The 288358-nt window shown below is 35.9% G+C and overlaps 2 protein-coding genes and 1 long non-coding RNA gene across 11 annotated transcripts; 2 read left to right on the forward strand and 1 right to left on the reverse strand.

Annotated features, from left to right (window-relative positions):
* Nucleotides 1–12341: 12341 nt before the first annotated feature.
* LOC127868048 (ankyrin-2-like) lies at nucleotides 12342–224049 on the reverse strand. Of its 8 annotated transcripts, XM_052409617.1 has the most exons (57): nucleotides 223799–224049; nucleotides 207016–207117; nucleotides 202675–202773; nucleotides 202274–202372; nucleotides 201182–201280; nucleotides 200045–200086; nucleotides 194670–194858; nucleotides 190527–190556; nucleotides 187919–188017; nucleotides 187413–187511; nucleotides 186867–186965; nucleotides 185890–186087; nucleotides 185327–185425; nucleotides 184096–184293; nucleotides 174782–174979; nucleotides 173732–173929; nucleotides 171745–171843; nucleotides 171145–171243; nucleotides 170600–170629; nucleotides 167906–168004; nucleotides 167123–167221; nucleotides 163450–163548; nucleotides 162108–162282; nucleotides 161357–161386; nucleotides 157635–157679; nucleotides 150938–150999; nucleotides 148238–148399; nucleotides 147532–147690; nucleotides 145356–145565; nucleotides 144522–144709; nucleotides 142639–142656; nucleotides 127954–128178; nucleotides 121103–121284; nucleotides 119101–119312; nucleotides 118605–118809; nucleotides 117362–117382; nucleotides 114875–114971; nucleotides 113507–113735; nucleotides 112537–112788; nucleotides 111429–111510; nucleotides 110922–111125; nucleotides 110013–110141; nucleotides 108160–108260; nucleotides 104096–104177; nucleotides 99712–99900; nucleotides 96222–96476; nucleotides 94138–94209; nucleotides 88690–89094; nucleotides 84103–84207; nucleotides 69785–75340; nucleotides 63302–64411; nucleotides 60276–60359; nucleotides 27192–27227; nucleotides 24135–24242; nucleotides 21408–21482; nucleotides 19661–19718; nucleotides 12342–13738 (listed from the first exon to the last, which is right to left on the reverse strand). In XM_052409617.1, the coding sequence occupies exons 1-57, from the start codon at nucleotides 224039–224041 to the stop codon at nucleotides 13543–13545; spliced, it is 13935 nt and encodes a 4644-aa protein (XP_052265577.1). In that variant the 5' UTR covers nucleotides 224042–224049; the 3' UTR covers nucleotides 12342–13542. The 8 variants fall into 8 exon arrangements, with proteins under 8 accessions (XP_052265577.1, XP_052265579.1, XP_052265580.1 ...); XM_052409619.1 differs by lacking the exons at nucleotides 24135–24242; nucleotides 27192–27227; nucleotides 60276–60359; nucleotides 157635–157679; nucleotides 161357–161386 and adding an exon at nucleotides 154713–154802; XM_052409620.1 differs by lacking the exons at nucleotides 21408–21482; nucleotides 24135–24242; nucleotides 27192–27227; ... (1 more) ...; nucleotides 157635–157679; nucleotides 161357–161386 and adding exons at nucleotides 53959–54030; nucleotides 154713–154802.
* A 41020-nt stretch (nucleotides 224050–265069) lies between these two features.
* LOC127868051 (uncharacterized) lies at nucleotides 265070–283208 on the forward strand. Of its 2 annotated transcripts, XR_008043862.1 has the most exons (4): nucleotides 265070–265338; nucleotides 269875–269936; nucleotides 270238–271477; nucleotides 283049–283208. It is a non-coding gene; the product is annotated as an uncharacterized LOC127868051 (long non-coding RNA). The 2 variants fall into 2 exon arrangements; XR_008043861.1 differs by lacking the exon at nucleotides 283049–283208 and having other exon boundaries at nucleotides 265074–265338; nucleotides 270238–271536.
* LOC127868050 (ankyrin repeat and SOCS box protein 13-like) lies at nucleotides 277061–283107 on the forward strand. Its single transcript, XM_052409625.1, has 3 exons — nucleotides 277061–277150; nucleotides 280447–280504; nucleotides 281472–283107. The coding sequence occupies exons 2-3, from the start codon at nucleotides 280494–280496 to the stop codon at nucleotides 282754–282756; spliced, it is 1296 nt and encodes a 431-aa protein (XP_052265585.1). The 5' UTR covers nucleotides 277061–277150; nucleotides 280447–280493; the 3' UTR covers nucleotides 282757–283107.
* Nucleotides 283209–288358: the final 5150 nt, after the last annotated feature.

Raw genomic sequence — 288358 nt, forward strand, 5'->3', positions numbered from 1 at the left:
AACTCCAATCCTAATACAAAGACGAATGCTTCGGTTATTGTAGGAAAAAATGTTCGTCACAATCGGCTCGGGCCGCTAATTTTTCTTTGCTGCATTTTATGAAATTCGGCTTTAATGTATAGTTTTTCTTGTCTATTTTGTGTAATTGTAACATATTTTATCAATATATTACAAATAAACACACATAAAAAATCGTATATACCCGCTTTAAATTTATCCAACGAGTGAAGAAAGGTTTACATGGCGAGGCTTGCACACTCAAGTAGAACACAGACGGTTGTGTTCAAACTACAATTCTTGTTTCACAACTGTAAAAAAAACAAAAAACAAACATGGCTCCCGCCATTTTTAAATTTACAAAATGTGTAGACACATACCGTGGCTACGTGAAGAATGATTCAGCATTTATTCCCGCCGATATTGTTAATTTTAGTCTTTAAACAAATCTTCTTTTTACACACTTTATACTTACTTACATAAAATTATTGTTCTACTCACCGAAGTTGTATAATAACCACGTCCATGCTTATTTTCGTAATTTTTAATTTGCTTCCATGACTATTTAAATTTTAGACAAATTTCTTCATCGCCATCCATCTTTTCCATTTTAAAGCACTGGATGTAAGCAGGCAATTCTTTGTGGATAGACATTCTTTGATCGACTGACAAAGGAACGACTAAACCATCAAAGAAATTACCATTTTAATTCGACATCGATTTCCTTCGGAAAGTTAAAGAACAATTCACTGGCACTTTTCTTAAATTTAATCCATCAATTGTTCAACAAAACATCGCGTTATTCGAGTACATTCGACATTTTAACTAAATCGAAAATGCAGTCTCACCAGTTTCATTCCAGTTTTATATCCAAACACTGTGTTTTTCACATTCATAATATTATAGTAATCCATCGCAAACACACACACACTCGTAAACTCGTTGAACGACTGCGTACCCAATGACCTAAATGACGCAATCAGGGGTGAAAGGCCAAAAAACTAGTCCCTACGTTATGTTCTAAAAATAAGTGTTGATGAAACCTGATCTAAAAAAACTGTGGAGAAAAACTTATCTTTTCTTTATGAGTCGTATGTGTTCTATAAAATCATTTAGCTGTAGGATAAATTATTTTTCTAGGTGCTATTAAACTAAGATAAACAGATACTTTTATCCAAAATGGAATGGTCCATTAGTAATCTCGAGAAGTGCTCCTTTTTATAAAAATATGTATAGCAAACTTTTTAATTAAACCATAGTTAGTATAATGTCATATTAAAAAAGAACAGATTTAGCTTACCTAGGTTACGATTATCGTCTCATAGATTAAGAATAGAAAGTGGCTGATGGTCTAAACCCAATCTTTCATATGTTGAGCAAAGGACGTGTATTGCCTGTTACCGTCTAGAAGACGAATATCATTTTGTGCTTGAATGCAACTTATACTTCGATATAAGATGCAAATATATATCGTCATATTAAAGAAAAATACTAATTATACACACATTTATAGAACTTATGTCTTCCGATAGTGAATCTGTGTTAAGAATACTAAATGCATTTAATCATTCCGCATTTTCAGTTCACTAACATGCGTCTGCCCATTTTATAAAAATGTACCAAATAAACATAGTCCATTCTTTCACTAGCTAAATATGTTTATTGCTTCTGGTTTTTTTTCTATGTGTGCATGTAATTGAAACGTACATATTTTTTATACTTTATCAAAATGTTTAGCATATAGTGCTGAAATTAACAACAAAATCGAATTTAATGTGTGGTTTTAAGAATTTTTGTTATATGATGTATACCTTTCACATCATTTACCGTATGCTTTTGTTGCGAAATAAACATGTAATTTGTTGTGTTATAAGAATGTAACATGCTCATTTTAAATCTAATTTATTGCATTTTCTATAATTGTTAATTATAAATGAATACAGTACATATGGTTTTTGTATTACACGTGTTCTCATGTACTTTCATTTATTGCCTGTTAGTTTTTGTTATCGTCTCACCAGGGTTTTGTGCGACGAGTTAATGCACGTATTATAAGATAAGTATTGATTGATATTATTTATTTATGCAGAATGTTTAATGATCAAAAACCTCACTTACTCATCAGAAATACGTTTATAGTACTATTAATGGTATTATCAATTTCATTTATTAAAATGTGTCCACGTGGGCCATTGGTCTTCTGGAAATATTGAACATAAAATCTTGAATCATATTAGTTTTTGGTGAACCTGAAAACACCCAAAATGTCTATTCAGTTGCAACACATATGATGAACATCCAAATAACAATGTAAAAGGTAAACAAAACTATAATTAAAGCAAACATTTAAAAAACACCAATGTAAAAACCAATACTTACAACACACGCATTTTACAATACCAGGAAGTTTTGAGTGCAACTTTCACCTTGATGACAGCCACCTCATTCACTTACGAAACCACATAATGTGGGTATATAAACACGGGCCTTTGTTTATCAGCTGTCTGTGCGGAGTGAATAATTTATCATTATTAGCATAATTAAAACTGATTTGAGCACAGATGCCTGGATTGCTCAAATAAGCTTTTTATGTCCCCCATCACTAATGTCCCCCACCACTATAGTGGGTGACATATTGTTTTTGCCCTGTCTGTTGGTTTGTTAGTTTGTTGCTTTGTTTGCGCCAACTTTAACATTTACCATAACTTTTGCAATATTAAATATAGCAACTTCATATTTAGCATGCATGTGTATCTCATGGAGCAGCACATTTTGAGTGTTGAAAGGTCAAGGTCAATGTCATCCTTTAAGATCAAAGTCAAATATATGGGTCAAAATCGCTCATTTAATGTATACGTTTGCAATATTGAAGATAGCAACTTGATATTTGGCCAAGCATGTATGTGTATCTCATTGAGCTGCACATTTTGAGTGGTGAAAGGTCAAGGTCATCCTTCAAGGTCAAAGGTCAAATATATGGGGACATAGTGTTTCACAAACACATGGCTTGTTTTATATTATAAATAAATGTGCAATTAATGCCTTGCTTTAATAAAACAATAACTGTTAAAGAATATTCCCACTGAAATAAAGATAACAAACATGTAAAAAAAAGTATATTGACAATAAAAACATTTTTATTGCAATCTAGAATTGTAGAACTATGATGATTAGTAAAGCATCTATGACATTCGTTGGCAAGTGCAAAAAGTCACATGACCAAGTAGACATCTTCTAAATATCACACTTAAGGTCCCTGTTATTTTAGAATGTTATTGGGTTAAACGAGGCTATTAACAGAAAGAAAACTGGTATTTAAGGACACAAACTACTTATTTAGTTCCCAAGATAAATCTCTAAGAAACATTGTTATTGATGAAGGAAATTAGAAAAGATGCCACATAACAGAAAATAGCACTATGGAAACCATATTGTGGTGATAAATAACAAAAAAATGCAGCAACTGTTTCGTCATGACATTCAAAGAATTGACATTTGCAGGACCACAGCAAGAAAAAGGTTAATTAAACAAAATTAAGAGCTAACAAATGCAGTTACATTTTATTTCATATTATTTTAAATGTCACGTTTTTTCTTATTCAATTTTAAGACAAAGTTTTAAATTATTTTCAAATTAAATTTAACTTTGAAATCTAACATTGTAAAACAGATCAGCAAACAACAAAAGTCAGTTGCACCAATTTACTATGAAGAGGTTACTGGTAAGCATTTTTTGCACAATACATTATAATCAATAATTTGTCCGTATAAATGGACCCATTAAATTGGCATGACGACTTATTGTTGAATGATTACTGATTGACCGATGAATAATAGGCAGAAGCCTATCAACAGTGATCTGTAAAGCTCAACTTCAAGTCGAGCGGTTTTAATTTAATTGTCTCAGGGGATTTTTGTCTCAGAAACTAAGAATAAGGCCTAATTTATCCATTGGATGCCAGTACAATATCCGCTTAACGTTGAAAATAAACATGTGTTCTCAGAATGTGATTAAAATTTTTATCAAATTATTGTTTTACACATAATAGCTTGCTTGTTATACTACAAGCTTAGCATGGTAACTTATTTTCCAATAAAGACACATTAGTTGTTCCAGGCTCGTGTAAATTAATGAAGAGGAAACATCCACCATATTTCGATAGCCGTTTGTATACTGAAATTTTTGTAAGAATAAAGTAAAAAATACAACAACTACACTCTACAAAACAAGGTAAATACCAAAATGGTCAGGAATTCCATGACGTAACCTTACCGCGTGTTTGTAAGGGTCAAATACATTAGCGCCGTTATGATCATCAATTGACTATATTCGCTGCTGTTGTCGCTCTATGTTTTAAAGCTTTTGGATTTAAGATTATATTTTAGCCAATGGCACAAGGAAATTCACGTGTCACTAAGGGTACACTTGAAATGGGATGGAAAACCTTAAAGGGAAAACGAACGTCTGAGAACAAGTAGCTTTAATAAAAACATTGATCTACAAAGTTATATGGTAGTTAAAGTGGAATACTGTGTATTAAATACAAAGAAATCTTTAAAAGTTTTATTATTTCAGAAACATCAAGGTATTACAATAAAAATGATGTCATTTTATTATGATATTACATAATAACTGTGCTGCAAAACATTATAGTTCCAAACAATATTGTTCTGGAACACTTCTTTCAAGTAATTACAACATAAAACAAAGTGTCTAACATCACCGACCCTTGCTGCATTTTCTGCTATTGATGTTAACCATGTTCGAATCCCTGATAACGAAGCCACGCACTGTTTGTATAAAACAGGCAACTTTAATTAAATTCCTAAAGATTCACACGTGAATAAATCAATTTAGAAGACTAGCTCTCCCCCTGGTTGATACTTTTTGTGTTTCCTTTTAATATGAAAAGTGTTCATGTTGATTATAGTAATGTTGTTGTATTTTATGTATATTTATGTTCATGCCGATTTCAATATATTATTGCAATGACAATCAAAACAAAGATAAACTTTACAGAAATCATTGCTTTTTTGCAATGTATACATCTTAAACATCTATGGGCAACTGTACTATAATAAGTACAGTGCATCTCTTCGTATGTTTGAGCAAAATAATCTACCCAGCGTCATAGAACTGCAGCCAAAGGCTATTGGTTGTGAAGTCGTTGACAGTCAACTAGGATCAGTTGCCGAGACACCATCGTCAGATGTAGGTAGTTGTCATCTCACGTGTCACTGTCTCGCTGACTGCCTGGGATGTGTACTTGAATGTGTGCAATATTTAAACAAAAACTGAAGCGCCAGTGACATTGTTCCGTGTCGCAGTAAGTAACGAAGGGAAGTGATGAAGAATCACCTTTTAATCGGAATGCACATTCATGGACATATTTGTATATTTTACCGACAGATCGTTTAATAGTTGGTCCTTAAAGATTCGACATGTGCATTTGCAACCAAGATGGATGGGTGGTTCATGGAGCTATTCGCATATTTTGTGTAAATGTGAAGCAACGTGTTGTCTCGAACCTACATCTCGTTTACATGTCTTTTTACAGAGCATGACAATCAATCAATGATGTTTTTACTAATTAATATCATAGCCACACGCTAACCACCTGTGCTATTTCGTTTGCTATTCTTTGGGACCCAATCGGTAAAGTTTTGAATATAATATAACTAGAAATGGCGTTAAAATATTTTATAATGAAAGCCAACAGACTGATGAAATTTAATATTGTAAATGCACATAATACTACGGTGTTGTTTATGAAAACCTCCGTTAAATTAGACAGTTTAAGCTAGAATAATAATTGGTTGCAATTACCAAATATGAATATCTCTTTAAGCATGACATCAATACAATATAAAGAAGTGAAACTCCAGCTGCTGAAGCAGTATTGAATTTTCATTACAAACAATTAGTTGGTCCTTTATTTAAGGCAAGTGACCGATTGCCCAAACAGTACAAAACAGCACAATACAGCACAATACAAACCAACATAAACACAAAATATGAATAAAGCTGGGGTCACCGCCTTGGAACGGTCAATGCAAAGCATTGGGGGTTTAAACCTGGTTATAGAGCGCTCAACCTCACACTTGGCCCAGCAATATTCATAATACATTTAAGTGTAAATAAAATTTAACGACATAGCATTGTAACTCAAATTAAACAATAATAAAAGGGAATTAAAACGCATTCAATTTAATTACTATTTAATTACTCAATTGCATTGAAGATACAAGAGTAACAGAGTTACAACTTTTTGACGAACGATTAAATAAAACTATTAACAATTGTCAACTACATTCCTTCTTTATAGAAAAAGATTTGAGAATATAGCGTCATGGAGTTCATATCTCAGATAATCATCGCGCAAATACAGGAAGAACATTCCATAAAAGCTTCATTTTTGTTTTGTAACACGTTTGTCACAAACATTTAATCACACTAGTGTATTGTTTTCTGCGTACCCAAAGAATTTTCATGGCTTCATGGAGTTAAGAAAAATAATATTGTTACCATTAATGAACAGAACAGGCCAAATGATGAATGTGTGGTGTTTATTTTTAGCTCACCTGATTGCTCAGGTGAGCTTTTGTGATCGGTCTTTGTCCGTCGTATGTCCGTCCGTTCGTCGTCCACATTTGGTTTGTTAACACTCTAGAGACTAGATTTCTTGTCCAATCTTTATGAAACTTGGTCAGAAGATTTGTCCCAATGAAACCTCGATCAAGTTCGAAACTGGGTCATGCTGGGTCAAAAACTAGGTCAGTAGGTCAAAAAATTGAAAAGCTTGTAAACACTGTAGAAGTCACATTTCATGCCCAATCATCATGTAACTTTGTCAAAATGTTTGTCTGAATGATATGTTGGTTGAGTTCAAAAGTGGTTCCGGTCCGTTGGAAAACATGGTCGCCAGTGGGCGGGGCAGTTTTCCTTATTTGGCTTAGAGAAACCTTGTAAACACTCTAGAGGCCATGTTTCTTTCCCGATCTTCATGAAACTTGGTCAGATTTGTCCTATTGATAACTCGATCGAGTTCGAAACTGGGTCAAAAACTAGGTCACTAGGTCAAAAAAGAAAAACCTTGTAAACACTGTAGAAGTCACATTTCATGTCCAATCTTCATGTAACTTTGTCAAAATGTTTGTCTTAATGATATGTTGGTTGAGTTCAAAAGTGTTTCCGGTTCGTTGAAAAACATGGCCGCCAGTGGTCGGGCAGTTTTCATTATTTGGCTATAGAGAAACCTTGTAAACACTCTAGAAGCCACATTTCTTGTCCGATCTTCATGAAACTTGGTCAGAAGATTTGTCCCAATGATACCTTGATCGAGTTTAAAACTGAGTCATGCTGGGTAAAAAACTAGGTCACTATGTAAAAAAAGAAGAAAAACCTTGTAAACACTGTAGAAGTCACATTTCATGTCCAATCATCATGTAACTTTGTCAAAATGTTTGTCTTAATGATATGTTGGTTGAGTTTAAAAGTGGTTCCGGTCCGTTGAAAAACATGGCTGCCAGTGGGCGGGGCAGTTTTCATTATTTGGCTATAGAGAAACCCTGTGAACACTCTAGAAGTCACAATTTTTGCCCAATTATTATGAAACTTGGTCAAAACATTGGTTTTATTGATATCTCGGACGAGTTCGAAAATGGTGCAGATCGGTAAAAAACATGGCATATGTATATGGTGAAAACATTTGAACACTCAACTCTCAAGAAGTCACATTTTTGGCCCAATTTTCATGAAATTTGGTCAGAACTTTTGTTTCCTAGATACGAGAGTTGAGTTTGACAATGGTTCCGGTCCGTTGAAAAACATGGCTGCCAGGGGGGGGGGGGGGCGCATTTTCCTTATATTTATATAGTAAAAAAGCTTGTGAACACTCTAGACGTCACATATATTGCCCAATCATCATGAAACTTGGTGAAAACATTTGTTTTATTTATATCTCTGAAAAGTTAGAAAATGGTACCCATGGGTCTTAAAACATGGCCGCCAGGAGGGGTGGGGCAGTTGTCCTTGTATGACTATACAAAAACCTTGTGAACACTCTAGAAGTAACATTTTTTGCCTTATCATCGTGAAACTTAGTCAGGTCATTGGTTTTATTGATATCGCAGACAAGATGGAAAATGGCTCAGATCGGTGCAAAAAACACACTTTTTAGCTCACCTGATTGCTCAGGTGAGGTTTTAGGATCGATTTTTTTCCGTCGTCCATCCGTCAATCCACATTTGGTTTGTAAACACACTAGCATTTACATTTCTCAAGCATTCTTTATCAAAGTAGCTGAGATGTGTATGGCCACAATATTTCAGTAAAGTTTCATAATGAGCAAAATCGCATAATAAATGCCAAAATTATGGCCCTTAGATTCTCAAAATGTTCATTATATTATACAAAATCCTTGTAAACACTCTAAAGGTCACAATTTTGTTTCAAATTTTAGGAATCTTGGTCACAATTGACATGACGCCTTATCAGTGATCGCTCCGCCCACTTAATCACGTGGCTCAGCGGGAAGAAAACCTAGACAAGCTAACACCAAAATGGCTTCTTTGCCTATAGACTGCATATAGATTTACGCGATATTCCGGATGATTTTATGGACTTGTTTAACACCATATTACACTTGTAAAGGGGTTGGTGCCATTTAGTTATTCTGCAAATGCAAAAAATATACGATTAAAGAGAACATCAGCTATTTGTAACGGGTAAATCGGTACATTAAACACGCTCTCAAACGCTTGCGCGCTTACCGAAATCGAACCCGTTATTACGTGTAATGGTGGTATTTGCAATAAATTAACACTTCACCTGGTATTTACCCGTGTTATTAACAAAATTATTACCGAAACATTCCCCCCTACCCGTGTATTTGACACGTAATAGCGCTTTATAACTGGGAATTCGGTGAAGTTTTACGCGCTTTCTGACGCCGGGTGGGTACCTCATTTCCACATGTTTTTGCGTATAAAAGTGATATTAATCATATTAAACATTGCTTATGGGACATTTATCAATCACTTTAATTTAAAGCGCATAAACAACACAGTAAGTTTGGACATTATCTGATATAAAATTAGCGTTGTACGAAATGGAATACGGTCAGGCTATTATAAATTAATAAGGCTACCAATATCAGATGCTCGCGCAGGTACCAACTTCCCCGAAGTTACCGCATTTATTGGTTAACTAATATCAGTAATAATAACTCTTTTACAATAGCATTTATCGATACGTCTTTATTAAATTAATAACAAAATGGTTTTCACTTGTTTCTGACACACACAGAAACGCGATTTTTAACGGGGATTTCGTAAAGTTACACGAATTGGGTACCAAAATTCTCAATTATTTTACATGCACACGTGACATAATACATACTTAATAATGCTTAGTTATTGCTTATATGACATTTCAAGTTTGTGAAATAAATTAATGTTCTATAAAGGGGATCTCGGTAATTCTTGAAGCTTCCACTCGCTCTTGTCAAGACCGCATTGCCGCGTTGGAAATGGTATAAATTTAATTCATCTAACTTATCTTTCTGGATACCAAATGTCAGAGTTGCATTAACCCTTTTTACACCGTTTTTGCCATATTTCATTTCCGTTTTTTTAATCCGAACAAAATAAACGAAACTCGTTTAAAAAATGAGATCTAGGCATTCGAGCTCCTAGTGTGGATTAAAAGCGTTTATTGGTGACACCACATGAGTGCAAATGTGTAGATACCGTTAATAAGATAATATATCACATGTCACCTTCAAATAACATGTATGATGTCAATTAAGTGCATTACTATCAGAGTAATAAAACACAGCATGAATTAGGCTTCATGCTGGGTTTTATTTCTCTTTAAGTAATGCAGATGAACCTCGCTTCTGACCTAGTAACTGATAAAACTATTTTTTAAAAAAGTGAAATATTATGTGATAATCAGATCGATAACATAAACTATTTAACTCTGCTAGTATATCCGATAAAAATATATTATAATGGTCTTTGACAGTGTTGACGTTCAGTTGTTCGTGGTGACGACCGCATGTATTTATACATCTCTTACACTTCTCAAGATCTCTTTTCGGCTTTGGAAACGATATAAATTAAATGTCACCAACTAATCTTTCAGGATATCGATTGTCCGAGTTACATAATCCCCATTGACACCGTTTAACCATTTTTAATCGTTTTTTTTAAAGAGGAAAACAAAAGAAACTCGTTGGAATAAAAGTGAACCGAAACATGTAGCTTGTCTAGAAAATGGCGGACAGGTCGTTGCTAACGAGTGCGCCCGATTAATCGATTGCTGATTGGTGGATCAATTCTAGTGGGCGGAGCGATCATAGATAAGGCGTCATGTCAATGTTTTTTAAGACAAAGTTTGATGTTTGGTCATGAGGGGTCAAAATATAGGTCACAAGGTCAAATCTTACAAAAACCTCCTGAACACTCCATACACCAGAGTTTTAGTTCAATATAGATGAAACTTGACCAGGATGTTTGTCTGGACAATATCTGGGTCAAGTTTGACGTTTGGTAATGTGGGGACAAAATCTAGGTCATTGTGTCTGATCTAATAAAAACCTTGTAAACACACTAGTGGCCATAGTTTTGGTAAAATAATGATGATACTTGACCAGGATGTTTTTATTAATGATATCTAGGCAAAGTTTGACATTGGGTCATGTGGGGTCAAATCTTGGTCACAAGGTCCAAATCTTATAAAAACCTTGTAAACATATGTAGAATAAGCATTACTTGCAAATTACTGCATTGCAAAAACCTTGCAAATAGACAGTACCGGTACTCAATCAGTATTAAAGGGGCCTTTTCACAGATTTTGGCATGTTTTTAACTTATTCATTAAATGCTTTATATTGATAAATGTAAACATTGGATCGTAAAAGCTCCAGTAAAAATCAAGAAAAAGAATAAAAAAAGGAAAAGAACATTGCCCGGAGCAGGGTTCGAAACAGTGACCCCTGGAGTCCTGCCAGAGTCCTGAAGTAAAAACGCTTTAGCCTACTGAGCTATTCCGCCAAGTACACAGTCTTGACGAATTTTATACCTTATATAAGCAATCTTCGTAGTTTCATAAAATTTAACGACAAAAACAGAACTCTCCAAATTATTCAATCGTTTCGCGTTGCAACGCTTTATAATTTTTAGGTTTTAAAATCGTCAAAAGATGCATATAATGGTTATATTAGAACATGGTTAATGTTCAGAATTACTGTTTCCTCACAAATATCATAACTAAAACGAAAACTTACGAATCTGAAACAACTTTTTTCAATTTTGTCAATTTACCAAAGCGTGAAAAGATCCCTTTAATCATATGCTCACACTGCAAAAGTAAACAGAAGAGAACCAATCTTATATGTTCTAGAGTACTGAATTTTCAACTAAGCAATGAACAAGGCCTTGTAAAAAAAGGTGAGCAAACTAGGGCCATCTTGTCTAATATTATACCTGGTGTGGAAATAGTAAGTGTAAGCATATACATGCATTGACAAATATGTACAATCAGTATAAATCAAACGCATAATTTTTATTCGAGATCGTACCACTAGATGTAACCGCATCTTTGGCAGCCATAATAAATAAGTTGACACAATACATATTTAACTTTAAGTGACTTGCATTGTATTTTGTTGATATTAACAAGAAACTTACGGGCTTAACGGCCAACCACATGTTCTTCGCAGAATCCTAACTTAACTTGTTATCATTATTATCAAGACATAATATCATGATCACCTCATACCTGATAAACACTGGCCAACGTTGTCTTACAAGCTGTTACATACTTTTGAATACATACACGCTATGTAGTGTACCAGTGGGAACTATAAACAAGCAGATGCGTTGGTTAGAGCATACGCTTTTAGCATTTGTCGTCTGCTTAATTAATTTTACTGCAGTTATCCACACAGGCAGTCATGGGTTACGGTTCCTAGCGTAGTAAAGCCCATACTGATTTGCAAAATTGCCTCTACATTATTTGTGAGCTAACGCTCACAACTAAACACTAGAAATAATTAAATAAAAATTAAATAAATAAATAAAAAATAATCATCATCATTAGCAGCATTATCATCACCATAATCATTATCAATATTATTATCATCATCAAACAGTTTGATCGATCATAACAATTAATTGTCAACATCACCATCGTGGTCCTCAACGTGTCTCTCAGTATTATAGAAAACAAATAATCATGATCACACTCAACATACATTGAGTTTAATAATAATGCCAAACTGGTTCTTAGTGTAGAACACTTTCATACAAACTAGTAACAACAACAAACAACAAGTGACTGATGATTCATACTGGAAGCATTTATTTAGACTTGATTACAACATATAGTAACAGTACAGCAATGAAGAAAATATAAAAATCCTAAATGGTCAGAGTTAAGAAAGGTGATACAAGTCAATCAAACAGGGCTTTTGATTGACCTTATCAACACTATTAAATGTGATTATTAAAATGTGTCAGATTCTTGTTGAACTGTATTCGTTTTAAGATAATAGAAAGGAAAAGTACATATGATATATAATTGGCTAAAACTATAAATGATACATAAATCATGAGTATACAAGTATATTAAAGATAAATAAGATATAAGCAAAAAGCTAGGGGGGGAATACATGCAATAAAAATACAATCTATGTTTGTATAAATAGCAGTAAAAATTGAACCTTAAATCAAGTGTACAAATTTAATTGATCTATAAATTGATACACAAATTCCCTCCAAAGAATCAGTTATCATTTAACATTTCAAAATAACAATGCTTTTTAGGTAACAACAACACAATGAAGGAAGTTGCTTTAACATATAATGAGAAAGTGATGAAAAACAACATCTAAGATAGATACTATAGTATAACAAACAAATAAATTTTACCTTTTGCTGTGGAACATATGATATCAGTTGTAATTGTGAAAACATGAAAATATGATTTTTCTCAGAGAATAACAATGTTTGTTTAAAAAGTGATTTATTCATAGATTTAAAACTAAGCAAAAAAACTGTTAAAGCTAGCATTTTTATGAGCATTTAAACACACAACCATATCTGGTATATTCTCCAAATTGTAGCTGAAATAATTAATAATGGATACAACATATCACTAATGATCATCTGGAAACTTCACTGTTTCAATCATTCATGAGTGTAAATAGCAAATTATACCAGTAATCAAGGAAAACTGCAATCTTTAACTTTGAGTTTGTGTCTTTTGGCCTAACAGATAATTAAACTGAATAAAACAAATATCTGTCCTAATTAATCAATTTTTTTATTTAACTTTGACAAATATAAATTTTGTAGCCAAAGCTGAAAATTACCAATGATAGACAATGTCCGTTTACATTAAATAGAAATTGAAACACCTATTTTAAATCATGTTGCCTTCATGTATCATCATCTGGTATAGATAAAAACACAATCAGCCAATCCGAAATGCTGTTGCATTACACACTTAGTAAATGGACCAATGGCAGTTTGTGTTCTTTACACATCATGTTCAAGAGGTTTCTGCGCCTCGGTGGGGCTGCCCATGAACTCATCTATAATCTGTTGCATGCTCTCGCGCAGTTCCTCCGGGGCGTTAGGATCTGTCTCCACTTGAGAATCCTCCGAAACAAACGTCTGCTCCTGTCCGTCCCTCAGGACAGTCTTAGTGTGAATCTCCTTCTTCATCGTGATTCTGGAAACAAAAATGGATTGTTGAATCAATTATTAACTTAAATATGATAGCTTATAGTGAAAACAAGGGGTGGAAAACATTATTTGTAAAGTCCCTTGTTTTTGTTGTTATCATGATGAGGACATGATGCTCTCTTACATTTTCTTAAAATTCCAACTAGCCAAATGCAATTCCAAACAAGAGTTCCGCAGTCAGAGACATATGCTTCCCAAACAGGGCTTTGAACTAGTGACCCCAATTTTAATAGGGGTCATCTACTGTCCAAGGCCAATACATATGTGAAGTATCAAGCCAATCGTTCCATTTGTTTATGAGTTTTTTATCAGAAACAATTTTCATACTTATTGTGACAATGACCCACCTTTGACCAAGTGACCCCAATTTCAATGGGTTGTCTACTGTCCAAGGCCAATGCACATGTGAAGTATCAAGCCAATTGGTCAACTTGTTGATAAGTTATTGATCAGAAACGATTTTCCAACTTTTGGGAAAGTGACCATGACCTATGACCTAGTGACCCCAATTTCTATAGGGGTCATCTACTGTCCAAGTCCATTCTACATGTTAAGTATCTAGTCAATCGGTCAATTTGTTGACAAGTTATTGATCGGAAACGTTTTCACACTTATTGTGACAGTGACCTTTGACCTAGTGACCCCAAGTTCAACAGAGGTCATCTTCTGTCCAAGGCCAATGTGCATGTGAAGTATCAAGCCAATCGGTTAATTAGTTGATGTGTTATTGATCGGAAACAATTTTAACACTTAGTGTGACAATGACCATCACCTTTGACCAAGTGACCCCAATTTAAATAGGGGTCATCTTCTGTCCAAGGCCAATGCACATGTGAAGTATCAATACAATCGGTCAATTCAGTGATGAGTTATTGATCAGAAACGAACTGGTCTACCGACAGACCGACGGACAGACAGCCCAACATCCAGCAAAGCAATATACCCCCTCTTCTTCTAAGGGGGCCATAACTAGATCTGTATATAAGCTACCTATTCAGTGCAGTACCTCCATAAAAGGTCAAATTATTGAGCAGAAACCTATTTTTCATTAAGTTACAGTTATCATAGCCCGATTTGCAATCAAATGCAATCCCCAGCTAGATCTGTTTGATAGCCACCTACATGCAACGTTTCTGTGAAATACCTTCATCCAAACTCAAATTATAGAGCTTGACCTTACTCTAACAAAATTAATAGAGCTTGACCTTGATTTAACAGGCCTCATATACAATTCCAAGCTAGATCTAAGCTATGCATGTAAGCTGACAATACAACAAGTTTCAGTTCAATACCAAATTTCAAGTCATTGAGTGGACGCCATTTTATTTTTTCTGTTCCAGTGACCTTGACCCAACTGGCACAAAATACAATAATAAGCTAGGTCTTCATGCATTCTTGTTATATCCAAAGTTTTGTTAACATCGAACTCTTCATAATAACTGTGAAAAAAGAGCAGACACACAAGATGTCTTCTGCTTGACACATAATTATTCATTAGAACCCTCATATACTCCTCCATCTTTGATTTAAGGAATTTTAATAACTGATGGGTATTTTAATGGTAAGAAAGCACTTTTGTGTGATTTTTTTTTAAGGATGCTTGTAAACTTCTTCTTTTTTTTTTACTTTAAGCTTCTATTTCATTTTAGCTTGATTTTATCAAAAACCTTAGGCTTATTCAGAGTTTAAGTCTGATTCCTTGGTAGAAACATTAAATTATGTCTTAAGAGAAGATTGTGAGAATACATCTGGAGTAGGGGATCAAACCGGAAATGGTGTAGAGGATATTGGTCCCCCCCAGTAGGTCACATGTTCAATCCTCACTTCGGGAACGTTCTTAAGATCTTTCCAAAGACACTTAGGGCTGGTCCTTCAGAGGAAAGGACTCTTTAAGTCTTTTTATAAGCCCATGGCATTCAATGCAATCAAGCTATAATAAATAACTTGAACATAAGCTAACCAGGGACTCCTAATCCTCAAGGAACACACCATGTGAACTACGTCAGTGCAACATCTCTAACATTATATGGTTCAAAATTATTTTTTTAGTTATGATGCTTTATATTATTCTTTCTAGTGCTTTAAAGAGAAATATCAGTGAACAAGAGGGCCATGATGGCTCTGTATTGCTACACTGTTTTTTTATGCGAAAAAGCATGCAATGCGCATGGGTTGAAATGTACTCAAGCATGTGACTTTCTCTTTCTATACCTCGTCCCACTGGGCGCTTAAAGTTGGAAGGGTGAGCATTTTCATATATATATGGGAATTGTCGCACAGGTCCTTTGCTTATAACGTAGGTACTTTTATCTCTTATATTGTCGTTCTATTTCACATATTTTTAGATCTACGCATGTTCTACAAAATTAATGAAAGTTCCTTCATTCAATCATGAATATGTTCATGGAAGTTGTGTTTTTAAAATCAATAAGATATTATTAAACTGGTTTAAACACTACAAAAAAGACATGAAATTAACATGTCATCCGAAATATTTTTATCCAGATATATGGTCACATTCGACATATTTAAATAAAACCCGACTTTACATGTTCTTACTTCAATTCCTTTGTAAGCAGTCACCATCTGATCTAAAATGACGCTAAATGACAGGGTTTTATCTCATGTTTACAAGAAAATAAGAAGAAAACAACAAAATCAACATTTTTTCCCACATCTTCGTGACCCAATTTCAGATGGTCTGTATAAACATTGAGTTCCAAAAAATAAAATAAATAGTTGTGCATCTGCTTACATGTATTGATAGATTTTTCAATGATAAACATCTCCGATGCTTCAAAAAGGAAAGATAATGTCTACAAACGGACGCAAAAAGACTCCATTCCCATGCATGCATGTAGGTTTGTTGTTGTTGTGACCTTGGAACTATGTAAACAACGTCTTAGACTGGTCCGCGCATATGCAGAAATGTTTTTGATCGTGCTTTTGAACTGATGGGTTATCATATTAACGGCAAAAAAAGCTTATAAATTTAATTTCTTTGTAGATATGGGATGATTAAGTACCAAATGCCCTTCTCAACCTTCCAATAGACCATTACTCCTTCTGAAGAGTTTGTTTTCGTTTTGAAAACAGGACTTCCGGTTTCAAAAAGGAGAAATTGCTAATGATGTGCATTTTCTCCTTTTATCACAATGATTTCTACCCCACCCAGCCAATTTATAAATAGTCCTTTACAATATTATTTCTCGTTTGCAATCTCTTTCAATTTGGGGCAGTCCAAAATGTGTCGTTTGGTAAAGGGTTAACATTTATGGATAGTTAATATGTTGGTCTACCTTTCACGCTCGACATGTATGCATTTATCTCTTATAACAAGAGTTCCGCGGTCGGAGATGACCGCATTGAAGCCGGATTTTTGATTTAAATGACAGGAAAGTACCTTTCGTGTTTTTGTCAATGCAATACTTAAATTACTGAAATATTGTTCAAAGGTCAAAATGAAATGTAAGTACTTTTCAAGGCATGAGCAAACCTTGTGTTATGTTTTGAATGCATGCATATACATGAACAACAATAACATTTAAGGTCACAAATATGAACTTGAATTGACAATTAGGAAAGTTTGATCTCAATTTTTTTATTAGCAAATTAGTAACATATTGTTTGAAGTTTCCATCAATTTCATTATCAAATGTAAGAAAATAAACTTAGATGAAATAATACTATTTATTTTTACATTCAAGGTCACAGTGACCTTGACCTTCAAATGAATGACCTTGAAATGTCCAGTGGTTACTTACTAGTTCTGGCCAACCTTCATGTCAAGTTTCAAGACTCTAGGTCCAAGCATACCAAAGTTATAACAACTTTAACATTTTTACATTCAAGGTCACAGTGACCTTGACCTTCAAATGAATGACCTTGAAATGTCCAGTGGTTACTTACTAGTTCTGGCCAACCTTCATGTCAAGTTTCAAGACTCTAGGTCCAAGCATACCAAAGTTATAACAACTTTAACATTTTTATATTGAAGGTCACAGTGACCTTCACCTTCAAATGAATGACCTTGAAATGACCAGTGGTCATCTGTTAATCCTGGCCAACCTTCATGTCAAGTTTAAAGACTCTAGGTCCAAGCATACCAAAGTTATACCATGAAATAAGAACTTTAACATTTTTACATTCAAGGTCACAGTGACCTTGACCTTCAAATGAATGACCTTGAAATGACCAGTGGTTACTAACTAGTTATGGCCAACCTTCATGTCAAGTTTCAAGACTCTAGGTCCAAGCATACCAAAGTTATAACAACTTTAACATTTTTTATATTGAAGGTCACAGTGACCTTGACCTTCAAATGAATGACCTTGAAATGACCAGTGGTCATCTGTTAATCCTGGCCAACCTTCATGTCAAGTTTGAAGACTCTAGGTCCAAGCATACCAAAGTTATACCATGAAATAAGAACTTTAACATTTTCGAGCACGCCGCCACCCCGCCCGCCTGCCCGCCCGACAACATCAATCTATAAGCCGAGATTTTTTCGAAAAAAATCCGGCTAATTAAAAAGTTATTCAAAGTGTTTTTTGATAAACTTTTAGTTTGAGAAGAAAATAGTTTATTCATCCCATAATTAATAAAACGCAAAAACGCATAAACATGCAAAGTTCAACGACTTCCTGTGGCCATGTTTTTTGACGAATCAAATTTTCTTGAACAACTTTTTAATGGGAGCCTTCAAGGGATAAATTTGGCCCCAGGGGAATAATTTGAACAAACTTGGTAGAGAACTAAAAGATGTCACTACATACCAAATTTGGTAGCCCTAGGCCCAATGGTTATGGACAGGAAGATTTTTCAAGTTGGCACAAAAGAGTCTTTATATAAGCATATGTTCAGTTTTGTGACCCCCGGGGCAGGGTCAAATTTGAGCCCAGGGAAATAATTTGAACGAATTTGGTAGAGGACTATTAGATGTCACTACATACCAAATTTAGTAGCCCTAGGCTCTATAATTATGAACAAGAAGATTTTTAAATTTTGCACAAAAAAGGCCTTATTTAAGCATATGTTCTTTTTTTTTTACCCCTGGGGCATGGTCAAATTTGACCCCAGGGGCATAATTTGAAAGAACTTGGTAGAGAACTTTAAGATTTTAATACATACCAAATTTGGTAGAAAAAGGCCTAATGGCTATGGACAATAAGATTTTTAAAGTTTGCACAAAATAGGCCCAATATAAGCATATGTTCAATTTTGTGACCCCTGGGGAACGGTCAAATTTGATCACAGGGGCTTAATTTGAACAAACTTGGTAGAGGACTATTAGATGTCACTACATACCAAATTTGGTAGCCCTATGCCATACGGTTATGGACAAGAAGTTTTTTTAAAGTTTGCAAAAAATAGGTCTTATTTAAGCGTATGTTCATTTTTGTGACCCCCGGTGCAGGGTCAAATTTGACCCCAGGGGCATAATTTGAACAAACAAAGTAGAGAACTATTAAATGTCACTGCATACCAAATGTGGTAGCACTAGGCCCAATGGTTATGGACAAATGGATTTTAAAGTTTGCACAAAATAGGCTTTATATAAGAATATGTTCAATTTATTGACCCCTGGGGCGGGGTCAAATTTGACCCCAGAGGCATAGTTCGAACAAATTTGAAAGAGGTTCACCCCAGGAACATTTGTGAGAAGTTTTATCAGAATTGGACTTGTAGTTTAGGAGAAGAAGATGTTTAAAGAAAAAGTTAACGCATCAACGCACGCACGCACGACGGACACAGGACCATGACATAAGCTAATAAAAACTGATAATTTCACTGTGTCAAAATTCACTATTGTTCTTTTATCACTTGTGCATTAAAATCGATATTCCACCATATCCAGGAAATATCCAATATATATTTAGTCTGCTCTTTACCGCTGCAGGGCCCTTACCGAGTGGTCTGAGTGTCTCCACCCTCTGCCCCATCTACCCCTTCGTCATCCTCGCCATCTGAAAAACGAACCAAAGATAGCACTATTAAAAGAATTATTATATTATAAAGAATATTTAAAAAATATCACCTTTGTTGATGTTAATTTAACCTTTTCAGCAGTGATAAGGAATGTAACGAGGGTTAATTTACTGTGTGACTGTGTAATGTAGACTTATTATAGTAAAGCAATATAAAATGAACGATTTATATCATGAGAATACCTTATTTATTTTTACAAACGTTTCATTTATTTCAAATATTGTATAATGACAGTTATTTAAAGATTATTTAAGTTAATGACAATGCTGAAGAACTTTAAGGTAAAACTATTAATTGTGACATTTAAAAAAGAAACATGAAGGCAGAAAAGAAATAAGATGAGCAAATAAGATGAATTATAATTGTTTAACACTCTGTGACATTCTAGCCATCTTCAACTCACTCAAGACAGATTCTTTCCTTTAAGCTTTCCAGCAATAATTCACTGTTTATTTTTCCTATTTTTTTTGCATTTTCTCTCTCTCTTTTGTTTAAAAAATAAATTTGGCTTTTAGGTAAATTCTGTTGAATTGCATGTTAAAAACTACAAATTGTTATTTCAATGTTATATTGAAATATATGTTTTTAAAAGAGAGCTTATGTATCATTATAATTATCGATAAAGCATTCTGTCCACAGTCCCTCTATTAATCGATTTCCACTTAATAATTTGATGATCTCACGATTTTTCCCTGTAAAATGGACCGCTTATATAAACTGCCCATTATCATAAAAAACTACAATGTTTAGGCGACCGATAGCACTTTATTGATGAAGTTGTAGAGAGGTTTGTATTAAATGTATCGACAGACGCTCTAGTGAATAGCATGCACGATAATAATTTGAAACTTGACAATAGTGGATGTTGTGGAAGGGGAAATAGCAAACATTATTATGATAAATAAGTCTGTCATATAAAATCGCTTTATGTTCTACTCGCAAACTATCCTAAATGTTGTTATGAAACACCAGCATGGCTTATATGGTATGCAGCAGAAAAATTCAATTACAAACTTTTTTCCCATTGTTTTGAAGGTAATTAAATCAACCATTTCAAGAACAAAACAATATCTTGTAAAACACATCCAGACCACATGCCAACTTATTTTTACTATAATAAGTATACATCCGGCATTTGGTTTTGGCACATAAAGCGGTTATGAAGACACTGCCTAAAATGTTTTTGTAATTTGACTCAAAAAGACAGAAAAATGCAAACAGAAGCATTTGTCGCTTAGTAATTGACTTTGATAGGATTGAACAAGGAAACAAACATTTGTAACTACTTGACAATATTTGGAATTTTAATATACATAATGCACAAACATGCAATATTATGCTATGATAGTTACAAAAAGATACACAAATAAAATTTGAAAGTTTTCCAATTGAATGGCAAAACTTATGTCAGACTGCATTGGCATAATTACAAATAGCGACTTGAACAATTATTTATGAAATACAGTAATGCAATGACTTCAATATGAAACCTAAAATTGAGATTTTGCTGTAGCTGAAATTGCAGTTGCTACCCATCAGAAGCACATTGCATATATCGGTAAAACCCAATAATTAGGAACAAAATTTTAACAACATCAATGTAAAAATCAATAATTACAAAAAAAATGAATTTTACAACACCAGGATGTGTTGAGTGCAACCTTCACCTTGATAATCAACCACTTCATCCTCTTCAGAATCCACATACTGTGGGTCGATAAACACGGGACCTTTTTTCTGAGCTGTATTTGCAAAGTGAACAATTTCTCATTAGTAGCATGCCATCAAACTTATGTGAGCACATATGACTGGATTGCTCAAATAAGGTGATTATAAGTAAATGTAAAATAAATACCCTTCGAAAAATAAAGTTAATTATTGTTAAACAATAGGCCCACTGAAATGAAAGTTAAAAACATGTAAACAAAATAAAGTATATAAAACAAGAGATGTGCTTCTCAGAAACACAATGCCCCCTATTGCGCCGCTTTGAAGCCATATATTTGACCTTTGACCTTGAAGGATGACCTTGACCTTTCACCGCTCAAAATGAGCAGCTCCATGAGATACACATGCATGCCAAATATCAAGTTGCTAACTTCAATATTGCAACAGTTATGGCCAAGGTTAAAGTTTAGTGACAGACACACAGGCCAAAAACAATATACCCCCAATCAGTCGTTCCAGGGGCATAAAAATATCATTTTACTTTTCAAAAGTCTGAAGTCATATTTTTTTAATATAAAATCATTAATTGGAGCAATTCATACATCTCAGTCTTTGGCAATTGAACAATCACATGATAAGTAGATGTCTTCTAAAGATCACATTTCAGGTCACATTTATTGAAGAATTAAATCAGGTAAAACAAAGCTTTTAACAGTACTAAAAGTGGTATCTAAGTACACACACTACTTATTTATTTTCCAAGATCAATGTCTAAGAAACATAGTTGTTGCTGAAGGCAATTAGGGCAGATGACACAGAATCTGAAAAAGCTCTATGGAAACCATAATAATAAATGTTGTGAGAAATAACTAGGATGCTGAAAACTTAAACAAGAGGCCCGTGAGGGCCTGAATCGCTCTACTGGCTGGAATCAATAGGGCTAAAGCCCTTGATAGTATGAACAATCTGAGTAAGTTTTAAATAAACAGACCCAAAATGGGAAATTTATCGCATAAACAAGAAAAAACGTAAAATTTAAACTTCAAATGGCTCCTTTTCAACAATAAGTTGGACAAATTTTCTTCACTCTCAATGGGGTTCTGGCCCTTGATGATATAAAACATCCGTTGAAATTTCAAAAGGATAGAACTTTATATGTAAACAAACAAGAAATGTGTTTGTCGGAAACACTATGTCTCCTTCTGCACCGCTTTGAATTTTTTTTTTGACATTTGACCTTGAAGGATGACCTTGACCTTTCAACACTCAAAATGTGCAGCTCCATGAGATACACATGCATGCCAAATATGAAGTTGCTATCTTCAATATTGCAAAAGTTATGGCAAAATGTTAAAGATTTTTCTTTTTTTTTCTCAAATTCAAGGGCAGATAATTCTGGACTTATAACTCTGATATTGCTCATTTTCAATAGGGTTTGACTCATCATTCAGATAAAGACACTGTGCAAGTTGGGAAATGATTGGATGAATACTGTGGACTTTATTGCGTAAACAAGCCTTATTTCACAATTTTCTCAAATTCAAGGGGAGATAATTCTGGACTTTTTACTCTGATGTTACCCATTTTCGATAGGGTTCGAGTCCTCATTAATATAAAGACACTGAAAAAGTTTGAAAAGAATCGGATGAAAACTGTGGACTTTATCGCGTAAACAAGAAAAGGTCTAAAACAAATTACCTTTGACCTTGAAGGATGACCTTGACCTTTCACCACTCAAAATGTGCAGCTCCATGAGATACACATGCATGCCAAATATGAAGTTGCTATCTTCAATATTGCAAAAGTTATGGCAAAATGTTAAAGATTTTCATTTTTTCTCAAATTCAAGGGGAGATAATTCTGGACTTATAACTCCGATATTGCTCATTTTCAATAGGGTTTGACTCATCATTCAGATAAAGACACTGTGCAAGTTGGGAAATGATTGGATGAAAACTGTGGACTTTATTGCGTAAACAAGCCATTTTTCACAATTTTGTCAAATTCAATGGAAGATAATTCTATACTTTTAACTCTGAAGTAACCCATTTTCAATAGGGTTGGATTCCTCATTAATATAAAGACACTGAACAAGTTTGAAAAGAATCGGATGAAAACTGTGGACTTAATCGCGTAAACAAGAAAAAGTCAAACGCACACACGCCTGCACGCATGGATGGACAGACGACGGAAACCACGCCATGACATAAGCTCTTCAGGCCTTTGGCCAGTAGAGCTAAAAACGTTGAAATCAAATTGAGAGAGCGCAGCCTACACATCAATCACTAAGTTGTTCCACATTCATTATAATCAATAATATTTAAGAATGAATGGGCCCATTTAATTTGCATGGCGCCTGATTGAGCACAGATGAATAATGAGCGGGAAGTTATCACCGGTTATTCTGTAAAACATGACTTCAAGTTCAGCAATCTGAACAAAATAAATCTGAGGCATAAACACTGGATATATTTTTTCCCAGAAAATGAGAGGAAGGATTCATATCTCTATAGGATTCCAATAAAGTTTGTGTCAAATGTAGAAACCTTCTCATTATACAAGAAGTCAAGGATACCAGAATAAAATAAGCAAACTAATTTTCAAACAAAGACATGTTTCATGGTCCAAGAACATGTGAGTGCATAACATGAAAAGATTATCCTTATTTAAATCAATGATTGTCAGAATAAAGCAAACAACGACACTTTACAACATCAGGTTAATACCAAAATGGTCAGGAATTCCATGACGCAAGCTTTCTGCGTGTTCATGAGGGTCATATTCAGTAGTGCCGTCATCATCATCAATTGACAACATTCGCTGCTGTTGTCGCTCTGTGTGTTGAATGAGTTTGAATTTAAGATAAACATCTTAGATAATGGTACAAAAATTGATGTGTCATTATGGGTACACAAATTGAAGTGTCATTGATAAATCCTCTATGTCAAAGCAGGGGGAATGGGAAATTAAAGACTTTTCAAAGGAAGACTATTGCAAATCAATGGTATCTTCACATTTGAGACAAAGGGCATGTCTGAGAAAAATTAGCTTTCAATAAAACTCGGCTTTAGATAGTAACATGGTAACCATGTAGCTTATCAGAAAAGTAAAAGTGCAATTCATGTAGCATGTATTTAACAGAAAAGAATCATTAAAAGTGTTCCAAACTATGTAGTTCTTGAACACATTAGTTAAAATATGTTAATTAACTTCATAGCACCACAAATTACAATGTGTCGAAAATCAAATCACATCCTTGATGAACTTTCAGTTAATTAAGTTAAAATGATGCTGGATTCCAGTAAACCCTACACATAATGCCATGCACACAGAGAAGGTATTAAAAGGAGACTTTGATTAAAATGTCCTGGTGATTCATGCACTAATAAATAAATATATATGATATATCACATGTGCCAATAGGGCTGCCCATCCCCCTTGTTTGAACCATCAAATGCGATCATTGCTCTGAGAACTTAATGCATGTGCTTAAAGTGTCGTCCCAAATTAGCATCTGCAGTCGGCATAAGCTAATCTGGGACATTTTACGTTCAAGCATGTAGCCAAGTTTTCCCAGATAGAGGCTCAAATACTTGTGTCTCATTTCAGTTCAGCCATGCTGTCATTTCAATACTCATAAACCGATCTGCTGCATAGGTCAATTTCTTATATGCAGGCCATGACTTTTATAAAGTCAATTAGACTCGCAAAGCACCCCCCCCCCCCAAAAACACTCATATTGCACATTGCAAGTGAATTTTTAATATGTGAAATTGTTTTCCACAAGCATGTGCAGTATAGGACAGCATCAATAGATTTGCGACTTAAAGACATGAAACTACCTGTTACAATTATTATAACTTATTTCTTAAGACTAAAGCATTACAAGAATAAACATATAACTTATATCATTGATATATTGGTATTGACAATGCTGTAAATAGCAACAATACATAACCTAAGCCTCCTGTAAATTAAGATAAGGCTTTTGTGAATCAAAACATATACTGGTATGAGCCACAGCATGCGAAAGTGGGTCATATGCAATATGCAGCCAGCCCATCTCCAGACCAGCAAGTGCATTCATGCAGTCTTGAGTGGGTCATATGCAATATGCGGCCAGCCCATCTCCAGACCAGCGAGTGCATTCATGCAGTCTTGAGTGGGTCATATGCAATATGCGGCCAGCCCATCTCCAGACCAGCGAGTGCATTCATGCAGTCTTGAGTGGGTCATATGCAATATGCGGCCAGCTCATCTCCAGACCAGCGAGTGCATTCATGCAGTCTTGAGTGGGTCATATGCAATATGCGGCCAGCCCATCTCCAGACCAGCGAGTGCATTCATGCAGTCTTGAGTGGGTCATATGCAATATGCGGCCAGCCCATCTCCAGACCAGCGAGTGCATTCATGCAGTCTTGAGTGGGTCATATGCAATATGCGGCCAGCCCATCTCCAGACCAGCAAGTGCATTCATGCAGTCTTGTCAGGAGCTCCCCTGTCCGCATTTAAGACCTCAAAACCTCGTGTGATTGGCCTCATAGTGGACAGCGCAGCTCCTGACCAGACTTCCCGATTGCATAGGCTGGTCTGCAGCAAGGCCGACCAAATATGTTATGAGCCCTAGTTTTGCATGATGTGGCACATATTAAACATTAATGCCTGCATCAAAGCATATTATTGCAATGAATGTGAGCACTTACACTGCAGGTCAGCAAGAACATAATATATGGGTCAATATTATTGACCCATTATGTTTTTATAAATCAATGTTTTTATACTTGTAAGGAAAAAAGTACAAATCACCCTTTGTCAATTTATGGCACATCATTCAAATGTCAAGTTGCAAATGTCACATTTACGATAGAAACAGTTCAAATATGTAGGCAACACACAACAGGAAACCTGACAATTTCCTGAGACTGACAATTCCTAAATGATAAAATGTGCCGAAAATGGAAATCAGTTTTCTATTGAGATGTGAGAGAAATGGTAGAGTATCATTGATTAAATTGACCTATAAGTTATAGGTATTTATGGCCAGAGTTTTCCAGGAAAAGCGATTCTGCTTCTGTCATATGACAATGGAATGAAGAAGCAAATGTTGGGGGGTAGATCATATATTAATGGATGTGAATGATACTGTTACATATGAGCCTTGGTATGGGAAAATAGGGCTTAATTCATGTGCATACTGTGTCATCCATGATTAGCCTGCAGGATCTGCACAGGCTAATCAGGGACGACTGATTCCAGCTAAACTGCTAAACTTGTTTAGAAGAGGGTTCCTTTAAACAAAAAAGTGAAAAACAACAACTAAATGTGCCGTTCAAGATAAGCCTGTACGAACTGCACAGGCTAATCTGGGATGACACTTTACGCACATTCATTAAGCCTCATTTCCACAGACCGAGGCTTAATTATTGTTCTCACAGCCGTATTCGACTCTTGATAGATGCTCATACAGGGTAGTTTTACACCTATATACGTAAATTATTATGAGTAGAATCATCCTATTTTTGCTCTTGGTGTACCACCAAATTGTGATCACCAAACAGAAAAATAACATACATGACAGCATATTATATCATAATTTTCAGTAATTTTAGTCTACATTTATATTGATTACAAATTAATAAATTAATGAGTATATACATGAAGTCCTAAATTCCTCTACCACAAAAAGTTGCACATCTCAAACACGCAGACATATAAAAAAAAGCAATGGCAACAGCATCCTTAGCAACAACAACATCATCATCAGAATCAACAACAATGCCCACCTCTCAACTCCTCTTGTGAGATGGCTCCTTCTGCTGCTGTGTCAGACATTCAAAGAAAAAAAATGATGTTTTGTTTTTGTATTCAATTTAATACACATGACCAACAACAAAAAGCAGCAATCATATTGTATTATATATGGCAATTTCACATTTTCATTTAAGAAACCTACCGCAAACTGCTCACTTCTAAATTCTATATAAAAATGCTCTGTATTTTTTTATTTAAAGAAAAAAGGCAAACCAACCTTATAAAAAAATCAGCAATAATTATTCATTATTTTTATAAAATAGAGAAAAAAACATAAAAATCAAAACGTACTTTTTTAGAGTACCATTATTTATCACTCAAATTAAATTATTTAACTTTGCAGTATATTATCAGGTTATTCAATTACTGTTTTATTATTCTCTAACATCACTAAATAAATTCAAGCCGAAAATAAAAAAACAAAAATAAAACTCACACATCACAACATGGTAACATTTTAAGCTTAGTGTGTGGGTAGATTTTAAGTATTAACATGGTGCCTACATGTAAAGTTCTTTACAACTTTTTTTAGAAAAATAATGTTTCCAAAACAGATATTTAAAAAATCTGTCCATAATAATAGCAAACAAGCCATTGGTGTTGCCATGACAACGGCTCTTAAATGTCAGGAAAGCTCTTAAAGTTAAAAAAAGAACCTTTCACAAAGTAAAAGGAAAAATCCAGAAAAAAATATCCAACCCTTGACATTTTCATCTGAAACTGATTTTATTTTTGTATGGTTTTAACGTTTTAATGTTTTTTACAAATCAATGGTGACATCATTGTGGTTCAGGATATCTGGAGTTGTCTAATCGTGACTGTGAAATTAAGGGAATCCTTTTAGGAAATAATTTGAGACCCATTCAAGATGAAAACCAAGCCTTGAGAAAAAATAATTTTGATGGGAAGCCACATGCAGACGACACTGAGGACAATACTTCTACGTAATCACCAGTATAACCCATTTATGCCTAGTGGACTCTCCCATCCTTCTAAATTTTATCAATTTATTTCCAAAATGAGGGATTTCTAGTATACTTATTTCTATATTTAGAATATTTCTTACAGAAATTTACGCAAACAGCGCAGACCCAGATGAGACGCTGCATCACGTGGCGTCTCATCTGGGTCTACGCTGTTGGCCAAGGCCTTTTTTCTAGACGCTAGGCATAAATGGGTTAAGGTCAATCTAAGAAGTGCGTAACAGAAATATGATAAAACGATAGATTTTGATAATAACCAAGGGATGAAAATAGAGACAAAGTTTATGAATATTCAATTTGTAAGATATGATTGATAATACATTGAATTGTAAAATGCATTCAAAGCATATTAAAATTTAAAGAATACAAACAAATGTGCTGGTAATTGGTTAAAGACTGAATTCAGTAAAAAAATATATATATAAATATTTAATTGGTTGACAATTACTCATAGAGGTTAACATGTCTAAAAATTAATATAAAATCCCTTCCTTATATACCATAGTATATGTATCATGAAAAGAAATATATAAAAAAGATGTATATGCATAAAAAATCCTCAATATCAGGTATCTATTGTCTTAGAACTTGTCAATAAATAACTTCGCACCTGATATAACTGTGACAAATCAATATTTTTTTCCAAGAAACTGTGAACATTTATTGTATACGTTTAATGCTTTTGCGGCTGATTATATGGTCTTTGAATATTCAATACATATACTTTCCTGTCAAATAATTGATCAGATTATGTTTGTGTTCATATATGTATATTTTTATTATTATTTTTCAAAAGCAAGCAAAGTTCTGAAAATACACAATATGCAGACATTTAATATAGATACTTTCAGGGCCCTCGATTTGCACTTTTTACCGCCGAATATTGGCGGCTTCCCCCATTAAAAAAGTATACTTTTTTCCGCTATTTCAGCTAAAAAATTCCCCCCCTCCAAAAATAATAATATTCTTTTTTACTTTGTTGCCAGCTGGTATCAATTGCTATTAACCTTTGATTTAATGTATATTATTTAAATTACGTTAAAATATAGCAATTTTAAGTGTTGAATGGTTGGTGAAATCTTCTAAAATTCCCCTTTTCGCACAAAACAACGCGAAATTCCCCCCTCTAAGGGCCCCGTCCCCAATCCCCCAAAGTGTAGCAAGGGCCCTGACTTTATACAAAAAAATATGATTTCATGAAAATTAATCAAGAGAAATTAAATCTAATTTGACAAATTGTGGTTATCATTGAATTGAAAACCTGCTAAGTCCTTATAAACATAAATATGTATATTCAAATGCTTAAAAGACATGAACATAGAATTCAGTTATATTTAACCAGAAATCCATCTTACGCCTTGATTTGAGATCACATTCTGTTTCGCTGGCATCTAAATCAGGGCTCACTATGAAGGTCACCTGAATAGTTGACTCCATACTAGATGTGGAGTTCATTACCAAACTGGAAGCTTCCATTATTCCAACACAGTCACTATCTAATAAAACTGAGCACATGTAATAGATTCCACGCAAGACCTTTTTTTTCTTATAAAAACAACATTAATCCATATCCAAGATTGATAAAATATCACTAAGAATTGAATTATTATCCTTTTATATCCAAACAACAAAAAGCAACAAAACTCCTGTCACCATAAATAGTTAATGCTGTGACTCCTCGCACGTTCACAAACACTATCAGAATAATTAAACACTCTTGTAAAGTATGATAGCATTATGGACTGCCTATCATTGATGGCAGCATCGCATCAATTCCATTTTAGCCACACAGCTGCGATCTCTAACCTGTGAATGCTTTATTCTCCTATTGTCAGTCCCACTGGGCCCTTACTAGATCGATACTCCATGAAACATATACTGGTCTCTAAAGAACTGCACTATATTGACTGTTGGACGATATTGTATCATAATCACACGCTCTAATGTGAATTCCTGCAACTGTTAACGAGCAATCCAATAGGGAGAAGAAAAAACTTACTAGAAAGAAAGTTGTCTTTGTTGGTTTGATATGAGGTGTTAGATAACTTGATAAAACACTTGATTCAATAAATAACAATTTTTTTGTTTGTTCATTTTTGTTTCTTACCAAAAGTACATTTGGGCTGTGCTCTGTGAAAAAAGGGTTTAATGTCTGTGGATAAAGTGTCGTCCCAGATTAGCCTGTGCAGTCCCCACAGGCTAATCGGGCACAACACTTTCCGCCTAAACTGGATTTTGGCTAAGAAGAGACTTTCTTGAAACGAACAATATCATTACAGAGGAAAGTTTGTCCCTGATTAGCCTGTGCTGACTGCACAGGCTTATCTGGGTCATCAATATGCACATGCATTAAACCCCCTATTCACTGAGCACAGCTTATTTCTGTTAAACATGTTATGTTGAAATGATAATAATTATGACTAACCATGTTTGTTAATGTTTTTTTTTTCATTATTGCAACCAAATGTGAGAATACCTAGCAAGCTTCTTCTATCAACAGAAAAGTACAAAATTACATGTGGAGTACAATTATGGTGCTATAGTTACATAGAAAGCTATACACTAGACACGTGTTGTTTGCAAATATGAATAAAATGTTCACTGAGACATTATAAACATCAAACACAATTAGACAAAAAAATAAAAACGCCATTGAATACAGTACAGAAACTTGAACAAAGCATCACTTCACAACAGACAACACAATATTTATATTCACCAAGCTCTTACCTGGAAACACACCTTTAATTTCACGTATTGTCCGTTTAGTTTGCAGAGAGCACTCAAATGATTTAGACTCGGTGCTAACTGTTTTCTTTAAAACTTTAGTAACAGAGACAAAGCCAGAATCTGTCTCCCCTTCAAGAGTGCTAGTGGTAAGTGTTTTCTCCATTATTGAAGACTGAGCTTCCTTTGTTTCCTCTGTTGAATCTGAAGATATCTTCATACGATCATCTTCCTCAGTCTCCTGCTTTCTGGCCTTCTTCATTGCTTCCCATTCCGTCATTGTGTATATTTTCTTCTTCTCTTCATATGGCATTTTGGCTAGATAAGGTGACTTAGTTTCAGTGCCTTTTCCAAAGTGTTGATTCCATTCAGCCGCTGTCATCATAAATTGGTAATTGTCTGCTTCGACATTTCCTTCAAAGTCTAGGTATGGGTGGACAAGTTCAGTGCTTCCTGAAGTAGAAAGTCTTGCCATTTCTTCAGCCTCTTTCAAGCTTGAATGATATTTTGAGATGATGTAGAAGTTGTCACATTCCTCCTCTACATCTTCATACTCTTCCAACGATTCCACAGATGCCGCCATTTCATCAGTTACATGCCCACGTTCCATTTTATCGTCTCTCTCGGCTGACCTCATAGTATCAATGGAAGATCTTGAAAACATAGAACTCGCAGAACTCCACCCTGTTCCTGCAGAATCCATGGATACCTCCATTACATTATGTCTTGGGATTATTTGGTACGATTCTAATGAGTCTACTGAGGCTTCCATTGCTTCATTTCTGTCCTCATGTATTGAATCTGTGTCAAATTGTTCAGAATCTTTTTCTTTAATTTCTAATGAATCTGCAGATGACGTCATGACACTGTCTTTCATTTCCAAGGAGTCACTTGACTTTCCCATTTGATCAGATTTATGTTCTCCAGAACTGGATGATGTTTTCATTACATCACTCTTCGGATCCATTGAATCTGTAGATTTAACAAATATTCCATCTTTCAGCTCAATGGACTCTGCAGACTTTGCCATAATGCCATCATGATCGGTAAGTGAATCTGTGTCAAACTTATCTTTCTTCTTTCCACCAAGCGAATCGGATGAAATCTTCATTACACCTTCACTGCTGTGTGTACTATCATGCAAGGAATCGCCTTCAATATCTGTTCCAAGTCTGGTTGCAGACTCAGATTTCAAGATAGCCGAGGTTATCGAACTGGTCATATCAGATTTGTCACCATCCAAAGAATCAGTATCATCAGCTCCATCACCTCTCACCTTTTTCTTATTTTCACTTAGACTATCATCTTCAATTTCATCTCTGCCGTCTATCGAATCCCTGTCAATATCACCATTATTACCCTTCTTAAAAGTCATTAGTTCTTTGGTTGTTATTAATGAGTCTGCATTAGATATATCTGGTTCACTAAAATACTGGTGTGGAAGGAGTGACCCAGATTCCAAAATTGACACAATCTTTTGAGCTTCTCTTTCAAGTTCTTCAGCTATACAGTACTCTTGCTCTAGCCTTTCAAACTCAGTTAAAGAGGCCTGTGACGATGTAATTGATTGAATACTGATGTGACTGAAACTGCTGGCAACTGACCCAGTACTTCGCCTACTCTCATCATTCATGAACTCCTTTTCGAGTCTTTCAAACTCTGTCAAAGATGTCAGGGATCCTGATACACTGTTTGAAATGCTGTTAGAAACACTGCTCTTCTCGCTTCCCTTTCCATTTTCTGGTGGTGACAGAACTTTAGGAGACAATATCTTCCCAATAGAATTATCAGAACTCCCATGTAATACTTCACGTTCCAAATGTTCAAAATCAGCAAGGGATGAAGACACTGATATACTATCTTTTTCAAGACTTTTGCTCAAAAACTTAGTTTCGTCTAATGACCCACCGAGGCTATCCTTGCTTCCACTTCCAGTCCCAATTGATCCAGACGATCTAGACTGGTTAATCTCTCTTTCAAGTCTCTCAAACTCAAGTAATGAAGAAGACACTGAAATATCATCCTTCTCTCCACTTTTGCTGAAGAATTTCAAGAGACTCATGGGACTTGGAGGTGGGAAATCTGGAGAGCTGTAATGCCTTGAGTCTGATCCAGTACCTGTACTTTCACTTTCCAAATCTTCTTTTCCAATGATTTCAAATCTATCCTCCTCTGACAGTTCAGTTATGACACTTAATGCTGCTCTGTCAACGTAATCGTATTTATCACTACCACCAATGGAATCATTATCATCCTCTTCATCTTTCCGCCACGGATGTGGCATTATACCCTTGACATCCATGGATGATTTGTCCCATGGAAACATTTCAACAAGTTTGTCATGTTCTTCCATTATCTCCTTTTCCTTTACATCTTTTTTCCCATGGAAACTCTCCTTAGTTTTCTTATCTTGAGCCCATGCCATTAGCTCTTTTAATGGGTCATGAGATTCTAAGAAATCTTCATCTCCTGGGCCACTGCCTTGTATATCAGAATGCACAGAGGAAGTCATAGATGCAAAATCTGCCATTCTGTCTTCATCATCATGTTCCTCGTCGGCAGCCACTACAGTTGTAAAACTATCAACGCTAGATGAATCACCCCCATCTTCAAACTCAGCACTTTTAGTTCCAGCTGATCGGTCATCATCAAGGCTGTCCGCACTGCTTGAGCTCAAGGATTTCCTTAACGGTATTGAAATTGTCGTGCTTGATGTATATTGCTTTTCTGTTTTCTGAAATTTTGATTCCTGTCTAGTACTTGTTATTTCTTCATTGAATGCACGTTCATTCTTATCAGGATAATGATCATCTGTCAAAGGACTAATTGACCTGTGATCTTGATCAATTTTATTTTGATCTCTATTTTTTTCAGGTTTGTGATAAGCTATATCCATTTCTTGTTTAAATTCAACAATATATTCTTTTCTTTCTTGAAAGTCAGCTTTGATGGAAATTACTTGACCGAATCGCTCTGATTTCAATTCTTGTTCAGAATCAAGCCTATTAGACTTGTCTAAAAAAGCATCAGAATCAGAGCTTTTCCCTAAAAAATGATTCTGTTCAGACTCTTCTACAGAACTTTCCGTTTCCTTCTCAGACATCATGGCCCTTATGACTGAAGTCGCACCCTGTTGTTTGGTTGCTGACTTTGTTATTTCAGGTTCAATATCTTCTTCTTCTGGAATGCAAACTTTCCCAGAATCGACACAATCTGAGGACTTATTTCTTGAACCTTCAAGACTGACTGCTTTAACTGATCCAATAATTTCTTCATCATGTTTATCCTCATCATCAGCTTCTTCAGGAACGCAAACCATGGCAAAATCCCGATAATCAATAACTTCTTTTGAAGATTTGGTCGCTGACAAAATTTCTTTACTCATTATATTTTCTTCAACTTCATCTTTCACATAGGCAATATTGTCGTCTTCATCACTATGTAAACGCTGTAAATGAGTTATTTCTGGTCTATCCTCCGAAAACTGTTTTACTAAAACTTTAAACTTTTTCTGTTGTTTTTCAATATGTTCTTCAAATCTATCAATCTCCTGTAATTCAAGTTCACTGTCATTTGTCTTATACTCTAGTTGTTCTTCGGATTCATCGGGTACATCATCAAAGGGCAAATCTTCGGCAAAATCAGTCATGTCCCCTCCATTTTCTGACAGAGGACTTTGCACAACAGCTAAGTCATCTTCAATATCTAATGCAGATTTGTACCTGACCTTCACTTTTACTTCTTCCAAGACATTCTCGACAAAATCATATGCTGTTTTCTCCAATAATCTGTCTTTTCTATCAGATAATTCAAAGTCTTTTTGATAACCAGCAGCTTCATCTGGTGTAAAGGTTTCACTGAAAAATCCTTGATTTTTATCAACAGGAGTGGGAGTTAATGGTCTGTCAAGATCACAACTGTCAGCTTTCAATTCAAACTGACTTCTAACTTCAACACTACTTCTGTCTACGTCAACATCAGTTTTGAGTTCAAGGTCAATATCAGGTGTACCCTTTAAGTGTTCAAGTTCTTCATCTGAATCATCATCAAGAAATGTTTCAGGAGTCCTCCTTTCCAAATCTAGTTCATCAAGATCTTGCATTGTGATCTCATATCCTTTAAGTGTTGTCATTTCTTCAGTATGGCTATCTGATTCTATTTCTTTAGTTACATGAGTAACATTAACTTCAGAATCTGTACGTTTTTCTGATTCTATTTCAGAAGTTACATGAGTAATATGAAGATCAGGCTCTACTGGTTTATAATCTGTGTCTTTGTGGTCTTCCTTGAAAGGGGACTCCTCCAGCAGTAAAGGGTGGTTCTCAGATTGCAGAGATGTTACACTAGTTGCCTCACCAGCAGTAAGAGTTTCCACTTCCATTGTGTTATGACTTTCTTCTGTGTTGGGAACATCACGTAATGATTCTGAAGGTCTTTCACTTAGATCTTCTTCAGTTCTATCGATGCCAACATTCTGTCCAAATGCATCTTTGCTATCAATTTGACCTGACGTGTCATCATGCGCAGACACAGACGCGTACAGTGATGCATTCAGTGAATCCACGTCTATATGTGATGCTGTCATAGAAGCAGCTTCGTCTGTAGGCATTTCCAACCCATACAAGGTTGTGTCTGAAATAACAAGAATGTCCTGACTACTTTGCACTGGTAATTCTTCAATCAAGCTTTCAGTTAAAGCAGTTTGGGGCGTGGAAACTGTCGAGATTTGATTGGGTTGCGAACTTGCAGTGCTCTGTGACTGTGCTAACAATATTCTTTCAGATATGACTTGACATTCAGCAACCTCAATTTCATCATTTGCTATTTTATGAACCACAACTTCATCCGACACTTGAGCTTGTTCTTGAAGTAGTTCTTCTTGCTCAAGATGTTCAACTTGCTCTTCAAGGCTTTCTGTTTCATTCTCATTTTCAGATTGTTCTTCATCTTCACTTATTGCATGTTCTTGACTCTGAAGCTGTTCTATATTGTGATCCACATTTTCATTTTGACCTATTTGGATAGGGGGCTGAAAAGTGGGTCCACTGAAGTCAAGGTCTATATCAGGATTGTATTCAACTTCTGTTGGGCCATTGTGCAAAATATGTACAGTTTCTTCCTTATGTGCTGATTCTTGTTGAGTAGCATTTAGTGACAATTGTATATCATCAACAGATGGCAAATCAAATGGTGATTCCAGACCTTTTTCTGATGGCTCACTACTGATTGGAGAAGAATGTTCAAAAGATGATTCAATTATAGACTTATCAGGACTAAGCATATCTTGTAAAGTTGGTGCAGATGGAGTAACAGCTGATTTTATTTCAAGATCCACAAACGATTTAACAGATTCTTTCTCAGTACTTTCCAGTTCACATTTTTCTATCTGTTCACATTGATAGCCTTCAAGATCTGAGGGAGACATTATTTCAAAGGGAGACATGTCTTCATCATCAGGAGCTGCAGAGTCTTTTGTCAATAGTGGTAGATTTAAGATTATTTCTGTTGCCTCAAATGAATCCTGAGTACCTTTTAAAGCCCTCATTTTAAGAGCAGCGCCTTGGAGGTCTGAAGTTGTTATGTCATGTCTTTGAATGCCTTCAAACGGTGAAGGTGCTGGTGGAGATGGTATAGAACTTGTACCCGTTGATGCAGAATCAAGACCTCTTACAACAGGTTTTTCATTTTGAGAATCATGTGGAAGAATATCAACATCCGCTTCTGTTGGGGTCTGCTCATTAAAAATCAATGTTTCAGTTTTATCTTCTTCAATTGTAACATCTGCTTCAAATACGTCATCTTCTGGGCTGGAAAGAATTGTTTTCGGCAATTTGGTAACAGGAAGAAACTGCTTTTCTACTGTATCTGGAGATAAATCATAGGAAGTCACAACATGTGAAACCTTTCCTGAGTCCAGGTCATACGAGGCTGCTAAAAGTGTTGGCTCCACTTCTGATGATGAAGTAGAACTTAACTTGACTAATTCTTCACTAGAAGCTGACCCTAGGTGTTGTGAAGGCTGCATGAAGGTTACTCGTTTTTCAGATTTTGTTTCACGCACTTCATCACCGGAGGTTTCTTCAATAGGAGACAATCTTTCATCGTCATTTGTTTCCCTGTCTGTCTCAGAGGATTCATATGTGTCATTGTCAGATATTTCCTTGCCTTGGACTTGAACTGTAACAAGATATTTTCTTGACAAAAACGAAACGTCAAGTTCTTCCTTTAACTCCTTTTGGTTTTCATGCATTGTTGAAATTTCCTCACTGTTTATTGATGGAGAAATTGATCTATCAACTTCATCAAATGACTCCCTCAACAGTTCTTCATGAGCTTTGCGGGATTCTCGACTGACAACAGCTAAAGGTTCACATTCAACAGTTTGTATAATAGTATTCACCATTTCAACTTCATCTTTCTCTGAGTCATATTCTTCTTCTACCACTTCTTCATCATCAGTGTAATCAAGGCATGTTGCACCAATTGAAGAGTACACAACTGTATCAGCTCCTGTAACTTTTACCTCTGTTTTAGGTAATAATTCTGGAGTTCCTGTTCCCAAATTCTCAAACTCTTCAATTTCTCTCTGGCGTTCTTGTTCACTAAGAATTCTGAGTTCAATAATAGAAGCTATTACAGCTTTTTGGTAAGCATCAGTGATTTTGTTATGTGGCTCCATGGAACCATCACCAGCATCATCTACCTGCAGCTCTTCATCTCCAGCTTTTTTCCATTCTTCATTCATTTTTAAGTCATATGAGTGAACGATTGCTTCATGTTCTATAACTTCTGCATGGTCCTCAGACAATGAAAATCTTACTCTCTGAGATTTCTTTTTTAATGTTGGCGAAATTTCATCAGATGAACCACTGCTCTCTTTGGGTTCAAGTCCGTCAATATTAAATCCAACATCTGAGTCCTTGTCATGGTCTCTTCTATAAAATTCTCCCATATCTAATGACTTATTTGAATTTGATTTGTCCAAGTTTTTACCTTGTTGATCAATAAATGAATCAGAAAATTGCCTTGTAAACTGAGAACGTATTTCCCATGGCACAACTTGTCCAGTAACATTATCAAATACCTCATTTTCAGAAGAGCTACTTGATGATGATTCTCTTAAAATATGAAGACCTTCCTCTATATCCATCAAGGCTGGACCTACAGCTCCTTCCAGTTGCTCTGTTTCAATATCATCAAGCTCAGATATTTTTCCACCTATAGCTTGTTCATGCTTCTCTGTTTCATCAGAAGGGAGATCTGGAATGTCGTCTACACCTGCAGGAGTTGAAACATGATGATCTCTTCTGGTATCAAAATCAGACAAAGACAAAGTTCTGTCATCGTCTTTTTGATACACAATATTGTTTTTCATCTCTTCTTTGAGTTCATCTGCAAAGTCAAATTTAGACAGACGCTCTTCTAGATCTTCTGGTGATATGCTTCTGTTCATGTCAAATTCTTTAAATTTCTTTGCATATTTCTGCTTAGGTTTTACATCATCATTGCCATTAAAGGCCATGTTATCATATCCTATTGGTTCTAATGGTTGACAAGCGTTATTGTCTTCAACATCAGATTCCTCTGTCATTTCTTCAAACAAACCACTATCTCTTTGGCTTTTATCTTCAGAAATGTTAGTATGTTTACCCTTCATATTCTGTGGGTCAAATGAGAATGTTATGTCCTCTTTTTGTGTTGTGTCTGATGCAAAGTCCTGTGTGTGTGTAATTACTTCCTTACGCTCACCATGTCTTTCACTAACAGGCTCAATGACTTGTTTTTCACCTGGTTTTAATTGGGTCACATCAAAAAGTACTTCAGTAATATTTTCATCTTTGGTAAAATTGATGTCAGTTGTTCCAGTCTCCTTCTTCGAAATTTCTACACTGTGTTGCTTCTCTTCATCATATTTCTGAGTTCCTGGAATAATTTCCTCAGTATTATCATTCATAATTAAACTTCTTTCTGATGCCAAACGTGTTTCATCCGTGGTGTGCTGATCCTCTTCTGTACTTGTATGCAGCACAGTTTCTAATGTTTCTTTCTTTATTGCAACAGTATCAACAAGTTGTTCTTTAATAAAACCACCTTTGTCTTCCTTTACAAAGGGAAATACAGTTTCTTTCACCACTTCAAGTTTGCTTAGAGTCTTAGCACTTTTTTCTTCAGTTTTAACATTTGAATCATGTTCAATAGCAGCTACAAGCTCTTTCGTTTCTCTCTTTATATCAGTGCCATCATCTTGTGACTCAATATTTTCCTTTATCATTTCACTAGTGGTTAATCTAACTTGTTCATTTGACTCCGTTGATTTTGAGAATTTTTGAGTATCTTCTGTTGAAAATACTTTTTCTTCCATTATTATCTTTGGTGGTTCACCTATTGTTTCTTCTCTTGAAATAGTTTTTTCTTCAACAGAGCTGGTAACTGTTGATGTTGTTTCTTCAAGACGTTTGTGCCTAGTAACAATTGTTTCAACTTGTTCCAGATGCCCTTGGTTTATATCTTCTGTGAACTGAGAGTCTTGGGATACTTGGTCAGCTATGCCCAAACTGGTTCTCATCCTTTCATTCATTCTTTCACGAAACTCATCTCTCTCGAAATGAAAATCAGAAGGAGACCTGCCAACTGATATTGCCATAGTGTCAACTTTCAGTTCTTCTTGGACTGGTGATATTTCTCCTAGCTCTTTATTGGGGGAGACAGATTCAAGTGGGGAGTCAGTGACAGAAAATGCCTGCTCCACTTCAGAGTCTTGGCCCTCTATTTCTGTTGTTTTAAGAGTGCTTTGCTGCTTGGACATGTGAAATGGACATTCGTCAACTAATGCCAGCAGTTTTGTTTTCTCCGTTGCTTTTAAGACAATTAATGCTGCATGCGTAGAAATTATTCATTTTTGTTAGTAAAACAAGCTTGTTATAAATAAGTTGAGACAGTTTGTCCTATCACAGTACACAATGTTCAAATAGTATATATAGATAACATATTTGTATGATTTATAAAAGTTTCAATAATTTTATTTATAAAACTGATAAAGTTAGCTTGTTAGATGTCAAAATGATTTTTCCAATGCTATTAAAAAATCATTTCTTTTTGAAGTTGGCATTTTGTTAAAAGAAACAAATGTTTGATGCAAAAGCATGCAGATATATAATTTTTTATAAAGCTAATTTATTTGTTTACACTCAAACATGTGAGTATAAAGAGACCATTGCATACATTAATAGCTAAATGTATATTCTTAATGTCAAGCTTAAATAGATTTAATTGTTTGATACATGTATATAATTATCAAGAATTGTTCACCATATCCACGAAAGTCAAGCAAATCATTTGGCAGATTTAGAAAACAGCTCATTTTTATAACTTCTACTACACTATGCTATTGCTCAATATGGAAGTAAAATTCTGCTCAGCAAAACATTTACCATTTAATATTTCATCAGATTCAAAGACCATAAACTTGTTTACGTGCACACAAAAACAAAATTAGCTCAAGTGATAGCCATTTCAACTTTGCATAAAATAAATTCCACTGAATGAAGATAACCGACACATGTCATGGGAAAATGGGTCCTATAGCATGTGTGGCCAGAGTTACTCCAGATCAGCCTGCGCATTTAAATTGCATGAATGTATTTTAAACATTTTGTGGCCATATTGATAAGATTAACATAAAACTTGTTGATAAATATCATAAACCTACCAAGTTCTACCCTGTTAGTACAAAAATTTGTAACAAATACATGCGGATTCAGGACAAAAAAGGTATATCTTTTATAGTGCCCATGAGTTCCTGTTTCCATTACTCTACCAAAAAAACTTGGGCTACTTACCTTTATTTCAATATTATCAATAAAGGTTGTTTCTTGGATATAAAACTTGAAAAAGGCACAAACCTATACAATTTTCAGTCAGACAATCATTATTTTTTATGAATGGTGATGTAACAGTTTATGTCCAATATGTTACATCTTGAAGTCCGATCTCAAACTGTTTTTACATAAATTGTGTAGCGTCTACAAATGTTTTGATAGGAACGACGATGAGGTCGAAACGCCGTGATGAGGAATCAATGCCGTTTATTTCAACGAGAATTTTTTAAGATTTTATATACAAATCATGTTTGCTAAATGGTGTCCAATCTGTTACATCATTGACTTTTAACCAATATAAATTGTCTGTTTTTGCAAAATGCTTTAACATATTTATTTTTTCAATTTATTAAATCGTAGGACTTTCCACAAACTCAGCACTGAACTAAAATTTTGTGGTTAACACACCAGCTTAAAATTCACAAAATGTTGGACATCAAGCTATTTATGATGTACGGAAAAACCGGGCTCATATGTTTTTAGCAGGCAAAAAAACAATATACTTTTATTCAAATGCATAAGAATGAAGTAAATTATAAGTAATATTCCTATTCTAAAAGTCAGATAATTCAACAAGAGCACCGCCTTGCGGGTGCAGACCGCTCATCTATTTTTCTTTTTAAAGGTGTAGGGACCTATCTCAATTCCAATCAAAGGAGGGAGGGGTGGAGTGGAGAGGGGTGTATAGTGTGGGGGTGTCATTTATTACATTATCATCCAAAAATGCCAACAAAATGCAAAAAAAATTAAAACAAAATTGGGGGGCAGGGGGCATTCTTGGGTGGGATGGTTGGACGGTATTTCAAAAATAAAATAATAAAAATGAATATTTGTGTTTTTTAACCATGTTTGAAAAAAACAAGAGATATGTTTGCCAGAAACACAATGCCCCCTATTGCGACGCTTTGAAATTTATATTTTTTTATTTTTTTACCTTTGACCTTGAAGGATGATCTTGACCTTGAACTTCAACCACTCAAAATGTGCATCTTTATGAGAACGCCGCTTTGAATTATTAATTTTTTGACCTTTGACCTTGAATGATGACATTGACCTTGTAGGATGACCATGACCTTGAACTTCCACCACTCAAAATGTGCAGCTTCATGATAACGCCGCTTTGAAAGTATTATTTTTTTACCTTTGACCTTGAAGGATGACCTTGACCTTGAAGGATGACCTTGACCTTGAACTTCCACCACTCAAAATGTGTAGCTTCATGATAACGCCGCTTTGAAATATTTTTTTGACCTTTGACCTTGAAGGATGACCTAGACCTTGAAGAATGACCTTGACATTGAACTTCCACCACTCAAAATGTGCAGCTTCATGAGAACGCCGCTTTGAGAAAAAAAAAAGACCTTTGACCTTGAAGGTTGACCTTGACCTTGAAGGATGACCTTGACCTTCCACCGCTCAAAATGTGCAGCTTCATGAGAAACACATGCATGCCAAATATCAAGTTGCTATCTTCAATATTAAAAAAGTTACAGCCAATGTTAAAGTTTTCGGACGGACAGACGCCATATATTTGACATTTGACCTTGAAGGATGACCTTCACCTTCACCTTTCACCCCTCAAAATGTTCAGCTCCATGAGATACACATGCATGCCAAATATCAAGTTGCTATCTTCAATAGTGAAAAAGTTATGGCCAATGTTAAAGTTTTTTTCGGACGGACGGACAGACTGACTGACATACTGACGGACAGTTCAACTGCTATATGCCACCCTACCGAGGGCATAACAAAAAAAATGTTGGGGTGGGGGGGGTATAGTGTTAGGGTGTACTGGTCATTTATTAGATGATCTTTAAAAAAAAATTGGGGGGGGATTGAGGGGGGGATTCGGGGGGCGTGGGGGATGGTTTGGGTGGAGTCTTTTGTGGTATGTCAGGTAAGAGTTGTTTTGTCAAAGTATCAATCAAATCTAATCATAAATAAATAAGTTATGGCAATTTTAGCAAAATTTAATAATTTGACCTTGAGAGTCAAGGTCATTCAAAGGTCAAGGTAAAATTCAACTTGCCAGGTACAGTAACCTCATTATAGCATGAAAGTATTTGAAGTTTGAAAGCAATAGCCTTGATACTTTAGAAGTAAAGTGGATCGAAACACAAAATGTAACCATATATTCAAAGTTACTTAGTCAAAAAAGGGCCATAATTCCATAAAAATGACAACCAGAGTTATGCAACTTGTCCTTTACTGTCCCCTTATGATAGTTTGCGAGTGTTCCAAGTATGAAAGCAATATCTATGATACTTTAGGGGTAAAGTGGACCAAAACACAAAACTTAACCAAATTTTCAAGTATAAAGGGCCCATAATTCCGTCAAAATGCCAGTCAGAGTTACATAACTTTGCCTGCACAGTCCCCTTAAGATAGTTAGTAAGTGTTGCAAGTATGAAAGCAATAGCTTTGATACTTTAGGAAAAAAGTGGACCTAAACACAAAACTTAACCAAATTTTCAATTTTCTAAGTATAAAAAGGGCACATAATTCTGTCAAAATGCAAGCCAGAGTTATCTAACTTTGCCTGCCCAGTCCCCTCATGGATAGTTAGTATGTGTCCCAAGTTTGAATGCAATAGCATTGATACTATATGAGAAAAGTGGACCTAAACGCAAAACTTAACCGGACGCCGACGCCCACACCGACGCCGACACCGATGCCAAGGTGATGACAATAGCTCATAATTTTTTTTCAAAAAATAGATGAGCTAAAAACAAAGACGCAGCAACAACAATTAATCAAGTACCTTTTGTGTCAGAATCCAAACTTCTTTTGAAGTCTGATAAGCATGAAGGAAAACAAATAACACTGTTAATAAATATTATAACTGCTGATTTTTGTTTGTATCCAGATAAAAAAAAACTCCGGTTTTTAAATGTTATCCAGGATAAACTGACAGTGTGTTATCAAAAAGATGACTACAAATGTTTTGAACTTTAAGGAATTCCAAATAAGAAGTAAATATTCTCCAAATCATATACAGATCAAATTCAAATGAATATACATCAGTTGAGGAAAGAATGCCACTTAGTTACAGGACAAAATCAAGCAACCACATGCAGAAGTGTGCATCATAGACCTCCGAACAACCCTGTTCATGTAATTGATTAGGGAACTACTTTTTTGCAGATTGGATGGCCTTGCACCATTTTGTTTTCATCAGCTGTAAGAATCTAAGACAAATGCCTTGTGTTTCACCTAAAATTCAAACAAACAGTTACGTTCAGTATTAAGAATTTTAAAATAAGATGTTAGATCAATATATTTGTGCATGTAATAATCACAAAACTTTGAGTTCAAATATTTCGGACAATTGCATTCGGAAAAGTAATAATACAGAAGACTGTATCAATAATCTGTAGGAAGAAATACATGACCAATGACAAGTAAATCACCCAGCATGGTATGATATATTGTTTGAACTTCAAATGAAAATGTAATATCAATTTCTCATTACAACATCAAAGGATTTTGCATCAGAAAAACTGAAGACTCAATATCCAACTATTTACTAACAAAGAAACTATTTCAAATTCAAAACTAATAGCTGTAAATCTCTTTTCAAAACCTAAATACATTTTTATTAATTTTAAGGCTAGAACATTGAAAACTTTTAAACGTATCGGTAAAAAAAAACATTTCCAAGAAATGGATCTTCAACCATGTGTGCCTGAGCTTCAAACTACAGAAAGAACACAAAAGCACATCTATATCATGCATAAATGTAGAATTTCAATTACTGGAAAGGATTTCTGAAAGAAAAATATGAATTATTCATAATGTAAGACTATTGCAGGGGATTTAAAGGCATACAAGTCCCTGTCCACAGAAAATAATTCCATTCATGCTTTAAGTTTTAACATTTCTTTTGGTAAGAAACACATTCTATTAGTCCAAAAGCGCTAAATGAAATATATAATTTATTTATTATATGTTTTCTAGTGAACTTGATCAATTTCCAGAGATATTACATGCTTATTCTTCTACAAATCTTTATTGATTGGCTAATTTCAATGTTTTTGGTTTGTATTCTGGTCAATAAGCTATTCATCAGAATCGTCTTTTTTTTTTAAAGTTTTTTGTTTAAGTGCTTGTTGACAGGGACTTTGAAAGATACCTTTCAGTTAAAAAATAACTATGCAAAAATTATTTTTGGAAACAGAACTATGACTGTGATACATCAGACCAACAGAAAAAGCATTTTTACAACATTCATCAATATTGTTGCTTATTGGGGTTAAATAATAAAGTTAAACAGCAAAAAGCATTCCAGTGATTGACAAGGAATGTAATAGATTCCAAAGGTGTAGGAAAGGAAGAAAATGGAAAAGAAATCTCTCAACATTAGCTTAGTTTAAAGCTATTTATTTAAGCCCCATTGTATAGAAAGCCTGAGGCTTATTTGAAACGCTCTGGGACTAGAACCAGTACTTGGTGTTTATAGGGGAAATCTAAAGAAGGTTCACACAGTGGGGATCGAACCCGTGACCTCCCGATCGCTGGGCAGACACCATTATCCACTACACCACTGGGACCAGTCCTGTAAACATTACTTTATGAGTCTTCTTACACTTAATTGAAAATACACACAGGGCTATGGTTCAGCACTTAGAAATACAATACTAAACAACAACAACAACACAACAAATATAATCCAAGAAAAAACTTAATCCAGAAAGAACCGATGAAGGCTGAACATAGCCTTGCAATCAAAACTGTCAGATAAATAATTAAATTTTATATAAAAATGATTCTTGTGTAAATGGACATGAAATATGAAATCTTCACAACTCAGTATTTAAGCCTATTCAGAATTAAGCAAACAGTAGCCATGAAAAGATGATCGTGCATCAAAGAACACAATACAAATGGTCACAACATTTGCTACAGAATGAAAACTGATGACACCGCAACAAGCCACAGATTTGTTACCACGCCAGATAACAAGCAGTGCAGACAACAACCATACTCCAAACTACCTTGACTAAAGGCTGAATGTGAAGGGTAGGTGTCGTCAGATTGAGAGACATCTGGGGAGGAAACAGGTCTGTTGATCGAGTCTGCTTGATCGTCCAAATAGTCAGTCATGTCGAACGAGGCTGACCTTTCTGACAAATCAAAGTTGACCCTTGACCCTGCGCTTTGACCTACACGGTGAGATGTGAACTCGCTGGATGTGTACTGCAGGGTGTCCTGCCAAGAGCTGCATGCTGAGCTTATCTAGACCAGACTCTACCGTGATATAGACGGGAGAAGAGTGTGAGCTCGACACAGACTGGCTTGGGTGGGCTAAAGAAGCCACCAGAGGTGTACGAGCGTCAGCAAAAGCAGAGGCAGCAAACGACATCAAAGAGGACTCCGATTTACACTCACCTTCCTCCTGGTATTCGTCCAATTCTGCAGACTTTTCGTAAAGATTCTCATAGCTGGACGATAGTCCTTCAGCTAATTTATTATCGGATTGCTTTGTATCGAATTTATCGCCGATGTCAATTTCACTAGCATCCATTGACATTCGATTCACTGTTGGCTCCAGAGGAACTCCTGTGTACACATTTTCATAGCTTGAAATCAGGGCCTTTCTACTCTCTGCTGCTGCAAGAACGGTAAGTTCTATGGGTTGAGGTGGGGGGATTTCTGACTCAGTGTATTTCGGAACCCATTGATGGAAGATTGCTGGTTTCTGATTGGTAAGTTGTGTGCGAGGATATGGGATCATTTGATGTGAACGAGGTATTGTCCTCACCTGAAATAGTCAGATCAATACTTTGTTCATTTACTGCTGTTTTCTCAGTCCAATTTAATTGTGTGGATTGTTCTTGGAATACGTGTTAAATTATTGAGAAGAAAAATGTGGAAACTTAAGAGCCAAAATATTAACAACATTTTTAGAATTGCTTTACAAATAAAACAACTATGAAAACTGTTCATAGCTTTTTTAATGAACTGAAAGTATTGTGCCTTTCTTGTTTGATAGCATTACATTTTTTATAGAGAACTAAATAAGCATTGGAAAGTCTGGTTACACATGATTTGGGATTCTAAAGTAGAGGAATGTATATTCTAGCACACTTTTCTTGCTTAGGTTTTAAAGCATTTTATCTGCTTAGTTAAAAAATTAAATTACTTCACCCAGGATTCTTGATTACCTGAACAATGAAGTACCTACAAATATTCTTAGAAAACTACCTTTTTAGATATTGACATGTATAGAATGAAAAAATGATCTTTGAAGAAAACAATGAAGAAAGCAATTTCACATTAAGCATGGGCATCATTGATTTTTTTTACTAACATATATTATGAGTTAAATCCACCATAAGAACATTTAAGTATTTCTACGTCAAAACTTAGTGTAGAAGAAATGTTCAATTTTCACAGATTAACCATGGATGGTTATTAAATAATCTACATTCTGAGATCTAATTCTTTAAATGTGATGTGGCAAGCAGTTCATGCATGTTGTGCAAAAAATAGGAAAATAAAATAAAAGGAATAAAAATTAAATTAATGTTAAAACAAAATAGGTACCTTTTACATGCAGATCGGCACCCAATTTGCGGTCAGAATCTTCAACATTGTCATCAACCCCTTGTTCATCATGTTCCTCAATAGCTCTCTGATCAATACAATATGTTGATGACCCCTCCTCCATTATTCTGTCCAGTCCCAGAGAAGTATGCAGAGCGTTTGAATCCATCGACATCATCATGGGATCCATAGCATCCCTCTGTCTGGCTCTTAGCAATTCTGAATCATCATCACTACTTGAACTAATTTTATCTAGACCCAGAAAAGCTTGCATAGCTTCTGGATCAAGAGATGATGAAAGAATTTCATCTTTTTCTAAAGATTCTGTCATGTGAGTTTGGTCCAAAGAACTGGTCATACTTTCATCAGCGTTCACACCTAAAGACATTCTTAATACCTCTTCTTCAGTGGACTCAAGCATTCTTTCAGAAATGTCTTCTGATTCTTGTTCAATTGTCATTACTGAAGCTTTTGAATGAGTGTCTAAAGATTCACTTGGGGCAAGTCCCAGTGACCTATGCAATGCATCTAAGTCATCAAATTCAATAGAAGTTGTCAACAGATCGGCTGATTTATCAGTACCCAAAGATACTTTCAGTCTGTCACTATCAGATGAGGATGATTCCATTTTTGATGGATTAGCATACCCAAGTGTTTTTGCCATTATCTCGTCATCAAGAGAGCTAGTGAGTTGGTATTCTCTTGTTATACCTAAAGACTTTTGTAGTTCATCTTGCTCCAATGAATCAGTCATGTCCTGGTGATCAAGACCCAAAGACTTTCTCAATGCTTCTGTGGCCATGGAAGTTGTCATTTCATCACCTTCGATTTCCAAGGACCTTTGCAAGGCTTCTGTATCCATAGAGGTTGTCATCAAGGAGCTGTCTCGCCCCAAAGCTCTTTGCAACATATCTGGGTCCATGGAGTCTGCCATCCCTAATTCACGAGTTGAAGAGATTGATCTTTGGAAGGAGTCTTGGTCTAAAGAGTCAGTCATAGAGCGGTGTTCTGAAGATGAGACTGAATACTCATCATCTTTTCCAGAGCAAACACTGCCAGTAGTTCTGTACTCATCTGGTTCCAGTGATGAAGCTATCATTGAATCCTGCATGGCATGTTCTGCTGATGAAACCATGATATCTTCCTCATCATACACATGTTTCAGTGCCTCTTCATCATATGATGCACTCATTATATTTCTCTCATAATTTAATGCTTTCTGTAGAACTGACTCATCCATGGAAACTGACAAAACTTCCTCTCTAACTATTCTGTGCAGCTGAGGTGATTTTTTTGGTGATTTTTTCTCAGGTGTGCCAAGGATTTGTTTCAGCTTTTCTTGATCATATGATGCTACAAGTGTGTATTCTGAAGGGGATGGTGGAACCTCATCATTTTCCTCTTCACCATCTCCGCTGGTTCTTTTTATTGCCAAATTTCTACTCTCTTCAATGGATTGTTCAATAAATATTTGCTGAGAAACGTCAGCAGACATTCTTCCTTCCAAATCATCCCCTTCATCATCTTGTTCCTCTGACTCCTCTTCTTCATCTTCATATTTTTCATCATCATCATCATGGAAAGCTTCATCCTTTTCAACAACAACAGACTCCTCCATTTCGAGAGTGTAATCTGTAGGAGATAAGGGTCTGTCTGAACTCTTAAGACTTTGCTGCTCAGAATCTGTGAGTTGCACTGACTTTCTTTCCAACATACTAGATTCTACTTCTTCATCAAGTAATGAATCTGAATCAACTTCTTGAACATCATCATTCAGGCCAGCAGCAGAACCAGTTATATGGCTTTCACTTTGTGTTGCATCTAATCTGGCATTGCTTCCAGCTTTTGCAAATATGTTGTCAGTTACATTTGAATCATCTTTTACTTCTGAAGTACCAAAATCTTTCTGACTAATGGATATTCCATCTCTCAATTGTTCAATGAAATGTTCAGTTCTGTCAATGAATGATTCATCAAAATCATCAATGTTATACATGTATTCAATTTCAACCATTTCATCTTTTTCTTCCTCCAAAATATAAATATATCTATCTGATTCATGTTTTGATTCTTCTTCAGCATTTGATGTGCGTGTATCTGTAGAATCAGTGTCCACTGATAAGTCATGCAATTCTTTTTGATCATTTGTATCTTTTAACTTTAAATCGGTTTCATCTTTGTCTTCAGACTTAATACTGGTCACAGAGTGTCTTCTCTCTGGTTCAAGAGTATGCTCAACTCTATCTGTATAGCTCAATGCAAGGTCATAATCAGATGATGAATGTCCAAGTTCATCTATTTCTATAGTCTCACTAATGACAGATGGACTTTGTGGAATGATTTCCTCCTCATTGTCTCCTTCAATTACTTCAATAACTTCTGCTGTTGGTCCAGTGGTAATGGATTCATCATGGTTGATGTTCTGTTTCAATTCATTTTCAATCCTTTCCTGAATGTCATCAGATACATCACCATCCAAATTAAATGATTCATTGTCTTCTTGATTGTCAAGGTATTCATTTTCATCATCAGAGGTTGGTTCCACTGAGAAATCTACAGGCTCCCCAGACATTTCCTCATCTGCTTGATTGAGGATAAAGCTATCAATGTGACCTTTGAGTTTGTTTTCTTCCTGTGATTGCTCGTCTGATTCAATGGGTGCATCTAATTCATCAGTCAGAACTCTTTTCACTACTGGTCTCTCATCATCAAAAACCTCATTATCACCTTCTTGATCATTATACAATTTCTGCTTCTCTTTGTTTTCAATTTCAATTTCACTGAATTGTTCTTCACTGGAAGCTGAATCAATCTTATCTGTATGAACTGATTCAATATCATCCATATCAGCTGATACAGTCTTTTCTGCAATCTTAACACTTTCATTATCTTGTAATTCATTAGTTTCTCTCTTTTCTTCTTCAATCATCCTTTGAAATTCTTTTGTATCTCGAACATTGTCTTTTCCAACATCATCCGAGTCTGTTTCACTTTCCCGTTTTGCATCACCACACTCATCAAGTGTAATTTCAATATAACTTTCCTGTCTTGAAAGAAGAACCTTTTGTTTTTTTAATTGGGTAATGCTTTTATCTGAAAGTAAATATTGATCTTTGTTGGAGACTTCAACTTCTTTCAGACATTCGTCAGTCTCCTCTATAATTACTTCATCAAAGCTGGATTCACGGCTTACATGCGTAGGTTTTTCGACAAGATCTTCATCAGAGACACCTGATTCCAATTCTTTTTCTATATCTGGCTTTTCTTTCATCTGATTTTCTAAACCTTCACGATCAAGTTGATTTGTTGATGTTTGAATGCTTTCTGATACTGAAGCTGTTATTTCTTCATTATCTTTAAAAACCTCACTTTCACTAAAAACAATGTGTGCGTTATCTATATCGTCACCTTGAAGTGATTCCAAATCTTGTTTTATATCAGGCTTTTCATTAATTTGATTTTCTAAATCTTCACTATAAAGCTGTTTTGTAGTTTTTGTAATTTGTTCAGGTGTAGAAATAGATATTTCATCATCATCCCCTTTACAAACCTCACTTTCAACCATTACCATTTTTACAGTGTCTTCATCATCATTCTGGCCTTTATACTCTGTTTGAGCTTTCAATTGTTTTGTTAGTTGTTCACCAATGTGCATATTTGTATCACTATTTGTAAGATTCACTTCGTTATCTTCAATTGAACAAAACTTATGACCAGGATCTGTCTCATTCATCATCATTGTTTCATTTTCCTCCATAACAAAAGCCTCAGAATTGTCCAGTTCTAAGTGCTCATCTAATTTTGAAGTAGTGTATTGCAACAAAAGATCACTTTCTGATACTTTTTCTGTTAGCACTTTCAAGCCCATTTTCCTCAATATCTTGGTCAACTGATGGTTCTTCAAATTTTTCTATACCATCAGTTACAGTTTCCGCTTTATTTATATCAGGCTTTTCATTCATTTGATTTTCTAAATCTTCATTATAAAGCTGTTTTGTAGTTTTTGTAATTAGTTCAGGTGTTGAAATAGATATTTCATCATCATCCCCTTTACAAACCTCACGTTCAACCATTACCATTTTTACAGTGTCTTCATCATCATTCTGGCCTTTATACTCTGTTTGAGCTTTCAATTGTTTTGTTAGTTGTTCATCAATGTGCATAATTTCATCAATATTTGTAAGATTCACTTCGTTATCTTCAATTGAACAAAACTTAAGACCAGGATCTGTCTCATTCATTATCATTGTTTCATTATCCTCCATACCAAGAGCCTCAAAATTTCCAAGTTCGGAGTGCTCATCTAATTTTGAAGTAGTGTATTGCAACAAAAGATCACTTTCTGATACTTTTTCTGTTGCACTTTCAAGCCCATTTTCCTCAATATCTTGGTCAACTGATGGTTCTTCCAATTTTTCTATACCATCAGTTACAGTTTCCACTTTATTCATATCAGATTTTTCTTCAGTACTTATGTCAAGGATTGTTTCATCTGACACTATTTGTTCTTTGTTGAGTTGGTCATCAGAAAAGATATCATCCAGCGCTTTGTCCGTCACTGAATCAATATCAACTGTTTCTTCTTTTATGTCATACATCTCTGATTTGTAGTCTATACTTTTTCTACGTTCTTGAAATGACTGAATTGTAATAATATCTGCTGTCACAAGTTTCACCTCTTCTTCCTCATCCTGACTTCCACAGATTGGATAATTATTCTCTAAAGGGGAAGGAAGCCGACACGGTTCCTCAAGTTCGTAACTCTCCATGGCATCAACAGTTTCCCAGTCAATTTCTACAGGATGTGAAATACTTATTTCTACTTTCACTTCTTTGGGATATTGCTCTGGAAAGGAATTGTCAATAACCTCTGTTTTTGATGGTGAAGAATCTTCCTTTATATCAGATTCAATTTCAATAATTTGTTCCTCTTCTACACAATTGGTTGTGTCTACTTTGGACATACTGACGTCGATCTCTATTGTGTCTGCTAACCGTTTTGTAACTTTATCCTCAGAACTAGTAACTGAATATGCAAAGACAGTCTCAGTTTCCTTTTTACTTACTTTTTTTTCAGCATCAAAACTACTCTCTTTCACAAGTGACTCATGTCTTTGGACCAATTCTCTTACAGATTTTCTCTTTTCTTCTGGAGACATATCATCAGTAACCTCCTTATGACCATCATCCATTTCTTCATTTGCCTCTTGATCAATTTCATACTTCTTTAGAAGACTACTTTGATCTACTTCCTCATCTCTGTCATCAGTTCCAATCACATGCTTAGCTATGCTTTCAACACTAGCTTCAATGTCTTCAACTATGTCCCTTATCTGTGAACAGGGAGATACATCGGTGAATTCTGAAGATTCATTAGTTTCAACTTCTAGACTGCTGCTTTTTGCAGGTTTGGATTCTGTTTTAATCTTCTCTTTTACAGCAAGTTCCTGTTCCAAGGAAGTCATGCGCTCAAATTTCTGGATAATAGTAGAAACAGGTTTTTGTACTTCCGGAGATGAGTCCGAGCTGACCATTTGCTCCACTATTTTTTATTTCCATTAAAAGAATCCAAAGGAATGCAGGGAAGAATAGAGAAAAAGAAAATGGTTAGTAATTGTGTTAATATTATGTTGTTTTACCTATCTACATCTTACATTTTATCAATGAGTAATAATATATGCTAGCTACTGTTATGCTTGATAACTATGGCTAGAATCTGCTCATGATACACCCTTCTGAAAATGAAAAACAATTCATTAACAGGCAATATTAAAATAAAAGATCTGAAATTAATGTTCTAATCATTTAATTAATAAGTTATATTGGACTAAAATATAGAACAGCAAAACCACACAGAAGTTCCCAAATATCAGCAGTGTAAAAAATTACAGTAGAAAATGTCTTTTCTCATTAGAAATTAAACTGATCAATTCTAACCTCTAAATCATGGATTGATTTAGCCATTAAGCACTTAAATCCTAGCACACGGTTGCATAACCCAATCAATTTATTTTAAAAATACTGGAAAATCAAGACTATTGCCAAGCAATATAAGTCCCCTACTGGTGAAACTCCACCATTTTCAGCAATATTTCTAGTCTATTTGTTGCCATAGCAACCATAATTCTTGACGTAGGAACAAAATAAATGATGTGCATAAGCTCCATATTGCCATCTATCCATATTTCAAGTTTCATGAAAAAATATGAAGAACTTTTAAAGTTATCGCAGGATCCAGAAATGACAGACTGACAGACAGAGCGCAAACCATTAGTCCCCTCCGGTTTCACTGGCAGGGGACAACAACCATAGACAATAAGACAGGCAGAGAAAACTATGATATAATCTTATTCTCCTTACAATAATATGCATCCTTTACAAAAACTGAGCTTAAAATTCTGAGAGGTTTTACTTTCAACATAAGCGATAACATTATCATCTCAGTTTAGTAATCAAATGGTTCACTCTATTGTCATGCTGAAACAAAACATGAAATGACGCATTCACCATTTCAGCAACTATGATGAATATGATGACATAAACATAGTCATGTGATGGGCATCAATCGGTGATTTCATGCGGTAGGGCATTCGGGTGCGTGTTACCTTCAGAGAAACTGGAGTAATAAGTCGAGTAGCTAGTGTCAGGACTTCGCTCCTTCGCCGGTGTTTTCTCAGCTAGAGTTATGATAGAACAATCATCATAATATAAACAATAACAAAAAAACTTAAATAATTTTTTCAGACACTCGTAAAGCTTAGGCCATGTACCTGTTGCATCAGCATGGTATTCAGATAGCCTACACATCCATTTCATAGCCGAGCTTTGGATTGCATCAATTCATCATTCTATACTAAAATCTACGTAATTTATAAGTGTCACGCTCTCCAAAAATGGGACTTAATACAAGTGCGTCAAGTGTGGTCCCATTTTATGTAAATTGTTGTCCCATTTCAGCACTACAGGCTAATCTGGGACAACGAATTCCGCTTTTATGGTATTTTTGGTTTAAAAGAGGTCTTTTCTAAACCAAAATCCAGTGAAGGCGGAAGCATCGTCCCTGAATAGCCTACTGCACAAGCTAATTGGGGACAACACTTTATGCACATGCATTATGCCCCCTTTTCACAGAGCGCGGCTCATATTTATCATTCAAAACAACTTGTAGAATCTTGCAGAATCACTTATTTGGTTTTAAAGATGCACATGATAAAGTACACCATTAAAAATGCGAAAGATTAATAAAACAACTGTGTCTAAACTGCATACTGTAAAGAAAATGCAATTGCAAAATGAAAATCGATTGCAATTTAAAATTAGATTTCTTATACAAATTCAATAACCTATTAAATTGATGCTAAGTTACATAAAGATGTTTGCATGACAAATGTCAATGAACAAATTCATGACATGATTAAAAGAAAACATGACACAGACAGGTGTGCAACATGCTTTAACATTGCAATAAGTACATTGGTTTAAAAAAAAACAAAAAAACTTTCCGTTATGTGTTTAGTTGGATTTTTAGTAGTTGTTTAAAGGTATTTCATTTGTATCAAAGCGATCAGTAAACCAAAATCACACTTTTCCTGGAACAACTGAATAACCAGTGCCAAAAGAACAGTGACTTATACAAGTAACTGACAACTGAAATATTTGAATCACTGACTGAGTTTAAATTTGAAACTTTGTATGTTTATTCTGATGACTTATTGAGTCCAAAAAAATAATCACCAGTACAGTCAATCGGGTCATGCGCGACCAAGCAAGCCAATCAAATCCATGCACACATCATAATATATAACCATACCATAAACCAAGTATAAAACAATAGAATATTAAAATTCTGACACAAAGAAACGGAAGTTTAACACGTAATATTATTTAAGGGGGGGTCGTAATACAAATAAGCTACACCTTTACACTGGCTACTTCTAAAGTGAAAATTCACGTACAGGTATTTTTCAAGGTCACTAAAAGATGGACAAATATCACAATGTCACTAGAAAATGGAAAAATATCACAAGATCACAAGAAGACAGACACATTTCATTAGTTCAATGAACGCTAGATTAATATCACTTAAATACCCTTATGAGGTAAAATATCACAGGATCACTAGAGGAGAGACAAATATCTCAATATTAGTAGAAGATAAACAATTATTACAAGATCACTAGCAGATGGACAAATATCACGATTAGAAGGACAAATATAACAAGATCACTTGAAGATAGAACTAGAGCTTTGTCACAGATGTGAGGAATACCCCCACATGCCGCATTGACACATAATATTTTGCATGTCGTCTTCAAACAAGGGCTGTTTGTAAAACATGCATGCCCCCCATATGGGCTGTCCGTTGTAGTGGCAGCCATTGTGTGAATACGATTTTTGTCACTGTGACCTTGACCTTTGACCTAGTGACCTGAAAATCAATAGGGGTCATCTGCGAGTCACGATCAATGTACCTTTGAAGTGTCATGATCCTAGGCAAAAGCGTTCTTGAGTTATCATCCGAAAATCATTTTACTATTTCGGGTCACCGTGACCTTGACCTTTGACCTCAAAATCAATAGGGGTCATCTGCAAGTCATGATCAATCTACCTATGAAGTTTCATGATCCTAGGCGTATGTGTTCTCAAGTTATCATCCGAAAACCATTTTACTATTTCGGTCACCGTGACCTTGACCTTTGACCTAGTGACCTCAAAATCAATAGGGGTCATCTGCGAGTTATGATCAATCTACCCATGAAGTTTCATGATCCTAGGCGTATGCATTCTTGAGTTATCATCCGGAAACCATTTTACTATTTCGGGTCACCGTGACCTTGACCTTTGACCTAGTGACCTCAAAATCAATAGGGGTCATCTGCGAGTCATGATCAATGTACCTATGAAGTTTCATGATCCTAGGCCCAAGCGTTTTTGAGTTATCTTCTGACAACCACCTGGTGGACGGACAGACAGACCGACCGACAGACCGACATGAGCAAAGCAATATACCCCCTCTGCTTCGAAGGGGGGCATAAAAAAACAGCGGACACCATGCTCAATTTTTAAAACGCACTAAGTGACCCCTTTACCTAGTTTTTGACCCAGAAAGGCCCATGTTCTAACTTGGCCTTAAGATCATCTCCATAAAACTTCTGACCAAGTTTGGTGAAGATCGGATGTAAACTACTTGAATTAGAGAGCAGACACCATGCTGAATGTTAAAAAACGCACTAAGTGACCCCGTGACCTAGTTTTAGGCCCGGAATGGCCCATGTTCAAACTTGTCCTAGAGATCATTTAGATAAAACTTGTGACCAAGTTTGGTGAGGATTTGATGAAAACTACTTGAATTAGAGAGCGGACAACATGGCGAGGTTTAAAACGCACTAAGATACCCCGTGACCTAGTTTTTAACCCAGCATGACCCATATTCAAACTTGACCTAGACATCATCTAGATACAACTTCTGACCAAGTTTGGTGAAGATGAAAACTACTTGAATTAGAGAGCGGACAACATTGTGATGTTTAAAACGCACTAAGTGACCCCGTGACCTTGTTTTTGACCCGGCATGACCCATATTCAAACTTGCCCTAGACATGATCAAGATACAACTTCTGACCAATTTTGGTGAAGATAGGATAAAAACTACTTGAATTGGAGAGCGGACAACATGGTGAGGTTTAAAACACACTAAGTGACCCTGTGACCTAGTTTTTGACCCGGCATGGCCCATGTTCGAACTTGACATACCAAGTTTCAATGAATTCAGCCAAAGCACTTCCAAGATATGGTTCCGGACACAAAAGTGCCGGATGGACGGACGGACCGACAATGCCAAAACAATATCCCTCCGCCTTCCGCGGGGGATAATAAACACACAGAGTTTGCATGTCTATTCACATAATTTGTAATTAAACCCTCACCTATAATTGGGAATCAAAAATATGCTTGCCTACAATCTTCTGTTACAATACAATTATCATGATCAAGTCTAAAACAAGTAGCATTTCCAGATGCCATCGGCTTTATTTCACTGGACACTGAGACGAAGTTTGTTTGCAACAGACATAGGTAACACTATCTCTTTACCACTTAGATACATACATAGTCACTCAGAAAAATATATACTTAATTAAAGACCTTTCTTACTAGATTAAAGTTTTTAAGGCTTCATATGCAAACCTTACATACTGATGAGTAGCAAACAGCATAAAACCTGAACAGCCTGCGAGTAACTCACAGGCTGTTCTGGTTTTATGCAGTTTGCACATAGATATTTTCACTTTGCTTCTGAGTGGGAAAGGGCTTTATTCCCTTCAGCCATTATCAAGGCGTGGCATAAAAGTGTTTCCAAGTATGGTCATCCGGTGTAGACAATCCTACAGCCTAACTCCGCAAATGGCTTTGACAGGTATTCAATCAAGAATAGCAATAGTTGATAATGCATCTTTCTCATCTGTTCTCGCTAGATTCACCATTTTCATGGTGAAACGTGTCAATTCACAACCGTTGAAAGGAAATCCTATTCTGTCTGGAATACTAAACGAGTGAGAATGTATGTCCAGTACTTGTCCAATCTTAACCACTGAAAGTTGAACAACCTCATTTCCAGAAATATCTGTGTCTACATCAGCATCAATCGACAAATCATACATGAAATGAGCACAGAGTAAGTGCAGTTTGATGGCAAAAGTTGACAACTAACGTGATTTACACATGGAAAGCCACTTAATGAAGAAACTTTATTACACTTCACATTCCTGTTAAAAATCTGTCTGGAGTCCAAGCCAGAGATTCATTAAATTAAAACTGATCTCATGAATATCTATCTGTGAAAAACTTGGTTTAATGCATGTGCATAAAATATTATTCCAGATAACCTGTGCAGTCTGCGCAGGTAAAACAGGGACCACACTTTCAGCATTTATGGAATTTTTTATTTAAAGCAGGTCTTTTCAAACAAAGATCCAAAGAAGGGGGACAGTGTTGCCCACACAGGCTTATCTGGGACGAGACTTTAAGCACATGCATTAAGCCCCATTTTACCAGCAGGAGGCTAAAATATTAAAAAAACTAATTCAATGGAATAAATATTCTTGTCTCCTCCACAAAAGCATTGGCTTTTTTTTTTTAACAGAAATTCACGTCATGTATAAGAACACTGTTAAATATTGTTGAAATGTTTTTATAAATGCACAGCATTTCATTAAAGTATTATCAGTTATTATCAATGAAACTTGAATATACATAAACACTAAATATCTATCGGACAAAAATGAAAATAAGAGAGGAACAGTAGAAGATATTCAATAAAATGAAGACTGATTAATACCACCCATTTAACTTAATGATAAAAGATATTTTGTATCTGACAAATGTTTTTGTTTCTGAATACTGTAGATCTTTTCATTGTGTTCAAATGAAATTTTGTGGATTCCTTAACTATGGCATTTTCAATTTGTGGATTTACTTACAATGTCTAATATAACACTAGATTTTAAGGTTGATGGGGACACGCAGTATATTCTCATTTGTTTAATTTGAACAATTAACATACATTTGGGTCATGCTCTGCAAAAAGAGGGTTTAATGCATGTGCGTAAAGTGTTGTCCCCGATTAGCCTGTGCAGTCCACACAGGCTTATCAGGGACAACACTTTCGGCTTTTAGAATATTTTCTGTTTATAGAAAGTATCTTCTTAGCAAAAATCCAGTTTAGGCGGAAAGTGTTGTCCCTGATTAGCCTGTGCGGACAGCAGAGGCTTATCTGGGACCACACTTATCGCACATGCATTAAATCCGCTTATCACAGAGCACGGCCCATTTGTTCCTAATTGATGTTTAACAAAAGGTCACTATCACCCAACATTACCAGACCTATAATCTCCATCAAAAGCTCACAATCGGCAGATACAGGAGGATTAGGTCCATGTGACCTACTGCAAAAATGCCTTTATTTCCTGTATTGCTAATTGGATTTGATATATTTAGTTCCACACATCAGTTTCCAAGTAATGAAAGAGTGTAATGTCTGAGAATAAAATTAAACCACCATGAAGTATGCAATTTATCATACAAGAGAAATTTGTTCATTACTATAAACTGTAATGAGTGTATTATAGCAGCATTTATTCATGTGTTTGTTAAAACAACAAGACATAATTATGAAATACTAAAAGTAGAAGAGTAATACGCTTGCAAACCATTATTTTAAAAATATACAAAATATTAATTAACTTAAGGAAATAAGTTATTAGTAATGAAAAGAGGAGTTTTAATGTTTGAACATGTGTTTGAAATATGTTCACAACAGTTACAAGTAATTATTATGTTAATAAGTAACAACAAATTAATGCCATGTTTAACCATAACGGAAAATATGCAAACTTTTGGGTAAAAGTTAACTTAACTTACTATGATAACATATTTGATTACCAAGCAAAAATATCAATTAAATGAAAAGCTATATTTTTAGCACCCATTAATATAATTTACTATAGAACACAAAATAAAACTTAATACGCCCTAAAATAATTTATCAAGATACACATAATTGTTTTAAAATTATCTCAGTTTTGCGTAAGAATGGCTATTTAAATGTTTTGGAATTTGCGTAATCATACATTTTAAGTTTCAGACGAAAATAGTTGTAATATATAAATTGTTAAATAAAATACTAGCATAAACACTTATTTTGTTCATTTAGTTTGAATAATAAAAGCTTATAAAAAAAAGCTACATTTAAAACTTGGCCCTACTTTTTGATTAGAAACAAGTGTACTACATGGTTATTATTGAAGTAATGTTAATAGTGTGTGAACAATAAATGAAAAATTAACGCAAAAACACAAAAATTAACTGCGGTTGTGGTGTGGGTGAAAAACTAAAGGCACTGCTATATGGGGCAAACGCTTGATACCTCGGTCGAGTGTCGTATTGGGAGAGTACGTCACTTTTGTTACAGGACGGACCACTAGACCAGTGTCTTCAAGTTCCTTCCATTCTGTCGACGAATAAATAAGAATGTTTGGGTTCGAAAAGACGTTTTTTTCATGTTTATCATCTAAATGTGAGCCTATCACTACATAAAATCGTTGTACGCATATTATATTATGAGATAGTTGATCTACTGCTTCATAAACTAACCACACATATATCATGTGAAAGTAAACTCTTTCCTAAAACATTTCCCCATGTATTATAGCATGTGACAGTAAATTTACTGTAAGTTTCTTAAAAAAATTATCATGTATTATATCATGTAATAGTAAATCTACTTCTTCATAAAATCATTGCTCTTGTATTTAATCAATATAATATGGAATCTACTATTTTATAAAATCATAGACTTCATATATGTCAATGTTCAACAGTTACTGCTCATCTATTACATATACATGAGATTTCCTCATAATATCAATCATCTATAAATTAATGTCAATCATCTATAAATTAATGTCAATCATCTATAAATTAATAAAGTGTTATGTCAAAGCACTGGGATTTCATTAATAAACTATCAATCAACATCGCACAATAGATGTTTCAGCAAATGTCCTATTCCACAAATGTCAATCATTTGCAATTTTTGGTTGATCATTACACTTGGATTCCACCATGTTTTATCTGCAAAACTATTTTTATACAAAAGAGTATCAGGCTCATAGAAACAACATTTTATTATTTTATTTACTCTACTGATGACTGAAAATGGTGCTAAAAAGTGAATGGAACATAAAATTAATGTGATATAAATCCTGAACATTCTTGTATTTTATAGCTACAGGGAATAGACTGTGTTTTATTGCTACAGAGAAAATAGACTGTATCTCATAGGTACAGAGAAAATAGACTGTACTTCAAAGCTATAGAAAGAATATGGTGTACTTTATAGCTAAAGAGAAAAAGACAGCATTTTACAGTTTCAGACATTGAATGAGACTACAATTGAACCTTTAATTATTAAAGTGAAAAATTTCATATCTGTCTTCTTACATGACTAAAAAGACGTGTTTTCTGATTAAGCAATACATTTCATGGTGTTTTTTGTTAGTCTTTCGTTAAGTTTTGTGTTACTTATTTTTTAACTCACTTATAAGATCAAAAACTTTGTCTGGAGACCATATTTCAAATCTCAACCTGAGAAACGGAAAACTGGAATCCAGATCTAGTAAAAGATAATAAATAGAAAAGAAGATATGATACAAAATTTGGTCACATTTTTACCACAGCGCTGTAAAATATGACATACCAATGTTAAAAAACGGTACACTACAGGTGAATCAAACACAAGTCGCTGTTCTAAATGTATGTGTGTTATGTGTCACTTCAAATCTGAGGAATCTCCCAGATAGAGTAAAATCATTTATACTGCTCAGCATGACATTTTATGGAAAAAAGGGACACATTATTTCATATAAGTCTGATTGGGAAAAAACAAACAGAAAATGAATTTGCGTACTTTAGTTTCAGAAATTCTGATGTATTTGTGTTAAATTTGTGAATCTGTCAATCCACACAATAACAAACAAGAAATATCTTTAAAAAAGATATACGGCGTAAATAGTTTAATGAATGAGATCAAGGATAGCAAATGTCTTTTTCTGTGCAGTTCTTAGCTGCATCACACGCAGTACGGGATGTTACGGGGAGTTTTCGCGGCTTATTTTACATTATAACATATTGCTGGTCATAAACCTATAGATACAAAACAGAAAACCAAAAGAAGAATGGAAGTGAAATTTAAACATATGAGTCAACCGGCCACACAAGAACAAACCTGTTATAGTGGTCTGTCGGGCATTGCTATTTGATTCGATTATTAACAGTATCGAGAATCATCGTGCTCATGCTTAAAGTGATATTATGGGCAAGAAAATTCCAGGTCACCTAGTTCACGGATAGCGTCTTTATTATATAACGATTATTTTACTGACCGCGAACTCCGGTGATGACCTGTATATAAACTCTGAATGTCCGCGACTTGACCCGAAACCTCGCGGGTTGAAAAAAAATTATGTCTCACAAATAAAATGATTATACAGCATCTTAAAATGTATGGTCAAAATATCTCTACTAGATTAAAGTCACTGTCTCTCAAATGCTCAAACATCTCCATTTCATCCATCAGGATATATTAAATGCATTAATTATGCACACTGCCAATAATCTAAAAGGGCATATTTTCTACTACATGCTAAGGCAGAAAGCAGCCATTGATGCTTGCAAGATGCCAGCCTGTGAAAATGCAGCAGAAGCCATCTATTGCTATGTACACACTCATTAGCACGAGTACATTCAATATATGACACATGTGTATATGTATATGTGAGTCATTTTATACACCATGCTGTATCAGCTGTAATATTTTTGGACTTTTTCTGTTTTACAAAATGTAGATACAGTGTATTCATTATTAATTTCTTTCACAAGGCACCTGATTAGCATGCACATTTTAGCAATGCATGTGTTAAAGAATAACCTTACAATTGGAGAAAAAGTGTTAAATGAGTCGCATTCTGAGAAAACTGGGCATAATGCATGTGCATTATATTTTTATGGTATTTTTAGTTTCAAGGAAGTCCCTCCTTAACGAAAATTAAGTTTAGGCGGAAAGTGTCGTCCCTGATTAGCCTGTGCGACTGCACAGGCTAATCTGGGACGACACTATCCACATGCATAATGCCCAGTTTTCTCAGAACAAGACACAAATATTAATACAACAGGCAAACAGACAATGCCACATGGAACAAACAGCAAAGCAGGAAACTAATTAAACAGGCAACAAGCTTAAGCAAGTACTTTTTTCCGTACTGGAAGGCCTTAAAAGTCCTACAAGCTCATGCAAAGGTGCAACATTGAGAGGTGCAGATGCTGTCCTATAAGTGGATATTTGTTAGGAAGTATTGAATATATTAGCAGCAACATCACTCTCAAGCATTTTACCTTGCTGCTCCTCTTCTAGTTCATCCATTTCAAGGTCATCATTTTCATGGTCATCATTTTCAAGGTTATTATTTTCAAGGTCATCACTTTCACGGTCATCTTCTGGTGTCTCATCATTGTACTGCCTAGAGGTTATAGCGCCAGCGGGTGGTACGTACTCATGTGTGGAGAGCTCAGTGGTGTGCTCAATTTCTTCTTTTGTCTTGTGCGTAACAGATTCATACTGACCAGACCGGACGGTTTTCGCTGCCATTTTCTCTGCAAGTTCCTCTAGGTTTATTGGAGCCCTTAAACCCGGCCGTGGGGAACCAGGCGGGGTATTGGAAGGTGTGTGCGCAGGGGTTATCCTTCGTTCTTCTATCTGAATCGTGTGTTCTCTATCAACCGAACCTGAACGTGACCTCGACCTTCGGTGCTGCTTTGCATCCAATAACGTGGTCTGAATGAATGTGCCATCATCAAGGGTTTCTTCCTCCTCACGAATTGATGCTTGAAGTTCATTAAGATCATCGATAAAGCTTGAACTTGTTGTGGAACTATCAGATCTCTCCACAAAGCACATTTGAGTTCCTGGAACAACCTCATCTATTTCTTCCTCATCTGACACTACCTGACCAGTGGCTTCGTCTATAGATTTTGATCGTATTCTCGTCTTACGGGTAATACTACTGGTGATTATCTTCCTTTTTACAATGGTTCCATCTTCAAGAACTTGTTCCTCTTCTTCTACATCAAAGATTTTCTTTGGTGGTTCATCAAATATCTCCTGGATTTGTTCTGTCCCTGACCCAGGCACCTCAACATCGGTATCCTGTACAACAGCAATCTCACCCCCATCAGATATGTACTCTTTCTTGATGTGTTTTAATGAGTGTCTTCTAACCTTATGGATCTTGTGTACCGTTCCATCTTCAAGTACCTCTTCGTTGTCCTCGACGACAGTTACCACCCTTTCTGGGCCCTCTTCTTCCAAATAGTCTACATTCTCCGTCTGGTCAAAAGTGACGTGACCTCGCGGCAGGTGCTTTATTCGATGTGTCCTTACGACCGTTCCGTCGTCACGTTTTTCTTCCATTACTGACTCGCCTTCTGCCAAGCTTGAGTCAAACACTGAAATCAGACGGGGTTAGTTTTACACGTAATCAGGCTGCTACAGTTGCTTGCTACGTCGAAATTAGCATTGAATAATGCTGAAAGGCAAACATACGATACAAATGCAAGAATGCAGAGTCAAAACTATACGACAGATAGATATACAAAACTAACAACAACGCATGTATTGCACCTGTTACCACATGACCAATTATTAAAAGCAATTAAAATGATGCAAATAAAAAGATATAAACTTGATTTCCAGACATTTTCATTGAAAAACAACCTAAAACATGAGTTTCATTACTGTTTCCATGCATTTTAATCATGAAAAATGTTGTTGTTTTTATGCCCCCCTTCGAAGAAAAGTGGGTATATTATTTTGCACATGTCAGTCGGTCCGTCCACCAGATGGTTTCCAGATGATAACTCAAGAACACTTAGGCCTAGGATCATGAAACTTCATAGGTACATTGATCATGACTGGCAGATAACCCCTATTGATTTTCAGGTCACTAGGTCAACAGTCAAGGTCACAGTGACTCGAAATAGTAAAATGGTTTCCGGATGATAACTCAAGAATGCTTAGGCCTAGGATCATGAAATTTCATAGGTACATCAATCATGACTGGCAGATGGCCCCTATTGATTTTCATTAGGTCAAAGGTCAACGTCACAGTGACCCAAATAGTAAAATGGTTTCCAGATGATAACTCAAGAATGCTTAGGCCTAGGATCATGAAACTTCATAGGTAGATTGATCATGACTGGCAAATGACCCCTATTGATTTTCAGGTCACTAGGTCAAAGGTCAAGGTCACAGTGACTTGAAACAGTAAAATGGTTTCCGGATGACAACTCAAGAATGCTTACACCTAGGATCATGAAACTTCATAGGTAGATTGATCATGATTGGCAAATGACCCCTATTGATTTTCAGGTCACTAGGTCAAAGGTCAAGGTCACAGTGACAAAAACATATTCACACAATGGCTGCCACTACAACTGACAGCCCATATGAGGGACATGCATGTTTTACAAACAGCCCTTGTCTATAATAAGTTTAGGCAAATTATTCTAACATAACACACACACATAAATAATGAAAAAAATGTTCATTTAATTGCAAAGAATTTTAAGAAAAATATGAACAAATGTATAGATATACATTTTTACAAGTTTTATTCTTCCAGATTATCATTAATCAATGTATTGTATTTGGATAAAGTCATAGAAATCAAGATTAGTGTGCATACAAAACATAAAGAGCAAATTAAAATTAAATAATAACAATAATGCACAAAATTCCAATAAATGAACTTATACTGGAGTGCAGCAAGAAAAATAATCAAAATAAAATATACATATTTTATCACGTGTTGAAAAACAAAAAAATATTCACCAATAACATAAGCTACAGAAGCATTATATTTAAACCAACTTTGTATATACCTTAAACTAGCAGATGTAATAAAGCAAGGCAATAACTATTTTATTTTATCCTGCTGATGAAAAATAAAACAAAATACAGTTTGTATGCACAAAAAAGAAAGATGTTATTGCAACAAATAAACATAAAAATGTAATAAACAGTCAATGAATGTCAAGCTTATAAATTTACTCTTAGTTTTAAAATAAAGCAAAATGAATTTAAATCTTATTTTCTATATTAAAAATGTACACAAACTACGGTTCATATTACAAACTCCAACCATTGTCAACTAAGCTCTCAGTGACATGAACTCAACCATTGCTTGAACTTCACAGGCAAACCACAACACGTCATATGTAGAATTTGTACAGGACTTGTATGATGTAGCAGATGGAGCTAATCACAGTTCTGGGGCCTCTGTATTATATCTGCATAAAATATCTAAATAATGAGTAAACAATCACAGTAAATCCATTTTAGCATTGAGAGCTATAGGCATACCATTATTGACGTCATTAAAAAAAATCTCTTTCATTGTCATGCCCAAGACATTAGTATTTCCAAACAAACAAACAATAACATCCATTAAAAAGCAATTATTGGTTATCAGACCTGTTCACTCTGTGAACAGTGAAAGGGTGGGGTCATCAATCCAGACCTTGAAATCTTCAAGCTGTTGGTTCTCTGTTCATCACATCAGTTACTGTACCAATTTTATGCGGCAATCAATCCATGAACCTATATCACATTCTTGCGCAGGCTTATCTAGGCTAGAGGGCAATGTTAACTTAACCCTTTACCACGTAGATACATATTTTGATACATTTGTAGTCCCTTAAAAAGTTATATTTAATTAAAGACTAATTTAAGTTTTAAAGGCTTCATTGCCAAACCTTAGATACTGATGAGCAGCAAACAGCATAAAACTTGAACAGACTGCAAGTTACTTGCAGGCTGTTCTGGTTTTTATGCTGTTTGCACATAGCCATTTTTACTTTGCTTCTGAGTGGGAAAGGGTTAAGGGTTTCAGATGTTCCATTGCCTTGTATTATTCAAAGATATAAGTGCTGAATACTAGATGCATTTAAATGCTTTTAGTAACATGGATTACTGGAGTACATGTATTACAACTATGTTATTTTCAGGAAAACAACCAATATTCAAATTAGTCTTTCATAAATTCTTCATTTAACATCAAAGATAGCGATAGGAAACTGATCCTTGGTCAACAACAAGAACATGTGTGGGTTACAAATACTTAATTATGTTACCTACTTTACACATATACTTTTACCTGACTTAAAAAATGTTAAGTATGTGGTTCTGTGTCAGTGAAATGAATACAACATGTCTCCTTTATTGCCAATTATCTATTCAGCATAAATCATGTCTGGTTGTTTGTTGCCTTAATAAAAACTCTTAAATAAAAAACAGGTACAATTTTATAACCGTTATCTATCAGTCAAGTAAATCAATGAGTGTGGTCAAACAATCTTCATTCGTAAAGAAACACAGCATTTATATTAATGATTAAACAAAATATACCATTAAAACACATTACTTTAAATTTTCTTGAATACTCAACTTGTGCCATCAATAGTTTTCATCAGTAGTATTATTATGAACATTCACACAGGAAGTGACATCGACGTAATACGATGACGTCTTTTGGCGGAAAATATGTTACACTGATTAAACAATAAAAAGATGGATCAGACTTGATACAACAGCCTACAAGTACTAATATATATTCAGTTTGTTTACATCAATCCCCATTCTTGAAACTTCAAGTTTTGTTTATTTGAGTCAGGTTAGGGCTACAGACTTTTGTTCTAATGCAATTTGTAACCCTTTCCCCCATAAGAAGCAAATTGAAAATGGCTTTTGCAACCAGCAAAAAACCAGAACAGTCTGTGAGTAACTCGCAGTCTGTTCAGGTTTTATGCTGTTTGCTGCTCATCAGTAACTAAGGGTTGAAAATGAAGCCTTTAAAACTTGAATCTAGTAAGAAAGGTATTTAATTGAATTTAACATTCTAAGGAACTACAAATACGTCAAAATACATGTCTATGTCTGAAAGGGGATAACAATACCCAAAAAGAGCCTTTTAGAATGGAATGGTTTATCAAGGAGCATTTTCTTCTACATGCAACAATCTGTAATGTTGCACATGTGTAGTCTATGACATTGTATGAGACACTTCCTCAAATGTTAATCAAATTTAAATTATTCTGGAATATTATCAAAAGTATCACACTGGGATATAACATGGTAAGCAAATCATTGCTCTTTGCCACATATTGAAACTGCTTAGGAAGATTTCATTTAAACTTGGTATGAGTGTATATATGTATATGGGGATGATGCACCTCAAAACATTTGTCAATAACAGAGTTATAGCCTTTTTTACTTGTTTACTTAAAAATACCCTTTTTATACAGGATTGTTCCTGTCTTGGGCTGTATCTCCACTAACTTTTGAGCCATAACCATTCAACTAACCACAGTAACTGTTGTTCTCAATCATCTGGGGATAAGGCAAATGCTAGACCCATAACCATACAGGCAAGGTCAAGGTCACACGTTGAGGACAAATTTGATGAATTATTTATTATTTTGCCATGACTTCACTTTGCGTTCAATGGTATTCTGTACTATAAACTTTCTAGAATTGTCTTACTTTATCTGGCTGTGCGTCACAGGTAGGACTTAGGTCTCTAGGGTCAAGGTCATGCACTGAGGTCAAATGTTCATATTTTGATCAAATATGTTTTATTAAGTTAGAATTCTACCAAACATCATTGGATCACACCCATCCATACACAACATTTATTTGGGAGGGGGTATCAATGCAAGGAATTTTCTTGTTATAGTTATATTCATCTGGGATGTGAAAGGTGGTGCTGGATGATGGCAAGTTTGTCAAGTCCTCTCATCATTTGTGTGTCCTTGTTCAAAATGTTAAAGTCTACTCAAACTGATCCAAAAATACTTAAAAGTAAATTTAAAAGTGATCAATATTTGGTTCAAGAATATTTAGAAAAAAAAAAACTTAAGGGACAGCAATCCCCTACTCAGCTAGTGTTGTCTAAGTAAGAACTAGATCTCCATAACATTCATAACCCAAGCTTAATTACCTTAGTTACCGAAGGATGCAGATTTTTTCCCCAATATTTTCTGTTTATATAGAATCTACATTTTCTGTCAAACAAATTTCTGAAATAGTGTTCACATTCTCTATATGAACCTCTAGCTATTTTAGTGATCTCAGGATCCAGTTTCATAAGTTCGCAATGGAAACATTGACAAATGACGGACCAAATTTAAAGCTTAAGTTAAGTCCCCACAGTTACACTGGATAGAAACTATTGATCCTAATTGAACATATTAGGCTTCAAAAAGCTTTAAAAAATGACTAGAAAAAAAATTGCTGTAATGTTCGGCAGATTAGATGATGATTATTATTATTATTATCATCGTTATTATTATGTGTATTATGGTAAATTGTTCAAATCTTTCACATATCAACACACACACATCCACACATACATATTGCCATTTAATAAGAAGACTCTGATTATTATAAAGGAAGAAACAAGAAAGAGAGTTGAAAGTGTTAAAAGCATATGGTACTTTACTTGCTTTTGTTTCTTTGTTTTAAATATATCTTAAGATAAGAAGTAAAGAAAGGTAGAGAGAGACTAACAGAAGCTGAGAAGACACTTGCATGTTATAGATTAAGTACAGTACCACAACAAATCATCAAGTTGTTTGTTAAACTCTTCACTTTTGTTTAAGCAAGGAATACAGTATTTTAAACATTATTTTTTTTAAACTTACCTGATCTTCTACCATGGAAATCAAATAAGCAATGAGAAAAACGCCAGCTCAGGTTTAGATTAGGTTTAGAACAGCCAAGACTGTTAAAGCTGTCTAAGTCAAACATAAAAATTCACTTACCTTTCTCAGGAGACTCTTCTGAACCAGGCTCTGAATCAACAATTTCCCATCCCGATGATGAGGAAGAGGACGAAGAGAAACTTGACTTGCGATCATCCGTATATGGAATTTCTCTGTAATATGTCTCCATGACATGTAGTGGTTTTTCACCAAGCATTATCGGGTCAACAAAAATAAACTCCCTTGCAGGAGGCGTTGCTTCCTTTTCTTTGAATTCATGTTCTTTTGACTCCATTTCCTGTCTCTTTGCATCATGGCTTTCATTGGATGATTCACTTAAAGATCTCATTTGTTTGACAGGAAACTCTCCACTCTCAGGGACTTCAGTTATTTGTGGCGGAATTTGACTTTTCTTATCTAGACTTAGTTCAATTGCTGTTGGTTGCCTTTCAGTTTTATCACTTCCATAATTTTGCTTGATTCTTACTCTACGAATTACAGTTAAGGACGTTTCACAATAAACTTCATCTTTTGGTGGTTGTTCTTCACCTTCCACATTCGGAGGTTTTTCAACAGGAATTGCAGCATGGTATACCTCTTTAACATAGTCTGGTCCAATTGCACCAGTTTCATACTTATTATTTGCTATCACTGGTTCCTTTACAATTTGGATTGGTTCTTTCATAGATTTCTCAAATTCAGCATCAAGATCTGTTTCAAGTCCCTGAATAATATCAGGTTGTTTAGGAACATCACTCTCATCATCAGATGTGTCTGAAGATGATGAGGACGATGATGATGACGATTTTTCTTCATTCAAAACTGGCATTGTTTCTTTTTCACTTGTTTCAAGCAAAGTTTCTGTTGCAGCAATCTTTTTATCTTCTGGAATAATATAATCACCATTGTCAGCCTTTGGTAACTGGGCGTCTTTAGTACTAACATTATTGGTGGAGGATACACTTAAATGGATAGGCTCTGCCTGTTGAACAACAAACACCTTTGGTTTATCATGTTCAATGAATGATTCAACTCTATTTGTTTCATTTTCACCAACAAAATCATCAGCATCAAAAGAAGAGCTAGAAGAACTAAACTTTCTCTTTGGTGCTTTTTGGTCTTGTATTTGATCAGCTGCATCATCCAATGGGTTTTCAACATAGGAATAAGCTTTGTTCTGAAGATGTTTTGAACTGACAGTTTCAATAAACAATGGTTCATTGTCATCTTCAAATTTTTCATCATCCAGTTTGCTGAAATCAACTTCAGGCTTAACAGCATATTCAGAATCACCTTCTCCATCACTTGAAGATGCTGATGTTGAAGCATAATGATCTTGTTCGTCTGCCTGAGAAATGTCTAAAGACTTTATTTTAACATTAGTTTCATCTTCATTCTCAGATTCACTTGAAGCTGGTGTTATTGTTATAACAGGTTTGTCTTCAGTTTCATCCTCATCAGGTTTATGTTTTGAACGCTCAAATTTGTCATCAATTTTAGTTTCTTGTAAAAATTTCAAGTCCACTGATTTCTGTTTTTCAAAACTTTCGGCAACCCTCTCATCACTGGCCTTAAATGTTGGTATGGTATTTTCAAAGTTTTCATCATTATCACTGATTGAAGATAAGGAACTAGTTTTGATTATTTGTTCTGGTAGACTTTGTCCTGCATCTTCACTTTCACTTTCGTTTGATGAATGGTCAGTGCCTTGTACTGGTTTATCTAAATAATCATCATTTTCAGAATCCTGTCTTTTTTCATGTCCTTCAAAAATGTCATCAATATTTGTTTCTCTGGGAACATTTTTTTTATGTTCTCCAGTTTCTTCATTGTTTCCATTACTACTTGATGATGATGATGATGTGGAACTTGACCTTGTTTTGACTCGTTTGCTGGGTAAACTTTCTACTTCATCTCCGCTTTCACTTTCACTTGATGGATGATCAATGTCTTGTAATGATTTTCCCAAATGATCATCTGCAAATTTGTCATCAGCAGTTAAATCTTTTTGTAAAGGTTTATCCTTTTCTAAAACATTAGATGTTTTCTCAATATTGTAAGCTGGTATTGTATATTCTGATTGTTTTTCAAATAAATCATCAATTTTTGTTTCTCTGTGTTTCCCATCAGTGTCTTCCATAAAAGTTGTTTCAGAAGGATCATGTTTTTCTTCAGAGTCACTTGAAGATGAAGAATCCTTTCCTTTTTCATGCCCTTCAAAAATGTCATCAATATTTGTTTCTCTTTGAACATTTGTTTTCTGTTCTCTATTTTCTTTATTGTTTTCATCATCATCATCATCATCACTTGATGATGAAGATGTGGAGCTTAACTTCCTCTGGTTAAGTTTTTCTGACAAAATAAGATCTGCATCTTCATTTTCACTTGCTGAATGATCACGGTCACAGACTTGTTTATCAAAGGTATCATCAGCCATTTCATTTTTAGAAGAAACATCTTCTTCAGGCAGTTTTTTCTCTTCTGAGACTGTTGTTGTCCGCCCAACATTATCAGAAGGTATGCTTACTTCTGAATGTTTCTCAAATAAATCATCAATATTAGTTTCTCTGTGTTTCCCATCAGTGTCTTCCATAAAAGTTGTTTCAGGAGGATCATGTTTTTTTTCAGAGTCACTTGAAGATGAAGTATCCTTTCCTTTTTCATGCCCTTCAAAAATGTCATCAATATTTGTTTCTCTTGGAACATTTGTTTTCTGTTCTCTATTTTCTTTATTGTTTTTATCATCATCATCATCATTGCTTGATGATGAAGATGTGGAGCTTAACTTCCTTTGGATAAGTTTTTCTGACAAAATAACATCTGCATCTTCATTTTCACTTGCTGAATGATCACTGTCACAGACTGGTTTATCAAAGGTATCATCAGCCATTTCATTATCAGGAGAAACATCTTCTTCAGACAGTTTTTTCTCTTCTGAGACTGTTGTTGTCCAATCAACATTATCAGAAGGTATGCTTACTTCGGAATGTTTCTCAAATAAATCATCAATATTAGTTTCTCTGTGTTTCACATCAGTGTCTTCTGTGATTGTTGTTTCAGAAGGATTATATTTTGCTTCAGTGTCACTTGAAGATGAAGAATCTTTTCTTTTTTTATGCCCTTCAAAAATGTCATCAATATGTGTTTTTCTTGGAACATTTGTTTCCTGTTCTCTATTATCTTTATTGTTTTCATCATCGTCATCATTGCTTGATGATGAAGATGTTGAGCTTAACCTCCTTTTGATTGTTTTTTCTAACAAAACTACATCTGCATCTTCATTTGCTAAATGATCACTCTCACAGACTGGTTTATCAAATGTATCATCAGCCATTTCACCTTCAGAAGAAACATCTTCTTCAGACAGTTTCTTTTCTTCTGGGACTGTTGTTGTCTTCCCAACATTATCAGAAGGTATGCTTACTTCTGAATGTTTCTCAAATAAATCATTGATATTAGTTTCTCTGTGTTTCCCATCAGTGTCTTCCATATAAGTCGTTTCAGAAGGATCATGTTTTTCTTCAGAGTCACTTGAAGATGAAGAATTCTTTCCTTGTTCATGCCCTTCAAAAATGTCATCAATATTTGTTTCTCTTGGAACATTTGTTTTCTGTTCTCTATTATCTTTATTGTTTTCATCATCATCATCATCATTGCTTGATGATGAAGATGTGGAGCTTAACCTCCTTTTTTTAGGTTTTTCTGACAAACTTACATCTGCATCTTCATTTTCACTTGCTGAATGATCACTGTCACAGACTGGTTTATCAAAGGTATCATCAGCCATTTCACCTTCAGAAGAAACATCTTCTTCAGACCGTTTCTTCTCTTCTGAGACTGTTGTTGTCCTTCCAACATTATCAGAGGGTATGCTTACTTCTGAATGTTTCACATCAGTGTCTACTGTGGTTGATCTTTCAATAAGATCATCATTTTCCTCATTTTCACTTGAAGATGAGGAATTCTTTCTTTTTACATCACCTTGATAAATATCATCAATTGTTGTTTCTCTTGGAATATTTATTTGCCATTCTTTTACTTGACCTTGACTTTGTTCAATTTTTTCAGCTTGTTCAATAGAATGTCCGGTTGTTTCAACATCGTCGCCTAACTGAACTGACTGAATCTCTATCTCTGGGTTTACATCATATGATGCCTTTCCTCCAGTACTTTCAGTAGATGAATCACTAGAATGTGTACTTGCTTCATCTGAATCATACTTCAGATCTTTATTACGCACATCTTGCTCATCAGAGCTAAAAGGCACAAAGTTTTCTCCTTCAACATTATGAGAAGGAATATCCATTTCTTTTGGCAGAGATTCTTGTCCTGGTTCATTGACATCTGATACAATTGGTCTGAATGTTGAAAAAGGATCTACATCTATCTCTTTGAAAGACCTTATTGGTTCAACAACATAACTGCCTTCATCTGATTCACTCTCGGATTCCGTAGTACTCGAAGTGTCTGATTCACTAGACTCTTCATCTTCTTTGTTACTATCTGATGTGTAACTTTCAATTTCTTCATTATCAACAACAGTTGCAGCAAAGGTCACTTTCTTTTTCAGACTTTCACGTCTTTCAGCTGACATTATTGGTGCAAGCTCAGGAAAAGTTTTAACATTGACATCTGCATGGGTTTGTGATTCTGTTTTAAAGTCTATTTCAGGTTCCAAAATTGGGCTCACTGCTCTCTTAAAGTCTATTGTAGGGTCACCAATAGGTGATAAAACCCTTTCTTCATTTTCATCAGCAACATTAACAACATTTCCAGCAATTGTCGGTTTTAATGGCATCTGTTTGTCAGTTACTAAACCTTTAGCATCTAAAGCTCGAGTTTCTAGTTCCGTTGATTCTATTTTGCCATCTTTGCTATCAGACCTATCCTCTAATTGTGCGGATGTCATGCTTGGGAAACCAATATCAACATCATAGCCTTCATCAGAACTAGAACTACTGCTGCTTGATTTTCGAATGTAATCTTTTTTTTTACCTTGTGTTTGCCTTACCTTTTCTTTGGATGGATCATCAATGTATGATTCTATTTCTCCTTTAGAACTTACAGCTTGAGTTTGATCAGGTTCATTCAAATTTAAAAATTCAGCTTTGATATCAAACACAGGTTCTGCAAGTGGACTTTTTATTTTCTTAAAATCTTTTTCTGGCTCACCTAAAGGAGAAATAACTCTTTCTTCATTCTCATTAGCAACGACTTCTTGATTCCCTAGTGGTTTAAGTTTAGTGTGTGTTTTATTGTAATCTTGTCCTTCAGTAACCTTCTGAAATTTTGTTTCACTTTTCTGGCTACTGCCACTGCTCGTGCTGTCACTTCGTTTGCGATGTTTTGTAGAACCATTATCTTTGCCCTGATCTTCAGCATCTGAGCTACTGCTGCTACTGCTACTTCTAAGATATGCTGTTCCTCTGTTAATATCTTCAATACTTTGTTTTTCCTCCACATGCTTAGTGTTATGTTTCATCAAGTCAGTCTTTGGTAGGTCCAGTGAATCTGCTTCGACAAAACCAGCTTGAGTCACAGTTTCTGGTATGACTAGTTTCTCCACAGTGTTTTCTTGTCTGGCGATAGTTTGGTGGATTGCCTCAGTTTGTGAGTCTGAAAGTTACTCAGGTTTGAACATTTGATATTAATTGATCAGCAAGTATAAGCTGCATACTAATCTTCTTTCCCTCCCAAATTTAGTGTTGAAATTCAAAAAGTTATTTCCTGCAACTTTTGTATGATTCAAGCAATTCCTGTTAGTATAAGTAAGCCCTGGTCCTCTAATTTAAAGAACAGCAAACGTGTCACCTCTTTTATGTGAGTGTAAGTTCAAAGAAAACATTAGATGTGCACAATTTATTTTTTTAATAAAGCTGGTTATGATTGAAGTCCAATACTATCAAAAAATTAGAACAAAACACTGTCAGCTTGCATGGAATCCTAGACTAGCATATATAAGATTATGTTGTATATGTGTGTGACCAACTTGCATTCCCTGGATTAACTGTTTTTGATTATACATTTTTATTCTTTAAATCTAAGCATTTTCCCTTGTGTACCCTTCCTAAATATTGTGCTTAAAATCACTAAATATATTTTGTACAAGCTGGTCTCAGAAAATTTATGAATAGGAAGGGATGAATGGGTGCTGGAAAGAGGTTTAACAGATATCCTTTACATCTCGTTCTGAGGTTTTCCCAATGGTGTGAGAAACCATGCAACTTACCTTTTGCGGATGTCCAAAAACCATTTGGAAAACCATTCTCAAGTTGGAAACAGCTTTAAGCTAGGTAAATGCAGCAAGAGTAAAATCATACAGGAGAAAATTAGAATGTGGTTACCTGGTTACACGGAATACTCCAGCTTGTGTAATATTGGTACATGTTGGTATATAATAAATGGCATTTTAAAAAGCTTCAAGCCTAGTAGATAATAAATGACAAGCATCATGCGAAAATGCCTTTATTACACATACGGCCAGGTTACCTATCCAATCCACTTTCAATAATGCAAGGTTTTGTGGTCTCTTTAGCTGATATGCACAGGCTTGTCTGAAACTGTGCTGGCCGCATATATCATAAGACAAATTTTGGTATGATGCAACTTATTTAATTGATGAAAAAATAGATAGATGAGAAGTATTAATAACATATAAAACTATAACTTCACTATTGCCTTTGCTTCAGCTAAATCTTGTGTTCTGAATATTGATATAAGAAGTTAATATTGTGTTCTGAATATTGATATAAGAAGTTAATATTGTGTTCTGAATATTGATATAAGAAGTTAATATTGTGTTCTGAATATTGATATAAGATGTTAATCTTGTGTTCTGAATATTGATAAGAAGTTAATATTGTGTTCTGAATATTGATAAAAGAAGTAAATATTGTGTTTTGAATATTGATATAAGAAGTTAATATTGTGTTCTTAATATTGATATAAGAAGTTAATATTGTGTTCTGAATATTGATATAAGAAGTTAATATTGTGTTCTGAATATTGATATAAGAAGTTAATATTGTGTTCTGAATATTGATATAAGAAGTTAATTCTGAATATTGATATAAGAAGTTAATATTGTGCTCCGAGTATTGAGATAAGAAGTAAATGTTGTATACTGAATATTGATAAAAGAAGCATTTTTTAGAGCAAAACATCATCTGTTCTGTCCCTGCATCTTTGTCTTGATTTTTGTATTCATATACTCTCACTGTCAATTTCAATCACTTACACTTCACACTCATTGTTTAGCAACTCACCAGTACTGTCCATGAAACTAGTTTAATGTTTGTTCAAAGCTTCTAGATAGAATGAATCACAGCTCAAGTGTTATTGGAAGCTACATTAATTTGCAGACATGCATGTGTCACTTCATTCCGTCCCCTCATCTTACTGAAGGGCAATAAACGCTGACTTCATGAAGTATATTACGTCTTGGCAAATTATGGAAGCATTGTATTATAGCTTACTGTGTTGTATGGCACAGTCACTGTATGTGTAGGTGTCCAAGAAATTATTTTTAGTACAGGCTTTAGAACACCCAAACATTCCCCATTCTAAGAAATCACACCATAACAATCATAGTTGAACTTTTCCAGAATCATGCACAGATTGTAACGATTTGATTAACACTTGATGAAAATTACACATTTTTTGAAGGGATTGACCATAGTTAAGAGCCGTATACTCCAAGCCAAATATAGTGAAACTGTACCGTATTAATTGGCTTCGTGAGTTGTTCAAGCTGCATTTTTATATCCAACACACTGATATTAATTTGAAGGGTATAATAATGCAACCTTCTCAGATGGTTCACAGCCATATTGATTATTGACAATGTTTTAAGCCAAACCAGTTTAGATAATTTATCACACCTTATTTCCAGAATTTAAATACAATTAATGCAGAATATCCCTTTGTAAGTGCAACATGAACAAGTAGAAAGAACAAGAACTCGAAGCTAAGAACTATGCAAGAATATAGCAACAATATTGATAATTTAAGAACATTATCCAATCATTATTGTGTCTATTATAAAAAGTTTTGTTTATTAGAAAAAGTTTGGTCTAGTTTTTCCATCATCTGACACCCTAACATGACATTCTGTTTATGGCTAGTGGAAGGTAGAGAAGGGAACATTCCAGACACATTTAACCATCCATAAACAATAGTAAAAGCAAAAATTTAAACTAAGCATTTCAGGAACAATCTGGCAAATCATGGCTTTATACATTTGCCTAAAATGTTTTGCTTGTAAGGACTGCAGAGGCTACTCGGGGCACGAAAAACTTTCCACCTAGATTAAAAGTTTGGAAAAGACTTCCTTTGAACAAAAATGTGTTGTGCCGAAAACGATGTCACTGATTAGCCTTTGCACACTTGCATTAAGCCATATTTTCCCAGAATGCAGCCATATTATGTTGACAAACAGCTCAACAAGCAAACCAGTATAGGCCTCCACAACAGAATTTAGATACAAGCTGTCACCAATCACAGGATCTGACTACATTTGTTCAGCATTTTCCGCCATAAGAAGCAACGTGAAAATGGCTTTTGCAACCAGCATAAAACCAGAACAGCCTGTTAGCAACTTGCAGTCTGTTCAGGTTTTATGCTGTTTGCTGCTCATCAGTATCTAAGGGTTGGAAATGAAGCCTTCAAAACTTGAATTTAGTAATAAGGTATTTAATTAAATTTGATTTTTTAAGAGACTACAAATGCATCAAAATATGTATCTTAGTGGTTAAGGGTTAACACTTTCCCACTCCTTTCACCGGATTGCAGTCACTCGAAAAAATCAAATATGTTTAATTTAAAGATATTTTTGTATTGAAAAATTTACATTTTTGAAGGCTTAGTTTCAAACCCCGATGAACAGCAAACAGCATAAAAACCTAAACAGCCTGTAGGTGACTGCTGATTTCATATAGCTATGGTCATTTTTCTTTTGAGTGGGAAAGGGTTTAGCCAAACTTCATTCAAAGTTTACAGTCCAGCAATTTGGAATATAACAGTAAATATAAGTTCATACTTATTTACAGTATGCCAATATGTTTACTTAACAAAAAGAATAATGAATTGTGGTTTGTATGTAATACTTTTTATCCAAAATGCTGACCACATAGGCAACACAATATTGAAAGCAGCTAATTTAAATAAGATAAACTCAATATATTATCAGTGGCAATAACTCAATAGAATGTTCTTTTTGCAAAACACAACATTTCAAGAAACAAGCAAATATTTTTTATACAAATAACAATGATTTCATAATTTTTAATTCTGTTGTAAATACCTAAACAATAATGTATAACACTTTACCACTTAGATATGTATCTTGACGCATTTTGAAGCCCTCAAAAAGTCAGATTGAATTTAAGACCTTTCTTACTACATTTCAGTTTTAAAGGCTTTATTTCCAACCCTTAGATACTGATGAGCAGCAAACAGCATAAAACCTGAACAGAATGCGAGTTACTCACAGGCTGTTCTGGTTTAATGCTGTTTGCACATAGCCATTTTCACTTTGCCTCTGAGAGGGAAAGGGTAAAGTAGTAAATGTCAAATACATAAAGGAGTCATTCTTCCTTGGTTAGTCATGCCATTACAATTAAGAATGTTATCTGTTTTGCAAAAAATTGAAAAAAGTTTACAAACTAATAGTATCTATGTAGCAGTAAGCAGTCACCACAAGCCATGCAAAGATATAAGAAAATGCAATCAAAACACTGCATAATCAATAAACAAGAAAAGAAATAAAGAAACGTTTTATATATACAAACTCAGAAACTTATATTCGCAAACCAAGGTACAAAAAGTTGCAGGAAAAGTACAACTAAAATTAAAAACTATGCCTGCTGCTCCATGTAATTCTTAATGCCAAAATTATTTGGACTCAATCAATGGTAAAATGAATGATGATGAGATGAAATGGCTGGTTTGCATGGCAACTAAGGAGCAGCAAGCTCCATGATACAAAATGAAAGTTTCTTCCGAAAATAAATTAAGCCAAAATGAACAAAATTATTACAATAATGACATTTCTAATAATACTTGAATAACTACCAATTAAATTGATAAACAACAATATATAGATTATTATGTTTCAAAGCATTATTTTAAAATAAAATTTATTGAAAAGGCATCAATATCAAATGTGGTTTGCAAATGTAGTAGAAATTGTGATAAAGATTAAAAAATATAAGTCAGTATAGAAAGTATTTTTGGCTAGTTTTCCAATGTTTGTCTAAAGTTGCTTTATATCCTGACATGCATGATTCCAAGCTATTTAGTAGCAAATGGTTTAGAATAATGACAACACCAACACATACAATGACTTGTGAACTCGCCAACATTAGAAAGTGCTTCTATCCATAAATAAATCCATAGCAACTCTCTCCAATTATGTATGTTTTGCATGTATGTGCATATACTAAAAGCACATTTTTAGTTTGAACTATGAGCAAAGAAATCTGATTGGCTGAAATGATGTGCATCATGGGAGCTACAATTTGAATGGACCAATGAGGGAGCAGCAGGCTAGGGCGGCCATTAAACATGGCCGCAAATAAAACAATAATAAGGTTGAAGGCAGTAGCAGCTTATTTATTGCAGAAAACACATCAAAAACATAAAATACAAGCACAGACAGTGGTTACAAGTCATTCAAAAATGTTAAACAAATTTCCACAAATATAATGTTCTTTGTTTAATCTAATAAGCACTTTTTCTTTAATGAACTCCCATGAATGTTCTTGCTAATTGTTTACATCTGTATTTTATTATTAGAATATTCTGTGGAAAATGTGAATATAATATTTGTTGCACACACAAAAATTATTCTATGTTCATTCCTCAAAGGTATTACCCCCAAACCAATCATTCAAGAGTAAAGAGTGATTATATAAAGCCTGAATATGATTCTTGTTCTCAAAGATAATTGTCCAGGACTTAAGCCGTTGCTTTTGTAAGGTATGATTTCACTCATACCTAATGGCCACTTTTGTAACAAACTAGACTCTTGCTTGGTTTCTGACATACTTTGTACATTTAGTTTAAAGAATTTAACAATTAGTGTCTAATATATTTTTTTATAACGTTTTTTATGTAAATGTAAAATAAATGGTTGAAACCCATGCTTGGGTTTATAGTTATCATTGACTAAAGTAAAATTATTCTTCAAACATTGCCCAGCAACCCATTCTTGAAGCATATTCAGGCTTACATTCGGTTTCCAATTTTGTGATTATACAAATCTGTAATATTCATAAATATTATATTTACTAACAATGAAGTAAACATATGTATATAATCTACTAACATATAACTAACTTCTAAACATTTAAAAATTTAAAAGTATTATAAAGTATATGATTTGTATGTAAAACAGACAATACAACTAGTAAAACTATGCCAGATATAGAATTATGTATAAATTTGGGAACACTTTTATAAACAGGCGCAACAAAAAAATATGTATCGCATTTCACAAAAATATGTAAACCTCAGATAAAATGATTTGCCAAAAAGTAAATATCAATCCAAACCAAAAATATTGCACTGCACTATGAAGAAATGTTGTTTTAATATGTTTAACTCTCTACCAGTCAGATACTCAATTTACTTTGACGCGTTTGTAGTCCCCATACAAATCTAATTAAATTTAAGACCTTTCTTAATAGATTCACATTTTATAGGCTATATTTCCAACCCTAAGATACTGATGAGCAGCAAACAGCATAAAACCTGAACAGCCTGCGAGTTACTTGTAGGATGTTCTAGTTTCATGCATGTTGCAGAGGTCAATATTTACTTTACTTCTGAGTGGGAAAGGATAAATTGATGTGCTTTAATATGCCTTATACACATAATGCCCACAATTACAAACTAATAAAGCATAAGATTATAAGATGGTAGTACCCTGAAATTACACCACCCAAAAACTGTTAGTTCAATGCACTTAATTTTGCATAGATGGTACAACATTTTATGTTAAAATGCTTCCTTCAGCAGACAATCTGCTATACAAAATTATCAACAAAATATAGAGTTTTACTTGTCTTCAATATTTTTTAACGATATATTTTTCTTTTTTTTTACATAAAATTCCCACTAAAAAGGAATTCAAGCATATTGTTACTTTTATTCCTGAGCATAAGACAAGGCTATGATTGCGGGTAAACCAGATTGTATATCTAACATTCACAGACAACACTTGGCCCAATTACAAAAAACAAAAACAAGAGTGCCATGATGGCCCTAGAGCGCTCACCTGAGTTCAAAGAAAACAAATTGTCCATAGTTAAGCTAGTGACCTAGATTTCGGACACATGTGACCCAGATTCAAGGAGTATCAAGATAAACATTTTAACAAAGTTTCATTAAAATTAGAGTTTCATGCTCAAGTGAGCTAAAATCAGACGCAATACACTCACATAAAAATTCAATTGAGCCTAAGATTATGATAAGTAACCTCAACTAAAAATTTCTTCGTTCTCTAGCCAATATTTGTAGCATACACACATGTAGTCAAACACATTTTTTGTGTTACTAGAAAAATTCAAAACAAGAACGTCAAAACTAGATACGATTATCAAGTTCAGTGTTAGAACATGCAAAAAAAGAGTGTTTAAACTGGTCTACAAGTTTATTAAAAATCCAAAGTAAAACTTAAACTGAAAAACTGAACATTTTCATAAAATATAATGGTCCTGTTAGGCATAAAATGCTTTGTGATCAACTAAATGCTTTCTAGCAGTGATATTAGACTGGTTCTATCATCATACAGTAAATGTTCAATAGTCTAAGCATACATACAAAATAGTGAAATAAACAATAACTAGAGCTTGTCACAGACATGACGAATACCACCACATGCCGCATAGACACATAATATTTTGCATGTCGTCTTCACAAAAAACAGCGGACACCATGCTCAATTTTTAAACGCACTTAGTGACCCCTTTACCTAGTTTTTGACCCAGAAAGGCCCATGTTCTAACTTGGCCTTAAGATCATCTCCATAAAACTTCTGACCAAGTTTGGTGAAGATCAGATGTAAACAACTTGAATACGAGAGTGGACACCATGCTGAATGTTAAAAAACGTACTAAGTGACCCCGTGACCTAGTTTTAGGCCAGGAATGGCCCATGTTCAAACTTGTCCTAGAGATCATTTAGATAAAATTTGTGACCAAGTTTGGTGAGGATTGGATGAAAACTACTTGAATTAGAGAGCAGACAACATGGTGAGGTTTAAAGCGCACTAAGATACCCCATAACCTAGTTTCTGACCCGGCATGACCCATATTCAAACTTGACCTAGACATCATCTAGATACAACTTCTGACCATGTTTGGTGAAGATTGGATGAAAACTACTTGAATTCGAGAGCGGACAACATTGTGATGTTTAAAACGCACTAAGTGACCCCGTGACCTTGTTTTTGACCCGGCATGACCCATATTTAAACTTGCCCTAGACATTATCATGATACAACTTCTGACCAATTTTGGTGAAGATAGGATAAAACTATTTGAATTAGAGAGCGGACAACATGGTGAGGTTTAAAACACACTTAGTGACCCCGTGAGCTAGTTTTTGACCCGGCATGGCCCATGTTCATACTTGACATCATCTAGTTACAACTTCTGACCAAGTGTGTTGAAGATCGGATTTAAACTACTTGAAATAGAGAGCGGACACCATGCTCAATGTGTAAAACGTACTAAGTGACCCTGTGACCTAGTTTTTGATCAGGCATGGCCCATGTTCGAACTTGGCCTTCAGATCATCTAGATAAAACTTCTGACCAAGTTTGGAGAAGATCGGATGAAAACTACTTGAATAAGAGAGAGGACACCATGCTGAATGTTAAAAAACGCATTAAGTGACCCCGTGACCTAGTTTTTGACCTGGCAAGGCCCATGTTCGAACTTGGCCTAGACATCATGTAGATACAACTTCTGACCAAGTTTGGTGAAGATGGGATGAAAACTACTTGAATTAGAGAGCGGACACTTAATACGGACCCACAGACAGACCGACCGACCGACAAGTTCACTCCTACATTGTATATACCCCCCTTAACTTCGTTTGTGGGGGTATAACTATGAACACATATCAATAAAAGTACTACAAAGACTGCATCGCCATGACCAGACTGGTACCTTATATTATTTTAATGAGCAAAAAAAATTGAAAAACTGTTAAGGGCATATGATTATATATAGCAGAAAACCCATACAATATTCTAAACAAGCAATCCACCATCTTGCCAACAGACAATGAGAGCTAGTCACATGACAAGGTCAGCTGACCAGACCACATGACTTGGGTCACATGACACATGGATTCTATTTATAGTTACACACCAGTTTCCCCTTCAGGCCTGTCTTCTGAGGGGTCACGACCTTCCCTGGGCTCCGACAGACGGGCAGCTAGCTGATCGATGGCGCTCTCTTTGGTGGCAGCAGTTTCTGGAAAGGAGAAGGCAAGGTTTGAACTAACTGGTATCACGAAATGTTAAGGTCCCACCATAACTATGGAAATTCTCAATACCAACAATAATCTCAAATAAAAGATATATAAACCTCACTCTGGGAAAATGGGGCTTAATGCATGTGCATTAGGTGTTGTCCCAGATTAGCTTGGCTTAATGCATGTGCATTAGGTGTTGTCCCAGATTAGCTTTTCTTAATGCGTGTGCATTAGGTGTTGTCCCAGATTAGCTTGGCTTAATGCATGTGCATTAGGTGTTGTCCCAGATTAGCTTGGCTTAATGCATGTGCATGAGGTGTTGTCCGGCTTAATGCATGTGCATTAGGTGTTGTCCCAGGCTTAATGCATGTGCATTAGGTGTTGTCCCATGCTTAATGCATGTGCATTAGGTGTTGTCCCAGGCTTAATGCATGTGCATTAGGTGTTGTCCCAGATTAGCTTGTGCTGTCCACGCAGTATGATCATGGATGACACTTTCAATGGGAGTCTCTTCTTACCAAGTCCAGTCTAGGCAGAAAGTGTCATCCCTGTTTAGCCTGTGCAAACTGCACATGTTAATCTGGGACAACACTTAAAGCAAGTGAATGAAGCCCCATTTTGACCAGAACGTGACCAAAATAATTACCATTGAAAATTCTTGTTAAATATATCATAAGCTGTTATTTCCATGGGCTGAATATTGAACAATAAGACTAAAATTGATATTTTCCTACTAGAAGCAAAGCATTTATAGCTTCTTAGAAAGTTACATTCAATTAAATACCTTTCTTACTAATTTCAAGTTGTAAAGGTTTCATTTCCAACCCTTAGTTACTGATGAGCAGCAAACAGCATTAAACCTGAACAGTTACTCGCATGCTGCTCTGCTTTTATGCTGTTTGCACATAGCCATTTTCACTTTACTTCTTATGGGGGAAAGAATTAATCTGAATACAGTATAGCTTGTCCAATAAATCAATATGACTTGTATACAAATATGTCTGTTATCAACCAATATTTGAAGCTGGAATTTAGACCTTGCAATAGCTAAAGAAATAACATGCACTCTTCCTAATTAAAACATCATTTTCTGATTAATTTATGATAAACATCTAGCTATCAAATTCTGAAAATAAAAGGTTCACATTTTTAGCATGAATTATATGGTAACATGAATGGTGACAGAATGAATTAACATTATTGGTGACAGAATTAACATCATTGATTTACAAATGACATGATAGCATTTTGATTTATTAATATTAAATATAAGTATGAAGATATTTAACAACATATTCAAAATATACACAAGAGGGCCATGATGGCCCTGAATCACTCACCTGACTAACAAAATACAATCCCAACCCAGATTTCATCAAGATAAATATTCTGACCAAATTTCATAAAGATTGGATGAAAACTGTGACCTCTATTGTCTACACAAGATTTTTCTAATATTTGACCTATTTACCAAGTTTTTGACCCCAGGTGACCCAAATACAATCCCAACCCAGATTTCATTAAGATAAACATTCTGATAAAATTTCATAAAGATTGGATGAAAACTGTGACCTCTATTGTCTAAACAAGTTTTTTCTATTATTTGATCTATTGATCTAGTTTTTGACCCCAGATCACCCAAATACAATCCCAACCCAATTTCATAAAGATAAACATTCTGACCAAATTTCATAAAGATTGGATAAAAACTGTGACCTCTACTGTCTACACAAACAAATTGTTGACGGTTTTTCTATTTTTTGCCCTAGTGACCCAATTTTTGACCCCAGATGACCCAAATACAATCCCAACCCAGATTTCATGAAGATAAACATTCTGACCAAATTTCATAAAGATTGGATGAAAACTGTGATCTCTAATGTCTACACATGGTTTTTCTATTATTTGACCTAGTTACCTAGTTTTTGACCCCAGATGACCCAAATACAATCCCAACCCAGATTTAATCAAGATGAACATTCTGACCAAATTTCATAAAGATTGGATGAAAACTGTGACCTCTATTGTCTACACAAGGTTTTTCTATTATTTGACCTAGTTTTTGACCTAGTGATCTAGTTTTTGACCCCAGATGACCCAAATACAATCCCAATCCAGATTTCATCAAGATAAACATTCTGACCAAATTTCATAAAGATTGGATGAAAACTGTGACCTCTACTGTCTACACAAACAAATTGTTGATGTTTCTATTATTTGACCTAGTGACCTAGTTTTTAACCACAGATGACCCAAATACAATCCCAACCCAGATTTCATCAAGATAAACATTCTGACCAAATTTCATACAGATTGGATGAAAACTGCGACCTCTATTGTCTACACAAGGTTTTTCAATAATTTGACCTAGTGACCTAGTTTTTGACCCCAGATGACCCAAATACAATCCCAACCCAGATTTTATCAAGATACACATTCTGACCAAATTTCATAAAGATTGGATGAAAACTGTGACCTCTACTGTCTACACAAACAAATTGTTGACAGACGCACGCACACACGCCGGACATAACACGGTAACATAAGCTCACCATGTCACTTCGTGACAGGTGAGCTAAAAACAAAGCTAATAAATTCCTGAAACAATACAAAATCAGATTTAAACAGCAACACAGTTTATGCACGGTTCCAGCAAACTAAGACAATAAATATAGTGTGAACAACAACTTTACAACAAAAATCATATATATATATATATATATATATATATTCATTAACTTAACAAACATATTTAATGAAATAATTCTTGAATGACATATTTCTTAATTGACACATTGCTCCAAGGACAAATTTGTTATGACATATATTTTTTAATGGCATTTTCCTCTCATGACATATGTTAAATAACACATATAAAATAACATTTACCTCTAATGACATATTTTAAATGACATTTTTCTTGAATGAAATATTTTATTACATAATTTTAACGACAAATTAAATTACATATTTCTTTAATAACATATTTCGCTTAAAACCTTTTTTAAGACTAAACCAAGGACATCGTTAAGAAATAAAACCTATAAAAAATAATTAAGCAACACTGTCAGCAAAAAAAAAACAGCAAAAAAAAAATTCTGTGTGAAAGCAAGTAAGTTGCATACAGAAATATGGTTAATTACATTATGATATATTATGATAACATAATATATCTTTGGGAATATTTTTGTAGTATCTTCATGATTTTGAGATTCAAAATTGACTAAAAACTGTAGCAATGTTAGGCAAAATTTTCTTAAAATTTAACACAGTAAAAGTACGGTAAATTGTCTCAATTTCTCCTTTTAATTGATTGTTTTCTATTAAATTGGGAAGTTCTAAGTGTTATCAAGTGTTTTTTTGTGAAAAACAAACACAGATACAATATTAAATGTAAGGTTAAGTGTATAGTACATCAATAATAATGATCTTGTTAAAATTGTATTGTTATTAATACAGCAATGTATAACAGTACAATACCACAGTAACTGTAATATAGGTGTGTTTTATCAATCAAAAACGATACATTGGACTGTTGTTTGCAAATCTGGATCACAAGGGCTTGAAATCAAACAAGGAAATTGGCAAAATGGAGACCCGGTACACAAAAACATAATAAAAATTTATATCAGTAATATAAAAATGATATTAAATGGTAAGGATCCAATATCAAACAAGTCCAAAGCATTAAATTCAAGAAAAAATGTGCGCAAGATAAAGATATGAGCAGGAAAAAGCTTGAGATTGAACACCTAGAAATGGAGTATGAAGCTATTAACGAGTCACAGACGATTATACCACCACTACACATGTTTTGTGACAGGCATATCCACTATATATTCTGAAGTAGACAACAAGACAAAGGGCCATAATTTAGACAACAAAGGGCCATAATTTAGACAAACCATGTCGCAGGCACTCTTCCTTATTTGATGATCATCTAAATATTTAGGTCATTCAACTCTGAAAGCTTGAGCGCCATTCAACCAGCAATTAAAGACATGTTTAGAAAAAATAACCTTTATGTTCAATAATCTAAATAACACACCAAGGGACACAATTCTGCAAAACAATTATCACAGCCAAAATACCTTACTTTACGATCATTTACATATTAAGGTTATGCAACTGAACATTTTTGACAGAGATCCACCTTTTAGTAAAAGAGGAGTAGAAACACAAGCTTAAGGTGACTAGTTAAAATATGACATAGTGGAAAACCACACAAACAGCCACAATTCTGCCCAAAATTGTTGTATCCTCAATTCCCTTTTTTACAATCATCACGCGTTAAGGTCAACTGTGAAATTTGTAGTTAAAGAGTGTTCAAAAAGGAGGCTTGGAGGCATACATATGGACGGACAAGTGCAATTCTCATTGCTTCCCGCTCAGTGGAGGCATACAACAAAAGAATCACGCCATTAAATGAGGACAACATTGAAAGCTGAAGAGAGAGGATGGGGTGAACGTGTAGTGTATACCTCCCAGAACAACCACCCTCTCTGTTGTGCCTCGAGGTGTGATAGTGGTAATCTTCTTAACCGTCTTCCAATGCACACCGTCCTCGGAAACCTGGAAAATCTCCTCAATTTCGGTCACAGATTCCGAGATGAATTCTTCCTCCTCAACTACTGCAACATCAGCTACTTTTCCTTCTGTCTTTGCATCAGTTTCATCTTTACCGAGCTCTTGTTCTCTTTTTTCGCTCGCCTCTTCTTCATAGTCAGCCTCCCCTGTTGGTGGTTCTGACTCGGTGAGTTCGATCCTAGGAGGCGTCCGGCGCCGCTCTGGTTTCTTTGGCGGCTGTTTCTTTTCTTCTTCCTTTGCCTCTCCCTTTTTTGCCTCCTCCGAAATAGCTTGCAGAATATCCTGCTCATTTCTCACGGCTGATTGGTTGGTTGGAAATTGCAAGCATAATGGGATAGAATGATAGCATGCATTAAGTTGTGACCAATGGTGAACAATTTAAAGAGCCATGATAATTGTGGTTTGTAACAATTAAATGAAAGCTGTCCCAGTGAAACACCTCTTAGTATGCTCTGGGATGAACATATTACATCCAAATATATACAAAGATTCAAAGATAAATTTAAATTACTCTAAAATGAAGTTTATAAGTCAGCCTGGCACTTTGAAAATGTGGCTTAATGCATGTGCTGAAAGTGTTGTCCCCAATCAGGCTTAATGCATGTGCTGAAAGTGTTGTCCCCAATCAGGCTTAATGCATGTGCTGAAAGCGTTGTCCCCAATCAGGCTTAATGCATGTGCTGAGTGTTGTCCCCAATCAGGCTTAATGCATGTGCTGAGAGTGTTGTCCCCAATCAGGCTTAATGCATGTGCTGAAAGTGTTGTCCCCAATCAGGCTTAATGCATGTGCTGAAAGTGTTGTCCCCCCAATCAGGCTTAATGCATGTGCTGAAAGTGTTGGCCCCCCCAATCAGGCTTAATGCATGTGCTGAAAGTGTTGTCCCCAATCAGTCTGTGCAGTCTGCACACTTAATCAGGAGCGATACTTTGCTTTAATGGCATTTTTTTAATTAATGGAAGTATCTTCTTACTGAAAATCCAGTTTAGTTCAAAAGTTTGTCCCTGATAAACCTGTGCAGACTGCACCGGGTAATCAGGTATGAAATGCATTAGGCCCTATTTTCCCAGTGTCTCATATACATTGTTATTTCAACAACAAAAATATGTCATTTTTTATCCAGAAGCTTTCATCAGTACATCAGCATGCAGAGAACATTTTCCTGCTTTTAACCCTTTGCATGCTGGGAAATTTGTCGTCTGCTAAAATGTCTTCTGCTGAATTTGTAAAATAAGCATTTTCTTCATTTTTTTTCAAAGAATACTATCAGAATAGCAAACAGTTTGGATCCAGATGAGACCCCACGTTTTGTGGCGTCTCATCTGGATCCAAACTGTTTGCATAGGCCTTTAAAATTCGGTTCCCGCACTGAAAGGGTTAAGATGTGTACTTACAAAATAACAACTATTAAACACAATGTTTAAGTCAATAAAATTTAAAAAGCTGAAAATATTATAACAAATGATATAAATGATATCATTCAAAGAAGGAATGGTTATAATATTAATTCATAGCCAAGTAACTATACTGATAAATAGATGTATGCAAAGAAAAATGTATGAAAAAAATGAATGTGCTGAAAATAACATTTTAATAAGGAAGGTCACAGCATATTTCTTTCCATTTTGTATGAGATTTCAAGAATAAAATATTTATACATATATCAATATATATATAGCATACATTGGGTGATGCACAACATAAAAATAATAAAACATGTTTGATTGGCAATAGGAAAGTTTAATTGATTCAATGAATTCTTATCTAAACAAGCAAATTCCTTGAATTGATATCCCCCGCCAATAAGCTTCTGGACACAAAAGTATAATATTTGACACTCAAAAAAGCATTTTTTTCAAGATACAAAGGGCCATAACTCCGTTATTAACAGATGATGTACAATGCCATTGGGCGTGCATCATCCTCTTATCCATATATATACTCATACCAAGTTTCAATGAAATCCGCTGAAGCACTTCCATGATATGGCTCCGGACACAAAAAAGCCGGACGGACGGAAAGACGGATGGACGGACAATGCCAAAACAATATCCCTCCGCCTATGGCGGGAGATAACAAAGTAGTTTGCCCATTGGCAAGTTATTTCATAGCCACATGTCTCTGGGATCTTTCTTTTTTGCAATCAATGAATCCATTTAGCTAATATGAATGTGGACCCCTTGGTGACACCAAACCAGTACGAGACTTACTCTCAGTACCAGCATCAGTGATGCATAAAGCAATGCCTCTATTTTGTAGTGTCAGACATTAACTATAGCTGACAGCAACGGCGTGAAAGCACTTTTTAATGTAAAGCTTTTAGACAGCAACTAATGCACCTTAGTCAACAGATGTGCTGGCAGTCAAACTTGTTTAACATTCTGACCTATTTTTTAAAGTGCACATTTAAATGTTTTGTGTAATGAATGCATTGTGCACAGAATAATATGATCTCATACTTTATAATATTTCATACTTATAATGATTATCTATTTTTGTCAGTAAAAACATGCACAATCAACTCATAAAATTATTACAGTGATGCTGCATTATCACAAGTAACTTTTTTATCTATAATCTTCAATAAATCGGCAATAATTCCATAACTGTTCCATAATAATTGTGGTATATCAACTGCATGTTTACAAACATTAAACATAAACAAAGAAAAACTAAATTTCTAATAAAAAGAAAAACATGCATAATAAGCAGACGAGAAAAGTGTTAATAAGCATAACACGAGCCAACAAACACAATTTTTTGGCTGAACAAATGCTTTCAAGTTGCAACACGCAAGAAGTAAAAAGGTAACACACAGATTTTGCAAAGATCTATACTCTGCTAGAAATAATTATCAGGGTATCACACTTCTACAAAACAACCAAATAAAGTCACAAAGGCACACATGAGCTTTAAAACTACAAGGATGGACATTTTGAGTGAAAGTTTTGTATTCTTTTAATTTCAAAGATTATTTTATCTTAAAAGTGAGGGAGATTTAGGTAAATGTAAAGAATAGTCCATCATTACAAAGCATCATTGCAAAGGTCAAGTTTTTACAGTTTTAATCAATGAAACAAGGGACAAAATTGTCACAAAACCAGGTTTTCAGTTGAAAAAAAGTCTGATTAAGGGAGACAATTCAAAATGTGTATTGTTAACCCCCTTGTGTAAAATTGACCTTGATTTCAATTAGAAAAAAAAAGAGATGTGTTCGTCAGAAACACAATGCCCCCAATTTGCGCCGCTTTGAAATAAAAAAAAAAATAAAAAAAATTATATCCTTTGAGCTTGAAGGATGACCTTGACCTTGAACTTCCACCACTCAAAATGTGCAGCTTCATGAGAACGCCGCTTTGAATTTTTTTTTGTTGTTGACCTTTGTTGTTGACCTTTGACCTTGAAGGATGACCTTGACCTTGAACTTCCACCACTCAAAATGTGCAGCTTCATGAGATACACATGCATGCAAAATATCAAGTTTCTATCTTCAATAATGCAAAAGATATGGCCAACGTTAGTGTTTTTTTCGGACGGACAGACGGACAGACTGACATACACACATACTAACATACTGACGGACAGTGCAACTGCTATATGCCACCCTACCGGGGGCATAAAAAGTCTGATAAAGAGAGACGACTCAAAATCAAAATGTGCATTGTTACTGATTGTTCATAGTTTTAGTTGTGGCGACCTTGACCTTGGAGATATTGACGTAATTCTTTAGCGCGACACACCGTCCAATAATGGTGAACAAATGTGCCAAATGCTTTTAAAATGTCATAATGAATGACATAGTAATGGCCCAGACAAGCTCATTTATGGCCATTTTTGACCTTCAAACTCAAATTATGACCTTGACCTTGGAGATATCGACGTGATTCTTTCGCGCGACACACCGTCTAATGATGGTGAACAAATGTGCCAAATGATTTTAAAATCACACATTGAATGACAAAGTTATGGCCCGGACAAGCTCATTTATGGCCTTTTTTTACCTTCAAACTCAAATTGTGACCTTGACCTTGGAGATATCGACCTAATTCTTTCGAGCGACACACCGTCTAATGATGGTGAACAAATGTGCCAAATGATTTTAAAATCTGACAATGAACGACAAAGTTATGGCCCGCACAAGCTCATTTATGGCCATTTTTGACCTTCAAACTCAAATTGTGACCTTGACCTTGGAGATATCGACATAATTCTTTTGAGCGACACACCGTCTAATGATGGACAAGCTTGTTCCGCCCGCCAGCCCGCCCGACCGCCCGCCAACATTCGCCAATCTAATAACCAGTTTTTTAATTCAGTAAACCTGGTTAATGATTGGTAACGTTTTTTACAGTTCCAACTAATGAAATGATTTGTCAAGTTTTCACAGTTCCAACTATTGAAATGATTGGTCAAGTTGTCACAGTTCCAACTAATGAAATGATTGATAAAGTTTTCACAGTTCAAACGAATGAAATGATTGGTCAAGTTTTCACAGTTCCAACTAATGAAATGATTATTCCTCCAAAATGTGAACACTGATACTGGATATTTGTAAAAACAGGTATGTCATCAGCATCAATATAATGTTAGTACTAAACATGTTGCTGTATCCCAAAGTATTGCAAAATAGTGTGGAAGGGAGAAGACTGGGCACTAATTGACATAAGGGGTTAGAATGTGAGTTAATATTTGCCCCAAGTAATTGAAGGAAGATGTTTACAGGTCATACAATACAGCTAGAAATAGATAATGGCTTAACAGGTGAAACAGAGTGCCTTTTTTAATAGAAACAAACCATTTACACACAAATTACAGGCCAAGACATGATTTCACATAATCACTGCGAAAAACAGGAGATATTCTCGGAACACAGCTATAAACATATGCATTACAGAGTGCTTTTTTAATGGCTATAGAGCGTTCACACACAAGTTACAGATTAAGACGTGATTTAATACTATCGCAGTACAGGTAACTCAGAACACAGTTAGAACAGATCATGAATTAAGAGTTGTGACAGAGTGCTTTTTTAATGGTAACAGAGCATCCACACACAGATTACAGGTTAAGACGTGACTGACACATAGTCACAGTACAGAGTGCTTTTTAATGGTTACAGAGCTTTCACAGACAGACAGATTACAGGTTAAGCCGTGACTGACACATGGTCACAGTACAGAGTGCTTTTTTATGGTTACAGAGCGTTCACAGACAGACAGATTACATGTTAAGATGTGACTGACACATGGTCACAGTACAGAGTGCTTTTTAATGGTTACAGAGTGTTCACAGACAGACAGATTACATGTTAAGACGTGACAGTACAGCTAGGTGCTCTCTATACCTGGGACAACACTCTCCATGGGGCTGGGGGGTGGAGACTGAGGCCCTTCCTCGTCATAGTAACCATTCGTGTCTGCAATCATGAAACATGTAACCATAGTAACCATTCTTTCTGCAATCAGGAAACAAGTAACCATAGTAACCATTTGTGTCTGCAATCACGAAAAAAGAAACCATAGTAACCATTTGTGTCTGCAATCATGAAACAAGTAACCATACTAACCATTTGCGTCTGCAATGTTGAAACAAGTGGTGCTTGTTTTAGCTGCATACATAGTCAGAAAAAAACTGATATGGTTATTGAAAATGTACCCATTCTGGCACAGATAAAATTGATATTTGAAGGAAAGGGATTCAGTTAATGTCAATATTCTATACTACATATATCACTTAAATATTGTCAGTTTAACTATTTTCAAGAAAAAATTCTTGTTCAGAAAACAATTAAATGTTGGATTTTAATTGATTTAAAAATGATTTATTAAAAGTACATGAATTTTAACATTAAAAGTACAAGAATCATAAACATATAGATAATATAATTGACGCTGATGGGTTATTCAAATTGCAATATATAACAAGCAAATTCGTTGCATTGATATCCCCCGCCAATATGCTTTTAGACACAAAAATTTGACACTCAAAAAAGCATTTTTTCAAGATACAAAGGGCCATAACTCCGTTATTAACAGATGGTGTACAATGCCATTTGGCGTGCATCACCCTCTTATCCATATATATACTCATAACAAGTTTCAATGAAATCCGCTAAAGAACTTCCAAGATATGGCTCCGGACGGACGGAAAGTTGCCAAAACAATATCCCTCCGCCGATGGCGGGGGATAATAAACCCAAATTGTCATTGTTGGTGAATATATGTTGATATATACAATACAAATACATATTACAACCACCAGCATAGCAAATGTCGAGTATTACATATTAGCAAGTTAAAATTCTCCAATATATATCTAAATATCTTTGGAATGGTGCAAATATCATGCTAAAACAATTTCTACAAATATGTTTTTTATCATGGTTTATTAGTTTAAAAGTGTGAATAAAAATTATTTGTTCTACCAAGGCCATTAACAGCTTAAGTTAATAATAAGCATGTTTGGTTGCAAAAGATATATTAATTTGAAACTATTTTAAATTCTGATCATATCATCAAATATTTTAAAGAAAACAAAATCCAAACATATAACGAATATTATATAGGCCTCCTTCTGTTGAAACATTCTGAAATGCAGCAGCCATGAGAAACAAGTTCAGAAGTTTCTAGAATCATATGTGTAATGAATACAGGGCCTTGTTTCAATCTCAAAACATCAATAAACTGTAAGCCTCTATTCTATCTGCAATATATCAAAGACAAAAAAATCAATACAAAACAAGCGAATTTGTTGAATTGATATCCCCTGCGAAAAATAAATTTTATGCCAGAAGGACTGACTGATGGATGGACTGGCAAATGGATGGACTGACGGACAACGCCAATTCTATATCCCTATGCCTTTTGCAGGGGATAATAATATGAGAAATGGGAAAAGAAACACATTCATTAACTACAGAAATGTAAGGTGCTACTACTCATAATACAATCATAATACTGTTTAAAGCTGTAATAAGCCACCATAATACACCAATGGCATTCATGTATAACAGTTTTAGTGGAATAAAAATAATAATCGCAAGAGCACAGTTAGTAGTTAGTAAATAATGTAAAAAATAGTATAACCTGATTTTGGAATATATCCAAAATAATAATATTTTTAAGAAGCAGGAAGATGAGTTGATAACATTTGTCATAACACATGCTTTCAGACTTAATTGCGCTTCTCTTTCAACATTTTACATCATCTTGATAATTTTCTTCCATACTTTTATGTGATTACCATGGTTCAAAGTACAAATGCTAGAGTAACTAATAAAGAACAGTCACACACAAAAGAAGATTGCTAGAAAAATACCATGGTAAATTACATTGTTCTGTGAAAGTCAATCTAAATAAGATCCAGTAAACATCATGCAAGGTTAAAAGATGGCCACAAATATAGTGAAACATCCATGCATGAGTTTACCTTGCACTGACTCAACTGGCGGTTCAGCTATAGGTTCAATTTCCTCTACTTTGGGTTCTATTTGTTCAACGTTGGGCTCTTCAGCCTCATTCTGAGACTGATGCTCCAGATCAAGGTCATTTTGAGGGACCTGAGGGGCTCTCCTCAATTCGGCTTCGTAACCTAGGACCTCAATACGTGCAAAAACAGTTTCGTCTTTCTGCTTTTTTTCCGGTACAAAGTCCTCCTCATTGACTGAAGCACTGTCCTCTAGTTCTACAAATTTCAGGTGAGTTCTATGTAAGACACCCAATACCACACACAATACCAAAGGAATCCCTTCATGCAAAAATGGGTCTAAGCTGAATGTGACCATGGCACAGTCTGGTCTGGAGCTACCCTGTCTGCTATAAATTAAGGCATGGTTGCATTTCACGCCGTTTCATTATCAGAACAGTGTCTTTCTTGACCAGAAAGTGAGAATGTGCAGGCTTGTTTGGAGCGTTACAGTGGCTCCATAGAGCATGAGACCCATTTTAGCATGTTGCAGATTAATTATCGCTGTATTATTGTTAAACAACACAATAAATTATTATCATGTCTACAGCTGCCACAACAACAAGTATTAGGATGTTAAATATCTACGTTTTCATATCTTCTTTAGTTAAACAATCAGAATATACATTTCAATAACAAAGAACAAATACAACTGCCTTCTGAAAATAAATAAGAACCATGATTTTCATTAAGAAAATCACCTTACATAATAGCAAGAAACAAAGTTAAAAAATGATTTCAAACTGCATGATACACTGTAACATGTATTGCAGTCATAAACTGTGAATGGTTACACGAGGACAACATTCAACATACAACGATACATGCAATTATCAACAAACTATTGATGTATACATGCTGTTATTGTACATTTTAAATTAATATGAAATACAAACACATGCTCTTCTTCATGCTCATTTCACAATCTGTCAAACCTAAATTGTACATCCAACATAAATTTTGGAGGACTTTTATACCAATGTTATTCATCCCAAACAAATTTTCGAGGATTTCCTTTGGTCCCACACACATTTTCGAAGATTTTCTTTTCGTCCCTTACACATTTTCGAGGATTTTCTTTGGTCCCTTACAATTTTTAGAGGATTTTCTTTGGTCCCTTACAATTTTTCGAGGATTTTCTTTGGTCCCTTACAATTTTTCGAGGATTTTCTTTGGTCCCTTACATTTTTCGAGGATTTTCTTTGGTCCCTTACAATTTTTCGAGGATTTTCTTTGGTCCCTTACAATTTTTCGAGGATTTTCTTTGGTCCCTTACAATTTTTTGAGGATTTTCATTAGTCCTCTCAACATTGCAATTAAAATTTCCAAGGAATTTTCATTCTGGAGTGTTATATCAGTCATTATAAAAACTATTTGGTGAATCCATGAAATTTAATGTTCAGAGAAAAAAATCTACAGAGTTCAATGCCACAACTTAGGCTAGCATTATTAACATAGTTTTCTTTCACAATATTGATTAGCTGTCCAGTTTGTAAAATTTGCATTAATTTTACATTTAAACATTCTTTTGAAGTAAATGCATGTGTATTTTTTTTCTATTTCAATGAAAAATGAATTTAACATGAAATTAACTCTTATAAATTCAACACATAAGTTGCTAAGTCTATTTTATATGTCATACATTATACACAAACTTGTCTTTTCTTATCTTATTCTAATAAACTAAAAAAACTTTCAACAGTTGTTGTACATACTAAGTTTAGAGAAGGGTGCCACCATAACAAAATAACTAAAAAGGGTCAACACTGTAAACTATGTTAACCAGGGATCATATTTTTTTCGGTTTTGTCGGTCCTAGACCGATTGGGGTCATGAAAGACCGATTGAAAATCCCTAACAGTCGGTCCTATTCTGTTTGCTAAAATGCGCATGTCATGAAATCGATTACACAGTGAACATGCTAACACCCCCTATTTACATTCTTATCTCGATTCGCTGCAGTCTCTAAACCGGTCAGGACCAGTTTATTGCATGTCAGCCGACTAGTATGACCCCAAGCAGCGAAGATTCGCGCTGTTGTTTATTAGTCATGCGTGAATAACCCGTGTCAATATCAATCGATAATTTCAATGGCTTATACCTAGCACACTAATTAATCGGTCCGTAATGTGTACTCGTCCACGATATAATCGTTGACAGTTACTTCGGAGATGAAAATCTTGATGTGATCCTCGTGGAAATTGTGCATTTCATGCATGAAACAGTAAACTTTCATATAAACAGAGAAGAAAATCGGATATTCTGCAATAATTGTGGGCGGATCTTGTTCACTGAAAGCACGCGCTGTAACTAAACAAAACATGCCGATACATTTTCCACCATCGTAATAATCCGGCAATAAATGAATGAAAGTCGCGGATCTGATCGACAGAACAGCCGAAAGTTATTTTATGGGCGGAACTTCACACTAGTACACAAGAAAAATAATATACATTGTATAAAGCTCTAGTAAAAATAGTGTTAGAATCGAAATAATTCGTGTACTTTATTGTTTGTTGTTGAATAACCACGACCGAAAGTTTAGATGCGTGGTATCAAATCACACAGATAATTAATATTTGACAACGATGAAAATAAGTTAGATAAAACAGCACACGAAACACGGAGCGTATATTGACTCATCTAGAGTCCGTGCAGAGTCCGTGCACGAAACAACAATGAAATAGCAAATGATAAAACCAATTGAGAAAACTCGTATTTACCGTTTAAAAAATGTCTAAGGGAATTTAACTTGTACTTTTATTATACCACCTTCATGAATGGCAAAATCAATTGTATATATTTTAACGTAATTTGTCATGATTTCGGGTATAAATTTTCGGACGTATTTTCCCCAGTTAAATCCAGACCGATTGATGTTGCCGGAAAATATGATCCCTGATGTTAACAGATACACAACATTTAGATTTTTAGTGGATGTGAATACATGCATAAATATTTTCTTCCAGTGATTCCCAAACAGTACACAGTTAAATTTAATCCCTCATGTATTTTGACACCAATACTTTTTCTAAACGTAAGAAAATTTCATTCTGAAATATTTACATTAATTAACTAAAACTTTAACACATGCATTAATTAAATGTATATAACATGCTTAAAATTGAAATTACATATACATGTGCATATGGATAATAATGTTGTGATTTTGATCACTCTAACATTCATATCAATTAGAAAAGTCAAGCAACAGCTTTCCATATACTCTTTTTTCAAAATGGAACATATTGCTGACCATATAAAACTAGACAATGTTGAAAAGGAATAAATTCTAAGTTCAGATAATACACATTCCACAAACAACACACCAGTGTTAGAGAACGTGCAACTACAAAGACTTCAAGTGTTAGTGAACATCCATCCCATCATGCAATTTTCAAAATGGCAGCCATACAAAACAAAATGGCCGCCATTTCTCATTTTGCTCTAATACCTTCACTCTGTTTATAAGCAGCAAAGCGTTTTTCACGCTCGTCCTCGAGCCTATCCATTTGCATGATCAAATCTATGTAAGCCTCCTTCTTTTGGTCCGAAAGTTCTGAAGGTTCGCTCTCAAGCTCAGCGACCTTTCGTCGCTCATCAACCTCTGCTATCATGTCCTCAGTTATTGACATATTGTCACCTGCGTGTCAGTAAGCGACATAACTCTCAAACTGCCATAAATATAGACAATGCTTTCTACAGTAAAAATAGGGCATTACATTACCATTTGTACTGACTTGCTAAGTATGAAACAAACCCATTTATTAATAACCATAGCAACATCTTTGTCTGATTGCTATAGTTTTCTGGCAATCACTAAGTATTTGCAAGAAGACATTTGCCACCACAAAAAAGCTTACGCTGTTGCAAAATCAGCATCTCGAGTAATGCGTGCACAGTTAAGGCAACTTGAGCATTATATAAGGCAATGCAGGTCAGTTCATGAATTCAAAGAAATTCAGCCAATCAGCCCAAAGAAACACAATCATGCAGTCCAGACAGAATCACATTTGAGCTGCACTCTGAGAGAATTAATTAAAATGCATGTGTTTTAAGTGTCGTCCCTGATTAGCCTGTGAAGTCTGCACAGGCTAATCAGGGACAACACTTTTGTCTTTATTGTGTTTTTCATTTCAAGGAAGTCTCTTTTTAGATTAAAACCAGTTTAGGCAAAACGTTTCTTCCCTAATTAGCCTGTGCAGACTACAGAGGCTAATCTGGGACAACACTGTACACACATGCATTCAGTTTTCCCAAAGCAAAACTCGTGATTTTTTTTTTAATGAAAATGGTTACTCTGTTCTGCATTCTATTTTTTCAATCAGGAAGGTTCTTAATAACTGGTGATAAAACTTTTTCAATTATTTAACACAATTTAAGAACATTTTTTTCGAAGGCTTTGGAGTAATCTGTTACCAAGAAGAATATGCATATGATTTGCTAAACAAGAAGGCATGGATACGATGATGATGGTAATGGAAATGTTTCTAACATACTACATACAAAAATGAAATTAACTTTCCTACCACAATTTTATGTTTTTTCATGTGTCATTCATGCTTGCACAAAATAACTCTATTAATTCGTTAAATTCGTTCATAGAAAAAAAGGATAAAATAATTTCCGACTGTTAAAGTAATTTTATGCACTATGTTAATTTAATTCCATATTTATTTTAAAGTCTCTATAACGCTCAAAGTCAACGAAAATTTCATAAAGTATTTCGTAAAATAAAGTTAACACCTAAACAATCAGTGATCCTTATAGAAATAGCCACAATTTCAACGCTAGATGTGGTATGATTACATACCTTTTTGTAGATACAAAATGCTCGTTTTTATTTATTTGTGACACAATTAACACAATTAATTCCATTTTAATTTCCCGCGAATACATCTATTCATACGACACACGAACACCATATTGTGTTCATGTGTCGTATGAATAGATTTCGTTGCAGGAAATTAAAATGAAATTAAATATGCAAAACAATAATAAAAACAAGAGCACCGCCTTGCGGGTGCAGACCGCTCATCTATTTTCTTTTCAAAGGTGAAGGGACTCTCATTTTCAATCACAAAGGAGGGAGGGGTGGAGTGAAGAGGGGTTTATAGTGTGGGGTTGTGGACATTTATTACATTATCTTCCAAAAAAGCGAAAAAAAAAAGAAAAAAAAATAGGGGGCGGGGGGAGGGGGGGGGGGGGTGGGGGGGGTGGCGGGGGCGATGGGGGGGGTATTTTTTGGGTGCGATGGTTGGACGGTATTTCAAACATAACCGTTTTAAAAAAAAATGGGTGGGGGGGGGTTATTTTGGTGGTAATTTGTGAGATGAGATTAAAAAAAAAAAAAAAAAAAAAAAAAAAAAATCAAAAAAAAAAATTGGGGGGGGGGGGGGTGGGGTGGGGGTATAGTGTGAGGGTGTGGTGGTCATTTGTGAGATGATCTTAAAAAAAAAAAAAAAAAAAAAAAAAATAGGGGGGGGCAGAGGGGGGGAGGGCACGGGGGATGGTTTGGGTGGAGTCTATTGTGGTATGTCAGGTAAGAGTAGTTTCGTCAAAGTATCAATCAAATCTAATCATAAATAAAGAAGTTATGGCAATTTTAGCAAAATTTAATAATTTGACCTTGAGAGTCAAGGTCATTCAAAGGTCAAGGTAAAATTCAACTTGCCAGGTACAGTAACCTCATGATAGCATGAAAGTATTTGAAGTTTGAAAGCAATAGCCTTGATACTTAAGAAGTAAAGTGGATCGAAACACAAAATTTAACCATATATTAAAAGTTACTAAGTCAAAAAAGGGCCATAATTCCGTAACAATGACAACCAGAGTTATGCAACTTGTCCTTTTACTGTACCCTTAGTTTGTGAGTGTTCCAAGTATGAAAGCAATATCTATGATACTTTAGGGGTAGAGTGGACCAAAACATAAATCTTAACCAAATTTTCAATTTTCTAAGTATAAAGGGCCCATAATTCCGTCCAAATGCCAGTCAGAGTTACATAACTTTGCCTGCACGGTCCCCTTATGATAGTTCATAAGTGTTGCAAGTATGAAAGCAATAGCTTTGATACTGTAGGAATAAAGTGGACCTAAACACAAAACTTAATCAAATTTTCAATTTTCTAAGTATAAAAAGGGCACATAATTCTGTCAAAATGCCAGTCAGAGTTACATTACTTTGCCTGCACAGTCCCCTTATGATAGTTAGTAAGTGTTGCAAGTATGAAAGCAATAGCTTTGATGCTTAAGGAATAAAATGGACCTAAACACAAAACTTAACCAAAATTTTCAATTTTCTAAGTATAAAAAGGGCACATAATTCTGTCAAAATGCACGCCAGAGTTATCTAACTTTGCCTGCCCAGTCCCCTCATGATAGTAAGTAAGTGTACCAAGTTTGAATGCAATAGCATTGATACTTACTGAGAAAAGTGGACCTTAACGCAAAACTTAACCAAAATTTTCAATTTTCTAAGTATAAAAAGGGCACATAATTCTGTCAAAATGCACGCCAGAGTTATCTAACTTTGCCTGCCCAGTCCCCTCATGATAGTAAGTAAGTGTACCAAGTTTGAATGCAATAGCATTGATACTTTCTGAGAAAAGTGGACCTAAACGCAAAACTTAACCGGACGCTGACGCCGACGCCAAGGTGATGACAATAGCTCATAATTTTTTTTCAAAAAATAGATGAGCTAACAAGCATTTTGATCTACAAATATATATTTTACCAGACCACATATGGCGTTGAAATTTCGGCAATGGCCTTAAGGAACACTGATTTTTAATTGGTTAAGTTTATTTTACAAAACATTGTACGAAATTTTCGTTGATATTGAGTAGTAATGTTACTTTAAGAACAAAAGTGTTGTGTTTGTTTTACAGATAGAATGACACACATTTGCTTCTAACAATTATACAACAAAAATGAAAAAATAAAGTAAAACATTGGCTAATATATGACTGATAGGATCACAAAAATACACAAACAAAATGATTTTCACATTAAACACTGAGAACACAACATGACAAAGAATGAGCTACCGGTATGAGCACACAATGAGCACTAACTCATGAAACAATAACAGAATCAGCATAAATATTGTTTATAATGCTCCTATAGGTATTCACACATACTAGCATTTTAGCAAGTAAGTATCATGGAATGTTCTTCTATTCAAACATAAAAGAAGAATTCTCCTCATTGGCTACATCTCTAAGAAATGGTCAAGAGAATTATTTATATTTTTATTATAACATACAGCATATTGTTTTCCATCGAACCATCAGGTTTTTGTTTCTTTAATTATGGGAAAGGGTCGGGCCTTCCATTTTCGGGAAAACAAATCATCACAACTGAAAAAGGGGAAGAAATTCCCAACGAAAGCTTGACATTTGCGAAACATTGCATCATTTTAATTAAATTCTCTAGGGGGAAGGGGCATATATAAGGCTCTTGCTAAACAAGTAAAAACAGCCCTGAACCACCAACCAAGTGTGGTATCTTAAATATTTAATCACCACGCTAAATAAGAGCCTTGCTGGGGGGAAAGCAAGCTTCATGCATTAGTGTAAAGTGTTGTCCCAGATTATAGCCTTAATGATCTGCAGAGGCTTATCAGGGACAGCATATCCACCTTAGCTGGATTTTTGTTAAAAAAAAAAACTTCCTTTAAACAAATAGTATGATAAGAGCGGGAAGTGTCTTCCTTCATAAGCCTATGCAAACTGCAAGACTTATCTGGGATCACACTTAACACACATGCATTAAGCCCCATTTTCCCACAGCACAGCACAAAATAACATTTTATGAGAGTATATGTCTTTGTGTACCTTCAGAGGGTGCATGTGGGGCAATTCTCTTTTTCAGCCTTTGCTCACCGTCATCTGAATCCTCATTGGCTGATTCTGACTCCTGAAAAACACCGAACATTCTAGTGTCATATATGTAGCAGTGTCACTTATGTAGCAGTGTGATATATGTTGAAGTGTCATATATGTAACAGTGTCATATATGTATCAATGTCATATATGTAGCAGTGTCTTATATGTAGCAGTGTCATATATGTAGCAGTGTCATTTACGTAGAAGTTTCATTGTGTTAGCTGCATTTTGTATCCATGTTCATTACATGCGACAATTATGAGTCATTTTCTCAAAATTCTTGCCTAATAAAACTATGAGAAACATCATAGACAGCTGAGAGAATGGGAATTTTTTATCTTGAGAAAAACAAATAATTCACAAAGGATATAAAAGGGCTCTTAGAATATTTTTTAAATCATATTTTGACATGTTATATGTAAAATATACTGGTTTCTCAGCAGCGGGATAATTGTTCTTCTGCAGTTTGTTGGTGCATGCATAAAATGAACTGGAGAGGCCTTCATTAGATTAATGGAAACATTTTGCATTGCCACCAATTTTTTTTTACTCTTCTCCTTATTTTCTTTTATTTTCTCAAGGCCTTATTATCCGTCAACGGCATGTTTAGTACTCACCAAGTATAGCCCTGACCTTAGTTCAAAACTAAATAAGAAATATTCTGTAAAATCACTCGTCTAAGAAAAAATCTCTAACACAAAGACCAAACAAGACAGATCTAGAACAGACACCAAACATGTGAAGCTAAAACTTAAAGTTGCAAGTCAATTAAATGCGCACTGACATAATATGTATAACATTATGAGCGATTCATTACGAGTGCCACCTTATCTATCCAACAATATTTCTTAACAAGCAAATTTGTTGAATTGATATTTCCCTCCAAAAAATAAATTTTGTGAGAGACAGACTGAAGGACAGAGGGACAGATGGACGGACAACACCAATTCTATTTCACCCTACATTTGGCGGTGCATAAAAAGCTTAATGAAATATATAAACTAATTTTTGTTATGTTGTTTCATGAAAACAAAATGTATGTTTCAACATACTGAGTATTTACTTAACGACATACTGGTTTTGAAAACGGTACTGTTAGTTAAAATTTCTGTCATTCAACTGTATAAAATCCCTCAAAGATGCAAATGACGTGTGAAATTACTAGCAACGATCGAGAGATGAACAAAGTAACAAATACAAAGTTCAAAAACAAACAAGAGCTGTCTCCATAGGATGACATATGCCCCCGATAAACGCTTTGATAGAAGTTATGAGTATTTTTCGAAAGCTTAACGCAGATTTCAAAACCTAAACGCAGACCCCAAGTTCAAGGTCAAGGTCAAAGGAGTCCAAATTTGTGCGCGTATGGAAAAGCCTTGTCCATATACACATGCATACCAAATATGAAGGTAACATCTGAAGTGACATAGAAGTTATGAGCATTTTTCGAAACCTAAACCCAAAGTGTGACGGACAGTGCGATCACTATATGCCCTCCTTCAGGGGGCATAAAAACAAAACAAGCTTGAATGAATGTTCCGAAAATGATATTTCAATATTTCCCAAAACACATCAGCTAAGTGTGACCACCATGAAAACAACTTAAAATTTCTAACACACAACATATCAGAAAGTAAAACTTGTGTCTGCACGACTGAAAATAGAAAACGACCAATAACAACATCACTAACACAAATATGCACAGACGCAGCACAAAAGTCGGATTTTGAAAAAGAAAACGATGTCCATGACTCTCACCTGTAGATCTTGCTGTATCTATGGGAACAAAAAACCAACCATGCATGAAACATATTCAACCACTTTAGTTTAGTTAATTTTAAATGTATTTATTTAACCTTGATTGCATCAAAATATGAAGGCTTATTGAAATACTCTCAAGTCCAATGTCTTGGTAGAACCAGTACTCGGATGTCATTAAGATCTAAGAACAACCCTACAGTGGGGATTGAAGCAGTGAGATCCCGGTTGCTAGGTGGACACCATAACTCTGAACACAGATTATGACAACTTATATTGACTTTTAACTTATAAGCTTCCCTATTTTAACTTTGTAAAACCTATTTTCTCCAAAATAAAGCAACTTGTATATTTTGAATGATTAACAGAAATAATAGGCTAATGTAAAAAAACATAAGGAAATATATATTAATAAAAGGAAAAAGAGTAGAAGCCTTTAATGTATTTGAAATAACAAAAATGAGGGAGAAAATGTTTGCAGTACTGACGCTATTTTACGGTACACTAAACATCTACCGTAATTACTCTATGTTTTCGGACACTCTAAGTTTTCGGACACCCTTTTTTTTAGCAAAAATAATTATTTTTCGTGACTCTTAATTTTCGGACACACGAGTTTTCGTCCATAATTAATGTCTCTAAGTTTTCGGACAGTATATTTCACAGCGTTATTTTATCAAATTTCGGTCCTGTTTCCATATCTAATGACACTTCGATCAAGGGGTTTTACAACCAGATTAACATCTTAAAGCATGGCAGGTGCATGCCTGAGGGCAACGGACCAATACATTTGCGTTATTGGGTAAATAACCTTGTAAGCTGGTATTAAACAATGGTTTCGCCCGATAGTATAATAAGTGTTGTGACAATTACCATGGGTAGTGCCAATTAACAGTTCAATTATCTATCGAAATTGTTCCAACCCTTCTCAGTAAAATAACTGTGACAAATACTAAACGCTTCAAAGTGTGATGCACCCTATTGCAAATTTTACGAACAATGGAAGGAGTTAGACAACAATTATCTGAAATGACCAAACAAAGAATTCATAGTTTGCTTTTTTAATGCGTTAATTACAGGTTCATACTAGCGAGTATCGGTACATCACATGCGCATCTTTGAACTCGTCGGTCAAAGTACAAACTTGCAGTAACTTTCTGTCAAATAAATATAGCATTTAAAATTATTTAAAATGCAGTGCAAAAATATATAACTGTTATTTATACTATACGGCATGGTATTTTACAAGCGCGTGCTATTACCGGTAGTCGTTGATACAATTGACGCTTTTTTCGGACACTTAAATTTTCGACTCTAAGTTTTCGGACACCTGTATTTTGTGAATATTTTTTGTATCTAAGTTTTCGAACATGAAAAATTTTAATTATTTTTAAGTGTCCGAAAGCATAGAGCAATTACGGTATATATTTCTGTACCAAAGGAATTTCTACAGGCAGTAAAGCAGAATTTAAAGTTGTTGCTTAAATGTCTTTTCTATATGTTTATTTAAGGCAGAAAGAAATAATTTAAAAAAAAACACCTCATTATATCCAACAATTGACACTCTTTCTTTTGCATTGAATACAACCAATAACGCTCTACCAGTTGGTAGGCTTTTAGCTTTAACAATTTGCTTCATACACTTGATTTCCTATTTCATAATGCAGTATGTCTGACAATAATTGTATAATTTAAGTACCCAATTGAAATAAATCTTAACAGACAAAGCATCAGAACAAAACTTCTAGATCACTTCTAAGATTTTCTAATGTACCAAATTTACAAAACATATCTGAACAAGTCAATCTTTAACAGTTATTTTACACTGGGATTTAAAATCACTGACAAAGAACACCAACTTTTAAGGACATGGCTCTGGCGCCCCACAAACAAACAAAACACATGTCAAGCCTCACTCTTGGAATGGGGGACTTAATGCATGTGCAGCCTTCACAAGCTGGTCAGGAACAACGCTTATATTTAAATCTTCCTATAAAGGAAGTCTCTCCATAGCAAAAAGCCAGTCTAGGCAGACGTGGGGTTACTGAATAGTTTGTACAGATTGCACAGGCTAATGTGGGGTTACTGAATAGTCTGTACAGATTGCACAGGCTAATCTTTGACAACTCTGTACACACATGTACTTAACCCATTTTCCTTAAGCAAGGCTCCAATGTACAACCACCCATACAATACAACTGGGAAGGACTTTTATTTCACCATCAAGTGTCTTAAATCACTGTAAACTCTATTACCTTGACGATGTCTTTCTCATCAAACTCCACATCCAGCGACATTCCTTTTCTTAAGGAGGACTCCCGCGAAATTCCAACCTCTTCTGCGAAATTGTCGAAGCCTGGGAATAGATGGAAACAATTTGTTTTTATTTGAGACATGAATATTTTGATTATTTAGCTAGAACATTTCATTGTCAATCAAAATGTACATGCCTTCCAGTTATAAAATTACAACTGTTTTAAGAATTTGAATGACAGGGCCAGTCATTAGTTAACATTATATGGTACAGGTTAGCTGGTAGGTCAATTAAAGTTTTCAGAAATAGGGGCAATACAAGACTGGTCGATTAAACACTTTTCAAATGCAAAATAATACTTTATTGGAACCTTCAAGAATTTGCAAATGCAAGATGATACTTGACTGGTCAATTCACATACTGTGAAACCATTTATTTTCGTCGGCACAAAATTTCGCCCTTTTCATAAAAATGACTATTTCGTCCGCTCTTAAATTCGTCCATTTCTGGTTTTGAAAAAACAAAACAAAATACGTCCGATTTGTTTGTAATACATGTAATACGCGGTTGCGAAAACATTGTGCTGGGGAAAGAGAGGTGCAGCACTTGGTAGTCACTTGCAGGAGGTGGGCCTTGATTGGCATATGCCAATTAGCAAGTCTGTTATTTTAGGTGATAGTAACTGTCCCTTATCATTTTATGTCATTGACACGTTCTTTGTTATGATTAGCGGATAAGTTGGACTGAATAATCGTTAACAAGTGTTTTAAACAACGAAGCCAATTGCCAATTAGTCTTTTTCCATTACTATCACGGTCAAACTGATTACAATCTTACCTTTATCGGCGCCAATTAGAGAAGGTGCGAACATTATGGGTTATAATTATCGTAAGCAAATTATTTTGGTCATATTTCATTAAAGTTTCAAGCGTTTTGCATCGTAAATATTTGAAACCAAACAACCAAACACAAATCAAAATGTTCTTTATTAATTTGTAACAAAGCGCATAGTATATTTCACACATCGTCATATTTTAATTGCGTTTAATAGTATTGTCTTTAATCCGGATTCGCCGCGTGTAGGCTGTATAATCTGCAACACCCCTGAAAAACACAATACACACAATGGGTAATAAAGTTGTTAACAATTAGCGCTAATCAACACTATTATACCTAAACGAAGTCGACGCATTCGATACAGCCTTATTGCATTCGCGTTTTACAGGAAATGTCAGTTGTCAGTACACTGTATAATGAACACCCCTTTGTGTCAAAACCGGATTTAACTTGAGTGTGAATAGTCGACTGTTTCATGTTCTTTGTATCAATACCATCTGTGTATCTGTATTATAAGTATACCAGTCAACAAACAAGTTGCGCGCTTCCGCATATGGGTATTCGGACGTTCAAAAAATTGACCTACGGTTTAGCGTTCATGCCGTCGATCGCATTAAAGCAATATAGGCTAACTCGTTTTTTTTTTCACTCTTTATATGCAAAAAATACTAGTGGCTTATAACTTACCTTGCAATCTTTTTTTCTCGCATTTTGCGAGTGTGCGAGTGTTAATTTCGAGCCGTGTGTATATGCGTGGATTACACTGGATTTAAATGCCTCATGCCTACGGTAATTCAGTCTTATTTGTTTCAAATATGGGACATGATTGTTCGTTAGGATCTTGAATTCGTCCATCGGTCGAAGGACGAAAAACGCGAAAAATAATGTCGGACGAATAATAATGGTTTCACAGTATTTTGAAATGCAATATGATACCCGATTGATAAAAAAAAATAATTGAACCACAAGACAATACCTGATTGGTCAATTAATTCATTTTAAAATGTAAACTGATACCTGATTGGTCCATGGCTGCTCTAGCTGCTGCAGCTTCAAGCTCATCCTGGACAGCTTCTACATTGTACATTGTCTTTCTAATAACATCCTCTCGTCCAACTTGCCGTAAACCATTTTCGAGAGCATTTCCTGAAATTTACGATAGATCTCTTTTGCATACCTTCCAAGATTATGACCTCATCTGCATTGATATTTTGCTAGATGTTGAGAGTTAAATCTCCAATTTAGTCCAAGCCAGTATAATTTCTCACAAACAAAATAGACTACTTTGCAAGAAGTGTTAATGTAATATTTGTTGCACTCATCAAAATTTAAAGCATCATGCGATCAAAAACATTGACTTACAGTTTTTAAATAATTGGTTTCTCACAAATATCATTGCAGGTTTCTCACTAATATCATTGCTGGTTTCTCACAAATATCATGCACATTGTGTGAACATGAACGATTTCACTACATGAAGTACTAGTTTATTGTTCATAATAACTTTGAACAAAACAATATTAAATCCTAGTTTAATGTTTAAATAAACACATGGTCAATAATATATGAGCCGTCATCTGGAGAACAGGGCTTCATGCTTGTGCATCAAGTGTCGTCCCAGATAAGCCTGTGAAGCCTGCACAGGCTAATCTGGGATCACACTTTGCGCCTTAACTGGATTTTTAAGTAGGCACTTCCTTTAAACAAAATATACCATAACAGAGAAACTTGTCATCCTGTTTAGCCTGTGTCGTCTGCACAGGCTAATATGGAACAACACTTTATATACACTCATTAAGCCTTGTTTTTTCCCTAGAGCAAGGCCAATTTAATATAAAGAACACTAGTTATTAAGTCAACACATTGTAAACAACATATATTCCCAAGATCCACTGTATCACATTCTACACAAGCTTGCACACATACCGGTGGCCTCAGGCCCCTTCTTATTGACCCAGAGTTTCAGCATGGCGAGGGCCTGGTCATCCACGGTCCTGTAGTCAGCCTTGATGGTATCTATCTCCGGCCCCGTGATGTCCAGCTGATGGGCCAGTATCACCCAGTCACCGCGCACGCAGTCAGCCACGTCAGCCAGCTTGATCTGGGCACGACTGTAGCTGTCTTCTAGAACTGTTAACAAAAAAATCTTTTCTTAATAATAAAAAAAATATTGCAGTATATTTATGTTTTCCTTAAACATTAACACATTTTACTGTTAAAAATTGTGAGTTTTTTCTTTAAAAATAATGATTTTTTTCCCCTTAAAAATGGTGTTTTTTTCAATAAAATTGCCTTATTCCCATTAACATGTCAAACAGGCGAAAGTTTTAAAAGTGCGATTTCTTGAAATGTGTGGTTGTTTGCCTTTCTGAATGATAAAGAAAAACTTAATTTAAAACTCTTCAGAGTGAACTTCTAACAAGAAAATCTCACCGATTCCGTGTTCTCTCAAGAGTGAGTGTCGTTTCCTGACTTCCAGGGAGGACTCACCTTCCAGCTCCATGGTTGAAGAAGACTGGAAGAAAGAACAGAAATTAGCTCCACTCTGGGAAAACAGGGCTTTATGCATGTGCGTAGTGTTGTCCAAGATTAGCCTGTGCAGTCTGCACAGGCTTATCCGGGACAACACTTGCTGCCTACACTGGATTTTTGCTACAAGAAACTTTTGTTTAACGAAAAATACCATAAAAGCGGAAAGTGGTATTCCTGGTAAGCCTTGAAAAAGAAACACAAGGTCTGATGAAAGATGAGGATAATCTTATCTGCTGATAATCTTATGTACCGGATTAGTCAATTCAAGAGTTTTCAATTGCAAGATGATAACTGATTGGTTAATTGAAGAGTTTTCTTATGCAAGATGATACTCGATTGGTCAATTGAAGAGTTTTCAAATGCAAGTTGATAACTTATAGGTCTATTCATGAGTTGTCAAATGCAATATGATACTTGATTGGTTAATTAATGAGTTTTCAAATGCAATATGATACCTGATTGGTTAATTCATGAGTGTTTGAATGCAAAATGATTGGTCAATATAAACGTTTTTAAATGCAAGTTGATAACTGATTGGTCAATTCAAGAGTTTTTAAATGCAAGATGGTACCTGATTGGTCAATTTATGAGATTTTACATGCAAGATGACACCTGATTGGTTAATTCAAGAGTTTTTAAATATAAGATGATACCTTATTGGTATATTTAAGAGTTTTTAAATGCAAGATTATATCTGATTGTTTTGTTTTTTTTAAGAATTTTCAAATGCAACATGATTGGGCTTTTCAAGAGTTTTCAAATGCAAGATAGATACCTGGTCAATAAATTCAAGAGTTTTTAAAATCAAGATAGATACCTGATTGATCAATATCATAGGTACCTGATATGATATGAAAATAATTACATGCTAGTCCGATGCCTGGGTCACAGACTTGTACATTATACCATCCTGGCAGGGTGATACTATGGTAACAGATGACAGTATTACAGACTCTTTTCATCCTATTTTGCCAAAAGGAGACTAAAATCTTTCAATTCTGGTTCTTACTTTAGACCATCCTGGCAGTGTGATGTTCAGGTTACAGATGGGGGGCTGCGGCGCCTCCCCGCGCGCCACCTTCGGCTCTTTCATGAACGCCACTCTGGCGGCTGACTCTTGGTCCTGGTCACGAACCCGCAGTGTGCACGACAGTCGGTTCTCTCGAAAAGCTTTGAAATCGACGAAGAGCTGGTCGCCAGACTTGGTGACAGGGATCAGATTCCCAGCCATCTCGATGAACTGTTGCCTCCCCTCACAGACCTGCATTGGGCACAGAATGTACGGTATTAAATCATACTTAATTATATAATGGATAATTTTTGGACTTTGTCAAATATCAATTTAAATTCACTTGTGATCATAGAAAATAATATTTTCATGAGTGAAGCAGCTTGTTCATGAACAGTGAAAATAAAGAATTATTTTAACTGTTAATTTTTCTCGTTTTAATTCAATGATATTTTTCTTTAAACCACCGGAAAGCATACAATGAATGTTTCAATTTATGAATCTTATATAATATATACCGAAATAAACGAAATGTCATAGTTAAGGCCTAACGCCTTTTAAATTTAAAAAGAGATTGCCAACCAATATGGTCCCCTACCGGTGAAACTCCACCATTGTATTTATTTTGTTTGTTTCCATAGCAACCAGAATTCTTGACGTAGGAAAAAAATGAAATGGCGTGCATAATCTCCATATTGCCAGCTATCCATGTTTCAAGTTTCATGAAAAAATATGAAGAACTTTAAAGTTATCACAGGATCCAGAAAAGTGTGACGGACTGACAGACAGACTGACAGACAGAGTGCAAACCATAAGTCCCCTTCGGTTTCAACGGTAGGGGACTAAAAACAGCACAGGCTAATATTGGACCATACTTAACGCATATGCAATTAGCCCAATTTTCTGCGAACAGGTCTCATAATCATGATCTCAATTGGGGGCATAATGGGAACCAAACCAAGGCACATACCTCGACATCGCGGCTTCTTGCCACCTCCACAAAGTGCTGCTGTTTCTCGAGGGTCTTGTCCGTGCGGTCGTCAGTCATGCAGAACATACGCAGCTGACCCTCCTCAGTGCCGGTGCGCTTGGCAAACACAACGAAGCGCGCCATGTATGGCACTGTGACCGCCTCGTGGTAGATGTCCGTCGCCATGGCAGCAGATTCTGTGGTCGCCTGGCAGTCCATCAGCCAGAACCTGGGAACGGGTGAAAACATTGTTTAAACCTTTAACAATCAGAAGCAAATTTTAATTGATTTATGCAATTAGCAATAAAACCACAATAGTCTGGGAGCAACTTGCAGTGTGTTAGGGTTTTAAGCTATTTGCTGCTCATGTGTACCTTACGTTTGGAAATGAAGCCTTTAAAACTTAAATCTAGTAAGAAAGGTAATTTATTTAATTTAATTCCTAAGGGACTACAAATGTTTCAAAATGTGTATCTTAGCGAGAAAGGTTAAGAAAACATTAATTATGAACCTTTAGGGTCAAAGAAGGCTAAAACAAGCCGACTTCTTTGTATCATGGAAGATTAAGCGTCAAGGTCAAGATTATATTCTGTGAAAACAAAATGGTCTACTGACCAACCAACGGACATTAGCAAAGCAGTATATTCCTAATTCTTAAAAGATTTGATACGGCAATACACTAAGCAATTTACTTTAAATTTGTTGCTTCTGATTCCTTTCACAAACACATTTTTATTTAATTTAAATTCAAAATTAATTAACTATTTTAAAATTGCATGTTGCTGAATTAAGGGTCGAAAAAGCTCAGACATTAGCTCTCAGCAGCGCCACAAATAACATACAGCATAAGACCCATTTTTGCACAACATAGCTCAAATCAATTTCACAGAAGAATACCTGGCTGATAAAGTTGCAGAGGCGAAATGGATATGGTGTCTGCCTAGGGAACGGGAGGTCACTGGTTCGATCCCCATTATGAGGGCATTCTTAATATCTCCCACAAAAGGCACCAAGAACTGGTTCTACCCAGGAAACAGACTTAGAAGCGTTACAATATGCATTTTTTTTTTGATGAAACCTAGCTTAACCCTTTACCACTTAGATACGAATTTTTACGCATTTGTAGTCCCTTAGAAAGTTAAATTGACTTTAAGACCTTTCTTACAAAATTCAAGTCTTCAGACTTCATTTCCAACCCTTTTACTGGTGAGCAGCAAACAGCATAAAACCTGAACAGACTGCGACTTACTCGCAGGCTGTTCTGGTTTTATGCTGTTTGCACATTGCCATTTTTACTTTGCTTCTGAGTGGAAAAGGGTTAAATAAATAGGTTTACAATTAAACTAAATCATTTTTGCATGAGCATACCTGGCAGACACGGTGGTGGTGAAGGACACGCAGTCATTGGTGAACTGAAGGTTCTTGTTCTCTGTTATGTCCTCCCAGACCGACGCGTTGGCTCCACCTGATGAATATAGAAACAATTGAACATAGGTCAGACATAGAGGCATGGAACACAAATATGTGGGAACTTTATTTGAGTTCTGCTACGGGAAAACAGAGCTTAATGCATATGCGTAAAGTGTCTGCCCAGACTAACCTGTATAGGGATATCAGGGAGGACACCTTCCAGCAAATATCCAATTTAAGGAAGAAAGTGTTGTCCCTGATGAGCCTTTGCAGACTGAACAGGCTAATCTGGGATGACATTTAACGTCCTTGCATTAAGCACCATTTTACCAAAGTGAAGCTAAAAATAGAATATTGTACTAAGTGGCCCCATTTACTCTTAGGTCTTTTTTTTGGCTTAGTATAACAACTTCTGTTCAAATTCTCTGAAGGAAAATTTCAAAACCGCCAATTTTTCCTTGGTGGCCACTGTGTACATACCATGTTGTGACTTGTAAGCTACAACTACCATTTGGTGAAGACTTGACTCACCAAAACTCTTGATTAGTATCAGGTAAACATCAGGTTAGAGTATCCGGTAATATTTTTTTATAACATGCTACATATATTTAATTCATCATAAGTGCATGGTTAGTTGACTCGTTATTAGTAGTTGGGTATTTTCAGGATGGTTAAAACTGATTCTTTATTGTTTATGGTTAACTCTCTACATTCTAGTTAAGTAACTTACAAGTGTGCAACTCAAGAAAACTGTGTACTTTTACATAAAAGCATGCAGAATGTAGTTTAAAATCCAGACTGCATAATACAAACAATGACACAGATAGCTAACAAACTAATCAATCTGAGGCCCAATATGGGAAAAAGTGGTTTAAAGCATGTGTCTAAAGAGTAAGCACAGGCTTATCAGTTTCCGTTGTTATTTAATTATTTTTTTTAAAGGAAGTATCATCTAAACAAAAATCTAGTCTAGACAGAAAGTGTCCTCTCTGATAAGCCTGTGCAGACACTTTATTCACATGCATTAAGCCCTGTTTTTCAAGACTGCAGCTTATTGCAAGGATTTTACTCCTGAGTATTGATCTATCAAAGTTTGAACTTGATAAGGAATCTCAATCATTTTCTAAAAGATACTGAATAGGAAATCACTACTGAGTTATAAATGTACTTAAAATGACAGGGAATTTCTACCATTTTCTAATAGGTACTGAATTGTAGTTAACTACAAAATCTACTTAGAATGACAAGGAATTTCTACCATATCTAATAGATACCAATTTGAAATTTTCTTCAGAGTAATACAAAAGGTATTCTTTAACACTTAAAATGACAAGGAATTTATACCATTTCCTTATAGATACTGAATTGGAAAGTACTTCTGAGGAATATAAAATGTAGTCTTACACAATTACACAATTAAAAGGTAAAGGAATTTCTACCATTTTCTATTGCTAGACACTAATTGGTGAAATCCAACTGGGGTTCAATCTTTACAAACCTTGAACATTTATAGACCTTATTTGATGTGTATCTAAAACAATTATAGTTACACATGCAAATACTGGGACTACTATCAGTAATCTGTATGACACTAATTTAAGATTAACAAAAACACATCATACACAAGCAAAAAATAATCAACATTGCAATCAAAATACACAAATGTTAGCAAAACCTAATCAAGAGACGGTTTTAACTGTTTTATCAAAAGTTTTATCTTTAATAAAGAACAACCAGTTTTTTATTCACAATCTGATAACTTCAAAGGCAGTATTAAACTTAATGTACAAGCTTCTTGGAAAGTAACATTTTCAACTTTCTTTTAATTTATTGCTGTTTGTTTTTCATACATTATTAATGTTCATTCAAAGAATTAAGTATATAGTGCTAAATAAAAAGAGGTAAAGCTTGAAAACATTCCTTAAATTTAAAACTTGCATCCAAGAAAACTTGCTGAAAACATTCCAAAAATTTAAAACTCAATGCATCCTTGCTATATTTTCTTCAATAAGAGGAAGTAGTATTACCGCCATGCACAGTTTATTAACTTTAAAATGAGCTGCATTCTGCAAAAAATTGGGCCAGATGCATGTGCTTAAAGTGTCATCCCAAATTAGCCTGTGGAGTCTGCACAGGCTTACAGGGACGACACTTTCTGCCTTCCGTAGATTTTTATTAATCAAATATGCCATAAAAGCGGTTTTATAAATACTTTTTTGCTCACCTTATAGTGTTCAACCATTGAACATTTGAAACAGAACTTGTTTACACACTGGTGTTATTTGTTAGTCAACATACAAAATATTAATGCAAACATGCCTTCTTAGTATAGCTGGAATACAATAGAAATACAATAGAAATGGAATATCAAATATAAGAAAAAAATGTGAAAACATACTAATGTGTTCATACTATAAAAGCAGTTAAATTTGTTTACAGATTTACCTCTTGCTAGACTGTGGTTTCCTACAGCGCAAAGCGGCGGAGGGTAAACACAATTGTAAACATTAGCAATAAACATGATTACCGTTTTCAGCTGTCCACCTTCATTTAAAGCAAATTATTTTTGCAAGAAATTTGCTTTAGATAAAAGCGGACAGCTGCATTTTTCAGTATTGAATTATAAATTCCTGACATTAACCAACAACTAAAAAAAATAATTTGCCAACACATATTTTAAAGAGATGTTTGTACAACATGTACGCGCCTGACTTCCACCATAGTAATCCTGTGACCTTGACTTTTGATCTCTTGATTTGAAATCAATGTTTATTTTCCTGTTTCAAGAGTACCCAGCATACTAATATACAACTAAGAAGTCTATCTAGATATTGTTTGGATACAATATTCATTAAACAAGCCCCCATGTGACCTTGATCTTTGACCTGTTGACCTCAAAATCAATAGGCTTCTTTCTTTCACCACATGAAATCAGCCAAACACATGAGATGGAAATAGGTCATGGTGTTTCATAGAACAGAAACTAATTTCATGATGAAAACCTGTTACCTTAATTAAAACTTAAACCAACAGAGTAACCACCAAGTTGCATAATCATATGTAAAATCTTTCCTAAGATATTGTGTGGAAACCAATTTATTATAACAAGCCCATGTGTCCTTGACCCCCTAACTTATCTCAAAATCAATTGGAATCATTTTTAACTCCAAAGTAACCAGCATATCAATAAGGATGATCGTAGGTCAGCAGTCTCTAAATATCATGAAGAAAACAATTTCTTTTTGTTTTCAAGCTCATTTGACCTTGACCTTGGACCTGGTGACCTCAAAATCAAATCTAGTTTTTCTCACATATAACCACTGTAAAAATGTGCATGATTGTAGGTCAAAGCTTTATGAAAATAGTGCGGAAATGACTTACAAGCCCCCGTGACTCTGAACTTATACCTGTTAAGGTCAAAAGATAGGCGTCAACCTTTTATCCAAGTAAAGTTACATACTAACATGCATGGTTTTAGGTAAAAGTGTTCTCTAGATGTAGTGCCAATGGTAAATGGTATATGGACTGACTGACCTGCCCCCTGTCCAACAGATACATGTAGGTTCAAAGCTATATACCCGCACCTCTAAGGAATGATAATGCTGACAACAACGGCACCCAAAATACTTCACAAAAGGGGACATAAATTTAAAAAATATTCATCCACTTCCAAAAAAGTTCCCATTACCTGTAATGCTACACAGGAGCCTCAGTGTGGGGTTTTCATTCTGGTACTGATTGATCATCCCCTTCTGGGAGGCCTTCGGTACAGGGATTGTCAGAGTAATGGGCTTGTGGAACTTGCGCCGTCTTGGCTCCACGGTTACGATGGGGCTGCAAGCAACGCGGTTACCAAACAGCTTGGAGATGATGTCAGGATTGATGGGTAGGGCCTGAAAACAATGCATGGGGATGTTACTTCCTTATATTGTTCATGTAATTATTAGCACACAATTCAACCAAAACTTAGCTGTAGCCCAACATGTCACACACTTGTTTAGAGAACGTTTCATAATTAGCCTTTACTTCACAAGTAATGTGGGATTTACAAGTAGAAAGCACTGGGAAAACACTTAACCCACATCAATTAAACCCAGTTTGCCCTCAGCAAGAATAAAATCTTCACGTTTAGTTACATATTCAAAAGTTTTTTTTTTAATCTATCTTTTTCAACAGCTACTGACCTGTAAGCCGACGGGTATCTTCTTGTTGAGGGCCCCCTTGGGGAACACCGCCTGCACCTGTGGGACGACCTTGGAGCTGATCATGCCGCCCTCCTCCCCGATCAGCTGACTCTCGATGCGTACGCGGGACACGATGGCGAAGTACTGGGGCAGGTCAGAGGTCAGTATGCGTGTGATACGCTTAGCCGCTAGCTCGTCTTCACCTTCAAATTCTGAGTTAAATAAGACATACATTGAATAGTTTATAATAATAAATTAATTGTATGATGTTAGAAAGATACAAATATTTTGCTGTTTTGTTTAAAAAGCAATACACCATTTATAATGGTGTTTTTTTTTATTTATGACACAGTGAAATTATTATATTGCTATTAAATTAATACAAACCTAATCGAAACGGGTTTGTAAAATGTTTAAAAACTGAATTATTTGACTTCTTTAACAGTCTTAGAATGAAAATGATTGGTGTTTTCTATAAAGTTGAGTTCAACTAATAACCGTTTATTGCATCTTACAATATACACTGGTGTATTTATATCGGGAAAAGTGATACAACATGGAGGTGTACAACAAATAAGGTGTATTCAGCTAAAACTTTACAGCAAGAATTGCATGAACAGGTTATGCAGCTTATTGCAAAAATAATATGACAGAACTCTAGCAATCTATTCATTATCAAATTATGAATATAAATTATTCCAAAAAGTATCTTTCCGAATCTTTATGTTGTTATTTTTTAACGAAAGTCAAACACAATACCAGGAAATGTGTAAAAAAAATAAAACTAAACTGGCACATAAACATGTATATAATTAACTAAAATTTTGAAGAAAACAAAAACAACCACCAAATGTCTACAGGAAAAAGCAAATGCAACAATTTTTACATGTGTGAATTACACTACACAAGTGAAACAACATTGAAGCTGTACATAGACACGTTACACAGAAGCAATACTAGCTTTGTTGTTCAATCAAGAAATGCAGTTAACATTTTTGATATAATAATTTGAATGAAAAAGTATGTTCTATTGAAAGCAGCATCATTGTTTTTTTCTTAACTATTTTCTTGGATCAATTTTAGGGTATTTGGATAACCACTAAAGTCTTTCATTTTTTGTGGTTTAATATCTACCATACAAGAAAATGTCAGGTCACAGAAAATGGCAAAATCCTCACCTATTTAACAGAAATAATAGAACTTTTTTGTTAAGTTACAACTCACAAACATTTAAGATAGTCAGGTACCAAACCACTTTTGCAGAAGTAAACAAAATTATTACTAATGCTAATAAGTTTCCTTTATTTATTCATTAGTTACTTGAGACAGACATAAGCCAGGCTTGTATCATAAACGATTGTACGACAGTTTTAACTTATGAGAGAATTTTGTAATCTTAATAAGTAGACGAACTAGCTCGCCATGCTTGTCAAATATACTACGGCCCTTAAGATGCCAATGTATTTAATTAAGTACTGAAAATTTATAATCATATGGACTTTAGCAATTATGTATCTTCGAAAAATATATCGTATCATAAATGTGTGCTACGATGTTTATTGAAACGGTCCCCAGCTCCCATACAACAACAACACAAAAACAAGAGATGTATTTGTCAGAAACACAATGCCCCCTAATGCGCCGCTTTTTTGTTTGTTTTGACATTTGACCTTGAAGGATTACCATGTTGATCTTGACCTTTCACCACTCAAAATGTGCAGCTCCATGAGATACACATGCATGCCAAATAAGTTATTCAATATTGCAAAACTTTAACCAAGGTTAAAGTTTTAGGTTAAAGTTTTGGGACAGAATGACAGACAGACAGACAGAATGACAGACAGACAGACAGGCCAAAAACAATATACCCCCGATCATTCGATCTGGGGGCATAATAAGCCTTGCTCTGGGAAAATAGGCAATAATGCACATGCATTAAGCCCCATTTTCCCATTGTGTGGCTCAAATACTAAAACATAAGCAAACACAAAGGGGTTCTCACTGAGCATGCTAGCTACAGGCTTCCCACCCTCGAATATTCCAGCCATGGCCTTGGCAACTGCGTCGTCCGAGGCGACCATCGGGTGCTCGAACCAGGTCTCTCCGTCGTCGCTACGCATCACCTGGATCTCTCGCTCTTTCTCGCGCAGTGACGCAAAGTGCGGGATCTCGATGAGAACTGGCCTGTAAGTGAAATAGTTTGGATGTTAAACAAACTTGGAGATCTCAATCAGACTGGCCTGAAAAGATAGAAAGTGTTTATAAATTAAAGGATTGACGTAATTTGCTGTGTAAATTTTATTTTCTTGACGTATAATTTTATGGCCTGTTTGAAAAAGACATTAAGATCAATAAATATGTTCATCAGTCGATCTACATATCCTACTTTTTTGGCAATGTTTGTGGAAACGAATAACTTGTGTATGCCTATTCTAACAACATTTCCAGCATATCTGCAAATCTATGCAATAAATATTATTGGTTATTTCCAGAGCTGTTGTGAACAGATACATCATTCTGCAATGTTGACAATCTGTCAACATCTAGCTAGGCTTGCTATTTTTATGTTTTAATAGAAATCCATTGATTTTCTGGCATTCCTCATCTACTCTCCCGAGAATGTTTATCCAATATGCAGACCATAGCAATAGAGTCTTACATAATGTAAACATAACATACAATGTCTGTGAGCAAGACAAAACAATTCATAATACAGACCTAGTGCTGATCAAAATTGTTGTGTGAACATTCACATTACTACCAGCATCATAGTTCTCAATACCATGAGTAGATCAAACATTTTTATTTGAGTCGTGTTCTGACAAAACTGGGCATAATGCACGTGCGTAAAGTGTCATCCCTGATTAGCCTGTGCAGCCAACACAGGCTAATAAGGGATGACACTTTCTGCTTTTATGACATTTTTCATTTATATGAAGTCTCTTCTAAGCAAAAATCCAATTTAGGCAGAAAGTGTCGTCCCTGATTAGCCTGTGCGGACTGCACAGGCTAATCTGGGACGACACTTTACGCACATGCATTATGCCCAGTTTTCTCAGAACGAGACACTTTTAATGAGCCTCGCTCTGGGAAAACGGGGCTTAATGCTTCTGCGTAGTATCGTCCCAAAATTATCAGGCTAAACACGTTCTGCTTTATTGTACATTGAATATTTTGTTTACAGCTAGTCTCTCCTACGTGAAAATCCAGTTTAGGCCGAAACTGTTGTTCCTGATTAAACTGTGCAATTGCTTATCTGCACAGACTAATCTGGGACGACACTTTAAGCGCATCCATTTGATCATGTTTTCCCAGGGCGCTATGAGTGAAAACTTAAGTTCCAACCCATGTTTGAAGATTGTATACTGACATGGACTTAAATATTGAGACAATTCTATTAGTCTTACTCAAAAGGGCAGACTGAGAGAGTGTGGGAAATACCATTTGAATCCCATGCTCTTATGACAGCCAGACAGACCTTTAAAGTTTGAAAAAAAGTCAAACAAGCCTTTTATCAGCTAAACAAAACAATGGAAAAACAGACATTGCTTAATGTGAAATACAGAAATACTCAGATAACATGAAATTGCAAACAACTGCACATACAAATGTTAGGAATGTTTGCAAAATCTTGATCATCTGCTTGGGCAGAATGAACATTAAACTTTGTCCTGGGAATTTAACTAAATTGAGCATGTCATACAATCTAATTACAGAGAATGCATACACAAAACATGTGCCCATATCATGGTTATGGATGATTTAAATAAGATTTTAAGAGAAAGACAAGAATGGAAACATCAATTCCATAAATAAAGACAATGGTTAAATTATTTGCAATATATCCTGCCATGTTTGAGTCAAGAGCTTAGTGACATGTTGAAGTTGTAGAGGGAGGTGTGTCTTCATAGATTTCTGGGACAGAATGGTTCATATTAAAAAACATATCACTAAGAAAATAAAATAAAATTATCATTAATTAAAGAAGAGAGTTTAATGGTGTTCATAAACATACGACCGTAAATGTGTCTAATAATAGCAAGGATTTTGTGTGCAGAGCTCTATTACATAAATAATCCAAGGATTTTGTGTGCAGAGCTCTATTACATAAATAATCAAGTAAAGTCATAGATTACAAAATGCATGCACAACGCATTGTAAGCCATTAAAGAAGCAGTTAAGTATGTAACAACTGAATTCCTGTTTCTTTTTATTAGGCAATTTGTTGGCAGGCTGACATAAGTTTCACTTAATAAGCAGTAAATCATGTTTTTTCTGTTCTTAAATGTTTCCGGTTTAAACAAATATATATAATTATTTGGGACAACTAAACTACTGTACTAGATTGTATTTGCAATTTATAATTAGCAAATTTGTAGATCATTATGATTATGCCTACCACAAAAAGATTGTGGCTTTTTTATGACTTATTTCAAGCATGATCAGTAATTTAGGTCCCAACAACATCTTTATGTATGCTGTGTGTTCCCTGTGTATTAAAAACACCATGACACATTACTATGAATTAAGTGAACATACATTGCATTTAATTGTTATTGATATAATTTACCAGTATGGGAGAACAGCTTTTATGAGTTTTTGGAGCAATAAAACAAGAACTGAAAGCTACACTAGTTGGGCTTATCAGTGGACTCCAGTGATCTATGTTTGAGGAATGCTTTCATTCTCCCTATCTCTTGATGCTGGTACCTGAATGTACCTGCGGGTTGATGGCATACCTGGTTACAGACATGATGGTGCATGTAGATAGGAGTCATTGTGCATTTCAACCTCATTATTGAAAAACAGGGCTTAATGCATGTGCTAAAACTGTTGTCCCACCTATGCAGTCGGGAAATGCTTATCAGGAACGACACCTGCTGCTCTTAAGAAAAAAATTAAGAAATCTCTTCAGAATGAAATTTCAGTTTAAGTGGAAAGTATCATTCCTGCTCTAAGACTGTTCAGACTTTTTGACCAATGGTTGCAGACAAATGTTTTAATTTATAACATGGAAATAAGGTAATTCTCAGGGCGATTAAAGCTTCATTTATTTGTAATAAAATCTCTCATTTTACATATAACTGCTTCTAATTTAATGGATCTTTGCATTGTAAATTGTGTACATTAACATAAATAGTGAATGCAAACAATAAATGCCAAACATTATAACGCTCTCATGTGTATGGATTTTAATATACAAGTACATGGTAGTTTAACCAAATAAGGCAGATTTAAATATTTTGGTACTGTACATGTGTTTTTTTAAACATAGACAGATTTTAATGTACATGGCTGTTTACCTATATACAGATTTTAATATACTGGTGCATGGCTGTTTACCCATAGACAGATTTTAATATACAGCCACATGGCCGTTTACCCAAAGACAGACAGCTACATGGCTGTTTACACATAGACATATTTTAATCTACTAGTGCATGGCTGTTTACCCATAGACATATTTAAATATACAGCTACATGGCTGTTTACCCATGGACAGATTTTAATATACAGCTACATGGCTGTTTACCCATAGACACATTTTAATCTACTGATGCATGGCTGTTTACCCATAGACATATTTAAAATAAAATATACAGCTACATGGCTGTTTACCCATAGACATATTTTAATATACAGCTACATGGCTGTTTACCCATAGACAGATTTAAATATACAGCTACATGGCTGTTTACTCATAGACAGATATTAATACACAGCTACATGGCTGTTTACCCAAGGACTTTGAACAAGGTTCCCAATGAGTTCATTGCCTAATTGGTTGGAAATACTGAGATTTACAAACTTGATAAGAATCCTGTGACTTAATACAACCAAAAATCTTAAGCTTTTTCTCCACTAACATAACATGGCAGTTGGTCCAATGAACTAGATTTTACACAGAAATAAAAGATCAAAGAAAAGGCTCTGCGTGGATTTGATAAGCCACACCAATAATCAATAAGTGCACCTTGTCACAAATTAGGGTGCAAAAAAGGTAAATCTTACTAAGTTCAATTTGACATGAAGGCTAAGGCATAGGCTCATACCGTTTTCTTTACTTGATAGATAATATGCACAAGAAGACAAATGACATATACAGCCCATCTGAGTAATGCCTATTTTATGAATTCTCTTGGCTGCACACTGGTAACAGCTGTCCATACCTTGCATACCAAACAGCTCAGGAGTTAAAGCTGGCTTCCTCCATCATAATGAATACATACACTCCAGTAGAAGACTAACATTGTGGGCTAGGACCAGTGATACAACTTCACAGGTTAAATGAAAATTACATGAATTTTAACATTAACATGACTTAATTTAAATTAGAACTCCTTGCACTTATTTTACTGTAAGCAGAAAATGTCGGAGTTTTAGTCTGACAAAAGCATTGATACCATTGCCTCTTTCATAATTTCATCTTTTAAAAAGAAAGAACTTGACTTGGATGTTGTCCATGTTGTTTTGAAACACTTAACAATATTTTACTGGTACAGATAACAGGGAAATTAAATAGACACAAATGTTGGTCGCCTGTATTGCTGTTCAGTGAAGTTGATTTAGCTAGTGGACCGACAGCGCAACTTCTAAATTAATCCTGTACCACTGAGATACTCAACTGTTTGAAGTCCCTTAAAAAATCCAATTAAATTTAAGACCTAACTAGATTTAAGTCTTAAAGGCTTCATTTCCAATCCTTAGACACTGATGAGCAGCAAACAGCATACAACCTGAACAAACTGAAAGTTTCAGGATACTTACAGGCTTTTCTGGTTTTATGCTGGTTGCATAAAGAGATTTTCACTTTGCTTCTGAGCAGGAAAGGGTTTTAATTTTATTACTGAAGACTGCATTGTAAAAGTAATGTGTTGACTTAATGAACATCAATCATTCCAGATACATGTACATAAATTAGAATACAATTATCAGGTGTCAGTAAGACCTTAATAGTCATTGAACGATGAATATTTCTCATACAGACTATCCATTTACTTGTCACATGTCTACATCATTATCTGCAGCAAATCTTAATAACTGGCTGGTCAATACTAACCGCTCAATTGTGACCTTAGCCCTGTCCTTAGAGGCTATCACAATGACAGCTGATAAAAATGCAACTTATTGTCTACATTTATCAATCAAAAGTATAAGTACTTATCTGTACAGAATGTGTCTACATTATTTTGTTGTTCATGCTCAATTCTGAGTCATGACTGGGATTGTCATATTCCTAAACTGAAAATATCCAAAAAACGTCAGCAAACAATCTCATGTTTCGATTTAAGACGAGTTACAGTTAAAAAGCGCTGATTGTCCAAAAATATTAGCTTACACACAGACTCAATATAAATCAATATAAGTAGCTTGCATATAAGTGTTTGGAAAGATAAGTGTAAGGCAGGTCGGGCTAAAAAGACCTCCTGAAGAGGCAAGTAGGACCTGAAAATAAACTCTGATATATGCACAGTGTATGGCAAAGATCTTGTCAATATTGGCAGTTAGATGATAAGAAAACATCCATAAGATGGCCAAGATTGATAAGTTTGTTACAATGTATTGGTATAAAAAAAAGTTGTATACATGATATCTGCACATTAATGAAATGCAGACTTAGGGAATCTCAGATTTGAAAAATACAGAATTGGAGCTTTGCATGAAATTGGTAATTGGTGATTAAGGGAATAGGGAAATAGTTGAAGTAAATTAGGGAATTACCACTTGGAAAGGTCTCATGGGAAAGTCAGACAAATTATAACAATTGATTGAGATGCCCTAGAAATGTGAACCAGCAAACCAGCTATCAGTTACAGCTGGTTCAGTGTTATCATTATGTAACTGATGATACGGTGTGCAGATCAAATACCAGCATAGTCATATTTACATTAAATCATGAAATAACATGCTTTTATCATCTTCCCTAGCTATATTAACAACAATAGTATCAAAATTTCATATAAATGAATTACATTGTGCCGAATAAGCATTATTTCGTTATCACCTGAGCAGTGCAGTTAAGCACACCTTCAAAAACAAACAAGTCAATTATGTAGTTATCTATATCTCCTCTACTCCTCATGTACACCAATATCATGGTTCTTGGCAAGTTTGCAAGTTTCAAGAATACCAAAATGTGGTAGGGGAATAAATGCAAACAGAATATGGTTATTATGCATCAGAAAATGTATAACAAACTTGAGTAAATATAATGTATAATCTTCAAGACAATCTAGGAAATTCAATGAGGAAAACTATTTAACTGAGTACACAAATACTCAAAGAAAATACTGACTTGTTTCACTAATGGCACAGTGAGAAACATAAGTTTTGAAGAATGAAGGATGATCAGGCAAATCATTAATCTTGAAACATATTAAGTGATTTTAAAGGTAAAAAGATATGTGTTCTGCAAAACTGACACAATTTCAGCTTTTGCTCACATGAATATGATGAAATACAACACAATTATAATCTTACTTAAACCAGCAGACAATAATTCATTTATGAACATTTGAGAAATGGTCTGGAAAAACTGGGCTAAATGCATGGGACCACACTTCAAGAATTTGAATGAATTTGGTTTCCTGCAAGTACTAAATGCAAGCGCAAATGCTAAATGCTCATTGCCAGGTATTACTCACATGTAACCCCGGTACTCTTAGTCATACAACAATTTACCCCGGTTACAGAAAATATACTTAAAGATACCCAAGCATATTCCCAGGTATATTTTCTGTATCCTGAATACTTTGTAGCATGCATAAGAGTACCTTGGGTACTTTAAAGTAGTATCTGAGCTGACAACGTGCAACTGCAGTAAACAAATAATACAAAATGTCTACAACTCACCCTAGGAATTTGGTTCCCTGCGGCCCCATCTCTATGATCCTGTTTGCGAAAGCCTCTCCCTCGTTCAGAACCGGCAGGTGCAACAGCTTCTCCTTTTTGATCAGACGGCACAGGACACGTGTGGGCGCAGCCGCCTTGCCTGGCGGGATCACTATCCGCACCCCGCTGTGGCGCGTTCCCCTCATCGCCCCGCCTCGCGCGTCCACCATGAAGCTCACCAGGAAGCTGCGTTCAACAACAGTCATTTTTGTTAGGATGTGACTATTTCCCTTGGTACACTGGTTACTGAACAATTTTTCCAAATATCCGGTTTTATATATTTATTTGTGTTTGCTAGTTTATATCTTTTCCCTTTGTAGGTAACTGATACACTTGAAAAAAAAAAAATCCGTTTTTTTTTACAATTTCTTCAAATGAGATTATACGCTCAGTTTGCAAAACTTTTACACTGAAAAAAATTCTCATAACACTTGTATTGTTGTGTTTGACCTTTTTGACCCCCACTGAATGCAAAAGAAATTATCCGAAACTTAATGTATTTATTTAATTTACTCCACATATGCCTTTGGGCATGCTTGTATTTGTTTGCTATTTTAAGTCCACAGTGTATAATTCTACAATGGGTTGTAATATTACATGTATACTTTCACCAGTTATTTTCGAAAAACTTTGCAAAAATCAGTCAATCTTGTTTCTCTTGAACCGTGCCATAAACACTCAATATTCCAGTGATTAATCCTGAAGTATGTACACAAATAATTGGTGAATGAGATATGCCCCAGTAGTAAATAGCCAAACTAATTCCTTTGCTAATTATTTGTATTGCTAACTCTAGCAGCCAGCATTATTATTTCCAACCCAGATGTTTACATGTAGGCTGACTGGTACACTGTAGTTATCTGACTGGTTCACTAGACAAGAATCAGCACACACCTTTCAAGCAATATGATCTATGTACTGTACACTTAGACTGGTCTCTCCATTATACTCTTCACAATCAGTTAGGCCAACATAACAAAATTGTTTGCTTCATTCACTTCCATGGAGAACTGAATATGAAGCCCTTTTAAAATTCACAAAAAAATAAGACTGACCCATCAAATGTACAACACAGCTAATTGAGCTAAATCTCTTTTTTGTAAACTGCTTGAGAGCTTTTATGACCTGACATATTCAGCAAAGTTTGCAAATTAATGGGAAAATGAACATTGAAACCTTCGCGTTCAGCCTGTTAAAAATATGGTGACAATAAAAGGTTTACGGTCACATAGTTTTATTCAACGATGTGAAACGAGCCATTTATAGCAGTAGTTTTGCCATGACCCATAATTACATTTGCTTTTAAGTATCTATAATGCATGGGGATAGATACAAAATTAATGGTCTTATTGTTTTGACCAGCAGACCAAAATGTTACATAATTATTAAGAACTGTAAAGGTCTGTCCAAAGTTTTATCTCACACTTCTTTAATTATTAAGTGCTTTGTGCCCAAACTTAAACTGTTATTGTCTCAACCCCATACACATTCCTTAGGTCATTATCCATACGAAATTAAAGTACACCCTAAAATTGAACTAAACTGGTAGAATTATTAACATAACAAATACAGTGGTACCCCTCTAAACCTGACACACGAATGTGTGAAAATTCCGGTCAACCCTTTACCCCTTAGATATGTATTTTGACACATTTGTAGTTCTTTAGAAAAGTACATTATAAATAAACCTTTCTTACTAAATTCAAGTTTTAAAGGCTTCATTTCCAAACCTTAGTTACTGATGAGCAGCAAACAGCATAAAACCTTAACAGGTTTTAACCTTAATTATTTGCTAACAATAATTATTATTTTAGTCTCCAATATTTTAATATTTTCTTAACTGTTTGTGGTCTTTTAATGCTTAAGCCGGAGGCCAGTCTAATAACAACTAATTAATAATAACAAAATGACAGTGGCCAATAATGTCAGTTGTAAGTTGTAACACAAGGTCATGTTAATCCAAGCATGTTTGTTCGCGCACTTAAATCTATAGCACTTGATGTGAACTTGTTTAATTTGTGATTTAAATGTTCCAATAATTACACGTTCAACTCAAAAATAGTAACTGCCAAATTATTCACTGTTTATTAAACAAACCTATACAATTTAAGTCATGCAATTACTAAATTATGAAAATTTAAGTACCTGATTAATATCCAAAACTAATGACATTTAAAGAGCATCAGTCATCCATACGTAATAACTATGTAATAAAGTTATTTTTACAATTATATTCAATAATGTTTATCCAAAGTTTATATTTATATGTTATTTTGTTTGTTGTTGTTGCTGTTGAACAAAACTTGAAAGAGGACCATTTGAGATTCTATTAGACCCTGAACTCATTTTTCAGGGCCACCAAATTAATTAGCATTATTGATACTATTGTTCTACACAATGCTCCCTCACCCCTCTCCCCTAACCCCTGTCCCACCCCCCTCTAGCCAATCACAACCACCCTATCAGGATCCCAAAACTGATTCATCAACAACCCGCAACTGATAACCATATTTCAACATTTGGTCCATTAACCAACATCCTAAGATAACATCACCCTATCTCAATGGACATTAGAGTCCCAGAGAATTGTGTTTTCCACTGGCATTCTGATCAATGCTAAGATAATCATTACATGTAGAAGCCAGGCTATCAAACCCTTTGGGTCTTTGAACATCTATCACCTGGTAACTGCTGACCCATATGGCAGTCATTATACAGAATCTTCAATGATTAACCCTTTACCACTTAGATACCTATTGTGATGCATGTGTAGTCCCTCAGAAAGTTAAATTTATTTAAAGACCTTTCTTACTAGATTCAAGTTTTAAAGGCATCATTTCAAACCCTTAGATACTGATGAGTAGCAAACAGCATAAAACTTGAACAGACTGGAGTTACTGTCATTTACTCACAGGCTGTTTTGGTTTTATGCTGTTTGCACATAGCCATTTTCACTTTGCTTCTGAGTGGAAAAGGGTTAGGGAGAAATTGTCTACCCTGGAAAATTCATGGACAGTCTTGTTGAGCAATACTATCAAGGCCTATCTGTATTTACTATGTAACCATATGAGCCCCTCTGGGAAAACCAGGCTTAATTGATGTGCATTGAGAGTGGTCAAAGATTAATGCGGGATGACACTTCATTAGAGACTTCTTTTAAACCAAAATTTCATAAAAACGGAGTGTGTCCTCCCAGATAACCTGTTGTGACTGCACAGGCTAAACGGAGTGTGTCCTCCCAGATAACCTGTTGTGACTGCACAGGCTAAACGGAGTGTGTCCTCCCAGATAACCTGTTGTGACTGCACAGGAGTGTGTCCTCCCAGATAACCTGTTGTGACTGCACAGGAGTGTGTCCTCCCATATAACCTGTTGTGACTGCACAGGCTGGAGTGTGTCCTCCCAGATAACCTGTTGTGACTGCACAGGCTGGAGTGTGTCCTCCCAGATAACCTGTTGTGACTGCACAGGCAAATCTAGACAATACTTTATGCTCATGCATTAAGCCCACTTTTCTCAGAGTGCGACTTCTACGGACCTCTGAACCCGAATAAAACATTGCTTGTAATTCACACTCGAGCTTAAATCAGCATTGGAATTTGGAACAGGAAATTTATCATTCTATAACTAAAGCATTAATCTGCGTACAGCAAACACCAATGCCTGCGCTATAAAATATACAATTATTTGCCTAGATCAGTAATATTTCAATTTCTTAAATAGGAAACCAAAATAGAACAACACCGGAAAATAACAATTTTCAAAAGAATATGAAATTCCACATACAATTTAGGACTTAATTATTTTCTGATCTCAAAAGACCATAAAAAGTAACCATGATTCCGTGCTTCTACTATATTTTTCTCCTCTCAATAAACATCAAACATCAATTTTCTCCGGGGTAATAACAGAATCTGTAAATATTTCCTGACTTCCAACCAACTGTGATAAAAAAGATTCTTACAGGAGGAAATGTATTTGAATGGATGCCAATGTTTGGGAAACAGTTCAATATTTGAAGCATATTTCCCCCAGAATTTCAAGAATTTAAATCTCTAAGGAAACACCTTTTATACCACTTAAGAATTTTAATGTAGAATGTAGAAGCTATAGACAAAATTTAAAAGGATGACACTCAAAAGGTGCCAATGATTTAACACAGATATAATAATCATCTGACATTGGAGAGCAACAGGGAAATTCCTTTAATTCTTTATCCGTCATCAAATTTTGGTGTTTACAAATGCCACTGCCATTGTCTTTGTAAAATAATTTCAATAAATCTGCATCCTATTGATGAATTTTTTTTCGAAGGAAGCTTAGAATCTTTAATAATGTTGCTGTTGCATAACACAATAATTAGTGTCCACCTAGCAATCACTATGTTGCAGGTTTGTCCCCTTAGTCTGATCCAATGATCTCTTACTACACCAAGGATTCCCCGGCGAAATGTTGTTCATGATTTCATGAACACTTCAAGCCAATCAAGAACTGTTCATGAACGGTTCTGAAAAAGTTCCTTAGCTTGGTTCATGAACTTTTGGACATGAACTGTTCTTAAGACATGTTCATGAACTGTTTATGAATTATTGTTGAACATTTCAAAGTTCATGAACAGTTCTTCATCTAACCATAAATACTTAGTGATGAACATTTCATGCACAAGTATTTCTAATGACTTTTCTGAGACAGACTTTAAGGATCCATCATGAATAATTCATGAATTCCTTTGTGCTAGATGTTTCATACATATTTTTGAAAGTAATATTGAAATGTCTAGCATACAAATCTTGTAGATTTGTGAAACCTGTGAAGTTAGTATGAATATGCATAGTACTTTCACCACTGTAAGTTAGTGTTCTTGACCTGTTCTAGAGAATTTTAAGAACATTTGTAAAAGAACTGTTCAAGAACTGCCTTCAGGAACACTTCAATAACTTTTTAAGGACCTTTCCTGTTCTTGAATTATTCTTAAACTATTCTTGAACACGTTAAGAGCTTTTTTGAACAACATGTTTCCTTCTGATGTTCTTAAACAGGTCTACACAATGTTTTTGAACGTATGATGGACTTTTTAAGAATCCAATATGTTCTTAAAAGGATCTGTCATTGTTCTTGGAAGACTTAAAAGACAAGTTTAAGAACCTTTTAAGGACATCTTATTTCAAGAACAGTTAAAGATAATATCAAGAACTCAATGTACATTGCATTGCTGTTTTTACAAAGAAAGAATATTGTGTGCACAGGAAGTTGAAACGGAAGGCACATGGTTTATGTTATATTTGAAAATGTAAGTCTTTAATAAATTACCGACTGAACTGATCAGCCATTGGTTCCATTTCAAGTTCTTTGGCACTGTAAGTGTAACCATTTCAGGGAAACCATTGATTAGTAAATGATTCTTGAACTGAAAATGAGACTATTCATAGTCTTTTTCAATACATGAATTATTCATGAACATATAGTGCAAAGTTGTATTATGAAATTTAAAGAGTATTATCAAACCACTTGTATCTCAGTTATTAGTGTTATATTTAAACTATTGTTATATGTTGCTATCAGTATGTTAAGTGCTAATACAAGACTTGTTTCTTCTTACCCTGACCTGTTTGTTGAGCTTTAGTAACACTTATGATAACCTTTGCATAAATTAACAAATTCTTGTTCATGAATAGTTCATGAACACTTCATGCCACCTCAGTTCATGAACTCTTAAAGAACTATGGTTCATGAACTATTCACTTACAGTTCGTGAACAGAAAATGAGCCATTGAAAAATAGAAGGAAAATGTTCATGAACTGTTCGTGAACAGCAAAAACCTGAAGAATTTTTCAAGAATTGTGTTGTTCATGAACTGTTCAAGAACATTTCATGCCATTGATGTTCATGAATAGTTCATGAACATTTCATGCCATAATGGTTCAAGAATAGTTCATGAACACTTCATGCCACACGGGTTCAAGAATAGTTCATGAACACTTCATGCCATTAGGTTTCAAGAATATTTCATGAACACTTCATGCCATTAGTGTTCATGAACAGTTCATGAACTAAAATTTCAAGAACTTTTCACAGACGTGGCTCATTTTCTGTTCACGAACTATTCGTGAACAATTCATGAATTCAGTTCACGAACAGTTCATGAACTGTTCACGAATTATTCGTGAACTGCAGAACAACATTTCGCAGGGGTTGGTTCTACCCAGAAAACAGACTCGAATGTTTCTATAAGCCTTAGACTTTCAGTGAATTGAGCTAAAATAAACAGGAATGAACTTATTAGCAACACTGTCTAGACTTGCTTATTATTTGCAATGTTATTTATTTTTGCCAGTCATTCAACTAAGCCCCAGAGCCTTCAGTTTCAAGTTACGCTGTCTGGAAATGCAACCTAATCAATCCATTAGTGAGTAGAAATGGAGAAATATTAATACTTGGAAATGATGTAGCCTATATTTCGAGAGTTCAGTGTATAACTGTTGTATCTTATATACAAATACAAAGTGGACACAACAGTTGTACAGTGAACGCCAGATTGCTATATCCTCCAGGACGGTTCAGTCTCTTTTACAACCCACCAGTAAAAACAGATATTGATTATTAGCCATAAAATAACACATACATATCTCAGAGTTTGGCCATTTTGTATTTAGTGTAAACATTATTGAGTGCTTATTGCCAATCATACTGATGGAAGTAACACTACAATAAACTTATTTTTGTTTCTAGATCCTCTACATTATTTTACTGGTATGCAACTGACATAAGGCTGTGATAGCTTCCAATTAAGCCTTGATCTGGGAAAATGGGGCTTAAAACATGCGGGCAAAGTGAAGTCCCAGATTGTATTTGCGTAAAGTGTCAACCAAGATGAGCTTGTGCAGTCCACACAGGCCAATCAGGGACAATACTTTCCGCTTATACTGTATTTTCGTTTAGAAGAGTTTCTTAAAACCAAAAAAAAACAATCATAAAAAGAGAAAGTGTGATTTGTGAGGACTGCATAGATTAATCTGGGAGATACTTAATGCAAATGCATTATACTCTGTTACCTCAGAGTAAGGCTCAATTATAAAATGCAAATGTATGCCTAAACACCAACAGGCAACACCAGTTCTGTCGGCCTCCCTAATTTAATTAAGCAAGTTAATTGAACTAATGACTGTGCATTTGTTACATGTACCAGTGCACAGACTAACACAGACTCACTCTGAAGGGAGTACTTATGGCCATATTACCATTAGTTGCCATACACAATGAATTTTATGGGAAAACTTTTCAGAACAAAAATCCAGTGTTGTCAGAAACTGTTGTCCTTGATAACACTGTGCAGACTGCACAGGCTAATCTGGTATGACACTTAAAGCCTAATTAATTAAAATGAATTAAGCCTATTTTTTCAAGATCTGGGGTCACGGGTTGACTATTTGCCAAAATCAAACTTTTTTTTTTCTAATAGACAAATTTGCATCCTGTATGTAACTTTGTAATAAATGAACCAAATATAAAACATAATACATTTTACATGTAAATGTTGCGCTCATTATCTATTATTGTTGCGTTCATTATCTATCATTTAACCAATTAACTTAAAATTGACCTTTGATCATTTTTAAATAAACTTTGTTTATCCTATATTTATCATCAATAAATGCAGAAGTCCTGTGAAAGACAAAACACCTTGGCAAAATAAATGTATTTTCTTTTAAACAATACATAATGTTGAATACTTCAAATAATTTATTCAAGATTTGGCCTAATTGTTAATGCAATTCTATACATTGGGCATAATTTTCATTAAAAAATGGTATAGATTTGGCGTAAGTTTTCATTCAGTTTTTATCTTACATCCATCACTACAATGATCAGTCAGATACTGTCCTTTTCACAATAATTTCATAGCCCCAAGGCTCCAGTCACCAACCAAGGGTTGAATGTCGGTCAAAACTGGAAGATTTTCAACAAATCACTCATTAATTTTATAACTTAGTAAAGGTAGCTCGCTTAAACCTGAACACTTAAAAAAAAATCACTCCATCTTTATATCAATCAGCTCTTTATACTGTTTAGTAATACAACTATCAGTATTATTATTATAGGAATGGAAACAATTTATGCAAACATTTAATGTGAAAACTAATGTTCATAAGGGAACCAAAACTGTATCAAATGGTTTCCCGACAGAAAATAGACCTTTTATAATAAGCTTTATCATACATGCCATACGTCCCGGATTGTCCGGGACAGTCCCGGAAATGAAGAACTTGTCCCGCTGTCCCGGAAATCTGTCAAATGTCCCGGAATTTACAAAATCCATGTATACATGTACCTTATCTTAGGCTTAACTGCACCTCGAATCTGTGTATATCTGCAGCGTCTCCATGACAATGCCTACCCGAATAGGCAGACTACGCTACGTGTCAAAATCGATCAATTAACAGGGGTCCTGTTATCAAATCGATTGTCTCACGTTCGCGGTCAAACCGAAAAGGCGGCATTGTTTAATGTGGTTGTTAATTGACTTTAATCTACTACGTCATTATTTCCCGCTGCGTAAGGGCAAAGGATAGTTGTTCACACATCTGAGTTCCAACATCGCTGAGTAAAAAATTAAAAGCAGTTTATGTTCGCACGTTTAACCGACAAAGAAGTTGAGTAAAACAGTAAGAATATAAAAATGTCATCCTCACTTACGGTACTGAATTGTTGTTTTTTTTTATTATATAAATGTTATAAATGAATAAAGGCGTATCAACAACTACGCGTTACACACCGGTCTTAATAACAATAACGCAGTGACGTCACCATCTATGTTTAGAACGCTTACACTGAAAACACGTGGCTTGTATCTAGTAACGGAAGTAGTAATGTTTAATTTGACGTTAATAGATCAAGTGTATTTCGGATAGGCTTCGAACTTTTGCAATTAACGATGCGAAACATAAAAAAGCGTACCAAAAATGCATATGTCTATAAATATCGCTACATTTTATACATGTCCCCGAAAATCGGCAAAAGTCCCGGACAATTTAACTCAATGTCCCGGAATTGGTCTGAAAAATTATGGCATGTATGGCTTTATTCCTATTATTTATGTTAACTTCCAAACTTTTTAAATACATGTGGTTGGCATTTCTTTACAACCCACATACTTTTAGTCAGTACGAGGAAAAATGATTGCGTAAAATATTTCTTGTAAGTTTTTCCTTTTTCCTGAGATACATGTGAACAGCTAGTGGCAATAGTTACTTCCCTTACTGCAACTAACAATTAAAGTGATGGAGTTCAGCCCCTTTGCTAAATGTCAAATGAAAGGTGTGTGCTGTTGTTAAAACATACAAATCATCCTCTTTTTACTTACGGCAGTGTTCTGATTCCATAAATGTTTTGTGAAAACATGAAAAAGCTTTAAACTGCATGAAAAGCTAAAACTAAATCAACTAGAGCTTTGTCACAGACGTTACAAATACCTCCACATGCCACATTGACACAGAATATTTTGCATGTTGTCTTCACAAAAAACAGAGGACACCATGCTAAATTTTTAAAATGCACTAAGTGACCCTGTGACCTAGTTTTTGACCCCGCATGGCCCATGTTCGAACTTGACCTTCACATCATCTAGATACAACTTCTGACCAAGTGTGGTGAAGATCAGATGTAAACTACTTGAATTAGAGAAAGGACACCATGCGCAATGTTTAAAACGCACTAAGTGACCCTGTGACCTAGTTTTTGACCTGCCATGACCAATGTTCGAACTTGGCTTAGACATCATCTAGATACAACTTCTGACCAAGTTTAGTGAAGATTGGATGAAACCTACTTGAATTAGAGAGCGGACAACATGCTCAATGTTTAAAACGCTCTAAGTGACCCCGTGACCTAGTTTTTAACCTGGCATGACCCATTTCGAACTTGGCCTAGACATCATCGAGATACAACTTCTGACCAAGTTTGGTGAAGATTGGATGAAAACTACTTGAATTAGAGAGCGGACAACATGCTCAATGTTCAAAACGCACTAAGTGACCCCATGACCTAGTTTTTAACCCGGCATGACCCATATTCGAACTTGACCTAGACATCATCTAGATACAACATCTGACCGAGTTTGGTGAAGATCGGATGAAAACTACTTGAATTAAAGAGCGGACACTTAGTACGGACGGACCGACCGACAGACAGACAGACCGACAAGCTCACTCCTATATACCCCCCTAAACTTCGTTTGTGGGGGTATAATGAAAACAAGGTCCTGGAGGAAATGTGTGTACATTTATTTTGGAATTTATGAGGTCCTTTCCAAGCCAGAGGCTACATTAGTTTGTGGACCCAGAGTGTGCCCCAGTACTTCTACCAAATTAACTTACTAAAGTCACAAAAGTTGGGACAAAGTTGGATTAAAGCTGCAATTTCCAGCTATTTCGTTGTTACTGCAAGATTTTTCAATTTCAGTGTGGTCTTGTGTTGTGGGGGGAAGATGTAGTACCCAGAGGAAACCCCACCTGTAAGGTTTGGTGACCTCCAACCAAACTCACATACTGCTGGAATCAGGAATTGAACCTGGATCACCTAGGTGAGAAGCGAGTGTAACCACCACTTCGCTAGCCAGGCTGCGAGCCATAAGGACAAAAGTATAAACATGTGATAACAAATGGACCCCATGGATTTGTTTTGACAGGTTATTAAACTTGACTGTCATTCTATATCTAAAATGTTTTAAGATGAATCAGACACTGAAGAGCTGAAACAGCACATTTTGCATTTTTTTAATAAACAAGGAAAATAACATACTGTAATTACTCTATGTTTTCGGACACTCTAAGTTTTCGGACACCCCTTTTTTTAGCACAAATAATTATTTTTCGTGACTCTTAATTTTCGGACAGACGAGTTTTTGTCCATAATAAATGTCTCTAAGTTTTCGGACAGTATATTTTACAGCTCTATTTTACCAAATTTCGGTCCTGTTTTCGATAACTAATGACACTTCGATCATGGCGTTTTACAATGGATTAACATCATAAAACATGGGAGGTGCATGCCTGAGGGCAACGGACCATTACATTTGCGTTATTGGGTAAATAACCTTGTAAACCGGTATAAAACAATGGTTTCGCCCGATAGCATCAGCGTTATGAAAATTACCAGGGGTAGTGCCAATTAACAGTTCAATTTTCTACCGCAATGGTACTACCCCTTCTCAGTAAAATAACTGTGACAAATACTAAACGCTTCAAAGTGTGATGCACCTTATTGTATGTTTTACGAACAATGAAAGGTGATAGACAACACATATCGGGAATGATACTAGCGAGTATCGGTACATCACATGCTCATCTTTGAACTCGATGGTCAAAGTACAACCTTGTAGTAACTTTCTGTCAAATAAATTAAGCATTTAAAATTATTTAAAATGCAGTGCAAACATATATAACTGTAATGTATACTATACGGCATGGTATTTTACAAGTGCGTGCTATTACCGGTAGTCGTTGATACAATTGACGCTATTTTCGGACACTTCAATTTTCGACTCTTAAGTTTTCGGACAACTGTATTTTGTGAATATTTTTCGTATCTAAGTTTTCGGACACGAAAATAAATAATTATATGTCCGAAAACATAGAGTAATTACGGTATAAGTGCCCGGTTAGTTTTCGCAGATTATCCAACATGGCCTTCATTTTTTTTCCACAAACATTTGCAGAAAATCTGGTACAGATTCCATGAACAGTGTATGACTTTGAGAGTGGAAATAAGCTCGCAAATCTATCTGCCTGCCCATCCACCAAGGGTGTTCCCATAATACGTCCCCTCAAAAGAGGGCATACAACGTCAAAATTTATGTAAACATCAAAATAATATTTATGAAATTCTGGGTTCCGTTTATATAAATTGACATCCACAACATCAACAAACACATGCAAACAAAACAAAACCAACACAACTAGCAAACAACTATGCAGAATTAATGATTACAACAGCTTCTGCAACAGGATCAAAGGACATATACAAACGAAATGATATTGTGTTTCATTTAAAATAATGTTTAAATATTGCTATGTCAATACATAAAGAAATCATACTACCTGACTTTTAACATGGGAAAGTAACTCAGTTATGTATTCTATCTTTAGTTAAAATTACTGCTATATTTTTTACTTTAAATCTGTTGGCAGAGTCATTGTGGAATAGTATAACAGAAAAAAAAATTCTGATAAACAAGATAATAATTTTTTGAGGGAAGGGGAGGGGGTCTTTATAGAGGGAAGGACAAGGGACATGCAGGAATTAGAAATACAAATGCATATTTGAGTTTTCTCTGCTCTAAAAAGGTTTTGAAGAATGAAAAGAATAAGTAAGAATGGCCTTAGAGGCAAGCTGTAATAAACTAGACAATGAAACATGTATTAAGAGAGTATGCGATGTTGCCTAGCAATGATACAAGCACTTCCACCTGAATGACATGTGATTGTTATTTGACATTCAAGGGCTCCACTTCAAAACCTGCCTGATAGATAATGCATGGCTCAAAATAGACAAGCCTTTCATAACCATTGATACCAAGGCTGGATATGAGAGAATATTCCTTGCCATGCATATTTGAATGAGCAGCGCTATGTGAAAAAATGGGGTTTAATGCAAGTGGGTTAAGTTTCGTCCCCGCTAAGCTTGTTCAGACTGCATCAGGGAAGACAATTTTCACTTTTATTGAATGAAGTATTCAAAGTTTATGCCAAACTAAATTATTCTGTTTTCAAAATGTTTTTTTACAGTTTCATAAAACATTACATATGTAGATCATTATGTTTTTAATAAGAAGGCCCTCCATCTGTACCATTATTTGTTGCAGTTAAAATATCCTTTACTTTTATATGTAAATTTATCTTTAAGTAATAACTAGAAGTTAACCATTGACCACTCAGATACACTTTGACACATGTATAGTTCCTTTCAAAATCAAATTGAATTATTAAACCTTTCCTACTATATTTAAGTTTCAAAGCAATCCATTCCACTCCTAAGATACTGATGAGCAGCAAACAGCATAAAATCTGAACACAGTGCAAATTCCTCCTAACAGAGGGGGTAATCACGTGATAGTCAAGATGTGGAAACAATTATTTTTCGCCATTTTATACCCTTTATTACTTTTGTTTACTTTTTAAATGACCCTCACTTTCCAGCCATATCAGTAAACATGTGATATCATAAGCGATTCTTTCGTATTAAAATATATCTCGAATTTACTCCCCGCAAATTTTCTTGGTGGAGCTCTTGATCAGGTCATCCCGCTAAGAAATTTCGCAACAAGTAAAGTCGAGATAAAGAGCGAATATCAACACGAAATAAACGCTAGTAACTATCTTGCTGATATGGCTGGAAAGTGAGCAGTATTTAAACAATAAATACAAGTAATAAAGGGTATAAAATGGCGAAAATACCAGCCTCGGCATGAACGTCGCCATCTTGATTATCACGTTATTACCCCCTCTGCCTAAGCTGTTCTGTTTATGTGCTGGTTGCCATTTTCACTTTCCATCAGAGCAGGAAATGGTTAAACAAGGACTTCCCATCGCCCATCTATTTCTAACAATCACATCTCATGCAGATAAAACAGAAACAAACTCCAATTGCAAAACTTCTCACCTTCTTTCTGAGCTAATAAAATGAAAAATGATAACAAAATAAGTATAAAGATTAAACAAAACACATGAAACTAATTTAACGAAAATGTGAAGCAAAACATGAATACAAATTTGTAGCAAAGTTAAACAGGAATGAAAATGTAAAACCAAACATTAATGAAAATGTGAAGCAAAGCACAAATGAAAATGTAAATAGTTACATAATTGAACTTGTGAAGCCAAACATTAATTGAAATGTGAAGCAAAGCATAACTGAAAATGTAAAGCACAAAATGAAATGAATGAAAGCAAATCAACAGGATAAATAAAGTTTTAAGATCAAATTATAATAAGGTACAAAACAAACCACACAAAATATTACATACACACAAAATATTGTAGACTTAATTTTCTTGGAAAGGTAAAGTTTAAAGATACAAATGCCTACCAGATAATCTTTTTAGTTATCTGCTTATTTTTTATTTATCAGTTCATAGATATTAGAAAATGGCAGTTTTAATCTGAAATAAGTTTACTTTGTTTAACAAAGCATAAATGACATACAAATGATATTCTGTTTTGAGATACAATTTTTCAAAATTGTGCAAACGAATTGAAGATAAAGTTAAGTAGAGCTGAAGATAATTTCATAACCAAAACACAACTTTATAATTCCATGACAATTATTAAGTGCAAAACATTGACCTGATCTTAGCATTTATGCACAAATATTTATGAATTGAGTTCTAAGTTTATGAACTTTACACTTATCCACATGAATTTTATCATGAATAGTTTGCATGTAGCAGATCCATTGTTAAAACATATTTTTCATAATTCAACAAAAATACTACAGCAGAATCAGGTCTATATTTTCCCACTATTCTTGTTGTTACAATAACTGGAACCAAAGTGTGTTGATATTGGTATATCATGCTATAAACAATGGGTTACACTGCACCAACAACACATTATGCATTCCTTATAAATAATCAATGGAAATTGATTTACCTCTTCCATTTAAGTTTTCTGCATGTCAAGATAACATAAAAGGATATTATTATAGGAACTATCTATTTTCAATATATATTACTGCTTTGCTAAAGATAATTTCATCAATTTTGCGCATGCAAAACAAAATCAAAATATGAAAATTGAAAAAGAAATCCAGCAAGTGGAAATGCATCTGTTCACAATGATTATGAGCCTCGCTCTGGGAAAACAGGGCTTAATGCATGTGGGTAATGTATTGTCCCAGATAAGCCACAGCAGTCTGCATACACTAATCAGGGAAGACACTTTGCAATTGTATGGGTTTGTTCTTGTTTAAAGGAAGTCTTTCCTTAGTGAAAATCCAGTTAAAGGGGCCTTTTCATGTTTGGGTAAATTGACAAAATTGAAAAAAGTTGTTTCAGATCCGCAATTTTCGTTTCAGTTATGATATTTGTGAGAAAACAGTAAAACTGAACATTTAACATGCTCTAAAATAGCCATTATATGCATCTTTTGACGATTAAAAAACCCCAAATTTATAAAGCATTGCAATGCGAAACGAATTAATAATTTGGAGAGTTCTGTTGTTGTTGGTATATTTTGGGAAACTGTGAGGATTGCATATATAAAGTATATAATACGTCTGATATTGTATCTGGACGGATGGTCAAGAGGTCTAAGTCGTAGACTTTTTACTCTAGGATTCAGTTGTTCGAGTTTTGCTGAGGGTTACCTTTTTTTCTTTTTTAAAATTTTATTCTTGATTTTTTACTGGAGCTTTTTATGTCCAATGTTAACATTTATCAATATAAAGTATTTAAAGACAAACTTCAATACATGCCAAAATCTGTGAAAAGGCCCCTTTAAGGTGGAAAGAATTGTCGCTGAATAGCCTGTGAAGACTGCACAGGTTAATTGTGGACAACACTTTATCAACATTAACTCTTCCAGTGCTGGAACCAAATTTTGAAGGCCTTTGCAAACAGTTTGGATCCAGATGAGACGCCACAGAACGTGGCGTTCATCAGGATCCAAACGGTTTGCTATTCTGATAGTGTTCTTTGAAAAAAATCGAAGAAAATGCTAATTTTAGAAATTCAGCAGAAGACATTTTAGCAGACGACAAATTTCCCAGCATGCCAAGGGTTAACAACACAACCCAGAGCAAGGCTCATATTTTGATTTCACACAGTTTTACCCTTTACAACTTAGATACTTATTTAACCCTTTACCAGTTAGATAAGTTTTTTGACGCATTTGTAGTCCCTTAGAAAGTTATCTTTAATTGAAAACCTTTCTAACTAAATTCAAGTTTTAAAGGCTTCATTTCCAACCCTTATAGTTACTGATAAGTATCAAACAGCATAAAACTGAACAGACTGCAAGTTACTGCCAAAAAATACGTATCTAAGTGGTAAAGGGTTCAATACGTATCTGTAAAGGGTTAAAACATATCAGCTGGTCCATATAATGCTAAAGCAACAAGAATATCTACTTTGAAATCAAAACAAAATTAATAACAATAGAAAGATGGCGAACATGTACCTGGAGTTAACTGGTTAGTTTGCTCTTGTAATTCTACAGTGGCGATAAGTATGTCAAAAGTGTATTAGAAGCAAAAATGAGTCGTGTTCTGAGAAAACTGGGCATAATGCTTGTGCGTAAATTGTCGTCCCAGATTAGCCTGTGCATTAGGCACAGGCTAATCAGGGACAACACTGTCCGCTTTTATGACATTTTTCGTTTAAATGAAGTCTCTTCTTAGCAAAAATCCAATTTAGGCGGAAAGTGTCGTCCCTGATTAGCCTGTGCGGACTGCACAAGCTAATCTGGGAAGACACTTTACGCACATGCATTAAGGCCAGTTTTCTCAGAACGCGGCTCAAATCATAAATACATACCCAGAGTACACAGGAGTCTTGTCTATTGCGACGTTATCCGGGTCCATGGGTGTGTTGAATGAGGAGCCGCTGTAAGAGCTGAAGCGCGCAGGCTCGGACTTTCCCGGCGCAGCCGCATAGCGATGGTCCCCGTGGGAGGCCAAGATTGGAGCCTCATAACTCACAGTCATTGTTGCCTCCATGTAGTCCTGAAAAGAAGAGTATTCAACGTAAGTAAGTTTTAAACAAATGCAGGCCAACCCTGGCATGAAGCTTTCTTCAGAAGAAAATTTTCACTATTTCACGGCCATGAATCACTGGCATCACCTCTTTCTGGAGATTCGTTAAAACACTTCGGGTCCTTCCCGCTATCTTGAAAATACTATTGACTCGTATATTGTTTCATCTCCAAAACGAGGTGCAACCAGTGATAAGCAACGTGTATTTTCGCAAATGAGTTCTTAATTTTGCTATTGTATGGGTATTTACAAAGAAATCGATTTTTCGTAAGGCAAACTGGTCAATACATAACAATTGACTATTTTGCAAAAGGCATATTAAACCCTGCTTCTTATATTTTATCTCTAAAACCCTAAAGCTTATGTGGGAAAAATTGAATGTGTTTCCTCATAAGAAACAGTACTTTGGTATCTTACCAAAGATCCAGTCGCAAGGCATGCACCCTTGCACTTTCAGTGATATTTATTCAATATAAATGAAGAGCCTGAACATTGAAATTGCTGTGGTATAGATTTGGTTGTAGTATAAAAACGTCACTAATGTCAAACAAAATTACCAATCTCTGATACCAACTTACCACCCACCAATCTAATAGCATGCTGGTCATCAAATTACCTGCTGTTGAGGCTGGATGGAGTCATCAGGGAGGTACTCAAACTTGTGTGTCAGGTCGTACCCTTCCACGAGATCGGAAGAGTACGCCCTTGACTTAGATGGGATACCTATACCACGCGTGTCGGCTACATCGCGTCCTGCATGAGCCTCAGTTTCCATCAGACGCACTGACTTACGAGCGAAGAAATCCTCACCGTAGAGCAACGAGTGCTAGTAAAACAAACAACAAACAATAGCATGCAACAACACTAAGCAGGACAGTATTAAATGTTATAGAAATAAAACAGTGAGAATACTAATTTCTGTTACTGATTTTAATTTTATTTTATGTCCACAACATTCATGGCATCACAGTCAGGATTAATTAAATTCTTTAGAAAATGTAGAAGAAAATTGTCTTCAAACATCTTTTTTAATCTTCTTACCATAGAATTACACCTACAGGGATAGTCTAGAACAGCACATATCTTTTTTGGAAATCAAATAAACCTGCAGCCAATTGTATAAATATGGATAACTTAAGCTAATCCAAAAGATAACCTTTGGTTAAATTTATCCGTTGTTGGATATGCTATCCAATGTGATTATCCTATTGTTTAAAATTGCGAGTCGAATTGGATATCTTTATCCGAATTGGTTAAAGTTGGCCAAACAAAAATGACCCACAATGCACATTTTATCTGGTTCCAGTATAGACGGTTTCGCGAAAAGTGTCATTTTAAACATAAATTAAATATACTTTCTTTCATATATAATTATCAATATGCCTATTAACAGAATTCAGTATTCTCTTTCAACAAAAACTAGATATAAACCACTGAGATGCTGACGATATTAAATAACAAAAATCAGCCTTGCTCTATGAAAACGGGGCTTAATGCATGCATGTCAAGTGTCGACCATGATAAACCGGTGCAGTCCACCCAGGCTAATCAGGGTTTCCACTTTACCCTTTTATGGTATTTTGTTTAAAGGAAGGCTCTTCTAAGTGAAAATCCAATTAAGGCGGAAAGTTTTGTCCCTGTTTAGCCACTGATTGCACTGGTTAATCTGGTATGACACTTGACGCACATGGATTAAGTCCCATTTCCCCATCGCAAGGCTCCGCAAACAATACTGATAAGAATAACTATGTTTTCTATAAAACATCTTCACTAAAGTGTTATATTTACAACATTTAACACTACTTAATTTTCACAGCAAAGTCATATATCAAGGTACACACAGATTATTCATACAAAACAAAAGCAATCCAAAATATGCCTGAAGTCAATCAATTATTAAACTATGACACCTAATTTTCTGTTCGCTTCATTAAAAGTACATAATTGGCTTACATTTCTGGTTATAAAATTACAAAACATTATGTGCAAGTGCAAAAATATATGTTCTCAATAAACAATTAACAATTGAGCTCTCCTGAGATCAACTTGCAGGTATAATTATTACAACTTTAAATGTGCTACCAGTAACCAAGGACCCATCACCAAAGTTAAATATCGACTTGTTAAACTGTCAAACTTTAATGCATGAAATTTCAGTTTTGTTCCACAGGCTAATCATGGACCACACGTTCCACTTTTATAGTAATTTTTCGTTTAAAAGAGTAACTTTTTAGCAAAAATCCAGTTTAGACAGAGAGAGTTTTCCCTTATTAGCCTGTGATGACTGCACAGGCTAATCTAAGAAGACACTTTTCACACATGCATTGAGTCCTGTATTTGCAGAGTACAGCTCATATCTAGGGAATTAGCTTGCCCTCTTCTTTTACATCCTGATAACTGTCATTTTCAGAAGCAACGTAACAGCTAATACAACACAAGTTATAGAAAAGCCATATTTAAAATAATTTTGCTCTTTCCTTAAATGATCATTCATTTTCAAATATGCCACTTCAACCACATTTTGCTTTCATGCAGTATAGAGAAATTAACCGTCAAACACCTGGCAACTGTATGCTAACTTTCATTAAGTATATAAAGCATTAACACTATAAACATTTCATGTAATTTCGACAAACATTCTACGTAATTTTCGCTATATATCCTATTTATAACAAGCCAAGCATGGATAATGAAGCCATTGCATCTAAGAGAAAAACATCCATGGTTTCTGCAGTAACAAGGGAGCAAACTCTGTTCCAACCGCAGAAGCAGTTTGGGGAGCAGTTGTTTACCTTTTTTAAAGAATCTTCATTAATATAGTCATCAGCATCAAGTGAATTTTGGCTCGCATCTACTGAGCGAATTATTTTCGAGCCTTCTACGCCACTATCCCTTCCAAGGGTGGAGAAGTCTGAGGATCCCAGAGTGGAGTAATCCCCTGACCTATGATCCTGACAGTGCCGAAAAACAACAGTGTGAACAACAGAAAAAAGCACACACAAAAGAACAAAATAAAAAAAAATAAGCACATGTACAACAGGGTGGCTACAGAAATTGTTAAATTTTTCACTGGTAATTTCCAGTCAGAATGTTTCCAGAAAGATTTTTGCCTATTAACCAGAGAAAGTAGCCACCGTGTACAAGGACATAATTCAAACAAAACAGTGTGAAAAAATAGTATTTGTACTGAAGATTACATGAAATACATTTTCTGTGCCTTTAATTTAACTGTCTGACACAATTAACATATTCATCATGAAACCTAGTTGTTCCAATTGCACAATAAATCTGTTACACAAAGTAACGCTTATGAAACCAAATATATGTATAAAAAAAATACATTTTAACTTGCCTCAGAGTCACACAGTGATAGAAAGTCTCCTATCCCTTGGAAACACAAACGCACCCATTTACACAACACTGCAAAACCAAGTGTGTACTATTTCCTTCCACCACATAGGACGCACCTTATGTGTGCATTAACCTGTTTGCATGTACCTTATCTTTCGGTGAAAATGGGTCCCCACTGTAGTATCGCATTTCTGCCTCGTAGTCCGGCCCTCGTTCCAGGTACGAGGGGTAGTGGAGAGCGGTGCCTATCTCGCTCTTCATGCGCCGTCGGCTGTCTTCGGTTGCGCTTGGTACGCGCATGACAACATCCTGTACGGAGGAAAGCACACGTAGGCCAAGCTGAACAACATAGCATGCTGACAAAGAGGCTCCAGGGCTGGCGAAAACCAACTTCCCAGCTTAACCCTTTACCACTTAGATACGTTACTTTGATGCATTTGTAGACCCTTAGACAATTAAATTTAATTAAAGATCTTTCTAACTGTATTTTAGTTTTAAAGGCTTTATTTCCAACCCTTAGACACTCATGAGCAGCAAACAGCATAAAACCTGAACAGACTGCAAGTTACTTTTCTGGATTTGTTAGATGTAATTGCAATAAATTTGAGATATAATAATCATTAGACACTTCTGTTTAAAAAAAACATTTTTTTTTGGGATATTGGCAATTTTCGTACCATTTCGCTTTAAGAATGGGTCTGTTTAAGGCATATAATCAACAATAATGTTACTCATGTAGAGACAAATTTCAATGAAGCATTTTTCCCCTAAAGATTTTATGTACAAAAAGGTTAATTTTTTACCAAAATTGACTATACAATGTACACAATTTTACAAACAAGAGGCAATTCTTCAGAATTTCAATAAACAATGCCTTAACTAACATGCCAAAATGAATAATACATTATGCTAACAACAATTGTTTAAATCGAAAAAGTTGGGCAAACTGGATATTTCGCCTCCCCTCTAGAGTGAAAAGACAAGTCTAGTGCTAGCTAATCAGTCTCATTGAAATCAAATCCCAACATTCGCTCCCATATGTGTCTCAGTCCATGGATAGTTCAGTAGCGTCCGGTCAGGAGATGATTTTAATGAGATGGAGTGAAAACAAAATACGAATAACAAACATGACAATTGTCGAAGCACTTTGAAAGAACGATTTTCTCCTATGGCCAAGAATTGTTTCGTGTATTTCTAACAATAATGGTTTTATTTCTAAAAATTAAAGGAAAAATCTCGTTTAGTATTGTCTTATGATGGAGGTATAAAAACATAATACTCAGTGAAAGTACTTGAAAAAAAAATTCCAAATAATATTCTTCAATTGATTAATTTCTTTCAAGAACTGACCGCAAATCTAAATGAAAGGCCAACTTTGACCAAGGCTTTAAGCATGAAACATAAGGAGTTTATTAGATTTGTATCACATGCATCCTTACACACCTCAACCTTTGATGCAAAGGTGAGAAAATATGGTTTTTGTAATTTTCTTAGAGACAAAACAACATGTAACCTTTTTACAGAGGGTCTCAATGATTCTTTATTTCTTGACCTGGAGTTAAAGTGTGTTCATCGAGATGACATAACGTCTGAGAAAAGTGTGTACTTTTTTTAAGTTTTGATGACATAAAACAATCTAGACACACATACAATGCACTCATGAAATATATAAGAACTGCTGGAAACTTTTATATTGATTTATCACTTGTGACAATACATTGGTGAGTTATCATTCATGTATCTACTAGTAATGGAAGCAAGCTATTGATTTACGTGTTGTGTTCTATAAAAATATACATAAATACAACTGGGAAAATAACATTTCATCACGTCATAATGATCATTATTATAGAATGCAACTCAACCTTAACCAAACAAGGCTTTCACTGATGACTTTTTTACAAAATGGAGGACCGTTGCAGTCTGCGGGATTTACTTTTTGAACTTCACATGAAACATGTAGTTGATTGCATTCCTTCTCATCAATAATTTAAATGCAATAAATAATGTTAAGCCATTCAGCTGGTATAGGACACAAAGAGTCACTATTGTACTTTGATTATTTCACCTGAGAACGGCCATAGAAGAAAAGCTTGCCATAAATAAATACTAAAACAATAAATATATAATAAAACCTAACAAAATATATACTGAAATACTTTACAATATATACAATGATATGAGGGTAAAAAGTGTACAATATCAAATGTTTAACTAATTCCACATGGCTACCACTGACCTGTACTCACCTTTCACTTTTCTGGCTATTTCAAAATTACTGACAAACTTGCTGCGATCATACCCCTTACCTTTTCAACAATGTAAAACTGGGTCAAGGTTAAACATCTGTTAACATTCATCTTGCACAGATTCATCAGATGTATTCAATACACATATCAGATAATTATATTCAATTCGATCTTAAACCAACAACAATTAAACCAAAATCATTCCTACATGATGTAGCTAACTAAAATGAAGACGTCAAGGTCAAGAAAATGGGTCAAGGTGTATGCACAAGATGTCAAAAAAGGTCAATGATGGTCATGTTCATCAATGTACAAATCGAACATAGTGTCTCATTGAACCAATAATTACCAAAAAAAATAAACATTAAAAAAGTCAAAATCTCAAATGGCAATTATAATTAAAATGTCAAGGTAAAAAATTAAAGGTCAAGGTCAATGCGAAGGGTCACTAAACAAAACAGACCATGAACCCATCTTGTAAAAGAGAGTGTTAAGCGGAAAAACACTGCTTGCCCGCTCCCAGCAAAATAATGAAGGTCAACAAATTTAAAGGTCAATGTCATTGCAAAAGGTCACTGAACAGAGCACATGAACCCACCTTGTCATAGGAAGTGTTTAGCGGTGAAACACTGCCCGCCCTCTCAGACAGATTGTCATCTCCTGGAAAACAAAACAACACACTTCTGGTTGCCATGGATCTAATTGATTGACTTACATGACAGCAACATGGGTATGATTTCAACCTCCAGAACTGGAGAACAAATGTGGCATTTGTATTTCAAGGTTTAAACGCTTAACTGTCATGCCTAATAAGAAATTCTGTTTAAACTACAATATTTTCATCTTGAACTCATGTTGTAGCACTTATGAAAGATGGGTATTTTAACCCATTTATGCCTAGCGTCTAGGGCTGCAACGCATCCAAAAAATGTGTTTGGATCCGAATCCAAATAAGGTTTCTACGGATGTTTTTCGGATCCGGATCCCTTAGATAAACTAAGAGAAAATAAGAAATTCTGTCCAAATTAAAGAAATCAATGTTTTAGACGTATAATTTGACTAAAAACATTAAACATTTATTAACAAAAAACAAAATTCTCGTTTAACATTGTAGCAATGTCAGAATAAAACGAAACCTCAACACCTATTCACATAATAGTTTGCTCGTTAACATACACTTTTCACTGTTCATGCAGTTTGATGTTTGTTTTCACAAAAATTAACATATCAACATTGTCCGGGTCCAGGCAAGCCCTATGAGCACTGATGAGGTCTCCTGCTGTGGAGTAGATTCTCTCACAGGGTATTGAGGTTCCTTGCATCACAAGATAGCATTTTAACTTAGTATATGAAGAAAGATGCTTTCAAGACAATACATCATGCAGCAACACAATTTGACAGGTCGCGAAATTATGCAAAATTTACCTGAATAACTTTCCAGCCACACTGGATCCATTACTGTTGTTTTTAATACAACTCAGAAAGACAATAAGGATTGAAAACTTACTTATATCCATTAGGAATTGCATTTGTCATGTGTAAATCCTCCATGATTTTAAATTAGTTTTGCTTTACGGAATGTCCAATGACACTCTTAGGCAATAAAAGGCGAAGGATCTCGAATGATCTGCTATTTGACTGTCACACATCAATAAACATCGACTATTATATGTATCTTTTATCTTTTAAACAGAACCAGTCTGCATACAAACAATACTCAAGAAAACAGCGCTAGGTTACATACAACTATGAAAATAAATATTCGGAACCAAAATTTCCAGGGGTGGATCCGTACCCGCGAATCTGAAGTTGGATCCGATATCATAGGATATTTCGGGTACCCGTTGCAGCCCTACTAGCGTCTAGAAAAAAGGCCTTGGCAAACAGCGTAGACCCAGATGAGACGCCACATGATGCAGCGTCTCATCAGGGTCTGCGCTGTTTGCTTATAGGAATTTCTGTAAGAAATATTCTAAATAAAGAAATACATATACTAGACAACCCTAAATTTGAAAATAAATTGATTCAATTTAGAAGGATGGGAGAGTCCACTAGGCATAAATGGGTTAACTGAAACTTCACTGAGGCACACATTGCTTTTCCAGTTCTAATTTTAGAGTCACAATAAAATCAGAGTAGATTAAAAAAAGTGTGTACAAAGAAGTGGAGTATGACATGACAAGTGTTATTGTTTTTTTTAGTAACATATATTTGAAAACAAAATATGAAGGCACAATTAATCTTTTTTAAATCATATAAATTAACAGTAACAAGCAGGTACAAGAAAAAAATCACTAATGCAGAAAATTATGTAGTACATTTTATGTTTACGTTATTAGCATGTGTTAGTTTATGGGAAAACTTCAACTGCATGCGCTGCATTAATTTATATATGCATATTTTCCATGCAAAGCTTTACAACCAATAATATGCCTATAATTGAAATAAACCATGATAACAATTCCTTTTTGGTATATTCTTTTGGTGAAGATCACACTTCACTAATATATGGGTGGTGCTCTGAGAAAACGGCACTAAATTCATGTGTGTAAAGTGTCATCACAAATCACAAAATAGACTGTGCAGTCCCCACAGGCTAATCAGGCACAACACTTTCCGCTTTTATGAAATTCTTTGTTTGAAGAAAGCCCCTACTAAACTAAAATTCACTTTAGGTAGAAAGTATAATCCCTTATTAGACTGCACAGGCTAATCTGGTACGACACTATACACACATGTGTTAAGCCATGTTTTCCTAGAGCTAGTCTGATATATAATTTTGCAACCCAGTGAACTTAAAAATAATATGAATGTCAAAGCTTTGAGTCTTCTATGATATATGATAATATACAGCCTTCACCTTGTATCAAACCAAGACCAAAGAATCCACTACAAAATTAGTTCTAAATTGACAGAACATATGCCTCTATTTAACTGCAGGTCCCAGTGCTTTTAGTTGATACCAATTATGTATAACTGTGTGTAGGAAGAGATAATCGAATGACAACATATGAAGATTCACCATTTCTGCTACAAAAAAATTCTACTCAAGGTCATTATAAAAAAAATAAGTTTATATATTAAGCTCTATGCCACACAAGACAAAACTAAAATAATATAAAATAAACTTGCACAAAAGGCAAACATGGGGGCCAAGACAACATTTTATCTAAAACTTACATACAGCGAAAGCGGAAATATCCAAAACAACAATAATGTTCAGAGAGCGTTTTATATTTGAAATAATTGTATACTGGCTTGGTGACAATATAACATAATCAGGGAAATGTCTCTGCTGCCAGTATTGATTCCATTTCTCCTGTAGATCTATTTTTAACACAGCCAGAAGACTTTGCAGCCATGCACCTTGATGAAACAGAATTCGTTGAGCCGCAGTCTGCAAAAACTGGGCTTAATGCATGTGCATTAAGTATGTCTAAGAATAGCCTGTGAAGTCCGCACAGGCTAATTAGGGACGATCCTTTCAGCCTTAACTGGATTTTCAGTTGGAAGGGACTTCCTGTAAACGAAAAATCCCATAAAAGCTGAAAGTGTAATCCCTGATTAAACTTGTGCAGACTTCAAAAGCTAAGCTGGGATGGCACTTTACGCTGATGCATTCAGTCCAGTTTTCCCTGAAAGGCCTCATGCCTTATCTAGGTAGATTCCAAATGCAAATCGATCTAAATTGCTTTACAATAGTTTTTGTCACAAATTTTATGATAATCATTTTAACCATGTTGTTTCAGTTAAAAGTTACATAAAAGGCAACATTATCTCATTTAGACAAGGTGCATTATGCTGTTAGGTTTCTCCAAAAATTATAACACAGTTAAAATGGCCAAGCTCACGTTATATTATACAGCCGTTATTCATTTACAAATAAATAAAATAGATAAAGATACTGTATTTTTCCAGAATATAAGACAACTTTTTTGCAGACAAAATTTACCTGCATATAATATTCAAATGGATCTTAATTAGACAATAAAAAAAATCACAGTCAGTATTTTACAAAAGTCATAATTGCATAGCCGCACAAATGATAACCATTAAAGGTAATTTGTTTTGCTGTATTCATGAACAAATTTGATTTTACAACAACATTGGTTATAAACTACTTATGGAATTGTATTCAAGTACTAAGCACAAGTAAATCAACTTTCCTTAACATGGCTGTTTTATGACTGGAAAACAATATAGACAGCTAAAGAAAAATGCACATAAAACAACACATTCCAATGAAAAATAAATAATGTGAAAAAAAAATTAAACCGTTATCATGATATGTATGGGCAATGCAGCATTCGCAACTGAAAACTGTATAATGGTCTACCTTGAGGCAAGCCACGATATCTAACACCGAGACTTACGATTCTTGAGCCCACCCTCGTAATACGGTAAATAAACGTGTTGTTCAGAGAGTGGTTTCCCAAACAACGGGGACTGTGGCATGTAATCGTCTGATGAGCAGCGAAAAACAGGAAAAAACCATATGATACACAGAAGCTCACAGACAAGAAGTCATGCATTCTTGCATGGTTATCTCTTGAATATCTGATCTGATTATTGCTGTCACCCTTTAATGCATAAATACACATATTTACGCATTTGTAGTCCTTTAGAAAATTAAAATAAATTGAAGATCTTTCTTACTAGATTAACATTCGAAAGGCTTCATTTCCAACCCTTAGATAGTCAGAAGGGGTGATCACATAATAGTTAAGAGGGCGATGTCCATCCAAGACAGGTATTTTTCGCCTTCTGTACCCTTTATTAATTGTGTTTATTTTTAAATGCCGATCATTTTCCAGCCATATCAGCATAGCGTTACTAGCGTGTTTATTTTATAAAAATAATCTCGAATTTACTCCCTAAGAAAATTCTTAGCGGGATGACCTAATAACCGCTCCATGCTCCACATTCACAGCGAGTAAAGATGAAATAAAAGCGAATTTTAATAAGACATAAGCACTTTCTTACTGATATGACTGGAAATTGAGCGTCATTTAAAAATTATACAAAAGTAATCAAGGATGTAAAACAGCGAAAAATACCTGTCTCTGCATTTTCCATCTTGACTACCAAGTGACTACCCCCTCTGAAGTGATGAGCAGCAAACAGCATAAAACCTGAACAGATGGACAGTTATTCGAAGGCTGTTTGGATGTATGCTGGTTGCTTACTGCCATTTGCATTTTGCTTCTGAGCAGGAAAGGCTAATTGTCAAGAAATGATGATTGCTGGGAATGAAGCTGCAAATTTGTTGAAATCATTTTACATCATCATTGTTACACTGTAACTCCAATATAACGTGCTCCGTTATAATGCTGTGTCCAATATAACGCGAGAGGTGCTTGGATCCCGTTTTTTCTCCAACCTTCCATTTCTGATTCAAATCCATGTTATGCAACTTCGCGTATTTTCAGAAAATTCAAAGATGGCGGCGATTACATCTTGATTGCTTTATACAACCGTTTTCAATCGCTTCGAGGTTAAACAACACTGACAGCTAATTGGTGTTAATCTTTTGTGTAATGTCAATAAAGGTGTGAAAAACTCGCGTGTCAGTGATTATTACCTGTACTCCTTATCAGAGTGGTTCGGTTCGCAAATATCAATAAGTTAAGTGCAAGCGGGATAATTATCAAATTAAAGTTATTCAAAACAATTAAAACAATCTTACTTTGATATAATTGCAGTTTGACTAGGCATTTAATCTTTCAGTTCGTGTACGAGAAATTAATTAAATAATCCAGACGATTTATTTACATGCTAATGCAGTGCAATTATTAACAGAGATTCACTTTCATTTTTGCCCGGTATCAGAAAGTCACCGGGAAGCACATTTTGCATGACTGCGTATGTTGCAATAAAAGATTTCTTTGTACATACATCGTATTGCATTCAATCTAAATTGAAATTCGCTCGTCCAATGAAGGCTCTGCCCCATAATGCACTGTTCTCTTTACACTTCTGACAAATGGTGTATGCATATGGTTGTGTTTATGAAATTCTTAAACATAGTTATCTTCATAAATGTTCAAGATTATTATTTTTTAAGAGATATTGTAACTTTATTGGATTATCGGAAAAATGTGCACATTAGAAAAGTGGTATGTATACTGTTATCGATACGATTCGGTTTATATGCATGTATTTGCGGATGACAACACAGCATGGCAATAAACAGGACCTATATTAAAGGCTATACTATACCTGGTTTTATAGCCCCTTGCAGTAAATGAGCTCAAAACTTATAACGCTGTCCGTTTATAACGCTGTTGCATGGCTTGGACCCCGTCATCTACTTTATACTGGAGTTACAGTGTATTTTATAACCCATCAATTTACGCTATATTAATGATACTTTGAGTTTTTACACAAAAACTTTTTCTGGAATGTCTGACACAACTGGTGTTTATCTATTGCTAATAGACACTATATTTTCAATTTTCAGAAAGTTTCAAGATAATCTAGAACTAGGTTATATCCAACATTTTTTTACAAATCATTTAGCAGACAAGAAGAGTTTGCTGAAAAGTAAAACGCCACACAGATAGGACCTATAGGAGAGGGTTAATGCACCGGCCACCTGGGAGCTAATAATGGTATCAGGATAGGACAACTCTGGCAAGGTTAGTCACTGAAAAAAGGTAGTAGATTCCTTCCCTTGACTATAATATAAAGATTAATATTTGTGTAATGATAATGTAACTGTGTTAATTTCCTTAACTGGACCTGCTATAGGAAAAGAAATTTTATATTAAATGCTAATGTAGCTGACTTCTGATTGAAACAAGTTTATATTTGCATTACCCTGCACTTGGTGATCTGAGTTGTTTACGTGCAGATAAAATATTCCAAACAATTCTGTTTTGACTTTAACTCTTTCAGTGCTGGAACCGAATTTTGAAGGCCTTTGCAAACAGTTTGGATCCAGATGAGACGCCACAGAACGTGGCGTCTCATCAGGATCCAAACTGTTTGCTATTCTGATAGTATTCTTTGAAAAAAATTGAAGAAAATTTTAGACATTCAGCAGACGACATTTTAGCAGACGACAAATTTCCCAGCATGCAAAGGGTTAAGTCTCCAATAATCAATAATACTGAATTATATATAATTAAAGGATTTCTTTTTTAATTAACAGACACTTTTAATATCTTTGTACACAATTTACACTAGTCGCCAATAAAACTTTTTTTAAAACATTGTTTTGTTCCCCCATAGCAGATCCAGTGAAATGTATTCATACACCCCCATAACTAGCGGTATAAATAAAGACCCATTACTGAAAGAACTATGTCGATGATAGGACATCCCTGATCTCAAGGAACCTAAAAAGATAGACACAAGCATGGGGTTAAGGCAGCTATCATAATCATATGCAAGATACAGGGTATTTTTACAAACAAAGCAACGGAAATCATGTTTGTTCTTGACAAGATTTTGTTTTATATTTCATAACCATAACCTCATAAAGGTGCCATTTAACCATTTCATGAAAAAAACTATTTATATTTATGTCTGTAGTAAATAATTTCAAATCACGTCCACTTTATTTTGGGTAGAGAACTCATTCTTGAAGTTATAAAATTACTTGATAACTTTGTACAAAATTGAATTAAAATTGAAGCAAACAGTTTGTCTACCATTATGTATAACATTGTCCTTGTAACAAAAATGTTTAATTGTTTGTATCCTCCACATAAGGCCACAATTAAAATATTGTTGGTTTGCCCTTTACCGACCCTAAATTTTACAGGTGGGTAGGTAGGTAGGAAAATTATTTTATTTTATTTGAGAATTTATATTTTTAATACACTAATAGTCTATGAATATTTAAAACACTTTTATTAAAGAACTGTTGCAGTGTACGAAGCCCTATGTAGCTTAACATTATCTTGTTTGCTGTTTCTTGCATATATTAATATCAAATGCATGCTTGTGTGTTATTACATCAAATATTTGTTCATTATATGATTTTAATTGCTCAAATGCATTTGTAATTATTAACAGCCAGACAGCTTTTATTTTTAACTTAAACCTTTCCCTTAAATTGGGCTTAATTAGCATGCAACAAGCATTGAAGGAGTGTAGAAAGACAGCCCAAAGCCTTTAATGGAAAAATTCAGACGTGGCGAAAGACCATCACATTTTACAGGCCAGACTTGCCTACCAGGAGAAACAATTCACAGGCCTGTTGAAGTTTTTACAGGCCTCAATTTTAAGTGTTTGACCGGTTAGTGCATAGTCTCAGCATGGAAAAGTAAATTCATAAAAGGGCAAACTGAACATTATTATAAAGCATTATTTCTTCTTGAATGCTCTGAGCTTTTATGAGTACATACGTACAGCTCAGAGGGTCAATAGCTGGGAGTTGTATTATTGCAACTAACATAAGCATGAAAACTTGATTTGGGGAAATAAATTAAGGGTGTTAGTTTCAGTTTGTGGATATACTAACGCTTTAAACATATATACTTGAGTGTTGTCGATGTATTTAGCTAAGAGACATTAATAAATTAAATAAGTTTACCTTTACATATCCATTTCACTAACATGCCATTACAGTAAACTGTTCAGTGTGGCAAACATAATAAAGCAGAATATGCACATGAATCGGATTAAACACAGATCCACTTGCATATAAATCAAATCATGTTTGTCGTTTATTTTGCATTTTCGACAAAAAAATCCTGTAACTGTTAGATGTATTTTTCTTTGCGAGTAGACTGCATTCCAATTTTCAAACACTTCATCACTTGTTCTGTGACATTCAGTTCATACATTTGCAAAAAAAGAGAGTTTTATTTGTATCTAAAACCTATGCTCCATGGTAGAATGACACGCTCTTTTCATTAATCGATACTAATTATATGATGTCCGTCGTAAATTCGATAGTTATTTGTTCTCGCTGAGCATCGTTATTTCTTTTAATTGTCCGCCATCTTGGATCACGTTAACAACACGTGTACAACGAACGTAAAGTCGTATATGTCCGACTACTTTCGCGAACCAATGGTTAAGTATGATGTCGTTCGGCCATTTTCACGGAACACCGCCGATCGCGATGCTGGTTATAGACGCTTGCATTACTGTCTATTCTGGGGCGTATGAAATTCCAACCATCGGAGCGACCTAGATCGGTCAGGGGCGATAATAATAGACAGGGATATAAATACGCGCATGAATAAATATTGCTTTCGGCTCTTTAATCATCGTCGAAAAAAACGAAAATAAAAAAAATACGTTTTCAGAAATCGCAATAAAAATTTTTGGGTCGGGGGGTAAAAAGTGGGTCGGTCGGTAAAGGGCAAACAAACTCAATTTTAATTTAGGCCCAATAAGTAAACACCCTTCACTGAAAATCCGATCAAAGCATCTAAATGAAAAACTAAATAAATAAATAAGTGAACAGGTGAAAAAAATCATACCTGTTCAAAAACAAGTAACAATAAAAGAATGATAATCATCATCATAATTAAACTACTATTACTAATATTAATAATAAAATGATATTGATAATAATACTGTATATCAATAATAATTATACAAATGATACCCACATAAAATCTCAAAACCAGTAACCAACACTGGAATACCAAAACAATTTACTGGACAACATAAGTATTTGAACTAAGGCTTAGCCTCAAATATAATACATGTATATAACTTTCACCTAGAAACAGCCTTACCGGTTGTCAGCCACCTTCCATATTCTAAATGAAAGTATACAAATAATTACTGTACAAAGGGGGGAATGTAAATGATATTTACATTTTTTTATATCAGCCATATTTTCTAAATAGAAATTGTGTTTAAAGAGCATTGTGTTACATTTATGTCTGCCTAGCGACCGGAAGGTCATGGGTTTGATACCAACTGTGGGAGCTTTCCTTAGATCTCTTCACAGACGCATAGTACTGGTTCTACCCAGAAAACTTACTTGAAATCATCTTGATAAGCCTATGGCTTTCAATGCAATATAGCTAAAATAAATAGGTGTGAAGTATATCCAGAAGAAACCATGACATTGTAATGAAATAAATAGATGTGCGCAAATATGAATCCCAGTATTGCAAAACTAATCTAAATTTGATTAAATATAGAAATAAATGTTTGACATGCAGTATAAAAACTGTTAGCGCAATTATTAAACAAATTCAGCCAACTTGCAATGCGATTTAGAATTAAAAAATGAATTTGGCACAATATTCTTTCAATCTAGATAAGATTGTATATAAAACAGAATGCATACCTAAAGTACTTTGCGCACCAATATTGTTTCTTAATGATTGTATGTGTCTTGTTCTGATAAAACTGGGCTTAATTCATGGGCGTAAAGTGTCGTCCCAGATTAGCCTGTGCAGTCCACACAGGCTAATCAGGGACGACACTTTCCGCTTAAACTTGATTTTCCGTAACAAGGGACTTCCTTGAAACTAAAAATACCATTAAAGCGGAAAGTGTCGTCCCTGATTAGCCTGTGCACATGAATTAAGCCCAGTTTTCTCAGAACAAGACATGTATAATTGTTGTTGTGCAAGTTGGCCAAACAAATCAGAATAAGCATTTAAAAGGCCAGTATTATTAGAGTTGGTCAGGAAGTGATTAGGCCAGTATTATTAGAGTTGGTCAGGAAGTGATTAAAGTTAAAACCTTCTCTTAATGTGCGTGTTGTGTGTGTGAAGGCTTGTTTTGTTTTTTCCTAACATGTCTAGATTTTTTACAACAGAAAAAAAAATTAATACTGTAAAAGTAGAAGTTTGAATATAAATTAAAGTTTCAAAATAGTTGTATGAAACTTGCAAATAAAAAAAACTTGCAGATTACAAAATTAGTGTAATAAAGTATAGGATTATATTTTCATAACTAATAGATTAAAAAGACTTCCAAACTTCAGCACCTGACTAAATTATGATGACCAACTCTATAGGCTTATCATTTTGCGTGAATAAACAAGGGGTTTGGATGAATATGATTATTATCTACAAAAGTACACCCTGCTCACCATGTTTACGGCGGGAGGGACTAGCTGGATCTAGGACAACAAAGTGACCAATCAACGAAGACATACATAACAAAGTAACAAATCAGGTGCAAGATTCAGGGAAAGAAAAGAAAAATAAACAAATAAGAGGCAGAGAGAAAACATAACAAAATGACAAATACGACAAAACTATAACTTGGGCCATAAAGGAAATCATCAAAACAAAAAAGGAATTAGTTAGTTAGTATATATGAAACATTAACATTTCATATTTCTCCTGTACATAATAAACAAGTAGTTTGAGTACATACATTTTGTGTTGGTTTACTAAGATCTTAGTAATATAAACGTTTATTAAGAACTTAACAAACAGTGATTTATAAAGTGCCCATGCTTAAATCTTTATAAATACATTATGTTCATACATATAAATGCCTTACTAAAGTGTAATGTCACACATCAAAACACAACCACACTTTAAGTAACATAAGTAACATAAACAAACTAGTTAAAAATGCCCTCATCAGTACATAAGGGCTGGAAATGAAGCCTTTAAAATTTGAATCTATTACGAAAGGTCTTACATTAAATTTGATTTTGAAAATGACTTCAATCACAACAAAATGCATATCTGAGTGACAAAGGGAAAAGTTTTAAAGGCTTAATTTCCAACCCTAAAGTACTGATGAGCAGTAAAAAGCGTAAAACCTGTTCCGGTTTTATGCTGTTTGCATATAGCCATTTTCACAGCCCCATGTACACAAGTACCCACCTCCTTCGTCTTCCGAGTCCGAGAGGAAGGGGTCCTGCATGGTCTCTGGGGAGACGACCTTGTACTTGTCGTCGCCCATGGTTATGGTCTCCGTGACCTCCGTGATATCCTTGAGAGTGTCCACCACGGAGATGTAGCCCAGACGCTGGGCAATCGAAAGTGGCGTCTGGCCATTCTGGGGAAGCAAGATTGGTTTGTTGTATGTGTGTGTAATCCAATGATTTAGCTTGTATATCCATTATGTTCAAAAAGATCAATATTTACACAATTTATCTTAACATTTTCACTGAAAATATCAGGATGTTCCTTATTTTGAAATATGTTTAATACAGTTAATTAGCATTTTACATTTTCACTGATAATCAGACAACACTTTTCTTCGCACTATCCCTGAAAATATTAGCATATACGTTATTTAAATAAATAAAAAAAAATAAAAATTAAAAAATAAAAAAAGATTTAGCAAGTTTGTCAATTCAATAAAAAAAGATCCATATTTACATTTATTTAAACATTTTCAGGGAAAATATGAGCATTTAAATTATTTGTAATATGTACAAGACAATTCAGTAGCTATCAGCTTTATTGGCTATAAGCACTTATTAGTTAAAAAAAGGATATGTCATAGTCGTGAGATACGAGTTTGAAAAAGCTATGGATTCAGGAACCATCAAGTGAATGTTTGAGCCCCGCTCAGGGAAAATGGGGCTTAATGCATGTGCGCTAAGTTTCATCATTGCTAAGCCTGTGAAGTCTGATCAGGCGTATCGGAAACTACCCTTTCTGGCTTCACTGGCTTGGGTGGTGCGGTGGTCGAGTGGTAACACTCTGGTCTACCATTCCAGAGGTCCCCGGTTCAAATCCCGGCCGGGGCACTGGACATTTCAGAAATGCTTCAAGTGTTTCCCACCCAACTAGAGATGTACTGGTATGAAACCCAGGTAATTCTCGCGTGTATCGGTGCTATACACTGAGCACGTAAAAGAACCAAGGTATCTATTCGCAAAGAGCTAGGGTATCGCACCTGGATTCCTTGTATCCCAATACTGTCTCTTCTGCTTGCTGTCTCTTCAGCAAAAACCAAAGGACCCCATTGGAAATTAGTGCTTGCACTTTCATGGGTTATCCTTGACCGCAAGGTCAAAATAAATACCACTACAATACACTGGAGTTTGTTAAGAAGAGACTTCCTTTCACCAAAAAATACCATAAAATCAGAAAGTGTCGTCCCTGATTAGCCTTTGGGGACGGCACAGGCTTATCTGGGACGACTTTATGCACATGCAAGAAGCCCAGTTTTCCAGAGGCTCGTTGACAGCCATCATGCATGGCGAAAACTCACATTGGTGACAGCGTTGGGCGAAGCCTTGTTCTTAAGCAGCGTGTTGACGACGTTAACGTGACCCTGCTGTGCGGCCTGGTGGAGTGGAGTGTAACCCAGCTGAAACAAGCAGGTTGCAATGTGCATGCATGCTATGGATGCGGTAGATGCTCTAGGTTATGTTTAAAAAAAAAATAATCAAGTTAGCAGACCACCCATGTCAAGTCAGTTCATTCCTAAAGGTTTAAGAACTGTAATTCATTCTTCAAACAAAAAAAGACCAATAACATTCAAAATTGCCAACCCTCAAATATATTTTGTCCTATCTATTTTCTGAACTTTTTATTTGCAAGTTACTCTTACCAACATATATATTGATACAGAAAGACTTATTTGCTATATATTTAAGCATAAACGCAATAAAAATGCATTGATGATAATAAATAACATGAAAAAGTAAAATAATGAAAATATAGGGAAGAAAGGAGTTGGTATCTCCTATCGCAAAACCAATCTCTAGTCTTAAGTTGTTGTTGTTTTTTGATTTTTTTTAAAATGCAGAAGGGAAATACAAACTTTCTTTAAACAAGAGGGCCAAGATGGCCCTAGTTCGCTCACCTGAGAGGAGTAGGTTCATTCAATCTTTACCAAACGTCAAACTTGACCTAGATATTGTCCAGACAAACATCCTGGTCAAGTTTCATCATTATTGAACCAAAACTCTGGCATATGGAGTGTTTTTGTGTTTGTAAGATTTGTCCTGGTGACCTATATTTTGAGTTGACCCCCCCCCCCCTTACCAAACATCAATTTTTGCTTACAAAAACTAATATTATGACTAAGATTCATAAAATCTGAAACAAAATTGTGACCTCTAGAGGGTTTACAAGGATTTTGTATAATATAATGAAAATTTGGACAATCTAAGGGCAATAATTATGGCATTAATTATGTGATATATATAAAACCAATCTTTGTACCAAGTTTCATGATGATCGGGCAAAAAATGTGATTTCTATCTAGTGTTCACAAGCTTTTTTTACTATATAAATATAAGAAAACTGCCCCCCCCCCCAGCAGCCATGTTATTCAACTGACCAGAACCATTTTCGAACTCCACTCTCATATCAAGGAAACAAATGTTTTGACCAAAGTTCATGAAAATTGGGCCAAAAATGTGACTTCTAGAGTGTTCACATGTTTTCACTATATACATATAGAGAAAAATGCCCCGCCCACTGGCGGCCATGTTTTTTCACCAATCTGGACCATTTTCAAACTAGTCTGAGATATCAATAAAACCAATGTTTTGACCAACTTTCATGATGATTGGGCAAAAATTGTGACTTCTAGAGTGTTTACTACAAGGTTTCTCTATAGCCAAATAAGGAAAACTGCCCCCCCCCCCCGGCAGCCATGTTATTCAACTGACCGGAACCATTTTCAAACTCAACTCTCATATCAAAGAAACAAATGTTTTGACCAAATTTCATGAAAATTGGGCCAAAAATGTGACTTCTAGAGTGTTCACATGTTTTCACTATATACATTTAGAGAAAAATGCCCCGCCCACTGGCGGCCATGTTTTTTCACCGATCTGGACCATTTTCGAACTCGTCCGAGATATCAATAAAACCAATGTTTTGACCAACTTTCATGATTGGGCAAAAATTGTGACTTCAAGAGTGTTTACAAGATTTCTCTATAGCCAAATTAGGAAAACTGCCACGCCCACTGGCAGCCATGTTATTCAACTGACCGGAACCATTTAAACTCAACTCTCATATAAAGGAAACAAATGTTCTGACCGAATTTCATGAATATTGGGCCAAAAATGTGACTTCTAGAGTGTTCACATGTTTTCACTATATACATATAGAGAAATGCCCCGCCCACTGGTGGCCATGTTTTTTCACCGATCTGGACCATTTTCGAACTCGTCCGAGATATCAATAAAACCAATGTTTTGACCAACTTTCATGATGATTGGGCAAAAATTGTGACTTCTAGAGTGTTTACAAGGTTTCTCTATAGCCAAATAAGGAAAACTGCCCCGCCCACTGGCGGCCATGTTTTTCAATGGACCAGAACCACTTTTGAACTCAACCAACATATCATTAAGACAAACATTTTGACAAAGTTACTTTTTTGTGACCTAGTTTTTGACCCAGCACGACCCAGTTTCGAACTCGACCGAGATTCCATCGGGACTAAGCTTTTGACAAAGTTTCATGAAGATCGGAAATAAATGTGGCCTCTAGAGTGTTTACAAACCAAATGTGGACGATGGACGGGCGGACAGACCGACGGACAGATGACGGACAAAGACCGGTCACAAAAGCTCACCTGAGCAATCAGGTGAGCTAAAAACAAATTCTTAAACAAGTATGAATGTGAACAGACTAACATTATCTTAAATGAAAAACAGTCCAAAGTCACAGCAATCTCTGGATTAGTCTTCAAACCTCTGATTTAACTACCAGTAACAAACAGCAACCATTTTTATATTAGCTGCTAACCAAATGGTCTGAATACTTGACATTTAACAGTTATTTGACAACTTTAATAGCATCACATCTAGATCCCCCACTTCAAACGATAAATCATTTCTCATGTTCTATATTAGTTTTGATTTTAAACAACAAAATCTTCAAAACACAACTCTAGCCAATCTGTATAAGCAATTCATGTACATTGTATATGTACATGAAACTGACATAGCTTCTAAAAGGCAAATCTGTAACTGTTAATTACCTCTGCAAGCCCTGGGAACTTTTATGGGCAAATATCAAAGTATGAATATAGATTGAAATCAATTACCTTAAGCATAATCAATAATTGGTAAATTTTCCATTTGAACAACATAGTTTTAACTATCATGATGTAATAACTGGGTGGCATTAACAAATGCTGTATAATTATACTCCCTTGCATACATTCCAGGTTTAACCCTTTGCATGCTGGGAAATTTGTTGTCTGCAAAAATGTTGTCTGCTGAATTTCTAAAATTAGCATTTTCTTTGATTTTTTTCAAAGAATACTATCAGAATAGCAAACAGTTTGGATCCTGATGAGACGCCACGTTCTGTGGCGTCTCATCTGGATCCAAACTGTTTGCAAAGGCCTTCAAAATTCGGTTCCAGCACTGGAAATGTTAAATAAGATGTATTGTATAAGTGAAACAAGATGTTGCAAAACACTGCAGATTTGCTTCATATCACAATCAATTTAACTAAATATGTCTTTACTTTTTTCCCAGTCCATTTATTTGTGATATTCAACAAGTATAACACAAAACAGTGGACCCAGTGGACAGTATATTCATGATCCATGACTCAAATTTCACTTTAATTATGAAATCAGTGTATGCGCTTGTATGCACTTTAGATGTCTGTTTTTTTAAGTATTAGTCTTTTACCCCTCAGAAGAACACTTTGATCCGTTAGTTGCCCCTATCATATCAAATTCAATTTAACAACTTTCAAGATTCAAGTTTTAAAGGCTTCATTTCGAACCCTAACATACTGATGAGTAGCAAAAAGCAAGAAACCTGAACAGACTGCGAGTTACTCGCAGGCTGTTCTGGTTTCATGCTGGTTGCATATATTGCCATTTTCACTTTGCTTCCGAGCGGGAAAAGGATATTTATGCCTTCAAAACTTAACGTTACACAAACAAAGCTGCCAGGCCTTACCTTGGTTGTTGCACTAACTGACGCCTGATGGTCGAGGAGAAATCGCACCATGTTCATCTGTCCAAAGTGGCATGCAGTGTGTAGTGGTGTGTAGCCAGCCTGAAAGTTGAAAGTAGCCTCAAAATAAGAAAAGTAATGAACTGAAATGTCTATTATACCGATAAAGCTATAACAATTCCATTTATTAAGACATATTATTTAAATGCAAATGATGCAATTCTAAAATTCTGATTTTTTAATGTTAGTAGCTGCCAGCACTATCAACTACAACCCGTGCTTTAACCATGTGATTTGCCACACGTAGAATAATCTCAGTGTAAATATTTCTGCACTTAGAAATTTTTTATGATTGAGCATAAATTGTTGCTGAAAGCTGAAGATAAAGATAAATTCTAGAATTTCAGTTATTTGAAATGCTTTCGAGTCCGTTTCATGGGACTAGAACCAGTACTTGGTGTCTATGGGGGAGATCTAAAGAATGCTCCCATACTGGCGATCGAACCCGTGAACTCCCGATCACTAAGCGGACACCAAATCCACTACACCACTGCAGCCATGCATTTAAATTGCATTGAAATCCATCAGCTTATTGAGACCTTCTCCAGTTTGTTTACTGGGTAGAAACATTAACAAAGTAGACATTGATAACATTCCCAGGGTGGGATTGGAGCCTGAGACCTCCTGATAGCTAGGCAGACATTGTACGCACCACTCCACCACAACCACCACAACCTCAAGGTCAAGCATGTGACAGTCACAAAATCAAGGTGACACACCACTAACCTTGGTCTGCGGGTCAATCTGTGAGCCGTACTTTACAAGCACCTCTGCGACCGGGACTTTATCCTCCTGGGCAGCCAGATGCATGGGTGTTAGGCCATTCTATAAGGGAGACAAATTAGGTTAACTAAACCGTTAAATTTTCCAATCAAGATTTTGTGAAATTGGAGTCAACTGATTTGTCATCGATGCAATTATTTTTTGCTTCAACAAAAAAAAAATAACAGTTTTACTTTGTATAGATTAATATATATTTACTTTTATTTTTGTTTCTTATTGATACTTAAACAATATCATTTCAAATATAATAAAAGATTTATACTTTGGAAATAAATCATGTTTAAAAAATTACACTCTTAAGATCCTATACTAAAAAAAAATATGTACTTCTCATATCACTGAATTTTTATAAGAAAAAGCAGAACTGTTCGAGACAGGATTGACTCTTTATAGACTACAGAGCTTTTGCTTTAGAAAACATATTTCAACAAGCCATGTTGGTTATTAATCTTTGAGGGAGAAATGTCTTAAGCGAAGACCCATCTCCAAAGAAAACATGTTAAACATTGTTATACGCAAAATAACATGGAAACTGGAAAACTGTTAATGACCCTTATTATAGCCCTATTAACAAAACTAAAATCAAAACATGCTTTTGTTTACTTGTAAGCCTAAGACCTAAAAGGATTATAGTAGACAACAGAATTTAATTAACTTACACATATTACTCTAAACTTGTAAAATTGTAATATATTTTTAAATTATTGTCACCCAAATCAATTATAGCCAACAAGCAGAGTAATACAAATTCTGATAAAGGTGAGGCCACCTTGTTTGACAGATATGCAAAATACTAATTAATTAAACAGTCAATTCTATGATATGTTTAAGTAACAACACTCTTCCTCTTAGAAGCTGGAGGCATGAAACAAAGCTTCCTCTGTTCAACTCAAAACACAGTACGTAAACTGTCTGTTTGCAGTATAGAATAAAGCAAAGGTCAACGCAACTTTTGAGAAACAGAAGAACTCATAACATGCCATAATTCGAAAAAAAAATACTCAATTAAAGAACAAACTTAAAAGTAATCCAATAGAATAATTTATTTTCTGATGTTTTGTGTTTAAACTGTCTCAACTGATATAACTTTGTCTTCTTAGCCTGAGTGATAACTAGGCCCAGATGATAACAGCACCTCAGGAATAACAACTTAACCCTTCACCACTTAGATACGTATTTTGATGCATGTGTGGTCCCTTAGAAAGTTAAATTTAATGAAATACCTTTCTTACTAAATTCAAGTTTTAAAGGCTTCCACGAGCAGCAAACAGCATATAACCTGAACAGACTGTGAGTTACTCGCAGGCTGTTCTGGTTTTATGCTGTTTGCACATAGCCATTTTTCACTTTGCTTCTGAGTGGGGAAGGGTTAAAAGGCAATGGCAATAGGGCTTACAGCTCAATAATTTTAGATGTAAATTAAATTAAACTCATGAAGTTACTTATAACAAAAGTATTTAGAATAAACTAAAATTAAAAAAATATATTTATTTTTCATTAATTAAAAACTTACCCAAAATTTAAAAACTGTAGCCTAATTGACAAAGTATTGAGAAACAGGGCCCTGATATTGTTCAATTTAATAATCCACATTGTATATGCCTACTATGTGGACAGCAAAAAAGTCTTACAGCAACAGTAGACTATCATATTTCTGACACATAAATATACATATATATGAAATAAATTGTGTTGGATCTAGTACTATCTACATAAATATGTAAAATGAATTATTATGGATAACTACATATTATATTAACTACAAAATGTTAGTCTGCTGTATTTTCTTTAAAGAATGTTAATCAAATCTAAAATTCTTGTCATCATTAATTGATGTATTCCATTTCTATAAATAATAAAATATATTTTTCAAAGATGGTGAGAAGTAGAGAAATAAAAGCATTAATCTGTTAATAATTGGTTGCTTTTTCTGGTCTTCATTAATCAGTTAATAATTGGTTGCTTGTTAAAGTCTTCATTAATCAGTTAACAATTGGTTGCTTTTTATGGTCTTCATTAATCAGTTAATAATTGGTTGCTTTTACTGGTCTTCAATAATCAGCGAATTATTGATAGTTTTGCTGGCCTGCATTAATTAGATAATAATTGGTAATTTTTACAGTCTTCATTATTCAGTGAATAATTGGTAGTTTTTATGGTCTTCATTAATTAGTGCATAATTGGTAGTTTATTTTTCTGGTCTGTATTACAAGCTGATAAATAAAGAGAATCACCGTAATGGTGGCCTTAAAAAATCTAAAGAGAAAGCTAAACTTAAGAAAAGTAAAAAGAGCTCAATATATTGGGATAAGCTTTAGAAATCAACACTCTCCCTTATGCCTGAATGCTGTTTATGTTATGCTCAAAAAAAGCATTTTAATAAATAACTTCAACACATAGTTCTACACATTACCAATAATTTGATAAAAAATTGGTATATTCTCATTACATATACGATACACCATACATTTTTAAAGACAGAGTTACATGATAAAAGCTTACACAATATTATGCAATATGTTCGGAAACATTTCTTAGCATAAACAGTAAACCAAATGTGTTAGCCTGTAACATGTGTATGATTTAAACAGCATTAGCTAAGGGACGGGTATAAACAGGAAACTTTTGTAGTCTTACATGGGACGTTCCGTCCACGAATTGTCCAATCTATCAAGTGCAACATATCCAGTTAATGATAAAAAACATTAAAAACATAGTTCATACAGTCACTGTTTAACAATATACCCACAGTGATTAGATTGCGTTGTATACAGTGTTTTTATTTCGTTCAAAATCAGGGCCAGTATTGGGTCCAATCCCAAATGGAATAAAAGTATTTTTCTCAAATGGGACCAGCCTGTGCATCCAAACAGTCTGTTAAAGAGCGACCCTGTCTGCTAATGAGGCCACGAATCCTTCCGTGACTTTATAGGGGACAGTGTTGCTCTTGACTAGACTTGACAATTGCAAAAGGCTGGAGCTACGCCTCCTCATTCGACATAAGACCCATTTGTGCATGAGGCATGTCACATAACATTCGAATTGGTGTGTAAGTACATCGTAGTACAACGTTCATGATTTAAGTTACATTAAAGAATCAGGCAATTTTCATGACATAATTTACATGAGAAAATCATGAAAGCAGATTTGTGACTTATTCCTCGTTCACAGTCATTACTCACATGGGACTTGGCGTTCACATTAGCCTTGTGTTCGAGCAGAAGAGAAACCATGTCAGTGTGACCTTCCTGGGAGGCCAGGTGCAGGGGTGAGAAACCGTTCTACAATTACAAACATTACATGGTAAGAATAGAAACATTACATTATACAAATAGAGACATCACATGCTTATAATAGACAAAACAATTGATCGGAACTAAACTCAAACTTGATCTGCAATTCATGCAGGTTGACTCACACACCAACAATAATGTTAATATCTTAACGCATTTAGAAAACTGTTATTCTAGAGAAAATTTCAAGGCCAAGGCCTGTTTCTTAAAAATCAATGGACCGGAAAAAATTTGAACTGTAAGTCATGCAGATAGACACACAAACCAAAAATCAGGTAAATATATGAAAGCGTTAAGAAAAATTACTCTGAAAAGAGAATGCCAGGAAGACTGAGTAACGGACCGACTGACACACAGACAGGCAGTCTGACTGGTATATGCCACCCTACCAGGGGCATAACAAAACTTACTTATAATTTAACTTTGTAAAATGAATACTATAATAAATTTCTGTAATGTGAAAAGCTATTCATTTTCATCATTTCCCACCTTTGACTCTGCATCCGGTTTTGCCCCGTACTCCAGTAGGGTGGTGGCAATGTCCATCTGGTTCTTTTTAGCCGCAATGTGCAGTGGAGTGTAACCATTCTTAAAATAGAACCAATCACTAGGTGAGGTTACAAAGATTAGCAACAAATATTAAAATTCAATGATAAAATTAGTAAGAAAGCAAATTTACATATAAAAAGTGCATATTGTATAAAGTATGAGAAAAACACTTTGGCAAAGCATCATTACAGAGAAGGACCAGACAAGTGCAACAAACACTGATAGTCCATCACTGGATCAGGCTTTTTGAATTTTACCACACAAGGGGGCTTTAAAGTAAACTTTCTTAACCCTTTACCACTTAGATACGTATTTTGACGCATTTGTAGTCTCTTAGAAAGTTACATTTAATTAAATACCTTTCTTACAAAACTCAAGTTTGTAAGGCCTCATTTCCAACCCCTAGCTACTGATGAGCAGCAAACAGCATAAAACCTGAACGGACTGCAAGGTACCCGCAGGCTGTTTTGGTTTTATGCTGTTTGCGGCCATTTTCACTTAGCTTCTAATTGGGAAACGGTTAATACCATTTACAACTGGTTTTCTTAACCCTTTCCAACTCAGAAGCAAAGTGAAAACGGCTACAAACAGCATAAAACCAGAACAGCCTGCAACTAACTTGGAGTCTGTTCAGGTTTTATGATGTTGGCTGCTCACCAGTTTCTAAGGATTGGAAATTAACCCTTTTAAACTTGAATCCAGTGAGGTCTTTAATTAAATTTAACTTTCTAAGGGACTACAAATGTGTCAAAATATGTATCTTAGTGCTAAAGGGTTAAATATGAAATCAAACAAGACAAGGACCAAATGTAAATAAGAATGTAAGCTTTAAGTTATCAATAATGTATAGTAATAATAAAAATAATAAATGATTAACTAAAAACAATCCTCTAACATGTGTTGTCATAAGTTCTGTTATCTTGTTCACATTGAAATTCTGTGCACGCCATCTTAATAGATGATGCATATTAATAGTCTTGTTATAGGAAAACTGATATAAATAAATGCATGTACGTAAAGTGTTGTCCAAAATAAGAAGAAACTTTAAGAAGAAACTTCCTTTAAACAAAAAAATCCACAAGCAAATTCATTGAATTGATATCCCGCGCCAATATACTTCTGGACGGATGGACAACGCCAACATGCATCATCCTCTTATCCATATATATACTCATACCAAGTTTCAATGAAATCCGTCAAAGCACTTCCAAGATATGGCTCCAGACACACAAAAAAGCATTTTTTCAAGATACAAAGGGCCATAACTCCGTTATTATCCGATGGTGTACACTGCTATTTGGCGTGCATCATCCTCTTATCCATATATATACTCATACCAAGTTTCAATGAAATCCGCCAAAGTACTTCCAAGATATGGCTCTGGACACAAAAAAGCATTTTTTTAAGATACAAAGGGCCATAACTCCCTTATTGACAGATGTCGTACAATGCCATTTGGCGTGCATCATCCTCTTATCCATATATATACTCATACCAAGATTCAATGAAATCCGCCAAAGCACTTCCAAGATATGGCTCCGGACAGAAAAGTGCCGGACAGACGGACAGACAACGCCAAAACAATATCCCTCCGCCTATGGCGCGGGATAATAAAGCGGAAAGTATCATTCCTGATTAGCCTGTGCAGACTAAACAGGCTAGTCTTGGAGGACACTTTACGAACATGCATCAAGCCCACTATTCCCAGAATGAGGCTTAATTTATTTTCCCTGCCTTCATCATGATACAGTTCCATCCTTATGATGCTATGAAGCTTACTGGCTGCCTAGCAACCGGGAGGTCATGGGTTTAATTAATCCCAATTGTGGGAGCTATTATACTGGTTCTACCAAGGAAACTGACTCGAGAGCATTTCAATTAGCCTAAGGCTTCGATGCAATCAATTAAAATAAACATTTAAACATACCTTGGCGGTGGAATGAGGCGATGCCTTGTTGTTCAGTAGCAGCAGGGCCACACTCACGTGGTTGTAGTGGGTGGCCACGTGCAGGGGGGTGAGCCCGTTCTTGCCCTGCACGTCAGGGTTGGCGTCCTTCTGCAGGAGGAGCTTGGCCACCTTCAGTTGCCCGTACTTGGCCGCAATGTGCAGCGGGGTGAAGCCCTTCTGTAAATCACAATTCAGATTTGATGTTAGGCAATAAGAAATTAAAAGTCATTGAAACATTATGAAGTCTATCGTGCCATATCATTCTATTTGTGGACATTACATGATGTTATGCTGGGGGTTAATGCCCTTCTGCAAAAGTGGAGAAAAAAAGAAGTTCTTTATGACTGTAAATCACCATTTAAATTTGATATTAGGTAATAAACAAATAAAAGTAATCAGTACATCATAAAGTCTATCTTGACCTTCTATAAAAGTAACGAAACAAGTCTTTTTTATGAATTACCATTCACATTTGATGTTAGGTAGTAAGAAATAAAAAGTCATTGGTATATCATACAGCCTATCATGAAATATTATGAAATTTTTGTCGATTGTGTGATTGGTCATTTTGTTTGCTTTATAAAGTATATAAGCTATTTGCAAGAGAACTCTTACCTATCTATGAGGCACTCCCCCTATTTACCCACCCATGTTATCCACTACCTCATCCACCTCTGTGTTTTTTTTTTACAAAACATTACAGCTTCTTACAGGCTGTTATTAATTGCAAAAAGCAACATTTTTCCCATAAATCAGACAAAATATTTTCCCACAAAATTCACAATCTTTTCCAATAAACTCAATTATTGGTTGATTGAGTTTATTTTACAGCAATATAATTTTGTAGCACGTTATATTATCAATTATGAAATGAAGTCAAACAATTGTGAAACTGTTACTTTAACTTATAATCATATTATTAATGTATATTTTTTCCAATTTCATGGTTTATTGCGCTACTTTTGCCAATCCAAAAGGCACAAGCTGTAAAATATACAACAACAAAAATCACTGTAATACCCCACCCACCTTTGTGGTCATGTTAAGGTTTGCATCGTGTTCCAGGAGTACGCTAGCGACCTCCTCGTGGCCTTCCTTGGCAGCGATGTGCAGGGGTGTGTACAGGTCCTTTGTTGTCGCGTCTGGTTTGGCGCCGTGCTGCAGCAGCAGGACAACGTTGTCCACGTTACCGAGGCGTGCAGCGATGTGGAGAGGTGTTTGCTGCTCCTGTAAGATGCAAAAACCCAAGTCATTAGTCGAGATTTATTTTCTCTTAAAAGATTCAAATTACAGTTTGGACCTATGAGGTGGCTAATGAAAGATCAAGGAAGATAAATCCCTGCCACATCGCCATAATGGATGTAGAAGTAGTTAATGTTGTATAGAAAACTTGTTGATTTACAACACAAAACGTCCTCATTTCCAGTCTAGTCAACTTGAAATATGAAGCATGTGTTATGTTTGAAATCATGATTTAACCAACCAGTCTATGTGTACAATATTTCAAGAGTTTGGCTGAAAAGTTTTCTTGGAACAAGAACAAACCACACTTACAGATATAGATTTTTTTGTATTTGTTGCGATAAATAAAGCTTTTTCTTAATATGTGTATTGGGCAATATTATTTAAATTTAAACACAGCCTTGACATATAAATAATCTGACTTGAACTTAATGTTTAATTGCTCTCTCCCCAAAAATAGAAACAATCTAGTGGCCTTAGACAGTACTCTGTATACATGAAAGTAATACAGATATCTAGCTCTTTGTATCTCCAAATGACCACAAAACCACATCATGTTGTCCAAAAATAATAACAAACAAATTAATGACTGTAAACTTAGAGAAAACTTGACAATTTCAAAGCAGTACATCTCTAGAGGTAAAGCAAGATTCTGTCTATTATCTTTTATCCCATCATCAGACGTGCATTGTCGAAATAAACCACTGTGGAAAAATTTTTCCTCTATTTCAGCAGTGCAGAAATATAGCTGTCACGCGCGGCGGAGAATGGTCATTTTACTCTGAATCAACTATAAAGTAATCATTTTTAGTAAAATAGAATCAGATTCAACAAAACAAACAATTTGATACCAAGATGTAATATATTTTTAACACATAATGCAACTAAAAAAGCAAAAAAACATTATTTACAAATATTAAGTGCGCGTACTCGTGACGTCATTATTAACACGTCATACAACACAATGCATGTTCTTTCACGCTAAAGCTGCAGTTGTTCATTTTTTTTTTTTTCATTGTTTCTTAAAAATAAGGGACGTCGAGGTATGATAAACAGAAAAACAGGTTAGTTACTGATCTTTTTGTAATGTATTAGGCTCGGCACGATTAAAATAATGAAACAATGTTTGCTTAAAATAACTTTGGGATTTTCCGTGTAGTTCGATTTTCCTATTCTATTTTTAAAGAAATAATTTACGACTAAGAAAATTGATGGGATAATTCAAATACTAGGTCGGTGCCGAATAAAGCAAAGTTTATTTTGCTCTGCACGAAAATCTGAACCACTCGCCAAGGCTCCTGGTTCAGATTTTCTAAGCCTCGCAAAATAAACTTTGCTTTATTTGGCACCGACCTAGTATTCTCTATTGATCTATCTTCACTTATAGTGGAAGAATGACCAAGTGAACATGTACGATTGTTTGCTTGGTGAATTGTTTATTGTGTTTGTTTATTTGTTTTGCTTTTGTTCGTTTTTTTTAACATGAACGTCCAAGAATCTTCATCAAAAAAATTCTGAAGTCTTAGTCTTGGTTTCAACAATAATATATTCCTCTGTTGTCACCATATTGCCTTTATCCATACTGTTAGGGAATAACAGACACATACTGATGTGTGCACATTCAGACTATTGATTTGGTGGCTTCCTATTTCCAGAAACTGTTCAATAATTCACCATCTTCTAGGATTATATATTCAAGAACAAAATACTGCTTCCAGACAAATTGTGAAATGTTAATTGTAAAATGTTGATGTTATCTCTTATCACTTTTTGGTGTAATGACTTAAGCACAATACCTAGCAGTAAATCTTAAGTACTTAGAAATGTTTGATATACTGCATTATAATCACTTTCATAAACAAGAGGGCCTAAAAGGCCCAAAGTCGCTCACCTGAGATAACAAGAGATTATTGGGACAAATCTTCTGACCAAGTTTAATGAAAATCGAAAACTAAATGTGGCCTCTAGAGTGTTAACAAGGTTTTACTATAGCCAAATTAGGAAAAATGCCCCGCCCCCTGGTGGCCATGTTTTTCAACCAACTGGCATCATTTTTGAACTTGTCTAAGATATTATCAGGATGAATTTTCTGACCAAGTTTCATGAAGATTGGACAATAAATGTGGCCTTTAGAGTGTTCACAAGATTTTACTATAGCCATATATAGCCATATAAGGAAAAATGCCTCGCTCCTTGGCAGCCATGTTTTTAAAGCAAACATAACCATTTTCAAACTCATCCAAGATATAATTGAGACCAATGTTCTGACCAAATTTCATGAGGATCGGACAATAAATGTGGCCTCTGGAGTGTTCACGAGGCAAATGTTGACGGCGCACGACGCACGCCGCACAACGGACGAAAGGCGATCACAAAAGCTCACCATGAGCACGTTGTGCTCAGGTGAGCTAAAAAGCATTTCTGATTTCAATGAGGCTTGCTCTGGGAAAATGGGGTTTAATGAATGCACGTAGTGGTGTCCCACATTAGCCTGTGCAGTCCACACAACACTTTCTGCCTAAACTGGATTTTTGCAAAGATGAGACTTCCTTTCAACAAGAGGGCCTGAAAGGCCCAAAGTCGCTCACCTGAGATTCAAAGGAACTGTCCTGTTCTGTGCAGCCCAAGATGTCATTAGAACAATATGTTCTTTCCAACTTTCATTACTAGTGAAAAGGGTACCCTGGCAGCCACGGTTTTTCAACAGACCAGAACTATTTGCATACACATTCACGATATCATTAAAACAAATATACTGACAAAGTTTCATGAAGATTCATAAGTCCATATAAGGAAAAATGCCCCGCCCACTGGTGGCCATGTTTTTCAAGCAACTGGAACCACTTTAGAACTTGTCCAAAATATCATTGGGACAAATCTTCTGACAAAGTTTCATGATGATCGTACAATTAATATGGCTTCTTGAGTGTTAACAAGGTTTTACTATAGCTATATAAGGAAAAATGCCACGCCCTCTTGGCGGCCATGGTTTTCCACCAACCGGAACCATTTTCTATATATGCCTCGCCCCTTGGCAGCCATGTTTTTAAAGATAACGTAACCATTTTGAACTCATCCAAGATATCATTGGGACACATCATCTGACCAAGTTTCATGAAGATAGGACAATAAATGTGGCCTCTAGAGTGTTAACAAGGTTTTACTAAAGCATGATATATAGCCATATTAGAAAAAATGCCCCGCCCCCTGGTGGCCATGTTTTTTAAGCAACCGAAACCATTTTCGAACTCATCCAAGATATTATTAGGACAAATCTTATGACCAAGTTTCATGAAGATCGGAAAATAAATGTGGCCTCTAGAGTGTTAACAAGGTTTTACTATAGCCATATAAGGAAAAATGCCCCACCCCCTGGCAGCAATGTTTTTCAACCAACCAGCATCATTTTTGAACTCGTCCAAGATATTATTGGGGGTGAATCTTCTAACCAAGTTTCATGAAGATCGGACAATAAATGTGGCCTCTAGAGTGTTAACAAGGTTTTACTATAGCCATATAAGGAAAAATGCCCCGCCCCCTGGCGGCCATGTTTTTCAACCAACCGGCATCATTTTCAAACTCGTCCAAGATATTATTGGGATGAATCTTCTGACCAAGTTTCATGAAGATTGGACAATAAACGTGGCGTCTAGAGTGTAAACAAGATTTTACTGTAGTCATATATAGCCATATAAGGAAAAATGCCCCGCCCCTTGGCAGCCATGTTTTTCAAGCAAAGGTTACCATTTTTTGACTCATCCAAGATATCATTGGGACAAATCTTCTGATCAAGTTTCATGAAGATAAGAAATAAATGTGGCCTCTAGAGTGTTAACAAGGTTTTACTATAGCCATATAAGGAAAAATGCCCCGCCCCCTGGCGGCCATGTTTTTCAACCAACCGGCATCATTTTCAAACTCGTCCAAGATATTATTGGGATGAATCTTCTGACCAAGTTTCATGAAGATTGGACAATAAACGTGGCGTCTAGAGTGTAAACAAGATTTTACTGTAGTCATATATAGCCATATAAGGAAAAATGCCCCGCCCCTTGGCAGCCATGTTTTTCAAGCAAAGGTTACCATTTTTTGACTCATCCAAGATATCATTGGGACAAATCTTCTGATCAAGTTTCATGAAGATAAGAAATAAATGTGGCCTCTAGAGTGTTTACAAGGTTTTACTATAGCCATATAAGGAAAAATGCCCCGCCCCCTGGCAGCCATGTTTTTGAACCAACCGGCATCATTTTCGAACTCGTCCAAGATATTATTGGGATGAATCTTCTGACCAAGCAAGTTTCATGAAGATCAGACAATAAATGTGGCCTCTAGAGTGTTCACAAGATTTTACTATAGCCATATATAGCCATATAAGGAAAAATGCCTCGCCCCTTGGCAGCCATGTTTTTAAAGCAAACGTAACCATTTTCGAACTCATCCAAGATATAATTAAGACAAATGTTCTGACCAAATTTCATGGAGATCTGACAATAAATGTGGCCTATGGAGTGTTCACGAGGCAAATGTTAATGGCGCACGACGCACGCCGCACAACACATGAAAGGCGATCACAAAAGCTCACCATGAGCACGTTGTGCTCAGGTTAGCTAAAAAGCATTTCTGATTTCAATGAGGCTTGCTCTGGGAAAATGGGGTTTTAATAAAGCATGATATATAGCCATATTAGGAAAAATGCCCCGCCCCCTGATGGCCATGTTTTTTAAGCAACCGAAACCATTTTCGAACTTATCCAAGATATCATTAGGACAAATCTTCTGACCAAGTTTCATGAAGATCGGAAAATAAATGTGGCCTCTAGAGTGTTAACAAGGTTTTACTATAGCCAAAGAAGGAAAAATGCACCGCCCCTGGCAGCCATGTTTTTCAACCAACCAGCATCATTTTTTAACTCGTCCAAGATATTATTGGGGTGAATCTTCTGACCAAGTTTCATGAAGATCGGACAATAAATGTGGCCTCTAGAGTGTTAACAAGATTTTACTATAGCCATATATAGCCATATAAGGAAAAATGTCCCGCCTTTGCAGACTGCAAACACTTATCCTGGACATTTTACGCAAATGCATTAAGCCCCGTTTTCCCAGAGCAAAGCTTAATTTCTTTGTAAAAGATTAGTAAATTGATCAAGCTAAAGACAACTATGGAAGCTAAGATTATAATTTTGCCCTATTGGTGCAAAAAAGTACCATGTGCCTTCTAATTTCAATGCCACATGGTACCTTTTTGCACCAATAGGGCAATATTGAAAGTATTTTGTAATTACATATTTTTATGACAGTACCAAGTCATGGACAGAAATATATTTGTATCGTACAAAACGGAAGTATCGACATTTTCTGCCTTAATTCTGCCTTTATTTTCAACAGTTTTAATCTGAAGTCTAAACTAGAAAGGTTGTTTTTACTATATAGTTGTTCCAATCATATAACCTTAACAGGGTTCGTACAAACATTTCCAAGCGGAATTCAAGCACTTTTTAAGCACTTTTCAAGGTCAAAAAAGTAAAATTCAAGCACTATTTCTATTTGCAGCTTCGAAATGTCTTTGAGTACTTTCTCATGACAATTCTTACGAAGATGTATTTGTAGATACATAACAACTCATTATGTTTAGCCTATATACGAGGAAGACATTATATCAACAATGCTGTTGTTCATAAAATATTTATTTGATGAAACAAAGTCTAACATAAAATCAGATTTAAGTATGACTAGACAAGTTTTGAGTGTCCACTCACAATATTTGACCAATGCTCTATTTAAAAAAAAATTCAACATAACCAATTGTCTTAATATATGATAGGCCAGTTATTGACAATAAAAGTTTTCAACCTGAAAACTTATTTGAAAGATCAACACTGACGTTAAAGCAGTTTTTATCATGAACAATTACATGACTAGTGAAATACTGATATTAAAATAATATTCAAAATAACCAGTTTAATGAAATTTGGAATACATAAACAGTATTATAACGACCGCATAATAAGATAGGATGATGCCATCTTAAACAGCTTTCAGTTTCAATTCACTCTCTTCAATTTTCTTTGTAAATTTGGTAAGAGTTTCCTTTTTTTCTTTTGCTGACACCTCAATGCGTTTGCCTCTGCCACGAACTGCATTTTTCCAGTGGTTTCAGCTTTTTCAAACAATTTGCAGTCATCTCCAGATGCTCCACATCAATTTCAACTTGTTTTTTCTGTTTTTTAAATGTCTCTACTTCCTCTACAACTGCTCGTCTTTTAAGCAGTTGTTGATCAGTTGCTTTTTGCTGCCTTTTAGTTTCCAGAGCCTGCTCATACTTTTGCCTTGCAGATGCTACACTGACTGATAATTCATCTGTAATAGGCACCTTCAGAACACCCCCAACCCTATTGACATAGTCACAAATCAATCTTAAAGTCACAAATCAATCTTAAAGATTATTCAATGTAAAAATGCAAAGTAATATACCTCAACAACTTTGAAGGGGGGGGGGGGGGCATAATAAGTTTTTTAATATTTTATCAATAAATCATCCGCTCATAATTGACATGCCTTGTTATTATTTCTTGATTTATTTCATTAGTTAAAACAAAAACTAGCGCATTCAATGGTCCATCACATTTTAGGTATGATGTCAATAGTTTACATTTGTGTAGGGCTGCGAAAATATGACAATATTTTACTTGCAGATTGAAGCTGCTTAATCCTCCATCCAATTACGAGATGAATTTGTTGATATTACAACTAATTGTCAATGATTCTCATGTTAAAATTTGATATAATTGAGTAAAAAACATGTGATAATGTTCAAAAATTTATGACACGGGCCTCTTCCCATTCTTACCCAGTGTTCAGTCCCGTTTTGAAATAGAAGTTAACAACATTGAAAACGTCAAAAATAGCGAACGCTTGTGTTAAAATAATGTGTTTTATTATTTTAAACACACTTATGTTTATTTGTATGTGCATATTAGGTGTGCAAACTTGCATTCGTTGAACTTTTAACTTACCAGAATTTCTCTTGTGCCTCGTGCTTTTTTGATGGCTCTTGAGAGCCGATTCGCCCATGCTGGCAATTTCAATATTTGTTTCGCATTGCTTGCATCTTGCCTGGGTCTTCCTACACACTTCTACCACCCAAGGGTACCGATTTACCCAAGACTTTTTAAACAAACATTTTCTAGCAGGCATTTTGCGCCGTTTTTTTTGTTTGACGTTGAAGTAGATTCTAAAAAGTTGTTGTTGCAGCGAGTTTATAATTCACGTCAAAACCTGTACCAGAAAGACCGTATACGAACAGTGGGTATCTCGTCAGATAGGAGGAGCGATCAATATCATCGAATCGATATGACGTTAAATTATCTGAAAGCTTGGAAATAATGAATCTGTTTTTAACATTTTTAATTGTTGTTATTTCATTTTCAAGCACTTTTCCAGCCAATTTCAAGCACTTTCTAAGCACCTTTCAAGGCTATGGTTGAAAATAAGCACTTTTAAGCACTCAAGATCGTTTTTAAGCACTTTTCAAGATAAACCTTGATTTTCAAGCACTTTTCAAGGTCTGTGCGAACCCTGCTTAATAGGAAAATTGTATCCCCATAACTAATTTTATCCTGTCACATGCCTTTCAATCAGCCCGATAACCAGGTAACCTAATATCCCAAAAGATATTAGACTAGATGACCACGTGACCTCGCATATCCATCAGTTGCTGTCCGGGCATGCGCACGCCTGTACTATTTTCTATTTATAAAATATACTTGTTTTCAATTTAAAAAATAACAACATACGTGTAAAGTACTGTTTGTTTAAAAATTATCATTTTAACAGCATAATTTCGTCTTTGTATATTGAATTAATAACGATTGACTGGATTTCTGTGTTGTTTAACAAGACGGAAGCTAGCCTAAGCCTTTTGCATGACGTGACGTCACAATGTTTTTGCTGCGGCGTGTTTTTTCCCATATTAAATATTTAAACACAAAATACTGGAAAACTATTTATTTTAGAAACATTTCAACGAATGTTGTAAATGTGACAGGATAAATAGAACAAGGGACAAAAATAAATAGAACAAGGGACAAAATTGTCACAAAACCAGGTTTTCATTGTGAAAAAAAAATCTGATAAAGGGAGAAAACTCAAACTGAACTTTTGAAATGAACAAACAAAATTAACCCCCTTTGTAAGTTTGTTTTAAAAAAAAATCTATTTTTAGTCGTGGCAACCTTGACATTGGAGATATTGACGTGATTCTTTCGTGCGACACACCGTCCCATGATGGTGAACAAATGTGCCAAATGATTTTAAAATCTCACAATGAATGATATAGTTATTGACAGGACAAGCTCATTTATGGCCATTTTTGACCTTTGAACTCAAAGTGTGACCTTGACCTTGGAGTTATCGACGTAATTATTTCGCGCGACACACCGTCCAATGATGGTGAACAAATGTGCCAAATGATTTTAAAATCTGACAATGAACGACATAGTTATGGCCCGGACAAGCTTGTTCCGCCCGCCCGCCAGCCAGCCAGCCAGCCCGCCCGCATTCGCCAATCTAATAACCAGTTTTTTCCTTCGGAAAACCTGGTTAATAATAGGTTGGTGACGTGGATGGAGAATGGTTATCTGGCTCGTCGGAGGATCTTATCGGGTTCGCCTTCGGCTCACCCGATAACTTCCTCTGACTTGCCAGATAACCATTCTCCATCCACGTCACCAACCTATTATTCTCTATTAAAAATATTTTTATGAACAAAATTAATATGAAATTGTATTGTTAAATAACCAAGAGCTATATATGGAAATGCTAACATAATAAAATTTAAAGTATTTCCCACTAAGAAGCAAACTGAAAATTGCTATATGCAACCTTCATAAAACCAGAGCAGCCTGTGAGTTTCTTGCAGTCTTATCAGGTTTTATGCTGTTTGCTGCTTAGAAGTGTATGAGGGTTGGAAATAAAGGCTTTAAAACTAATCTATCAAGAAAGGTTTTAAATGTAGTTTGATTTCCTGAAGGACTACAAATGCATTCAAGTGCGCATCTGAATTGTAAAGGGATAAACATTTTAACAACAGCATCTTACCCTAGCTCTGGCGTCAACAGTTGCGCCGTTTCTAAGGAGGATGCGTATGATGTCAGTCTGCTGAGCACGCGCAGCCAGGTGCAGCGCCGTCTCGCCGCGCACCGTTGGGTAGTCGGGCTTCGCGTCGTGCTGAATCAGGTAGATGACGATGTTCATGTGACCCATGAACGAAGCCACGTGTAGGGGTGACAATCCAGACTGTGAACAGAAAAGAAAAGTTGGTGATGAAAAAGGAATATAATGCAGATGAACATTGGACGTAATGTGAATGGACTTTAAGAGCATAAATAGAACATTTTTAAAGTCAATATAAGATAAGTAGAGTGTGCTTGTGTAAACAATGGAAGAAATTGTAAATAAAACAAGCAATGTGTTTGTGAAACACTATGACCCCATATATTTTACCTTTGACCTTGAAGGATGACCTTGACCTTTCACCACTCAAATGTGCAGCTCCATGAGATACACATGCATGCCAAGTTGCTATGTTCAATATTGCAAAAGTGTACATTAAATAAGCGATTTTGACCCATATATTTGACCTTTGACCTTGAAGGATGACCTTGACCTTTCACCACTCATAATGTGCAGCTCCATGAGATACACATGCACGCAAAATATGAAGTTGCTATCTTCAATATTGCAAAAGTTATGGCAAAATATTTAAGTTGGAGCAAACAAAGCAACAAACCAACAGACAGGGCAAAAACAATATGTTCCCCATTATAGTGGTGCGGGACAAAAAAAAATTAAATATCTGCTATTCAAATCAAATTTATGAAGATGACAATTTACAATGGTCAATTCAGCTACAGTGGTCTTTTTGGCAAAATGTGGGGTGGAAATTCAATACCATTCCCAATGGCAAAATGTGGGGTCGAAATTCAATACCATTCCCAATGGCAAAAAAATATGTTGTTCCCAATTGGCAGCTTAGAATCCCCAAATGAAGGTTTTTAAAGATGGCTTTTAATTTTTTTAAGATTTTGATTTTATAATCACAAAATAAAGATTATCTTGCTTTCCAGCTCTATAAGTTGAACCTTTGTAAGTTTAATTGTTACAACAGTTATTCTCAATTTAAACTATTTGTAAGCAACAACAACAACAACAACAACAACAAAAATTGTCATGACTTGATTACGCAAATCAAAAGGGCCTACACCAGATCCATTAAGAAAACCTTAAAAAAAAATGGTCTGAGACAGACATGTGCCATGAAGGTACTGACCTCTGTGGTGGCCTCGATGGAGGCGCCATACTTCAGCAACAGCTCCACAACCTTGATCCTGTTCTTCTTGCACGCAATGTGCAGAGGTGTGAAGCCGTTCTGAAATCAAGGTTCCAAACAATGAGCCACGCCCTGGGAAAACCGGGTCTAATGCATGTGTATAAAGTGTCGTCCCATATAAGACTATGCAGTCTGCACAGGCTAATAAGGGACGACACTTTCCGCTTAAACTGGATTTTAGCCAAGACAAGGCTTTCTTTAAACAAAAAAATACAAGCGGAAAGTATAGTCACAGATAAGCCTGTGCAGAGAGCACCGGCTAATCTGGGAAGACGATTGACGCACATTGATTTAGCCCTGTTTTCCCAGAGCCATTTAAAAATAGTACATGGTATTTAACAAATAACAACTGGGTGAAACCATTCTTGAGTCATATGCACGTAATTACATAATAATTGGAATGATCCTTGGTATTTGACAAAATAAACCAAATAGTAGAAAATGTGGCAATCTCTTAAATACAAAATAAGGTCAATTATCATAACATCCATGCAAGCTCGTACCAGAGCACGGCCATTGGGGTCGCACTTCCTGTCAAGAAGGAGCTTGGCTGTTGCCACGTTACCGCAATGCGCGGCGACATGCAGTGGGGTCAGGTAGTCCATTGTGACGTCATCCACATTGGCCCTGTGGTACAGCAGCAGGCGTGCGCAGTCAACATGATCACCCTGCGCAGCCATGTGCAGGGGAGTTAACCCATTCTGTAAGGGGAGACAATAGCATGTATATCAATTTGCAAGGGAGATCAGCCCTTCTGTGAATGGAAATGGTTGCATGTAAACCACATGTGAAGGGGAGATAAGCCATTATGTGAAGGGAAATGGTTGTATATATACCACATGTGCTAAGGAGATAAGCCATTTTGTGAAGGGAGACAATCGCAAGTATACCGTGTGGGACATGTAGGTTAACTTATCAGGTCAGGGATGTGATTTAAGAAACACCTCAGGGAAAGGAAATGCCCCACCCCACTTCCAGGGTTCAATATAACTCTTCATTTGTATATAGATCAATAAAAGCTATTTATTTAATAAGTTAAACATTGAAAAGGATGAAATCCACTGAAAAAAGGAGTAATCACATCCGCGAATGTGGAGCGGAGTTAATCAATTAAGTGAATGCTGATATTCATGAATACTTCATGTGCCCAAGAAGGTTAACTTATCATGTGATGAGGAGTTCATCCATTTTTTGAAGGGTGATCATTGCATGTATACCTTATGTGCGACAAGTAGGAATAATTATCAGCTGAAAAGGAGTTAAAGTGAAGGCAGATAATTAAATGTATATGACATCCACAAAGTATAACCACAAAGTCATGTATGTCAAATAAGCAAGGTTGATAAGCCATTCCTTAGGACATTTTGCACAAAATTATAAATCAACGTTCACTGTCCTATGCCTAAATGTAACATTCTTGTTTCAGTTCTCTTTGACATGCCTTTATGTCTTAGATATGTCTTTTCCTATGATATTTCACCTTTGTTTTCGACTGGTATGGAGCCCCTCTGATCAGCAACGTGTCCACCACATTTTCATGGCCGCTACGCGCCGCGCAGTGCAGTGGGGTCAGACCATCCTGTCAGGGAAGATACGAGATTACGAATCATATAACATCTTACATTGTTATCGTATACTGGTAGAGTTGAAAACGAGGTAGAGTAACAATGAAACAAGTAACAAGTATAAACCCTTTCTCTTTCTTTAACCCTTTACCTCTCAGATACATATTTTGACACATTTGTGGTCCCTTAGAAAGTTACATTTAATGAAAAACTTCATCTCCAATCCTCAGTAACTGATCAGCATCAAACAGCATAAAACCTGAACAGACTGCGAGTTACTTGCAGGCTGTTCTGGTTTTATGCAGGTTTCAAAAGCAATTTTCACTTAGCTTCTTTTGGCGGAAAGGGTTAATTATATTTTATTTTACATTCTATGGATTACAAATATTTCAGAGTGAAATGTGAGTGGTTAAGGTTTAATCAAGTTAATAACAGACGTAGATACATTCGTGCTCACTCACCCGTGTCTTTTCATCAATGGTGGCCTTGCTGTCCAACAGCAGCGTGATCATGGTGTTCTTGCCCCACCTGCCAGCCACATGTAGGGGTGTAATGTTGTTCTGAAACAGATATGCTCTTTTGTACACAAACTTAACTGGTGTTATCGAGGTTTGATGAAATGTTAACCCTTTCAGTACTGCAACCGAATTTGGAAAGCCTTTGCAAACAGTTTGGGTATGGCGTCTCATCAGGATCCAAACTGTTTGCTATTCTGATAGTATTCTTTGAGAAAAATCGAAGAAAATGCTAATTTTAGAAATTCAGCAGACGACATTTTAGCAGACGACAAATTTCCCAGCATGCAAAGGGTTAATATTAAACAGATACAGATTCATCGACATTTTAGAACACTGAGATTGTTTTCTCAAAGAAAGAGACCGCAATATTTTGAAATGTTGAGGGTGGAGTGTTACAATTCTATGATTGTTATGAACATAGAGATAACCGCATTAAAGACTGACTATACCTTGGCTTTGAAGTTGACGTCTGCTCCGCGCTGGATGAGCAGGGTACCGACATTGACGTTGCCATAGTGTGAGGCGATGTGCAGAGGAGTGAACCCACTCTGTAAGAACAGATGAGAAAAAATGTTTGTTTGTTTGTTCTTTTAAATGGTGATGTTGTTTATAGCTTTTCCACTCAGGTACGTATTTTGACTTGTTTGCAGTTCCTTAAAAAATCGAATTAAATTAAAGATCATTCTTAACAGATCGAAGTTGTTTAGGCTAATTTTCCAAAACCTAAGATACTGATGTGCAGCAAATGGCATATAGCCTGAACAGCAAGCAAGGTACTCACAGGCTGTTCTGGTTTTATGCTGATTGTGCATAGACTTTTTCAGGATTCTGAGTGGGAGAGGGTTAAGCTTGTAAGTGAATACTTACAAAATGAGGCTATTTCACATACAGACTTAATACTTTGACATACACTAGGTTGTCTTAAATACATATGAAATATATTATATACATATATATGAATGAATTAAAATGTCTTTAAGATGTAAAAACTCAGTGGAGGCTTGTTAAATAAATGTTTTGTAAATCTTATATCATAACCTACTGTTTGTCCCCAAAAGTTTTCTAGAAAAAGCCAAAAAAAACACCTAGTCTTAACTCTGTTACCAAATGATTTTAACCTCTCAAAACATCTATATTGGAAGGTATCATTTTTAAAAAGATTTGAGTGGGAAGAAGAGATGCAAATCTAGACAATTGATCTTAACATCTATGTGAAGATACAACCAAACTTATAGACATATCAACTTCCAGAGAAAAAATATTGGAACTTGGAAACAGAGATAATACTATATATTATTAAATAAATGTGAGTTCAAATTCGTAGTTGTGGTGGAAATCAGGGATCTTTAATTTCATAAATAGATGCAAATCAAGGAAGACTGATTCTAATGGTAACTTGCAAACACAATTTTATTAGGTTTAATGACATATTAAAAGACTTGTTTATTTAATAGGCATTTAATAAAGTCAGATTGATAAAATTCAGATACAAAAACACATTATACAATTAAAAGTAACTATTTTCACAACATCCATTAACACAAAACCACTCGTAACAACATTCATACAAACAAAATATACTAATAACCACACAAATCATAAACAGAAAAATGTCATGAAATTTATCAAACACATAAAAATGACACTAAAACTACAATCTTCTTAAACAAGGGTGACACTTACTAGAACTTACTAGACTCAATAAACTTGGGATGAATTGAGAATTAAAGCTGCAATTTCCACCTATTTCGTTGTTACTGAAAGTTTGTCAAGTTTGGTGTGGTATTGTGTTGAGGGGGGAAACCAGAGAACCAAGAGGAAACCCCACCTGTCATGTAGGGTGACCACCAACCAAACTCACATGCTGCCAGGATCAGGAATTGAACCCCGGTTGCCAAGTTGAGAAGCCAGTGTACCAACCACTACGCTAGCCGGATGCTCCAAAAAAGTGTCTCCAAAGTGTCAACTTTTTAGGCCAGACAGTCATTGGATAACAAGAGATATCCCCAATAAAAAAAGCTCACTGATCACTTGGTAATGAGTAAAGCTAAAGAATTATCAAGACCCAATGAGCTTAATCACACACAAAATAGTAACCAGACACCTCAAACACCAAGTATTTTAATAATTAAGTAAACCAACACCTATATTTGAAAATGGTGTAAGTTGTTTGCAATTTATTGTATTTGTGATGTCTTTTAACATGTTCAACAAGAGATGTGTTTGTCAGAAACACAATGCCCCCTATTGCGCCACTTTGAAGCAATATATTTGACCTTTGACCTTGAATGATGACCTTGACCTTTCACCACTCAAAATGTGCAGCTCCATGAGATACACATACATGCCAAATATCAAATTGCTATCTTCAATATTGCAAAAGTTATGGCCAAGGTTAAAGTTTTGGGACGGACACACAGACTGACAGAAGGACTGATGGACAGTTCAACTGCTATATGCCACCCTACTGGGGCATAAAAATATTGCTTGGACCTGGTGTTATAGGTGATGGTGTATCGAGTGCCCCCATAACATTGCTGGAGACTGCACCATGCACACCAAGGCGTTTTGATTATTTTTTGGACCAATAAAAGCACCAAGCAATTGCCTACCCCGGTGTGACTGGGGTTTAAGCAATGACCATCGTGTCATGCAATCCTGCATCTCACAGTCATAAAAACACAAACAAAAGCCATGTGCAATAAAAAAAATACCAAATTCACGTACACAACATCAAATCATGTACTATGCCCCCCCCTCAAAAAAACATGACAAAAGAATATCACAATAAAACAGCTAAAAAATGCCAGCATAAGAACATTTTAGTGTTGAAAGTAGTTAGTAAATTGTTTCCAGTTTCCTTCTTTTATATTTTATATTATTTTATTTTATAAAATTATTTCTCCTCACTTTTGGTAAAACAGTTTACTAGCTATAACTTTTTTTCCATGAAATATAATGCTTCACGATGCTGGCATGAAAAAGGTGTACGCGACCTTTGGGTTCAAAGGTCAGAGGGTATGGTCACAACATTGCAAGGTCATGTACTGTACAAACCTTTGTAGTATCATTGACTAGCCCTCCACCCTGCAGATTGGACAAATAAATGTCTGTTGTTAGTGTTGTTTAAAAAATTATAACAGTTGTTTTACAACACATACATACATGTGCATTCAGAAACATAGGACATAGGAGACAAGGCAATGGTGGCATAACATTCTAGCAGATAATTAGTATGCTGCATGAATAATGCCAAGCAAATATCGCTAAACTGTCTTATATACTAGACACAACTTTATATCTTTTGTTTATTAAGTTAAAAAATGTATTTTTAAGAAATCTTTTTTTTAACATGGAATTTAGAAATGCAGTTGACCACTTAAGCTTTTTTTTGCAGGCCTCGCACTAGACTGCTGTATCTATTTTCATAATTCTTGATCAGTTAGAACAGTTTCACACTCAACTCCTTAGTGTTTCCGTTAACCCCCCCCCCCCCCCCCCCCCCCCCCCCCCCGCCTTTCCAATTTAAATAAAATGATGTGCAATGATAGGCAATTCAACAGATGCCTGTGGAAGATATGCTGCCATATGTGACTCAGACCAGAGCTAATGATTGGACAACAGCATTGCAAGACATCAGGAATCAATACAACTTCTATGGGGACAGATTATGGGAATTTGTGTCACTAAGAACATGGTTATTGAACAACGCAGACCAGATATAGCGATTGTGTGCACATTACTTTAATACACAGATGTAATTTGCCTTACAAAACTCATTGTAAGGCCTTAATTGAACTTCCCCAACAGCAGATATATATCTGCTTAACTTATGCACCAAGCAAACCATATATACACAATGTGCAACAACTTCTTCTGAATAATGCAATGACAAACAAGATATTTAAGAGCTTTTTAGCCTTGTAGACTTACCAACAACAAACACTCATCACCTAGCTTTGAATCACAAAGTTTACCCAAAATATTTGAATTCACATTAGTGACCACCACACCCCTGTTGCCCACCCTTTTCCAAACAGGTTCCATAATGACTCCAACCCGACCCCAAACTCCCTGGCTTAGTAAGACCTGGGGATCATATACGAGATCTGAAAAGGATGACTTTGCACTTTTGAAAACTACCTTATTGTTGTAAGGGGTGTGCAGTTACCAAAGTCAAGAATAACCCTTTGCATGCTGGGAAATTTGTCGTCTGCTAAAATGTCGTCTGCAGAATTTCTAAAATCAGCATTTTCTTGGATTTTTTCCAAAGAATACTATCAGAATAGCAAACAGTTTGGATCCTGATGAGACGCCACGTTCTGTGGCGTCTCATCTGGATCCAAACTGTTTGCAAAGGCCTTCAAAATTCGGTTCCCGCACTGAAAGGGTTAATTTATATCACCAGAAACACCACGCACCAATCAAATGGTTTTGAAATAAACATTAATACTCTTACCGATCAATGTTTTATTAGCTTTCTCCAGACTTGAATCAATAACAAAATGTTTGCACTTGTCATAACCAACTCTTAACAAAACATAAATGTCGAACTCTGAAAATTGATATCATAAAAAGCAATTGCTTAATATAGTTTAAAGGACCTTGTATTATAACCATTACCATAAACTGTAGTTCAACTAATTGTATCTTTAGTACCTAGAAAAAGCATAATAATGCAAGTGAACACTGTAACATTTTTAATTCAAAAATAAAACATTCAACCATATGAGTACAGATAATTTTGTTTTATAACAACAATGATTGTAGTCATGGTGACATATGTGTTCCAAAAGCTAGATCAAACCCTTGACTTTATAAGAACTACTAATAGCCTTGATGGACTTTGGTAAAGCAGGGCTAAATGCAAGTGTGTTAACTCTTTCAGTGCTGGAACCGAATTTTGAAGGCCTTTGCAAACAGTTTTGATCCAGATGAGACGCCACATAACAGGGCGTCTCATCTGGATCCAAACTGTTTGCTATTCGGATAGTATTCTTTGAAAAAAAATCGAAGAAAATGATAATTTTAGAAATTCAGAAGAAGACATTTTAGCAGATGACACATTTCCCAGCATGCAAGTGTCCACCCAGTTTAGCCTACGCAGTCCCCACAGGCCTATCACTGACAACACTATCTACTTTATGGATTATTTTCGTAAATAGAAAGTCTCTTCTTAAAGAAAATCCAGTTTTGGCAGATGTGTTGTCCTTAATTAGCCTAATTGCAGACATTTAAAGCACATGCATAAAGCCCCATTTTCCCAGTGCCAGACTCATTTATATTAAATCTTTCAGTGACATCATGCATTAAGGCCCATTATCGCAGAGTGAAGATCATTTACATTTAATCTTTCACTGCTTATATACAATGGTCGAAACTCATGTCTCAGAAACGCAGACAATCCTATTACCATAACAGCACGAGATCTCCAACTTGAACAGTGTTTTCATGTGCACTTATTTAATAATCTACACTCAGGGGGATAACGAATCTTTTTCTAGAAATCTATACCGATCTTTTTCTTAGGGTACTCTATCATGCAAAGAAGCCATTACTGATCAGTAAAAATTGTTGACCAAAATGTGAGAGACTGAATTGTGCATACACTGATTTGTCTGTAAAAAAAGTACATTTTGCCAGAAAAATTTGCTGTTTTGTTGTGTTTTGTATCATTATTTTATCAGCAGGCAATGCCTAGTTGTCTAGTTTCTTTCATAAGATGAAATGCAGGACTATTTCGTGGACTCTTGTTGCCTTCATATTTCATTCTCGCACTGTAGTTGTAACACTTTTATGAGGTAATAAACACTTCTGCAGATTCATGAAATAAAACGCTGAGTAAAACACATTGAGCAAGGTCTTAGTATAATTGACAAGAAAAATATAAAAATCAAAATTATTGCATATTTTTTTCAGAGAAACACTTTACATCTAGGCTGGATTTTTGTTTAAAAGAGACTTCATCAATTTGAAAAATTCCATAAAAGCGGAAAATCTTGGACATATGCTCCTATTTCCAAGTCGGAGGCTACAATATAGGAAGCCAAAGACCAGCATTTAATCTACAAAGTGTCACCACAAAAAAGTAATATACCTAACAATACAGTACAAAGATTCCTCACAAGAAAACCTCCTGAAAATCAATATTTTTTGCTAGAAAGTCTGACCTAACAAAGAGAGCAATTTGTTCTCTAGTCATTACAATGGTTGTTAAGAACAAACCATTTTCTGGAAAACATAAGCATGGCACAGCCCTATTGACAAAACACTCCTATTCATTCCAGGAGAGTGAGAGAGATAATGAAGCTAGTGTGACATCAAATTTCCTCGTAAATGACAAATATTCAAAGCTCTAAGTCACTTCATACTCATTGTTCTAAGAAATGGAATAATTTGTCCTGTTGTTTAGCTGCTGCAGACTTTATTTAGCGTAAAAAAGATAAACAATAACTGCAAATGTGAAAAGTAAATGACCATTACAAATGGCAATTCCAAAAATGGGTGTGTCAATGTGTGAAAGCGCTGTTCTGAATATTGAATTCAGACTCAGTACATTGGGTTAAAATTTGCACTTAAAATCGGTTGTATGAAAATCATATTACTTTTACATTTAAAGAAAATAAATAATGATTTTAAAATGGTCTATATGAAAAGTGCTACTGCAGTGCATAATGTTAAAACAAAATAGCTTTTGCCATACCACAGAATAATATATTAAGGAAAATCGTATGAAGCTGCCAATAAGCAGAACAAAGAGAAACCACAAAAATTTCTTCACAATTCATGTAACTAGAACGTTTCCATTCAACAATGTCTTGCCAAAATAACGAATCCCAATAAACTAACTAAATACTGACAACCTATACATGTATAACTTTTTCTGAACAGCATAATTTAACATAAGTGTGAATGTCTTCTAAGCAGTTAAACCCTTTCCCACTCAAAAGCAAAGTGATAATGGCTGTATACAAACAGCATAAAACCAGAAGAGCTAGTGAGTAACTTGCATGCTGTTCAGGTTTTATGCTGTTTGCTGCTCATCAGTATTTTAGAGCTAAAAATGAAGCCTTTTAAACTCAAATATTATTTAATTTTAACTTGATTTTCTAAGGAACTTCAAATTGGTCAAAATGCGTATTTGAGCGGTAAAGTTTTAAGCAACTTTGTATCTTTCACTCAGAGCTCAGAGTTACCTACCTTGGTTTGAAGATCCACACTGTTCTGTTCGTTCTGGAGGAGCAAAGCTGCCGATTTTGTATCGTCTTTTTTTGCCGCAATGTGCAGGGCCGGAAGTCGCACCTTGCCCTTCGTGTCGTGTTCCAGTAACACCGCAACCACACGCTCATGGCCCTGCTGTAGGGCAACCGCAAGGGGAGTGAATCCATCCTGCAAGGGAGGTAATACATGTTTTTTAAGGAAGAAAGTATAAAGATGAGCTGGGCTCAGGGGAAATGTGGCTGAATGCATGTGCATAAAGTGTTGTCCCAGAATAGGGGGAATATATCATCACTGATTAGGATAGTGCTAATCAGACACGACACTTTAACCCAAATGGAATTTTGCTAACAAGAGACGTCCTTTAACAGAAAAATTCAATAAAAACGGAGAGTGTTGTCCTTGATAAGCCTGTAAAGATTGCACAGACTAATCTGGGACAACACTTTACGCAGAGATGAAATTTAGCGCAAGCAAAGGAGTAACATTATAAAATATTAAATTTTGAATTGCTTCCAAGACCAAACAGCTCATTCTGATGACAGAAAAACGCGGTGTGGGCAAGGGTAAAAATTATTTTAAAACGATTTTGGCTTGAAACTGCACAAGTTCAAAAGACATAAGTCCGGACATGAAATCAATTATTTAACCCATTTATGCCTAGCGTGTAGAAAAAAGGCCTTGGCAAACAGCGTAGACCCAGATGAGACGCCACAAGATGCGGCGTCTCATAAGGGTCTGAGCTGTTTGCTTAAAGGAATTTTTGTAAGAACTATTCTAAATATAGAAATAAATGTACTAGACATCCCTAATTTTGGAAATTAATTGATCCAATTTTTAAGGATGGGATTTAAAAAATTAAATCATGCAAGGCTTTGAAACAGATCAACACTTCACTCAAATGTTTCATGACAGGTGTGAAAAACTGCAACTTCATCCAACAATCACCTAATATTGTATTTATCCTATTATTATATCAAAATGCATATGTGAACTATGGTGTAACATAAAAAAATGTATAAACAAGAGATGTGTTTGTCAGAAACACAATGCCCACTACTGCGCCGCTTTGATACATGTTTTTTGACCTTTGATCTTGAAGGATGACCTTGACCTTTCACCACTCAAAATGTGCAACTCCATGAGATCCACATGCATACCAAATATCAAGTTGCTATGTGAAGGGACATAGAAGTTATGAGCATTTTTCGAAACCTAAACGCAAAGTGTGACGGAAGGACAGACGGACAGACGGATGGATGGTCCGATCACTATATGCCCTCCTTCGGGGGCATAAAAAGGAAAAGAAAAAAACATAAGTTGCCCAGTTGAGGTTGGGTTTTTTCTACATTGTGTTTGACATCACACTAAATAAATGGCCGTCTTATAAAAGTGTACTTAAAATAACCTTAAGTTGATGCAATGGATGGTCATATGATCTGTTCAGCTAAAGAAATGCCATTAAAAATGGTACTAAACGAAATCAAGACTACATTCATGCTTCATTTTTCTATTTATGAAAAACAGATTAAAAGTTAATAAATGATGCAATATAACTGTATGAAATAAAATAAGTATATGACATGAGAGATGTTTTTAAACTTTTGATAATGTTTTGATTATTGAAAGTACCGATTTGTATTATGTTTGGTTTGTAAAAATACCAATACAATACAAGAATTTCCTACACTTAAAGTGTTCAAACATTTATTTTCATTTATTTTTTATTTCAAAATCAGTTACAATAACTTTCATGATTCAAAATAACATATGAATAAATCAATCATAACACAATCATCATCACTATTTTCATATGTTTAGGTCTATTGGGTCAATCCGTGAAAAGTCGGACAAAACTCTATATCCCAAAGCTATTGTATCATTATATAGAACATACGACGAGTCGTTTTGGGGATTACCTCCCCTTATAAAGTCAAATGAGCGTAGTTTCGAATTTTGGTGACATTGATGATGTAATGTGAAAACACCGCGATTTACATTATGAAAATGTTGCTTGATGCGAATCGCTATGACTCGGACAGAGTAGTCGAAACTCGGACACACTGTAGCTGAAACTCGGACAGTTATTTTTGCGTAGTTAAATCTCGGACTGTGGAACAGTAATTGAACCAAACTTCATATATTTACACTTACAGTAAAATGAAGTAATTTGAATGTAGCAGTATTTTACATGTGCTGTACTATTTAATGCTTCCGCGCCATAGCTGAAAGCCAAATATGAAAAGCAATGGTGATGGCGACGATAATGATGAATAAAACCACGTTTTTGATCATCTCAATGAAGAATTATTAGTGCGAATAAGTGTTCACCAACATGTGCGCACTTTACATAAAGCTATCAATTACGTAGATTTTCACGGAGGGTGCAACCTCCTTCATTTGAGTACTGTCTTATTTTGCTGCGTTTGATGCTGTCTAAGTAAAAATGATAAATTTAATGATGTTAAAACTTTGTGTATAAAAAATAATATTTGGCTACTTAAGACCTTAACCCCTCCCAGGCTTCAACCTCATTACTGGCAATTATGTAAGATCGCACACCGTGCTTACACTGTGCGGTTCCTTACCTACTAAGATGACTTTTTGAGATTACAACAAATTGAATTAATGCAATAAAAATGGAAATAAAATAAAAGACAAAACGGACATCTGAAACTATGTATGTTTAATAAATCTACATGTACATGTATTTTAAAATACATAACACTTGTCATGTTAATCTGCAAAGCGCACAAGCATGCCATGATTACTAGCACATATCTGGATGGAAGCTACATGTTCATCCTTTGCGTAAAATCCCAAATTACATCGTTGAGATGGACCCACACGGGCACGGAATACAGGCTCAAATTTCGGTTTAATTAAAATATGTCCATCTATGAAATTGAGTCTGTGTAATTCCGATATGAAAAGAGCGTCTTGGCGACGCAAATAGGCACACAATCTATCTGAAGGGTGTGCGTGGATGGCAATGGCATGTCGGTCAAAAGATTTTTCCTGTTCCGGTTTTCCACGGTATTGGGCGGCAACCTGGAGAGCCCTTTGCCTATGGTGATGCATGCCGACTGCATATAGACCTTCAATGATGACTTTCTTCATTGCCTATAAAGATTTATAATTTTAAAATGCAAATGAAATGGCCTCAACGCAATTTTTGAATCAATACTTAATGTGTGTGGTGGGGGATGCATGCGGGCGTGCGGGCGGGACGGTGTGTATTTCGAAGTTTATTAGGTCCTTCCGCGCAACTACTTATCAGATTTTAGACTAACAAAAGTTTGAACAAAATTTGAATTATATATGCAATCTTTAACTATTTACTGAGGGAATAATTTTGAGGTGGTCTTGTGCTGTGGGGAAAACAGTTGACCACCAACCGAACTCATATGCGCCGGGAGCGGGTATCAAACCTGGGTCGCCTGAGTGATAATCGAGTGTGCTAACCAATGATATAGCCGGGCAGTTGGTGTTTATTTCATTATAACATTTACGAACTGTACAGACTTACTGCTGTATTTTATTTTAATATTTATTGTCAATAATTAGCCATGATTGATAACTTTAAGCAAAGTGGCTTCGTTTTTTGTGTGTTTGTTTTTTCCTTGCTATTGTCAGAGTTTTAACTGCAATGCAAAATATGTAGTTAAATGTCGGACACTTTTAATTTCGTCAAATACATAATAAATTTTCCGATATTCTTCATAAAACTATTAAATTTTATCTCCTTAAACATTAAAACAATCAATATCTTAATGAATATACAATCGTATAGCCGTTGCGCAATGAAAATCACTGAACAAACCTTAGCATTCAAATTGCCTGCCTTTCTGGAAACAATGCGTATCGTCATAAGCCTGTGTGTGGCACGTCATTGGTTTTGTGTTTACGTAAACGGTGTCGATGCACATACTGTGCAGATGTATTTTTCAAAGAGAATGGCTATGTGTCACTAAATGCGTGTTACTGGGGATTTCAAGTCGGTTATTGTATATTTTATTATGTGTTTTATTGTCAACTGTCCGACTTTTAAAGACGTCCGACTTTTCACGGATTGACCCTTCCAAATAAAACAAATCCTGCAATTGTGTTGGAAAATGAAGGAAGATATTTTGGCAGAGAAAGAAGCATAAATAGCTTCTCTGCTATAGAACAGAAAAACAATTCCCTGCCAGATGGAATTTTTTAAGCAAAGCGGAAAGACTGAGTAACTAAAAGAGTACATATTAGTAACAATATCACATGAACAAATCATGTTCGCATGCTTAATGTTAGCATATGATAGCATACATGATACTATGTGCATGCAAGGCATCACTCCATGTATATACAAAAATCATTGCTATAAAAGAAATTAAGTATTTCATACAAAATATTTGCAAATATGCTTTGACAGCATTGTACAGAATTTAAACTGTTGTTGGCGTTTTTTTCCGGTGTTTTAGTTGCAAGTCTTTCCTTTCTACATTTTAACAGCCATGATGTACTAAATCCTTTTGTACCGAATGATATTAGTACCAATTAATATGATTAAGAACCGCACAGCTATTCAATTGGCTAGTTAGAAGGCAATCATTACACTATGAATTAGTAACAACATGTAATATGTACATGATGAACCATCCACTGCATTGCAATGACCACTGCATCATGATGATCTATTGGTATTTAAGTAATTATTTGATTCAACTGACAGATGAAACGAATACAAAAACATCATATCATTCAGCTGATAAAAACTGTCTGATCAGAATATAAACTGACTGAGGCGGCAAGGTGGATCAGGCATCTGCCATGTGTAGACAGAAGGCCTTGTGTCTTATAGGCACTTAATGAGCCTTCCAAAAGACACAAGTACTGGTTCTACCCAAATAATCTGACTCAATAGGGTGTTACAAAGCTCTTAGGCTTTCTTTGTAATCAAGCCTTAGTGACTGAAATATAAACAGATCAAAATCAAGGAACACTGGGATTCTGCCACTACTGGGTTAAAAAGCCGCCTGGAAGCCATAACTGATTATGTGTTAGTGTGTACATACACAATCCTTAAGTCCTACATCTTTATATGAACCTCTCTCTGTGAAAAGGGGGTTTACTGCATGTGCATTAAGTGTCGTCCCAGCTAAGCCTAAGCAGTCCCCACAGGCTTATCAGGGATGACACTTTAGGCTTTTATAATATTTATTTTGCTTAAAGAAAGTATCTTATTAGCAAAATCTAGTTTAGACAGAAAGAGTTGTCCCTGATTAGCCTGTGCACACTGCACAGGCTAATCAGGGATGACACTTTCGCACTTGCATTAAACCCCTTTTCACCGAGCACTGCATATATGTATATACCTGGGACGCCACACTTCTCCTATCGCGCGCATTGTTATTCATCTAAAACAAAACGGCCGTGAGCAAACCCAAACAGCATGCAACAAACAGAACAAGGTTCTCAAAATGATGCACAGTGGAAAATTTATTTTCTCAATCAAATGATTTTCAATGAACAAATCTTTAATAAATACAAAGCAGTACTGAAGAACATTGTTTACATAAGAACATGTAATTGGAAAGGTCATTCATTTATACAGGTCAAGTACCATTTTTACTCCTCTTGTATCTGCATCTCCATGCACAAAAGACATTTATTGAAATAAAAAAATTACTTTCATGCTGGAATGCTTTCCACCAAAAATGTAAACATGCACACACCTTATCCATTCATTATATGACGGTTAATCTGGTAAAACCAGCAAACCGGAAAGAAATGTTTAGACCAGAATATAAATTAACAAAATAATTTGAGAACATTGTATCAAAAAACGCAAACAAAAATAAACAGGAATTACAATGTGAACCGGTGAGGACGAGCTAACACTGAAAACTATTAATGACACAGACATTTACATACAATTATTATTTTTGGTCTATGCTGCTTTTATACAAGCTTACACTACATCTTAATAATGTTCTTAATCTGTTTTTTTCATGAAATGCATTTTTATATGAACCTTGCTTTGGAAATATTGGGCTAAATACATTTACATACAAGTGTCTTTAATGATTAGCCTGTGCAGTCCGCACAGGCTGATCAGTGACAACACGTTCCACTTTGATGTTGTTTTTTTTAAAGAACGACTTTTGTTGGAAAAAATTCCAGTACATGCGGAAAGTGTTGTCTCTGATAACCATATGGGGACTGCACATCTGGAATGATATCGCACTTTCATGAACTTATCCATGGAAACCAATACTGATAACAAGATTTATTTGAACTTACTTTTCCATGTAGGCTTTCTAGTTGTCAAAATCCTAATGGGGATTTTTCGTTGAGAAATTTCTGATTGGATTTTTTTCGTAGCAAAACTTCTTACTGTGCTTTTTTATTGAGAAATTTCCCAAAAAGGCTCTTTTATTGTGAATTACCAATTTGACAACATTTTTTCCCAAAAGGTCAGGGACAGACAAAATGTCGCAGGTGTAACTTACCACGGTGGAGAGACTCTGGCTAGCCCCGTTAGCCAGTAAGAACTTCACCACGTCTGAGTGACCCTCCTGGGCTGCCATGTACAGCGGCGTGAAACCAGTCTGAAATCAGAAAGTAGAGAAATGGAAATATGAAACAGTCTGAATTTTTTTGGAGAGAAATTGAAATATGGACCAGTCAGATATGAAAGAGAAACAAAGGGACTTAAAAGACAGTGAAATCAAAGACAAGTGGAAATATAAACCAGTCTGAAATCAGAGAAAAATGGAAATATGAACCAGTCTAATTGCAATGAACAAACACTATGGTTATTTATCACCAAAACTGTTGCAAAAATGTTTCCAATTTTTCAGGCTAAAGACACAATCTGAAACTAGAGCATTGTTACAGACTTATAACCCCCACCCACCTCATTGCTTTTTAAGCTATAAGGGATGCAAAAATTGTACAGCACATCTACATATCATGGTGATAAACGAAGCTTTAATTTAATCACCTAATATATGTAGTAGTAGTTTGCTCTAATATTTATAATATTGAAATGGACTTACTGACTGACAAGGGACTGACAGACTGTCTCCAAAATAACCCCTCTCGAATTTTGTTTGCAGAAGTATAAAAGCAATGCCTGTACTAAAATTTTCAAACAGTCAAGAATTTATCTTACTTCTAAATGAAATTATATAAACAAAGCAAAACCTGTGTTAAATGTCTTCAAATCCTCAATCATAATTATGACCTTTAACCTTCTTGTGCTGAACATTAACCCATTTATGCCTAGTGAACTCTCCAATCCTTCTAAATTGGATCAATTTATTTCCAAAATTAGGAATGTCTAGTATATTTATTTCTATATTGAGAATATTTTTTACAGTAATTCCTTTTAGCAAACAGCGCAGACCCTGATGAGGCGGCGTCTCATCTGGGTCTATGCTAATTGCCAAGGCCTTTTTTCTAAACGCTAGGCATAAATGGGTTAACTTGGCACCCTTGGCAACCAATGTTCTAAAATGTGACTTCTGACTTACCTGTGCCTAAACATTAACATTGGTGCCCTTGTCAACCAATGTTCTAGAATATGACCTTTGACCTACCTGCGCCTGAACATTGACCTTGGCGCCCGTGGCAACCAGCAGCTTGACAATGTCCTCATGTCCAGCCAGGGATGCAATGTGCAACGCTGTGTTTCCTTTCTGCAATAGGTAAGGAAATCCAATTTTAGCAACTAATTTCAATGCTTGAGCGTGAAACAACTGTATGTGAGCTAGAAATGTTTAGAAGTTACAACATCTTAACCCTGGATTATTGCTGTGTGCTTGTAAATTATATGTTTTTATCGTTTGATCAAGACGTAACAGTTTACAAAGAGTTAACAGCTTTGCCTTTTTTTCTTATTATCTCCACAATATAAGATGAGTTTCCATCTTAACAACACAATAAATATATACATGGAGCCAAGAAGCATTTAAAATTGTGTCACCACGAGTCATGGTACCTTGGTGGCAGCCTCGATGTTGGCCCCTCGGTTGATCAGCTCTGTCACAATGTTGATGTGACCTTCCTTGGACGCCAGGTGGAGGGCATTAAGTCCATTCTGAAAAAGAGACATTAAACATATGGGCCACACTCTGGGAAAATGGGGCTTAATGCATGTGCAAAAAGTGTTGTTCCAGATTAGCCTCTGCAGTCTGCACAGGCTAATCACATTCAGGGAATACACTTTCTGCTTTTATTGTACTATTCCATAAAAGGGAGGATTGGAATAGTGTCATCACTAATAAGCCTGTGTGGACTGCACAGTTTGATCTGGAACAACACTTTATGCATATGCATTAAACCCTATTTGCAGAGAGTTAAGCTCACATGTATTATTACCATTTAATCCAGTGACTGTACTTAACATATTTAACAAGAGCTGTGTTCGTAGAACACAATGCCCCATACTGAGCCGCTTTGAAGCCATATATTTTACCTTTGACCTTGAAGGATGACCTTGACCTTTCACCACTCAAAATGTACAGCTCCATGAGATACCCATGCATGCCAAATATGGAGTTGCTATCTTCAATATTGCAAAATTTTACTTTTGACCTTGACCTTGAAGGATGACCGTGACCTTTCACCACTCAAAATGTGCACCTCCATGAGATACGCATGCATGCCAAATATCGAGTTGCTATCTTTAATATTGCAAAATTTGACCTTGAAGGATGACCTTGACCATTCACCACTCAAAATGTGCAGCTCCATGAGATACACATGCATGCCAAATATCAAGTTGCTATCTTCAATATTGCAAAATTTTGACCTTTGACCTTGACCTTGGAGGATGACCTTGACTTTGACCTTTCACCACTCAAAATGTGCAGCTCCATGAGATATGCATGCATGCCAAATATGGCGTTGCTATCTTCAATATTGCAAAATTTTACTTTTTACCTTGACCTTGAAAGATGACAGTGACCTTTCACCACTCAAAATGTGCAGCTCCATGAGATATGCATGCATGCCAAATATCGAGTTGCTACCTTCAATATTGCAAAATTTTACTTTTGACCATGACCTTGAAGGATGACAGTGACCTTTCACCACTCAAAATGTGCAGCTCCATGAGATACACATGCATGCCAAATATCGAGTTGCTTTCTTCAATATTGCAAAATTTTGACCTTTGACCTTGAAGAATGACCTTTACTTTGACCTTTCACCACTCAAAATGTGCAGCTCCATGTGATACGCATGCATGCCAAATATCGAGCTGATATCTTTAATATTGCAAAATTTGACCTTGAAAGATGACCTTGACCTTTCACAACTCAAAATGTGCAACTCCATGAGATACACATGCATGCCAAATATCAAGTTGCTATTTTCAATATTGCAAAATTTTGACCTTTGACCTTGAAGAATGAGTTTGACTTTGACCTTTCACCACTCAAAATGTGCAGCTCCATGTGATACGCATGCATGCCAATATCGAGCTGATATCTTTAATATTGCAAAATTTGACCTTTGACCTTGAAGGATGACCTTGACCTTTTAACACTAAAATTGTGCAGCTCAATGAGATACCCATGCATGCCAAATATTGAGTTGCTATTTTCAATATTGCAAAATTTGCTTTTTGACCTTGACTTTGAAGGATGATCTTGACCTTTCACTACTCAAAATTCGCAGCTCCATGAGATATGCATGAATGCCAAATATCAAGTTGCTATCTTCAATATTGCAAAATTTGACCTTTGACCTTGACCTTGAAGGATGACCTTGATCTTTCACCACTCAAAATGTGCAGCTCTGTGAGATACACATGCATGCCAATATCAAGTTACTATCTCAATATTGCAAAAAATGACCTGTGACCATGACCTTTGACCTTGAAAGATGACCTTTACCTTAACCATTCACCACTCAAAATGTGCAGCTCCATGAGATACACATGCATGCCGAATATCAAGTTGCTATCTTGAATATTGCAAAAGTTATGGGCAATGTTAAAAGTTTCAGGCGGATGGACAGACGGACGGACTGACGGACGGATAGACTGACTGACGAACAGACAGACGGACAGTTCAACAACTATATGCCCCCCTTCAGGTGCATAAAAAAGTTATGGCGAAAGTTAAAGTTTTCGGACGGACAGACAGATGCCATATATTTGACCTTTGACCTTGAAGGATGACCTTGACCATGACCTTTCACCTTTTAAAATGTGCAGCTCCATGAGATACACATGCATGCCAAATATCAAGTTGCTATCTTCAATATTGAAAAAGTAATGGCCAATGTTTAATTTTTCAGACGGATGGACAGACGCCATATATTTGACATTTGACCTTGAAGGATGACCTTGACCTTCACCTTTCACTACTCAAAATGTGCAGCTCCATGAGATACACATGCATGCCAAAAATCAAGTTGCTATCTTCAATATTGAAAAAGTTATGGCCAATGTTTAAGCTTTCGGACAGACAGACACCATATATTTGACATTTGACCTTGAAGGATGACCTTGACCTTCACCTTTTTACCACTCAAAATGTTGCTATCTTCAATATTGAAAAAGTTATGGCCAATATTAAAGTTTTTGGATGGACGGACAGACGCCATTTATTTGACATCTGACCTTGAAGGATTACCTTGACCTTCACTTTTCTCCACTCAAAATGTGCAGCTTCATGAGATGCACATGAATGCCAAATATCAAGTTGCTATGTTCAATATTGAAAAAGTTATGGCCATTAAAGTTTTTGGACGGACGGACAGACTGAAACACTGACTGACTGACTGACTGACTGACTGACTGACTGACTGACTGACTGACTGACTGACTGACTGACTGACTGACTGACTGACTGACTGACTGACTGACTGACTGACTGACAGTTCAACTGCTATATGCCACCCTACCGGGGGCATAAAAATCCATAAACTTTATTGCATTACTCAAAGCCCTTTTCTTTTAATATTTACAGACTTCATGACAAATATTTCAAAAATAAATATATATATATATTTGATATTACTTATAACAGTGATAAAGTTAGTTACAATTATGCAATTATTACCATAAAAACACATTTGCTCTAAGAATATTTATTCTTTTGGCGAATATGTTTCAATATATTTTGGCCATGATCTTCACACAAAATTTAAGCACTCAACATCAGAACATCAACATGGAGGTCCAATAGGAAATAAACAAGTGATTCACGATAAGCATTTGGCAGTAGATCTTAATTTACAACCATTTTGTGGGTAATTACAAAAATATGTGGTGAAAGTATATACAGTAAATGGCGAAAACAAACAACAAAATCCCTTTAATAAACACAGCCAGGTAATTTATAAAAAAAATCCCAGTTTCCATCAAAGACACCTGAGGATGCTATTAATTAGTTTAACACTGCTATTTCTTTATGTTCTACCACTAATTGGCTGCCAGCTGATCAAAGGATTACAGGTCTACATAGCTGTTTTCTATAGGCACACAGCTTAACGTCAGTGTGTGGGAAATAATTGTGCATGTAAGACATGTTCACAACAGTATGAGCTCATATAGCGAAGTTCATGTGGTATAGCATTATAAAGACTCAGTTGTAAGTTGATAATATGTGGATGAATTTTGAAGTCAAATAAAAGTTGTTTATTATTACATATTTGCCTCCCAAACTTGCAGGCAAGTCCCTTCTGAACCAAAAATCCTGTTCAGGCAGAAAGTACAAAAAAAATCTAAAAAAGGGACACTTAGCACACATACATACAGCCTTGTTTTTTCTGACCTAGGCCACACATTGAAGCCAAGATCTTTCCCACAAATTAAGCACTGCGAACATCAAAAAGTCAGATTGGTTGTCCAATATTAAAGAAAGCCCAGTTTTACTGGAACGAGGCTCAAAGCTATCGCTACCTACCGGAACAAGGCTCAAAGCTATCGCTACCTACCGGAACAAGGCTCAAAGCTATCGCTACCTACCGGAACAAGGCTCAAAGCTATCGCTACCTATCGGAACAAGGCTCAAACCTATCGCTAACTGGAACAAGGCTCAAACCTATCGCTAACTGGAACAAGGCTCAAACCTATCGCTTCCTACAGGAACCAGGCTCAAACCTATCGCTAACTGGCACAAGGCTAAAACCTATTGCTACCTAACTGAACAAGGCTAAAACCTATCTATACCTACCGGAGCAAGGCTCAAACCTATCGCTACCTACCGGAACAAGGCTCAAACCTATCGCTACTTACCGGAACAAGGCTCAAACCTATCGCTACCTACCGGAACAAGGCTCAAACCGATCACTAACTGGAACAAGGCTCAAACCTAGCGCTACCTACCGGGTTGCTGGTATTGATGTCTGTGCTCCCATTGAGGTAATCTAGCACTTCCTCCAGGTTGCCGTCCCGGGCTGCCCGCAGGAAACTTGTGTTTCCATCCGTCTGAAATCATACCAACAGCAAAATTTACAGACAGTTTGTAAGCCATAGACCTGTTAGTTTTAACCCTTTACCACTTGGATACGTATTTTGACGTGTTTGAAGTCCCTTGGAAATTTAAATTTAATTAAAGAAAGGTCTTCTTACTAAGTAAAAGTTTTAAAGGCCGTTTTTAAGACATTGTTGCACTAAAGTTGTTGTACAGTAATTTAGTGTTTTCCCAAAATGCAAACTTTCAATGACTGCTTTCAATGACTGCACTAAGAGATGTGTCTTGGTAAAAAAAGTGTTTTTTTGCAATTTATGATGGAAAACTGTAAACTGACCTTTGGGATTTGAACTACAGGGACACAAAATATGTGTTCTATAACAGACACATGGATAGTCTTTGCAAACAGATGTCTTAAAACACTTTTTGGTAATGAAATTTTAAACCAAGCTACAAAACTAGAATTTTACAGGCATGAAAGGATTGAAATGATAAACACTCCCAAACAGCTTCATACATTCAATTTTCTTTCAACTCGTTTAACGGACTCCAGAACAACCTGGGGAAAAATATGTTTACATCTGAAGAGGATTTCATTCAATTTTTTGGAGTGTATCTCAGAATAGGTAAGGGTCTATGAACAATTTCAAAATGGAGACGTTTATTCTACGGAACAGGTAACTCATAGGTAATAAAACCATTTGCTTGCAATCTGATTGCGGAGTTATAGGTAGATAATCGCTGATAACTTGGCTGTGTTTTGTAGCTATTTTTTTGGAACTCAACAGATAGCACAAAATTTATATCACAAATGCTCATTGAAAATCTCAGGAACCCAGAATTATTTATATTGCAGATCCACTTAAGATAAATGGATATATATGTTTTACCAAAAGATTCTCTTGGAAACCGCCTGATAACTTTTCATAAACATGAGCTATTTAACCCTTTACCACTTAAATACGTATTTAACCCTTTACCACTTAGATACGTATTTAATATACGTATTTAACCCTTTACCACTTATATACGTATTTAATGGTTTGCAGTTATCATGTGCTAATGATTCAATTATTGTATTTCCTGCCTAATTTGTTCACTTTATTACTTGTGTCTATAAAACACTTTTAACAAAATATGGCTTGAAATGCAATTGATATTTATGTATTAATTATTGCATAGTACATGAATGTCATGTGGACGATAATCAGTATCAGATTAATTAATATCAATGTTAAAATAAATATTCCACACTTTCAAAGTAGACATGAAAAGCAACAGAAGCAACAACAAAAGCTGTTGGTCAAATGTTTTAGGATCCAATATTGACAGACAGAACATGGCATCGCCATGTACATGTGCTAGTTAGCATACAAGGTTCCACACAGCAATTTGTCTGCAAAATGAAGGAATCTTTAACCCCTACAGTGCTGGAACCGAATTTTGAAGGCCTTTGCAAACAGTTTGAATCCAGATGAGACGCCACAGAACGTGGCGTCTCATCAGGATCTAAACTGTTTGCTATTCTTATAGTATTCTTTGAAAAAAATCAAAGAAAGTGCTAATTTTAGAAATTCAGCAGACGGCATTTTTGCAGACAACAAATTTCCCAGCATAGGGTTAACAGTCAAGCATGAAACTATCATAGCGGATAAAGACATGTAAAGGGGATACTACAGCTTCACATTTTGCCCTCGATCTACTAAAATGAGTGAGTCTTGTTCTGGGAAAACTGGGCTTAATGCATGTGCGAAGGTATCATCCCAAATTAGCCTGTGAAGTCCACACAGGCTTATCAGGGACCAAACATTCTGCCTAAATAGTATTTCTGCTTAGAAGAGATTTCCTGTAACAAACAAAAAAATCCATACAAGCGTAAAGTTTTGTCCCTAATTAGCCTGTGCAACAGGAACAATACTTTACGCAAAAGCATTAAGACCTATTTTCCCACAACCAGGCTCATATGATCAACCTAGATATGTGTGTTTCTCAGTACTTACCCAAGAAACCCTCCATTTCTTTCTCAAAGCTTTCATCATGTTAAATGAAAACCATATAAAACACTATTTCATCTTCAAATAAAGCATCTGTTGTAGGCAAATCAAACAGTTTCAACACAATTTTAACTAGTAGTCCACTAAAATTACACTACACCATTTCCACAATAAATATTAAGCAAATCAACCAAAAGCAATTAAGCAAACTTCTCAATCATCTATCTGCATATACAATAACAAAATTGTTGTACTCCAAAGTTTCAAAACAAACCCACTCTCATTTCAAAGAAGACAAACTTATTTAATTCCAAGCACATCCATTCATCTCAGATTGCCAACAACAATATTTGATTCTGCCACAGATTAGGCTAAGAATGTGTAGAATCAAAACCAGCAAGGTGCCAACCTTTCCTAAAACCCTATGGAGTTGGGCTAGCTGGCTGGCAGAACAAAATAATCAGTGCAACACTGGGCACTTCATAACAATGTGTTTTATGTTTACATGACCACCAGAACAATGCCAGGATTCTGTAGGGAATTTAAAAGCCACACTTTGCATGGAGATCTGGGGTTTTCGCACCACTCAAATCTGATTTCCCAAAGTACTTCTGCAGGGTAGGTATGTTTTACAGTAGGGCCAGGTGTGTCAGCATATTTTTCAACTGTTATGGACTACCAGTGTTATACTCAGCGGCAATGGGCAATAAAAGCAAAAACCTGCAGTTCAAATGCCTCAATTCCTTGTGGGATCATGAGATTTTTTAATTAATTTAACCCATTTATGCCTAGCGTCCTGAAAAAAGGACACTGCAAACAGCTTAAACCCAGATGAGACGCCGCATAATGCGGCGTCTCATCTGGGTCTGCGCTGTTTGCTTAAAGGAATTTATGTAAGAAATATTCTAAGTATAGAAATAAGTATACTAGACATCCCTAATTTTGGAAATAAATTGATCCAATTTAGAAGGATGCAGCGATTTTCCTTGTCCAATTGGGAAAAGTACCCGTACCGGTCTGATTGGGAAAAATTGAGTCGTGAAAACCTCAAAATTGGGAAAAATCGAGTCGTGAAATCCTGAAATTGGGAAAATTGCGTCGTGAAGTTTGGGTCTTATTGAATACATCATACAGTTCATACTTAATTGAACATATCCATTTAAATAATCATTTGCAGGCATGCCTTAATGACCATTAAGTTATAAAATTTATATAAATAACAAAATATTATAAAGAACACACCAAATCAATTACTAGTTGTTTTAATCTCTTTTAAAGCAATGTCTCTCTCTTTCATTTTTGTGAAAATTTCAACAATCTTTGATGTTTGATCATCACTCAGTTGCTTGCATCCCTCCCTGCACAGCATCATTATTGCTGTCAATGTGTCCTGTGATAGATGGTTCCGATTGGTTTTTTGGCATAATATTTGCTATTATGACTCATTTCAAACTACGATAAGGTTACAAACCGACGTAAAACAGTACGCTGGCTGCCTGGCAAAAGAACCGGAAACAGTAACAACTCTATTGATTGAATGCGCTGAATAATAAAACCCGAAATTAATCGAGCGCGTGGTTACACACAACTATACGATTTTCTTTGTTCGCTCGCCGAAAGTTGGTTTTTTTACGAAACTTTCTATCGTTTTGAGAAAAAATTCGGACGCTGATTGGGATTTTTCCAGATGCCGATTGGGAATTTGGGAATTTTCGCTCGATTGGGAAAGTACCGTTTTGGGAATTTGGGAATTTTCGTTCGATTGGGAAAGTACTGTTTACCGGTACTTTATAAAGGAGGAAAATCGCTGGGATGGGAGAGTCCACTTGGCTTAAATGGGTTCAAAATTGCCTCAATTCCTTGTGGGATCATGCATTTTTTTAAGCCTTACTCTTTCCCACTTAATTTGTTGTGACTCTTTGTAGTATCATAGATAATCAAATTAAATTGAAGGCTTTTCTTACTAGATTTAGGTTTCAAAGGCTTCATTTTGAGCCATGAGTTACTTGCAGGCTGTTCTGGTTTTATGCTGGCTGCGTATGGCCATTTTTACTCTGCATCTGAATGGGAAGGGTTTAAAGATCATTAAACAGAAGCTCTGGAACCTTCAGAAACACAACATTCTCATAGATACAAGTACTGATCTTACCTAAGACTCGCAAGGGGTCCATTAAGCCTTAGACTTTCTATGCAATTAAGCTAAAATAAATAGGATTAAACTAATTGCAAACGTGCCTGGCTACTTAATTATATTTTATTCATTTCATGGAAGATGGTAAAAAACAAGAAACTGTCACAATATTGCACTATATATTCAGATAAAAGGAAACATCTTGAGGGACATAACTTTGGACAAAATAATACGATGGATGGTTTAGCAACTTAAAAATTTCAAAGGGCCATAACTCTCTAAATAAATCATCTAACCAGAACCGACAAATACCATGCGCATCTCCTCAAGGTAGTTAAGCTTCCCATAAAGCTTCATTGTATTCCAGTCAGTAGTTGGGGAGAAATAGCACGGACAAGAATTGCACTATATGTACAGTTTATATAAAATTTCAAAGGGCCATAACTCTGTGAAAAATCATCCGATCAGAACCGGCTGATAATATGCACATCTCCTCTTGGTAGTGAAGCTTCCCATAAAGTTTCATAGAATTCCTATAATAAGTTGCTGAGAAATAGCTCGGACAAGAATTGCACTATATGTACAATGGAAAATTTCAAAGGGCCATAACTCTGTTAAAAATCATCCGACAAGAACTGGCTGATAATATGCACATCTCCTCTTGGTAGTGAAGCTTCCCATAAAAATTCATTGAATTCCAGTCATTAGCTGCTGAGAAATAGCCCGGACAAGAATTGCACTATATGTACAGTTAATGGAAAATTTCAAAGGGCCATAACTCTGTGAAAAATCATCCGACCAGAACCCGCTGATAATATGCACATCTCCTCTTGGTAGTAAAGCTTTCAAAAAGTTTCATTGAATTCCGGTCATTAGTTGCTGAGAAATAGCATGGACAAAAATTGTGCACGGACGGACGAAGTGGCGACTATATGCTCCCCCCCCAAAAAACGCATAAAAAAGGTCTATGTCAAGGAATAATTAATTTCTGCGACTCAAGTTAAAAACAATGTTGAAACAAATTGCTTGAAAGGCACATTCTTCTTAACTATAACATACACACAAAAGTCGCAATCCCAATTAACTTGAAACATGACAAACTCTTTTCCAATAAGCTAATTATTTAATCAAATATTAATCACACCATAGAAAATCAATAAAGCTCATCACATATCAATCAAAACCATAGAAAACGTATTACAAGGTTAAAGGTATGACACAATGCTGTCCCAATGCCTGCAATCTGATTACATCATTGACTCAGCATAGTCATGCAAACAAACTATTGATCATCTCTCTCTGAATCCATACCCTTAGACAACTCAACTGACACCTCTTCTAGAAAATCAATCTTATCATTTATTTAAATAAGGCTGCATCCTCCTGAATCCATGAATCATGCATGCAGTGGTATTGGTTGCATATTGCCAAGAGACTTGTTGCAAAGTTTTCAAGAATTCCACAGCATATGGGGACATCCTTCTGCATAATCAGCAGGGCATCACTCAAATTCACAAACACTCAAATTTGTATTACTTAACTCTTTACCGCTTACATACACATTTTGAAGCTTTTGTAGTCCCAAAGACAATCATAGTTATTAAAGACCTTTCTTAAAGAATCAGGTTTTAAAGGCTTCATTTCCAACCCTTAAATACTAATGAGCAGCAAACAGCACAAAATCTTAACATCTTGCGATTATTCACAGGCTATTCTGGTTTTATGCTGGTGCCAATTTTTTCATAAATACATCTGCACATTTTTTTGTACAGAACAATTTTTTATTACAAAACTTACATTATGGTTGTATTTTTCTTTAATTTTCAAGGCTGAGCCTTTCACAAACCACCTCTGTTCCTATTTCTGCTTGTCATGGTGATCATGAAGTTTGTATGTAATTCAGAATCACAAGTTGGATGAAGCATGATAGAGGCTTTTGCTATTCCTACTGATGCAGGTTCTTTTCAGGATGATTGATATTGATGACAATGATGACGATGATGATGATGACGATGATAATGATGATTATGATGATAACAACGACGAAGATGATGATGATGACGATGATGATGACAATGATGATGATGATGATAACGACGACGAAGATGATGATGATGATGACAATGATGATTATGATGATAACGACGACGAAGATGAAGATGATGATAATGACCAGATAGAACACAACAATTACTTGGACTATATTGATGTGAATTAGATTATTGGAGGCCAGAGGAATTAACATTATTAATTGCATATTCAATAAATGCAACAATACAATAATTAAGCATCACCAGAGCAATTCAATATCTCATAAGCTTACACACACACAGAAAAATATCAAGTAAAAAACAGAAACAAAAAGAAAACTTTAAAGCTGACACCTACCCTTCTTACCATGTTGCCAAAATCAAGTCACCTTGGTCTTACACACGGATTGTCCTCGCAACCATTAGGCAACTCTTCAAACAAAACTCTCTGTCCTCCCAAAGAACACACAACGTGATCAACAGTCACACTATTCTTGGCTGCTTTCAAGTATTTCCAGAGAAAAAGTGAAAAAATTCCGAAGCTAACTTTTTACTGCTTCCAGAAAAGGTCATCAACTCAGCAGAAGCTGCTTTTAGCTGCTTTTAGACTGTGCCACAGTTGTTTTCAGTTGACTGGCTCTCAAGAAATTTCCCAATCAATACCGATGCATGGCCCAAATCAATACCCAGTCCACATGGTAACTATGGAAATTCCAATGACAGTTCCAACCACACTGTCTCCATTACTCACACAGCAGTTTTTCCGCATTTAGAAGATGACAACTCGCAAGGAATTTAAATTTAAGCCAATATTTCAAATCAATTTAAAAAGATTCACATTAAAAAAGCTTTGAGCTTTATAAGGCTATAAACTTTACACTTTACCACTAAAGAAAAGCTCATAAGCTAAGCTTAGAACTGTTGTAGCAGTCTCTGGGACAATACTACAATGATATACAGATGGCTGCAGAATGCATTTATGTTTGTAGGAAAGTTTTCTGGCACCCAACAAACACCAGTGCATACCTTTACACTAAGCAGCAATGACATGAATTATGCTAGATACAGGCCAGCAAGAAATATGACAATCAACTGTGTGGTACAGGTACTATCAATTAAGTACTGTTAATTACACTAGAAACGTTTATTATACCAGAAAGGCCCAGAAAAAACAGAATTGCTTCAAGAAACAACCAAGGACAGATGTTGCTGGTGCAATAACAGATGAAACAACACAGCAAATATTCAGTCCAACAGTTTGTTGATACCTTACAAAATGAGAACTATATTATCATACACAGTTCTTTCACTGATACCCTGATCGGCCATTGTAACTTGCTCTTTTATGCTCCCTTTCATGTTTAGTATCCTTTAATCCTTTCCCACTCAGAACCAAAGTGGGAATGGATTATGCAACCAGCATAAAACCAGAAAAGCCTGTCAGTAACTCGACTAAATTATACTGTTTGAAACATGTTGACTGTTATTTATTTCTATGCACGAGAAGTGATATTAAAAAAAAAAATTGTAACTGCTACATTGTTCTGCAGTCAAAATCTTCTTCACAAACCATATAAATACAAAACAACCAAGCTACAGTTGCATGTATGTACAGTACAGTCAACGCGGAACAAACATATTTCGCGATCCGCAGCAAGGTGCAACGAGTCGATGCTGAGTCGACCGTTGAAGCCACGTCAGTATGCAGCGGCAAGTTGCATTTTGCCGCAAAGCTTCACATCTGAACACTCAATAATGTGTTGTATTTAATGAAAATTAAGAATGCTTTACAGTCAAATCAAATCATCAAAGCTCTCACCAAACCTGTTCGGACTTAACCCTAAGATCTACTAGATATAACTTCTGACCAAGTTTGGTGAAGATCGGATAAAAACTACTTGAATTAGAGAGCGGACAACATGCTGAATGTTTAAAACGCACTAAGTGACCCCGTGACACTAAGTGACCCCGTGACCTAGTTTTTGACCCGGCAAGGCCCATGTTTCAACTTGGCCTTAAGATCATCTAGATACAACTTCTGACCAAGTTTGGTGAAGATCGGATGAAAACTACTGGTATTAGAGAGCGGACAACATGCTGAATGTTAAAAACGCACTAAGTGACCAGGTGACCTAGTTTTTGACCCGGCAGGGCCCATGTTCGAACTCGGCCTAGACATCATCTAGATACAACTTGTGAACAAGTTTGGTGAAGATCAGATGAAAACTACTTGAAATATAGAGAGCGGACACTTAATACGGACCGACCGACAGACTGACAGACCGACAAGCTCACTCCTTTATACCCCCCTAAACTTCGTTTGTGGGGGTATAATAATTGTTAATAAGCCGATTCCACATGAAATATCTAAGGTTACCCTAACATTCAGATATCGGTGATGTCATCATGATTACAATAATGAACTCGTAGTCAATTTCAAATCTTACAATGACTTTAATTGCAAAAAAATATACTATATGCACAATTTCTACCTGTGAGCAGACATGTATAGCAATGCAATATGAAATAAACATTACAAAGTCATAATTATGCAGCAGTCTAAACTAGTATCTTACCATGTTGTGCCGCTTATAAAAGCTAAGCTACAGATTATCCAAACACATGGATGAATAACCAGGATGAATAACACAAATGGTCGCAGAGTTTATACGCTTTAATAGTCTACAAGGGAGTAGCCATTTTGTACCAGGAGAAAAAAAGGATAGCATTAACACTTATATGTGCCATGCTATGGGAAAACAGGGCTAAAATGCATGTCTTTAAAACACTGTCCAGATTAGCCTGTGCAGTCAGCACAGGCAACACGGAAGACACTTTTCCCGCTTTTATGGAATTTTTTGTTTCAAATAAGTCTTTTCTTAACAAATATCTAGAAAAGATTAGCAAAGACAACTTATACGGCCTCATTCAGGGAAAATGGGGTTAAATGCATGTGTTTTAAATGTTATCCCAGATTAGCCCGTTCAGTTTGCATAGGCTTATCGAGGACAACACTACAGTTTTGGGATTTTTTCTTTTAACTCTTTGCAATGCTGGGAAATTTGAAGTCTACAAAAATGTCATCTGCTGAATTTTCTAAAATGAGCATTTTCTTCTATCTTTTTCAAAGAATACTATCAGAATAGCGAACAGTTTGGATCCTGATGAGACACCACATTCTGTGGCGTCTCATCTGGATCCAAACTGTTTGCAAAGGCCTTCAAAAATCTGTTCCAGCACTGAAAGAGTTAAATCCATTCAAGGCCAAAAGATTATTCAGGCACCGTGCTTTACAAGGCTTGCTATGCCCATGGTTACCAATAAATATGAATTTTGATTGGACAAACCTGTGCTAGAGAAACTGTCTGGGAATTCAAGTTCTTGCCAGTGCGCTCAATTTCTGGAGGGTATCATTATTTAATTTCCGGTGACAACAAAATCAATATGACACGGAAAGGGATGTACCAGCAAGCAAACGCCAATAGTGGCCATTTATTTGCATTCTACTAAATGCCAGCAATGGAAGTCAATAATTCTGGCATAAAATTATTTGTCTACAAACTTGGCTGCAGAGTTCAGATTGTCTGGAATAGAAAACATTACAAATGCTTAGTAAGCAAATAAAGAGACATTATATGGGTGTTTTTCATGCTTGTCCTTGATCCACAAATATGGGGGCAAGAGTTAGCCCTTTAGCCCTTATAAACGCGTTTTGATGCGTTTGTAGTCCCTTAGAAAATCTAATTAAATTTAAAATCCTCTTTAATAGAATCAAGTTTTAAAGGCTTCATTTCCGACCTTAAAAAACTGACGAGCAGCAAACAGCATAAAACCTGAACAGACAATTTTGAATATCTGGAAAGACACATTAATTTATCTCTGCATATTGATCTTGTGTCTGTATATAGTGTCTGGTTCCTATGTGAAAGTCTTGTGTTGCCACCAAATGGCAGGCATGTATATAAATGACATGGTGAGGTTATAATATTAACTACATGTCATAAGATGTAAACTGACGATAAAAATACCCCATGAAAGAGAAACACATGAGGACTAAATAGTCTTACAGTTTGTGTACAATTGTCCCTGCAATATTAAACACATAAATAGTGATACTGAGTTTGGGGTGAGGAAATCATTGGGTGCCATCAATGATACCAGCTATTGGCTAATGATTCTGAATTGTTGAGGCTGCAGTGTCCATAAATCCAATTGGGCCGTGCTCTGTGAAAAAGGGTTTAACCCTTTGCATGCTGGGATATTTGTTGTCTGCTAAAATGTCTTCCGCTGAATTTCTAAAATTAGCATTTTCTTCGATTTTTTTTTCAAAGAATACTATCAGAAAAGCAAACAGTTTGGATCCTGATGAGACACCACGTTCTGTGGCGTCTCATCTGGATCCAAACTGTTTGCAAAGGCCTTCAAAATTCGGTTCCAGCACTGAAAGGGTTTAATGCATGTGCATACAGTGTCGTCTTTGATAAGCCTGTGCGGATACTTTCCTCTTTTATGATATTTTTTGTTTCAAGAAAGTCTCTTCTTAGCAAAACTCCAATTGGGCGAAAAGAGTCATCCCTGACTGCACATGCTAATCTGGGACAACACTTTGCGCACATGCATTAAGCCCCCTTTTCACAGAGCACGGCAAATGATATCCTTCAAAAATCTGTTTGTCCAGAAGACCACATGGAAGAGGAATCATGGGCTGTTTTGGGCACATATTATACATAGAAATAGTCCAAATAAAAAAAGGCAAATACTGTCTACAATGAATTCAGTTTTTAAGGTGTCAGTTTTAAGAGAATGAACTTTGGTCAGAAATCAGAGCAAAAGAATACTTTATTACATAACATGGTATATATGTGTATTTGCTATAGTTACTTTTAAGGTTTGCCTCTTCAAATCACTACTGTGTGTGAGAATACAGAAGCTTAAGATATGTTTTATGTGCAGATCGGAGTGTGTCACTAAATTGATTGATTGATTGAAAATTATGTTTTTGTTCTAAAATAATCAAATTATTATTATTTCAAAATAATATATTCAAAATTTAATTAAAGTACTGAAAGTTAAGATTCAATATTTTCACAATGCAGGCCCCAGAGGACAAAAACAGTTTTACAAACAAGACGTGATTTGCGGCAATATAGTTAAACTAAAAAAAAATTGCTTCAAAATTCAAGGGAGGTTACTCAAACATTGGGTTTCAGTAAGTTCAGTATATCATTGTCTCCCTTATATTTCATTGAAGAAATTCATTGTTGAGAGTTCTGGTCCATGGAAAGCTTTTTTGGTGGACAACACATTTTATTTTGCCTGTTATTTTACAGTCTGTTATGCTTTTTTATGAAAATACACGCTTTTCAATAAATAATTCATCAAAATTACTGAAAAAAAATTAAAGCAAAAGCTAATAATCTTAAACTTTGATTAATGAAATCGCTTGATTCATGTAGGTGTTTTTTTTTAGGTTTACATTTTAAGTCTAACTTGATACTTAAAACTTTGGACTTGTAAGAAATAATAAAAGAAAGAATTTTTTAACAATAAATATCTGACAGAATATTAATTTCATCACAGGGGTGTAAAAATCCTTTATAAAGCCACTCCCACTGCGGAACTACCAGCTGACAAAATCAGGTCGCCCTTAATAAATTGTTCCCATTTTAATGGTCACCCCTACTAAGACATGAATTTTATCAAAATAAAATGAGAATGTCAAGCTGTTTGATATTGTGTGGAAAAATAAAACTGTCAATGTAAAGATTACCTACATGGAATACAAATTGACTGGATGCTGTTACAAACTGTATGATTATGCATTATACGGTATCAAGAATCAACAGAGTTTCATCACATCACTTGAATGCAAGCACATATTACAAAATTAAGGCACTGATTGATCTGAAAATAGGGTCACCAGACAGTTTTTTTTTTACCTTATCAGGCCTTGACACTAACTTTTTTGACAGGGTACCCGGAGGGTACCCTACTTTCAACTTTTGGTGGCCCTCACCCAAACTAGGGAGTCCTCTTGTTTCAACACACAGCTACTCTCGGCGTAAGGGCAAATAAGTACAAGAAGCATACTAGTACACATTTTATTTCCTATATTCAATTCTGTTGCCATTTAAAGCAGACCCATTAAAAGCTCATAACCTTGTCTTGTAAACTTTTGATATCATGTATTTCATCAATATCATCAGCATCATCATCCTTGTCATAATCATCTTCAGCATTATCATCTTCAGCATTGCCCTTCGCCGCCAGAACTTAGCGTTTCGGAAGTTCTTATTATAAACTTTTAAGAAATAAAAGGTAATTATGCGCATTCAGGGGTTTCACTGGCTCAACAAAACTTGTTGCAACTTTTTCGCGCCGTGAAAACTGTCGATTATTCCAACCTTATTAATAAGAACAATCATTTAAAGAAACCTTACTACATTAATGTCATTGCCTATATTATCACTTTAAAAAGTATATTATTACATAAAAAACAATAAGTACCTTCATAAGTCATACCTTCATAAGTCTTAATAAGCTTTATTTGTATATAAATACCATTTTTTTCAACTTGATAAACAACACAGATAACCAAAATAATATAACAATGTTAACTTCAATGTATTAAACAGTATGCTGCCTAAATGTTTCAAAATTGATTATTTAAACATAAAATCACACCAATTTACATCATTTGAAAGGGAAAAAGAAATATAAAACATCAGAAAATAAATCATCTCACTTAATTTGCTAAACAGTTATATATGGTCATTTGGACATGTCATACATCAGCTTCTGTTGTTAAACCGTTTTCTGTTAGGGGTGGATGATTTCCAAGATCAATTAAATTATAGTTGATCACGCCTATTTCCTGACAGAAAGGCCCAGATAATTACCACCATCTATTCTAGTTGCCTGAAATAACATAAAGCATATTTTTTTACAAACTATCAACAACAAACAAATACATACATGTCACTATCTTTAAATGTCCGAATTTTAACATATCCGAAATATAGTACACCAAGTGAACGATATACTTTTTATTTCAGAAATTGTTGGTATCTTAATCAAATTATATCCTTCCAAGGTCATAATAATAATTGAACTATTAAACAGAAATGCTCACAAATACCTGTAGAAAAAAGTGTATACCGGCATGTGTTTTTGTGGAGAAATTAAATGCTTTTGCCAGCCCGATCGCCTATGGTTTTGATTAAAGAAATAGCGGCCCTAATAATTATTATAATTACTGATCGTCGTGACAGTTTGTCCCAATGTTACTTTTGGGGGGCTCAATATCATAAAGGGGCCATTAATAATCCGATAATCCGATAATAACCCCCATAAAACTTGACAATAGCAGTTAAAACACCGTTTGTAACACTTACACGCTTCAGTGATTTCAATATACTCTCTGCACTGTATGTTGCTTACATCGTCGAAAATCAATATTTACAACTGACAGACGCTGGCCGCTAATGCTCAGTCGCGTGCTTTCGATTCGCAGTACATTTTCGGATAAGATTTTACCGATTTTTTCTTATACGCCGCTCTTTAAAAATTGGAGGCACTTAAAAATTCAAATGGTCAATCAAGACAAAGTGGTTCTATAAATTAAGGGTTCCCGGAGGACCACCCAGCTTGAAAGAACTGGTGGTCCTCGCCGAAATCTGGGGGCCTCGGGTCCCCGGACCACCGTTAGTGTCGAGGCCTGCTTATATAACAGACGCCGAATATCAGCGTCTTCCCCCAGCAATCTAGGCTGGTTTTTCCCCCTAAAGTAAGACTCTTTTAACATTTTGGAAAAAACGCGCACACTTTTTCCCCAAAAGAGAAAAATCACGCGTAAAATTGTCCCCATGTAAGGGCTAAAGGCCCCATCCCCCACAACTAAAAAAAAAACCTGCCAGATAAGGCGAGTAAAGTGGATACAGCGATTTTTTTCCTTCTTTATAAAGTACCGGTAAACGGCACTTTTCCACTTACCAAAAAACTACAAATTTCCCAATCACTTCAAAAAATTCCCAATGTAAGGTAAAAAAAAAATTAAAAAATTTGGGAGCATAAGTCAAATACACCAATTTCCCAATTTGAGTGTTTCACGACTCGATTTTTCCCAATTTGAGGGTTTTCACGACTCAATTTTTCCCAATTGGACCGGTATGGGTACTTTTCCCAATTGGACAAAAAAATCGCTGGGATATAAACCTCCCTCTGGGACAACTGGATTTAATGTAGGTGCGTGAAGTGTCGATCCAGGGTGGGTTTAATGTAGGTGTGGGAAGTGTCGTCCCAGGGATATATTTTTCGCCTATAAACTGGATTTTCACAATCAAGATACATGTACTATATTAAATCCAATAAGAGATGTGTTTGTCAGAAACACAATGCCCCCATCTGCGCCGCTTTGAAGCCATATATTTGGCCTTTTGACCTTGAAGGATGATGAACTTGACCTTTCACCACTCAAAATGTGCAGCTCCATAAGATACACATGCATGCCAAATATCAAGTTGCTATCTTCAATATTGCAAAAGTTATGTCCAATTTTAAAGTTTTCAGACGGACAGACAGACTGACTGACGGACGGACGGACGGACAGTTAAAAAACTATACACTGTAACTCCAATATAGTGCGGTCCGTTATAACGCTGTGTCCAATATAATGCGGAGCATGCTTGGATCCCGTTTTTTCTCCAACTTTCCATTTCTGATTAAAATCCATGTTATGCAACTTTATGTATTTTCAGAAAATTCAAAGATTACGACGATCACAGCTTGATTTCTTTATCTGTCTGTTTAACTGATTTAAATCGATTAGAGGTTAAACAACACTCGACAGCTATTTGGGGTTAATCTGTTGTGTTATGTCAATAAAGGCGTGAAAAACTCGCGAGTCAGTGTTTATTACATGTATTCCCTATCAGAGCAGTTCATTGTATAAACCATGGATGTGTTATCGTTTATTATGTGCTATGCATGCTTGATAAATACAATTAGATCTTTGTGTATGTTTATTGTTTCAGTTCGTGTACAAATAACAAATTTAATAATCCTGACGATTTATTTACATGCCAACGCAGTATACAGAGATTCAATTTAATTTTTGCCCGTTATCAGAAAGTCCTCGGGAAGCACGTTTTTTACATGACGCGTATGACGCAATAAAACATTTCTTTGTGCATGTATTGCATTCAATCTAAATTTAAATTCACTCGTCCAATGAAAGCTCTGTCCCATTATGCACTGTAATCTTTTTCTGAAAAATGGCGTCGGCATATGGATATGTTCATGAAATTCATAAACATATTTCTCGTCATAAATGTTAAAGATTATTTTTTTCGTAAGTGATGTTGTAACTTAATTGGATTATCAGCTACATGTGCACATTAGAAAAGCAGTATGTATACTGTTATTGTTCGAATCGGTTTATATGCATTAATATTATTGGATATCAACACAGTATGGCAATACACAGGACCTATATTATCGGCTACACTTTACCTGTTTTTATAGCCCCCTGCAATAAATTAGCTCAAAACTTATAACGCTGTCTGTTTATAACGCTGTTGCGACTGGCTTGGACCCCGTTATCCGCGTTATATTGGAGTTACAGTGTATGCCACCCTTCGGGAGCATAAAAATACAATAAAAGAAGAGTGGTCCCTGATTAGCCTGGAATGACACATATTGCACATCTACGTTAAGCTCTGTTTTCCTAGATCATGGCTAATACCACAATTGGGTGAATAAAAATATTAGTAATTAGAAACTGAGAGATTTGCAAATAAAAACAGCAAAGCACGGTGTCCACTTTCAGCATATGACTTTTTATCCATCATCTCCACAAAAACATGTAACATAAAGACTTAAGACATACTCCTATTTCTGTATCAAATTACAGTTATTATGGAAATTGCATTGCAATTACAGAAAGGTACATAAAAAGAACCCATTTTTTTTTTTTAATAAATAAATACACAAACAAATCTAGATGAAGATGAAATGCACCACCACAGCTAGCTGGTTGAGATATCAGGCTCTATGGATAATTCCCCATGAAACAGCCTGTCACCACCGCTCATTGATCTAATGGGAAAAATGTCACACTTCAAAACAGCACTGATACATGCTTGATCAGAAAATGTCTCTTATGCACAATAACATGGTATTGAAAATACATGATTAGTGTAGGAAGGTCGATTACATGTATTACATGAATCATTCATTAACTGAATGAAACACTTGGTAAATTCCACTTTAAATAACTGATAAATTATGCTTTTTGATGAACTCAACAGTTCATGGTATTCAGCAATAACATGTTATAGCTTCTAATAATCCAAGAGCATAACATTTGCAAGCATCAACATAATTGAATATGTGAGCATGTGTGCTTTGGTTTTTAAATCAATTTCAGCACGATTTTAAAGCAAACACACTGATATTATCAGCTACATTATATAGTTTAAATACAAACATATTTAAATGACAAAACTCAATAAAATTAAGGTTGTATTTCTGTTCTACTTACTTCATGATCGTCTACTTTGTCACTTTGTTGACTCCAATGTTGATTACTTAGGTGACCATGTTTTCTGCCATGACGACCATGTTTATCGATATGGAAACCATGTTTATCGGTAAAGAAGCCCTGTTTATCACTTAGGTGGCCATATTTATCCATTGCATGATCCCCTTGATCGTTTTCATGGGGCCACCAGTTTTGTTGTTGCATCGTAAACTGGGTGGACGTCGATGCGATAATTGAAGCCATGTCAGTGACAATCGTTTGTTGCTATTAGTTAGATAACTAAGCTTTATAACAAAATATACTCACTATTTATTTACATCCAATTTGAATTGTTCTGACACCAAAGGGGGTAATGAAATAAATACATGTCTTATAAAGAATAAAATCATAACTGAAACAAGATTGATGCATTTTCACTTAATCATGATTTTATTTATTTTTTTAAGGATTTTTTACATTATGCCATTTATTCCCATCCCAACAAATTTAATAAAATATCAACGCTTTCCATCTTTAATTTCTTTATAAAATTCCAGTTTGCCACTATGAGTTGCCTAAGCTTTACTAACTTTACTCAAGTTGACTTCAAAATCATACATTCAAATTAAAAATCGTACACTCCTTGTAGATATCTTAAACACTGTTTATAGCAGTGCTGAAAGTTTTAGTGGTACAGACTCTGACAGTCTGACTGTTATTGCCAGCTATTCCTTTCCCAAAGCGGATAACAACAGAGCAATGTCACCAGCAACATCATATGTTCATCAAGTATTCAATGATGCATCACTGAACATTATTGCCTCCTTGCACAATGAAAATCTCTGCTACTAACTCACTGCCCAAATTGCAACTATCAACAAATATGATCCTTTCCTTCAAAAAGAAGAGGGTCAAAGGCCCCTGGTTGCTCACCTGAGGCTTGGAAGAACTGAATTGCTCTGAGCAGCTTTTGTGATGTTTCCATGAACATTTTATAGATGAGATAACATATAATTTGAACAAATGTTCTAAGCAGTTTCATGATGATTAGGCAAAATATGTGAATACTAGTGTTCACTATTATTCACTGTTTTTAGCCTTATAAGGAAATATTTTGCGACGGACTAGAACCATTTACCAACTCACCCAAGATTTTATTAGAACAAAATGTTCTTGTTTAGTTTCATGTAAGACTTTTAGAATGTTCACAAGTTGTTTAGCAATTTGACCGTAAGACCTAGTCTTATTTTTTTCTTTCAATTTATTAATGATTACATCAACATAACTTAATCAAATTTAACATACATAAAATATATAAATAATATCATTTTGATTCAAATAACACCAGTCATGTCTCCACAAAATAATACAAGTTTAAGAAATAAATTCAATTAAAGTCATCTACTTTTTCTATGATAGTATCATTAAGTTAAACTTAATCAAAAGTAATAAATATACAACATTAAATTAGATCATACTGGTTAAATTGTTCACTTTTTAATACTTCTTATACTTATTACATCCACTAATCTCCATCCAAACAGAGTGTTTAGGCAATGAACAAATACCAATCTGTCACCAAGCCCTGTAAGCCAGACAATGGCTCTTCTACAAGTGTAATCCACATGGGACACATTCTGCCAATCACTGACTGTGGAGGAACTTAGAATAATGAACCGATAGGGCCCCAGAGGTCCTAATCAGCTATCAGATGTAAGATCTATTTAATCAACAAGATGCGTTTGTGAAACACAATGTCCCCCTATATGATGTTTGACTTTGAAGGATGACCTTGACCTTGTGAAGGATGACCTTGACCTTGACATTTCACCACTCAAAATGTGCAGCTCCATGAGATACAGATGCATGCAAAATATCAAGTTGCTATATTCAATATTGCAAAAGTATTCATAAAAAAAGCGATTTGGGCCACATATATTTGACCTCTGACCTTGAAGGATGACCTTGACCTTGACCTTTCAACACTCAAAATGTGCAGCTCCATGAGATGCACATGCATGCCAAATATCAAGTTGCTATCTTCAATATTGCAAAAGTATTCATAAAATGAGCGATTTTGGCCGTATATATTTGACCTCTGACCTTGAAGGATGACCTTGACCGTTCACCACTCAAAATGTGCAGCTTCATGAGATACACATGCATGCCAAATATGAAGTTGCTATCTTCAATATAGCAAAAGTTATTGCAAAATGTATAAGTTGGCGCAGACAGACCAACAGACAGACCAACAGACAGGGCAAAAACAATATGTCCCCCACTACTATAGTGGGGGACATAAAAATGACAATCTATGTTCTAATGGCATTTTTGTGAACAGACTTCAGAAACTTTGGAAAAGTTACTTGTACAAGTAACAAGAAAGTGACACAGTATCCTGTGCCTTGCGCACAGGCTAATCAGAGGTTACACTTTCCGCTTATATGGTATTTTTCCTTATAAAAAGGATGTTTCTTCCAACCGAAATTCCAGTTAACTCTTTCAGTGCTGGAACCGAATTTTGAAGGCCTTTGCAAACAGTTTGGATCCAAATGAGACGCCACAGAACATGGCGTCTCATCAGGATCCAAACTGTTTGCTATTCTGATAGTATTCTTGGAAAAAAAATCGAAGAAAATGCTAATTTTAGAAATTCAGAAGACAACATTTTAGCAGAAGACAAATTTCCCAGCATGCAAAGGGTTAAAGCAACAAAGTGTTGTTCGTGATTAGAATGTGGGGAGCGCACACGTAAATCTGTGACGACACTTTTGGCACTTGCATTAAGATTTCCTAGAACGAGGCGCATATACTTTCCAAATAATTATTGAACGAAAAGTATGCAACTGACAGAATGACACTTAAATCATTCCATCACGATTTCTTTTGACATCATATTATCCGTATCTGAATGGTTTGACAGGCTCCCAGAATTTGGGATAACTTTACGTCCATAACAGGAAAACTGTCTGATTGGATTGTTTATTTTTCATGGCAGAACATATGTTTTTGTCTAACTTCCCAGCAGTACTTGAAACACAGTGCAAGACAGTGTAATCTTCTAACAAAATGATGTTTTGTTAAATGTTAAAGGAACAAGCTGATGGGAACAAAATTATGTTTGGTTCAATGTTTAGGGCACAGGGTCAAGCTGTCTGGTAAGAACACAGATTAAACCAAACGTTTATTTACTTTTTTACTAAGCACACATTAAAATCCGGTTTACTATTACTAACAATATGATATCAATATTAAGTATCAGTTACTGGACATAATACATACTGAAACCTTAAAATGAGGCAAGATGAGCAATAGAAATCATTGATTTAGATGTTTATCTATTAAATTTTCATTTATAAAGATCTATAAGCAACACCATATTCTTGCAAAATAAATAGAGACATGAGGGACAGAGGCCCACGGTCACTCACCTGAGATTTCAGGGAACTGGACTACTCTCAGCAACTTTTGAGATATTTCTGTAACCATTTTCAAACTTGGCCAAAATAACAACTAAGCAGCAAGAAGGTTTTACTATAGCCATATTAGGAAAAATGCTCAGCCCCCTGGTGGCCATGTTTTGCAACAGTCGGAAACCATTTTAAAATTCAGCCCAGATATCATATGAACAAGTGTTCTGATCAAGTCTTGTGAAGATGGGCTAAAAATGTGACTTCTAGAGTGCAAACAAGGTTTTACTAAAGCCATATAAGAAACCCCCGCCCCCCTAGCTGCCATATTTTTTTATAAACAATAACCATTTACGACCTCAGCTGAGCTATCATTAGAACAAATGTTCTGACCAAGTTTCATAAAGATTGGACAATAAAATGTGATTTCTAGAGAGTTAACAAGGCTTTAGTACAGCAGCTGCTATATAAGGAAAAATGCCATGACCCTGGTGGCCATGTTTTTCAACAATCTGGAACCATTTTCAAACTCAGCCCAAATATCATTAGAACAAATGTTCTGACCACGTTTCATGAAGATTGGACAATAAATGTGACTTCTAGAGTGTTAAAAAGGTTTTACTATAGCCATATTTGGAATTTATAATGCCACGTACGGCCATGTTTTTTTAGCCAACCAGAACCATTTTCGAACATGTCCAAAATACAGAGATAGTGATCACATGATAGTCAAGATGGAAATGTCAATGCCAGAACATGTATATATCGCTGTTTCATACCCTTTATTTCTTTTGTTTCATTTTTAACCCTTTGAATGCTGGGTAATTTGTCTTCTGCTAAAATGTTGTCTGCTGAATTTCTAAAATTAGCATTTTCTTCGATTTTTTTCACAGAATACTATCAGAATAGCAAACAGTTTGGATCCAGATGAGACACCACGTTCTGTGGTGTCTCATCTGGATCCAAACTGTTTGCAAAGGCCTTCAAAATTCGGTTCCAGCACTGTAAGGGTTAAATAAGCCTTTTTTCCAGCCATATCTGTAGGAAAGTGATAAGCGTTTATTTAGTATTAAAATTCGCTTCATATCTCGACTTAACTCTCTGAAAATTTACTTAGTGAAGCTGACATTAGGTCATCTCGCTAAAAAATTATGCAGCGAGTAAACTTGAGATATACAGCAAATATTAATACAAAATAAACACTAGTAAATTTTTTGGTGATATGGCTGGAAAGTGAGAGGATTTTTTTTAATTAATACAAGTTATACAGGGTATAAAACGGCGAAAACAAAAATGTCACGGCATTGACGTAGACATCTTGACTATCATGTGTTTAACCCCTTTATAGATATGATTGGGACAAATCTTCAGACCAAGTTTCATGAACATTGGACAATAAATGTGGCCTCCAGAGAGTTAACAAGGCAAATGTTTACGACGCACGACGGACAAAAGGCGATCACAAAAGCTCACCATGAGCACAATAAGTGTGATGCATTATAAGTCACACTTAGTGTCTCTTACACCAAATGGCTTCCTGGGTTTAAGTATTAACCTGTAATCTAAAAACAGTTATCAAATGCAAGTGCTACCCTAGAACAAATTCAAACATTTCTCTAAAGCCAATGGCTTTTGATACCACTGCACTATAATAAACACATAATATCAACTAAAATGTTGACTGAAATTGCCCATCATATAATGGGTTATGATAACTCATTCCATTTATGTCAATTGCCTAATATTATCACAGTCCTAATACTTTTGCAAGCTGTCAATCTTCACCATATTGCCCTCCAATTAACCTGTCTTAAGCCTTTGATGTGACAAGACAGTTCAATAGTGACATACAGGTACAGTTTTTATCCTCTGGGTATGTGGTGCTGACGTCAAAAATAAGAGATCAATTATATCTTAAATATGTGGCGTTTGTTTTGTATCTATGTTTAACAAGTTATTTTCCCTTTAAATAAAATTTATTTAAGAAGTAAACATTTGTAAATGAACTATACATTGCATGAAAACAAATGGTGTACCAAAGTAAAACAAGATGTGTTTGTGAAACACTATGTCCCCCTCCCATATATTTCACCTTTGACCTTGAAGGATGGCATTGACCTTGACCTTTCACCACTCAAAATGTGCAGCTCCATGAGATACACATGCATGCCAAATATGAAGCTGCTATACTCAATATTGCAAAAGTTATGGCAAATGGTAAAGTTTGAGGATTGTGACCCATATTTTTTAGACCTTGACCTTTCACCGCTCAAAATGAGCAGCTCCATGAGATACACATGCATGACAAATATGAAGGTGCTATCTTCAATATTGCAAAAGTTATGGCAAATGTTAAAGTTTGACGCAAACCCACAAACAAACCGACAGGGCAAAAAAAAAAAAACAAAGGGAAAAGACTCTGGCAGGATTAGAAAATTGTGTAACCAACAGTAGCTTTCCTTACTTTTTGTTATTCACTTCTACAATTAAATATACTGCCTCAGTATAGTTAGTGACTCACAGGTGTCATTTCAGCCTTATCTCTGCCAAGGCCATCTATAGCACTTAATTTTAATTATCATGATGATAATTATATTCAGTACTTTTTTGTTTGTTAATTAGTCACATCATAACTTTTCAAGTTTCATAATAGAGGTAAAGACTAGTTTGTACATTTATTAAGCAAATGCAAGCTGTTGCCTTAATAAATCACATTATTCGGAGTTTAAACTAAAACCACACAATTGTAAACCAGTAAAATGGCGTTTATGACAAAATTATTATGCTGTAATACATTTTGCTCTTTCAAATGAAGAATAAGTCAACATCTACAAATGGGTTTTGAATTTGAAGCAATAATTGTAGTAGCAGTAGTAACAAGAAACCGTCGGAGACGGGTGATGCTCCCCAAAGGTGTTTTTTTGTCACAATATTGCACTATATATTCAGATAAAAGGAAACGTCTTGAGGGCACAGTAGTTGGGAGGACAAGAATTTTTTTTTAGAAAATTTCAAAGGGCCATAACTCTGTGAAAATCATCCGACCAGAACCCGCTGATAATATGCACATCTCCTCTTGGTAGTGAAGCTTCCCATAAGGTTTCATTGAATTCCGGTCATTAGTTGCTGAGAAATAGCCTGGACAAAAATTGTGCACGGACGGACGGACAGACGAGGCGGCGACTATATGCTCCCCCCAAAATAAATTTTGGGGGAGCATAATAAATGAATGCATTCATTGGATTCATTTCAGCCTCATCTCTGTCATGTCCCTCTACAGCACTTACTTTTGTTTTATGCCTGGACTGCACACGTCATAAAGATAATTGAGCCATTCTGGAAAAAAGGGGGCTTAATGCATGTGTGTAGTCGTCCCAGATTAGCCTGTACAGTCTGCACCACACGAGCTGATAAGGAACAACAGTCTGCACCACACAAGCTGATAAGGAACAACAGTCTGCACCACACAAGCTGATAAGGAACAACAGTCTGCACCACACAAGCTGATAAGGAACAACACTTTCACCCTTGTGGAATGTTGTTTTTTTTACAGGATGTCTCTTATGAGCCATAATCCAGTCTAGGCGGAAAGTGTAGTCTCTGATTAGCCTGTGCTAACTGCACAGGCTAATCTGGGAAAACACTTCCCACAAGCATAAAGCGCCATATTTCCAGAGTGCAGCTCATTTAAGAGCCCAAATAGTTCATGCATTTCTTAAGTAAATTTATGCAAACTGCTGCTTTTATAGGCCTCATTATTTGAAGTGAAATGCATACCTCTAAATAAAAAATTAGTAAAATGACAAATGTCACAAATAACGATACCAAATACTTGGAAACAAAACCAAAAAATGCTAAAAGAAAGACTGCTGTGTGACAGGTAATTGACATCCAATAAAGTTATTTATTAAACACAGGATGGTTTGTTGATTCTTACCAGATAAAATCACCTACTTTAACGACTCAATAAACATGACCAAATGGTAAGCCCATACTTCAAAATGGAGGGAAAACTGAAGCACTTCAATAAAAAAAAAATAATTATAGAGCAAAAACTTGAACTTGTGCATATTTCTGTACTCAGAATTAAGGAACAAAAACTATATAGGTTATTTAGTACTAAAATGAGCATTTTATCAGTACTTGCATGTTAATTGTTTTAGTTTAAACCTATTTATTTTAGCTCTATTACATCAAAAGGCAAAGGCTTATTAAAACGTTCTCGAGTTTGTTTCCTGGGACAAGAACCAGTCCTTGGTGTCTTTGGAGGAGATAGAAGGAAGTGGGGATCAAGCCGTGACCTCGCTAGCCGAACACCATATCCACTACACCATTACGCCACACAAACTTATTGTTTTAAATGTCATCATTTACATTAAAGATTTTCTATATTGTTTTGACACAAATTATATACAAACAATGTGATTCATGAAACAAACAATATTTAACCCATTTATGCCCATTGGAATCTCCCATCCTTCTAAATTGGATCAAATTATTTCCAAAATTAGGGATGTCTAGTGTATTTATTTCTATATTCTGAATATTTCTTACAGAAATTCCTTTAAGCAAACAGCCCAGACCCTAATGAAACGCCGCATCATGTGGCGTCTCATCTGGGTCTACGCTGTTTGCCAAGGCCTTTTTTCTAAACGCTAGGCATAAATGGGTTAATCAATACTGTTTGCCATAATATATTTAATATTCTAAACAATATTTCAAAAAGTAAGCACAAGTAAGACTATAATTTTGTTATCGTATATTTTTTTGTTGATATAAAAATGATAAATGTAAAGTTTAAACTGTCGGGACATGAACCTAAGCCATGGTGTAAATAAACCTTTACATCAAGTTCAGTTACCTTAATAAACAGCAACAAATTCTTTTCTCAAACATGGGGATGGCTCCAGTTTCAAATTAACTTGTACTGTCAAATTACATCTACTATAATAGAGACATAACGCCACAACAAAACAATGCTGTAATTGAAAACTAAAAATTCAAGCTTAAGCTCTTCTTCTTTAAGTCTATACAAAACTGAATTCTAAAACTAGCACAAGAAATACTTTGTGGTTAATGACAACTTTATTAAGACGAGTTTGGAGTCCAGGTATGATAATATTTACAGTTAAAGTTCATTTGACTGTTTTGAACTAACTAACACAAAACAGGTTATTGCTCAACTTACAAAATGCATGCTACATGTAAGTGCAATGAAATCAGGTTTTCAATGTTTTAGTCACGAATTCAGTTTAAATAAATACAATCACTTGCTAGATCTGCATGTCAGCTCCCTGCATGTACACACAAAATTATTGAAAAAACAACATTTTTTCTATTCATAATACCAGTGACCTTTGCCTTTATATTAGTGGCCCAAATGAACTTTCATTCCAGGTCTTTTCATTCCAGGTCTGCATATAAACCCAAATTAATGAGCAGAAAACAGTTTTTCTATTTCTATTAAAGTGATAGTGACCTTGACCTTGATCCAACTGATCCCAAAAGCAATTCTACGAGCGATCTGCATGTAGGTATCATTATGAGCATACACATTTTCAGAACAATACCCAGAATACTCACAAACACAAGTTATTGAGCAGAATCAGTGTTTTTTTGTTTGTTTTAGAAACAGTGACCTTTATTCTTTGATTCTGACCCAACAGGTCCCATATTTTGCTAGGTATACATATAAGTAATCTACACATTCAGCACCATATCTGCATCCAAACTCAAGTTATGGAGCAGAAACTGTTTGTTTTTTTCTATTTATAAAAACATAGACAATGACCTTCACTCAACCTGTCCACATGAAACCCCATGCTTGGTTAGCATATCAGCAACCTTAACAAAACACAAACATGTCATTTAATACCTCGATCCAAACTCAAGTCATTAACTGAAACCATTTCTATATGTTTAGTGAAGTGACCTTGACCTGACTGGTCTCAAATGCAATCCCAAGATAAGACTGCATAAAAGCTACCACACACAATAACAGCTGCATACCTCTATCTAATTGGAATTTATTAAGAAAATCCAATTTTTCTAATTTTAAGTAACAGTGACCTTGACCCAACACCTCTAAATCCATGATTAAAGCTCCATGTGAGCTAACTACATAATAACTGTCATTAAGATTGGTAAATGCAATCTAAATGACTGGAAACAACCTATTTACTGTTTTTTCAATGTTCAATAAAGTGACCTTGACCTTGACCTGAGTTCCATTTAAAGCAATCCAAAGCAAGGTCTTAATATAACGACCTACATGCACAATTTCAGTGCAGTATATCCATCCAAAGTTATTTAGCAGAAACTGTTTTTCTTTTTTTAAGTGAAAGTGATCTTGACCAATGTATATCCCAAACTAGGTCAACAAAATAAGCTTGCTATATCCAAAGTTTCATCAAGATTGCTCAATGCAAATTCAAGTTATTGACCAAAATCCATCTGTTTGACCCTCCCCCTAGTTGCAATAACTCATCTCTCAGATCAAGCTGAGAGTTGCAATGCGCTCTCTCTTGTCCATGGGGGCAACATGTTATCAACAATGCAAGGGTTAAGAAACACTGAAACTGCAAGAACTTATTAATAGTGTTTTTCCCAGGAGGGCAGAGGGGCGTGGCGCAGTACTTTCAAAAAGGGCATTTTAGCGCGCAGTTTAGGCAAAAAAGGGCAAAAACGTTCCCTGAATACCTGAATTACGGGGAAACATGTAATCGCATCAGAAGCAGTTGTGGAAAAAATAACAAATAAAAAAGCACATTTAATGATAATAGATGTATTTAACTTACTATGATTTATATTAATATATTTACCTTGCAATTTACATTTAAGTTCCATGCTGTTTCAATAAACTGTACAGCACAATAAACATAATAAAGCAATATATGCATATGAATCTGATTATACACAGATCCACTAACATATAAATGAAACCATGTTTGTCTTATATCATTTTCTAACAATAATCTTGACAGATGTTTAAAATAACATTGCGAGTAAATTGATCGCAAACAAAATGCAAACACTCGTTTCCGTGACATACATCCACCGAGTAGATTACAAATAATACATTTTTATGCATCGTTGATTATCACAGACATTTCATTAATTCCTTCTTAATGTATAATCTCCATCGTTAATTCGATCGTTTACGACGTTATTTGCCATTTTTGCCGAGTCACAATTCAATTCTGTGTAGTCCGCCATGTTGATAAAATGTCAAATGATGTAAGCGACAGGTGCGCATAGCAACGTTAAATCGTATACGCGATGCGCATTTTGTTAAATTAGTATACGTCTCAGTAATTATTTCAATAATTAGATCTAATTATCTTAAAGAAAAAAACGATAAAAAATCAATTTGTTTGTGAATTTAAATGTAATTATGCGTAAAAATATATGCTTTGATATAACTGAATAATGCATGCAATGCACAATTGCCGCGAGGATAACATCGAGTTTTTCATCAAAACTGTCCGAAGTAATGATTTTATCGTGGAGGAGTACGAATTGCCAACCGAAAAGTGCGCTTGGTACAACATAGCCTCCGGCATAATCGATGACATGGGGTTATTCACGCATGACTAATTCACAGCTTTGGAGCTGTCAGTAAGACCTACCTTTAAATCGAGCACTGTAATCTGCTCTGATTAAATATAGTCGATTAGACGTTGAACGTCTCTCGAGTAAATCAAGCACAGTCGGAGCGTCACAGACAATCAAGGAAGCTGATTTTGCGGACCAAGTTAGATCGTAAGGCAATAAAGGTGTTATCGATAAGGGCACGTGGCGAAATTTGCCTTTGAAAAGAAGGGCGCGTGGCGAAATTTGCCTTTGAAAAGGGCAGAGTGGCGATCCGGGAGGGCGGCGTGGCTTTTCGCCACGCTAAAATGGCCTGGGAAAAACACTAATTAATGTTTACCTGTCTAAACCACAAACTCATCCAAATGGTACCATTAAATCAATATAATTGCTTTTTTTACGTAGTTTTTCTTTCGTACGCTGCATCCGCCATATTGGAAAATTTACCCAATATTGGTTACGTCACAGTACACCAATATTTTGCACGTCGGGTTATGTGATGGAGCCAATTTAAGAGATAACGATATCTGATATTCGACACAGAAAAACTGTTTCAAATTTCAACATAAAAATGTCAACGAGAATAGTGTGTTAAAACATTGTCGTATTTATTAGGGTGCATGCAAAGGATAACTTCCGTACGTTGCCGTTCAGGTACATTTAACATGTTTATTAAGTTTATTCATTATTTTTATCAATATGTCCCGAACGACGTCTATTTAGTGAAGCGCACTGATTCTCTGCGCTGAACTGCACCCATGTTTAAGAAGGGGTGCATATGGACTGCCAGAGCCGCCATAGCAAAAATTATCAAAGGCTCTGGGAGTCCGTTTATATGGACTAACCCTCCCCCTTCAGGTTGTAAGGCCAACACCAATTACCATTTTTACCATTGACAACAGATATCTAAGCTATTGTCCAGTAGGCATACACAAACGCAGACATTTTGATTCATTTAAATAAAATTTTAACTTGACTGATTCCTGAACCCTCTTCATCAGAAATGCACTTTCCATGGAAAGTATCAAAATAACAAAATGTGAATAATTATCACCCATTCTGGGTATAGAAATATTCACATAAGTGCTGGAATGGTTTAGTGATGCATTAACACTATACACAAGTGTCCCTAGGGTGGGGTAAAACATCCCAAGGCAATGGCTGAACCATTAAGCAATGAGGCATTAATACTGGAATGAATATTGGTGTCCCATCAAAAATCTAAATCCTGCTCTGAATCAGAGATTGGTCCAATATGGTGATATCGTGTCTGAGTGAGCTTTGAATGAGGGATATAATGGAACAGTTGATACGGAATGTTGCTGACACACATTTCCTTCAACAATACACACATGTATAATGTTAAAAGTGTTTAATTATTGCTATGGTAATTATCTCAATACAATTTCATAATATTTAAGCACGTATATTTAAAATGAGTACTATGTGTTCCTGCCTGATGTGACTCATGCTTTCGGACAATTGAATTTGAATACAAGTGCAAATGCAGTGACTGACATAGCATAAATAGACTTCAAAGCCTATTAAATGCATAAGAACATTGCTTGAGTCTGTCTCACTTATATAGCCAGATGAAACAATATGTAAATGAACTTCAAAATACTACATACAATTTGTCTGACAATGACATCAAGACACAACACACATACTTTCACAAAACAAGAAAACTCAAAACAGAGAACAACAAAAAACACACATCGAGTCAATAAAAGATATCAGGATCATTATTTTGTTGTTAAGTTGTGTTTTTCAAGAATTCGAATGCATTGTTCTGCTAATATAGCATTATGTAATCTTGGGATCTGGATTCAAGGCCTCCATGGAATGGGACTCCCTAATTTACTGTCTACTTATTTAAACTTAATGACTCAATAAGAGTACTCATTAGGCCATCCTTAAACAATTGTTTGTTTGGCATAACCCGACCCAGGTAAATTTTGGTGGGTAGGTAAGTAGGGATTTTATTTTTTTTTAGTAATTTTTTTTTTCTGACATTGAACATATACCAAACTGAAAGGTAATTATCAAATAAAGCTCCAAGTCTTCTGCCTCAGGAAAGGAAATTGGTAAAGATTTTTCTGCAACGTTCGTATCACCGCATGTGTATTCGTAAGTCTATTTTTTCTATAAAGAACATCGAAAATATAATATAATAGACGAAAAATACTTTATCCAAAAACGACAGTCCGAAAAATTGTACGCATTTTGCACATGAAATAAAATGTGCATACTACAGAAAATGAAAACAAGTAACCTAGCAAATACGTAAATCGGTAATTAATATAATGTTTGGTTGACATATTACTTTACAATAGCATAGTTTGTGAGTAAAAAACAACAACGTAATTATAACATTTTAATTTCAATCAAGAACAGAAAGGTGCAACATCTTCGACATGTAACTAATTATTTAATTATCATCCTTTAACACAGATCAATAGTCTGTAGAAATTTGTAAAGTGATCAGCTTAAAAATAATTTATTGAGTGTTATGCTTCTTTTCATTTGCTTATTTTTTATAAGACTTTTGCCATCAGCCGTTATATTGTAGGCAGACGACAATATCAACTGTGTATTCCATTATCTGCGCATGAATGACCCAATATTACCCGATAGCGAACTCAATGTTGATTGGCCAGCTACCATATGCGCTTCAAAACGTTCATGGAAACAAAGAGAAAAATAGTTTTAAAAAAACACTCCGGATTAAAATGGCGGATGTTTTCAATGAAATTTAAAGAGATTTAAGCATATTCGCAAATTATATTTTTCTTGAGCCAAATTCGCTATACTTTCACAAATGGCAAATGACAGCGCTAGCCCTGTAATAGTGAGCATTCAGGGCTTTCCTTTGACCCGAGCTCCCGGGTTTTGACGCTTGAAAATTACAGAAGACCCTTCTTTGACTCGTGAGAAAATTACGTCATGCGTCACATTTGACCCGGGGAAACTAAGCGATAATTGGCTTGTGGCAGAGTATCTCTTTTGGTAGACGCTAACCGTTATCGCCCGTTTCCAATCATTGAAGCACAAGTCCGCCCAGTAGGCGGAGTTTGGCCAATTGAGAAATCTAGTAATTACCAATTAAAACACTGCTGGTTTGATGACGCGTATATCAACGTTCCATTATTTATCACAGCGTTTGTAATCAGCTACTTGCGGAAAAGGTCTAAATGTAAACCCACCAAAACAGAATGGACTCACCCACGTCAGTTTTAATAATATCCAATATAATAACATCTATATTCCATACATGCCAGACGTCCCGATCTTGGCGGGACAGTCCTGCTTTTGGGGTGTTTGTCCCGGTGTCCCGATGTTATTCTATTTGTCCCGTCATTCGAACAAAACGATATACGCTCTTTAAGTTCACAATAAAATTCCCTATTCAAGCTCCGTCTGGCTTTAATTACCATCGCTAATCCCTTTATTGCCCCCTTTTAACAAACCATATCTACTAGTCGAGTGATCCAGTGTTGTTTTTGACACATTATCAGCAATATATCTGCAAATTATTGATTTTATCGGGCATTCACACCAGGGTATTTTTATGATAAGGGTCGTTAATTGCTAGGGATAGATGCATCGTAGTGCATTAAGCAGATTGCTTTTGTATTTCATGGCCCAAATCAAGTCCAAATATACTATTACTACGCGGTATTCAGTGTATTATATGTCATACAAATCGAGCGCTGACCGATACCAGAGACATAAATTTACTTATTTCTGTTTTTCATTTTCTGCAGTCAAACAAAATGCATATTTATTTTATTTCACCTGCTAAAGACGTATCACGACATGTTTTCGGACATTCGTTTTCGGATACAGTGTGATTCGTCGCTTTTCATTTATTTTTAATGTTCTTTATACCATTTTTATAGAATGAGGAATACACATGCGGTGTTACGGATGGTCTGATTAATACAATTTTGCATTGTACTCACAAGAAATTGCACATATAAAGACAATAAAAAAAATTAACAATAAGCTAGCTAGGGCTATGCCATCTATTTCCCTTATCTTACGTTCTCAGACTCTCTGCTTAATTTTCCGGATTTCGAATTTGTGACAATTGACACCCCGGATATATATTTTGTCAGTACCAGTGCGAGTGTTTTTTTTCGTATTGATTTCACTATGCTCAGCCTCACAATGTTGGTGACAATTGATGTTTACATTCATTGTGTCTTTTATTGACTGTAATATAAGAAATTATTATGTTTAGATATTTGTTAATTTGTTGCTTTTCATATATTATATCTTAGTAATTTGCTTAAAGTACAAAAGATCATTGACTCTCTTGCGTTATTATTATGACTCATACAAATTTGATTTTGACTCTTGAAAATATGGTCCCAAGAGTCATTGACTCTTGATTTTTGAGGTCTAAGGAAAGCCCTGGCATTTATTCAAATATTAACACGTTCGCAATGCTCGCACTGTTGTTTGCCATTTGAGTCATTTGCGAAAATATTGAGAATTTGGCTCAAGAAAAATCTAAATTGCGAAAATGCAAAAAGCGAGTAAAATTTCGTTGAAAACATCCGCCATTTTAATCGCGACTGGTTTTCTATATTTGTCTCTTTGTTTCAATGAAAGTGTTTGCAATTCGAACAGTTAACGAAACCCGGTCTGTACCCGATTAGACATCGCTTGACCTTGTTGTTATTGAAGTGCACATGGTAGCTGGCCAATCAGCATTGAGCTCGCTTACACATGACATGATGTTGTCGAATGAAACGTGAGAACGGGTGGAGCTATCAGATAATATTGGGTCATTCATGCGCAGATGTTGCATAATTTGAATACACATTTAATATCGCCGTCTGCCTCCAAAAAAGCGACTGGTCGCAAAGTCGTATAAAGAGATAAGCAAATGAAACAAAAACGTGACAATACCCGTCAATAAATATTTCTTAGCTGACCACTTTTTTATCTTTCTACCAAATATTTACCGATCTGAATTAAAGAGTGATAATTAAATAATTAGTTATATGGCGATAATATTACACATCTCTGCCGATTGCCGAATTAAATTGAACGGTGATAATTAATTAATTTGTTTTTATTCCCAAACTATCCTGAACGACAGCAGCGTATTTTAATCAAAGGGATACGAAAAAAACAGGAGCGGTTTAATTGTATTTAAAGTCTAATTAATCGCATATGGTATGTCAAATAAATAGGCGACTCAAATAAATACCGGTACACATTTTGTTCATTGCTATTCTAGATATCCTTGAAAGAGCATTCAATTTAATGATGCAAATAACCGGAAATGATAATAAGCGGAAAGGAAAAATTCAGGGAAAGAATTTTCGGCGAACAAAAAAATATTGTTTGGGAAAGTAAAAAAAAAAATTCAGTCGGGCCGATTTTAGTGGGTCGGTCGGGTTATGCCAAACAAAAGAATTTTTAAGGATGGCCTTACTCAAATAAAGTGGGCAGGGCCCTCAATCTGTCAAATCCACGGCCGAAATTCGTCCGCATTCCCCCCCCTGAAAAGTATACTTTTTTCCCCTTTTTTTTATAGATAGATGTCTCATTATTATTATATCTCAATTCTATTTTAATTTAATCTTGTCAAACATACTAAATTATGAAATAAGCAATGAATATAGTGCAAACATGTACAAATGTAATAATTAGAGAGTAAGTTAAAAATCCCCCAAAAAGGGAAACGCGGCAAAAATTCTTCCTGCTATGGGTAGCGACCCGCTTCCCCTAAAATGGATTGAGGGCCCTGGTGGGTTTTTTTTTACCATTTTGGGAATGGGGCTGGGTCCCTTTGGATTGGGAAAAATCACTGCATTTTAACCAAATTTGAGAAAAAAGTGTTGTTCTTTTACTAACAAATGCTCTAAAATTTAGAATAAGCGTCTTCAATATTATATTTACTAAGATGTACATGTAACTTTTAAGAGCTGAACTAAATGTTGAGATAAAAAATCTTTGTTTGAAACCTTCAATTGGAAATTTTGAGATCCCATTTGCGAAAATATATACTACATATATTATATTATAGTTTATAATATATATACATGTATATAAACACTGAAATAATTATCATAATTTACATTCTGAGACGGCAGACTGTAGTTCCAAAAAGATGTCAAATTAAGTAAAAATACAAAAATTGTTTTATAAGAAAATGACACCTGCTAGGCCAACCAATAGATATTAAACTTGCACAGCTCTACATGTATGGGGCTTCTAAAGAAATGCATTTTTACACAAGATAAATTAATTTCTGAAATTTGTTTTTGGTCCACTGAGCTCATCTGTGGTTGAAAAGCAAACCAAATCCTCACACCATCTGAACATAAATGAAGTACTCATTCAGAATGTTGTTAAAAAATGTTTCATTTTTTGCCATAACAATTTGTAAAGACTCATTTCTTTCAAGAAGACTATAATGTATTGCATTAATAATAATCATCATATTCATCATACAGTCAATCTTGTATTTAGAGACCACTAAAGGGAGTAACCATAAGTGGTCTCTTAATAAAATGGTCTTTAAATAAAACAAGATGTGTTTGTGAAACACTATGTCCCCGTATATGACGTTTGACCTTGAAGGATGACCTTGACCTTGACCCTTCACCACTCAAAATGTGCAGCTCCATTAGATACACATGCATGTCAAATATAAAATTGCTAGCTTCAATATTGCAGAAGTGACATTACATGAGCAATTTTGACCCATATATTTGACCTTGAAGGATGACCTTGACCTTGACCTTTCACCACTCAAAATGTGCAGCTCCATGAGATACACATGCCTGCCAAATATCAAGTTGCTATCTTCAAAATTGCAAAAGTACTCATAAAATGAGCGATTTCGGCTACATATATTTGACCTCTGACATTGAAGGATGACCTTGACCTTTCACCACTCAAAATGTGCAGCTCCATGAGATACACATGCATGTCAAATATCAAGTTGCTATCTTGAATATTGAAATATTGCAAAAGTGTACATTAAATGAGCGATTTTGACCCATATATTTGACCTTTGACCTTGAAGGATGACCTTGGCCTTGACCTTTCACCACTCAAAATGTGCAGCTCCATGAGATACATATGCATGCCAAATATCAATTTGCTATCTTCAATACTGCAAAAGTTATTGCAAATGTTAAAGTTGGCGCAAACCAACAGACCAACAGACAGGGCAAAAACAATATGTCCCCCACTACTATAGTGGGGGACATAAAAGGCCATTTGGGATGAATGCAGACCTTTGATTTTAAACCCAGATGTAGGATTATCTCCTTTTGACAAATTGATTTCAGCTCTTGTAATCAAATGAATCTAAATATAAATAAAATTAATAAAACAATGTTTTACTTAAAATTAGTTTTATTTGTTCTCTCTAATTGAATGTATTTAGAATTTAATTATAAATACAATGTAAATGGTTTGCACAGAGAATTTGGGTTTTTCCGACTCGAAACTCATTCGCGATTTAACTTACGTGCACTTTTTCTCTTAGACACTTCCAAGTAACCCGAATTGTCTCATTTAACGTTAACACTTTCCGTTTTGACATTTTAATTTCTGCATGTAAGCTTATTGAAATCGGACTTGATTATGGCACATAGCTAAATAAATAAAACACGTCGATTGAAAACTAAATAAACAGGCTTGATTGGAAAATTTGCTAACACAAACTTATTAGCATAATAGCAATTACAATTTTTTAATGAACGGATTTCGACACATGTTACCGATTTATAGTTTATTTTTTACACATCTCGAGAACGCTGTGAAAATGTTTGTCGCGTCAGCGCATTGTTTCTGCAATAAAATTGGCGATCAAATGTGTCACTTAACGTCCAAGATAGTAAACTCTTTAACCCGACTGTTGGCAATACCTCGCTGTATTATTCAACACCAAAAATTGATACGCAGTCAGCATTAACACCGGTCAGAACCGGTCATCGAGACAAATGAAAATGGCTGGTGTGAGATCAAAACAAATGAAGGTGTAATTGTAAATCTTATCGACTTAGATAAGCAATTAGCACTTATTTGTCCCTGAACGGTCAACAGATTTACCTTGTTTAACTCAAAGTGGTCGCTTAATTCAAGACTTGGACATAAAAATACACTAAAATCAGCGGTCGCTGGTCGCGTAAGAAAAAAGTCGCTTAATACAATATGAAAATATAGTAAAAAAGCTCGGGCGGGATTCAAAGTGGTCGCATAAGACAAAAGTCGCTTAATTCAAGTGGTCGCAAGCTCAAGATTGACTGTATTCTCTTTCATGTTAAAAGAAGGAAAAACATTTCCTTTTAACCCTTTCCCACTTAGATACGTACTTTGACACATAGTACCTAAGAAAGTTAAATTTAATTCAAGACCTTTCTTACTATATTCAAGTCTTAAAGGTTTCATTGCCAACCCTAAGAAGCTGATGAGCAGCAAACAGCATAAAACCTGAACAGACTGCAAGTTACTCGCAGGCTGTTCTGGTTTTATGCTGGTTGCAAAAGCCAGTGGGAAAGAGTTAATGTGACAATGAGATGCAACACACTTTCACAAAAATATTATAGTGAACCGAAAACAGCAATTATAAAACAACATTTTCAGCAGCCTCATTCACAAATTATGAGTATTATAAATGGTTCTGAGAATATTATTTCTGATAGGACAAGATTAGTTTTTGAAACATTCTGATCAGCTAAATTATGTTTTCCCTACAACATAAGTCACAATAAAAAACATAAGCAACACTGGTAATTTAAAATCCATAAAGCAGCTAGATTTGTTCCATAATCTCAAGATCAAGATATTATCACTTCTTCCAATTTATACAAAATAATACAGAATAACATTAAAGATCACAGCATTTTTTTCTGAAAAAAACAACAACAAGGTACAATCTGATGCAATAAGAACTATACTCATACAGAGATTGCACAAAAGGTTTCATGAAAAAAATGCACGGCTCATTAGAATCCTGCAACAGCTGCTAAAGTTGGACTCCTGAAGTGTAGGCAAGATGTTATGTGTTAGACAAGTGATCTTTTCCAGCATTCACAAGAAGCCAAGCATATCAGTTCAGGCTGTTTTAATAGTGTTTATTCATAAGCATACTTCAAGTGTTATCTGACATGATCCTCTGATTGTGCAATGTTGTATGTGGGCATGCTATCTAAGTTTATAATATGTCATGGGGTTTTGCATTCAAGACTGGGGTCTGTTTAATTTAAATCTATTTGTGTAAGGTCCATTGCGTTCAAAGTCTATGGCTTATTTTAACACTCTCGAGTCTGTTTCATGGGAAGAACCGGGTCTTTATGTCTTTGAAAGCTGTTGAGAATGCTCCCAGTGTGGAGATAGAACGTCCTGATCACAAGTTTAACATCAAACCTTGGTACCACGCGACCTCATTGTGGGGTCTATTTAAAGTCTATTTAAATACTAGCCCATTGAACACTGTGAGTTGAACATCTAAAGTACATAATTAATGGAAGTGCTGTTTAGTTCTTAGAACTTTCAGTTGTTTTATTTTCCAGTTTTAGTATGCATAGAGAATGGTTCATTAAAGAACAAAACATGTGAAGTATACAGTATACAATTACATAAGAAGTAAATCTGGCGCCTAAACGCTTACAAAAAATGGTTCAATATACAGTACATATATCATCAATGTCACATACATAAAGAAGATACCATACAGTAATGTAATCGTATACCATCCATGTCAAAATATAAGTTGCCTCAGTGGTTTTGCCATTCCAAAGAATAAACACTTTCACTTTTAAGAGAACAAACATAACAGTCCATGAGTGCCCGTGTCTGTGTGTGGGGGGGGGGGGGGGCGGGAAGGGGTAATTCCAAACTTACCATTTCTAAATTCAAAAGTTTGTTTTCTTGGGTCAAGCTTTTGTATCTTTTTCGGAAGCAATATGCCGATCAAGTCACTTCATGTGGGTGCATGAAATTCAAAAAAAAATAATGAGTGGGCAGTTGCTGGAAACTACAAGACAATTTGATACAGCATGCAGTATCTCATATACCAGTGGATGTAGCATTTTAGCGATTACAAATACTACTAGATGCAAAATGAATATTAAATAAACTCATTCATTTGAGCCGCACACATAAAGCCCAGTTTTCCCACAGCCCTACCTCATTTGCTTTTATTTTTAATTTCACCTTCCACTGAGGAATAAAAACACATTGGGGTACCTGGAATATATCAGGCTATTTAAAACATCGGCATATTGTAACAAATGGTTCTACTGAGAACAGTTGAACAGGTAAATGACAGCTGAGCATTACCAGAAAGTAATTGTTTGCACATTCCAAAAACATTAGCTGACCTTCTCACAAGTAGAGGATGCCAGGCCCATAGCTTCGCTTGCCTTGATCATGAACATGCACAGGAATTCTCTTGTCCAAATAGACCACTCTCTAGCTTAGAACATGAACATGCACATGAATTCTCGTAGTCTAAATAGACCACTCACTTGCCTATAACATGAACACGAATTCTCGTAGTCCAACTAGACCACTCTCTAGCCTATAACATGAACATGCCCCGAATTCTCGTAGTCCAAATAAACCACTCTCTAGCCTAGAACATGAACATGCCCCGAATTCTCGTAGTCCAAATAGACCACTCTCTAGCCTAAACCATGATTATGCACACCAATTCTCGTAGTCCAAATAGACCACTCTCTAGCCTAGAACATGAACATGCACACCCATTCTCGTAGTCCAAATAGACCACTCTCTAGCCTAAACCATGATTATGCACACCAATTCTCGTAGTCCAAATAGACCACTCTCTAGCCTAAACCATGATTATGCACACCAATTCTCGTAGTCCAAATAGACCACTCTCTAGCCTAAACCATGATTATGCACACCAATTCTCGTAGTCCAAATAGACCACTCTCTAGCCTAAACCATGATTATGCACACCAATTCTCGTAGTCCAAATAGACCACTCTCCAGCCTAGAACATGATTATGCACACAAATTCTCTTAGTCAAAATAGACCACTCTCTAACCTAGAACATAAACATGCACACGATTTCTTGTAGTCCAAAAAGAACACTCTCTAAGTTCTCAATCAAACCAGCCAATCAACGAACAGTGTTTATTTTAACAACTTGGAAATGAAAAAAGGGCCCTTTCAAATGGGAAAAATCTTGTCGTTTTCAATAAATATTGGAATACAAGTGTTTGTTATAACTTATATTACATCTGCTAAGGTTTAATTCTACATGTTACAGCTGGATAAAGAGATTAACTAAATGTTTCAATTATTAAACTTGTTTTTTGAACCTCAACAGGAAATTTTAGGCTGTCATTTCGGAAAATATACGCTTGTAAAAAGAATGTGATCAGATCAGAACAGGGATACAAGGGCGCAGGCTGGGACCTTAAGGCGCAGGATTAGACCCAAGGGCTCAGGGTGAGACCTTGGGGTGCAGGATTTGACCCAAGGGCTCAGGGTGGGACCTTGTGGCGCCGTTCTGTTTAGACCTAGCTTGAGCATTGCAACAAACAATTACCAACCCAATCCACATTTTGTCTAACACTCTCTCCTACCCGCCCCGCCCCCCCCCCCAAAAAAAAAAACCCATCATATACACCTGAGCACACTTGAGGAATAGGAATGTAGGACACCAGCTTTAGTAGATCATTTCAGAGGCTCTAATGATCTGTGTTTTGTACTCATGATTCAGTCTTCATGACTTTTCCAGATTGAATGCATATTTATTTCCAATTAGATTCCAACAAACATGAATCAGTTACTGTAAGCATAGAATTATTACCTGCATAGAACGCAGCTGGTGTTTTAACTTTCACAGGTACCCATTTATCATGTACACCATTTTTCATTTTCATGCAATGCATAATGTTACATACTCCAAAGGGTGCTCAAAGATTTTTTTTAATTTGGATGCTATTGAAGCATTACCCTGGCAGCCAACAGGGATAGCTTAATCTCATTATGACTTACTTGTTTGTTTTCTATCTACTCTTAACTAGTCCTTGAAGCAATTACTGGCAGGGCTTTTTTCATAGGTTGGGGATTGGGCCTTCTGCCCTGAACTTGGGGGAAAATAGCGCAGTATTTTTGCAAAAGGGGAAGAAAAAACTTGATGTAACTTTGATTTATAGGGAAAACTGCATGATTTTTAAGTATTTTCCAGTAGGAAGGCGCCTGTGAATGGCCCCTGTTAAAGAAGGAAACAAGAGCTGTCTCCATAGGATGACATATGCCCCCGATAAACACTTTGATAGAAGTTATGAGCATTTTTCGAAACCTAAACGCAGATTTTGAAACCCAAAGTTCAAGGTCAAGTCCAAGGGGTCAAAATGTGTGTGCGTATGGAAAGGCCTTGTCCATATACACATGCATACCAAATATGAAGGTTACATCTGAAGCAACATAGAAGTTATGAGCATTTTTCAAAACCTAAACGCAAAGTGTGTCAGACAGACAGACGGGCGGACAGATTGACAGACGGACGGACAGTGCGATCAGTATATGCCCTCCTTCGAGCGCATAAAAAAGCCCTGACTGGTGTAAAGTAATTTTACAAGTTAACTATGTCAAATGGTCTGTTCACGTTCTGGGACAGTAGAACACGGACAACCCAGACATGGTCTGTTCACGTTCTGGGACAGTAGAACACGGACAACCCAGACAGTGGATTATGGCACTAATGGCAAAAAAAGCAACTGACAAGTATTTTTTTAAGAAATTTTACGAGAGGATGTAGCAGGATATTTGGCTACTTATACGCTTCAGGGCTTTTTTCTTGTTTTTGTGAAGCAGCCTTGCCCCCCCCCCCCCCAATTTTGTGAAAAAATGAGTCACGTACTGTTCATAATTGTAAAAAAATGAGTCGCAAACTTTCTTAAATTGTGAAAATGTTAATCGCAAACTTCTTACAATTGTGAAAATTTGAGTCACAAACTTCCTATAAACATACGAGTCGCGTTCTGAGAAAACTGGGCTTCATGCTTGTGCGTAAAGTGTTGTCCCAGATCAACACAGGCTAATCAGGGACGACACTTTCCGCCTTAACAAGATTTTCGGTAAGAAGGGACTTCCTTTAAACGAAAATACCATAAAAGCGGAAAGTGTCTTCCCTGATTAGCCTGTGCGGACTGCACAGGCTAATCTGGGATGACACTTTACGCGCATGCATTATGGCCAGTTTTCTTAGAACACGACACGTATTACCTCAATCTTCACATACAGGGCTCAACATTAACGGTTGTCCTATTGCCCCTGGCAAGTAAAAGTTGGGTCCGGGCAAGTGATTTTATAATCTAGTTGCCCGCCCAGGCAAGTGCAAAATAGAACAAAGAGCCTTTAATTTAGACTTTAATTGCTGTAATCATTTTGTTAAATGTGCAAAAATAAAAATGGTTTTGTGGTGCATCATTTGGATCTTTATTTAAAAATATGAGGTTTACAGTTAATGTGATATTTCATGTTTGGGCAAGTGGCTTTACATTCAGGGCAAGTAGATTTTCTAAGTACTTGCCCGGTTGGGCAAGTTGGTTTTTTGGTTAATGTTGAGCCCTGACATAGTGGCTAAATTCATAAATAAATACTGTATCTGAACAATACATCAAGCTATGATATGTCAATATTAATATTATACCATAAGCACTTCATATGTTATTTGGGGATCACTCCAGTTAAGTGGACGACATCCTGAACAATTTATATATGCGGATGCTGAGTGTCGCATCATTTCAAGTGCATAATGCTGTGCTATTATCCTGTTATTTCAATAGCGTTGTTAGCCCTGGACAGCTTGTCAGTAATCAAGGCACGTGCGCAACCAATAATCATGCACAAACTTAATGCCATGCACTCACATGCAGCAATTTGTTGCAGAGACTGATGCTGAGCAATCAACTGTGGCATTTACAGAATTGTGACAAATACTCATGTACATATCATCATGGTTTGATAATTCTGTGAAGCATATTGACGAGGTCAAATTTTATTCTGTAGAACTCAATAAGTGTTTGCTAATGCTGCATGAATCGGGAAATAAATTATGATATTTAGAGTATTATGGGGTATCTAGTAAAAGTTGTCCGTAAATAGTGTATTGGCCGAGATGAGTATTAACAGTCTGATCCAAAGGACAATCCCAGAGCCAGGCCTTTTAAAGTATCTCTTTTATTATTTTGTTTATGGTTATTGCTTGAGAATTTATTAAGTTCCTATGCTTGAATCTGTCAAGTTAGGGCATAATTCACAATAAACCAAAACATCTGATAAAGTTTCTTTACCAATACTGTTCTGTCAGGTAACATGTATATGTGTGTCCCGTAGTCTTGTGCAAATTTTGAAGGCTATATGTTTCTTAATTCTTATAAACTAACATTGAGAGACATTTTGAATAACGGTTTACCAAAATGTCTGTGTTGATAAAAATAATAATGATTAATTATTATAAATGTATGATGTATAAGAATCATCATTTCAATACAACCAGTGTTTTTTTCACCATTTTGGGAATGGGACCGGGTCGACTGGGAAATATCGTGTATTCTTTCATCTAAAATTAGGAAATTAATGTTGTTGATTTTATGCTTACAAATACTTAAAAATTGATAATAATAGTGATTTCAATATTATATTTCTAAGGTTCAACTTATAGAGATAGATTTGGAGATGATTTGACATGTTTAGACTTAATAAAAAAATACCAATTTTTTTAGAAACCTTCAATTGGGAATTTTTAGGTCCCATTTGGGAAAAATATATACTTTTTTCCCATTGGGAATGGGTCCCCCTATCGGACCCAAATTTGAACGAAAAAAACACAGACTGACAACGCTTATAATAAGCTTCTTTTAATAAAAGAATTTTAACACTATACATTTACCTTTTATTAAATGAATTCATTAAAATTGTTCAAAAGATTACAGAATAGTTGAAAGAAGGCTTATGTTTGTCTTAATCTTATTATTTATCTGTATTTGTAAATATTCTTATTATATATACCGGTATTGATTTTTTTTATAATTTTGTGTTTCCAAATATCACACATATTTCTGCTCTAACACTGATTACATTCCTATGCTATTTCAATTTGATGTTTATTAAGTAAAAGTGTGCAAGATTACAGGAATGCATTGTACTGCACTCTAAGATCTGTAAACAGTTTCCTTTAACAACATAAAAATGTTTTAGAAATTATTAAGTCCATTTTAAATATCGTATAATACATAATTAAAAATTCTACAAAATTACAGAAACACAGCTTAAGCAATTTAAAGGCAATTTGTCGTGTAAAGAAATGTCGCATACAAATATGTCCCACATTACGCAATGTACATGTCAATATTTATTTACCTGTGACGCTTAAGTAAAGCATTAGCCCGTGTTATTTACCTGATCGTGGTCGTATATCGTTTCAGTCTCGGCGCTCATCCTGTGATTTCACGCGATCAACCCGGCAGTGGTCATCGAAATTAATATACTCCAGAAACGAACACAAACAGCACAATTTGCACAACTTTTTAAAGTTTTATCGGCCTTACTTCCCACACTTTTTCTGCAGTTCTCCACTCACTATCCGTATCGATCATACAGCGATGGCGGCAATGGCGGATATATGGGCGAGTTCATTTTGCACACACAGGTGTGTCCACTGTAACGTAATGCTAAATATGGGTTTTCCCCGATTGGGGTGCGTTCGGTCATTATTGAATGCGCTTATTTATAAGACGATATATTGATAAATTACTTATTAGCGTAAGAATAGCAAAGACATAAACGTATCTTTTAAGTTATCGAACGTTTGTAAAAGGTAACATTTTCTACAAAAGTTGGTCTTATTTACTAGAGCTTTAAATAAAATGTTTTGTCCTATTTCTCGTATTTTACATCGGTTGAACTGGATGTAGATGGAATGACAATAATTGAATATTTTCAAAAAATAATTGTGAAAAATCGGAAATTTTTAAATAGAAAGAAAGAAAACAATAATTTTGCGAGATTTGAAAAAGTTAGGAATTGCAGGGAACTATACAAACAAATGTTTGTATAGGTCCCTGGAAATTGTTAGAATCAATTATAAAGTTTCAACAACATTATCATGCTGTTCCACAGCACATATTGTATATAAATAATACAAGCCATTAGCAGTATGTTCACCTAAAACGAGTCGATGACTATTTTCCGAAAAGCTGTTTTAACAGCTTTTCAGCTTAAATGACATTTCCAAAGACCTATAGATGTTATCTATAGGTCTTTGACATTTCTCAACAACCTATAAATTATTGAGAAAATTTCCCGCCCGTAGACCCGAATGAATGATTTGAGAGAAATCCCCCGGAACATTGAACACATTACTGCGTCTTTGAACAGCGTGTATGATGTAATACCACTCTGTGTGTGTTCTTACGACACCTTGACACAAATTCTGACCCTGTTACAGGTACGCATTAAATTTCATCTCTCAGAATTTCAGGGTCAGTTCTCGTCGGTTAGGAAATCGGCAATAGAAGACAGAATGGACTATCGACTAGTACGTTAGGGTGCAGGATCACGTGACTTAGTGGGGACCGGTAAGTTGTGATTTTTTTTCGAATAACTTTGTAAAACCATTTTTTTCTTAAGAATTTCAACTAGTGCATAAAAGACCGATTTTATGCTGCTTATGGCAATGTGAAATACATCAAAATATCTTTATTAAATAGCAACGTGTTCTTGTTCAAAATGTGTACTCAAAGACCTATAGAATGTTATCTATAGGTCTTTGGTGTACTATATTCATGTATACGGTTATGCTTCACGCAACAATTTTGTCACCGATTTCAGAAGTTTTGAAGGATTTATTCTTATACCTTCAGATATCGGCAAAAACTGCAAGAACAACTGTCTGATGTACACTTAAGATTTCTGCAAATGAATTTCAATAACTTGAGATATTTGCAAAAATTAAGTTCTATACGCTGTGTTTACATTCTGTCCAGCCCGTGTGTAAACACCTGAAATCCCAGTTGATTCTGCAACCTGGTTATGTTGATATCTCAGCATTGCCCTCGTGACATAAATTAACACAAATTTTAAGGAAAGAAATGGATTGTGAGAAGCAAAATCGAAATAGAATTATGCTATAAGATGGAAATCGTTTATGGCGGAGATTCTGACTGGAAATCGTTCATAACAGCCAGAATATGCTAACATTTGCCAGTGTGCTATTAATAACGCTCAATTGGTCATTGTCGGCTTGGGTACTACCAATATATGTACCCGGGTACTCTTAAGTAAACTTAAATGTACCCCGCGTACGGAAAAATACTGAATCGTACCCAGGAAGTCTACCGCTAAATTGGTCGTTGTCGGCTTTTTTTTCAAATGCATTTTCTATTTGTAATATCTATTTCAATATTCTGTAAAATGGCCTAAATATTATCAAAATTCCTAACCAAAAGCATGTTGATGCAGATTTTTTTTCAAAACATATTTTTTCTTATTCCGTATGCGCGTTTTCGGACATCGGATCTTTGGCGGGAATAAAATTCGGGTACGTATAAGTGTATTTTCCGTATCCGGATACTTAAGAGAGCCTGGGGTACATATATAAAGTAGTACTCGAGCCGACAATGACCTATCGATCATTAATATTACAGTATGTCTTAAAATTTTCAATCGTGGTTACACATTACAATCCAGAGGGCGATAGTACGATGATGGCAATGCGACAGTAAGATGGCGACAATGCGATAGTAAGATGGCGACAATGCGACAACGCGATAGTACGATGGCGGCAATGCGATAGTCATATCGTACTGTCGCCATCGTATCATCGCATTGTCGCCATCGTACTATCGCATTGTCGCCATCGTATTGTCGCACTGTCGTCATCGTATTATCGCACTGTCGCATTGTCGCCATCGTACTGTCGCACTGTCGCCATCGTATTGTCGCACAGTCGTCATCGTATTGTCGCATTGTCGCCATCGTATTGTCGCACTGTCGTCATCGTATTATCGCACTATCGCATCGTGGCCATCGTACTATCGCACTGTCGCCATCGTATTGTCGCACTGTCGTAATCGTATTATCGCACTTTCGCATTGTCGCATTGTCGCCATCGTACTATCGCACTGTCGCCAGCGTATTGTCGCACTGCTGTCATCATACTATCGCCTTGTCGCCATCGTACTATCGCGTTGTCGCATTGTCGCCATCGTGCTATTGCATTGTCGCCATCGTACTATCGCATTGTCGCCATCGTACTATCGCATTGTCGCAATCGTTCTTTCAGACTATCGCATTGTCGCCCTCTGGGTTTTAATGTGTAACCACGATGGCACTAACGGTATTCCGTAGAAAGGTATCGTGGTTAGATGTTTCACTTACCAGAGGCAATGAGATTTTCAAAGACCCGTGTCATGTAAAAATGGGTCTTGTGCGAAATGCGGCTGTACTAACTCAGGCTTGGCAATTAAGCAGGCTTGGCGTGAGCTACGCTGGCCGCATACGCATTTAGACACATTTTTACATGACGCGGCACTAAAAGTGTGACTTGGGAACTACGTCTCACTCAAATGTTAACATAACGATATTTGGATGACAAAAGATTAAATTTATAATCAGCCATGTGGGGACATATACGATCAATGTTTATCAACGAACACTAGTGTGTGGTCTGAATATTCGTTCACTTCATAACAAACATTTCATGCGGTGAGTATGCGACTAACAAATGAAAACATCAACAACAATTAAACCTTTGTTTATCAATTATATTATTTTCAAACATAAACTTTCTTTAATTATTTTAAAATCAGTATATACTACGAATAGCTTTGTTTAAAATATATTTCATGTTTAATATGTGCCCTGATTGCTAAATACGCACCGAGTTCAGAGGATCTATGCCAGACATGTGTCATAGAGCGGCGTCCGTGCGGTAATAGAGACAGACCAGGTTCTAAATCGTTAGAGCTTACCCCCGTCCCCGGGATTCGAATCCGGGACAAATGTAAGAACGGCGCGGTAGTAGCTAGTGCTCTACAACTGCGCGTGTGTGTAAGTCAGAGTTCATTTACCGGTTCACGTCCTGACATGTTGTTGCTATCAAGAGCAACGCAGAAGCTAGTGATTCTGGAAATGACAGTACCATCGGAAGAGCGAATCGATGTAGCACACGCGAGGAAGAAGGTCAAATACCAGCCGCTGCTCGATGAGTGTCGAAAACAAGGGTGGACGATCTGGAACCTCTCTGTCGAGGTTGGCTGTTGGGGCTTCGCCTGGACGTCACTCTGGAATGCCTTTTGGGTACTTGGTTTCACTGGAATGGCAAGCAGACGGGCGGTAGTAGGTGTCTTCAGGCAAGCAGAATCAGCATCAAAATGGTTGTGGCAGAAGCGAGCACAGCAGTTGACAGCTTATCAGTCTGTGGTCAAAATTTGAACATCCTCGGCCGGCGCACTTCTGGCAGATGTCGTGGATAGCGCCGAAACATTTAATGAAGGAGGACTCCACCTGAAAAAGAGACTGATGCATGGACCTTATCCACAGTTTTAGTGATAAACAGGTCCCCTTATTTTTATGGAAATGGATACAAGACACGTTTCATATTTCCGTGTTGTTATGGTAACGAGACAGTTCAGGTTCATGGTGCTATGTCGGTGAGGTAATAGAGACACGTCAGGTTTCATGGTGTCGTGTTGGTGCGGTAATAGAGACACGACAGGTTTCACGGTGCCGTGTTGGTGCGGTAATAGACACGTCAGGGTTCACGATGCCGTGTTGGTGCGGTAATAGAGACTCGACAGGTTTTACGGTGCCGTGTTGCTGCGGTAATAGAGACACGACAGGTTTCACGGTGCCGTGTTGGTGCGGTAATAAAGACACGTCAGGTTTCACGGTGCCGTGTTGGTGCGGTAATATGGACGCGACAGGTTTTATAGTGCCGTGTTGTTGTGGTAATAGACAGACACATCAGGCTCAAAGTGCCGTTTTTCATGATAATAGAGACATGAAAGGTTTCACGGTGCCGTGATGGTGCGGTAATAGAGACACGTCAGGTTTCATGGTGCCGTGTTGGTGCGGTAATAGAGACACGCCAGGTTTACGGTGCCGTGTCGGTGCGGTTATAGAGACAGGACAGGTTTCATAGTGCCGTGTCGATCGGTTTTTTATGATAATAGAGACACGACAGGTTTCACGGTGCCGTGATGGTGCGGTTATAGAGACACGTAAATTTCATAGTGTCGTGTCGGTGCGGTTATAGAGACAGGACAGGTTTCATAGTGCCGTGTTGTTATGGTTATAGCGACAGGGCATGTCTCATGGTGCCGTGTTGTTATGGTAATAGCGACAGGGCAGATTTCATGGTGTCGTGTTGTTATGGTAATGGACAGGACAGGTTTCATAGTACCGTTTTGGTGCAGTAACTATACCAATGTTAGTGCTGGACTTCATTGCCTACCTCCTACAAGCAGTGTAATCAAAGGACATATTTGTAGAGGAGCATTTCTAATACATAGGGCATGTAAACTGCTTATAAATATTGATGGTTCCAAGACACGGCTGGCACCAGTTATATATGGTAGATGGGAGGAGCACCTTGGCATGCTGTTGCCCACAAAGTGCCTGAAGCCTTTACCACGGAGCTTGCTGATATTGTGCAAGTGTACAGGAAAGTGCGATACTCGACGTTGTCCATGCCGTGCTGCTGGGATGCTTTGCAATTCACCTTGTGGAATCCTGACTTGAAATGACTAACTTTGGAACTGTATGTAATCTATGTGAAACAAAGTATTTTTAAACCTATTAAAATGAGAATGTTTTCATGTTGATGAGTTGTGTGCGTTTTTGCTGTAATGCCATATGGCATAAGGTGTAAGCCCGTTAGCCTGTCCCTAGGACTGGGGATGACTCAGTGATTACCCAACCAACACATGACATTGGCTCAAAGTCTTCCCGACATCAAATAGCTGTTACGTCGGTTTGACTTTGAGCCAACGTTGAACAAATATCACGGGTTTGCTTGGTAAGGGGTTTGGTCGATTATCACATTTTCATACCATCTGCATTTGGGTTTGAGTCCCGCTCACTGTAGTATTTTTCCACCGAATGTGAAAATTTTCAAATTACTAGTCACTTGCCTGTGAGTACATCATGCGTAAATTATCTAAATGCGCCAATATTACGTAAAACGTGCACAACAATATTGTAATTGAATTAATTACGTAAAAAAATGGCACATCAAAGTTTATACACTGGCTTTTACTGTCCAAGGTCAACTCAAGGTCGTTGATGTATCATATGACCTTTTACTTGACCTTTCCGGATCAATAACCCTCCATATTTAACAAGACCTCTCATAAGTGAGTTCTTACCAAAATATACATAATTAAGAGGTAAACATTTGATTTTACTCCATAAGGCAATATTTTTTTCTTTTTCAACATGGCCGTCGGCGGCCATATTGGATTTTGGTATTTTGAGGCTCCTGGCAGTGTGACGGACAAGCACCTTGGTGATTTATCATGTATACTGACTAATTAACTCACATCAAATGAGAAAATCTCTCAACCCAATTTTGCAAACGGGACTTCAGACCTAGTCCTGCACTATCACCAACTCCAACCACGATCAACGCCGTATATCTTTCTTTTTTTAAATACATGTTGTATTTCTTGTTTTACATATAATATTTTACCCAGACAAGAGTGTTGCTTCTAATTTTAGAGTGTCAACGTCGCAAGAAGCTACTTGTGTAGCATCTCGATAATTTCCTGTGAAAATTAAGCACGGCTATGTCTGGTCATTTCATTTAGTTCTGCAAACAGTGAGACTAACAATTTTTGCCGATTCGTAAATCTGTAAGTTTAAAGAATTCCAAAAACTTCTTCTTTTTTATATTGTGTATTCTTACTTTCACGATTAAATAGTGTTCTTGTTCAGAGAACAGTTTCTTAGGTGACTCGTCCCATGCTGATTGTGGTCCCAAACATATGAATCTTTGTTAAATATCGACAATTGGGTCTTACACTAGTTCTTCTTCAATGCTCTGAGCGACCCGGAGGGTCTGGGAGTTGGAGTATTGTAACTGGGTCTTAAATTGTAATCGATCACATTTACATGTAGCTGTTTTGTAAAGACAAGCATGCAATGAGATGAGAACGAGGCAGCGACCAGGGCGGACGTGCTTTTGACGAAGAGGGAAAAATAATTAGTTACTGCAGCTAATTTTAACGTTTTACAATTTTAATTCATTCATATACTCATAATTAAACACACGCGTGTGATTCTACAACCACCAGGAGTGACGGAGGAGGAAAGAGAACTGTGTTATTCTGAAGGACTGGTAACCTCTGTACATGCCTCTCGTCTGCCATCTTGTTTTATGATATTTTAACTTCACTTTTGGACTCTTTTAAGCCTTCGGGCTTCCCACAAGGGCCATCTAGGACTTCTCTAATAACGTTTTATTTACTTCCATATACTGTGCTACCAATTTCGTGCTGAAATTTCAGAGAAGACTTCCCTTTGTGCGTTTCCCGCGCGTCCGCCCGTCACTTTCATACACTCATTTATTGGTGATTTTAACTTTTTAACCTTTTGTTATATGTGTAACTCGTATGAACTGAACAAACCTTTGAGCGTTTTAGAAAAGGGAGTTATATTACATTATTTTAACCATACACCTCTATATGTATATTTTATGTACATGTGTATGAACTTTCCATGAAGATGAACATTTTCACAACTTCTAGATGAAAAGGGAGATATTTGATATTATTTTAACCGTACACCTATATATGTGTAGTTTACGAACATTTTTATGAACATTTGTATGAACTTTTTATGAAGTTGCACGTTACTGCACATCTCCATAACTCCTGTTCTGCTATGAGCTAGCTCCCTCTAGAGTTACACTTTTTTGCAATACCCTTCACTTGTGACAATTGACCCCAGCTAGCTCCGGCCGCCATATCTACCTGAGAGTTCCTCCAGAACAGCTATCCAGCCTCCAGCAGTTAACCAAGCCTATAGGCTGCCAGGCAATATCCATCCCCGAGAAGGAATGGTGTATGACATTTTCTTCATCATACACCCCATATGTGTATTTTATGTACATGTGTATGAACTCCCCATGATATCCACCAGAGAGTTCCTCCTATACAGCTATCCAGCCTTCAGCAGTTAACCAAGCCTATAGGCTGCCAGGCAACATCCAGCCCCGAGAGGGAAAGATATATGACATTTTTTTTCTTCATCATACACCTCTAGATAAGTATTTTATGTACACGTGTATGAACTTTCCATGATATCCACCAGACAGTTCCTCCCGAACAGCTATCCAGCCTTCAGCAGTTAACCAAGCCTATAGGCTGCCAGGCAACATCCAGCCCCGAGAGGGAAAGATATATGACTTTTTTTCTCATCATACACCTCTAGATGTGTATTTTATGTACACGCGTATAAACTTTCCATGATATTCACCAGACATTTCCTCCCGAACAGCTATCCAGCCTTCAGCAGTTGACCAAGCCTATAGGCTGCTAGGCAATATGCAATCCCGAGAGGGACTTTGAGCAACTCAACAGAGCGGCAAAGTGGGTTTGGCCGACCCTGATACTTCTAGAACCCGTCATTCTTTCAAAGACCTCTTAAAACCCTTCCCTGGTAACCCTTCACAGACTTCTTGAAGATTATACGAACCCCCCCCCCCCCCCAAATGATGATCAACAAGGGACAAATGGCTTCCAACAGTAGTAACGCTATCCTGAGCTGCAAACAGCAACCATCTCAGTATCTCGTTTCCAACTCTGTCAATAAACCCAATCTAGGGTCCATCATAAAATCGAAAGACTATGAAATTAACCGCCACAAAAATCTGATCAAAAAGAGGAAGCACTGTGGCCGCCCTTTTATGAACATTATCCCTAAAGATGGAGGTAGACAGCTGAAAATTGAGTGCAGTGCTGGCTGCTTCGAGTTCTTAAAAGCTGAGCTAGAGAAGTTGGCACTCGATCAAGAATTATCCAAAACATTCAGGATTTCATGCATCGTGGAAAAATCTGTTGACACGGCTGGTAACTTACCACAAATTACTATGAAGGTTCATATTATACGCAAGAACGGTTCCCGAACAGCACGCCCAAAGTTTACCATACATATCTACAACACCCAGTGCTCACTCCTCAGCAGTGGTGCATGGACACAGGACTTTCAGGGCGAAATCTTACCAGAGATCATCAAAAACCTGGACCAAATCCCAACCTCTCTTCCCTAGATAGAACATTTGCAGCAGTTATTGACAGGTGCCTGGAGGAGAGTATCACAGAACATTTTGACCAGGTCCGTCCAACGCTGGGGGGTCCAGTAACAGAAGACTCCACTGTATCAGACGTGTGTGCCCATTGCCAGAATTAGGTCACCGACGGGATCGCCTGTGACGGATGCGGAGGCTGGTTTCACTTTGAATGTGAACATCTAGGCCGGGACTTTGAGAAGTTTTACGAAGATGGGGCCTCCAGTCCCTACAGCTGCCTATCCTGTAGGCACCTGTCCATACTGACCCCACACTATCCCCCTTCTGTCCCGTCTATCACAGATGATATAACTCCGTTGGAGGACGAACTATTCCCTAGAAGTGATGAATGCGAAAGTCCGCCCCCTATACAACAGTACAGATACAAGATTATGTCTACCCAGAGGACTGAACAGCCATCATACCAGCAGATTGCCCCATTGACTGACCTCGACCAGCATATAGTGAAGTGCACGAGTGAAGCGATACCTCAGCCTGACCCCCAGGGAGTCTTTACACCAACGCTACATTTCCCAGAACATGCCAAAACAGATCAGGGAATAGACAGCGAAAACAAAGACCAAGGTGGACACAAAATTAAGCCGAATGAAGGGAAAACACCTAGTATCCTCAAGATGCCCAATCCCATCAAGGACACAGTATCTGGCAAGCCAAATAAGAAGAAGAATGAAAAGCGTCAAAACTCTGACATACAGCAGCAGTTGGAATTCTCTATTGCGACTCTCAATAAATTAGAAAAGAAAATAGAGGAATTAGAACTGAAGAATAAAATACTTTCAATCCAAAACAAAACTTCTCACACACTGAATCAAAACTACTCAACGGATCCTGTTTCAACAACAGCAAACTACCCTACAGATGGTAATCCTGTGTCTTCGCCAACATACCACCTTGAAGACAGAATATCAGCACTAGCAACCGAATTATTGAAAGCAAGAATAAACAGTCTGGAACATGCACACCAACTTTCAAATCAACTCAACGGACTTCTCTTGGCAAATAGACAGTACTATTGTTTTCCGCCACAGACTCCTACTATATACCCCTGTAATTACTTCATGCCTCCTACCACGTACCACATACCTACTCCCGTACCACAGATGTTCGCTGGACACCCTTGGAATCACTTTATGTCTCCCACCTCATGTCACATACCTGCTGCCGTACCACAGATGTCTGCCGGATTTCCCTCCTGGTTGCCACCCCCATATATGCCACCACCTCCGGCAGGTTTCCAGTCTGGCCCGCTGCAGCCCCTTTAGTGAATAAAGGCCCACCTGCCTGGCCTCCTGCTGCCCCCCCCCCCACTCCCGCGCTTCACAGTACCCCATGCCCCGCCTACCGGCTCCTAGATGACCCACAACCGGGAAATCAACAAACAGCCAGGATCTCTGAGTTATTCCCAACCTGACCCCCCAAGATCAGGGTTACTCCAAAGGCAAGAGAACCGAGCCAATACACAGCCAGCAGGACAAAGTATCGACTTGGTCTTCGCAGGGAAGCAGTTGCACACAGCATCAAACGGGCAGAGGAGGCAATGCAGGAACACGGGAAAACCACCAAAGAAGCACACCCCTTTGCGACCTTAATGGCGGCGGCAGACAAAATGACCACCATTCGGCAATAACAAAAAGAGTCACTTGGTTTGACAAAAAGAGAAGTAGAAGTGACGCCAAAGACTGGAGGGTGAAGAGACAGAGTGGCACCTCAGCCAGCCATTCCACCCCGAAGAAATCTCGCACTTCTCACCATGCTGACATTATGAACATTTCGAGGTGCCAATGTACAGTAACTCTAACATCACTGAACTCCCTCTATCACCTGCTAACATCGTCGGAACTGCTATACCCAACAGGATAAACGAACAGAACAATAACCCTGACAACTCGGTAAGCATCGACACCAACCCAAACTCCGAAGAGCATTTTTGTGCCAGGGCAGGGCTACCGCAAAGATAGATCACCCGAGCATTCTGACTAACCAGCCCTATAAATCTACATCACGGTGACACCAGAAATACAGAGCGTACCTCGCGCAGAACCTCCCTGAGATTGACCACCCTCAACGTAAAAAATGTTTTTTGTTCAGGATCTCTTGACGAACTGTGACATATGCTGCATCCAGGAGCACTGGCTGTTTCAATTCCAACTCTTACAGCTCAACGACATAGATGAAAATTTTATCTCTCATGCTAAAGCAGTAGATTGTAGAGACCCCATATCCCCCTACAGATACCGCGAGGCTATGGAGGTAATGCTATCCTCATGAAGAAGAACTGGGAACTAAAGACTGATCTCCCTGATCATGGCAGTGATAGAATAGTCGTCATGGAGATAGCAGCCAATCCAGATATCTGCATTATCAGTGTATACCTACCCTGTCGGAGAAATAACACCAAGGACAATTTCTGTGAGGTCATCTTAGAAATTGAGGAGCTGCTGGGGAATAACAGCGACACCCATGCACTCTTCATCTGTGGAGACTTCAACCCCTCGTTGACTAGGCAACCTCCCAACGACAGAGACCAAATTTTCAGAGATCTGGTAAGAAAGCATAACCTCCACACAGACCAGGATGGTGAGCCCACCTTCTTCCACGCAAGCGGCGAGCAATCTGCCGAGATAGACTACATCTTGAAAAACAAGCTGGCACAAGAGATCTCCTCTTCTGTAGTTACAGCTGGACAACATCACTTTAATGTATCAGATCACACTTCTGTCTCAACAGAAATAATGATCACCTTCCATGATAAACTAAATGACCTTTTGACTTGTTTTAAACCGAACTGGAGCAAGTGCAACAAAGATATTCATAGAGCCAGCCTTCGGCAATTAACCAAGCCTATAGGCTGCCAGACAATATGCATCCCCGAGAGGGACATTGAGCAACTCAGGGTAGCACTCTCACAAGCCACAGTCGCAAGTATACCCAGATTCAATCCTACAGATAAGAAAAAAAGAGGCCTCCTAAAGCTAGAGGTCCAGCCATCCAAGCTGCAGTAAGAATCAGGGTGTGTTGGGTGTGGAAGTGTGACGGAGCACCCCGTGGGGACAGCCACCAAACAGCCTTAGAGATGAAAAAGCCAAGCGAAACCTTCGTAAAGCCCAAAGGAAATTCCATGCCAAGAAGAGGTTTAGTGACATGGAAGGCATCATGAATGCTACTGATGACACCACCTTCTATAAACTAGTCCGCCAGCAGAGATCCACAAGTAGGCATCTTAACAATGGCCTCCTGAACCACCTACAAATATCCTTCCAGACAAGAGGTATAACAATAGCAGATACGGATGTCCCCGAAGTAGAGTGTGCCGTGGCAAAACTGAACAACAACAAGGCAGCCGACTACATGGCCCTAACCGCCGAACATCTCAAGTATGGTGGAGCAGCGATCTACCCTGTGCTGGTGAAGATAATCAACACAATCTTTAAGCACAATCAGATCCCAGATAATCTGAAGAAAGGTATAATCACCCCGGCACACAAGAAGGGGAGTCTGCGAAACCCTGATAACTACATAGGGATTACGGTAACGTCCATTCTGCTCAAGGTTGTGGAACATATCCTTAACGCTAGACACAGGCCTGTTTTCATGAAGACCCAGTCTCGCCTACAATCGGGATTCGCGCGCGGCACTTCCCCCATCAAATCAGCGTTCCTAGTGTCAACTCGAAGCCAAATCCAGGAAAAACCAGCTGAACCTTATAACACTGGACACACGGAATATCCTATTGCGCAACCTGATTTTAGATGGAATTGATCCAGCTGAATGGTTACTTCTTTGCAATATCTACTCAAACACAAGTTGAAGAGGCAGGGCCTATTGTCCGGGCTATTCAACATATGTCAAGGGGTGCGCCAGGGGGTGTCCTCTCCACAGAACACTTCAAGAGATTCAATACTCCTCTACTCCTCAGCTTAGAAGAGAGATTTAGGGGAGCTAGCATTGGCCTAATTAACATACCGCATACTACTTGTGCGGACGACCTGGCTTTAATGTCCAACTCAAACTGGGAGATGAATCTCATGCTCAAAACAGTTAAAGAATTCAGTCGAAGTCACAGGTATGACATCAACCAATCAAAACGCAGCTGCATCAGGGTTTACCCGAAAAGCCCCGACCCAAGTCCTGACTTTATACTTGAAGGCACTCGCATCCCACTAGATACGTCCACTACTCATCTTGGAGTTTACCGAGACACCAAGTGTTAAGTGAATACGAAAGATAAAATAGAGCTAGGAAGACGTACAGCCTACTCGCTCATGGGAGCAGGCTTCATTGGAAAGAATGGACTGAAACAATCTGTTAAAGCCCGCCTCTGGTCCACTTTCGTAGTATCTAGAATGTTATACGCCTGCAGGTCCTACCCTACAGTCAGGCCGATCTCAAAGCCTTAGAAGCATTTCAATTGAAAACTTTAAAACAAGTGCAACATCTAGCAGACAGGACTTCCAACGTTGCTGCCCTGTCTCTATTAGGTATTTTACCTATTCGAGCTCAATTACACAAAAACACACTTAATCTGTACTACAGTATAATCCAGACACCAGGGACAGTTGAATAAAAGGTGGCCGAGAGACGGCTGGCCATGAAATTGCCAACAGATCATAGTTTCTTATTCAGTATCCGCAGACTGCTCCATACCTATAACCTACCGACAGCGTACCAACTCTTCGAGAGCCCTCCTAGCAAAGAGGTGTGGAAAGCCAAACTAAACAGTGCGGTGGACCAGCATATCATTGCGACCTGGCAGGAAGAAATCCAAGAAAACCCCTCTATAAGGTACATTAATACAGATGCCATTTCGGTTGGGAAAACCCACCACCTGTACACCTATGTGAGGCAAAACCGAATAGACATCCTAAGAGCAGAAACCAAAGCAAAGCAGTTGAAAGAACCTACACCTTACAAGCAAACAGAGCAGTCTTCAATCAATACGCTGTAAATCCAACTTGCACACTTTGCAACACAGAACCTGAATGCAGAGTGCACTGTATAGCTAAGTGCCCCACGTATAATACCGTGAGAGATAAATACAGAGCCCATCTCTTTGAGTGCTTGAGTCTACACGGAAGAGAAGAACCGCTGGAGCTAGTGAACAACGCCGATAGCTTCACACAACTGATCCTTGACAACACACATCCTAATGTCAACATAGGAACCTTCCCTCAGAGAAGGAGATAGAAACCATAGAGTTGCTGTCCAGAGAGTTCATCTGGAGTATCCATCTTCTTCGGTGCCGTGAGCAAGCAAAGGGGTCCTGATATCACCTTAAGGGTAATGCTTACGCATATCTGTCGCTACTCGCGATCTTATATTTTAATGTATTTGCTTTTAACTCTTAACTTTTACCATATATGCGTTGGCTACTACCGGTACTATGCTTTTAAGCAAATACTCTTTTTTACTATTGACCGTACTTGATAGCGGCACGCCAGACAAAAAAACTCTGTATATATCTATTTTATTGTGCCAATCCGTCGTTCCGTAGTATACTTTGAGTCAGTGTACCGGATTTCTTTTACATTTTATGGTGATTGACATTTTTTAACATCTGGCTACTTGATAGAATGTACAAAGGCATGTTTTTATCGCGTACGTATATATCTCTGTGATTGTGAGGATTCGTTCATTCTGTGCGACAGCATCAGACACCACCAGAGGCCGCCAACCTCAAACTACCAAGGGCAGAACTACTAGATCTACACCTTGGGCATTGTGTAAACACCGGTCTTACTGACCTGTGTACTAACGGTCGTTGTACTAACACGAAAGGAATTGTGGGTAGCTCTTCTTTTACGAGTGAAAAGTAAAAGCGAAAGTAGGTCAGGTAATCGTGCTTCTGATAATCGCTATCAGTCTTAATAGAGATTCAAAATCAAATTTAAACATAATTAAATAACATTTCTTTAAAAAAACATTCCGTTTTAAACACACAATAAAAGACGATTTTTCTTAACATTATTCTTATTATTAACAGTTTTATTCCTACGCAGAACTACTTTGGCGGAAGCATAACTCCCCAAACCAGGGGAATGTGATGCGTCTTAGTATAGAGGTGACAATAACGTAGTGACTTCACCATCTATGTATAGAATGACACCTTGGGTACTACGATAAGTCAACGGGGGAATCTTACAACAACAACAACAACAGTGGCGGAAGTGAATACATACAACAAGTAATCAAGAAATATTGTTTGTCACAACGAAACATTGGGGCTTAGAAGGTATTACTTTTCTGAACATTAAAAGATGTAAAGATGATTAATGTGTTATAAAATGCACAATTTTATTCTTTTTAATCTTTTGTTACGCTAAACAACGTATTAAACGACAGTAGAGCAGGTTTCGGATGAGACATATTTGGATTGTTTAACATGCTTAAAGCCACACACCTTGAAATTAACGTAAATTTAAGTATAAATAAAAACATATTTTACCTATGCCAATTGGAATATATCTTGTGGTTAAAAGGTAGAAATCCGTCTTTTTTGCACTTTAAAACTAAAAATAATTCCTTTTGTTGAAATGGACATATACATCTAGAAATGCTACTTTCGGTTTTAAAAGCGGTACCGTTTGAAAAATAATAAATTACTTGCTAACTAGGCTATAGATTTAATTGTATCTATGACAATTAAAATACATCTGGTGGTTACAAGGTATAAATCCGTCTTTGTTTGCGCTTTAAAACTTATAAATAATCACGTTTGTCGAAATGGACATATACGTATAGAAATTCTACTTTCGGTTTTAAAAATAAAAAAATAAAAAATAAATTACTTGCTAACTAGGCTGAAGATTTAATTTTTTCTATGCCAATTAGAATATATCTGGTGGTAACAAGGTAGAAATCCGTCTTTTTGCGCTTTAAAATTTAAAAATAATAGCGTTTGTTGAAATGGACGTATACATATAGAAATCATACTTTCGGTTTTAAAATTATAAATAAATTATAAATTACTTGCTAACTAGGCTAAAGATTTAATGACAATTTTGCACAACACACTTTCAAATTGCATGTATATGTATTGATTAATATGTATTTCATTTCAAGGTGTGTGGCTCTGAATAGATATTTTAATCTTAATTAATAAGTATTGAAGTATTTTTTATGCCCCCAGATCAAATGATCAGGGGGTATATTGTTTTTGGCCTGTCTGTCTGTCTGTCATTGTATGTATGTGTCTGTCCCAAAACTGTAAGTTTAACCTTGCTCATAAAATGAAAACTTTGGTCTATGTTCTTTAAACTTCACATGTGCATGCATCTCATTGAGATCTACACTCAAACATGATTTGAGGTCACTAGGTCAAAGGTCAAGGTCACTGTTACCTTTACATTCAAAATATAACCTTGATTCTAAAATAACGTCAGTGCGGCTTCAAAGCGCAGTAGTGGGCATTGTGTTTCACAAACACAGCTCTTGTTTTTTTTTCTCACCCTCTGTTCTTAATAGCATTTCCCGCAGTAGTGGGCATTGTGTTTCACAAACACAGCTCTTGTTGTTTTTTTTTCTCACTCTCTGTTCTTAATAGCATTTCCAATGCAGGTGTGTAAATTGTCCGGATTATTCTGGAAAGCCGGATTTGAGAAGTTCAGAGCATGAATCGGTTTTGAGATTAGTGTAACTCTGATGAATTGTTTAGGAGGGGAGGGGGACGTAGTTACAGATTCATTTAGTGCCGCTGTGCAATTATTAGACAACGAATATTGTATTTGGCATTTCTGGAAATTTGCGCTCAGTACCGATTTTTCTTGGTCTTTTATTTATTAATGTCTGATTGGTTAGCGGCTGGCACGGAAATGAACTGTAACTGACAAAACCTCTTTGCTGCTTTCCGAAAATCTTGCCAATCAACGAAAAGTCCGCCATCTTGAAATGATTGATTAGCAAAGTAAAGCACTGCAATATCATATTGTTAAACAATATGTTTACCAAATTTTATATTGATTGCGCGTTTGCTAGGTACTGTTTTTAATTTTCTGCAGTCAAAGGATATGCATATTTCATTTGATGTGCAAAAGATGTATCCTAATATGTTTTCGAACAGTAGTTTTCGGATACAGTATGGGTCGTCGTTTATAATTTATTTTCGACGTTCTTTAAAACATTTTAATAAAATTACGAATACACATGTGGTGTTACAGATAGTCTGGTTTAAAATATTTGCATTGTACTCGGCAGAAATTGCAACTAGAAAGAACAATTAGCTAGGACTAGAGGTGCTCTGGCCTTTATCCCCGCTGGGGACCTATGGCATCAGACTCCTCGCTTAATTTTCTGGATTTGAAATTTGGAACAACGTTCATGTTCCACATTTAAGCACTTTCTTAAAAGAATTTACGATGCGTCTAAGAGACCAATACATCCACTCATTGAGAGAAACTATGAACAATTCACCAAAACTGAGTGTGTATAAACATATAAAGTAATCGTAAAGTCATGAAAGGTACCTTGACATTCTATGCATACGAAAATACAGGCATTGTTATTCGCAATTTAGATCAGGTTGCCATGAACTTGAAATAGAAAGGGGCCGGTATTATAATATTCCAAAAAAAAACTAAAGAATTTGTAAAGTTTGTGATCAAAAACAAGTTGAAACAGAATATCATTTTGTTCTTATCTGTCCAATTTAAGGTCACGATTGATTCCGGGTATATTCTGTATAAATCCCAATGTAATAAAATTTCATATACTAATGTCAAGTCAAAATGAACCTTATATTAAGGACCTAGCATCGTATATTTACCTTGCTTTAGTTAGATGGAAGGTGTTACTTATGTTGTAGGGAAGCTACTTATCTTTTCTACCTTGTCCAATATGCTAATTCTAAACCGATTCATGCTTGATGTTGTTTTGTGCACACATGCTTTTATATATATGCAATTATGTTCCATAACTGGTGGCAGGGGCCGGTGGCCTGTATATCACAATAAACCTTTGTTGTTGTTGTTGTTGTTGACACTCCTGCAAATGTAAATGCAAAGATCTATAAATACACATACACAAAGATTGGAAACATTAGAAAGTATTGGAAATTCTCGCAGCGAATACGAGATCTGCATCATGTGACATCAATAGGACAGTTGCTGATCTTCCTCTGTTATCTGGTGATATCATTAGCTATGGCAAAGTGTCCACCTGCTTTATTCCAACAAACAAAATTTCATGACTTCGCACAGCAGAACTAAAAACATGTGAAACATAAAAAGCTGATAGTAGCGTTCATATATTAAAAGTGATTCAAAAATAAAACTTAATAGATTTGAAAAAATATGTGTCTTTGACCCAATACTGCACAACAATACGTTATTATAGTATTAAACGCCAAGCTAGCTTTTTAAAAAGTACACCCTTCAATACGCCATTCCATTTATCTTAAATAATATATCTAAATATCTGGAAATAATAAATAAAGTATAAGTATATAAGTGATATCAAAATCTGTAGTCTGTAACTTTTTGCTTTTAACTTTAAAGGGGCCTTTTCACAGATTTTGGCGTGTTTTGAAGTTTGTCATTAAATGCTTTACATTGATAAAGGTAAACATTTAATTTTAAAAGCTCCAGTTAAAAATCAAAAATAAAATTTTAAAAAAGGAAAATAGGTAGCCCGCAGCAGGGCTCGAACCTGTGACCACCGGAAGCCTGAAGTAAACACGCATTAGCCAACTGAGCTATCCTGCCAAGCATACATAAGATCCGTATTTTGTACTTTATGTAGGCAATCTTCGTAGTTTTACAAATTTAAACGACAACAACAGAACTCTCCAAATTATTCAATCGTTTCGCGTTGCAACGCTTTATAATTTTTAGGTTTTTAAATCGTCAAAAGATGCATATAATGGCTATATTAGACCATGGCAAATGTTCAGTAATACTTTTACCTCACAAATATCATAACTAAACAGAAAATTTGCGAATCTGAAACAACTTTTTACAATTTTGTCAATTTACCAAACCGTGAAAAGATCCCTTTAATATTTTTGCCGGTATTAAATAACAATACTTTGAGAGATTTCAGGGCGAGATAGATTATTTAAAAGAATATATCTGTCTTTGCGTAAAAATTAATTGTTTCTTTATAAATACTTATGATTTACATATTATTTTCGAGGTAATATTAAAATGTACATGCAACGAAAACATTTTGATTTTAACGTGAATAGTCTTGTAGATATCTTTGTAACATTTCAGGCCGATGCATATTTTGGTTATTGAAAAATACATATTTGCCTTTGCCCTCAACTGTACTATTCCTAAATTATGAATCTTATTTCAGAGGTTATATAAAAAGCTAAAGATGAAAATAGCGATTTTAACAGAAGCAGTTCAAAAAATATTCAGTGGCGAAACTTTGAAAGATTTCTGCAGCATATTTTTTTATTGAAAAAATCATATCTGTCTTTGCATTAAACTGTAATTTTATTTAAGTTTCTTGATCAAGTATCATTTTACTTATTACTCATGAATAATATCAGCAAGACAATAAACAATTTGGAAGCGCATATGCATTTTCTATAAGGGAGACCATGTCCCCATTGTGAATTAAGAGCGTTTACTGGTATGCCTGTGACACCACAAGCCTGCACATCTGTAGAAATGATTATAACGATATGATGACGCACGTCACTTTCTCATGTGACTAAAATCTCGTCTCCAGGCGAAAATCCCTGAAAACCTGATAAGGCTAATCTTTTTTTCCTGATAGATCTTTGTTCTTTTGTTCATGTAAAAGCAATATTGTGCATTTGCAGGATACAGGCTGGTTGACCATTACTAGAGTGTCAGAAGACAGATCCAGAACAATGGAAGAATTGTAAGATTTTTATATACATGTATTTATATATAAAAATGGTTTTTATACAAATATATGTTTTGAAATTATAAGACATTCTGAAAATATGATATAAGGCAAAGCATGATACACAGTTGGGCGGTATGATATTATATTTAACTGCTATAAAATCAAAATAAACAAACAGAAAGAGACAATGTTGTTTGTCATGTGTTATCAATAATTGAATTAATTGATGCAACTTTACATCTGTATGCATATTTTAGCATGAATACATGCGTAATTGTTAGAACATGTTTGTATGGTCCATTGTAATTTTCAGGAAATTTTGTCAAGCCGCAAACGCAAACAATATTGAGTATGTTAGAGAAGTCTTAGCAGGTGAACACGGAAGTGTGACCAGTGAAGATGTCAATCTAGCTTTAATCAAAGCAGCTTTAAATGGTCATGAAGAATGCGTGAGGTTGTTGTTGGATCACAGTGCCAACATAAATGCCACAAATGGTGCAGAAGACACTGCTCTGAGTACTGTTGAAGAAAGCGTGCACTTAAGCATTCCGAAGTTCATTTACATGCTGCATGGTTATTCCTCTCTGATGTTCACTGTGTTGCAACGACCTGAAAATTATAGGAAGATTCTGCGGCTGTTACTGGATGCCGGTATGAACGTGAATGAAATTGATCATCAAGATATGACTCTTCTTCATCATGCAGGGAATAAGTGTACCGAAGATGTGATTGAAATGCTCATAGAAGCCGGGGCGAAAGTGAACACGAAAGATGTTTATGGGGTTACACTCTTATGTCAGCAGCTGCTAATTGCAAAATCAACAATGTGAAAGTGATGTTAAAGTATGGAGCAGATGTAAGTTTGTTTTGTAAGGCCAAAAGAACTGCCCTTTCTAAGGCTGCAATAACTGGCTCAGGGGACCTAATTCAGACATTACTGGAAGCTGGGGCCGATGCAAACTTCAAGGATGCTCATGATCATACCCCAGTCTTCACAATAACTACGCAGGTGTCAAGTGCTTGATCCAGGCAGGTTGTGACCTTGAAACGCCGTGTCGTGATCTGTCATCGCTTCAACCAATGTCGTGTTGTCAATATGTTGTGCACAGGAAAAATGTAAAACTGTTGCAGATGTTGTACCTTGCAGGTGCATTCACTTACAAGACTCTTTACGAGGCAGCTTTGGACCAGCAATTGAAGCACGACTCTTCAGATAACCCTGATTTCTTTCATGAACTGAACACCCTTGCATTGAACCCAAGGTCCCTACGCCATACGTGTAGGATTTTTATCAACAAAAATCTGCATTTCTGTGTGGAAAATGGCAGGACTTGTATAGTGCTTACTTTGGATAATATCAACAGTCTTCCAGAAGTTTGCATTTAAGTTGTTCTTGGTGAGTTATCATTTAAAAATACTCAGATTTTAAATTTGATGGACAAGGAATATTTATAAAAATGAATGTTTTCTTTTAAAATGTTGGTGTTTAAAGCAATTATATGTGATTTTAATGTCAAAATTATGTTCTCACAATCTTAAACCAACATATGAAGGTATGTAATAGTAAATTTAGTAACAATCTTGATATTTTAATTAAATACTATTTAAGTTGTGTTTATTTCCTTGAAATTTATAACGCTGATACAAACATGTTTATATGTTTCAAAACCAAATTGTGGAATATGAACAAATCTGTACAGGCAACGTAAGCGGCCCTATTGTAGTCAGGATCCTTAAGTCGGCATGTTTATATATACGTCATTTCCTTTTTCAATTTGACATTGACGAGTGTTGGGCGCTTGAAATTTGAAAGGTAAATATATTTACTAAATTCAGAATTTAAAATCATCTTTAAAAATAACAAATATATTATAGCAAATAAACGCAAATCCCATGCTCAGTGTAGCGGTACAAATGTCATAGCGGTCGAAAGCAGTGTCCGATTTATCGTGTCAAAGGCGATAACGTCCTCGAAGTTGGTAAGAAGCCTTCTGAGTGTTATGAACACGTGACCAGAAACACAAGCCATTGAAAATTTTAATGCGCTATCTTCATTAGACCTGAAACTGCAATTAATTTATAGATATACGCGTAAATTTCGTTGACGACTTTATGGCTTACATGACGACTTAAAAGCACACCCATACATAAAATTAAAATTAACTGTTTTAGTGATTCAGTCATAGAAATAATATTAACCTTACTTCATTTGATGCTAACACGTTTCAGAAATATTGAAAGAGATCGAACAAAACGCAAACTGCGGCAATGGTCACAGCACAATATGGATGAAGTTTTTAAGTGCGTCCAAGCCGGCAAACTATCGATTTCTGCAGCGGCTAAAAATAGTGTCCCCAGAATGACATTAGCTGATATAGTGTCCCCAGAATGACATTAGCTGATATAGTGTCCCCAGAATGACATAAGCTGACAGGCTGTCAGGGAGGGTGAAACTTGCCGACAAAATGGGGGCCTCAACCAACCTCTGCAGAAGACGAGACGTCGCTTTGTAATGATATCGATTACATGACGAAACGCGGTTTACCATTGATAATCAGCGATATCAAAGGCTTTGCATTTTCAATCGCAAAAGAACGTGGTAATGCTGATACTTTTGAAAAAGATGGTCCGTCGAGGAAGTGGTGGCGAGGATTCAAAAAGCGGCATCTCGAATTTGGTCTCAAGCGCACTGATGCGTAAGATAGGGGAAGGGCTGTTATGGGTAGCACACATGTCATCAAGGGGTACTTCGATCGTCTCAAGGCCACACTAGATGAAAACATTATTTGATTAGCCCTAAAGAAAAGAATATATAACTGTGATGAAGCGGCATTGTATCTCAATAAGTCTACCCAGAAGGTTGTGGTTCCTATCCGCCAGAAACACGCACACTCTGTCGCTGTTGCAACTAGTGAGCATATTTCTTCACTGGTGTGTAAATGCAGCTGGCAGTGCAATACCACCCATGGTCATTTTTTCGGGGATTTTTTCGGGAGGCCCATACCTTAAAAATGGACCTAGCAACGCTCCATATTCTGCGTCTGAGTCTGGATTCATGAATAAACATACTTAATGTATTTTGAATTGTTTGAGAAATGTTTCCTTAAGCATTGCGTATCAGACAGGCCAGTTCGTCTCATTCAAGACGGCGCATCATCTCACGTTAGCGTCCCACTGCTTAAGTCAGCCATTGCTTACGATGTCATCTTACTCAGTCTGCCGCCGAAAACAACACACATGCTCCAACCTTAGACGTGGCTGTGTACAGAAAACGAAGACAGAAACGGCTAAAATCATGTCAAAGGTATTGCCTCGCTATGCATACATGCAAAACTATGTTAGCACTCACACACACACACGCACGCACGAACTCACGCACACGCGCACACACACACACACACTATGATGGTTGTTAACAGGACAATGACATACACGTTCAAGGGTAATATTAAAGTAAGTACAAAAAATTAACAAAATTATATATATATATATATATATATATATGACACAGATTTTAATTAAATATGCATATAATATAGCAGTATATAAGTTAAAAACATGGCTTATTTGATTGACACAAATATTTTGCACAGCAAAATAAGAATTAGTAACATCACACAAATCAAACAATGCATTTATGAATTCATTATCTATAAGCCCACTACAAGCATGCAATTGCTGCATTATACCAAAAGAATCAAGGTGCAATTCAGTTTTTTCAGGCCAGGTTGTTTTTCAAACCGAATGAAGGGGAGGTAGAGGCGGCTATTTTTTTAAATTCCTTTATTCCATCCTAAACAAATCATTCACGATTTGCACATATAAGAGATTTATATCCTAAAACTGACCATATGCATTTAGATTGTTAGATTGGTTGAGTACTGTACATTTACTTTGAAATTACTCTGGCATTATAAAATAACTAATAACTCCTGTTGTTCATACACTGAATGGGGTAAACATCAGATACATAACACACAGAGCAACTTCCACTTCACTTCAATTGTCTTTAATACATTTATTGCACTTATGAACATCTGTAATTGTAAACAATCCTGAACGTTTCCAAACGAATGCGGCGGGGCATAAGAAACTAAATATTTTAGTGAACTAGCAAAACGGCATGATACCAATTGATAACAAGCATTTTGATGCGCCAGGGACTTAAAGGGGCCTTTTCACGTTTAGGTAAATTGACAAAATTTAAAACAAATTGTTTCAGAATCGCAAATTTTCGATTTAGTTATGATGTTTGTGAGGAAACAGTAATACTGAACATTTTCAATGCTCTAATATAGGCATTATTTGCATCTTTTGACGATTTAAAAACCTGAAAACTATAAAGCGTTGCAACGCGAAACGATTGAATAATTTGCTCTGTTCTTGTCGCTATATTTAAAAAAAAACTACGATGATTGCTTATACCGGTATATAGTATAAAATACATCTGACATTGTATGCAGAAGAATGGTCGAGGGGTCTAAGTCGGAGACTGTTTACGCCAAGACTCCAGGGATCAGTGGTTCGAGCCCTGTTGAGGGTTACTTTTTTATGCCCCCGGATCGAAAGATCGGGGGTATATATTTTTTGCCTGTCTGTTATGCATTCATTGTGTGTGTCCCAAAACTTTAACCTTGGATAAAGTTTTGCAATAACTTTTGCATTATTGAAGATAGCAACTTGATATTTGGCATGCATGTGTATCTCATGGAGCTGCACATTTTGAGTGGTGAAAGGTCAAGGTCATACTTCAAGGTCAAAGGTCAAATATATGGCTTCAAAGCGGCGCATTAGGGGTCATTGTGTTTTTGACAAACACATCTCTTGTTCTTTTTTTTAAATTTTATTCTTGACTTTTTACATTTATCAATAGAAAGCATTTAATGACAAACTTCAAAACATGCCAAAATCTGTGAAAAGGCCCCTTTAATCTAGGGCAGTTTATCTGAATAATAATCAGTACCGGTAATTATTGGTATTATATATGCATTCGATTGTGCCGTGTTTTTGTGGTAATAGAGCACGTCAGGTGGCATAGTGCCGTCTTGTTATGGTATTAGAGACACGCCAGTTGCCATAGTGCCGTGATGCTATGGTAATAGAGACACGTCATGATTCAAAGTGCCGTGTTGATGTATGGTAATAGAGACCGGACAGGTAAGATGATGCCGTATTATTATAGAAGAAGAATCAAGTCAGGTTTAGTTGTGCCATGCCGATGCGGTAATATAAACACGTCAGATTTCATAGTGCCGTGTTGTTATGGTGATAGAGACACGACAGGTTTCATGGTGTCGTGTTGGTGCGGTAATAGAGACACAACAAGATTTATGGTGCCGTGTTTACATGTATATGAAGTAGAGACACGACAGGTTTAATAGTACCTTGTTGTTATGGAAATAGAAATACGACAGGTTTCATGAGGCTGTGTTATTATGGTAAAAGAGACAGGACAGGTTTCTTAGTGCCTTGTTGCTAAGGAAATAGAGACAATACAGTTTTCACTTTTCCGTGTTGTTATGGTTAACGAGACAGTTCAGGTTTCATACTTCCATGTCGGTTCCACACTTGAGACACGACATGTTTCATGAATTAAGCCGTGTCGTTGCGGTAAAAGAGACACTTCAGGTGGCATAGTGCCGTGTCGGTTCGGAGATAGAGACACGACATATTTTATGGTGCCGCGGTTTTATAGTAATAGACAGGACAGGTTTCATGGTGCCGTGTTGTTATGGTAGTAAAACCTGTCATGTTGTATGGTACCGTGTTGTTATGGTAATAGAGACATGTCAGGTTTCATGGTACCTTGTTGTAATGGTAATAGAGACATGTCAGGTTACATAGTACCGTATTGGTGCGGTAATAGGGACACGACTGGTTTCAAAGTGTCGTGTTGGTGAAGTAATAGAGACAGGACAGTTTTCATGGTGCCGTGTCGATATGGTAATAGAGACATGTCAGATTTCATGGCGCCGTGTCTTTATGATAATAGGGACATGTCGGGTTTCATGGTGCCGTGTCGATGCGGTAAGAGAGACACGACAGGTTTCATGGTGCCGTGTTGGTACGGTTATAGAGACATGACAGGTTTCACGGTGCCGTGTTGGTAGGCCTACGGTTATAGACACACGGCAGGTTTCATGGTGCCTTGTCCTTACGGTAATAGAGGTATGCCGGATTTCATAGTGCTGTACGTGTTGGTACGGTAATGGATACACATCAGGTCTAGTTACGTAGCTCCGAGGCGTAAATAAAGAAACGCCAGATTTCATATTGCATTGGTATAATGGTAATAGAGACATGCACTATTTCAATGTGCCTTGTTGTTGCTGTAATAAAAGCACGACGTCCACCTCGCTCCGATAAAATATGGGTTACTGTATGAGCGTAAAGTGCCGTCCCAGATTAGACTGAGCAATCCGCACATGGTTATCAGGAACGACACTAAACGCTTTTATGTATTTTTGTTTAATTCCCCTCTAACCCCAATCAAGTTAATGCGGAAAGTGTTGTCCTTATGTGGCTTGTTCGAAGTGCACCGGCTAGTCTTGGACGACAATTCACTATCATGCATCAAGTCAAGTTTTCCCAGAACGGAGCTTATTAGCCCAACCGATGAGGAGGCGGCACCTGGGTTGCCTTTCTGTGTACTTTTATACATGAAATACTTTACCCAGACAAGTGTGTTGCTTCTAATGAGTCAACGGCGCTCATAGCCGCTTGTGCATTATCCGGATAATTTCCTGGGAAAATTAAGCACGGCTTTATATATCTTGCATTGCCATGTGGGGACATTAGATCTGCAAACAGTGTAACTAACAATTCTTGCGTTTCGCAAATCTGTCAGTCTAAAGCATTCCAAAAACTAAACAGTTTTCTTCTTTTTTTAAATTGCGTATTCTAATTTTCACGTTAATTTTTTGTTCATGTGACTTAAAAATTGTCCCATGCTGATTGTGGTCCCAAACATATGAATCATAGTTAAATATCGCCTATTGGGTCTTACATTAGTTCTTCTTGAATGCTATGAGCTTTTACATACGAACAGCTCAGCGACCCGGATGGTCAATAGCTTGAAGTTGGCTGATTGCAATTTTAGTCTTACATTTTAATCGATCACAGTTACTTTTTTGTCAAAACAAGCATGCAATGGCGGAAGTGAATGAATATGTAGCATGTAATCAAAAACAAGTGTTTTATCACAAAGATACATTGGTGCTAAGAAGGTATTATTTTTATGAAAATAAAAAGATACAAATATGATTAGTGTGTTATTAAATGCATTATTTGATTCTGTTTAATCGTTTGTTACGCTTGACAACGTATAAAACTACAGTAGAGTAGGTTTCGGATGAAAAGTATTTGGATTTTTCAACATACTTAATATTAATAGATATTTTAATCTGAATTATTAAGTGTTGAAGTATTTTTATATGTTGTTCTCACCCTCTGTTCTTATTAGCATTTCCAAATGTAAATGTTCACTCAATTTAAATACAGTGTACAGGTTTTTCCCCCAAGATATTATTTTAAGGCTTGATTGGTCATTGTCGGCTCGGTTACTTCTTAAATGTACACTGGGTACCTTTAAGTATACTTAAATTTATGCCTTGTGCGGAAAATAGACTTACACGTACCCGGCCAATTTAGACTGTACCAGAGTTTTATTCCCGCCCAAAATCCGATGTGGAAAAACATGCTACGGAATACAAAACTAAATTCTTTTTAAACAAAACCTGCCTCAATATGCTTTGTTGAGTAGGAGTTTAGATAAGATAGAGGCAATTTTACAGAATAATAAATTTGAACATAATTAATTAGATAAAATTAGCCTACAACAACAAATTATATGTTATAATTCCCGGGTACGTTTCAGCGTATTTTCCGTACCCGGGGTACATTAAATTACACTTATGAGTACCCAGGGTATATTTAGGTAGTATCCAAGCTGACAATGACCAATCGAGCATTATTTAGGCACAGCGATATATATGATTGCTTAAAAAAATGTCAACTAAAGCAGAGAAAGTTGAGATGTGTACTTTTTTATTAAAAAAACAAGTAGTGCATTTTTTTTTTTTGAATATGGTGAACCTGTTCTCTCAATTGAAAATTAAGTTGTTTATGTTTTATTTAAAGTGTTTAAAGTCAGGCCTTTTCTGCTCCATTTTGGGAAAACGCCACACTGGAATTTTGGGAATTTCGTGTCGTGAAAAACCCCATTTTGGGAAAAAAAATAATCGCAAAACTGGCTCAATTGGGAAAAATAATCGCATGTAAATAGTGTTTCTTATATTTCAAAGAAGCCATTAACTGGCAAGTAACGACTATTTTGATAACATATTATTAAAATTTTACAAAATCTTATGAACATGTGTGATAAGTTCAGGATTTTTTATCTGATTTTGGGGAAAGGGCCTGGCCTTTTTTGAGGGGAAAAAAGTTGCACGAAACGCCGGTTTTGGGGAAAAATAAGGAAAGTCTTAAATAATCAATTTAACATATTTTACTGTTTAAAAAAAAAAATCAAGGCAACAGATAATTTAATTATGCAATATTTTTCTATTTTTTACACCGAATCAGGTTAACTTATATATTTAAAGGTTTAAAAAAAAAAATTTTTTTTTTGGAATTGGGGGAATTTTTTTTTCAATTGGGAAAAAAACAATCAGATTGGGGCTGATATTGGGACACATGGCATAGGGCGGAAAAGGCCTGAAAGTGCCTACTATTATTGTACACACCTGCATGTGGACAGCATGTATTTAGCTGCCTGAGCGCCAATCAGATAATACTATGAAGGAGAATTGATGGACAGTTAGCAAAAATCTGGACCAAACTGGATTTAGTTACAGCGAGTCTTTTACTCAATTGAGAAAAATTATCCATACCTTACTAATTGGAAAAATTAAGCGTGAAAACCCCTGAAATAAGGAACATTTGCGTAGTGAAATCTTCAGATAAGGAATAATGGGTCATTTAAATTGTTTATAACTTGAACATACCCATTCAAATACTCATTTACTTGCTTGAATTGTAAAGTTAAAGTGCTCATTTTATTTTTTCACTTGCAGATAATGCACTTTTGGAACAAAATTGTCCTTCCTTTTGGTAATTTTTTCATACAAACATTGGGAAATATGCAGTTTTTATACGCCCGTCTATGACGGGACGTATTATGGTATACCCTGCGTCTGTCTGTCCGTCCGTCCGTCCGTCTGTTAATGTCGTACGCTACGTCAAATATCCTTTGACAGATTTTCTTCAAATTTTAACACAATCTTAATATTGATAAACCCTGATCCCCTTTCGTTTTTGACGGAATTCTGAATTGTCGTTCCAGAGTTATGGGACTTTGTTCGTCAAAATTTCGTGATTTCATTGAATGTCCTACTGTAGCTCAAATATCCTTCGATGGATTTTTTTCAAATTTCAACACAATCTTAATATTGATAAACCCTGATCCCCTTTCGTTTTTGACGGAATTCTGAATTGTCGTTCCAGAGTTATGGGACTTTGTTCGTCAAAATTTCGTGATTTCATTGAATGTCCTACTGTAGCTCAAATATCCTTCGATGGATTTTTTTCAAATTTCAACACAATCTTAATATTGATAAACCCTGATCCCCTTTCGTTTTTGACGGAATTCTGAATGGTCGTTCCAGAGTTATGGGACTTTGTTCGTCAAAATTTCGTGATTTCATTGAATGTCCTACTGTACCTCAAATATCCTTCGATGGATTTTTTTTTTTTTTTTTTTTAGTATCCCTGAAAAATTGAACAAGGTGAGCTTTTTTCTATTCCGATTGTACACTACCACTTACCCATCTACATTTCTCTTTTATTATTGGTCAAAATATCTATAACAGGTTTACTTCAACTCCATATCCTCTAAAGAAATGCATACATATACTCAAAAAAAGATATGGTATGAATGTCAAGGAGACGGCGCTCCATGCTCATGTACTTATAAAATAAACCATGTATTCAAATACAAATAAACTGAAGTAAAAAAATGATTCAAAGGGTTATTTATTACCTTACTAGTTCATTGGCGAACGACGGGCGTATCATGCGCTCATGGCGCAGCTGTTTATTTTTCTATATTGGGAAAGTACCTTTAATATGTACTTTATTAAGAAGGAAAAAAATAGCTGAGTTAAAAAAAAGCCATTTATCACACACTTGTCTTGTGTAAGCATCTAGACACACGCAGCGAACAAGTACTTTCATGATATGATTTGTCATATGCAAGATGCAAAAATTAAATCTTGGAAGCGCATGTGAACAATTCAAGCACTGAATAACTATAATCAGTTTGACCCCGTTGAAGTGATAGCAAAGCGGTGCCACTGCGCTAAAAATACCTCTGGAAAAGCCGTGGGTTTTAATTCAATGTAAGTTAAATATGATATGATATCGTCTGACATTTGTATAATTCTGCTGATGGAAAGGATGTTTTTTGCATAAAGATTGCTTTTCTCTTTCATGTTCATGTAGAAGCAATATCGTGTATTTGCAGGATACAGACTGGTTGACCATTGACCAGTGTCAGACAGATCCAGAACAATGGAAGAATTGTAAGAATAATATACTGTATACATGTTTTTGTCCCCTACCGGTTTCACCAGAGGGGACATATGGTTTGCGCTCTGTGTGTCTGTCTGTCTGTCTGTGGGTCTGTTTGTCACACTTTTCTGGATCCTGCGATAACTTTAAAAGTTCTTAATATTTTTTCATGAAACTTGAAACATGGATAGATGGCAATATGGACATTATGCACGTCATTTAATTTTGTTCCTACGTCAAAAATTATGGTTGCTATGGCAACAAATAGACTAGAAATACTGATGAAAATGGTGGTTTTATGGATCCTGCGATATCTTTAAAAGTTCTTAATATTTTTTCATGAAACTTGCAACATGTATAGATGGCAATATGGACATTATGCACGTCATTCATTTTGTTCCTACGTCAAAAATTATGGTTGCTATGGCAACAAATAGACTAGAAATACTGCTGAAAATGGTGTTTTTCTGGATCCTGCGATATCTTTAAAAGTTCTTAATATTTGTTCATGAAACTTGCAACATGGATAGATGGCAATATGGACATTATGCACGTCATTTCATTTTGTTCCTACGTCAAAAAATGTGGTTGCTATGGCAACCAAAAAAAAACAATCTGAAAATGGTGGAATTTCTGACAATGGTGGAGCCGTAAGAGGACCATATTGCTCGACAATAGCCTTGTTATATATAATAAGTATAAATTGCAAAATTTAATGGGTTTTATACAAATATATGTTTTGAAAGTATTAGACAGTCTGAAAATATGATATAAGACAAAGCATGATACACAGTTGGACGTTATGATAATATCCTTACCTGCTATTAAATCAAAATAAACAAACAGAAAGAGACAATGTTTTTTGTAATCTGTTTTCAATAATTGCATTTATAGATCATGCTGCTTAACATCTGTTTGCATATTTTAGCATGAATGCAAGCGTAATTGTTAGAACATGTTTGTATGGTTCATTTTCAGCAAAATATTTGAAGCCGCAAGCGCAAACAATATTGAGTATGTGAGAGAAGCCTTAGCAGGAGAACACGGAAGTGTGGACAGTGAAGATGTCGGTCTAGCTTTAATCAGAGCAGCTACAAATGGTCATGAAGAATGTGTTAGGTTGTTGTTGAATCACAGTGCTAACGTTAATGCCACAAATGGTGCAGAGGACACTGCTCTGAGTACTGCTGCAGAAAGCGGGCACTTCAGCATTGTGCGACTCGTTTTAGATAAAGGTTGTGATCTCAATCACCAGAACGCAAGCGGCTATACGGCTTTAATGAAAGCTTGCGAAAACGGGCATGTTGAAGTGGTTGACTTTCTGTTGAAGTCCGGTGCAAAAGATGTGTCTGAAGATGTTTCTGAAGAACATGCGGGAGTCCCAAACGGAGTCCCAAGACTTCCTAAGTACATGCCACATGGTTATTCTTCTCTGATGGTCACTGTGTTGAAACAGCCTGAACATTTTAAAAAGATTCTGAGATTGTTACTGGATGATGGTATGAACGTGAATGAAATTGATCTTCAAGATATGACTGTTCTTCATCATGCAGCAAATAAATGTACCGAAGATGTGATTGAAATGCTCCTAGAAGCTGGGGCGAAAGTGAACACGAAAGATGTTTGGGGGGTTACACCTCTTATGTCAGCCGCTGCTTATTGCAAAATCAACAATGTGAAAATAATGTTAAAGTATGGAGCAGATGTAAGCTTATTTTGTAAGGCCAAAAGAACTGCCCTTTCTATTGCTGCAAGAACTGGCTCAGGGGAACTAATTCAGACATTACTGGAAGCTGGGGCAGATCCTAACTTCAAGAATGCTCATGGTCATACCCCAGTCTTTATTGCTCTTGTTCACAATAACTACGCAGGTGTCAAGTGCTTGATCCAGGCAGGTTGTGACCTTGAAACACCGTGTCGTGATCTGTCATCGCTTCAACCAATGTCGTGTTGTCAATATGCTTTGCACAGGAAAAATGTAAAGCTGTTGAAGATGTTGTACCTTGCAGGTGCATTCACTTACAAGACTCTTTACGAGGCAGCTTTGGACCAGCAGTTGAAGCACGATTCTTCAGATAACCCTGATTTCTTTCATGAACTGAACACCCTTGCATTGAACCCAAGGTCCCTACGCCATACGTGTAGGATTTTTATCAACAAAAATCTCGGTGCCAGATTTCCTAAATGCCTTCCGAAATTGGCTCTTCCAACGCCACTGTTTGACTTTCTTTGCTACTCAGACATGAATTCTTATACAGATTAAAACTTTTCTGTGTGGAAAATGGCAGGACTTGTAGAGTGCTTACTTTGTATAATATCAACAGTCTTCCAGAAGTTTGCATTTAAGTTGTTCTTGGTGAGTTATCATCAGTATTTGTTATGCTTTTAATCAGGTTTGCTTCATGGCTTATTAAAAAATACTCAGATTTTAAATTTGATGGACAAGAAATATTTATAAAATGAATGTTTTCTTTTAAAATGTTGGTGTTTAAAGCAATTATATGTGATTTTAATGTCAAAATTATGTTCTCACAATCTTAAACCAACATATGAAGGTATGTTAAATTAAATATAGTAACAATCTTGATATTTTAATTAAATACTATTTAAGTTGTGTTTATTTCCTTGAAATTTATAACGCTGATACAAACATGTTAATATGTATTTGTTTCAAAACCAAATTGTGGAATATGAATAAATATGTACAGACAAACGTATGCGGCCCTTTTGTCGTCAGGATCCTTATGTTGGCATGTTTATGTATGTATGTATGATTTCCTTTTTTCAATTTGACATTGATGAGTGTTGGGCGCTTGAAATTTGAAAGTTAAATATATTTACTTATTTCAGAATTTATAATCATCTATCTTTAAAAATAACAAATAGATTATAGCAAATCCCATGCTCAGTGGAGCGTTACAAATGTCATACCGGGCAAAAGCATTGTCCGATTTATCTTTTCAAAGGCGATAACGGCCTCGTAGTTAGTAAGAAGCCTTCGGAGTGTTAGAAACACGAAGCATTGACAAATTTAATGCGTTATCTCCCTTTGACCTGAAACTGAAATAAATATTTGGATATACGTGTAAATTAGGTTGACGACTTTTTGGCACACATGACAACTTAAAAGCACACACATACATAAAAATACATTAACTGTTTTAGTGATTCAGTCATAGACAATAACATTAACGTTACTTCATTTGATTCTTACACATTTCAGAAATATGGAAAGAGATCGAACAAGAAATATCTTTAAAAAGATTTATGGCGTTGATGTTGTAATGTTTGCGACCAGTAAAAGGAGATGGAAGGAAGCAACCATGTATTTATGCTCCTCCAAAAAAAATAAGGGGGAGCATATTGTCGCCGCTTTTTTCTGTCTGTCTGTGTGTCCGTCCGTTTACAATTTTTGTCCGTTCTTTTTCTCAACTTATGACCGGAATTCAATGAAACTTAATGGGAAGCTTCACTACCAAGAGGAGATGTGCATATTATCAGCGGGTTTTGGTCGGATGATTTTTCACAGAGTTATGGCCCTTTGAAATTTTCCATTAACTGTACATATAGTGCAATTCTTGTCCGGGCTATTTCTCAGCAACTTATGACCAGAATTCAATTAAACTTTATGGGAAGCTTCAATACCAAGAGGAGATGTGCATATTATCAGCGGGTTCTGGTCAGATGATTTTTCACAGAGTTATGGCCCTTTGAAATTTTCCATTAACTGTACATATAGTGCAATTCTTGTCCGGGCTATTTCTCAGCAACTAATGACCGGAATTCAATGAAACTTTATGGGAAGCTTCACTACCAAAAGGAGATGTGTATATAATCAGCGGGTTCTGGTCGGATGATTTTTCACAGAGTTATGGCCCTTTGAAATTTTCCATTAACTGTACATATAGTGCAATTCTTGTCCGGGCTATTTCTCAGCAACTAATGACCGGAATTTAATAAAACTTTATGGGAAGCTTCACTACCATGAGGAGATGTGCATATTATCAGCGGATTCTGGTCGGATGATTTTTCACAGAGTTATGGCCCTTTGAAAATTTTATATAAAAAAATTATTGTCCCCCCAACTACTGTGCCCTCAAGAAGTTTCCTTTTATCTGAATATATAGTGCAATATTGTGACAAAAAAAACTTTAGGGAGCATCACCCATCTCCGACGGTTTCTTGCTTAATGAAGGTTGTGAGTGATAATAAGATAATATCTTTTACTGTATTAACAAATAAGAAATGAAGAACAAGACGAGACGAAATTGTATGTTTTATTGTCAATAAGTATTGTAATGACTATGTTTTCATATTTGAACGAGTCGGCTCTAGGATAGGTGCCCCCCCCCCCCCCCCGGAGAACTGCCCCCTCAAAGATTTCTCGCTGGGCGGAGAACTGCCCCCTCACTGTTTTTTAATGGGGCGGAGAACTGCCCCCTCACTGTTTTTTAGTGGGCGGAGAACTGCCCTCCTGCTGAAAAATAGGGGGCGGAGAAGTGCCCTCCTGTCAGAATTGAAGATCCGGAGAAGTGCCCCCTAAATAAAGAAATTGCGCGGCGAGTAAAGTCGATATATAGATCGAGTATTACAATGACAAAGAACGCCAATAACTTTCTTGCTAATATGGTTAGAAAGTAAGCGAAATTTATGCAATTAATAAAAGGTATAAAACAGCAGATAATACCTGCATCGACGTCGCCATATTGATAATAACGTGATTTTCCCCTTTTTGCTATTAAATAGTTATCGCGGCTGAATTATTTGATATTTTCCCCGTCAATTAAATAAACAATTAGTATGAAATTTATCACATCCTTATGCAAGCTGAAAACACTAATTTATTTGTTTATTTTCTCCAATAACGGATTTCGACGGTTCAATACAATAAACCCGTATGCGGCTTTCTTCAAAGGTAACAAGTGCTCAACAATTAAAGTCCGCCCGGTCTACCAATTAAAAGATAAAAATATCGCGGTGCTTATCGTTAACGGTAACACGTTCGCAGCCTGTCTAATTAGCTGCAAATTAAAGCAAACTGAAACCGATTTTGTTTTTGAAAATGCACGACACGCTTTGCTCAAAATGCAAACTGTTTTCCGTCAAATTTATAAAATGCAACATAGACTGTCAAATCACTACCGAAGTCCCGAGGGTAAACAACCCCATTAGTCAGTCAAATCACTATAACCATTTCATCAATTATGGAGTTCATTAGAAGTCAGAGAGGCGCTGCTAAGTTATGCTATGAAGGTTTCTCGTACACAAAGAAGAAGGAAACCAAGTCGACGATTCGATGGGAATGTTCTCAGCGACGAAGTGAGAACTGCAAGGGAACTGTCACTTTCGACAATCCAGTAAGTTAATTATTAATAATTATAAATAAACTGTATTAGTATACGAAAATTTCATAACTTAATGAATCCAAAACGACCCTTTTAGCTATTTCTACAATTTCTACGTGAAGGCGTTGAAGGTGCGGGATGAAATCACAGCCGCAGTGACCGCGAATGGGGGCCAGCCTCATAAGATCCTGGCTGACAAGCTAGTACATCAACCAACCTGATCTACGATAATGAGTCGAGAAGCAACAGGATCCTGGTGTTTGCTTCAGAGGACGGCTTGGGGCTTCTGGAGCCAACCACAACTTGGTACATGGACGGAACCTTCTCTACCGGTGAATACTGTGTAAAATGCAAGCAAGCTTTAATCGTACGATTATGTTTAATTATAAAAAAACATAACACGTCCGCATAAACATGCTGTGTTGTCAGTATTTTATTTTTTTCATTCCAGCTCCGCATGTGTTCGACCAAGTACTCACCGTGCGCGTGGCCCTTGGAGAGACGTCAGGGACAGTAGCATTTGCCTTGCTGCCATCTAAGGAGCAGGCTTCCTACGAGGAGTGCTTGATTGCTGCATTGGATGCTTGTCTTGCGAGAGACATCCGTCCAACCCCGTCCAAGTTCGTTGCAAAATGGATGCCTATTTATACGGTTGTGTGCTAACTTATACATAGGCGTCCATTTTGCATATTGAATTTAATTTTTAATCGTAAATTTACGTATTTTTTTTTTCGCTATTTTCAATTCTATCTTGTTGAGAACATTAATTCCGATTTAATTTTTCTTTCATGAGTACTACAGCGGTATATGTGCTCAGTTCCACGCCTATATTTAGTTACGACACATGTTCTGTATTGACACGCACGCGTTTCCTGCGTGGACCCGACATGTTTCGCGCTCTTATTAAAACACGACTTTTACATGACATTCATGTACAGTGATGCGGACGATAAATGGAAATATACTTGTGCTGAAATTATATTGTTACCGGATAAAATATGTACGGGTATAACGTAAAATTACCCGTAAGTATTGTTTTCATTACGTACTCGCCATAAGTAAATTATTGCTCACCATTTGCATTTAACTTCTAATCGGAAACCATTTATGTTTGAGTAACTGTTTGCGGTAAAAAGGTGTGATGATGATGCCCGACATTTCATGTTAATTGAAGTTGACACGGGAGGGCACTTCTCCGCCCAATGAATTATTGTGAGGGGGCAGATCTCCGCCTGCTTAATTCCGACGGGGGGCAGTTCTCCGCCCCTAGAGATTTAATGGGAGGGCAGTTCTCCGCCCATAAAGATTTGATGGGAGGGCACCTCTCCGCCCCCTTTAAAATAAGGGGGCAGTTCTCCGGGGGGGGGGGGGGGGGGGGGGCGCCTCTCCGGATACCGAACGAGTCATACATTAGTTTCAATACGAAAAGAAAACATATTCGCCACTGAAATACTATGAACATAGTGTTGGAATGAAATAAAAGATGTGTTATTTTATGCTTTCCGGTGGTTTAGAGAAAAATATCGGTGAATTAAAACTGATAATTTCACTGTTTCAAAAAGTGAAAATTATTAGTGAAAATTATCGATAATTTTCACTGTTTGCTGTGAAATGACGTCATTTTTTGACGAAATGACGTCATTATCCCAGCACAATTCTGAAGTTAAACTCTTTAACAATGTATATAAACTGAAAAAAATCATAAAATAAAATGTGTTGGATTCGGTGGAATATCGATTTTTATTCACTCGTGATCATAGAAAATATATTTTTTCTATGATCAATCGTGAATTAAAATCGATAATCCACCGAATCCAACAAATATCCTCTATATAATGTGTAAAGATGTTAGTAGAATGTAAACATAAAAGACTCAATATTGCAAGCATCATAGTGATATGAATTTTTTGCAGAAAGACAGAACTTTATATAAAAAATGAATAAAACAAAGTACAAAGTAACATGTTTTCACTAATAAACGCAAATATGGATTAGAATAGATCAAAGACAGATATATTTCCAACACCTATATGTTTCTCCCAAACCCCCGCTTTGTCGATACCGGTACATTCTATACATACCGGTAGATGGTGACGTCACTACGTTATTGTCACCTCGGTAGACCGGTTGACGAGTGACGTCACGCGCACCTGCAAAGTTAAGACTCCGCCCACTGGTTGGCAAAAAGAGGTGGAATTCATATAAGCGCATATAGAGAAGGTTGACAAAATCATCGTTTTTAATGATAATCATGCACGTATCAAATATAATTTTACTTATGTCTATATAAAACATTAGCATGCAAGGCAATGCATCTTTGGAACGGTAATATTGTTGTTATTATTCGTTTTTACTCACAACGAACTCGGGAGTGGAACACAATCTAATAGCTCGATATGTGGTTACCACAAAAATGTCTCTACTTGGCACGTATTCACGACCATTTTTAGTTTAAAAAAAATCGCAGAAATTAAAATTCTTTCAGAATGAATTAAATTTAATGAACGAAAACTAATAAGG

This window comes from Dreissena polymorpha, chromosome 2 (assembly GCF_020536995.1).
Source record: "Dreissena polymorpha isolate Duluth1 chromosome 2, UMN_Dpol_1.0, whole genome shotgun sequence".
In the NCBI taxonomy this organism is placed as follows: domain Eukaryota; kingdom Metazoa; phylum Mollusca; class Bivalvia; order Myida; family Dreissenidae; genus Dreissena; species Dreissena polymorpha.

What these genes read in the sequence shown, in the direction of transcription:
- LOC127868048 (XM_052409617.1), bottom strand. Translation starts at nt 224,041, where the DNA reads ATGGCTTCAATTATCGCATCGACGTCCACCCAGTTTACGATGCAACAA. An exon ending in AGATTGACCCGCAGACCAAG is followed by an intron (nt 167,222 to 167,905) that starts GTTAGTGGTGTG and finishes TTCAACTTTCAG; the next exon opens with GCTGGCTACACACCACTACA. An exon ending in GAAGGGGCCTGAGGCCACCG is followed by an intron (nt 110,142 to 110,921) that starts GTATGTGTGCAA and finishes CGTAAATTTCAG; the next exon opens with GAAATGCTCTCGAAAATGGT.